The 288,358-nt window shown below is 37.5% G+C and overlaps 1 protein-coding gene across 1 annotated transcript; it reads right to left on the reverse strand.

Moving 5' to 3' along the window:
* Positions 1–71,887: 71,887 nt before the first annotated feature.
* LOC149285305 (ephrin type-A receptor 3-like) lies at positions 71,888–213,638 on the reverse strand. Its single transcript, XM_089495514.1, has 16 exons — positions 213,579–213,638; positions 181,732–182,392; positions 128,823–128,978; positions 128,247–128,582; positions 114,091–114,215; positions 111,013–111,175; positions 109,008–109,110; positions 106,763–106,830; positions 92,782–92,907; positions 85,889–86,074; positions 84,868–84,929; positions 83,471–83,680; positions 80,076–80,225; positions 78,694–78,887; positions 73,389–73,544; positions 71,888–71,993 (listed from the first exon to the last, which is right to left on the reverse strand). The coding sequence occupies exons 2-16, from the start codon at positions 182,324–182,326 to the stop codon at positions 71,888–71,890; spliced, it is 2,736 nt and encodes a 911-aa protein (XP_089351640.1). The 5' UTR covers positions 182,327–182,392; positions 213,579–213,638.
* Positions 213,639–288,358: the final 74,720 nt, after the last annotated feature.

Here is a 288,358-nt window from a genome sequence, read left to right on the forward strand (position 1 = left end):
TTTCTGTTAATACTAGTTAAATCAAGATGCATGGGAGGTGGCCGGGAATGATAAATATTTGGGAAACCTTTTATCTTAGTTTAGATAACACTGATATGCGTGATGAAGGGTGTGTGGAAGAAAGACAGGTTTTTACTGGCCCATGATTGTAAAGACCCCAGGGTGTGGTGTTGGCCAAAGGGAATAACTTCAAAGGGTAACTACGGCAACCACAGGATCCAATCAGGGATCTCCCAGTAGACTCAATTGGGACCCTCTAGTATATCAAGGGACAGGTAGTGAAAGAGGGGAAGAGGAGAGAAAGTAAAGAGACAAAGGAACATCACTAACCTGGAGCTCTCAGGGAAGGTAACTATGAACATGCATGTTTCAATATTGTAAATAGGAACTTATATATATATATGTATTTGTTGTAAGTGTGTCAATTAATGTGGGGATTATTGTTATTGTACTGTTATTTGTATTGTTTTATATTTGGAACGTTCTAGTAAAAGTTTGTATTGTTGTATCATAGCCGTATTGTTGATTCTTTGATATCCTGTTGTTGTTTCCAAAATATTCTGTTGCATTCTGGAAGAAGCGAAAGTTTTCAGTTCAAACCTTAAAAGTTAGAAGAGATAGAACAGGGATTGTTTAACTTAATAAGCCAGTGGGTGGGTTTATCGGTGCATATTTCATAAGTGTATCCATATACCCATTCACCTGGATAAGTGTAGTTATTGTAGCTAGAAAACACATTAGCCTTCAGGAGATATATCCGAATACATATTGTGATTCCATTGATATGTGTTTGGATGTATCTGTTGTTGGATCAGTTGTATTCTTAAGCACATAACACATTCATAAGTCTTTTAGATGGTATGCTGTAGATAAAGCATTAATCCATCTGATTGATATTTTAATAACGCAATTCCCTAGTTCCCTCAAAAGAAAACTTAACAAATTAAAAAATTCCAAATAATTTTTTTTTTTAAAAATCTGTATAAATTCTCCTAATAAAAAAATACTTTTTGACCGCTGACTTTACTTGACGTATGGCCCTTTGCCTTTTGGTGAGAAAGTAATACCTGTATGAACAATGACTTAATAATACATAATAAATGCATTCATCAATGAATCAATCTGCATCTATACTAATACTGCAACTTTATTGTTGTAAATCTTGAAAAATCAGATTTACAGTAAATGTAATTTCTACCTTCTTGCACATTGAAAGCAACTTCATAACGTGGCATATTTTTATATTCTTGGCTGAAATGAAAAAGTACCACTACATAAAACATTTGTGAAGGGAAAATATGCAGATTTGGAACCTCTGTTTTATTACTTCACTTAAAGTTCTATCAACGTTATAAAATGTCACTTAAGTACACCTTGATCTATTACAGTAATTACACGCTGAATAAAATTCTTACTTATTGTAAAGAGTTCATTAATCTTAAACTACAATTGTACTTCTCGATTTATTTGGGACACATCTGACTGGCTGTGCACCTAGTTCATACGTAACTTACAAATCCTCATCTCTTTTAAGTCATTATTACATTATCTGACTGCATTTGATGTCATAAATAAAATTTTCTGTGTATTTGTGTATTTTAAAATCTTTTTTTTTTATTTAATAAATTATTTTGTGTGTTAAATTCCATTGCTTTGTGTGACTGTAAATCTCTGGGATTTTTTTACTTGGTTCAAGTTTTAGGGTAAGTGGACAGACCTACGCAGTCTAGAGCTGAAGACATTATATTTTCCTGTGATTTAATCAGAATCATATTTGGTATTTTTTTCACTGGTTTATTTAAGTGCAGATGACTAAATGCATCATATATCCTCCCGATAATAAATCATTTTCATAGCTGTTACTAAAACCATTCGGTTACCGCTATTAGTCAGTCACTCCATTACAGAATGAAGAGACGGAGAGTCTCAGGGATACACATATACCACTGGGAACACCCATATTATTATTATTATTATTATTACTTTATTATTATTATTTCAAGCAACTACATATTTTATAGGTAGCTTCAATAAATAAATTCAGTTATGCTATAATGTTTGAAGGTGACAGCTCCTCTTTAACTCCGGCGAGAAAGACAACCTTGGTCCTTACTTTTAAGGCACGCATGGAGTACACAAGAGGAAGCAGACAGATCCTAGGAAGCTCTTTGCTAGAAGAGACTGGCGTCTGACAATTGTTATTTGTGTCTTAATAATATTATAAATGAAGGTAAGAATGGCAGAAAGAGAAGAGGGTCATGCTCTAGAGAATATTTGTTTTATTTGGGGTTGAAGAGATAAAGAGGTTCTACTTGGTCAAGGATGAGATGACTGTAAGGAAAATCCAATATGCCGTCAGTAGCATGGAGACGCTTAAGCCAAGATGTCTATACAAAATGTAGGTTGTGTTGAGAAGGGGTCACCTCGTTTTGAAATCAGTCTCTTAAATAAATACAAAAAAAGATTTTAAGCGTTACAGCATTTTACAGAATCATCACGTTTTTGAGACACTTGCAATAAAACGTTAATTGCAATAAATTTTAAATTTAGCTTTCATTTCCTGTCTCTTTGGGTGATCACGTATCAAAGCATGGAACTTCCCGATTTGGCTGCACATTTAATGGTTTTTCCAAACTTTGGACCCTTTTTGTAACTGGTGCATTGTGCAGTACATGGTATATGAAGTGACATTTAGATCGGTGCCACAAAATAACTTTCACAAGTAGGATGAAATGTGTTAATCAGCAATATCCTAACGACAGCCATATAGTGGATGATATATAGTAGATATAGATTATGCATGCACTATTCCTTCACAACTAAACACTTTTCAAGGACAACATACAGTATACAGTACAGCATATATATATATATATATTTACATACACACACCGACATATACATACATACAGTATATAATTTATTTATAGTAAATTTTTCTAACAACAGCAATAACAATTATTTATATTATATAATATCGTATAATGCATTTTAGAACATTTAGAACATTCCCTGTCTTTGAATCTCATTAATTTAATTTCCTTATCTTTTAACATAAAACTGTAATTGTGTGATCACATTTATCTCTTCCCATGACATATGTTTTCTTGTAACCTGCTTTTGTAGATTCATAATTCAATTACTGTAAGTCACATCGATAGTCTTCGAATGAAATATAATACTTTAAATATCTGGGATATTTTTTCGGAAACTGAAGGCAGATGTGACCTGTATTTTATGTTTGACCACAAACGTGCAATGCATGGATTTGTTCCACTTACCCGGTGGATTTTTAAAAGATTTTCAGGGATTCATTTTCAGAACATCAAAGAATTTCTAAGTTTCACTTCTAAATAACAAGTTAAAATATAACAAAATCTAACATAACAAACTTAAACGTTACTTGTAGAATGCCACAAAATCCTCAAACGCGAATACGATAATACGATCAAATAAATGCAATGGCAGACAGCAAGAAGTAGGAAATATGGTATAATAATGTGTCTCGAGTGGCCTACTGACCTGCAAATTGAAAGCAGCACTTTCCTTGTGTGAATGTGCGCATGCACAATGTTCTGCCAAAGGAACACTGCGTCCAGTAAGAACTAGAACTGAAGAAGTGGCCATTTACTGCATTGGGCAACAGGTGGCTGTATAAGGCAAAGAAAGTACTGTATATAACCCCAAAAATAAATAGAGAAGCATGAATTAAGAGAACATTAATATTGTTTTCATCCATACAACATACTATTAGGGTTACCCAACATCCATTCTCTTTGTAAGCATAAGGGTAGGGGGTTGCATGCCGACAGATATTACGTTAAATCAATACATTTGGGTTTTCGTGGCTCTGTTTAAATTTCATTCAATTTAACATTTATATTAATAAAATACATACCTTGCGGCAACAAAGCTCATTCTGTTACCCACATAACAAAGACAATCTTTCGCAATCTCTGTATAATATTATGTTTTAAAACACTGTAGTTTGGGGTAGCCGTATTAGTCCAGTGTATAAGAATGCAAAAAAGCAGAATGTTGCAGAATCTTGTAATTTTAAAACACAAAATCCATTTGCACTCAACTTTTCATACTTATTTTTTTCTCTGTTTTTTTTTTTTATAAATAACAACCATTCTGTCTAACGACAAGATATATATATATATATTACTATATCTAGACTACAGCTTGATCATGTTTTATAGGATGTAAAAGTACATAAACTATATGTTTGGTTAAATAAACTATATATGATGCGATATAACAACATACAGTGTGCATATACTTAGCATCCAGTGTTAACAAAAAATTTTGTCCGCAGAAAAAGTATTTAAAAATATATGGCCCATATTTTATATTTAACACAAATTAGGGGCTAGACTACAATTACATTGAGTCAAATAATAATTAAAATGATAGTAATATTTAAACATACCCCTGATCATACCCCATTTCAGGACATTTTTACTTCCCTTCAAAGCAAAGGTTTAAATTTAAAAAAAAAAAATCCAAAAATTTAGGACATATCTGAAATATGTAAATAATTAGGTTTCTTTTTATCTTTTACGAAGTCTGCATTTTTCCTCACTACAAATGCTATCCTATTCCTTATTAAATCAATACGCTTAGGTGTTGCTTGATGACACCATTAACAGTGATGACTTTAAATGCCATTTGTTGACAGCTACAGAGAGGAAGTTCTTCTTTGGGATGATGAGATCCCTCAAACAGCCTCTTATTATATTCAATCACAGTAAGTCACTTTAGATAACCAGTTGTTTGTGAGTGTCGGGAACACAACTTAAAACTCATATTCAATCAGCTCTTGATAACTGTGTCAAGGATGTCCTGTTCCCCCTTGTGATGGTCACAGACACGATAGATTTTTTGGTTGATGTTCGGCGTTGTTGGATTTTATTTGGTTGATTAGGATAGTGGAGTTGCTAAAACTCTATTTGGAGACAAATAATCCTTTAGGCGATAAAAATAAAGGAATTGGTCTGATATGTGAGCCACCCGGTCTCTGAGCACCAATATTAGCCTCCATGCCGATAGCTTAACTAAGTAGTCCAGGGCCGTGTCTGCGAACATTTTGATTGTCCTAGTTACTTCTCTGGTTAATTTGTACGAAATGAGGGTTCATACATTAATCACTACGTTCAGTTACGCCAGTCTAAAATTAAATTAAATAGAAAAGTAAAAACAAATTTTTGTGTATCTTTATGCATAAAATCTTTGAAAACCAAAAACATTGTTTCTGAAAGTAACAGCACAGTAGCGATATTTCAAGTAAAGCTTTGGCTTCAATCGTCTTCGTGGATAAGGCAGGTGTTGTGACTTCTTTTTTCTCTATTTGTTAGGAATTTTAGTGAGCGTGCTGCAATACTTTATATTCATACAAGCATGGTTACTGTTTTAACGTTGTAGAAAATAATGGTGTTTCAGAGTGTTTGTTTTACTTGACGATGTTTCTATAGTCATCTGTCTGATTGTATGCTTATATTGTTTATGGCTTGAACAGATGGCCTGCTAAGCTGCGATATCTCTGTGCTTGCTTTTCTTATCATAGTAATGTCTGTATTTGGCCTCACTAATGTGGTTATCATCAGAGTTCAGAATGTTTCAAGTGAATTGGTAGAGATAAGAGTTGGGTACATTTTTCCTATTAGAGTAAACCTAAATCACCTTTCAAACAAAGACAGTAACAATAACGCAATAGGACTGAGAAGGCATTGAGTGTCTTGTAGGGATTATCAGTGTATAATTAAATGCCATTTCAACTCTTCAGTTAGCCTCTATTGCTATAGCTATTTATGAAGTACTTTCTTACAAATAATATTCAGATAATATTGTGTATAAATGTTAAGTTCTACTATCGCAGAGTGTGATAATGTGGTTTGTACTAGACTTTAAGGTTGAAAACATCTTCCCGAGAGTAAGTGTCACGCACGTACCGGCACGCAGGGTCGGCGCCGGCTTTCTCCCGGATCCCTGGTGCCGGCGTCGTCTCGGTCGGCTGCTTCTTCGCTCCCCACATCCACACAGGGAGCTGGGGAAGATGGCGACGGAGCGGCGTCGGGTGCCAAGAGAGGGGCGGCGCTTCTTCATGCCGCTCCGGCACCTCCTCCTTCTGCCGTTTGTGTGCAGGAGAGGAGGGGAGGTGATACTGAGGAGGCAATTGGTAGAGGGGCGGCGCTTCCAGCGCCGTCTCCCTCTAGAGTTTATGTGAAAGGCGGTACTAGGGCTGGATCTACAGGCGTCACGTCATACGTCACACCTGTGATCCCTATAAAAGCCCCAAGCTCCCTCTCAGCAGTGCTCAGATATTCTGAGACGCTCTGTATGCTACATAGCGTCCCAAGTGCTGTGCTCCTTGCCCTGTTTGGTGCCTGAACCTGTGCCTGAACCTGTGCCTGAACCGGTATCGTTACCCACACCTGTGCCTGCACCTGTATTGCTACCGCACCTGTGCCTGCGCCTATACCTGTGCCTGTGCCTGCACCTGTACCGTTACCTGTGCCTGTACCTGCACCTGTACCGTTACCTGCGCCTATACCTGTGCCTGTACCGTCCCCTGTACCTGTGCTTGATCCAGACCCTGGACTGTACCTAGTAAAGTGAGTCTGAACTACACCTGTTTTTGCTTCCCTATTCCTTTGGTCGTCCTGCATATTGGGCTCCTTCTCTGAACTGAACACAGACACCTAGTGGTGTCTGACAGTAAGTGGGTGGCAATAATATACAAACTACACAAGGAGACTAATGATTATTGTATTGGCAGTAATGGTTGTTGTACTTGGTGTGTTTTACTGGCCTCCCTGTTCATGGTAACCTGAATAATTGTCAGGAGTATGACGTCTGCCCTGAACCACAGCTGTTAACTATCTGCAACACTTTTATTGAAAGGCTGAATATTCAAAATGTGTTCATGGACAAGAAATTACATTGCTGAGAGTATCTGAGAGAACAAGCTTTATAATATTGGTATATATTCTCTAGTCATCTGATTTTTTTAATATGTTTAATAAATATATGGAAGATACTGCCTCACAGATGGACCCTAGGCAGGGGCAAACCTAGAGTATTTGGCAACTGAGCTGATTCTATATTTGGTACCCCCCAAACACTTTAAAATGTTGATGCACCCACATTTTCACTCATGCGCTCTCACATGTTCACTCACTCTCTTACATTCTAACTTAATCCTACTCTCTCACGCTCTCTCGCTCAGTGTCTCCCTACCTTTTCTACCGACCACTTCCATGTCCCTGTCTCCTTACCTGCAGATGTGCTTCTTCTCTTGCTGCTTCTTGTTATCCTGTCTCCTTCTGCTTCTCCTTGTGTCTTCAAATCTGTCTGCATTATTCTAGACTCTCAGAGTCATGGGGACAACCTCTCCCCCTGTTCTCCTGTTGAATCGGGGAGAGGGTATGCCTGGAAGCTCCCGTCTTTTTGCGGAAGTGTTTTGGGAGGCCTGGTTTACAGTGAAGCAAATGAACAAAGAAGACATAGGGAGAACCGGGAGAAGACAAAAGACCAATTGTCCCACTGGCCCATGGTTTGAGTCTCCCTGAAGGAGAAGGTCTTCAACCTATAAGTCACCTCCCCTATCAGTCGAGTCTCCTGGTACTGTGACCACAGGACTTCTGTAGATTTACTCTCTATGAAAAGCAAAGGGCAAACCAAATTCAGTATCCAAAAGCAGGCCAAATGGTCAAACGCGGTCAAAGGCTGAAAGAGCAGCAGGACGTGTTCAATCAGTATGTCTTTCCAAGGTCAACTGTGAAAATTTGATACACCAAAGATCACCAAGAAACTATTTGCACTAAATAGCCACAAAACACTAGACATAAGCAATGAGGTGGCGTAAAGCCATGCAAACAGTGATGTACAAGAATATTATAAAAGTTGCCGAACATGGCCATGGTGAGCTTGAACTGAAATTGCATGTGGATGCAGACAATCGGGAAGATGCCAAATACATCTAATTGTGAGAAAGTACTCATAGTTGAAGGCAGCTGGAATGTAGGTCCCTGACGCTATACTAGCATTATACTCTGAAGAGCAAGGCCAACTTTGTAGCAATAGTAAGTAGATACAAAATTATACCCCCCCTAAAAAGTTTTTTATCGTTTATTCAGTTAAGTGTTTCATTGTCTCTTTAAACACCTGTTCCCCATTGGCTACCCATGATGAATAATATTCATATAATTAAATCAAAGTATATTTGTTTTACACACCAGAAACAAGACTTGTTCTGAATGCCCATTAAACAAGATCTCATGGTAGTTTATCTTGATGTACCCTAATTATTTATATAGCATATAGGTAGGTAAGCATTCCCATCATTTTACATATCTTTGACTAACCGCTTAGTTGCACATTAACAAGCCAGATGATATCAAAATCCTCTTCTAGCTGAAAGTATATTGTTTTACAAAAGAACAGGAAACTCTGAAACACATGGAAAATAAAATACCTTTTTAATTCAACATTAATAAGCAAAGGATGCAGCAAGCTTTCATCGTTTTCGTAACAGATCCAATTTTGTACTCAATGTGTTAAAAACAATAAAAAATATATTATTTATTTATTTTTGTTTCCTGTAAAGTATGGTTTGTATTATGACCAAAGGGTCTAAAAGCATACATTTACATGAAGATTATTGTCAGCTCAGAGAGGAATACGAATGACATGCTTAAAAATGGACATGCCTTTTGTTGCAGGGAATCAAAGGAACTTCAACTGATATTGTCACACAGCTCAGGAAAGAATTAAGTAGCTAAGGAAATGTGCTTTTCTATCAAGAAACGGGCAAATTGAAAATTGGGCAAAAACCAAGGTCACTTTAAATCTCTGTATTAAAGATGGCAGCATTAAGGGAAAAGACAATTACAGGCACACAATTTCGCAAACACCAAAGAGGGCATGTAATTTAACATCAGTTCTATGCATTGTGCTAATGCATTTTAAAAAAAAACAAATTAAAAGAAAAAGATAAAATGTGAATGATAGCTTTTTTTAAATAGTTTTATTTAGAGTACTTTGATTATTTTTACACTATTAAATGTGTGAATTAATATTTATTAATAAAGACACTTTTACAGCTTAGATCTGTTCTGTAAACTATACAGCAGGGTTGTTTACGCCGCGGGATTCCTCTTTACCACTAAGTGCTTGCTGGCGTTTTTCCGTCTCCTGTCTCAATTACTATAGTCTGTCTAATTTTTGGAGACTGTAATCTGTCTTACTTAGGTTACAATGGACATGCGTTTTATGTTTATTCTTTAACAAAAAAGGGTATTTCTGGAAAACATATATACATTGTAAACATTTATGTACACAATACTTGTCCTTTTATAGCTCATTATTAATACCCCCCAAGTCGAATAATAGAATACATTTTATATCCCATCCTTGACTATTTGAATTCTTAAAGTAATAATGCCCTCTGACTAGTATAAGACTGCTGTAACAAAAATACTTTAACTGTAACATCAATGGCAAAGGTGTAAGCCCCATGTACTGTACAAACGTGTGCAGTCTCCCGTTCTTTAATGTCTCCTACTGTGTGATTGTCAGAAGGATTGTTAATGGACTTAGTCAATGGTGATGATGACAGATGAGGGTAGACTAACCATGCAAGGCTAGTAATCAGCTGCACTCAAAATTAGACATTCAGAGCGTGGATCTGATCATTTTTAATTTGCATTTTTTTACAATGTGATAACAAACTGTGACATCTCATCAATGAATGAAGAGATCTCTCCCAGGTGAGAGAGACAGAACATAATTTAATATACAAATTGCTAACTCAGCAAGTTTCTCAAGTTGTTGTTCAGAAATCCTCCTTATGTTGAACTAAAATAAATGTTATACAGAGCAGAATACAAATTCACTTACTAGTTCATGTCCCAGTAGTAGTAAATAGAGCCGAACTGGGGATGACGAGGCAGCCCTGGCACTTCAAGGAAAGTGGCTCGATATGTGCAGCTCAGGTAAGTATGGCAGACCGGACACTTGCCAGTCCAGGCATGATAAAGGAGTAGTAAATAAACTAAAGTTTTGGCTAAGAACAGGTGTTTTACCTTTGCCAGACGGTCAAACATGTTCCTTTGGTCTTAATACCCGGGGAAGCTTTGAAGCCTGGGGTATGCTCACCACCAGTAGGTCACCGACACACAGTAGTGGTGTGTTTATTGGGGTGCACAACACACTGATTTTGTTTTGTAGTCAGAATGAACCGGGACCCTTCATTATGCGACTTTCTTATTTTTCACTTAGTCAACTCAGTGCTCACAAAAGCAAAGTGTGTGTAGTGATCCAAAAACCAAGGGGTCGATTGCCCTTTTGGGCACTCCAGTCCCTGAGATGTCCCGCTGCTTAATGGGCCTGATACAATTTCTGATCTATCAACGATGACACCAAGCATATGGGACATGACCCTTCAACACACAGAGCGATACCCCTGCTCCACAATGAGTACATCGGCCACAGAGCTGGCACTGGGGATACTGACCTGGGTAACACCTAGAAGCAGAGCCCAAAGATAAACACACAGCTACATATGTGCAGTAGTAAAGCCTCATTCTAATGTAAAAGCAGCATCAACAAAATACTTTCTGCTCCTTCATTCCTATTCCACTGAAGCAACAGCTTTTTTATAATGATAAATGCATTCTTCTTCTATCACCAATCCTTGTGGGGGCTTTTTTTTTTACCATCCATAGCACTAACATCAGTAATGCAATCAGTTGTATATGCGTTATCATTCGTGGTTTCTTAATCACGGAATAGCAATGATGATTAATTGCACAAACACTATTAGTGTACAGGGATTCTTTGAGCATCTCTATATCATCAGTATCATCCTTATCCTCTTCCTCATCACCAAGTCTGATTACGCTCAAGTTTCACATTTCTCATACTCACTTAGTTCCATCAATACAAAAATGTCTCCTCCTCCTTCAACTGTATTCTGACCATCGTTGATGTTCACATTTGTCTTTTATAAGCATTTTTTAACTGACTTAAAATTATCATTACATAGGATGATTTATTCTTAAACCAGAAAACATACTACTTTATATCAGTAGAGCATAGACATTTTGAATTATTGTAACAGCTAAATGACTACAAATTTCCATCCCAAGAGAAATGGTTAATTCACGTATTATATACCACAAACCACAATTATTCCATAAACAAAATGTCAATTAATTTGTATTAGAAAAAAGAGTCTATAGCATTGGTGTTTTGCTCCAATCAAAGCTAAAGGGATGTTGTGGAGGTTTCTAGAAGGTATCATCCGCAAATAGGGAGGCTTTAGGTATGACAGGTCATTGTCATATAAGTGTATCTGTCTTTATTTGTGAGCAGAGCAGAGCTGATGTCAACACTGCCCAAGTTAAAATACCACTTGGGAGGCCCATGCTCTAAAAGTAATTCTAAAAAAGTTAAAACATGTTGTAACTATGGCATTAAGGACATAATAGGAGCAAAAATGGAATGGATATTGTCATAAATGAACTTGGTATATAAGGCGCGGGTTGGAGCTTTGTCTCTTATTGGTCAATAATGCAGCACTCTGAGAACTTACCTATTTTCATTATGTGGACTTTTAATGACCAGAGAAGGGGTCATTAGTGATTAGCCCTAACCATTATCCCCACAAATTTACCCCTTTATATAGACATAAGATGGAAGGAATCATAAACCATTGGTGCAGCAGTTGGATTCATGCTAAGTGCTGAATTAGAATTTGATTAAACATCCAACAATTTCTTTTATCAGAGCATTTCTGGGAAACTTTATCATTATCCATTGTTGATGATGCCAGTAGTGCAACGGAAAATTCTCATGAGTACAAGCCATATCGTACTTTTCTTTTTTAAGAAAAGTATTTGCCTTATCTGAAAATGGCAGCTACGCAATACTTCAATGGAGTATTTCATGAGTAACAACTCAGATGGAGAAATTAATCCTGTATTTGCTTCAAGGGCCAATGTCGATTACAGTGGCTATTGACCTTGACATGGGATGAACATCTCTTAATAGATGAGGAATTGCATCCAGAAGACATCCATGCTGTCAATGACATCTTCCAAATTCCACTAGAGACATTTTATTTGGGGGTCTTCAAATGGAGTAGCAGATCTGTACTCAATCCTCTGAGTGATATGAAAATGAAAAAAGGTTAATGCTTTGCCGTCTTCTAATGCATACATGATGTACTAAATATGTACATAGTTGTGTTGTTTAACACTAGTTATTGTTAGTATTTATAGATATTATTATAGCATTATTATGTTTACATGTTAAGATTGTATTATGGCATTTATTACTGCATATATTTTTTACATTTCTTCCAGAATTTAGACCCAAAGTTCTAAGAAAACATGATATATTTGTATGTGTTGATAAAGTGCATTATTCCAGTGTTCTAAATAGTAATAACTAATGGATGCTTTGTTAATTTTTAAAATGTTCAGAATTTATGTTGACAGTTTGAAGAACATGTGAGATACATGTGTGTGCGTGTACATATGATAAACAGCCATTCTTTGAGGGACCTAAAATAGAGACAACTTTTGGATATGTTACGTGCTGCAGTAATGATGATGTTTCAAAACATTTGGAAATTTTGTACTGTTCTATTAATCATAAATATTCTTGAATAACCAATAATTAAATTATGACCTTGATATATGTTTTATATACTTACTTCAACCTACATAGATACCTTAGAAGAGAACTCATTTTATTATTTCATCTGAACACTTAACCACATAAAATGAAACGGAAGCTCTTGAGACTATTTTTTTTTTCCATTTGTATGCAACAACCTATTACCACCTGCTTTTGTGTCCCATGATAATTGAGCATTCCCCTGAAAAATGATGAATGTGGCCAAGTTTCACCGCTAAGTGTTAAAAAAAATTCCCTAAAAGTTCAAAAAGAAAAAAGTTAAAAAGTCTAAAGTTAAAATTACATTTGCTTTACTTAGTATAATTCAGTGAATATAATAATATTCTGTTTGTTTTTTAGCAATTATATTAGCAAAATAAAACAAAAACTAAAACGCTATAATAATAAATAAGAATTAAAACATTATATCATCTGTAAATACAGAAGTTTATAAACAGCATAAAATATTTACCCAGCTAGTAATGTAAATGTTAATAACTATTTCATTCTCTCTACCTGTATTTGGAAGGTTATGTTATCAACGAAAAGGCGTATTAACTCGAATAATTTACTATGTTTAGACTTGTAGAAGGAAATTAAAATGTTCCTTTGCCATTAATCATAAAACAAATGTATATACAGATGGGTTCATGAGGTGAAACACATTCATTTTATACTGGTGGGACATTTTAATGTTTTAAAATTGCTTTGGGAATTTAGAATGTTGCGTATGTACATTTGTCAGGAACAATGAGCTGAAATTCTTGCATCAAACACAACATTAATAACTGAAAAATCACTGTCCTCAGCAAGCATAAGCATCTTGGGCAGCAACTGAAATTTATTTATATTTATTTGAGTTATTTATTTTCGTGTTAAGATTGTTCCGACGACTTATGGGCATTTTAGTATAATTACAAAGATATTGGCAAAGAATACATTTTATTAAACAACCTTGTCTATTAAGTCATATTTCCTACTTCGTAACAGCTCTTACAGCCACACAAGCAATTGCGTTTGTATAATATGATTAGATTTTACGTGAGCTTTTTCAATTTCGTGTCGTAATGAAGCTTCGTGATGAGGAAATCAAAAAATCTTTCTTAGACAAAACTAGGTAAATTTGGGTATCAATGTACAACAATTTAATGGAATGCTGACTATGCTCTATTTTTCCTATTCTAATATTAAATAACAAAAGGGTCTTGTACTAATATAGTATAGTGTAATATTAATGTTTAGTGCGGCGATGTAAAAAAGTTAGGCTGCTTACACCTAAATTTCTATGGATTTGTATAACTAGTGATCTTATTAGAAAGATACACATGGGGTGTACTTGCTGATGTCTATGGTAATAATAAAGGTTTTAATAGAATATGCTTTCATACATTGCTCCTATTGAATTAGCTCATCAATGTAGATAATCGCAGGTTATTTACTAAAAACCAAGGCACTTAAGAATGATATAGATGTTAACTTAGTACAGGTATGGCCAAAAGACCCTGCAACCGTGTTCAATAAATACATCTGGCACACGGTACTCAGACAAGCTCAATTAATGTGGCCCGTCCTGTCCTGTATATTCTAAGATACTTAAACATTACTACATATCATTTAGTTCCACTTGTATTGAAAACAGTAACTTGGCTGCATATAATTTTATGCTCAGGTCCGTATTTATCCAGCTCCAAGCAGTACACAAAAAATGGTAGGCATATGCAAATGCATGGGCCATGAATCATGAGTAGGGGTTAAAATGTCACACACCTTGTGTGTTTGTGTGCATATGGATTAATGTGTGTTACATTTTGAAAGCCAAAAGGATGAGTTGATAATGGTGTATGGGACTTTAGGGACACAGAGCACAAAATAAGTTGATCATGGAGGCTGTAGCAGCTAGGCACAGTCCTATGCGTTGGTTGTAAGGGAGGTCTTTTAATACACCAGTATCTAAACACAACAAACAGGTAAGTACCAAAATAAATGCCATTATTTTTATGCCACATACCTTTGACCATACAAGAACCAATGGCCCAAATTTTGCTGATGAGCTGACATTTCATACCTGCCAATCATCAATAATAGGACGACAATAGGAAATAACGTTCCTGTTCCCATTTGATGGATCACCATTTGCATTGTTGATTTTGCCAGGCCTAGGGTGATGGAGGTTGTGCCTCACAAACAGCTGGAGTTTCCAGATTTTCTAACGTCGTCAAAATCACAAACCTGCATTCTCCTACATGTCTGTAGGTCAGGGGCGATGTTGTTGTGCCAAGCATTTGCTTATTACAATTACCTTGGTTTATCTCAATAAGAATATTATATTTTGCAACGCTAGCTGCTAAGCAAACTGGAGAACTCAACAATTCTGTTCAATGCTCTTGTTTGTACCCTTTGGTTGGAATGAAGGCATTTATTGATGCAAAGTTAAGGAAATAAATGAAATCTGTCTTGCCGCATAGATAAAAATGCCCCTATCTCAACTGGTACCTCATTAATATAGACTGATAAGGAGAACATCCAGACTCCCCACCCCAGGATAGGTTGAAATAGAGGACAGGCACTTATGTAAGATCTATCATGATAACATACATGCGTGCCTTCAAAGTTAAATTGACCAAGGGTAAGATATGTGCTGGGCAGAGATGTGCTGGACTTAGGCTTGGAAACCTTTCTATTGGAACATTGAGTGGACTTTTTGGATATCGAGGTAAGCTTCCACTCCAGAAGAATTAATGGAGCTGCTTTTACATCCATATCACAATTTCCACTCGCCTATGGAGGTCCCATATGGGAGCTAATTACACTTTACTTTGGGTAGAGGCAAGGTATACATTTTCAGGCTGATTAGGTTGAGTTTGATTTACTTCCCAAGCCAGAAGAACTGGTCTGCGGCAGCTGTCAAGATGGTTACACTATAGTAATTTGTTGGCAAGTGGGTTAGCCACCCAATGACAGGTAGATAACCAAATTTAGTTAGAACTCAGGAAACAGCAAGGACTTTTGTTTATTTTGAGTGCTGAACGTGGTCTGTAGGTTATTTTTACAGTAGAAGACTGTGGTTTGCTAATGATGTCTGCAAAAACCTCACAGTTTGTCACAATCTGTATGTTCGGATAACGGAACATATTTCAACACTGACAAACTCTGATGTAATGTATCGTTTTTCTCTTAAATCAATTTAATGGTATTTTTGGCTTAAACCCCCAATACAGATGCCAGCTGAACACAAGATGCCAAAGGCTCTACCATCAATTCAAGGCTGTAGATATCAACCACAGATGCCCCGGCCTATATTAATTAACTGAGATAAAACATCTTGTATTTTTTATCTAACATTTTTCCATCATAATACATGGGAGGATTGCAATTTCACATGGACAGGGGACAAAAACATGGAATTTGCAAATAAATACAACCATTTGGCCCATTTTGTCTGCCCACTGTATTAGCCTACTTTTTATGGGATGCTGTTTAATTTACATACTGCCCTCTCAGTAAAGTAAAATGTCCTTAAATTAAATCTAAACCAATGACCATCCAGTTTAAGACTACAGCTTCTTGTTCTAACATTTCTCATCTTTCAATATCCTTCTGGAGATGGGGTCTCCAGAACTGCACACAATACCCTAGGTGAGGTCTGACCAGAGATCTGTAAAGCGGCAGAACCACCTCCCTCTTTTTGCTACTATGCATCTTCTCTGGCATATCTCTCATATCTCTCAAAGTTGGTTTGTAGTGATCTTCATCATCATTTCCTATTTATTTTTTTTATATTCTTTATATATATCACCATCATATTCCAAAGTGGTGTACAATGGGTAAACAGGACAGAATAAGTAGTGCATAGCATAGAACAAAAGGCAACAAACAAGGTTACAATGTAGAAATTCCCATAAAATCAGCATTTGTTTGCTTTAAGTTATAAACAGTAACATGACAGATTTAAAGGATAACACAATATTTTATGGTTATTAATTTGGTTTATTTATTTGTGTATCAAATGTATTTAATTGTATAACACTATGACTAATTCTTGTCTTTTATATGCTTTTTTACTGTTTTCATACTTATAATTTGCTGTGGATAACTTACTTAAATGTGAGCACTAGCAGTAGTGGTGTCAAACTGCATTTCTAAAGCCACAGAATTATGACCAGAATAGGTTTTCTAAACCTCTCCATGTAATAACATAAAGATTTGCACTGGGGTTTACACCCTTTCACCTCTTTTAAATCTACATCAATATCTTATAGCTCACATCCCCTGTCCCTCAATGATTCATTATCCTGCAGTGTTATTAAGCCACCTGAAAAGGGATACAAAGCAGATTCACCCTCCCAAACTGGAGCAAAGCCAGGACTAACCTTTTCACCTCTTTGGTTCTATTTAAAATCAAAGCCTCTTGTCTTACTGCGCATCTTTGAGTAGATAACCACACTAGTCTTTAATGTCATTGCGTTAAAAACCAGCACATTTTTCAAATTCACCATTTCCTCTCATTTACTGTTATTGCACATTATTTATAACTGTGTTATTTCTTTTTTTGGACAAGGAATATAATGCAGCTGTTAAACATAACTCACTCCAGACATCTGGACAGACCAAAATGACCAAAAGAACTTAAAAAACAGTACATCCCTATTTTCACTTGACACACATTGCAATTCTGTTGTAGCAAGGGTTTCTGGGTGATGGAATGCAAATGAGCCTCTATGCATGTAAAAGCCTTGATAGAGCAGGAATTGTCATTTCCACTGGGTTGGGCTTTAATATATATGACGAGACCTTGGCCGTTTGTAATACACAATGTGACTGAGAATTCACACACTGACACGGTTTGGTGTTGTGTAAGAAGATGGTGTGCTGAATAGTGCTGTGTGAGAGGGAAGGACTGTCAGATAGTGTTGTGTGCAGTGGGGAAGAGGCTCCCAGATACTGATCCATGAGAGAGTGTTGTGGAGAGTGGGGTGCTGAGGGGCTGCCAGATTGTGTTGTGGGAGGTGTGAGTGCTGAGATTCTACCAGACAGTATTGTGTGGGATGGGGTGCCAAGGGAATGCCAGATACTGTTTAAAGAAGAGGAAGAAGAGGGTTGAGGAAGATGAAAGAGAAAAGAAGGGGAAAAAGGACTGAAGACGAATTAAAGAGGAGAGTAGAGGAAACATACAGAGAGAGAGGAATGGTTGTTTCAATAATTAGAGAGAGAAAAAGAAATATGATTGTAATCATATGTGTATAATAAGTATTGTACTAATGTGGCTAAGTTGCTTTAAAAAGCTGGGCATGCTCAGTATTGCCTGGATGCTCAATGAGTCATGTGACTGGACAAGTTCAGGTTAGTTTTTCTTGGAGGTCTGCAACAAGTAAAGCTAAATATAAAATGATTTGTTTGTATGCCTTCATTAATATGATACTAGAACTCAGGGGCGTACCTAGAGTATTTGGCACCTGGGGCGGATCCTGTATGTGGCACCCCCCCACACACACACACTTTAAAACTGCATAGCTTCTATCGTTATATACCGGCGCAGACACTGAAGGTGGTACAGCATTACTGTTATCACTATATACTGAGGCAGAAATTGACGGTGGTACAGCATAACACCTATCACTACATACTGAGGCAGACATTGACGGTTGTACAGCATAACACCTACCACTATATACGGAGGCAAACACTGATGTGGTGTAGGCCTACCACTTCATTAGTAGTAGGGATGAACCAAAACAAATTCTGGACTGAAACCGAAAATGCAGCATTTACCTGGCCGAAACCGAATATGACCCCCCCACACCATATTAATATATATATATATATATATATATATATATATATGATTGTTAACAGCAATCACATTCCTATCATGCCCAGGCATACCCAGATTCCAGGATGTACTCGCAGACTTGGCATGATAGGAGTATGATTGCCCTATCTAACCCGTCTCACTCCCTTCTGCCCTATCTACCCCTTCTCACTCCCTTCTCCCTATCTACCCCCTATCCCCCGTCTCACTCCCTGCTCCCTATCTACCCCTCCTACCTATCTACCCTCTCCCTCTTTGTAGTTCACTTACCTTTAAGGAGTCATGCGGTGGGGGTGCAAGGCCTCTGTACTTTAGAGCATAATTATATAATAGAAAAATACATTGGAAATGGTGCAGCATAACACCCATCACTCTCACACACTTACCAAGCCACACTTACCAAGCCACACATATACCAATCCACACATATACCAATCCACTCTCACTGTCACTCTCACTGAATGCTTTCCTACCTTTTCTCTTTTCTCCTTACAGCTTCTTTTCCTCCTCTTCGCTCCTCTTCTTCAGTTCTTCTGTCTTCTTCCGGTTCAGAGGGCACGGACGGCGGTGGGCGCGGCTTCAGTGTTGTGCGCCGGGATCTGATAACAAACCCAGGCGCACAGCAGCAGGTTTTCAGACCACCGGCTCCCTTCAGTGATTTTAAGCCGGGTTCAAGGGAGATCCTTGAACCGGCTTAAAATCACTCAAGAGAGCTGGAGGTCTGTTAAAGACCTCCAATATCACTCCCTTGCGAGCCTGCTCCTCCAGCGGCGGACATTACTGTCCGTCTCTGGAGGGGTGCCGGGTGCCGGTAAGTTGGCACCCCCCTCATGAGCGGTACCCGGTGCGGACCGCCCCCCCCGCCCGCCGCTAGGTGCGCTACTGCTAGAACCCACAAAGCACAACCTGGTGTCAATGTGATATCTCGGAGAGAGAGATAACCCCAGAGTTGGCGTGCTAAAAGTCGACTAACATTAGTTCCAACAGTCTGCCATTTTGCTGAGAGTGGTGAAAACCCTGAAGAATCAGGATAAAAGAAGACATGAAAGGCCTGTAATCACTACAAAATGTTTTGTTGACTGGGGATGTTGCTGAAAACAAAGGTTTAATTTATATCTATCTACCATTGATGCTGACATAAATGGTGAAAAAATTAAAGAAAGTACCTGGATATGAACTCCTAAATGAAAAAAAAACAGATAATTTCAGTTATTCTGGGAATGGTGAAATTTAAACACCCAAACAAAAAACTATTTTAAGCTAGTTTAATATAGTGTATATCAGTCAAAAGAAGTACCTGTATTAGGTTGATACATGTTTTGGTGGACTTCCTCAAACAAAATAAAATAAATTCTTTAGACAGTCCTTTCACCTTCAAGTCACCTACCAATTCATTATCTAGTGAGTAAAGCCCCAGTGTCTTTACAATTTTATGATAACTTTTAAAGGGCCAGTTGATCCTTAGAACATCATGCAGAGTCACCTAAGTGCCTACAACCTCAGAGGTCCTTTCTTTCCTGACTAAATGCAACAACAACAAAATCAGAATTCATAGCATTTGTTAAAAAATTATACCAAGCAAAGGCTTTTATTTAAGTAGGAGTATATTAAAAAAAAATCAGACATTTGTGAAGATGAGCAAGCTACAAATAAAAAGTACCACATTATCTTTCATGTTATTAATCAGTAAAATATGCAAAAAAGTAATTGAACAGTATTTTTTATCTTTGCCATAATATACCAATATTACGTTTCTTGTACCTTCACTGATAGTTTCAGGGAAAAAATCTACATGCAATTAAAAGATAATAGGTGAATTCAAATGGAATATATTATACAAAATATTCTATTTTGAGAAGACACAAATAATATGGAATTACACAGGTCAGAGGTTAAAGCTTGAATTCAAGGACCGATCTTTGCAATTTGCAACTCATTTTCATTTTGACACCTCATGTTTAATTCAACTAGAGTTGAATAACCCAACCATTCATTCTCAGCTACCTATGAATTTAAATACAAATGGCTTAACCCAAATTGTGAACCCGACTTTACCCCTATTTTTCCATATATTGAAACTTTAATCTAGATGTCCGTCACTTTCTTCATCCTTATTGTAATTTAAAGTAGCAACATCCCCGCTAAACATAATTGCGGTCCAGTCTCGGTGGAACATATCATTCTATTCACCCCAATTATTGAGATTAGCATAATGTAACAAGTCGGCTTGTAATGATCGTTTGACATCCAATTAAAATGGAGCATATTGTTCTACATGTTTGCTATGCTTGTATGTATTTTACAGTTTAATGGTGAAAAATGAAACTAAAAGGATACTTGAAAAACAAATAATAGCGATTTGCACAATATGACAGGTGCAAAAGTGTACAGCTCATTGCTAGTTAGGTCAGAATTAGGTACTTAAACGCTGTAGGATAATTTTGGTCATTTATCATTCTCGTCAAAGGACCCTTTGTACAAGTGTATTTTGAAGAGCTTAGTTTACTGTTAGACTGTCACAGCTGCTATCACTAAAAGCAGATGTTTTCTAGACATAAAAAAAAAAAGAGCTTAACTAATTTTCGTGGAAATGATAGAAATTCAAGAAAAATTTTGGCAGAATTTCCAGAAATTTCAAAATGTAAGTACTTCATATGCAGGTGCAATGCCTCCTACCTAAGTGATGTGCAAGTGCAATTAGAAGGGAAACTGATATTGGTGGGAGAGTTTTAAATTTATGTATAAAGGATGGAAGAAGTTGTTTCTGATGTTACATTTAGCTACAAATGTATTGAATTCAGTGTGCCATGTTGAACAGTGCCTTTAAAAATCACTGACTGACCTCTAAACTTTTTTGGCTGTACTTACAGGCAGAGGGGAGGTGATTGGCAGCGCCATTGCGGGTTCGGATCCGTGACTACCTTAAGGCGTCCATGACTACCTTGGATGGAATGTCGGAATATGATGAGATGTCCATGCTAACGCTCCACCTGACCACCATGGAAGAGAGAATGAAATAGAATTGTGTTGCACTCCTGTAAGTGGTAAATGCTCCCCCACCATGGTTTCTACACCATTGGGACAGTCCTTCACAATCAGGAATGTTGGCTTGTGCCTCCCAATTCATTCTTCCCAGGCCATCTGTAATCGTTATTACATAATAAAAGATATAAAAGGTATGAAGCATTTGGCTTACGGAGTCTGCCAATTTTCTCCTGCTGTAAAAACTTCAAATTTTACTTTGTCCTTGGTTTTGTCTTAGATTTAGGATATCATTATGACTATTGCATGCATGATTAAATTATGAGAATGCTTTGAATAATTGTTATCCATTCATTGATTCATTTTGTCCATGTTGGTACAATTACAACCCATTTTTGGCACTCTTTCAGCTGCCACTCACTTTTCTTACTATTTGAAAAAGTAATCTGGTTCACCCCTTTTCCTTCCTTGGATCACTTTTGATAGGTGCTGACCACTGCAGACTGGGAACACCATATAAGAGCTGCAGTTTTGGAGATGCTCTGACCCAGTTGTCTCGCCATCACAATTAAGCCCTTGTCAAAGTCTCTCGGATCCTTACGCTTCCCTTTTTTCCCTGCTTCTTACAAATCAACTTTGAGGACGAAATGTTCACTTGCTGCATAATATATTACCCCCCACTGACAGGTGCCATGATAACAAGATTATCAGTGATATTCACTTAACCTTTCAGTGGTCATAATGTTATGGCTGATCGGTGTATACCTGAGACAGTTTAAAGAGAAATGATCATTAATGATCATAAAACGTTTAATATAAGCCTGTGCCAGGGAGTGATGGAAAAATTGAAAGAAATGGAAAAAAACAGTATGGAAAGGAATAACCAGCAGCAGCTAGACACCACCAGCCAATATTTAACTCACTTTCATAAGTATAACCATTACTTAACAACTGCTCAGATCCTGGGAAATTGAACATTTAAAAAAAAATGTAATCTCCTCTGGAAAAGACCCAGTTTCCACTTGGGTTTTTGTCCTGCGTTTTTTGAACGTTGTGTACATTTCTCAGCAACTAAAAGTGTCTAATGTATAGTGCTTCGATCAAGCATGCAAATAGAACTAGCAATGCCTACTAATTAAAAATATATATTTTATAGAATTAGAAGAATTTAGTAAACATGCTCATGGAACTAGCTATGCCCACTGATTAAAAATATATTATTTTTGAATGCAATATTACAATAGTATGCCAAAAGTGCCACATTTTTACTCTGAAATTTTGACACTAGTGTAATATTTGCAATATTTTTGTCAATTTTACTGCTCGCTTGTTCTTTAAATTCTAATGCATTTGTTTGCCGGGTATCATGCCGTGAATCTTAAGAATGCATAAACAATGCACCCGCTGGCAAAGTTTATAATAACATTAATGTGCCCCCAAAGACTACTCAACACCGTATTATTCATGCTTTTTCATTCTAATCCTTTCTTTTACTTCCCATTCAGGGCTCCCCAGTTAGCCACTTCACAGTAATATTTTGCTCTATTCACAGGAGGGAGGTAATGCAAATCAGCAGGGAATTGCGTAAGGTGTTTGACTAGGTAAGTTCCTTCACAGTCAATTAATTATGGCGGATAAATCATGCTTATTTCATACATTAAACTGGGTCTTTTCCAGAGGAGATTACATTTTTTTTAAATGTTCAATTTCCCAGGATCTGAGCAGTTGTTAAGTAATGGTTATACTTATGAAAGTGAGTTAAATATTGTGCGTTTATTCAAATATATATGTTTATATGTAGCTAAAAAAAATGTAAATACTGTCTTTGTTGCCATATACATAAATAAGTGCTGAATTTGATATAAAATCTATACGAAAAAAGATATCGCCCTACAACAGTTCTATATATTTTCCATAATCCGTATTAATCAACAGAACAATATATAATATTGTTGTTCAAGTTAAATGACATAGCATTTAAATCATTGTGTTTTCAATTAATTTTGTGACTTATTACACGTCTTTATAACAGAAATAAAAAAAAATGTACATTTGAAAAAAGGCATCTATTGTGAAATGGGTTCAGTTTGGAAAAGATGGCTTTAGTTTTTGTTTTCGTTTTCATAAATGTGCTCTTAACTTTGGAGGTCCTTTGCAAGGTTGGCTCTCACCAACGTCTCCAGTTTGCCCTTATTTCAGTGTTTATAGCACAGAAGATGACAAGAGATGACATATAATAGAGTTGGTTGTAGAGGACACACACCGGGAAAGATCCAAGGACATACCAGGCTCGGAGATCCAGAGGAATTAATCATCTACCGTTGTTGCTCATTCTATTGTCTGAGTGAGAATCAAGTACTCCTTGTGAAGGACATCAGAGAAGCCTTTACATGATTTGTCTTAACTCTTTGTTCTGTATTTCAGTATTGTATTAAAATAATGTTAAATTAACTTCATAAGAACTACTTTTATAATTGTAGTTTAGTAAGGACAACACTATCATTGGAATTGCTGTGATAAGTTAACGCCTTGTAAGCATCCGTGCAAAGAAACGTATGCAAGGAAACTTGGACGTAAATGTTATGAGCATGCCTGGGAACTTTATGGCTTCGGCTTCCCAGAGTCCTCCCTTGCGGTACGTGGGTAGGAAGTCCTGTTGACTTCAGTAGGTGTTCTCGCTGATGTCGAGGGACACACAGTTGTTGAACTGGGAAATGGGGAGGGAGGGAGGAGCCGCTTCCGTGATCTGGAGTTTTCAGGTGGTGACCCGGAGAAGCGGTTATGAATATACCTGGGAATGTCCCAAGGCAGGCTACCCAGAGCTCTCCCTCAACTGGGGAATGGCATTATGGGAGTGGGGCTAGCTGTACATAGGTGACGCGCTGGTCATGCATGGGCAAAGTTTAACAACTGGGCTAGCCATGTGTGGGGCAGGGTTATCCTTAGATGGTGATAAGTAGTAAAGGAAGTGGGATTGGCTAAATGTCTGGATAATAATAATAATATTTTTGATTTTTTACATGTTTAGAAAACTTAATATTAAGCATTTCTTAACTAATAATACACTTTTTACCTACTAATGAAGCTCAAAATTCTAGTTCATCCAGGTAACAATACTAAATTACAAGGTAAATCAACAATATTAAGGGGCTGTATCTATTGTATGTAAACTCTCCGCACTTCTAAAGCAGTAAGCCACTGAATTTTTTAAAGCTTTATTTTTTCCGAAGAATGTTAATTGAATTTCCTTTTTGTGTAATTAAATAAAATATGTTTATTGCATTTAGCCAGCTAGGTTGTTTTATTTGTTTGTGTAGGTTATGGCTGTCATGATTCAAAATGTACCATATGAAAAGAAAAAAATGAAACTCAAATACAACAGCAGAATCTAAATAATGCCGGCCACTTGTTTTATTTAATACAAGCCAACTTATTCTTAGGGAAAAATTAAATCAATATTTTTGAGTTCTAAACTTTAAGACATTCAAGACATTCCTTTGATCACATAATGAGCAAAGTTACAATAGCATACCCCCAACATTTCAGGAGTCCAAAGGAGGACACTTGTGTTGGGGGACGTGGCAAGTGGATAAGCCAAATAGCCAACTTGTGCTGCAATCTACTGATTTTTAACCATCTTTGGCCAGTCAAGGGTCTCCCTAACCGGCCCATGATCCCCACTATCTGCAAATGAGTTTAAGGGGGGACACTGGCATTGATATTACAGTAACGTAAGCCCTGTCAGATATTATCCTAACTTGAGCCCTACTCTAGTGTGTCCCAGGACAAAATAGTGAAAAATGCTATTTATGCAGATAATGTTGATGAAAACCTTACATATCAGGCAAGAGTTCTCGAGAAGAGGAAAGTTACTTTCCAACACTTTTCAATATGGCTGGCGTATAACTCTACAGCTTTCTGTTTTAATAACTTTACGGTTTTATTGCTATTAAAACTTACCAGGTCCCACTCTTCTAATTGTAATTCAGAAGACTGATGACTGAGGGTCCAGCACTAACAGTGTAACCACCAGGCAACTCTTGTCCATTGTTACCAGTGCTGTTTCACACTGATGTCTCATTATAGGCCATAGGTTTTTAAGTTTGGCAAGCTAAGGAAAACAACTGCAAGCTGGAGCCTTTGTCAGCTCCTAGAGTCATGGTCTGAGTCCTTATAGTTGACAAGGACAATGCAACAAAGACCCTGTGCTACACATACTGATGGGTCTGGCATGCAAGCCCACCAAGTTCTGACAGTAGCTGTTTTTCTATGATATAAACAGCAAGTAAAATTATCATATAGCAAAAAATAGAACAATAATACAAAATACTCATTACTCCATAGTCATTCAGATTAATGCTTATCTTCATTACATTCAAAGACCCAACAACCCACAATGCACAAACCTATAAAAGCAGGGCCGGCCGAGGACTTAACGCCGCCTGGGGCGAAGTTTAAAATGCCGCCCCCCGCCGGGGGGGGGCGGCATTATCTACCCCCCCCACACCTGTACTTACCCTTAAACAGTCCTGCGGCGAGTCTCCCTGTGCTGCCACGGTGCCGGCTTGTAATGCTGAGCGCCGGAAATTCACGTCACTTCCGGCGCTCTGCATCACAAGCCGGCACAGAGACCGAACAGGGAAACTCGCCGCAGAGAAGAGAGAGAGGGGCGCCGAGCGGGTAAGCGAAAAGCACTCGGTGCCCCTCTCTCCTCCGCTTAAAAAAAAAACAAAAAAAAAACCGCTTGGGGCGGCAAAGTTCCGCCCCTTCTGAAGTGCCGCCTGGGGCAATTGCCCCAGTCGGCTCCATTGTAGGGCTGGCCCTGTATAAAAGGCAATATAGGTTTGTGTATCGTGGGTTGTGAGGTCTGCTTCTTCTGGGCGCCTCAATAATAGTAGGCTACTGTAGTGCAATATAAAACAATTAAAACAAAATGTATTAAAAATATAGTCACAAAAATGTAGTCCCTTTTTACACGTTTCTGGCATCACCGTTAGGATCTTTATTACATGTTCTTAATATCAGTTAAAGCTATTATTCCTCACAAAAAAATAATCATAATTATAATCTTCTTCAGAAAACATATTCGAAATTAAAATACATTATTATTATTCACCCACGGAAAGACCTATTCACTAAAATGCAAATGCATGTCAATTAGACTAAACTCCAACTTGCATATTCACTATTGTCGCTTGACATTTGCACTTGCATAAACTATAACTAGACCTCAAGACTAGTTCATGTGATGCATTTGATTGTGGATTGAAATTGGAATTAAGTTGGAATCAAGTTCCCGTCCTATTTTAAATGAAACAAAAAAGGCTTAACAAATTAAAAAACATTTATTGCCTGCTAGCTAAAGACATTCAGTAAGTGACCCCTCTGTCTCCCCTATGTTCAGCGGCATGGGGAGGTAATAACGTATCCTGGCGGGTATAGGGCCCACCAGTAGCCCACTTGCAACCTTATTCTGTGCTAAGGATGATAGGGGGTAGAGGACTGCATTGGGAGGCAGGACCCGCCAAAAAACTTGCGCGCGCTGGCGGTCTTGCTGGGGCTGCGGGCGGGAGCCGGCGGTCAGGCACTGTACCTGCGGGTCCCGGTAATCCCGCGCAGTCCCGCAAGGCTGCCTTCTCGCTGCTCCATAACAGTGTCTCCTATCTTGCTCCGCCCAGGAACAAGGCGGAGTCACGTGATGTGATGTCACTTCCTGTGACTCCGCCTTGTTCCTGGACGGAGCAAGAGAAGAGACGCTGTGAGGGAACAACTTGCAGGACTGCGCGGGAAATCAGGTAAGGAGGCAGGCGTGATTGGCCACAAATGTGGCGGGAGCGGGCGGGATTGGCCACAAATGTGGCGGGAGCGGGCGGGAGTGGAACACCCACATTGCGGGAGCGGGCGGGAGCGGGATTAAAAACAGCGGGAGCGGGCGGGAGGGAGCGGGATTAAAAAAGCAGTCCCGCGCAGGGCTCTAATAGGGGGTATAAAAATCACCACGATATGGGAGAGACGTTATCCATCCCAGTACTTTTTTCACCTAGGTACCTGAAAATGTACAGGGCTGCAGAAGCCAGAATTCTGGTACTAATGCTATCCATAAATGGATTTTTTTTTTCTGAAATCTGGCAAAACTCTTTTTTCTTTTGTTATGGCAAGAAGCCATTCACTATGTATATATTTTAAAAACAAAGGTAGAAAACTACTTAAGCATTCCATTGTTCCAATTGCCGACCATGATTAAGGATGCATTTGACAATAAATGAAAATGTTGTCAGATGGTTATTTTTCCCATATGTAGCTTAAAATTACTGGAGTTCCTTCCTGTAAAAAAAAAACAACAAATCCTGACACGTTCATAAATTGCCGTTTTTATTAATTCTGCAGCTGCACGAAAGGGTATTTTTCTGCCATTACGTTTTAAATGTTGTCTCTGAGGTCTTACGTTTTTATGTTTTTCTTATTATTAAAGGACGTAGTACAAAAAAATACTCTTACTAATTTTTGATTTCTTGACTCTTTGGTGTTATCCTGTGGTAATTAAAAGGTTAATGTATGTCAAGTGTCTTGACAGTATATAAGAATGTTTCCCGTGCCTTGCGAAAAACATTGCTTACTGTTACCGGCAATAAAGAAATGTTTATTTTAAAAGAATTATATTGTTGATGGCCAAACGTAATCATTACAGGACTGAGCCAATAAACTATTGCAGTCTTGAACAGATGTTTCTGGTTTTTTTGGACGATGGTAAACTTGCGAGGACATAAACAATACGACTTTCTGAACATTTCGAACGGGACATCTTAATTCAGAGTATATTATGTAATATTGTACATGCTGTTTTCTGTCACATAGTATTACACACTAGGTACTGGACAACATTTCCTTCAGAGCAAATGTTTTTCAGCATACAGTTTTGGGAGTCTTGCAGAACAATAGAAATAATAAATAACCTGTCATGATTTTCATCAAAGGTACTATAAAGGAACCCTTCAGTGTCACAGAGGCCCCGACTGAGCAATGGATGCATAAGAATGTACTTTGTAAGTACTGTGATATGTATTCTTCAAACCTGAAAAAAAATATATGGTTACCTTAGGGAGAAGCTGCAGCTCCATGCCATCTCCGTGATTGGCTGCTTGAAGCATGTCAGTTGGCCATTTTGCCATGATAAACATAATTATCACATGTTGTGGACCAACGCATAATAAGGGTCACCCTGGACTACTTATACCTCTCCCCTAGATTTCCACACCTCTTTAAGGCTACTTCCTCTACCCTTCACCCTTCCACCAAAACCCATTTTCTCTCTTGCTCTAACCAAACCAGGTTGATGATTTTCCCATTTTGCTTGCCTATATTTCCTGAAAGTAGGGTGCTCATTCTTGTTGTTAACTTGACTAGTATAATTATATATATGTAAGGGCATTACGTTTGCGTTTTTCCCGTCCGCCCCCACCCTCACTTCACTCTTCACTACAAAAATAGACTCATACATAATAATAAATATACACATAAATATTCATACAGTTTCACTGTGATAAAAAATACACATATAAACACATGTTACACGTTTCAAAGGAATGAATTATAAGTAATACCCCGTTTCTCGTGCTTATTTAATTACGGGAAAGTATACATATTATTCTCTCTTTCCTATCCCTCTTTCTTCTCCTTTCCATGAGGTAGGCCCCTTTCCTACTTACCTAAGGGGGCATTTACGGGGTCTAGGCATCTATTCGGACCCACTGGGCATTTCACACGTTTTACCCCTACCACAAATATATATATATATATATATATATATATTGGAGTTGTATACATAGACTAAATACATGTATGTTTACAGATAGACGAACCACCAACACGTTTGAGTCAACAGAAACATTGAGTTATATTTTTAACGAGATTAACGGGTATATTCTGTGTACGTAGAGCTGCTCCATCTTGAATCTGGTGTGTGGTCCTTTACGCACATTATTTTCTTTATACTTTGACTTTCCTTCTCGTGAGCTGTGAGTTTGTTGACACTACAAATAGCAACACCTTAGGGGACGTATCCGTTTAAAACAAGTATAAGAAAAGGTATCGTTTCCGTTTTAAGTATCTTTACCCTACTGTGTAAACCATGATAAGAACGTTTTGTGGAGTATGTTTGCAAGTGTGTTTTGGTTAAATTACTATGTGTGGCTTATTAGTCAGACTGAAAAAATACATTCATGCCCTTGAAATACGACCAACACCAACTAAGGAAGCTGGAATCACTCAGATTATATTACTAGAGCGGTATGCTTCATGTAAAAAAAAGTGCTAAATAAGGCCTAAGAAATACATTAGCGGTTTCTCCGGTGGTATATGATATATTTAGTGATTTCTATTGTTATTCATAGAAATGGACTTAATGCTGTTAATCTTCTTTTTGACAAATTATTATTTTACGTTGGTTTGTGGTGAGCCCCATTTTTTCGTATTTAAAAAAAATAAATCCTAGAGTATTTATGAAATTTAAAGCCTTTTTACCTTAAAAAGTGAAACTTTAAATATAATATTTTTGTTTCTTCTAAATAACATAACTACAGTAAAATTAGACAATAGGTAACTATATAGTTATGTAACAAAATGTGAAAGGATCTGGATTGTGGCCATTAATTAATAATTTTTCTTTGGACTATTTAATTTCCCTAACGTTTTGCGTTTAGCCCCTTCTTAAGGACACCAATGGAAGCTATAGATAATACAAAAAATCTAAATAGAGTATATTGAAAAGTTACTGAAATAAAACTATATGATAAGAACTAAACAAGGATGTCCCTTGAACGGATGTTTTCCCATACTGACATTTATGAATGACAAAAAGATATTGCGCAAGCTTAATACCTCCTAAGCGTCCCTATTTCGGAGTGGCATATGCTCATTGGGACCAAAAATGTATTTTGCCTCCAATGAGGTCCTCATTCTGGGTATTGCATGTGGGGTCTATTCACTAAAGCGAGAGTGGACTAAAGAGTTGTGGTTTCAACTCCCACGCTTCAACATTGTCATGGTCCAAGTGTTCATCCACTGGAAGAAGAGTTTGACTGGCCCTGTATAATGTATAGTTAAATCAGTGAGAGTTTGTCATAGTTAATGGTGCTTTATACAGGCCCATTTAAGCCTTGCGTGCTATAAAAACTTGCTAATATTGTTCTTTCATAATGAATAGTTAAAACCACAACTCCCCGCCTAATGTCCTGCCAACTCTGTCTTTATTGAAAGAACCCCAAAGTGCTTATACGATCAATAAAATATTGTGTTCTTCTTCCAAATGTCTCAGTCATAAATTCAGTGGGTCACGGAGTCAGTAAAGGCTTGACCCTTGATCCAGCCTCTAATCAGACTTCCAACAAAAGCTAGGATCTATGAATTACATTACATATTCTCCTAATGCCACTGCTTTGTACAGCATTCACAAAATGGTACCAAATGTTTATATGAAAATATATTTTTTCCATATGATTTTATATTGAGCTGTTGGAACATGCCGACCTGAATTTTAAGTAAATTAAGTCAATGTTGGGAAGTTGTCCAAGATGATACAATACATTTCTGCGTATGTGTATGTGTGTATGTATGTGTATGTAAAGTTACAAATAGACCAAAATCAGGGTTTCAGGCTATTGCTAAATATTCCATACAATGGCAGGATCAGTGGAGTATTCAGATATATAATATATTGCATATACCATGAGTGTATATTTATTGTGGATATATATATTGTGAGACTGTGAACCCCAGGGAGTTGATTGGCATGGCATCTGGGTACAGCTGCTATGCAGATTATATATATGGGTCCCTGGGGTGGAGTAATTGGAGAGCAGGGTGGGCCAATGTTCCATTCCCCCATTCTGTGGAAATTCCATGCCGGCTTTTCCAGGAGGCTAGAAGTCTGCAGGATCCAGTCCGGGATTTCTATGAGGCCGGCATCAGGCACAGGTGCTGGGCATTAAAAACCCCTGGAATCTGATACTCAGAGAGACTGTTGGAGGAAGAGGAAGTTTCCCTGAGCTCCCAGGGCAAGGAGAGGCCCTGAAGAAGACAATCCCTGAGCCAAGTGAGGCAATACCTGCCTGGACATTTTGTGTGCTGTCGGGGGTGGTTTTCCAGAGCCTGGCGTAGCTGGGTCTGACTGGGAGGTTGAGGTAGTGGGTGATTAGGCTGGTCAGTCTGGACCAGCATAGTTCAGTTAGAGAGGGCTCCAATTGGGAGCTAGGTTTTGTTTTTATGATTTGGTTTTGGGGTTTGAGCGATTAAAAATAAAGGACTGTTTTGCTACAAACTGTTGTTCCTGACTCTGATTGCCCTAGAGGACTGTGCTTAAGACCCCTAACTGTGATGTTTATGACCCTTGTGCTACAGGGTTTGTCACAATATATATATATAAACTTCATATAATGAAGTCCCTCTTTACATACCCAAACATAGAATAAGCACCAGTCATTGGTCTCACCTTACATTCACAATAGCCATATGCCATCACATGCATGTATAACCACCTTACTGTGTTTACTTCTACCATTTCTGCTGAGAGGCTCTTCCACTTATTACCCCTCCTCTCAGTAAAGTAGAACTTCCTTACATTAAATGTAAGCCTTCAACGCTCTAGTATTAGACTATGGCTTTTGGTTTTAACACTCTGAGTAGCATATACATCTATTAATATGGTTAATGAATACATTAAATATGCAGAATAAATATTGTCAAATGATTTTATGGGATGCTGTCTTGGTTCAGGCTTTTGGTCACCAACCAGAATACCCAACAGAGCTGGAACCCAAATTGTTACAGTATTTGTGAAAGAAGAAATGGGAAGCTGTGTTGGGTATTAAGGGACACGTTTTCTTCTAATGCATATTGTAGAGTCCATTTTCGCATGCTAATACCGTACATAGATAGAAAAAACTTTTGTTCAATGTAAATGTGTCTAATTTTATCTCCTGTACATAGAGAATCACTTAAAGTGGATCTATCATACCTTTATATATACTTCATGTATCCCTTCCAGCACCACTGCTATTGTTTGAACGAAGAACCTTTGTATATAATGCGATCCACGTTAGTACTTGAGTACATACTTACACTGGGATTCTGGAGCGTAGGTAAATCTACCTACGTTTAATAAATGCAGATTAATAATATTAATACACGTCTCTTAAGGTTGTCAATTCCTCCTCTCCTATATTTAATTGTCTGGTTCCTAGCATTTGCCGTCATCTCTTAGAAATGTACAGAAAGGAACACAATAAACAATTGCAGCTGACATAGCAATATGATCTATTATCCTAAGCAGCAACTGTTTGTTTAAATCAATAGGTCATAGTCCACTGACCACATAATTTCAGTGGCAAAGGTTAACATGCAAGATCTGTCCTCTGAAGTGTCTATGGCTCTTCTAAAGACATTTAACACTCCGATCATATGCCACATGAACTTACACAAAGAAGAAGTCAAATTAATATTTGTAGATTGCATTCATTATGGAGTAGCATTCACAGCATTATTAATTACATTTTTAATCCTAGTCCATTGACTGGACTTTGTTAAGTGCAGGAGAGGCTGTATTATTTAAAATAATAAATATTAAAAGCATTTTTCTTTGGAATGGTTCTCGGTTATATATATATATACAATGTAACACATTCACTTATGGCCGTTTTTATGATAAAAAATGTCTTAGGTCAATACCAAACTGGTGGAACAATGTATAGTGCAAGGCTAATTATTACCCGTATAAAGACAGTATAAATACATAGATAGATAAATAACCGCAGACAGTCCGAGAGTACAATTTGGACTTTTTAAACTGTATCCCCCATACCAAGTGTAATTTAGTTTCTGAGAGCTCTGCTGTAGTTTACAATTCTTATTACTTTAATGGCAATAGCAGCTATACCATATGTGGTGCAATTGATTGTATACATACTTATAGTTATGAGGTATGCGATAGGTTATCTGTATAAATATGGAAACTGCAGTGAACCATTTGAGTGTGATTAAACCTTGTAATGATATATATATATATAGATAATAATGTTGTTTATCACTATACTGTCATCTATATGTCTGATTTACAGTGTAACTATGCTGCAGTGTATAATATTGGTTAGATAAATATTGATATTAAATGTGTGCCAACTGTGCACTATACATGATGCAGGTAATATACAAATGGAATAATATGACCCATATTATAATACGTTGCTTGTGAAGCTGAATTCCTATACAGTCATATCTATGACATAGCAGTGGATATGCAACACCAGTGAGGCCTTATATCTAGTTATTTTAACTACTCCTAAAACATAGGGGTAACTAGTATACGCTTTTAAGATTATATATATATATATATATATATATATATATATATATATATAAAAACATAGATGTGGACAGCAGATAAGAACTAGACTTGGGCGCCGGCCAACTCTTCATGTTCGTCTTCGTGTTCATCTTCGTGGGGGGAATATCTTCGTATTTCACGAATATTCGCCTATTTCTGTGTTTGGTTCGGTCGAATATTCGTGTACATTCTTCATGCACGGTAACAATATGCAGCAGCTTTGGCGCCAGGATTTTAAAAGTCCATATGAGCAACACTGTTGGTTGCCGGCAGGGAGCTCTTCTAGCATCAACCGATGAAGGGCATTGGTTGATTCTAGACGAGCCCCCTGCCGGCTACCAATAGAGTCATTCGCACGGACCTTTAACTCCTTGCGTGATCCTACGGATTCCTGCTCCCGTTAACCCCTGTGATGCTGCATAGACAAGGTAGGCTAGAGGAGGAAGGGACCAGGTTAGTTTACGAAGATGAAGGCAAACATTCATCGTGTTGTGCGTCTTTGTCTTTGTGAATGTTTTGCCTCCGCCATGTTCGGTTCTTCAGTATTCGGACTGAACAACGAAAACGCACCCTTTGTGTTCGTCTTCATGTTTGCCCGAATACGAATGCACAAGTCTAATAAGAACCATTTGACCCATTTAGCATGCCAATTGTCCTGATGTAGTCCTTGGTCTTGTCTTAGACTCTTGATATAAAGAATTCATTTTTCTTGTGAAAATATATAGGAGAGAAGGAAATTTTAATATATATATATACAGTATATATACATATTTATGTGGGTTTGAGTTTGATGGGCTTCTTGGTCCCTATAGTCTGATGTAGTGCTTTATCAGAAGTATCGGTCAATGGAAGGTTCTCAGTAGCAGATTAAAAGCCTGAATGATCTGAAGTGTAAACAGAATTGCAGCTCGCACACAAAAGAAGTTCATCCAACTCCATATGGGACCTACGCAAGCTTTGTTTTCATTTGCTGCTTATTTTTATATTGTATTCAGCTGAATAAATTCATATTTAGCTCTAAGCTAATTGTTTCCAGACATTCTCCTTACATACATACTGCCTCACCCACATAAATAAAAAGTAGCGTTAGGTCCCCCTGGGGCCACACTGCATGAAAAAAGTAATTTCTAGTCAAGTAATAAGGTTGGTCATGACAGTGTACTGAAATTAAGAGACAAAACTGAAGTATAAATCGATTAATGTAACAGAGCCTACATTCTAGATCCTGTCTGCTTCTTCTGTGGATTTTAAATACAAGTAATGCACACGTTTCATGGTGTTGTACCGGGATGTACCTCTGGGGTTATGACAAACAATAACTGGAGTTTTGAGTTGTGCTTTATGGGCATAGAAATGTGTAGGGTTATCTTGTGAAAGAAGAACAATTAGTAATGTAATTTGTAAGGGATGTGCATGTATTCAATCATGCAACTGCCTTCAACTCCTATTAGGCCTATAGCATACCACCAATGGAGCAGGACCCTGGAAAACCATGAAACCAAGACTCTCTGGGAGTTTAAGTCCCAAGACTTTTGGGCCTCCCAAAAAATATACACACACTTACCTGTGTGATATCTGGAATATGGTGGGAGCGGACAAGTACAGGATTTACCTCCCATCTGCCACCATTGGATTGTCTACTCAAGTGCCAGGGGCTTCCTGAGTTCAGGGACCCTCAAGATAGGTGCCTAGTTTGCCTAATGGATAACATGTCACTAATGCGATGGGTTTGCTGGTGATGCAGAACGTCTTGTAGTTGTGTGATGTTGGTCCTGCCTACCTTGCTATGCCAACAGATATACCGATGTTCACATGTACTTGATTATGGGAAGATGCCAGTCAATCATCTATGCCCTGCTTCAATTATGAAGTGAGGAACTATTAAACATGAATAAATAAGAAATTAGCTAAAATTAACACAAAATCATTATGCAAGAAATGTTTAAGGTTTTCTTGCAGGAAGATTTTGTTTTTCTGTCTGGGAGGTGCTGTGCTAACTAGTGCGTGCGATTTGGAGCACCTGTTGGGTAAGTTAGCAGTCCCATAAAAACAATTTCAGCTCCCGCCATGCTGACTTTTCATGGCTTACATATGTATCAACACCACAGAAGAATGCATGCAATAAATTGTTTTACTATACTGAGAGTGTTTTTAAATGTATTGTAATATGTCAAGCGCAGGCAACATTCTGATCTCCTGCTGCTGTGAGACTAATACCTCCATCATACTCAATCATCTATTACAGTGATTGCTTAAAGAGAGTACTGGCTACATACGTGTACAAAAATAATAACGCTTAGTAAAAACAACAGCAACAAAATCTTATTTTGCTGAATAGTTTTGGTACATTAATGCAGCTGATGTTTCTTTTGCCTGTTTTCATACAGATTGGTAAGTTTAGTCTATGCCGCATCATGTGAAAAAATAATTTGCTGGCGTAATAACATTTTTCTTGGTTATTATACTGTCAGTCATTTAATAAAGGGAATATTGTGTCCATATGTCATAAGTCTTTGGTGATTATCTGTGAAGTACAATTAATGTATGCAGTTGAAAAGCAGGCCTGTCGTCCACAAATGTGGATGTGAATTATAACTATATAATAACGCCGACCCTTGAATACTGTAAAAGCAACAATGTCCTGTTTTAAACGTATCCATTTGATTTTTGTCTAAATGTTTTAACTAAATGAGTATTTCTTGATAATCTTGCCTAATAACTTTATGGTATAAAAAAATGCTAAAAAATAATATAAGATAGTTTGGGAGTTGGTAAGGTCCACAAACGCTATTATAGAGAAAATAAGATAATGAAGCTTCTCCTAATTAGCCTGTCATTTTACATTTATCATCACAATGTTTGCTTTACAGTGCGTTATTAAATCTGGCTTTTTGACAACGAGTCTACTGGCAGGGTCTCCTGCTGCATAACATATGGTTTTACACCTAATGAATATTGATGCTGTAAGGTACAAACTGTCTTCAGGGACCGTCTTGAAACCTCCTAAAGCTCCTGAAGATGGCATTACTTTAATGGCTTACCCTGTTTATTACAAGGGCAATTTTAGAAGAGCGGATAGCCTCGTGGTTCCTACTACAACTAAATTAATATATTAATATGACATATAGCTTGTGTAGTTGTTTTGGAGGTATTTATCATAAAACATCCAACTCACAGAAGCTGAGATCTGTATTCTTTGGGGAAGAATTCTCATTACCTAATCAATTACACGTCCTAAAGATCTCTCCATTCTCCTCACACAAAATGCCTAAATCAATCAACAGTAGTCAAGACCTTAACAATATGGGAGAGATAACATAATGGGGAGGAATGCAGAGAACAGACGTTAAGGCGGCTGCTGTAAGTTTACATATACACTAAAGCTTTACTCAATATACTATGCTAATGGGGGGTTTCCCTCTCTAATGGCATATGCAAGCTAGTATTTGAGATTCTCCATGGCAGGCACCATAAGGGAAGCTGTTTAAGCATTGTATATTTTTGACTGAGCCAGAAGTTTTTAGTATATCCGCTGTCAACCATTAAAATTTGTTACGGCAGTGTAATGAAAGGAAGAGGTTAAACTGAAGTATAAATTGATTACTGTAACAACAGAGAATTTAGCCAGCCCTGCATCCTGTTTGTTGGAGCTAGAGTTTTGAAATATAAGAAAACAAGAATTCAGCCCATAACTAGTGAATACAATAAAAAAAAAACATCTACGGCATAAATATTGGGGATTCCGTCACACTATATGGCCATATATTGCTTAGCTCACCACTACATCAAAGTTTTCCAAGTTTGGTGAGTCCTATTTCATTTTTAATGTCTATATTGCATACCAAGGAGCTGAAACAATGAAACGGATCCCGTTTTAACCCAAAAAAGACTCAAACAATTTAAAACCTTCTCTGGAAACCATTAATGAGGCACCCATGTGGCACGAGGGGCTGCTCAACCCTAAGGTTTGGTCAGAACCTGCAAATATACTCAGCACAAAAAAATATACAAAAATAGAGTAGTTCACAACCTAAAAAGCATAAAAGGCACACAAATTCAGATTCCACGGATGCTGCTAGCATAATAATGACCAATAAATATATAAAATAAAGCAAGAATTCAGCGCATAACCAGCGAATACCATTAAAAAACAAAGCAGTCCCGCTGATCCAGCTCCTTGGATTGCTACCACCAGCTGCCACCACACTGCTGCATATATGTATATATACAATTTGGGCTCAACTATAGGCCGCATCCTTAAAGTTTGGTGCTATTTTAAAGAAAAAAATATTTTTAAAGAAAAAATACACAATAGTGGAATGGTAAAACATTATTTTATCAAATGAACAGTAATACATGTATTTTAACATTTTTGGTAACTATTATATAGTTAGCTTATGTTATATACAAACAGAAAACCAATATCCGTTTTAAGGTCCCCCCTTAATTAATAATGCACCTTACTTTTAGATATGCCACTCTGCCCCCAGATATGCTACTCTGTGCCCCAGATATGCTTTATGCCCCTAGATATGCCACTCTGTGCCCCAGGTATGCTTTATAACCCCTGATATGTCACTCTGCCCCCTAGATATGCCGCTCTGACCCCCTTTAGCTCCCAGAGAAATGCCCACCTGTCCCCCAGATATGCTTTATGTCCCCTAGAAGTGCCACTCTGATTCCTAGAAGTGCCACCACCCCTCCTGACTTACCAATGCACCCCCAGACTCCTTGGTGTCTAGCGGCCAGTGGAGGTCTGCAAGATGCACGCAGATAACCTTTGCTGCCGGCACTTCTGCCGGGGGTTCTATGACTGAGAAGCACCGGCTGAAGTCCCGGAAGCGGAGGTTGTCTACACTCATCGCCGCAGCTGGTGAACGTCTGCTCGATATGCATAAACAACCTCCGCTGCCGGCACTTCCACCGGGGCTTCTATGGTGGAGCACCAGAAGGTTATGTCACACCGGTGCTCCACCATAGAAGCCCCGTGTGTGTGCAGTATATATACATTAGATTTTTTCCTTTACTATTTTGTGATCTGTAACAAAGAAAATAAGTTTGATAGGTAGGAAGACAAACAGAAAGGTGTGTTTTAAAATTACAGAAAGTGGCTCAAAAAAACCCCAAAGCTTGTATGTGACTGCAATATGGCACATGATATTTTAATTATATCACACTTTTTTGTGATAAACATGCAAACTCTTTGCTTTGTAACATTCATTTATTCCACTTATTTACTTATCAATGCTGTATTTTTATAGGACGGGGAAAAAAGCTGATTCCGGTAGTAACAATAAAGATACACTTTCTGCCTCTGTGAGAGGTCATCTAGTTGACCGCACCTTCTGGCCTTCTTAAGTACAAATTAGCGAATACAGATGGGGAATCAGAAATTTAAATAAAAAAGTTTATTTTTCTCTATAAAAGCCAGACATTGATTTTGTGCCAACAATTGAGTCAGATGTCTGAGAAACAGTAAAAACTCAACTAAATGTAACTGAATAATATTTTAATAATAATTTCTTTAGCAAAAAAATTCCGGTCAATGTCCAAAGAGACAACTATAATAACTTTAAGACTGTTGACCTTATGACTCTTACAGGATTTCATCAGTTAATTTTAAAGCACATAATTAAAGTAAAAAAGGTTCGGTTGGTGGTGGGTCAAAGCTAAAATTCTGCAAGGCTTTATCCATTTAGACATATTTTATCTTAAGATACACATTTCTCCAAGGAAGTCATCTTTTCGATATAGTCACCATTATAGCGACTGGTGCCTTGACAAATAAGTAGACAGATAAATACATTGAGCAAAGCCCTTTTAGCCAAACATTGCTTATACTGAGAAAGGAAACTCTGCAGGCAATCCATTTGCTTCTGTCTGTCTCTGCAATGTAAGGGTGGATGATGATGACAAACGGGCCTCTTGTACCCAACTAAGATATACGTCAAAGACTTATGCTTAAAAGCACTCTCTGGTATCCCAGGCAGTTGCCTGAATAATGAAAGCAAGTGAAGGTACTTTTATATGCATTCAACCAAGCTGCAAAAAAGACTTATCTTAAGAGGAAGCTGCAGCTCCAGAGCTGCATCAGAATGACCCCTTCATAGTCCAATGCTTGGCTTTACTGGAGAGCTCCCATTGAAATCCCCCTGGAACATTCACAGAGCCAGCACTAGAGCTTGCTGGTGGTAAGTATATTACGTACCAGGATGTATGTCTGCTGCGGGAAAGGGGCAAATGCCTATGCAGAATCCTCTAATGCATTTGCAATGGGGGCACCACATTTTTTAAAGGGACCTTTAATTTACTATATTTATGAAATGGCATATGATTGCTGGAGTGTCTCTCTTCTGAAAAACGGGAGGAGTGTATTGTTTTGCTATGCATATTTATGCACCTATAACTTAAACGTGTTCTCATTACGTATAAGCAGCATCAGAAACTCAAGTTTGCTCAAGAATTTTAGTTTTACTCAAGAATGGTATCTAGAGAGCGCTATCCCTCTCACTGTTGCTATCCTCTACTTCTAATCAGGTACAGGGTGACTTAAACATAAATTCAAGCAAGGGAAGCAGATATTGCACTGCAATTAGTGTCCACTGTCGCCTGGTGGAAGTATGTAATGCAATCCAGGGCTCCACGGTCTATAATGGGGAATACAGCCTCCAGGCAGTGGCGTCGGCAGAGGGGGCCATGGCCCCCCTACAGCATGCTGTGCCCCCCTGTGTGCCCCCTCAATTGAAACGCCGTCTTTTTTTTTTTTTTATAGGCGTGGAGCCTCAGGACGGGCTGGGCAGGGGTGCAATTGCCCCCCAGGCCGCCCTGAATCTACATTAAACGGCCGCGCGGCCGCCCATTTAAGTGGCCGATTCGGCCACGCCAGGGCCATCTTTAATGGTCGGCACACCGAGATGCCATTGCAGCCGATGTGGCTGTGAGTCCTTAAGCGGTGGTAAGACACGCTGGCCGCTTTAAAATCATTAAGCGGCCAGCGTTCCTGCACAGTGCCGCCCAGTGTCCTGTTCCGTGTGACTCCGCCCCCTTGAGCGGCACGTCACATCGTCAATGTGATGGGCAGCTCAAGGGGGCGGAGTCACACAGAACAGTTCCTCGTGACAGGTAGAAGAGCACGTTGGAGGACAGCAGCAGTGAAGGATGGCAGCAAAAACGTAAGTATTAAAAAAAAATAAAAAGTTGGGGTAATAGGAGGAAGGGGAGCCATATTCAAAGGGGGGCTGCATTGGGACAACAATTAAATACAAAATGGGGGTGGCTAGGGGGTATAATTACACAACAGGGTGGATGGGGCACCACATAAATCAATATACAAAGGTGGGGGGTGGGTGGCTGGGTTCAATATACATGGGTCAGTCATAAAAAATGCAAAGGGGGGCATCAATACACAAGGGATGGAGGCTGGCTGGGGACATCACATAAATCAATACACAAGGGTGTTGGGGCATAATGCACAAAGGGGGCTGGCTGGGGGCACAAATCCACATGAGGCAATACCCAAGGGTGTGGGGGGAAATACATTAAAACCAAAAGGGGGCTGGCTGGGGCATCAATACACAAGGGCGAAAAACAAACAGCAAACCAGTGTGGAAAGCATTTTGGATGTGGGTGTCAGTGTGGCAGAGTCTGTCCTGGTGTGTGTGTGTTTGGCTGTCTGTGTGACAGAGCCTGTCCTGGTGTGTGTCTGTGTGTGTGTGTGTGTGTGTGTTTGGGTGTCGGTGTGGCAGAGTCTGTCCTGGTGTGTGTATGTTTGGGTGTCAGTGTGGCAGAGCCTGTTCTGGTGTGTGTGTTTGGCTGTCTGTGTGGCAGGGCCTGTCCTGGTGTGTGTATGTTTGGGTGTCGGTGTGGCAGAGCCTGTCCTGGTGTGTGCGTCTGGGTATCTGTGTGGCAGAGCCTGTCCTGGTGTGTCTGTTTGGGTGTCGGTGTGGCAGAGCCTGTCCTGGTGTGTGTGTTTGGGTGTCAGTGTTGCAGAGCCTGTACTGGTGTCAGGGCGGGCTGTTTGGGGACAAAATTGGCTCACGCTGGGCTGTTTGGGGACATAGTTGGCTCACTCTCGACTGTAATTTGTTAATGGTATCTTGGTGCTGGTCGGGTTCTATGTGGGCAGTGTGGACACCAGGGCTGGTGAGCTGCATCCTGTGAGCTATGCCTGTAATTTAGGGGGTTTTATCTATACCGTTAATGCTTAGTTTTTATGTGATTTCCAGTTGATCTGTACCTGCAAAGCTGGGTTTGTGTGTTATTCTGTTGATCTGTATCTGCTATGCTATGCTATGCTTCCATACATTATTTATGTATACCTGCAAATACAGGGTTTGTATTTCTTATTCAGTTGATCTATACATGCATGTGCTGTTTACATGTGTTGTTTATTTGATCTATACCTGAACTACAGGGTGTAAGTAAAAGAGCAGTATGGTTTAGTGAATGAGGGGACAAAGGGATGATTACAGGGGAGAGGACCTCTCAATGTCACGGTGCAGTCAGAAGGACTGACTCTCACTGTCTTCCCCTGATCTGCAGTCAGTGTGGCAAATATATTTTTCTTGGTGTGGTAGCGGAGGGAGTGATTGCATGCAAGGGAGCATTGAGCGGGGCCCAAGGAAATGCTTGGGTAGGGTCCAATTTTTTCACTATAAAATATATTGGCAACAGAGTCTAATATTTATATATATATATTGGCAGCAGGGGCAAATATTTATTTATATATTGGCAACAGGGGCAAATATTTATATATATATATTGGCAGCAGGGGCAAATATTTATATATGTTTTGGCAGCAGGGGCTAATATTTATATATATTGGCAGCAGGGTTTAATATTTATATATATTGGCAGCAGGGTCTAATATTAATATATATCGGCAGCAGGGTATAATATAAGTATATATCCGCAGCAGGGGCTAATATTAATATATATCCGCAGCAGGGGCTAATATTTATATATATCGGAAGCAGGGTGTAATATTTCTATATATCGGCAGCAGGGTCTAATATTTATATATATATTTCATATATATTTCAAATATAAATCATATTTCAATCACTTCAAAGAGATAAGTACATATGATGTAGTTAAAAATGCACGTCTAACGCATATAGTATATGTACCGTTTTATAATTGGCCCCCCTACTTTGGTCCCTGGCCCCCCATGTGCCCCCCCCTAAATATGAAAGCTGGAGACGCCACTGCCTCCAGGTGCCCCCCAAGTCACGGAGGCTTCCGTCACAATATTGACGGAAACATTACTGCCTACATTCAAATGTCATAAAAGTTATTCTTTGTTCCAATTGCTCGTTCACATATGAATAGGAAGGACAAACCTGATTCCATCATTTAGCCATCGCACCGTACTAGAACCTCAATGATAAAACAATATTTAATTCTTAGGTACTGTATATGTTACCTTTAAGTCTGTTGTTTTTAATTAAGATCTCATGTTCAGAAGTAATAAAGAAAAACCGAATTGATTAAAATGAATTGAAAAAAGTAGATCTGTTTTATATTTACATTTATAAACCTACATTCTACTGGGTGGGGATCTCTTATATGCCAGAATGTATTCTTTAGTCATTTACAAATGGATAATCAGTGGACCAGCTTTCGAGAATCCTAAGGAACCACCAAACCAATATGTTCTTGATTGTATGATGAGGATGACAGCTGCTCACATGCAAAAATGCCTCACCAGCTGTTGATTTATGATGGAAATCAGTGATGATCACACCTGCAGTTTCTTAGACCTTCAAAGTCAACTGTAAGAAAAAGATTACATCTTTATGATGAGCTACAGTCAACTGCAAATGATGAAATGTATATTAAGAAACAAAAAAAAAATCTTCATTCACATATACTCTATATATTTTGAAAGAAGAGAAATACTTTAAAATGCTTCCTATTATTACAAAATTAACAATTAGTTCTCATAGTTGTCTGAAATGTGGCAAACACATTAATATATGTCAATAATATATATATATATATATATATATATATATTATAATTTGACTGAATGTGGGGGGTGAATGAGGCAACAGTGAAAATACAAAAAAATTGTATTAGCTGTTAAATGTTAATTATTGTTAAGAAAACATAATAGAAACTAATATGAAAAACATTTGAGTGTTTAAAGGTAAGCTTAGGAAATGTAACTATTAGAAAATAGTAAAAAATATTTAAATCGTATATTTCACTTTTTAATAAACATATTAATTTTCATTTTTGGTTATGTTTAATATTTTTTTCCTAATTCTCAAGCTGTGTCCACTGTGATACTTTTTATGAGATAAATCAAAGAAAACAACTATGGTTAGAAAATAAATGTATTTCTGCTGAAATAAATCATGTAAAATTTCGCATATAATACAATTCCTCCATGCTTAAAATCCAGTTGTGGAGTTATGTGCTAATTGTGATTATTTTGGAAAAGCATGAGATACCTAGAGACCTTTTATTTTAAGAATTTGAGGTCAAAATGATGCCTTTGTATTATATATCAGTGTCAGATCTGTTTTATCCTGGCTTTTCATTTATAAGTTAGTTGGATGTGTTGCAGATTTTCAGTAAAACTATACGATATACAGACAAAATGAGAAGCTCAATGGTTGTAACATTGTACATGAATCTTTTACAAGGCAGATGCAGGAAGGTTCCTTTCAAGTTCGTTGAAATGCATGCGATCTATCAAAGTGTTAAAAGAAATCCCAGGCCTTTTAATCAGAGATCATGTGCAAATCTTGTCACACGTTTGACCTGCTCGGGTGAAAAGGTTTAATAGTTTTTACACACTCTAGCTTGCATTGAATATATCAAGTAACAGGTTGTAATAATTAGCTGAGCCATACAGCATACTGGAACAATTTGCTGCAATTATAAAAAAATCAAACTTATACAAATCCCCCTGGTCCAAGAGAACGTTAACCCATTGCACTCTCTTTAATACAATGTAACAGACTATTGTTTCGTATAACAAGGGCTATTCTAATAAAGATATGCAACATCCGGTGATTATGGTTTAAACATTCTTATTTCTTTTAAATGCTCCTCTAATGAAGAGTGCATGCCTTGATATGGATTCTTCAAAAAATGGATAATAATAATAATGATATTATAGGACTTACCTGAGGTAGAATCTGCAGCTGCCATCCTCCTTTGAGGTTGAAAAATTATTGCCACTGATTGGCTGATCTGAATCTGTTAAGGCCCCCTGCTGATTCTGCTTATGCTCATTAGGATGTGACCAGATCCCCACCCAAGTTTCCGAGGCAGAGCTGGAGCTGACCGGAATTTAGTATATCACATACAAGGAGATATGTTTGTCCAATGTTACTACATGGCACATAGCAGGGAAGGGGCAAATGCATATGAGGAGATTCCGCTGAATTTAAAGGGCCCACTTTCAACTGCCATAAAAATAAAAGGGACATGGCCAGGTAACTGCATGGGACATTCTGCAGAGTATGTTACATATAATCCTTGAACATCCTTGAGCAAAGCCTTTTCTTCTGGCTTTATCCAGCCAGAGAACTAAATCTAGTCTGGATCAGTTGACTGTTCCTTCATTTGAGCCACTGCAGGACACTTCCTTGTACATTTTAACCCTAAAGACATTCTTCTTGGTGGTCATCACTTGTGGTAGAAATATAACCAAGCTACAGGCATTGTCTATTTATTAGCCAATTTTGTTTTTGCATGAGGACAAGTTAATGCTTCAGCTACCAAAAATGATGAGAAACATGTTCTTCACATTTGGCTGTCAAGAGGACCATTTACATTAATTTGTCTAAGACTCTGGAGATGTTTTTCCGGCCTCTTAGTCACCTTCTATGGTCCCGGGAAGGGTCTCAAAGTCTCTAAACCCACTATTGCAAGATGGATTATTCAAGCTATTTGTGAAAGTTACAAGTCGGCAAGAGGCTCATTTCACTTGGACTCTGGCAATACCTTTGGAAGAAAAGGCTGAAGCTACTTCTCTGGGTACTTTAGACTGGAGTGTCCATTTCTGTGGGCACAGCCTTTGTCAGACCAATTCTAAAAGTTGTCGTTTACTGATTCCCACCATAGTCTTTGTTACATATCACCTGTGCTGCCAAGGATGACATGGGAATTGTGAATTCTCACTGGGTATGTCACAGGGGAGGTCCCCTCTTCCTGCCCTACCTCAGATGATGCCAAAGCATAGACAAGAAAAAGGAATTTACAGGTAGGAATCCACAATTTACAAAGTCTACACGAAAATAGTAGTACATACATTGAACGATCATGAAAAAGCCAAACAAACACTGGGTATATGTGATATAGTAATTATTTCTCAATTTGGACAAAGTGGAGATATTGTCATGGGAAACAGTGTCTTCATTTTTAAAAATGTTACATGTCAGACAACTGGGGGAATGTATAACTTCTTGCACTATAATATATAAAAAAACAAACAAAAAACAACTAGACAAATTAATTGAAGATACGATTTAAATCTTTCATTTATTTATTATCCCCTTAAAATCTCTGAATTTTCATCTGAAATACGTATGCCCACATTCATGCACACACTCACTCTCTCTCACACGCTCATTCTTGTTCACTCTCACTACCTTCTCTGCCAACCACTTCCGCTTCTGCCGACCACTTCTGCATCTTCTATCTTTTATCTTCTCCTTTTGCTTCTATCTTCAATCTGCTATCTTCAATCTTCATCTGCATCTCAGTAAGCATTAATGTAAACCTGTGTCCAAATCCTACATTTTACATTTACATACACAAAACAAATTGAATTACTGTATACAGATTAAAATAATCAATATATGTGTGTTAGAAACACATTTTATGCATATACTAAGAGAAGAAATATATTCAGCTACTCTTCTCAGGATTTGCATGATTATTCATCAGTGCAGGATTTTTGTCTGGAGCTGAATGTTGTGCAACAGCAAGCGTTTCACCACAGATCTCCAAAATATTCACCTATAAATGCATTTGTCATTGCTAAGAGCTTTAACAACCCTGGGGACTCAGAGACTTCAAGAGGGGCACTCACACTAACACACATAGACACTCACGCACACCTAACACATCCTAGCACTCACACTAACATACACATCCAAACAATTACACTAACACGCATACACCTGGACACTCACAAACATATCCAGACACACACACACACACATACACACTCACTAACATATCCAGACACACACACATACACACTCACTAACGCAGACACATTCACTAACCATGTTAGGCTACAGCCACCTCTTCAACGCAGCTAACACACAGTGCGAGCTGCTGCGCTGCTGCTGTGGAACGTGACCCCTGCTGAACCTAGCCCCCCCCCCGGAAATGAGGGAAATCAAACATTAAGTCCAGGACTTACCTCTTTGTTCCAGAAATGCCCTGGTTCTCAATTGGGACAACCCTGCCCCTGCATCTGCCAATTTGATGATCACAGATCCCTTTGTAATGAGCCTACTGCCTGAGTGTTATGTGTATAGATTTACAGAAGTGCCAAAAATTTGAAATATAGACTAAAATCATTATCTAGCTTCATACAGTGATTATGATCCTTATTTCACAGAGTTATTTTACAAATGGATAATCAGTGGACCAGCTTTCGAGAATCCTAAGGAACCACCAAACCAATATGTACTTGATTGTATGATGAGGATGACAGCTGCTCACATGCAAAAATGCCTCACCAGCTGTTGATTTATGATGGAAATCAGTGATGATCACACCTGCAGTTTCCTGTGGCGTGTTCATGTTATTCAACATAGAAGAAACATATTGAAATGGAAAGATAATAGTGTTGAGACTATTACTAGGTTTTACTTACTATGTAGTCAGAATATAATAACTGTTGACACTAATTTAGCCTTGAAGTATTCCCTTGCAAAAAGTTTGGTGAGCAGTAACCATTATGTCGTCATGGGAAATTTGGTGCTGTGTATGTGTAGTGAGTGCATATTAACGTATACTGTATCTTTACTGAACATTTGTATGCCATAATTATCTTTTTTATAATTTCAGCAAATTGGAGACAATGCAAATCTTAAATTACAAGAAGTATTAGAGTATCTTTATGTTCAGTACTGATCCTCTAGGTAGCGAACAGGGTCCTCGTTTATTCTAGGGTTGTCATACCTTTTGAATGTATGTGCTGTAGAAGTGCCGTGTGAATTGTTGACTGAATATAAATATACACAACAATAAGATAATAATAATAATAATAATAATAATAGTAATAATAATAATAATAGTAATAATAATAATAATCATCTAATGCATTCAAAGTCATTTTTAGGTTTTGGTAATAAGTGAAGAGAAGTTTGGCCCAATTTATATCTGTGGTAATAATTCTTTTTGAAAATGTAGTCCGGGAAACTAGTGAATGCAATACAACAGTGTCTGAAGTTAAATCTTAAAACTGAAAATATAACATTTAAAGAAATACCTTGATGCCCAAATTAAATTAAAAACAATTTTGACTCTAAAGTTGAGACAAAAATGCAGTTATATTTGATAGCACCGTGGGATTGAAACAAATTAATGCTAATCTAAAATCAATAGTTGAACATACATTTTTTAGCGCTTAGCACGTTCAAACACTGTAACGTTAATGAATGAATTATGACATGTCTGTGGTGTCTTGAGTCAGTGAAATAATAAAAAACACCATTCTGGCACTCAAATTTAATGCTTGGATCATGGTATTGTTGATAATTAAAATGACAATTCATACTTTGCTGGTGATTCAGAAGATAGACAACTGATAAAAAAAAAACTGTTATATAGCAAAAAAAAAATAAAATATAGTCATAACAGCCTGGCAATACATTCTTATCAAAATACATAGTTTCATTTACAACTGTGTCTAGGTCTGAAGTGATAAAATTTGGAATTTTAAACATGTTATTTAGACATCTTTTTTTACTACCGTGGTCAGATATTATGTTACCAGAAATTACAGGAATTGAACTTTCTATTTAATGAAAATTAGAATATATATATATTTATCGGTTTGTGTTAGTCTGTCTGTTCTAGTCTCGTCATTCCCCTTTCGATATATTTATGGTAAGAAGCGCTGTGTAATTTGTTGGTGCTATATAAATAAAAGACCTATCAAACTTTTCTTTTCTACAGATCAAAAAATAGTACAGAAAAAAATCTATGGCAAACATACTGTACACTCACACAGACTCTTACACACACACACATATATATATATATATATTGACATTTGTATACTTTTCAGTGAGATATTTTTGCCCACCATGAATAATTGAATTCATAATATTAGTATAAATGAAAATAGAGTTGAAAAAGTTAAAAAGCAAGCATACAAAAGAATATTTGTATTCTCTGTGTTAAAATGCACAAAAAATATACTTACAAATGTTAACGGAGGGCACAAGGGACATACATTTGGAAAGTTTTTGCAATAGTTAAGAAGGCAATTTCCTTCCTGATTCAAAAAATATTTGAATGAAAATATATTAAAATACTGTTGTAGATATGTCCATTTTATCTTTTGTTCTAAAATGATTCTAATATTAAAGGATTTGTTAACTGTCAATTGTCTGTCTGTTCTGTACATCCTTTTGATTCCCCTTAAGGTACCCAATACTCTTATTATAACTATAAGTTACTATAAGTATTTTCAAGAAGAAATTGCAACCTCCAATAATGAACATGTCATTTTGGTGAAACGTTTATAATTGTGCAATTGGTGTGCAAAACCTTACTTAGTAATAATGGGATTGGGAAAAGTGTTCCCTTATTGACAATCACAAGTAAAAGATAAGTTTGAATATTATTATTCTTTATCTTTTATTTATATAGCACCAACAATTTACACAGCGCTTAATATTTACATTATGGTTACCCTTGCATAATTATTTTTTTTATTTTTTAATTATATGTTTTTTTCTTGTAACCTCAACAAGGTTTTGAATATTTATTTAGAATACTGATGTATGATCCCTATATCATGAAATGGATTTAGTAATATATATTTATAATTGATACATCAACTGCACACCAGCTGGAACATATGAGAAAAGAATGATTACATGTAACATAGGAAGTATTTTTTTGTTTATTGTTAACCGTATTTGTTCTTTAGTGCAAAATGTCCAAAAATAAACATAGCTGAATATAAGCTAAGTGGTCTTGAGAACATATGTTGGCGTTTCTGCTACTCAAATGTGTTGAATATCTACTGTGCATATACAGTTCAATGATTTGATTACGGAGCGTATGAATGAGGCTATTACAAGCAAAGTATTCTATGGAAAACTGCTAAAAATGCAATTAGTCAAATAAAAGAAAATGCAGAAAAATGGTGACAGGCTGCAAAGAGTTATTTTAATTAGGGAAAATAGTTGTATTAAGCAAGTGATTTTTGGATATGGGAGATAAACCCACTGCTTCCCCTATGTAATTAAGCCTGAAGGAGATTGATCTTAACACGTGGTAACTTTAATAATATAAAGACCTAGAGCAATGGTTTGTTCTTCTCTCTACCCAGCATTGCACGTGTTGTTCTGCACAGTGGCCAAATGGTCCTAATTAAGTGCTGATCTAAATAAAAAGAAGTGAAGGCGCACACAAAAAAAGTCAGATGTAATATACAGTAAACTGTGGATGTATGGAAAACCATTTATTTTAACAAATGGTAGTAAGAAAGAAGTTGATAATCTTTGCATACTTTGATCATATAAATATATTTATTAAAATTCCTAAAATAAACAGACCTTACAATTACATATGTGTTGACCCTATAATTACGGGGTCTTCATTGGGACAGGAGCGGCTTTAATGCCATTTTCTGTTGTCGTGCTTGTGACTTTTAAGTATTGCAGCTTTAAACTATAATAATTCTGTGTGTTGTGACTGCAGAACAATCTATTTTCCACTAGGTGTGATAGTCCATTTAGTATGATGTATAAAGTAAAACTAGTGGAGAAATGGATGGTTCCTAGGCCTTTACACAAAGCTTATCATACACAGAGATGATGATCCCTAATCACACAGACTAAACTGCTAAAAGATCTCTAAAATCCTTATAATGATCGTATTTTAAGCTTTTTTCTGTTTATTCTGAATCTGACATTTTTTTTTATTTGTACAGAAAATAGATTTTAGTGACTACAGTGCCTTCTTTTTAATCGTCAACATAGGCACATAAAGTAACACATAAGCATAGGTTCTAAGCGTTGTTACTGAAATACCTCAAACATCATTTTTCACTTACTTATGTTGTTACTAACAGGCATGTGAGTGAGATTGAGATACATTTACTTAAGGTAAACATTATACAGTAAGTATTCCAGTAAATTGAACATTGAATGTAAACAATAATTGGTGGCTAACTGATGTTGGCAGGCATACACAGATTAATGTCCAATAATATAACCTAAATAAACTGCTTTTTAATGGTGTAGAAAAGATTTAGATGTTTCCCTTGTTGGTCTTTAGCAGCAGCTAATAGGGCCGGTCTTGGAACAACAAGGCGGCCATGGTACTTGAAGGATGGTGGCCGCGAATAATGCAAATGTGACCGAAGGCTGGATATGAGGAAAGGAGTTAAATCAGACAAAAATCTTTTCTAACTCAAAGAACGTAAAAATGCCTACACCAGTTTGCATGCAGTAGGGTTCACGGCAGGATGTCAATACATACCTGATTCCAGTGTGTATATTACATCCAAAAAAGGTACAAGGGCATCTTTAAGTATGAAACTTCTTGGCGAGTACTTACATGAGACAGAAGTTTAATTTTGTATGCAGTAAAATGCAATTAAATCCAAACAAAAATAATTGGATTGTATCTATTTAAGAAAGAATATTCTGTTTTGTGTTATAAACTCTCTCTGTACCTTTTTATGCTGAGCATGTCATTTCCAAAAGTGTTTTGTATTGTGCTTGCATACTTAAGCAGGCACCTACTTTCCACACTAAGCAAACCTTAACCCCTTCAATCCCAGGGGTTTTTGGTACCTCAAAGCCCAGAGCAATTTTGCCATTTTTGGGGTATGTCGGTTTAGCGATGATTCTCTGTTCCTGTGAATAGTGTACCCATGTAAACTATATATTGTTTTTTCAAGGAGAGATAGGGCTTTCGTTTGATACCATAGTTGGATGATTAGCTGAAAATTTAGAATGAGAAATTTAGTAAAAACTAGTGAAGATTAGAAAAATAAACTAATTTTTTTTTACATTTTCCCTCTGAATCCTCACAAAATTAGGTAAAGTGATGGAAAATCCCCTCCAAATTTATAAATTCAGGTGTCCTGATTTCAGAAATACCTAATTTATATAGATTTTCTAGACTTTCCCAGCACCAGGGAGCATACTATTAGGTGTACAATTTTGTATAATTTTTATGCCTATGGCTTAACGGGTTTGGGGGTTATGAATGGGGGCAGGAGGGTTATACTGGCTAGATGTTATGCTAGGGCAATGGGATGTAAGGTTTTTTAAATTTTTTTTACCTTTTTTTATAGACCGTATTGGCTCGGATATAGGCCGCCCCCGTATATAGGCCGCACCCTAAAAGTTTGGTGCTTTTTTAAAGAGATATGCTACCACTGTCCTCCCCCCCCGAGATATGCTGCCACTGCCCCCCCCCGAGATATGCTGCCACTGTCCTCCTCCCTCCCCGAGATATGCTGCCACTGTCCTCCTCTGCCCCCCGAGATATGCTGCCACTGTCCTCCTCTGCCCCCCGACTTACCGGAGCTGACTCCCGGGTGTCTTGCGAGGCCGGCGGGGGACATCTACGCAATACGCGTATACAACTTCCGGTGCCGGATGTTGTATACGCGTATTGCGTAGATGTCCCCCGCCGGCCCCGCAAGACACCCGGGAGTCTGCTCCGGTAAGTCAGGCGGGGGGCCAGAGGTAAAACGCATCGTGCGGTTAGACAACCGCACGATGCGCTTAGACAACCTCCCGTGCCGGCACCCCCCCCCCGTGGGAAGTGCTGGCAGGGGAGGCTGTCTGAGCGTATCGGGGAGTAGGATGCAGGTCCCCTGCACCGCTGCGGGGGATCTGTATCCTAACCCCGCTGCCTGCCCGGCGTCCGGGACTGCATGTCCCGGGCGTCGGGTGCTAGACCCCGAATATAGGCCGCACCCCCACTTTAAAGACTTAAAGTGGGGGGAAAAAGTGCGGCCTATATCCGAGCCAATACGGTATTTTTTTTATTTTAATTTTTTTACATTTTTTTGTATTTTTTATATATTTTTTTACACAGTAATGGTAAGAGGTCCTCCTAGGGACCTCCTGAACATGCCAGTGATGTCACAGTGACATCACAGCTCACATTATAATTTTTTTTAGTATTATTTATATTATTATTTTAATAATAATAATAACCGTTTTTTTTTCCCCAGCTTTTCTGTTACAGGACGGGAGGGGGAGTGAGAGAGATGGTTTCTCACTCCCCTCCCTGCGATCCCCCTGCACCGATCACACTGTGATCTCTATGGAGGTCCTCACAGACCTGCATAGAGATCGTAGCGTCTCTGTGCCTCATCGGAGGGCAGGATATCCCCGCAGGGGATTACGGGTTACGTCAGCAGTGACGCAGTGTAACAGCCGGAAGCTGTTACAGGCGATCGGACAGCAGAAAGCCGGCAAAGCCGGCTTCTGCTGTCAGTGGGGAGTCCAGGCTGTCAAACGACAGCCTGGTCTCCCGTGCAGCGGCAGGGATGTGTCCCTGACGCTGCACGAAGGGCTGGACGTACCGGGACGTCCATAGGGGTTTCTTTGTGGGCTTTTTTTTTTGGACGTCCCGGTACGTCTATAGGGGAACGAAGGGGTTAATTACCCTCCAGTTGTGCATTGTTGAAATCAAGGACGAAATCAAGGAAATCTTACACAAACTGTAACGTTGCACCCTTCGCTGGCTGGACTTGTTTAAACTTTGAGTTGCTCATTCCCGTTTCCAACCTCTAGTGGCCGCCCTTGCCACTCAGAACCACTCAGACTCATTATCAGGTCCAGCTGCAGTGTATTACCTGATCAAGCCAGCCTATATAAACCTGCCCAGCCCTTCAGTCTGGGCCTTGACATTGACGTTTAGGACTACCTGTTTGGTTCCTGATTTATTCCTGCTTTGGTTCCTGATCTGTTCCTGCTTTGGTTCCTGATTTGTTCCTGAGTTGCGGCCAGCGCCCCACTAGTGGACTCCCAAGTTGAGTGCCCTGCAAGCGGGCAACCTGCTGTGTGCCCTGCAAGAGGGCTTCTAGCCGTGTGCCCTGCAAGAGGGCTTCTAGCCGTGTGCCCTGCAAGTGGGCTTCCTGCCGCGTGTGCCCCAACCAGAGGGCATCCTGCCGCGTGTGCCCCAACCAGAGGGCATCCTGCCGCGTGTGCCCCAACCAGAGGGCATCCTGCCGCGTGTGCCCCAACCAGAGGGCATCCTGCCGCGTGTGCCCCAACCAGAGGGCTTCCTGCCAAGTGACTTTCCTTGTATATATATTGTTGTACCATCATATGCAATACAACTCTTAAACCGCATCTTCTGTCTTTGAGTTATTTCCTGCGCTTGTCTGTACCAACCCCAAGCCATCATGCATCGTGGGGTACAGACAGAGCCCCTCGTATCCCCTGCACCTGGGCTCCTATCAGACCTGCTCACCCGGTTCGTGACACAAACTTATTATCCAGTCCATCTATATTACTATCTTCTACCTCCCACGTTCATTTGTTTTGCATGAAACAGTCGTTGATTGGGCTTAATTTTGTGGAAGCTACCAGGCTACCTTAAATGAAGTGTGAGATCACCAAATCAACTTGGGTGGTGCACTTAGGGAAATCAGTTTCAGTTTTCATCAGAAAGATTTAAGAGTCCTGTGATAGTCCTCACAGCTACATTCCATATTACAGCTCAAATGGAATCTAAACGCTTTAGCCTTCGGTACACGATACTGGAAGTTAACTGGGACATACATCATTGAGAAACTCAAAACTGCCTCCGTGGTCGCTATGGACTAATTCCTAAAACATGATACTTGACTCCTTAGTGATTTGTAAAATTACTCGGCAAATGACTCTGCAGTGTATAAACATTGAAATTCAATGGTATTCCGTTGTGAAACTACTTGTTGTATGTTTCCTAACCCTCTGACCTTGCTGATCGTGTAAAATATTTATATAAAATTACAATAACAAGGAACTGTATAAATATGTAAAAGCACCTAATATTGGTGTTTCCTAATGAAATGCAAAGATATAAGGGCATGAGCGTAACATAGGTATGATTAACCCAAGTCTTCATTATCCACAATTGAGCCTTCAAAAGCTGGTCCAAATCTAGACTGCTCGAGCTTGTTGGCCCGTGGCCTATCGGCATCGTACACCGCCTTTAGCGTGTGGCATGAAATATTTATTACAAAGCATAGGCAAGGAGTTTGTTATGATATAACCGGCTTCTTTATGTGCAAAACTAAAATTAGAAATTATTGCTACTTTCCCCCCACATTTATCAAATTAATTATTTACTATGAAGGGCCAACTTCGACAAGAATTTCATAGCACTTAGCGAGGTGATATAAATTTATATAAATAAATCTCAGTCACACGTTGTATATTTCTTATATGCAACCTTACTGATAATGGTTGAAAAACGAAAAACTAAAAACACCCAAAAAACACGTGTAAGGTGATGGTAAAAGAATAGGAACCAAAAGTTACTTCTCTAATGTATCACTGCCGCAGCCCAACCAGAACGCTCCTCTCGGCGTTCAAACACGTAACCAGCAAAATTCGGGGCGCATGTGTACATAGAAAAAAGAAATAATCTTATAGTGTAATATTGTCAAGAACAAGAAGCTATGTAAAAGGTGTGAAATGCACTCACAAACAGTGCCAGCACAACAGGCTCGTCTGAGGTATGAAGACTGTTCTTTATTCTTTAAAATCTCTAAGAGCATAAAATAAAGAAAACAACCATATGGTGCAGTATCTTCCTTAATAGTATATGCGCAAGTTAAAAAAAAGCACTTACAGGATGGTTGAATTCAAGTCGCTATTCAAACTAAATGTCCATTGTAGTGGATCAGGAACATGCAGATTAAAAAACTTCTCAACGCGTTTCGCCGCTCACTGGGCTTCCTCAGGAGAAATAAATATCAATTGATGTCATCCGCTATGATAATCCGCAATCGTGGTGAGTAAAAATAGAATAGAATATGTGCAAAACTAAAATTAGAAATTATTGCTACTTTCCCCCCACATTTATCAAATTAATTATTTACTATGAAGGGCCAACTTCGACAAGAATTTCATAGCACTTAGCGAGGTGATATAAATTTATATAAATAAATCTCAGTCACACGTTGTATATTTCTTATATGCAACCTTACTGATAATGGTTGAAAATAGATCGGAAAATAGATATATATAAAAAAAAAATGATTTGATGTTGGCTGTGATCATCCTGTAATGTTTATCCGTTTGGTACGTTTGCGAGGCAGTTTCCAAACTGTGTTGAGTGTTGTAAGTTAGTATGTGGCATCCAGATGACGAATTTCTAATTGTTAGAGGCTGTATCGTGTTTCAGATGTGAGGCATTTTTCTATGGCAACAGTATACCCCGGGAAACAAAACAGTGGCAGGCTGGTTGAAGAATGGCTGTTTTAACAGTAGTTGTTCTATCTACAGATTTACTAGGCATTGATTTACAAGCTGTGAATGAATAGTAGCCTTCAACAACAGGAAGCTTTGCTATTAAAACTCTTACTTTTCAGCATGAGCCTGGAGTCAAGCTGTACAGCGTACAGGAAGGCTCACTCCAGGAACCCTAATAATCAACACAGTTAACCATAAGGAATTGTCTTCATCACTCTTACATGGCTCTTAATCAGATACTGACAGCCCACCTTTGATCGTGATATTAGAAAACCAAGATTAGTTGTTCCTTACTCTCCTAAAAACTTGCCCTACTGTTTTTAAATAGTTACTCCGCAATCTATAGATTCTCAATAAAGATTTTTAATGAAATAACCCAAAGGTTCACTTACTGTTCTTATTTTACATTTTCTTATGATTAACTATTTTTATTACCCATTGTAGTCACCCTCTGGTGTTGTAAATGTACATACTCTGGTCCCCAACACTTGCTGCTTGCTAGTGCCAGTCCTAAAGTTAAGCTGAGTGATAGAAGTAATTGAACTAGCGCTGCATTTAACTTTAGCATTGCCCCAGACCTAGGCTAGGGGAGTGCCACCTCCACGTAGCCATCCTTAATGCTGAGCACCGGAATATGAGGTCCTCCATAGCGTTAATCGTCCAGTTGAGGGTATTGGTGATCTCCCTTTTAACCGATCCATTAAACAGTGAAGGTATTAGGAGCCTGATTGCCCAAGAGGGTGATTGGCAGTCGGTCCCCCCTGGACGTGCCACCCTAGACCTAGTTGGCCTAGGCCAGAAAATGCAATTGCGTTGAACACATGGTACACCATGAGTCTTTACCCTTCACAGCTTTTAGCATTTTACACGTACATGCAAAATAAATGACATATTGGGTTACAGAAATTAACCATGAATCAGACCAAATTAATTGTGTACTTCTCATTTCCTTCGCGTGTCTCAATAATGAAGAAAATAGTCTAAATTTGTCAGCTGTAGTGATTGTGGATCATGCCTTTAAACATTTTAGCTCTTGAGGTCTTGATTAGTTCCAATCAGCTAATCCGTTTTTCAGTATGACTCGACGTTCAATTACGAAGCAAGATTAGCGGATAAAAATGTTTGCCAAAAGAGTCAAAGAGAGGATAACATAACTGCCATATCCATCAAAGCGTAACAATTTGCTTGGTGTCATAATTTACAAACATGGAGAACAATCAGACATTGCTGGGCACGTTACTTTGCCGTGAAAAGAACAATGAATGCATTCACTTTAGCAACTGGACTGCGACCTGTTTTTATTCCATGTTAATGCTTCAATTTACTGTAAAAAGCACATAAAGAATTATTTCCTAAGTGTTTTTGTCATACATCACACGAGCCATAAGGTTTTTAAAAAATATTTATTATTTAAAAACTGCAAAAACAAATTATATACAAAATAAACCAGTAGATATTTGATAACCACATTAGCCTTGCATTAAATGATGCAAGAAACTCATGGATAGCGGAGAAAGCAGTTGCTCTTCTGAGTAGATTGGGTCAGACAAAAAAGAGTATTGTTGTCAGTGTGAATTTTTACATGATTAAAAGGCAAAATGCACAAACAAATGGGAATTACAAATTGTTAGTGAAAAAAAATATAGTGCCATGTCTTAACAATTGAAAGCAGATGAAGACTAGAACAGTTTAATTAGAATGTTTCAAACCTTCTCCGTGTATAAAAGCAGTTGTTTTGAACAATGAGAATAGATCAAACTAAAATAAGCATGATTTATCTTTACTCTGGCTATGGCTTTAGATTAAAGCATGTCTGAAAGCATTAATCATGGAAAAGGTCTTCATAGGAAATTATATTTGAAATGCTGGAATCTTTCAGAAATTATGTTTAAAAAATTGTCCACTGTCTTCTCCAGTTTTCCTTTATGCTGATTTCAAAGAGTTTGTTAACTAATGTCCGTGTGTTACATATTCAGTCTGAGTTCAGTTGAGTTTCAGTTTTTACCCTAATACCAGCATAGTAAAAAAAACAGGGGATGCCGATTGCTCTAGTAACATCAATGCTCGTTATTATACTCTATTTTTTTAATAGATTTTTAAATTAAGTGATGGGAGAAGGTAACTCACAAAGGCAATTTTTTTAATATACTGCGATGCATTGTGGCCTAGGCTGATCCTTAGGTACGTCCTCATGGGTGATGAGGCTCCCCAGTGTACCACTGCTCAATGGGACAGTTACAATGGAGATTTTTCATCTCCCCAACCAGCCTATTTACACTATGGAGGAGTGTGCTGAGCAGGCATAGCCTCCATAGCATGCAGTAAAAGGCGCTCTGGGAATTTAAAACACAGAGCACCATAAAATGATCTTATATTCTGGCGCTAAGCATTGAGAATAGTGGCCGCGGAGATGGCTGCTGAGGGAGCTGCTCTGGGTTAGGTGCACCCAAGGTAAATACATCACTGGAAATATAAACATGATTTTAGCTATGTGACACATATAGATGTCGGTGGGCAGAAGGGTCAATCACAATGACACCATGCTTTAAACTACAACAAATAGATGTACCAAATGTTTTAAAGTTTTATTACTTAAAGCTGTATTTTTTCATTCTTTTACCTTTACATGCAGACAATAATCACAACATTAATCCTTATATTCTGTTGGTAAAATGCCATTTTGGGTTTACTGACCATGTCTACCACCAACACTTGCAGGTGTCATAATTAACTCCAGAAAGACATATATAGGTGACATTCTAGTAAGAGAATGAAAATGTGATGATGTAGGTGGATGAGATTTCCAGATCAATAATGGTATTGACTTCATAAGTAACAAGTTTAAACCCATCTAACCAATGTACGTACTTGCCCTATTGGCCTAGTCCCGAGAGATTTCATTTGAACATCTGGAAGAAATGTAAAACAGAATCAGCAGATGATTTAATGTTACAATAACCTGGTTCTGCTTTTATTGTGAAAAATGAAGGAACACCTAGTAAACCATGACTCTAGCACATGATGCTTTGAAGATGGGTAGCATTGAGCAACGAGATATATGAAATGTTAACAAAAGATATGACCTCAACAAGTGGATGGACATTTTTAAGAGATAAGCAAGGCAGTTCCTCTATTAGTTTTTGTTTGATCAGATGGCAATTCCGTTTAACAGCTCAAAACATTTGCTGGACACAAGAAAACCAACCCACATCTCTAAGGTTCCTCGCTTAAATTGAACATTTCTAATAAGATCTACATAAGCATTTTCCTAACTTGGCACAATTGTTACTCTCTCTGCTTTGGACCAGGAACTATATTACGGTCAATATGGAAGCTGCAGTAAGCCATCTATTATCCATCTAAGCTAAAATTAAACCAAGTAAATCACAACTTCTGTTGGGTCTACTGTGTTTAAATCCTGTTAGAAAAAAGGTGACTATTTTTGCACAAAAAGCCACTTAGTGGTTATTTTAAGGCATTCAGGTCAGGAGCACTTCCTGATGTCAGCTCAGAAATGAATATTGTAATTGTAGCCAAGTTAACTACATTTGTAGGTGCAGCTTTTCCTTATTATAATTGGTAAACCCAAAATATCTATTTTTTTCTGTAAAGCAAATTCAACACAAAAAAAAATGTCACACATAGCAGAGAAAATGTAAATTAATGATCAGATTGAGACCATTTGGATTTTCCTTTATTGCGAGCAAGATCAACTGGACTCTTATACCAAAAAGCATGACATTTGGTTGTGCCAAAATTAGTTGTAAGTGTAATTTTACCCTCATTTTACCTTTTTGCTGAGATATTGCACCATTGGAGTCCCTTTGATTTTCCACATTTTAAAGAAGATATTAAAAGAAAATGTTACCGCAATTTGTGATGGGCCTACTTTTCATCCTATGTTTGTGAGTGCAATTCTGTTTTTTTTTTTCACTTTTAAAATGTAAATTAATAAAAGGCTAATGCCAATCAACTTAAATATATGTTTACTACTATGGACAAACATCACAAACTGGAGAGCCTTGGCTGTGGACTCTTCCTCTAATTCCTTTTAACATTTGAATATTCTAGTGCCCTGACAACACGATGCGTTACGGGGAGATTTCTTTAAAGTCATCCTGCTGGTCTAACCATGGCTTAGATTAACTACCTATATCAGCGCTTCTTACAGAAAATTCATATTATAACTTCATATGAATTTATAAAATTCATTAAAAAAAAATGACCACCACATACTGTTCTGCAAACTCCTAAAAGGACGAGCATAAGTTAGTTCATCATTTTATCCGGAAGTGATCACATGATCTCCCATACCTCTCTCTCTCTCTCTTCTCTCTGAAACCCTGATTATTTGTGTAACTACATTCCAATTGGTCCCAGACGCTATAAAACCTGCAGATGACATTTTGCTCATCTCCACCTTCAGTGTTTTTTCACCATGTTAATTCCAGCCGGGTGCTACCTGCATGAGTATTTGATTTATATACATATTATAAGAGAATATATAGGTATCTGAATGCACGTGGAAAACATAGTATAGAATTAAGATAAAAGAAGACAATGTTTGATGGGAATAATAACTTACAGAGTTTACAGTAAAAATGACAAAAACATTTCCAACACAAACAGTTTCAAAATTGTCAGAATATTTCTATTTGTTTTATATTCCTTGGAGTCATCACATGCTTGGCTTCTGTCTCGTACAGCTAATTTTCTTGTATTTTTCAAATGATGTCAGACCCAATATTTATAATTTTTGTATTCAATCCAAGTCAGTTGAGACATATCAATTATTTCGAATGCTGTGTTTGGATAATCTTGACATTTAAATTGCCTATGTGAATATCCAATAAATGTAAAATCATGATATAAAAGGTTGCAAAATGAACCATAATTGCAGCGGCAGAAAAAAAATTAACTCTGGAAAAAGTTAATATTAAAAAGAGTCTCTTTGAATAAGGAAGCTAGATCTATAGCAGCGTGGCTTTTGTTTTTCCGTGTGTAAACAAGGAATTAAGCTTTCAAGGAAGGCAAAAGACATGTGATTAACCCACCCAGAATGCTTTATAAACATGCAGAGGTTTCACATATGGGATCACTCACTTATTAAAAATAAGTCTATTTTGCAGAATTTCAATCACCAGGCTCTGTAAAATGCACTTTGCTATGCAAGAAAAGCAACAAAAATATATGCATTTGATGTCTAAACGTACAACAGATGTACAAGATGAAACTAAAAAAAAAAAAAGCAAAAATGGTTTATAAGATGCTCCAATGGGAGTGATCAGGTAACGGCAAAAAGCCAAAAAGATTAGCTATATTTTGCTAGATCTCAATTTTTCTATTTCAGGCAGGATCTAATGATGTAGACAGCTGTTCATAGAACAATGGAGCGTGTAATGTGAAATAAATCTACATTATATAGAAAGTTAAAAAGGTTATACAAAACAATGGGCACAAAGATTTGTGTAGGCGGTTTTCTTTTTTTCATAAGAGTGCGTTGTAATTCATACTTAGATCATGAGTACTATCTTCAAAAACCCATAATAATACTTTATGGAAAGAAACAGATACACTTTGTGATTTGGATGAAAAGCTGGTATTTTTATCATGTGCCATGATGCTATAAAAAGACTTATGAGCAGTTAACTTGGTTATATATGTTTATCTGCATATATCATTGCTTTACCTATTTAATTATAGCTTTCCGATTTTTTTAAGTTTCCATTTGCTTTGTTAGCACCAACCTGTATATTACATCCATGCAGAAAATATTCAGGGGATATCTAATATCTGTAGCTAATACCATTTAGCTACAGAAAACATTTCAAATAGTATGCTAGAATATGGTTAATGGTTATTTCTGTATATAATACAGTTAACCATCTTCACCAATATGGTACAGAATTATTCTTACATGACAACATCAACATGGATAACTGGACGGAGAGAAGACAACGGATCTGACCCAGAGTTTCCAGATGAAGCCCGGATTCCATGAGTCTCCGGATCGGTATATTTTTTTTCTCTGGGTAGTTGAGCAGTATTTGGCCACGTTCTCTCCCCAACTACAAGATGTTATCTGGATTAGCCCCAGCCCTATACATTGTTATCCCTTCCCCCTCATGAAGCCACTTCCCTAGATGAGAGAGAGCTCCGGGTAGCTTACCCAGAGAAGTCCCAAGATACGATGATGATGATGATAAAAAATGTAAAATGCACTCAGAAGTAAGAGTAATAGAGTAAAAGAGTGAAGGAGAGGAAATATTAGACAAAAGGTCATAGTTCAAAACTATGTGTGAGAGGATTAGATGTAATGCATGTTTACTCCATTAATGAACAGGGAGAAAAATGATAGAGGTTAAAACAGGAAATATAAATAGGTTTATGCCGCCTGCATTTTCTTACTTACATGGGTTTTCTAGCCACTGCCAGGACTCAAAATGGAGAAGGTGATGGTTCCTCTCATAGACCCATGTGAGCAGCTACTCTACTCAGGGAATATACTTTCGCCAGAGTGGAGGAAACAGAACTGCTCGGCCAGCCATTGCCCTTATTTACCTCTTGTCCTGCAGGCAGGTACTAAGAAATACCTGTGTGATGCTATACTAACATTTAAAGGGGTATAGCTACCTAAATCCACCTTAAAAGCTCCCACCACGTGCACCACCATTGTTGGGGGAGGGTGGAGATTGTTTGAGAGAGATATTCAGATACTGTTTGATTGGAGCCTGCATAGTTGTGTTATTGTGTGTATATATATTTCATGTTATATCTCTGCTACTACTGTTGATATTAATACAATCTAATCGCTTTCCCTTGCATCTGATCTTATCTTTACTATTAAAAAGGTTCCTGGTTGGTGGATATAACCCATATCCTAAGTTCCTAGCTAGGTAGAGGCAATGACAATAGGTAAAGAGACTCATTCTCTTGAAGTTACACAGAGGCTCAGTGTCCCTGTTTGAGCACCTAGTTGGTAACCATGGCTGGTAAGTGTGGCACACCTGGCCAAAAAGATGAGGTTACCCTGAATATAAGACAAGGACAGAAAAAGGTTTGTGGTTTTCACACTATAGCAGGCTATCCAGAGCTCTCCCTTTTCTGGGGGGTGTCTTCATGAAAGGGAGGGGCTTGTCCCATTTAATGGGAGGGAAATAAGAGGGCATGGGTGTGGCCAAGTGCAGCTACCTTGCCTAGTGAAAGGAGAAACTGACCTAGGGGTCAGGGAAGCAGAGGTTCACCCGGAGACTCTGGGTGAAACCTAATGAGTTCCCAGATATGTATATCAAGCTATACTGGGCTAACAAACCTGTAACTCCTTATGGGGCTGACCCATTATCCCGAAGAAAATAGAGGAGATAATTATTACCGCTATGTTTACAGAATAGCTGCAGCATAATTACCCTAAACAGAGCTTTCCCATTACCAGCCACTGTGCCACAAGATCCCTGTCTGTCTGGATACGTGTGTAATATATCTCCCTTTAACACACCAACATGCATTAACAATGGAACTGCATTGTGTTCAACGTTTACATTTATTCTGTTTAAGAAAAGCATAGTATGCTTATGGCAAAAAGAAAAATAATTCAACATCACTGATGATACAGAATTTTGGAGCTTTATGCAAGTAATTCTGTGGAAGTTGTCAGGAAAGTTTGCGGGAGAATTGTAGTTTCAACGCACACAGTTAACCGTTCATGAAGAACAACCCCAAGTGAGTTGTAAAAACTCAATTTGACCTGTATAAAGCATATTTACATCAGTTATATTTCATACAGGAGACCCTGGCCCTTCATAATGTATAAAACATTCACTAAGTTGAAGCCATGACTCTTGTAAATTTACCTGTCATCTCCTGCAATACACTCAGATGTGTTTTTAGCAAATCCATTGGCTGTTCTGTGGTATTCACATGAAGCTCTTCCTTACTGTGGCTACTATAAATAACTTAAATCAGGCCTCACCAATGTATTTTATGTAGACATAACTGGGCCACCACTTGCCCTCATGGAGACACTTGCATCTTATCAGACACCTCTTTAGGCATTAAGCAGATTTGTGTGTGTGTGTGTGTGTGTGTGTGTGTGTGTCCGTGACATTTTTTGCACGTTTTCTTTATTAATTTCAATTGAATCCCATATGTCTTGTAAGGAAATTGTCATGAATAATTCCTGTACGCAGCCCTCTACCAATACATCAGGTTGCTTTAAAGTTGTCACAGTAGTAGTTAACCTAATACATTTTTTACATAAACCTTTTAAATGTAGCTACTGTAAATGTGTGTACTTAACTTGTGATGGGGAAGTCTTCAGCATCAAATTCAGGCCACCACAAAGTAGCCTGCAAATGATTGCTTGCAGTATGTCTGTCCTCCCGAGAAAACACTATATAATAATGTGTTAAAAGAAGCCTGTGCTAAACAGCTGCAATTACCTTTTTCCCCACACAATTTCGATGTCAGTCCACATCCAACTGGAAATTCACCATGGTAGACAATGCATGCTCCAGTAGAAGGTTAAGCTAGTGTGGAGCCTCTTTACGTCGTGATTTCTCCTCAAATGTATCCCATATTGTTAAAGCAAGAAGAAAAGACATCAAATCTCTGAGGTGAAGCAAAGAATATAAAAATCAGGTCAATGGTTATGTAGCTTCTACAAAAATATTAATTTATATTTTAACCCCTTAAGAACAAGGGCTATTTTATGCCACTGAAGCAGAGGAATTTTTCATAATTTCTCTCTTTCTCATTTAGTGTACCTACGCAAATTATATCTTTTTTTGGGACATGTAGGGCTTTTTTTTAACCATATTCATATAGGCGAGCCATGTTTTAAAAAGGTGTTTTTGGAGTTAATATAAAAAAAAATTTCCCTTTAAGGTCAATTAAAATATATATATATATATATATATATATATATATATATAAACTTTAAAAAAAAAATTTAAGCCTGGGGCTTGTGACCCAGCAGAACATGGTTTCTTTGTGTTCTGTCTCTGAGCTGAGACAGAGAACTGAGCTCTGATGGAAATCCATGAAATCAGCAGCCAATCATATGTATACTATACGAACCTTGAGCTTTTGCTAGCATTTATGTAAATTCATCGTTTAAGGCTACTGAGCGTGTGCAGGTGTTATACTTCTTGTATATGCTTCCCGGATACGGCTTAAGAAGTCTCATTTCCTTACTCCAATAACTAAAGAATGCATGCGTCAATTTACATGCAGTAAAATACAGTGGTGTCCATGAAAAATAATAAAAACTAAAAATAGAATTTTGGGGACTAGATTAAGTAATCGTATTAATGTATGTAAAATATAGAAAAAACAGTCACTGCGGAAAAGTCTGCTGATATTTGAAAAAAAAAAAAAATGAACAGTCTGTCAGCAGACATGTGATTTGGTTTCTTTGCTTTGTAAACACTCTGATCATAGCTGATTTTGTTTGTTGGTAGTGTCAAAAAAGTTTGCCAAAATGCCTGTATATTTCATTGTTTTTGTTTTTTCCTGCCAAACAGACCGCATTCTATACTCTTGGCTTTGGTATGGAGGTTATATCAGGTAATCAAACCTCACACAGCGCTCTTTATAAAAAGGTAGCAAAGCATTCTGGAAAATAAGATGGCTATATTTAGCAAATAAAACAAAAAAAACAACATACAATAAAAATAAAAGCTCTCCTTCTTTGTGTCTCATGTTTCAAAAGGCTAATGCTGAACATACATAAAAATGTAGCTTAAAAAGGAATAAATATAATACAGTGTAGGCAAATAGTCATTATGGTGTTACTGAAAGGCATAGAGATTAAAAATGATTTTATATGATTTATTTATGAATTATGCCTTTAGCCAGGGCGCATAATCTCGCATGCAGTTTTCTAGTCTTGTCATACTCCTTAAATATATGTATTATAAGAAGCGCTGCGTGAATTGTTGCCATTATATAAATAAAACATAATAATAATAATGCTTCCTATTTTTTATTTATTTTACCCATTTGTAATCATTAAAGCATTTAGTTATTCTTGCATCCAACCAGACTTCGACCAACAGCTACCAAGAAAGATTAGGGTCCAGCCTTGTTTTAGTGGCGTTGCTCCAATTTTTACATGGTTTAGCACTAATTTAACGACAACTAAAGGCCATTTCCAACTTGCAGTAAATACACTATTATACAGCTATATGTAATATATGTAATATAATAATATGTAGGTCTTTAATCTGGAACAGCTGAAGCTGAGCTTTGTCAGAAGAGTCTGGTGGAAGGAGTCTATGTGTATGCCCTTAGAAAACTAACCTTCAAAAATAAATAGAACTTAAAAGATAGTTTAAAACCTATAATAACAAGTAAATAACTTGCTTAAATATATCCTTAAAATGTATTTTTAAGCATTTCTCCATTTAAAAATAAGTATTTCTTATTAATAGAGCAGTTATTAAAAAATATTTTTTTTCTTTAACAATAATTTAAAAAATCTTCCTGTTCTGTGATTTGGCCCCACGCTTTTTTCTTTAACGCATGATAGTTAAGTGGATGTTGGCTTCAAACTTTGCAGGTTTGGTTACTTGGAGACACCCTTCTTCTGGGGGTGTGGTTTCATCCAGGAGGCATGGCTAGCTGCTCGCAAAGGAAGTTGGAATTAAGTGGACAGGAAGTCTCAGGGAATGTATGGTAATTGGCAGGAAGTCGACTAGAAATAGGCCGAATCTAGCCAGGAAGTGAATGTGACCGACTGGTGATCCTTTGCCTGGAGACTGAAGAAGCTCAAGATTAGCAAGTTCCAGGTATGTGGGTACAGTTTTACCCATCAGGAGGCTGGCAGCAGGTTATAGGAAAGCAAATTACCTTTATTTCAGGGTGGAATTATTTTTTTCACTTACAGGTGAATTAAAAGTATATTCAGCAGCACAAACACGCTTGAGAATCCCTACAAGATTAATCAACATGAATCTTTTTTGGGTAAAAAGTGAGTTGAAAGGGATATATGTGTAAGACATAAATATAATTACATTTATAAATTTAAATAAATGTAAAACAAACGTAAATAAAATTTGTAGCATATAATATGAATGAAGTGTGGAGGTATATATCATTTTAAAAAATTATATTTTATCATGACTGCCATTCATTTATTTTTCTTATACAATTTTCCTATTTAAACCTTACAAAAGTATATGATTTTGCTTTATTGATTATATTAAACATTGAGGTTATTCTATAACAATAAACCTTTACATCCAGTGCTGTGAAAATCATTTTAAGTGAAGTAGACCTTTTGGTCGAATTCATTTGTGGAATTTCTTTATTTATTATTAACTTGAAGACTATTACATTATGTTAAGAGCAAACATTCACGACAAACCACTTCATGGGAATAGAGTTTTACCCCAGTCATTATTTTATAGGCTTTATCTATATTGAAAAAGATCAAGCATACAGAGGTTTTTCACTTGAAGAAACAAAACATCAATATGTTACAATAAAAACCTACATAAAAAGTTACAAAGATCATAGAAATCCTATAAGATAAGGAAATAGAAAATATTGCATGAATAGTAAAATCCTTTCTAGTTTCTGGTTAGGTAATACAATCTCCCAGTTTCCTGACATCCCACTCAATGTGGAGAAGCAGGAATATAAGAATGGAAATAACCAACAAAGAAATGTTTTTATCTCATGCCAGAATAGTGGGATGATCGATCCCTTGTGTCTGATTTTATCTTAATATGCAGAATTGTAAATCTAAAATAGCAAAGTAGTTATAGATTGTGTTAATTCTTTACAGGTGGTATCACTTTCACTGTGTTTCAACACCGAAGATCGAGGGGCTCTTGGAATCTCTACATTTCCATTGAGAACCATTAAGAATAAGAATATGTCTGTAATAAAAGGCTACAATTTCCAGACCATAATAATTAATGCAATATACTACCATTTTCTTACATGAATGTGGTGAGAAAATTCATTTGTAAATTAAATGCTTTTAATCGAAAGGTGAAATCGTTTTACTGTTGAGGTTTTTCTTTATTGGAAGATTGAATTGTTTTGCTGTTTTTCAAAAAGGTTCAAACTAACATTAAATCCCCGCATGGGTTACCACACACTGCTGTCGGATTTTAACTCTGTTATTATCTTGAGACTTAAGCTATGCTTTTAATTTTCCTGCCAAAATTCTTCATTTCTAATGGAAAGAAAGATAATATGCACAAGAGAAAGGTAGGAGTCACAGCCTAAAGGCGTCTTTAATAGTAAAGTCTGTATTTCCTACATGAAGGGCATTTGTATGTACTTTGTACTTTATCGGGTACAAGATGCAGGAGAAATATTTTTAGATTCATTTTTGTCCATCACAAGAAAATAAAAATTTGCAAAAAAATAAAATAAAATATATTTTTTATACTATTAAAAGTAGTTCTGTTGAATCAACTTTTGTAGAGAGGAATGTTGGCCACCCAATAAGAAATTGCAAAAAAACCCAAAACAGGACATATGCTAAAAAACATCTAAAAAATATCAAGCACACAAATAATATGCACAGCATTCCAAACTCAAACTGACCATCATCAGAAATCGTAGGGCCCAGTACCAACCTTCAAGACTGCTCTGCCCTGTTCCCAGTTCATGCTTGCAATGGGGCTAGCTGGCTCCAATCCCTGTTAAGAGTAGCAACATGGACCCATTCCTGGGAAAGGGGCCACTGGGACCCAAAGCCTAAAAGGGCCCATACAGCTATTGGTTGTAGCCCCTGATGAAAAACATTAACTAATAAGAGGGCTCTGGATAACAGTTGAGGCCAACGCAACCGAAATACAACTAATTATTAAAATGAATATATAAAATCAATCTAACTAGTTAATAAAAATGTTTCAGTTTCCATGGCAACAACCTATTTGCAGAAAAGATAGAATGGCAACCTAAAATTAAACATATCCATAACAATCACGGATTGACAAGAATAAAGGACGAACTGTATGTATTTTAATAAATGAATTTAAAGATGTGATGAAAAGAATTTAAGAAACTATAAAGCAATCAACACCCAGCTCAGTTCTGTCAAAAATACTTTCACCAAGTTTATTATAAAAATATAAATGTTTCCACTACAAATCATTTTACATTAGTCTGAGGCCATCTACAATTGCACAATATGAAAACTAATATGCAATGCTTAGAGAAAAAAAAAGTAAATACAAAGCGATTTATGTCTAAGCAATTTATAATGTATGTTAAACACAAAGCATAAGCTAGATATATAAACAGAAATAAATAACGTATAACATGTATATTACCTTAAAAATTCAGAAGAGATAATGTTGAACACAGTAATATGAATACCTCTGGTTTGATATTTTATTTTTCATTCAAGTTCTTTTTGTGATGGCCATGAAAAATCGAGTATCCCACAGGTACAAATAATTAAATGATAGGTTTTACACTATGTACAAGGAAGCAAACAGTTCAGAGACTCTGCTATGAACACCTTGGAAACCTAAGGAAGAAAGATAGTGTATATTGTGATTACTGTGACTTTAGTTTGTCTGATTAATTAAAACACTACTACTGAAGATTAGAGGACTCAGCGATATATACTGAAAAGGTATAGAGTTGTACCGTGTTGAGAGAGAAAGCAAATTGGTTGAAGATGATACCTTTATTGGCTGACGTATAATGGATTGCAAGCTTTCGAGACTATATAGGTCTCTTCTTCAGGAAGAGAATTGAAAAATAAGGCTTTCTATCAAGTAGGCATTATTTCTTCTCTATAAACAGTTTTGGGATGGGTAACTTTCACTCATACTGCAGAACCGAATGGCCAGATAGTTTATAATTCATGCACTGGACACCAATAACAAATGTTCACCAAACCAAATGTTAGAGAACGCGATGTATATGGCATTCTGGGACAAAATACTGGACAATTCAGTTTATTAACATACATCTGAAAACCATTCTGCAGAATCATTAAGGCTCAAAAGATGTGTACGGAAGAAATATTGTATCATCTTAACTCATATCAGCTATTATAACACAATGTCATCAACCCACTTTAAACCCTCTCTACATTCCCTTATGATAACAGGCCCGTGAGAATATGAATATTATAGCAAAATCACGTGAAGAACGTAGGACAACTTCCTATTTATTATTTAAATATTTAATTAAAAAATAGATGGAACTGGTGCTCGATTTTATTCATGTAGAGAAAAGCTATATGTCCCATAGGAGGAGCCAGGTTTAGTTTTCCTTTAAATAATATATTTGGATTATAGTGTGTCAGTTGTTGGATTCACAAATTAGTACCGGATATAAAATGGACTCCAGCTAGATTCTCAGGAATAAATAATGAAGAAATCTTTGACATGTCACAGGTATTGCTTAATACATATATGTAAACCTATTGACTGGACCATGATACTAAATACTGGATAAGATTATATGAAATCAGCTCAGAATAACCAAACAAGCATGTGTACTGCTTTAGTGACTAGAATTATAAAGACTATATTATAAACTTCAAAATGTATTACGTCAAGAGCAAATGTTCTTGATATTTTCATATTTATTGCGTTTCAGTATTCAAGATGTGAAATTGCAAGGCTATGTTACATTTCGGTTTAATTTCCTTATTAAAATGAAATTGGTGCACATGTTATGCATTAAATCATATTATTATTATAAGTAGACAGCTGCGCAAAGGGAAAGAAAATTCTGTATTAAGGTAATTCATTTCAATTTAGTATAAAACCACTTAAAGATACAATTATTCAAAAAACATTTACGCCCTTTCTCTCATGGCATTGTCAATTGCAAGAACGGGAAATAAAGTCAAACAAATAACTATTAAATATTTTAATAGTCGCACAATACGTGTGCAGTTGTCTTTCGTAATAGTCAAGACTTTGTATCATAATTGTTTTTTCAAACATTATTAACCTTGGCTTTTATACCACCCCTGGCACTTAGTGGGTTAAGGTCCTTTACATTACCTGTATTACTTTGTAAATAATAAAGTGATTATCCTGATATTTTTGAAACACAGAATTACGTTACAATTATTTGGAAGTTCTGCTCATTAATAACCCTGTTTGCACGTTTGAATTAGATGGTTCTGTTTGATGGTAGTTCCTGAAGCAGGTGTCTCTTTATCCATGATGTTTTTCCTTCTCCAGTCTTTTTTTTTTATAAGTCTTTGTTATAAAATGCATCCTTTTTTGACTAAGAAATAGAAGACTTTCCACTTGTATTTAAGGCATAGTTACTCATATGCACGAGTTGGGTAGGGATTCACTTTATAGTCCAAGCGCCCCACCATTGTGTGAGAAGTTTGTCAGCTTCAATTGCACCTTCCATGTGAGATATATTTTCCTGTATTTCTTTTATTTACACATTTACAGGTCCGTTCTTTGAAGGGGTTTCTTGAGGTCTTAGAGCATTCGTGATTTTGTTCCGTGGGCCAAGGATGGTGACACCAACTGTCTTCATGTCGCTGCATTAAAAAATCATAAGAATAATTAGAAGATCTCATGTACTCAAACAGACACGCAAACAGAACGTCAATCAATTTGATAAGAGAATCCAGGTATAATATGAACCGTCTGACACAATGGGAAGGACACGCTCTGTTAGACAATAAGGAAACTATTGTGTTTAAAAGGATCTATGATTTGTTAAATTATTGTACCTATCAGAGGTCAGCACCCCCAGCCTCCCACCCAATGGCTGCCTTTCATGCCTGGCTCAGCACATCCTTCATTGAGTAAATTGGCCAGATGGGGAGATCAGAGATCTTGTTTGTCTCGTTGAGCCAGAGCCCAGGTATGGAGAGTGCTCCCTTTTCAACTTTAATATATATATATATATATATATATATATATATATATATACAGCGTTTTATAATTGCCTCCCTACTTTTGACTCTGTCCCACCAGGTGTCCCCTAAATATGATTGATGGAGACACCACTTGGTGAAGACGAATAAAAATTCTGTTTGAATTATAAAACTTCCTAAAGTAATGTGTGCATTTTAATGTTGATAATCAGACGACTTGAAAGATGTGTGAATTATTTAAGAAAAAGTAAAATTAAGACGTATAGTAGATGTAATGTAAGGAGTAAGTGGAGCAGTCTCCCAGCAGAAGTGGTAGAGGGTAATACAGAGATGGAATTTAAACTTGCATAGGATAAGCATAAAGTTATCATAAATCTAAGACGATCTAAAATGCCCACATAGTTTAAAAAATTGACATATATTTACATCAGATATAACAAAACTACTATTATCTTAAACTGTTTCCAAAAAAGAAATGGTTGATAATAATTATAATATATATATATATATATATATATACTGTGTAACTATATTTTTAATATAGAAAAATACATTTTGTCTGTTTAAAAAAAGAATAAAAAAATAAAGCTTAACAAAAGCCACTTATTTTCACAAAAATATAAATTGCTTAATAGACATTAGATTTGAAAAGGTTTGTAAAATGATGATAATAAAATGACTCATGAGGGATAAGTCTTAAATCCATCCCTGGATTTATTAGTAGCATGAGGTAATTATATACCACATATAATTGAAGAGTAATGTTCAATATGTTAGACAGGAGGCTTTAAACTAATTTATTCTGTAATTAACATAAAAAAATCAGGCGGTTATACTCATTAGTGGTTTAAGAAAACAATCTCCTCAAAATGGCTAAGGAAATCTATATAATTTTTTGGGTTAATAGATTCTTCGCTTTACAAAAAGTGACCTTTTCATTTTTATAGTCCTGATAAGTTAGAAATTGCTGCCAATACCATATCGGTAATCATTTTTTACTATAATAAGAGTATAAAAATAAGAAAAATAATCTGAAAAAAAATATGTCCTTACTCTAAAGAAATTTTCGCAATCGTCTCACACGAGCTATAGCTAACTCCAGATAGAATGTCCTTGCATTGCCCCGTTTGGATGCTATCGAGCCAGTCTCCCATAGGCCGGAATGTAGGGAAGTCAGCACTGTTTTGATCCAGCAATAAATTTGATGGCCTGCAGGAGCAAGAAAGAAAAATGAAGATTAGTTTGATTTACTACAATTTAAACCAGACCTCAAGGTGATATGAAAACAAAAAAAATGGGTTTGTATTCGTACATAATTTTTCACTTTGGGACAGAGCTCCTATCTTTTGAAAAGTGGCTAAGTGTGCTGTAATGAAACACTATGATGTTATAAAAAAATACAGATATTGGTGGGCAACAATTAAGCTAACCCAAAAGAATAACAACTAACCTCGGTAATAACTAAGAATTATACAACTATTGTTTTATAATACCATGAGATTACCTTTCTGTAGCATTCATTTTACTAGAACTACACAAAAGGATCGACATCCATTGAAAATTAAACATAACTTTGATTTATATTATGCCCCTGTATGACTTTGCTTTGGGCAATTTGTTGTGTTCATCTTTGAATGTATGCATATGATTATTTCCCCAAGTGTAGGCACATTTTAAAGCATTTTCATAATAATTTAACATTAAAGAACATTTCTCTTTTTGTTTCTGAGAATACCGATATTCCTCCACCAGTAGGTGCCACCACTGGGTGTTTCTCCGGAAAGCAATAACATCAACAAGTCAACTTTTTTTTTTGAGTATTAAAGATATTTAGGGAAAAGTCTTTGCAACCATCAAAATAAGTATTTTTATAATGGTGTACTAGGGGAAGAAATAAAAACAGTGCTTAGGGATTTACCTTTAGGAAAAAAATTATCAAGAATAAGTAACTTTTATGATCGTGCAAAGTTGAAATAAGTAAGTCTGTCCAAGGGCAACAATATGTAAAAAGATGAATTCTAAGGAAAAAGCAGATGCTAGCTGTCAAATGTTTGAAACATTATAATATATGATTCAATGCGTGACAATATATGAACATGATTTACTTGAACCTAACTGCAATAGTGCTTCATTATTGAACCTACATTGAAACCTAAAGAGAAAGGCCCAAGAAAAATAAAATAAAAAAATATTTTTGAACATTAAATACTATAGCATAAAACTAGCATAAAAGTCTGGTTTTATCTAATTTTGTTCCCAAAACATCCTTTATCTGCAGAGTGGAGGCTGCCATTGTTGTCAGTCATGTGATATTTTGGTTGTGGTTCCCTGCTCAGACACTACACTACACTGAGCCAATTCTTTATGGCAATGCTAATTAAGTCCTTTCCTTCATAGACTTTCAAAGACCTTCATTAGTCAGAGTGTCCGGCAAGATAATTAAAACTCACCCACAGGCAGGATGATCTTCTCAAAAATATTGGGCTAAGATAACACAACTAGAGCTAATAAAAAAAAATGGCTAATACGCAGCTGCCTTAAAAAAAAATATTATGCAAAAACTAGAACTGTTTTAAGAAAAAGAGAAAAACTACACAATAATTTAGAAGAAATATGAGATTCTCCCTTCAACAAGGTAATATATGAGAATATACATAAATGCAGTGCAAATGGACTGGGCTCCGTAGACATCCAGTACGTAGCTTAAAATCAGTCATTAGATGTGTGTGCGATATGTGGAAATGTCCTTACGTGCTTCAGTGTTCCTCAAAGGGTTAAGGTAATTTACCCCATCCTCGTTAGCAGTAGATGTTATACCGCAAGGTTTTTTCAGGCAAACCTGAAACTCATTTTATGTGCTGGTAATATAAGGCGGAACAGCTACTGCTGTTAGCTACAGTATAATAAGTGTATCACCTTTGGACTCATATATTTTGCTGGCAATATGTCTGTGATTCCCAAGACATTTTGAGCTATTTATGAAGTGTTGCTTCAGTAAAGAATGTGAGGGGTTTTTTTCCTCTCCATATTTTTTTTTATTTTGTTTTTCACTATAAATAGTGTTTGGTTAGCTTTATCAGAGGCACACGTCCACATTAAATAATCAAATTGTGTTGAAAAGCTGAAAAAGAACAGAATATCCAGTTTGGGGATTAAATGGTCATTGTAACTTTTTATATCTTGGATCTTGTATTAAAATAACATTGCAGTAAAAGAAGACTAATTTACATATATATAACCCTATACCATTTTCATAAAGTACTAATTTAGATGTTGCAGTGTTCCTTCAAGATTTTAGAGAACAAATTGGTTACTTCTCTCCTCGGAGAGGACATCTGGACAGTTTATCAAGGAAGAGGAATGTGTCTCTAGCTGTGAAGGGTCTGTGATGTCTCCACGTGTGCATCAAGGGAATGTTGGTCTTTAAGATCGTCAGCAGGCAACAGGATTTTTTTTTGGACCAAGCTCCCAGTCAGAGGTCTGAACCTAAAATTTATGGGCCGGGTGATGTTCACCATGAGCTCACAGTTAACTAAACAAATTAGATAGGTTTCCATCCAGGCAGCTGTAAAGAAGTCCTGCCGAGTTCCACCTGATCTTTTACAGCTTTTCATAAATCAGTACCCACCAGGCCACAGACTGCAGTCATTAAAAAGAAATCATGGAAATTGCATATCTACACAGAGGAAAGGAATGGAAAAAACATCTCTAAACAAACTCCTTGTACCATAAAATGATACACTTATAATTGTTATAGATAGTGCTCCACACAACTGTAGCAAAGGGTCTATCTGTCAAACATTCAGCTTAACTCGCTCATGGACTTATGGAAGTCCAGCTGTCATGGTCGCTAGCCTGTCAATCCATTTTTGAGGTTGCAAAAAAAGGAATCGATTGTTCGCAGATTCCTGACAACCTAACAAGAGCCAAACAGAGGGAAGACTCTGTGGTCTTTGCTGATATGAGGAACAGGAAAATGAGGCCTCGATAACTTTAATAGTGTTGCTTTCGTGATGTTTAGGTGATAAGCTTATCAACAGCTTACATATTACTTGGGCAAGTTATTCAATTATACCTAGTATTAGGCAAACTATGCAACATATTGTAATCTTCCCTGTTATGTCAGTGACAACTGAAGAGAGGGACAAAGGACTAATTATTTCTGAGGACTTAAAGGTAAGCAATGAAGCATCTCAAAAATCAAGCAGGGCTCTGGGTTGCATAGGGAGAGGCATTAGTAGCAGGAAGAGGGAGGTGATTCTGCCCCTTTACAAATCTCTCTGTAAACCTCACCTAGAGTATTGGGTACAGTTCTAGAGACCTCAGGGGAGATGGAATAAAAACTTAAAGGGATTAAACAGAAGAAGAGGAGGCAAGGTTATTTGAAAGGAGGACCAATGTTAGAACAAGAGGTCATGGTAAAACTAGAGGGTAAGAGGCTTTAAGGTAACATAAGGAAGTTCTACTTTACTGAAAGAGTAGTAGATAAATGGAACAGTCTCCTAGCAGAAGTAGTAGAGGCTAATACAGTGAGAGAATGTAAACAGGCATGTGATATACATAAAGCTATCCTCTCTATGGGGCCAGACCAAGACTGAAAAGGATTTGAATTCCTTACTTCAGGGAAAATGGGCAGACTGGATGGGCCAAATGGTTCTTATCTTAGAGTAAAACTCAATGTTTCTATGAATGTCATAACAATAAGTGTCTATTTATTAAATAGTAATTGCCAGGTGACTATTTACCAATTTATTTTGACTGCCTACACAATGTTTACAACCAGGCTGAAAATAAAGATTTATATATTGAGTCTTCACCTCCGAGGGTAAGGATATATACTCAGTTATCCCGATAGACGCCAGGATGCAGAACACTTGTGCTGCTCTCCATTCTGCCTGACCTCAGATCTCCAGAGTAACAGAGAAGCATACTGAATCTAACCGCACAGTCTACATTCTGGTGGTCTCTGCTGTCTCCATAAATTATTTTATTTCAGCTAATATCCTTAATATCCAGCAAGAAAAATACATTTTGTTATAGACAGTGATGAAATCTGACCATAGATTTGGCACATATAGGAGCTATTTAACTGGAAATTGGGTTAAAACCCATTTGGTGCCTTCCTCGTGATTCCTCAAATAAAATTTTGTTAAAAGGAACAATTTTTTCCTAATTGCATTTTTCTGTTTATTTTACTCAACGTCAGTGTGCTGTGAAGCAATCAAAAGTGAAAGAACCAGAGTCTGAGAAAAGCTTTCTGTTTAAGACGTTAAAAGGTGTTGAGTGAGGCTGGCTTCAAACTGTACGCTGTAATGTTTATTAACAATAGGAGACATTCGACAACCACAGAGAACAGACCAAAATTAGCCTTTAACAGTGTAAATATTGTGTCTATCCTACATACATAATTAATTGTATCTATGAAAGCCCAGGGAATATGTCTACAGAAATGTGACTCAAGACAAGCCTTGGCTTGAATGGACTGGAAACTGGACAGCTACATACAAGGAGCATGTTAGGAGACACTAGAGCTTGTTGTACAGAATTGGTTTCAAATTTGGTTTATCAATAGTAACAATTTTGTTTCTTCATGGTTGTAGCTATCCGAAACGTACCCATTCATCTGTTGAGTAAACATTGGTCATTAAAGACCAATCTTAGTCATATTGATACTAAAGGATCCAGCAAGTGGGAATCTGAATTAGGAGAACCTAAGACCTAGACATTAGAGGCGATTTACTTTTGGGAAGGCAAAAGGGAGAACTATAACGATAAACAGTACAGTTCTTACTCTGGAAGTATAAAGGTTCGAAAAAGAGTTAAACATCTGAATAGAGTTTTTGAAACTCTAAAACCAGAGCAAGACAGACTTTTCAGGTTCTATGGAATTTAATCAATGTAATAATCTACTCAGTGCTAGAATGTTTTAATACAGAGTTGCAGAACTCCATTCGATGCTTTCCACCAAGAGACCACATTTTCTGGATATCCTAGCTTAAGCACAGGCATCTCAATTACACACTTGTTACATTATTTTCTTCGGCAAGGACACATAGGATTCTTGGGCAGTCTGCCGCCCTCGAGTTGTGCAGCCTTGTTGTTACCATAGTCCAGTACTGAGTGGGTTAAGCATATTGTATGTAACAAATACCCAGACATGTGTTTATAATATAATAAAAAGTGTGAGATATCGCATGTACTTTTAACAGTTGATGCATGTGGCGAAAAATATTCTAAAATAAACTAACATTTATATTACAATATTTTAAGTCCGCAGATGTGTGAGATGCCTTACTTTATTCAAAACAGAAGAATGGAGCATAAAACAAAAATATAACAATAATCTTAGAAGCATCACCTTGCAGCGGTATTGGCGATCAGTTTTAGACTGCTGGGATTACGAATCAGCTTGTCCAAAAGGCTGACAATCTGCTCGAACTTGGGTCTGTTGTTCCGATCCTTCTGCCAGCAGTCTAACATGAGCTGATACAAGGCAGCTGGACAGTCCATCGGAGGTGGCAATCTGTATCCCTCTTCAACTGCCTTAATAACCTTATGATACAAAAATGACATTATAATTTCATAAAAATGTTATTTTTAATAGAAAGAATAAGTCATAAAAGCTAGGTGATTTGTTTACAGCTGTTACGTGTTTCATTTATACAATACAAGTCTGATCAGGCAAACGTTAGTAAATCATCTTCCAGTGGTGAGTAAAGATGTGACTGGGAATCCATTTTGGAATTTCCTAGGCTCTTATTATTCTTAAAAAGCACTCTACTTAAAAGATACATTTAGTAAAATATGGATTTAATTAAATATTAGGTAAACAAACTGCTGCAACAGCCCCACATCCATGGACCACTTAAGATGTCCCTCAAGCATAAAGGCTCTGCTTCAAAAAATGTAATTATTGTATTACATAAGTGCATTTCGTATACGTATCCCCTTCTTTGATGTCATATTTGATCACTTAATTAGTCAAGCCATGTTTATTTAAGTCTAGGATACTGCAGAAGGAGGTTGGCAGCGCACAGAGGAGCTACGTTTTCTATAAGAACAAATAATCAAAGACGGGGAAAATGGTTTTGCAAATCAAAAATACCTCATTTTTCTAATTGCGGGTAATGATGTATGAAAAGAAGAATTTAGCCTCATTTCAGCTTTACAAATGTTGCTCGAATGTGAGAAATATAGATATATATATTATATATAGTCTATATATTTGAAACCATACAGCAGGAATGTAGCGGTATCTCGCTAACCACAATATTAAAAGGATGTAGATCAAGTTGAGTGGTAGGGATTGTAGGTTTTGTTTAAAGACCTTGGCTAAAGCAGATTTGTTCTGCAACCTGTAATTTATCTAAATTTAAAAGTACTAATAAAAGTACAGGCATGCAGAGAATGATTTTTAAACATTTTCTGCTAATCAAAGTATATATATGCAAATAATTACTTCTTCTAATGCTTAAAACTGTTCTTTTTGGCAGACAAAGCTACATTCTGACCTCTAAGATAAGTAAAGCAATATTAACAAGCACTCAACTGTTAAATAACTGATTATTTTTTGGGTGAAAAATTGAAAACTAAAATATTTAACAATGAAATAAGCATTGCAGATTTAAAGAATTTAATGAAGAAATAAGCATTGAATATTTTTTATATCCGTGATTACATTTAAGCTAACTTTAAGGGACTAGGGAGTTACTTATGGATACTCTGTTTATTTGCACTTACATCTTGATTAGACATTTCCCAATAGGGTCTCTCTCCATAAGATAACACTTCCCAAAGCACAATGCCGTAGCTCCACGCGTCACTTGCCGATGTGAATTTACGGTAGGAAATAGCTTCTGGTGATGTCCACCTAATTGGGATCTTTCCACCCTAAAAGAAAAAAAAATAGAAAATAAATCATTGTTTTTCATTTCACACTAGAAATATAAATCTTTACAACAAATGTGGAACTTGGACACAATATCAGGGTAGAAAGAAGGGGCTTGAGGAGATGGACGCTAGGAAACTGCACACTTTACTGTTTATGAGATTAAGACTTTACGTTATTTCTCTATTAAACATGCAGAGATAAAGTTAAGGTCTAAAAGTGCATTTTTCATCGGTCTGGCCCCCGCAGGGTTAACCCTGTAAGATGCAAAGCACCATTCATCCATCACTAAAAGGATTAAAGTGGATGACAGCTGTTTTTAACCTTCCACACACTAATTGCATAAAATATGACTACTTATCTATGTCAGCACATCCCTAAATAGCAGGAGATTCTGTGTTAACCCAATTTGCAGAAACAAAACTCTCACAATAGCCTTGTTTATCCTGCTAACTACAAAATGAATATGGGAACAGGTGTTTGCTATTATTAACACTTGAAATGCATGGTTACATTGTATTTGTTTCTCCTTCCGTCATTTCAACAAATGCATTGGCCTGCAAAAGGGAGCACAAAGAATAAAAGCTTTAACCTCTTCCATATTGTACAAAAACATAACTAAAACTCAGATCAGATGTTCGGCTTCATTACACTTTTGTTATGATTAGTTTTCTAGTGGCTTTTGCTGAAACCGATCATCAAAAATGACCACATGACTTATTATGTTGACATTAAGTTAACCCAATTGGTATTTTCTGGCCCAGGGGAATCAGCAGTCCACCAGCCGCCAAACCGGAAAGCAAATCGCCCTCTTTCTGCTGCCCAATGTGCCGGTTACAAGGGAGATCTCTGATCTACCGGACAACCCATTTACTTCTTATAGGAATGCATTATAAAGCGCCAGGATGTGACATCATATAACGGCGTTCCACAGTGGGTATGGTGGCTACGGGGGTATTACTGGGGGAATTGCCCAAATGATTTGGGTGCCGAACCGGGGAAGTGATGCATCTCCCAAAGTGTCCAGGTATGATCATGATTTCTCTCCTCACTGCTCAAAGAAATTATAGGTGTTTTGCATAAAAAGTGATTCCGGAGCAAAGTTTGAAAAAGTGGCTTTATCGCCATAGCAACAAAAGGAATCGTCCAATCAGTAGGAACATTCCATTGGTTGCTTTTAGTAGGTCACATTAAGCGCTGTGTTTTCTGTTGTAATAATAGTATATATATATTCATTAGTTCCACCTGCCATGGACTTTTTAAGATAAACTGTTTTCAAAAGTTTCAGTATTAAATATTTCATTTGTTTCTTTATTTTAAGCTACAGAAAATACAATAAAGCTACGATAATTATGACATTTTGAATGACAGGTTCAATGTCGTCTTGGATTTTCTTTTTTTCCTGAACACAACTATGTATGCTTTTGACTAAAATCATTTATTGTCTTGTGCCTTTTCATGGTGCTAATTCTCTTTAAGAAAACATACTACTTGTTATTGTTTTTTTGTTGTTGTTTTGTTTAATGACAGTGAGGACAACAGTAGGACACCTGGTCTTCTCTTCTGGAACGTAACACCGGGGTTGCCTTGTGTCTGTGTGTTATTTTCATGCCGCATTTCACTTATTGATTTCAGCTTGGATCAGACCTCTGGAATTTGTTTGTGCATTTCCTAAAAGATGTTCTAAACTATATGAATGATGTGGATGTCTTCCAGCTATGAATGCGGTAAAGAAAATACTTTTTTTGGAGGCTCACAATAAAATAAAACGCTGAGGAATATATTGTGTTGCTTAGAGACCACACAGTTTATAACACATGAGCTCCGGCAGGAAAAGCTCGCTATTAAAGGTGCTGTTCCATCTACTCTGATAAGTCCACAATCGTGTCAAATTGTGTCTCGTTCATAATTTTTGCCCGGGATACTATATTGTCATGTGACACGAAAGCAGGCACTGATAGGTTGTTACCACAGAAACTGACAAATCTTCTTAAAAGCTTCTGTTTAATTTATATGATTAAATCTTAAAAGGAAAGAATAAAATCGCAAACCTGCTGAGGTTAATTGGACATACCAGAGAGTACAAGTATTTCAACTGGAACAGCATCTTTAAATAAAGTGCGGTTTCACTGTCTGACCTTATTTTTAAGAAAATCTGATTATAGCCTGTGTATTCGGTGTATTCATTAATTCAAACTCATAGCTTCAAAGCCTTAGTTAAAGTCTACATGCAGTCATACTCCAGGTGTCGAGGGCCACAAACAGTTACAACCAACCAAGATACCAAGATCGGATATCCTAAGATGATGGCCGAGTTGTGACCCTAAAGGCCTTGGGTTTCACACCCCTGGGACTCTCTAGTGATCCTCTAAACTAAACTTAACTTGATACATATTGATTAGCCAGCAGGGTCTTGAGGTAGACAGTAAACCATATATCTTGAGCGATGGGATGGTGTGTCTGCTGTCTGGCATTGTTTTTTTTGTTATTTGTATTAAATACCTTCCAAAATTGGCCATTGTTGTCGGGGTGGCTCCCTCTTTATGGGCCAGACCTAAAGCTACGTGGCAGTCTCAAAGAAACATATGAACCACTTGAGCGATGTGTTGGACATAGTAGTCTAGATAGCCTTAATATTCTTTCTTATAAAGTATACCCTTTTGTGTATGTTTCACATTTATAAACTTTAGGCATTTAATAGTTAAATATATTTAAGAAGACTGTTTGGCTCTTTTTCATGATACTAACACCAGTGTGATATAAGCACATCTTCCACTAGGAGATAACTTTTATAGTTCGCTTTAAATCCGGGAGTTATCCAGATACATTAGTCATTGACTAAGGATTAGCTTCTCCGCTGTTTATTTGTAACAATGATCCTGCTATTAATCATAAAATTACAGACTGATTCATTCATTATAAAGCTGGGGATGTACCCAAAGATAAAGTCACTGTAACATTTTTTTTAAAGATTAGGTCATATGTTTTGTTCCTACAACTAGCACTAAAAATAAAAAAAACACACACTTTTGGTGTTTTCCCCCATGCATTTTCAACAGGAACCACACGTAAATGATTAAAGTGCATATGATGTCTGGAGTGTCCCCTTAACCGATACATTTAGGCAAACATAAGTATTAACGTTATGCTTGCATCGTAATTTCACTTACTGACTAACATCTAAACAACACATGTTTAAAAAATGCACATTTGTAAAAATGGACACTGCAGTCTTATCTTCTCTTACCCTGGTGGTATAAGCTGCCTCGGGGTCATCCTCCAGAATACGAGATAATCCAAAATCAGAAACTTTGCAGACCAGGTTACTATTAATGAGGATGTTCCGTGCAGCCAGATCGCGGTGGACGTAACCCATGTCGGAGAGATACTTCATGCCCGACGCAATCCCGCGGAGCATACCCACCAATTGTATAACGGTAAATTGGGCATCGTGTTTCTGAAAAAATGTCAATTGCCCATTAAATTGCTGCTGAGCAAGTAAAGGATTCTATACTTCATTTTACCACGACCAGGGCCCTTAGAGTATAAGTTATCAGTTACATCCCTGGCTAATTAACACATACTTATGCATTTATTGTTAAGTAAAATTGTAGTAACTTTTCTTTGAAGAAGGGAAACCCCACAGTTATTTATTTTATTGCTAGAACTTTATAAGCATTTTTTGCTTTTTTATTATTCTGTATATTTGAACCTCAGGAGGACTAATTCACAGAAGAAAAATACAGGCATACCTGGGACAGAATTAGGCCTTCTACCCCATATATCAGACAAAACAATGGAGAAAGGGATGGAAAGCCAATGGAACCTGGAAGAGAGATGGCGGAGCTCTATACCACTCCCCCTGTGCGTCTGGGGCAAATTTTCCCAGGAATGCCTATGCCCAGGGTAAGTTTTACTCGATAGGCAGGCACATTGAGCTGGTGGGAGCACCACCTCAGATTTTTCCCTGTCTTAACAAAGAAATGTATACGGGTGCTGGAGACATGTTTCTTAGTACTGGAGCTGACCCTGTCCATAGGAGATGGACCAGACAGCTCCACTATTAATAATAGTCCATAATAGAGTGATTTGTGGCTCCCATATAGCTACGATGGGTAACCTTCTGGATGGCAAGTAAAGCCCAATAAAACATGTTTTATGAAACTCCATCTTTATAGATGAAACAAGAAGTTGATTTTAGATTCTTCACATAGAATTGGTAACTAGGTCTCACATTTCATTAAGTTATTAGCAGTTCACTACCATGTTAGGACAGAAAATAGTCTTTCTCAAAGTCCTCTAGTTGCTAGTAACTAATAGCCACATTATCTAAAGGGAAAAACACTATTATGTTTTTTGTTCTCTTGACATTCATGTCAGAGCAATAGAAAATATTTTTGCTGTATTTAACATCCACAGTGACAGCGTGCATATACATAATTAATAAACACAATTTAAATGAATTGTTCTACGTGTGAGAAATCAAACTGAGGAAATACAATTAGCTTTACATTTACATCCCAGTGGAAAAATAAAATTTATGTTAAGCAATTAAGACTGAATAGGTCTTTTGTCGGCTCTTTGCAGCTATTTGAATATATTCTAATTTAAAGATAGTTATGTAGAGTGGATTTAATGACTTACGCGGAGAAAGCTGTCCAGGGAACCATTTTCCATGTATTCAGTAACAATCATCACTGGTTTACCTGTAATAACAGATTATGTACATAAATATGCAGTTGAATACATATTTTAAACAATGTAATTTACTTTAAGGTCAAATGAAAGATTACCATACCTGGAAACTTTATAATAGAGCTAACCCAGAGACTCTCAACAAATTAACCCTTTGATAGCCCATCTGGACGATTCTATGTAGCGACTTGATACAAGTGTTAATCAAACAGCTCTAATACCAGTCCTAATGGACACTTGACTTGTCATTATTTAAAGATACAGTTAATCACCTGAATTCAAGCAGGGATATAAACCATAACATACTGGTAGCAAAGCATCAATTTGCAGTCTTATATATGATCGCAGCAGTGTAGAATAGGAAGGAGTCAGCAATAGATAAAGGTAAATAAGTGTGGCTCTACCTCCAGTGGCAAGTTTAGGGGTAAAATATTGTAAAAGGTTCATGGGAGCGTTTCAGCTGCAATGTAACATTGTTTGTGGTCCCATGACTAAAACACTCATGATCCCAATGTTACCGAATTTCTATGGGGCAGAAAGTGGTATTTTACATTGTTTTTCCAAAATAGGGATGAAAACATTTCATCCAATTTTACTCCGTTCCAACATATGGACACAGAAATCTAGTCCCCCATTGTTCCCAGGTATTATATATAATGTTGGCCTACATTTACATGTATATACATTTAATGACACTATATGTGTGTATATCATGATGTACTGTAGTGTTATTATGTGTTTTATATTGCGGAAAATAAAACATTTTCTGGGGACAGAAATAATATCGATTTATAGTATGGAAAATGGTGAAATTATGACATTGGTGACAATAACAAATCAAACAGACAATGCTGGAATCAAATTAGTGTAGTTAAGAGCCCAACTAACTGTTTTTAATGATTATTAAATAAGATTTAAGATTAAAATGTTAGTAAAATGGTTAATCCATCCCAACGTACCCCGTCCTTACTTTTTGTAACAACTCCTTCCAGACGAATGATGTTAGGATGTTCAAACTGCCCCATGATGCTGGCTTCACTCAAGAAATCTCTTCTCTGTTTTTCCGTGTAGCCGGTTTTCAAAGTCTTGATCGCTACGCTGATCTCCTTCTTAGATGGGAGTTTCAGTCGGCCGCTGCAAACTTCACCAAATTCTCCTGCAAAAATAAACAAACACATTTTTAAAATCATCTATTAGAAAATGCACAATACTATTGTGTACCAAACCACTTCTTCTTAGATTCCTTTTTTTCTTGCCATTCCAGGTGGCACATGAGAAGAGACCAGGTAGGGCAGGAAATACTATAAAAAAAGGAGACATCCCTCTTCCTCCCCAGTGTTGTTTCCTGCCCTACTCAGGTAGCGGTTAGGCTGAAGCTTACCTCTACTTCCTTTTTTTATTTTCTCGTGGCCCGGGGGGGCGTCCTTGTTGATACCCGGGCACAGGTCCCGTGTGGATCCAGGGTTCGTGCGGCAGCCTCGGAGGCTGCAACTCCGCGTTTATCGCGGCAACGCACACGAGGCTCAGCCCTCGTTCGGCTCTGCCCACAGCCAGGGGGCTCACTGGGATGTGTATCCTCGGGCTCCGGTTCACTCCGTCCCGGGTAATCCTCAGAGTGTGGCACGGCAGGAGGAGATCTCTCGGCACACGTTCATATCTCCAATCGGCTTCACTTCCGGTGCAGCAACCCGAGAGGTAAATTGGCTGGGAATTTCCAGATGTGAGGTTTCCGGTCCGGGGCACCTAAATGCCTCTGTATAAAACGCCAGAATGGGTAAGATCTTTCCTTGCTCTTCGTTTCTGTGCTGTAGTATTGCATCTACTTCTCTGCTATTGTGCCTGCCTGAGGATTATTTACTGCCATTTCAAGTAGGTGTTGCCCTCTTGGCTTGGAAGAAGTTTTACGTTGCCTATGCCATTGTTTTCTGCGGTTACAGCTTGTGTTTTTTCTCCTCAGTCATGTCAGATAAAAATCAGGATATCCCTCCTGAAGCCTCCCCACACAGGAAACGTCGTACCTTTCTGGGAATGATCCTCGATTCACACGTACAGAAGACGTTTCTCCCTCGGGACAAGATCCTAAGATTGAGGGAATTCACACACGCTGTCCTAACGAATAAGTCAGTGTCCATCAGAGCCATCATGTCTTTGCTCGGTCTAATGACCTCCTCCATCTCAGCGGTTCCCTGGGCACTTGCTCACGGAAGACCTCTTCAACAAAGCTAATCTGGGATCGCTCCAGGATGTCCTTTCGCAAGAAGGTCCGACTTTCTCCCTTCGTTCGGGAGTCACTCTGATGGTGGCTGACAGCCAAGAATCTTTCACAGGGGCTCTTTTGGCAGACGAGAGACTGGGTGGTAATTTCCACCGACGCCAGTTTGAGAGGCTGGGGTGCTGTTATGGGAAGCAATATTACCCAGGGAACTTGGTCTCCTCGGGAATCAGACCTGCACATCAATTTTCTAGAACTGTTAGCGGTCTGGAGAGCTCTAAGGTTCTGGTCTACAATCCTGCGACACAAGTCAATCACGATCCTTTCAGACAACGTCACCGTTGTGGCCTATCTTTCCAAACAAGGTGGCACCAGAAGCAGGCGCCTGCAGACCCGGACCGCTCAGATCTGCCGATGGGCGGAGTTCAGTCACTGCACTCTCTCCGCGGTTCATCTCAAGGGTTCACTGAATCAGGAGGCGGATTACCTCAGCAGGAACTCAGTACTTCCGGGAGAATGGTCCTTAAACAAAAGGGTCTTCGCCTTCATCACAAAGAAATGGGGTACTCCTCAGATAGACCTGATGGCCACGCACCTAAACAAACAAGTAAAGGAGTTTTTTTCTCTCTCTCCAGTCGGCCGTCCCCGAGCCCTGGAAGCACTCTCGCAGACCTGGGACTTCGATCTCGCGTATGTGTTTCCTCCGCTTCCCCTTATCTCCAGAGTGCTCCGGAAGATTCGGGAAAACCCTCAAAGTGTCATCCTGGTTGTTCCTTTCTGGCCTCGAAGAATCTGGTTTTCGGACCTTACCAACCTGGCCGTAGACGAGCCCATGCTTCTTCCTCAGGTGAAGGATATTCTCGTTCAAGGCCCTGTTCTCCACCCAGATCCCTCCCGGCTCAACCTCTCAGCATGGCTTCTGAAAGGGAGATGCTGACCGCAAGGGGATTAACTTCATCAGTAGTGGAAACGATTCTCTCCAGCCGCAAGAAAACTACGGCTGCTAAATACCAGAAGGTTTGGGAAACGTTCATCACCTGGTGCAATGGGCACGAAGTATCCTCTCCATCCATCCGTGAGGTGCTGCGCTTTTTACAAGACGGCTTTGATAAGGGGTTACAACCTGCTACTATCAAGGTCCAGATCTCAGCTCTCAGCAACTTCTTGGACTCCAATCTGGCTTCCCATCCCTGGATCTCCAGATTTTCTAAGGGGATGTGCAGACTTCGCCCTAGGCTCCGTCTGTCGGTTCCACCTTGGGACCGTAACCTCGTGTTGCACCAACTCACCACGTCTCCTTTTGAGCCTCTAGAGGATACCTCTCTAAAGCTGCTCACCTACAAGGTTGTCCTTCTAGTAGCCCTCACTTCCGCTAGGAGGGTGAGTGAGCTCCAGGCTCTCTCCAGAGTGGAACCTTTTCTCAGGATTCTGCCGGACTGCATTATCCTCCGTTTACCACCAGAGTTTCTCCCTAAAGTAGTCTCACCTTTCCATTCGGATCAGGAGATCGTCTTACCTACTTTATGTCCGGATCCCAAGAATCCCATGGAGCTGGAACTCCACTCGCTAGACCTGCGGAGGTGTATCCTGTCTTATCTCTCGCGTACGTCTGCCTGGAAGAAATCCAACGCTCTCTTCCTGTCCTTTGCGGGGACCCGCAAGGGCAGAGCAGTGTCCAGGGCTTCCATAAGCCGCTGGCTTAAGGACGCAATCACCTTATGTTACATCTCCGCGGGAAGAGTACCTCCCTCCGGCCTGAAGGCACACTCGACCAGATCCGTCTTGACTTCCTGGGCTGAACTCTCCGGGGTGAATCCGTCTCTCATTTGCAAGGCAGCGACCTGGAGGTTGATTCATACGTTCGTAAGGCACTACAGGCTGAATCTTCATCTCTCTGACGAGTCTCAATTTGGTCGTCGTGTCCTGCAGACTGGAATCCTTCCCTCCCTATCTCGCTAATTCTTCTCATGTGCCACCTGGAATGGCAAGGAAAGTGAGAATTCTTACCTGGGAATTTTTTTTTTCCTTGTCCATTTCCAAGGTGGCACACTTTTACTCCCACCCATTAAATTTACTTTTGCTTGTCCTTCTTTTTAACCACACTGGGGAGGAAGGGGGAGGTCTCCTTTTTTTATAGTATTTCCTGCCCTACCTGGTAGGCGGAGCCTTCTTCTCATGTGCCACCTTGGAAATGGACAAGGAAAAGGAATTCCCAGGTAAGAATTCTCACTTTGTAAGGCATGGTTAATATCATGCTTCTTCAGAATAGTAAACTCAAAAAGTTTGAGTGTTTTTTTACGTCAAACTAAAAAAAAAAAACACATCTTCCATTTCATCATCCCATTTCATTGATTGGACTGTAGGTTTGCTAATTCCTGACGTCAATTAACTTTTGTTGAAGTTATTAGCCAAGGGATTCACATACAGTAATTTGCCAACACACACTCAATGTTTGAATGATGTATTCAATATGGAGAAGAACGATACAACTATTTTGTGTGTTACTATTTTTTGTGTGTTACTATTTATTAGTTGTTTTGATGAAGATCATTTCATATGACAAACTGATACATCAGTACTGGTTCACTTATTTAAAGTAAGGTTTCACTTACTTGTTCTTGCCACTTTGTGTGTGTATCTTTATTAATATGCAAAACATATTATATAGGTTTATTTAGTCTATAGTAGAATGTAGGATTTGGTAAAAGTGACAAATCCAGTTCCAGACAGCATAACAAATCCACGGCACATTACATATGTTGGACTATAGTGTCAGGCACACCCAGGTTACGTATGCAATAATTAAATCATTTCCTTAGCCAGGAAAATCTTCGTAAATTTATGCCAATTTCTAAAGGAACAATTTAAGAGTACAATTATGCAGCAGCGAAAACAACTGCCGTTGTCCAAAACAAAAAACTATACTTCAATGATTAAAAAAAAAATTATATTTTTTTTTATAAGATAATAAATAATTGAAAGCTACTTTAAGTATTATAAGATATATGATTATATATAGTTTTGGCATTTGCAAAGTACAAAATTCAATGGCATTATAAGTAAAAAAATATGTTTTAATTGTGAGTAATAATAAGGGAAGATTAAACTAATGATAAAAATCAGACTCTTTTAGAATCTCACTAGAATTCTCCCATTTTTTTCTGGATCGGCTATGCAGAGTAACGTGTCTGTACATGGTACAGAGAGTTAAGGACCTCATGGCTGAAACACATCCAAAAGCAGCACAACTGGGATCGAAGAGAACAATATATGGCTGACCAAATGACTCTGTTTCACACAGGTGGGGATCTCATGCGCTGTTATAGATTAACATGTCATGTGCATATTAAAGTATGATTATTTAGTGTTCTCAGTGTGGGATATATTTCATGTATCTATTTCAATGTCTTCATAAAGGAAATTATATGTAAGGAGGAAATCAGACTTGCCATTTTTAGATTTCTAATACCAGAATGCTCTTGCACATTTTACTTGCACATTTTACTTACACATCAAAATCCTTACATATTAAAAGGGAACAGAATGCACTTTTGTTCATGCCCTGATACGTGCATTTACACAGGTATTGAGAACCCCAAAAACAAATGTTTTTCAAGACTGTGAAAACTCCATCGTCCTGGCATTGGGTTTTAAGAGGGATACACGGGTAAAGGTAAGAGCACGCAAAAAGACTTGGTTACTTATAGCTTTGATGGTATTCCAAACCAAAAATAATCCAACTACTCAGCATTCTATAGGACTAGGTTCTTTGCTTGCTTACTGATGCTACATGGCCTGATGGAGTCGCGGTTCTAGGGGGGGTACTGGGGCTGAATCCCTGAATCGCAACTCCAGAGCCATGAATAAAGCATACATCACCCCAGAATCTCCGAAGCTATCAGAAGTCCTGCTCTACCAGCAGCCATGCATATAACAATAATAATACAGATGCAGGGCCTCACTCACTGATTCTACACAGAGCCAATTCCTCACTGAAACATTTAACCATGTGACCGCAGCCAGCCAATGCCAGTGAAGGGATGCATCTGCTCTCTGATTGGTGCCTATGACAGAGCCAATCACATAAGGCAGGTCTATTCATAAGACTGGTGGATGTGACAGAGCCAATCACAGAGGAGGGATATTCCTGCTCTTTATCCAGTGACTGAAGCCCAGCCAATCACAGATGACTGAAGTCTTTGCTCTGTTAGAGTGTGTGAATGTTAGTGTATGGTTTCAACATGTTAGTATTTGGTGTTAGCAAGTGTCTTGGTGGGTCTTAGTGTATGGTGTTAGTATGAGTGTGTGTCAGTGTACAGTTTTACTCTCATTGATGAGCTATGGGTTAGTTGTGCCTAAGTGAGGGGGAGAGCAAGAGAGAGTGTGTCTGTGTGTATGTATGAGTTGTGTTAGCATGAGTGGCTGTTAAAGTGAGTAGACTGAAAAACATCCCTTACATACAAGGTGACTAAAGACACCAGTAAGCGAGGAGGCTTATTTCACTGCCCCTTTCCAGTTGCACAGGACATTGCAGAGACAGGGCCCCTGGGTACTCCTGGCTGCTCATGCTACAAGTGGTCCTGCATTGCTATGAGGAGGGAAGCCACAAGCACTCAAGTGAGTTGAAAAACAGCTGGGTAAAGGTATATGGGGCTCCGGGGATACTTCTATTTTGACTACAGTTTACAAGCAAAACATTAATACAATATTTAATAAATAATGCATATTATTACACGCAGATACACAGCGAGGAAGCACAGGACAGGTAGGTAAATATTTGGGCACAAAGTGTGGCACATGCCATGATTGCTATTCAGCTTTAGCCCTGGAACTTTTTGGAACTTATGAACTCCCCTGGTCTGATACATGCTGAGGAATCTATGGTTACATTGAGAAAAATGCTGTGATATCTGTAGAAATGTAGAATTTGACGGTAGATAGGGATTAGATCAGCCCACCAGTCTGACTGTTTTTCCTCATGTAAACCTTAATTAATCATTGGTCTCATCTTATCAGGATAGCCATATGCCTACCCCATGTATGTTTAAATTCCCTCACTGTATTAGCCTCTACCACTTCTTCTGGATCAACGGCAACCCTTACCAGATTTACCTAGTAGGAACTAGGTTGTCAAACTGAAGTACCATTGCTGAAAATCAGCCATATCTACACAAACGTGCTTATTTTCTTGTATGCTTTGTGTGACTGGTTCTTTAAAGGCACAGTGTGTTGAAAAAAGACTTCTCTTATTAAGTAACAGAAATATATTTGCTAATTCTGGAACCGTAGGTTGCAAGAGTACAGCAGATTTATACTAGAATTAAAGCTGTTATGTTTTCTACCAATGTCTCCTTAGAGACTAACTTACTCTAATATTCTTTTATAATAGAATCATAAATATAACCTGGTTATTTTACAGTGGTTTCTTTTTCATGAAACAGTCTTACCATTAAAATGCTATAAGAATTAAGTATACCGATTAGGGGGTAAAATATTTCAAAGCCAGACTTACATTGCTATAAAACCAAAAAGGAATTTCCCAGCTACTATAACACACACTAGTCATATATTATATTACAATAAAATAAGATGCTATATAATGTAGAAAATCTTAAAAGATTGTATTGTGTAGGAAAATGGCAATTAAGTACCTGCTCCGATAACTTTGTCGATAGATATACATGTAGAATCCAGTTCCTTTGCAAATTCGTGAACGGCTTGGTTGGGATCTTCATAGGTATGGGGATCTACGTAGGTCCTAATACCTGGAAACTTCACTGTCAATAGAAAAGAAAAAAATTCAAATGCTTTCAAAGCAATGAAAATCCCTCTTTACACGTTTATGCTTGAATGCAGGTGACTCAATTAAGTGTATCTTTAAATAATGGCAAGTCAATGTTTCCATGCGGGCCAGTATTAGACCCATTTGGGTAATACATTTGAGAAGTCACTACATAGAATCTTCTCAATTGGCTATTAAAGGGTTAATATTTCAAGAGCCTCAGGGTCAGCTCATTTAGAAATTGTAGTGACAATTCAGCAAGCAATAAAATCTTTAAGACAGTTACTTCAATCAGATGCACTGAAGTGGACCTCACTTTCAAGGAATGTGCTGGATATAGACATGAAAAAGGTCTAAGTCAATCAACAGGTCTAAGTCTTACATGGTAGGACTAAGAGGTTGGTTGCTTGACATGGGCTGAGGACTGTTCACTGAAGGTGATCTGGACAGCATGCATGTCACCAGATAACTTTGCTGAACAGTCCTTTCCAAGACTCAACGTGTAGCAGAAAGTCCATCACACCCATGGTGGGAGCAGGGCCAGTGAGCGCATAAACCAGCGTAGGGCCCACAAATTTTGCCCATAGATGATGTCAATCAACCCCTGGTGTAAGAAGTATCACTTTCAAAAGAAAAGTGGAAAAGTTTTATGCTCCTTAAAGATCCAGCAGGCAACATTACTATAACCTTAAGGTAATCCCCAACAGGCACATAAATAACACAGACAGGTGCAAGAATAACAATTCCCATTAGTGAATACTCAAGGTGAATACCATCAGATTGTTATGTGAAAATTGCCACCTTTGTGATGAACTTGAGACTTGGCTCAGATGTCTTGCTAGTGAGCCCTTTACACTTTACCAAGATATCATCACTACCATTTTTTATTTAAAGGGATATTTTAAATAACATAATGACTATATGTTTGAGCATGTATATACATTATACAGCTCTTTAAATGCATCGTGATCAGGTCTATTAAACAGAACATTATTTGTCATGTATGACCATGTTTAGGTCAGTAGCTAGTTCAAAAGCCTGAAATAATAACACTAAAAAAAGAAATATAATAAAAATATATATAAAAGTATAATGAAAAATAATACAATAAGGCAAGTATATAAATAAATAAATATATATATCTATATATATCTATATATATATATCAGTCTGTCTCTTTGCAGTAATAACTCAAACAAAAAACACAAAATGCCTTCTCTTATAACACCAATAACCAGTATAATGTCGCCTCTGTATAATTTGACGCATCAGATTTATGTGGTTTTTGCTCACAGTAATATATTTCACATTTTTCCAAAACAATAGTCCCCTGTTTACATTTTTTGCTGATTTTTTTTCCCCATGAAACCAAAGTTGTGATTTTTTTATTATTATTTTAAAGCATTTTTTAGCGTTTAATACACATGATTCTAATATTCTACAAAGTTTCATTTATGCTTCGAGAATAATTGTTCTGCAACATTCCGCTGAAAATTCCTTTGAGCCTCCAGAAGTGTTTTGAAGAAAATAAAAACTGGATTTGTAACGTGTTAGACCGTAAACGAAGTTCAAACTCGCAAGGGGCATACAAGGGACAACCTCGTCAAAGAAAATGTGTTGTTTGGTCAATCTGTTTTCTTAAAAAAAAATAAAAAAAAATGGAGAAGGACACCACACAAACAGGCCTCTTTGTTATGTGCGGGGTGTTATGTTGGAACGCAAATGAATTCTTCCATTGTGTGAAAGGTGCCATAGCACGCAGCCTGTAAAAACAATAAAATTAACAAACACAATTAAGGCCAATGTAAACATAGCCCCTGGCTAAGCCATAAACTGCCTGTTAATGATCACTTTGAGCTCCGAGCCTCCAGCATAGAGCTCCCCAGATGCGGAAAAATGGTCCTTTTAAACATTCGTCCTTCGCTTGTAATTGTGGCGATGCAATATTTTTTATGCCTGCGTTAAATCCTAGTTATAATAAACTTCATCGTTATATTGGATTCTGATCACTTTGTGAAGCATAAAATGTGTTTTAAGAACAAAATCCATTTTTACACCGTAGACAATATTACAATAGATGTGTTAGCAAAAAATGCAAATTGCACAAACATCTCTTCAGAGGCTACTGAGAGATTTGTTTTTATTATATATATATATATATATATATATATATATATATATATATATATATATATATATCTGGAAAGAAGTACGCAAAAATTCTGAGCAGTAGCATATTAATGACGCAAGCCTAGCTAGCATTTACATAACATAATTATACATGCTGTATAATTGAGCTGAAAAAATGCGGAAATATTATTTTTTTAAACCAAAAGTTATATATATATATATATCAATTAGCCTTTTAATCTCAAACTTGGATCAGTGAACACAGCGTGCCGATGGAACGCAGGAGTGATGGGAGTGATAAAGGGCCTCTGTATCTTTTTAATGGAAGAGACTCCATTAAAAATCAACCGTTTCCAGCTACAATAGTCATTTACAACATTAACCCCGTCTGCGCTGGATTTCTGATCCATGTTATTTTAATGGACAAAACAATGTTTTTCTTTCAAAAATGTTCTTTTTTTGAAGTTTTGAGCAGTAGTTTATATGTGTTATACAATTCACCGCTGCACCGATCACTGCCCCGGTGATGTCAGCGTTACAGACACATAGCGGCTACATATAGATGAAGATATATATAGCTAAGTCTGGTGTTGTAAATTAGTCTGCTTTCACACTTTCTGGACTGCAAATGATATGAGAATGACAACACCACCAAATATTTGACACCTTCATTACATACAACATATGTGAACACAAAGGGTGGGGGCCGCCATCTGTACTATTTATTGGTGTCCTGTGTAAGAACGTCCTCATTTTATTTTAACCTTCCTATAATGAGGAAAGCACTGCACACTACGCACTTTCTGGACAGCAATATTTCTCATTGATATTAAGGATAGCCATATGCCTACCCTATGCATGTTTAATCATTTCATACACCCCTACCACTTCGGCTTGGAGGTTGTTCCACTTATCTACTACTTCTCAGTAAAGTAAAACTTCCTTACATGACATCTGTAAATGCACGAATTGCAGTTGTACTCATAGACACCACATGTCTCAAATAGTAACATTTATTCTACAAGAAGACAAAGGAGAATCAGATGGCGACTATGGCGTTCTAAAAAACGAGCTGAAAAGTACGCTGTGTTTTGCACAGCGGCTGATTGGGAACAGTCTGTCTGATTTCCATGTCTTGAACATACTGTAACAATTGTAAGTAACCTCGGTGGAGACCAACATGACAATAACATACTTGTGGGATCCTGGAGGCAGGCAGTTAAGCTTAGAAATTGCTTGCTTATGACTTTACTTTAAAGGACAATTGAAAATAAGGTAATTTGCACATAAACACTGGCCATTTGGTTTCGTAAAATAAAGAAAAAAGAAATCAGTCGTTCTAACAACCGTATAAACCATCCAAGGACTGGCATCGCATGAGTAGAAATATTTATACTGGCTGTTTGGGAAGAGTTTGAAGTTATGTATACAACTTAGAACAACAATCAGGAACACAAGGATGCGGTGTAAAGAAATGCGCGATCTCGGAAGAACGTATCGCCACATAATGCAAACAAGGACGTTTTAAAACAAACAATAGGGTTTGCAAGTACTTTTTTTATGATCTCTGGGGGTTACTTAAAATTATACTGTATGTATAAGTGTATTTATAAAAAAAATACCCCTCCATTATTCCTATTATTTAATGTTTTATGTAGCACCACCATAATCTGTAGCGCTGTACAAGGGGTGGACACGACATAACAAGTAGTATATAACATAACAATGTGACCGCTTAAATAAGCTTACAATCTAGAAGGAGTTTTGGTGTATTATCATACCTGGGATGTTGGCTTCAGCTACCCCCAGCAAACTGTTGCGGGACACGGCCAGAACTGCCCAATGACGTCAGTGGGTCGTCCCAGCTGACATGGGGGGAAACACCAACATTTTAAGGGGAAATGGACAGGGAGAAGGGCCCCGCTCCCGTGCCCCGGAGGATTCGGGTGTTGACCCTGGAGATTTCCCAGGTATGTGTATTATAGAAGAGGTAAAAGCAGCCACACTAGTATAAGTTTTGCAGGAGAGGGACTAGAAAGGTGAGCTAAAATAATATAGGAGGAAGGGCGTTAAAGTGGAAGTTCGTTGGCCTCCTTAAAAAGTGGGTTTTGAGGGACTTTGTGAAAGATTAAAGGCAGGGGGGAAGATGGACAGGCCAGTGGAGGGAATTCCAGAGGATAGAGACAGCCCTTGAGAAATAAGCCTTTTTTCATTGTAGTAATACTTTTAATCTTACTATACAAGCTTTTATCCAACAAATTGTATTACAATATAATAATCTGTGGAGGACGCACAAACAGAAGCTATATCTGTATATTTATGTGTTATTCTTCCTTGATCTGGCGGCAATATTCTGGGTTAACATTGTTAATCTTTTAACGAGGAGGTCCACACACCAGCTGGGTGGTAGACATTTTTATTATTATTATTACAGAGTTTAAGGGACTTCAAGCAGGCTGGGGCTTTGCTAAATCCTTGGTGGGCCAGCTGGACAACCATGCTCTTGAAAAACACGGGAGTGTGCTGAACCTGTCATGAATGGGATGAGGGTTTGATAACAGGATACAAGGTCAGACCCAGAATACCAGATCAAAGGAACAAGGCAGAAGCTCATATGAGAATGTTCAAAAGCTAAACTACAAAGAAATCATAATAAGTAGACAGCTCAAAGAAGAGGTGATCAATTATACATACATTATATATAAATTTTTACATACATTATATATATACATTTATATATATATATGTACTATAGCATTCTGGTGATGGTGGAATGACAAGCCACCCCATTGAAGGACCTTTGACTGATTAAAGACAGCACGGAGGAATGCATCTCAGCACACTGTGCCCGATTACTTTCAGAGAGTTGATTTCATTTACAATGAATAAAAATAAATCTCTAGGCTAATTTTACAGTGAAATCGCCTTTTTTGATGAAACCAACAATGACACTCTTTGTTTGCAATTAAATTTATATCCCTAAATAACCCAAAGAGCTTAATCATAGGAAATTAGGAGGCCCATCTGTGGGTAAACAAAACAGTGAGATCATGGATAAATGTGGTGTGTGTTGAGTAAGGATGGTGTGTTCAAGGGTTATGTATTGTCTAGACTTTACCAGTAACACACACAGCCCTGTCATCACAGACCGAGTGTACTTGTCTTATTAGTCAACTTGCCAGGAGATAGCGGACCTGTAAGTCACACAGCTCTGCCTAAATTAAACTCTGTAATTGTTCTTACTAAAACATGGAATTAACATTAAACTTAAACGAATAAACCTATATTAAAAATGCTAAATAAATACTACTGTGACTTGATCTTTCTTATTCTCTGTGTTTTTAAGATTGTACTGATGGAGCAGCCTTAAGGAGCAGCATCGGTAGAGGGTTGTCTCTTCACCTCTGGAGCTATAACATGGATGATTGAGTCCCAATCTATAATGTTTGTTTGACAGCCATTAACAATAAAACGTCAAAACGATAAACATAAAATTGTTGCATATTCATCTTGATCTGTAAGAATTTACATGGGAATTATTTTATTTTAGCATTTAAGCTGTCGGAGGGATGCAGCTGAACATGGATTTTTGTCCCTGGTCTAGTCATCGATATTTTAACAGAAAGGCTGTCATGTGTAACTGGCTTCAAGGCCATAAAGTAAAAAAAAACAAAAAAAAATATTTTTACCCCTCCTTTAGTCTCAGCTACCCATAAAATTCCTTTTAGATCATCATTCTTGCCAGGAACTTTGTATGAAGGTGCCATAAGGCTAGATGGCAAGTCCATGAGACGGACCTTCAACTAATGTTGTATCTATGTAATTGTATTTTTTGTTATGCATTTCTTAATTTAAATTGTTAGCTCTAAATAATTAAGGAATAATAATAACCTGTAAATCATACAGCCTCGCCAAAATTAAATCTATATATATATAACATAGTCGGTTTACTTGTATTTTATAGAATAAGTTTAGGGGTTTTTAGTTTAATGTTTAGGGACTTTTGCCGCTGTGAAAGCTTCCTCTCCTGATCTCTTCTCTCTTTTTCTCCTCTCAACTCCATCATTCATCTAAGGCTGCCAGACCCAATGACCTTCCACAAAGGATAAAGAGTAATATAAATATAATACACGAGACATATAGCTATAATCCTCTCACTGGCTTACAAATAAAATGGATTTCTATCACATAGTTACATAGTTCATAAGGTTGAAAAAAGACCTCAGTCCATCAAGTTCAACCCTTCTACCTAACCTATCACATACATGTTATTATTCGCCCTTGTGTTTTTTGTGTAATACAGAACTGGATGGTGAATGTTTTATTTTAAGATATACTTTTAACAGCAGATGTAGATATTTACTGATATTTCTGAACCCCGGCAGCTGATTGGCTAATCTACTTACTCTGGTATTGATTGCCTAGAAATTCCTAGCCAGGTAAGTAATGGGACAATATTGACAAAGTATTTTCCTTCAAACACCTCTTTTTCAATAGATCAGTTTCTTCTGAAATGCACACAATTTAATACAACAGTATTCTCACGTCAAAAAGTAAATATTGCTTTAGTTTAGAAACTTTATATAATACTAAAAATATATAGAAATAACTGGCATTTTTAGCCATATATATAGGGTAAACCAACACAATAAATCAGTATAATAACATTAGATCATGGAATGGAAATTGGCCCTTTGCACCAAAATGTCCCACAATGTTATCTTAGCTATTGAACTATAAGCAGGAATGATCTTCAGGAGATTCATGCCAACTGAGTTGCTTAATGGGACATGACAGTGGAAAACCATCTTTGTCTCTCCATGCAACAAAGCTACGGACTCACTCAGCATGCGCCAGACCATGCCTACCATCAATGAGCAAGAACACAAGATCATATGGCCTGCATCTCTTCTAGAAAATCGGTCAGTGTCAGTAAATAATTTACCAATTTTTATTTAAAAATATGACTTTCATGTATACCTGCAAAAAAAATGAATGTCATATAACCACGGCTACCATACGGGAAACCCAACTGGTGTTAACTTTGAAGCAATCACCATAGCAACCGAGGCAATGTTCTCATTGACTGTTCCAAATGTAGCAGTTTGTACCAGTATTGCTTCCGATTCTTTAGATGATAAAGTAGTGCTTGCTGGAGATTTTTCCTGCGGTTTCACGTACATTCATTTAAAATTGCCTGCATCAATTTTATTTTATTATAAAATAATACTGGTGGGAATCCGAACTTCCCAAAATCTGTAGTTAATATTTAAATTTTCATTTATGGGTCTGCATTTTCAGTAGTCGGATATACGCCAGAGATGTCCTATAAATTCCAGAAATGATGCTGCTTTCTAAGTAGATGCAGAACACGAGTGCATTAAACGTGATCTAAATAGAACAAAGAAGACGCTGGCCGGACCAGGGATTGTGCTTGCCCTATTAGCTTACGCTGCGGTGAAAATACGCTCACAACACATACGGCCGCCGGTTTCTTTAATCGTTGGCCCCAGAGATATTAGGAGAGACTGGGTGAAGCCTGGATACGGTGTCTATAATCTCTTCACACCAATAATTAGGGGCAGCACACATGTCGTAAATGGGTCCTGTCATGAATAACAGATAATAAACACATGCACATGTGTTAAGTCCCTCTGTTCTTCAGCTCACTCGGCACAAACACAATCATTCCCATTCCCATTCCGCCAGCGTGATCTGCCCCCGGGCTAACAAAAAGTTCTAGAGGTGCGAGCCAGGCAGGGGTAGCAGGAGAAGAAGACAAACACATTTCAGATCCGTTTAAAGGGACTTTTTCAATAACTCCGAAGGAGGTTATAGCCCAGGTTTTCCATTCAGAGTAAACTAAATAAAACACATCATGGCTTCACAATGCATCACGCGTTGGTTGAATTTATTGATTTTGAGCTTATCTGGCTGACACAATCCACTAAAAGAAACAAACAAAGCATTACGTGGTTTCAGATCTGACAGCTCCAATATTATTAGGCTAGGTCCCGTAATGACAGATTCTGACAGCTAGATGTAGACAGTCAAGAACGCCCAAAAATATAAAATCGTAATGTTTTAATGAAAGCCAGAAATCCGTGATAATATATTAAATACATATAACTACAATTTCTGGATTTCTTCCATTGAATACATTCTACAAACAGAAAGGGATTGTTTAGTATTGTAGTACACTGCCTGAGATTTAACCATTTAGCATATGTGGGCTGAACAGCATTTCAGTAGCTTATGGCTGCTCTTTTTAACATGACTCTGTGATTCCTATAGGAGGGAAGTTTATTTCTAAGGAGGAGAGGCGACCCTCTAAAATTAAAGGGTCAGAGGTTTAAGTGTAATGCAAGGAAGTTTACTTTGCTGAGTGGATAATAGATAAACGGAACATCGTCCCATCAGATGGGGTAGAAGCTAATTCTGTAAGATAATTTAAACATGCATAGAATAGGCATAAAGCTATCCTCGATATAATACAAGACCAAGGACTTATTAAAGTCTTTTAGTCTCAATGAGCAATAAAGGTCCATTACATATTGAAATCAACATTATGAGAATGTATAGGTGTCCGTCTGCTGGATATGCACAGCCGTGCGCTACGTTCTTACACTGTTAGAGTGTGTGACTGCGTGCATCCAGCCGGCAGCATACAGCAACCGAGCTTCGTGGGGGTGCCGCTGGGCATATGCTTCATTTGTCTGGTGGCCAGTTCAGGCCTATTGGCAAGTTTCTCCTGAATGAAGGGCTAAGCTGGCCTTTCACAATACATAAATATACACTGCTGAGGAAATATCAGTGACAGAAACATCTGCCCATCTAGTCTGCCTGTTATTCCTGACATAGACAATCAGTCCTTTATCATCCCTTGATTCAGGATACTATCCCACCCATGCATGTCTACCACTTCTGATGGGAGGCTGTTCCATTTACGCTACATTACCATACTTGGGAACTTGTGGGTTCCGGCTTCCCAGAGCCTACCCTTGATTTCAGGGGGCATTCCCGCTGAAGTCGCAGGAAACACCCCCATTTAAAAGGGAAATGGGTGGGTAGTGGGGAGTGTTAGGACCCCACTCCTGCGACCAGGAAGACCCCGAGAAGTAGTGCTTTTCCTTGTGTCTCCAGGCAAAACCTGGAGCGTTCCCATGTATGTACCTTACATATAAATTTCCGACCCTCCAGTTTTAGACTTCGGCCTCTTCTCTAAAATAAGCTTCCCTCTTCTACTTTGTTAAACCCCTTTAAGTATTTAAATGTTTTCATCACATCCCCTCTCTCTCTTCTTTCCTCCAAGCTATACATATTAAGATATTTTTTTCCTGCAAACAATTTACTATTTTAGTAGCCCATCTTCTAAACTCTCTCCAATCTGTCTATGCAGGACCTCCTCGTTCCTTCTTGCAGGAGAAGCTAGTTTGGGTTGTGAAACCTTAACTTGCAACACTCCTGTACACTCACATACAAGCCAACAATTATAGCCAAACACAATATCTTTATTCAGGTGCACCCAATTAATGATGTACTAATACTGGTAGAAGATCCCAAATATTACTGATGAACTGTCTGGAAACCAGCTTTGAGCACCTAATATCCACACAGACATGAATGATGTTAATGTTAGAAAGCTTGATGTGTCATCAGTGCTAACAAACTCTAGTGAAGAGAATGCTGATGATCTAGAATATATCAGCATATGGATGAATGGGCATCTTGCACCTCACCCCAAAAAGATCTCTCGAAGTCTTAGAGAATGCTCAGATTTAAGATGTTTTTGAACATCAACCCCTCTTTGTGAACTCTTCATCTTATTATTGCCAACTTGTATTGGAGTCTCATGGATCCTACCTCACCTCACCCTATTGAGAGTGTGCCTTGACGTGGCGGGTGATTATGCTTTGGCCAATTCATATAACCAAAACCTCTCACTTATGTTATGTTTATATATCAGTTTTTATTTTTTTTGTATACACAGTACAGTCAATACACTGTAGCCTGTTTGGTAGGCTTCATTTTACACACTTGTATTTGAGCCTGGAACCAGCTTAGCACACCGACATTTTTCTTTTCCCTTATGTATCCTACCTAAAAGCCACCCTTAAAACCCCTATGTATCATATACCCAGAGCGTTATAAACCCCCAGTGTGAAATCCCACATTTGCAGTATTTCTAAGGAATATGACAACGACTGCACAAAGGAGCTCAGTTAACATCCCTGCCTCTCTTTTATGTTGGTGACATCCTTTTCAACCATCAAATGTTATTCCGATTCACTGCGTTGTCAAAGAAATTCACAGCACACATTATCCAGAATAAGCCTATTCGATGCATGGAACAGACCATACTGCAAAACCCTCATATATATATACTAGAAATAAACAATTGCTATATTCTAGATTAAGTTTTGGATTTAATTACAAAGTTTTAGGGCATGTATATATATATATATATATATATTTACAGTTATATAGCACCCCGTGCGATTAAATTACATTCTTCATGGTGTTATATGTGCGTATATTACTTAGCGTGTGTCATTCATGAAATGTTAACCAGGCTGCTACCAGTCATGCCCGGATGTATGATGTCCCTCTCCTGATGTATCATTGATAATCCTGTGAAATGCCCCAAGTTTTACAGAAAAAAAGTTTTTATTCAAGAAAAAATTTGCCTCATTCATAAATATATATATATATATAAAAATTACATAGAATAACTGAGTAGATATGGACAATGTAGGTCCTAGCAGGGGCCGAGTAGGAAGGCTTATATATATATATATATATATATATACATTTTCCTGGGTGCTTGTGCATATGCTTTGAAGCATTATTAGCATGCGCATCCACTGAACTGGTTGTAGAACAGGAGGGAACTGTTTTTCTCCTGTTCTCTGCTTGGCGTGTGTATGCATGCGTGTAACACATAAAAACATCTGCACAACTGCCTAATAAGAATCACACAGGTGCACATTACTATGTCGCACAAGAATTTATTTAGATTTGTAAAAAAAAATAGCTTATATTAGCTTTGTATTTGTTCCGTCACAGTTCTCATAAGAAAGAAAATAAGTGCGGATTAGCACTTTTAGCCAGAAACAAAACATGGACCTTTTATTACACGGGAGTATGTGAATGCAGCCACAGCAAACAGCAGCTCAGGTTTTGTTAATGGAAAACCCCGTAAATGCCACTGTACAAAGAAAAAAGGGAGAGACGTGAAATCCCCAATTAGACATACGGACGTGACAAGATTCCACGTGGTAGTAGATGTTACTTTGTATCAGACTCACAATCTATACAACAGACGATAGGGGTGGGAGTTTAAAAACAGGACAAAGGTGATCACCTCCCATTCATGGGTCTGATCAATTTAAATGTTGCTTTGTTTACTCAAAAAAGTTATGATATGAAACAGAAAGGAAGCCGACATTTTGCTGTAGAACCGCAGGATGGCACTTGGTCAGCAATAATGTTGAAATGTATGTATATGCTAGAAAAAATGTAGTATGAAGTCATCCTAGTTTAATGGACCTTTTTCAGAAGGTGAGAAGTACAGCCCAACCTCATTCAGTGTCTTTTGGACCCATTGATGGAGTGAGGGGAATCTCTGGATATAGACTGGATATAGTTTTAAATTCTGCTTTCTGTAACTTTTTTTTTTTTTTTTTACTTAATACAAGGTAGGTTTACTTTACCGGGAGGGTGGTCCCATCAAAAGCTGTAGAGGTTAATACAGCGAGAGAATCTAAAGATACAAGACAAGACCAAGGACCGATTAAGGTCCGAGGCTCTACATCAGGGTAGACTAGATGGACCAAATAGTTCTTCAACTGAACCAATATACATGGTCAAAAATAAAGAGGGTAGCCAAGTGCCACCTTCTTCCTCAAAACCGAAAAGTAATTGTGGCTTTGGGGTTCTTTGATGCTTTCAATTATTCAAAGAAATCAGCAAAGGTGGGTTAAATCACAGATTGTGATTTTTTTGCAATGTAACACTGAAGCGTGACAACCCATTAGATGTTGATGTAACTGAATATAAGATGAGACAACATCTGATTAAGGTCGGAGTCTTTACTTCAGGAAAATGGGAAGACTGGATGCTCCAAATCGTTCTTATCAGCCCTCAAATTCTATGTTTCTGTGTGAATGTATGCCGTTCATTTACTCATACACCCCTAGTTTAGTTATTGGTTATAATTATTATTATTTTTATAGTTACCATTAAGAAGGCCCTCTTTTCATGTATAGCCTGGATTAAGTGATGATACCCCATTTAGTCAACAAAACTATATGTTAATCGCCCGTTAGATCATACAGTTGGTATTGTCGAAAGAGAACAGCTAGTAAATGTAGTAAGAAGGATTAAAATACCAATAAAGCTCTTTTACACCTCTGAGAAAGAACATAATTATTAGTTGTCAATGAAACAATTTTGCACAGTGGATTGAGCAGACAGGCAGGAGAGTAAAAATCTGAAAAGACATTTCGGTAGGCAACTCAGGGCCAATCCATTAATCAGTATTACAGTTATTAAATGGGATAATCAATGTAGAAAGAACACAATGGGGTAAAGAAAAAACACCGAGTTTGAATGACATAATCTACTAATCAGAGCTCCTCTAACTCTACTGCAGTAATAATTAGCCGGACATTTGAACCACCCAGCTGTATGTGCCTCCTGGTCTAAATTATACATTTGCCGGCTAGGTTTACAAAGTTTACCTCACTTTTATTCATTTCAGCTACTTCAGCATAATTTAAAAGCACTTTAAGTAATTTCATTGGCACCCAATTTCAATGGCTCCGTATTGTGAAAAAAGAAGACCATTCGGCAGCAACTAAACAGAGAGCTGTGTCTTATCTGAAAATGTTCTGTGTTCCTAAAAAGATGTAATTAGGTGAGAATATGAGTCTATAACATATACACAGGGATCTATACTATTTAACTTTCTTGCAGGAGGGAGTTAGTATTAAACCCTATATGAAGTATATACAATTGAAGTTTATTAACCCCTTAAGGACAATGGGCGGTTCCTAAACCCATTGAAAACCATGCATTTTGAGCCCATACATATACAGGCTTTGTCATTAAGGGGTTAAGTATGTTCCGTTTTATTTGGAGGGCCTTCTCTAAAGGAAAAATGTCTTACTAATCCATCACAACTCAATTACTGCAGATTTTGAGTAAATATATATATTTTTTCCTTTTATGTTACCCTAAGCATCAACAATGTCTTCTAACCGTGGTATGGCAAAACTTTTGATGTCTCCCTTAAGACAATTAAAGAGGAAGAGCCTTAAAAGCACAGTACATATTATATTACCCACCCCGGCAAAGAGAATGGAAAATAATTATCTTTGTTCGTGTTGGCAATTTATTTTAATCCTCTCTCAATCCGTGTCCAGAAACTCCTCTCAATGAATATGATTATATAGGTATTAGAAAGAAAAAAATGAATGGCTTATCCACCGATTTCGCCCAAAATAGACTATTTTGGTTTTAAATTATAATCAACTGTGGTCTATTTATTTAGATGATAGTCCTCGCAGATTATTGAAACATATATTTGGAAATGTCTGTAGCATTACTAAAGTTACTAGAATTACCTAATATTTATTTAAAGAAGAATGCATTTCAAAGAATATTTTTGTGTGTTGGTACTAAGCAGAATGCAGAAATCTATAAATCACTTTACTTACGGTGTCCATTTCCAAAGTGGAGCCTTTTTTCATCAGGACTGTGAATTGATTTATTGTAGCCACAGACTCTACAGGAGAAAAACAAAAACATTCATTTCCTCGATGATGTAGAAAACATGTTTGCTTTGCGATAAGGCCGTTCTCATGCATTGTTACGTGTCTGGCCGTGGTGGTGCCATGCAGCAGAAAGACAAATTAAGGCCCAGGTAAGAATTATATGAACCAGGACCGGTTCCCAGCTGCTGGTGTGCCATGGACTTCCTAACCCTTAGCCGGAGACCAGATGTTGCAGTTATGAATTATGTTGCTTTTGGTTAAAATTCCCCACTGCGGTAAGCATTATTCTTCCATTCTAAAGGCTGGGTTGGGATAATGGACATCAATACATGATTGACTACAATGGAGCATAGGGAGTTTGTAGGCTTGATGGGGGCCGCACAAAAACCATGAAGTACAGCATTTACCCCACACAAGAGTGGATTTAAATTCCAGGCAAAAGTCAACTGGTGCACCCATGCTTTAATTTATCTTTTTTTTTTTTAGAAGGACTATATGGCATCAGGAGAAAATGGCCACAGTGCTTCAAGGAAGCTGCAGTAGCACAGACCTCCATTATTTTTAAAGCTCCCTGGGATAACCAGAGGAGATCAGAGGATCTCCCTAACCAGCCCATGGTCCTCACGACCCACGAAGGGGACAGTTGGGTGATCAACATGTTCAGAAAAGCCTTTGAGTGTTATGTGACTACTGTAAAGAGTAGAAGACCTGCCTCTAATCAGCACTATGTGTACAATGATACATTTCATATGTGAGTCTGCCAGACATTAACAGACCTCTGTATAAACTTTCAGCAGAAGCAACTGAGTGAAGATGTACTTTAGATTTTAGCAAAGAGGAAGCAGGTCAGAATCGAAAAGAGCAGAATGGCAGCAACTAAAAAACAGTATAATATTAATCATGATAGCGTCCCTTTAAAGCTTAGCTATATAAGTAAAAAAAACGCAGGAATATATTTCATTGATTGTTTTATGCTGTTTTATTTTTTTATGCGGGATTTATTTTTTCAACCTTGTTTTCTTTCTCGGTATAAATAACAGGAGAAATATGTATAGAATATGGTTATTTTTCTAAACTTCCCGTAGACAAATCCGGAGCAACAGTAATGCAGAGGAATAGCAATAAAATATTATCAGTCAATACATTAAAGGAAATAACAACTGTAGGTTGGGGAACACGGAGATCAAAGGCCAAAAGACTTTAAAATATAAAACGGTACATTAATCTGCAGGGAAACATGTGTGCGTTGAGGTCGACAAATACGAAGTATGAGATTGTGAGCAATTTAACAGAAACACAAGGGAAACTCCAGCTACATGTGGTTATGAAATATAATCCTTGAGCTCTAGAAAGCCACTTGCATAGCGTAGTTTACACATAATCAGAGCACACAAGTCAGCGTTCTCACAAGTGCCTACGATGTCACACCTGGCTTTAATAGAAATAACACAGTCTATGAGATAGTAAAGTAAATCAGGCGTACACAGGTCAAATCTCAGCCAATCTTATTTAATAAGGTGTGAAATATATTTGAACAAAAATAGGGGGGAAAAAAAAAAAAAAAGGAAAGGCTCGCCAAAGTTCTACTTTTATAAAAGCTGCATAATAAGACCCTAAATGATTTTGTAATAGGGAATAAAGTGAAATTAGAGAATATGATATTCAACTGATCACAGAAAGAGTATGAGATTCTAGTTAATGTTTTTATGCACAGAGAGAAAGTTTAAGTTCTAGCTGCTTATGTTTATCTAATGAGACTCGTCCTGTACATGCACATGTCTCATAGCTACATGTCTTTGAGAAAGCATGGGCAGCACACCTTAAAGGGTATATTCATATATATATATATATACGTGTATGCACAGGTATACACATCATGAAGAAAGTCTATTCAAAAAGCCATGTTTTATCTGTTCCACCAGCTCTCCTGAATCTAACGATTTTAGACAGCATTAAACAAGTCAGTCTGAGTCATGGTGTTAATTGCCCATTTTTATTCGGCCAAATCTTCAGAGGCGAGGATATGGTGCTTTATTTGCTTAGCACGGTGGAAAGTACAGTCTGTGTTTTGTGGAGGATTCAGGATGGTTAGGAAAGGGTAAACCTACAAACATAAAAGTACTTGACACAGTGGCAGGTGAAAATGGATTCAATAGAATAGCATGTTTTAAGCAGACAATGCACTTACCTTCCGATCAGGACATACACAACAACCGATAGAAGGATAATAACTACGGCAGCAGAAATGCCAATCACCACAACCTGGCTATTCTCGCTGGAAATGGAGAAAGCTGAAAGAGTAATAGGATAAAAGGAGAAAGCCATTAGTACATCAGAAGTGTCATACGGCGGATCCTGCAATACAAAGGCAAATTACACCACGCATTTCCTTCCAAACACAATACCCCCATCATCTTTAGCCAAAAGTGCTGGATAACTTGTTGCCCTCATACACTATAATTCCCATAATCCTCTGATAAAGGGTGCCCTTACTTGGCTAATCTTAATACTGTGATATATCGACTATATTTTGTATTTCGAGCAAAGTCATTTAAACCCTGGATAAGGATATTATAAAACATGGTAGAAAAACTCTTTAAAACAATTCGAAGTAAACCAAATGTTGGAAGTTATCCAACCCTGTTATAAATCCAGTGCTGTTTTTGTCCAAAATCTCTTCAATTCTGGTGCGAGATATTATGCGGTTGTGGGATTTGGAGGCCAGATTTAAATAGCTGATTTAAGACTGGAAATCCTGACAAAAACAATACTTTTTAGGACTGCTCGACGATGATGGAACTTGTGGTCAAAAAGCGCTTAGATGTCTAAAGCTACTTATTTCCTTTGTAGGCAAAACTTGGATGATTTCTGCATATTTTGAATAAAAGACAGCTTTTTTTTGCTTAGTAGGAACAAAGCTATGCCTCCTCTTATTTACTGTGCATTAGGAAACGTTTTTCTTTTCACTACTTTAATATGCCCATCTCTACCCCGCTTAATCCTCGCTAAATGCAGAGAATTCTGAAAGCTTCGTCTTGTCATCACCTCTCAGAAAACCTGATGGAGGCCTATTTGTCACCCGGCTCCTGACATTCTCTGGCTGTTAATTCTTCTTTAAGGTCAAATATTTCATTTTTTTTAGTTCTTTTAACACTTTAAGGTGAGTCTAATGCATTTATAAAAAAAATTGTTGCATATCGGTTTCAAATAAAAGATCAATATTAAGCAATAAAAGGATTTTCAAAAAATAAAATGTAGTTGGCAGCATATTCAGTCCATTGAATCTCATGTAGACAGCTTTGCAAGTTGCACAAAGCTGATGTTTCATTAAACCCTCCATTAATTATGAAGCGAGAGAACTGAACATTTCTGTTGGTTCCCACTGTGAATGGAATAAGTATTTCAGATAGTTAATGTGTTTTTTCTTCTTTTAGATGTTTGAAGTATCAAAGCCAACCCTAAGATACCTACAAAAACCGAGGTGACAGATTCCAGAAACCAAATAAAGACTGGGTTACTATGAGGGCCTTCCTTTGTATAGGGCAGAAAGGTGGGGTCGCCCCTGGCCACGCAATAATGAGGAGCTTGTCATGGCCTTTACATGACATCATAGTCACTGATAGGCGGGAGGGATGACGACACAAATGCAAAGACGCCCTAGACCCTGCATCCAACTAGGGACAGCCATGGTTTACTTTAGAGATATTACTGGAGCCATGATCACATCGTCCAGCTACTTCAGAAGGCCTTAAAAATTCTGGATTCTGTTCTCAGAATGATTAGCTCATTTACTTCCCAATTACTTCAGAAGCAGTTACTAATGGAAACAAAGTTATGCCTTCACGTCATTTAAATATTTCAACATATGCACATACTTCGGGTGTCACGACTTGGAATAACAAGTAATCAATTAGTTCAGGTTTTGTCTTAATGCCTAAAAAGCACTAACCGATTCTTTAGCTAGAAATACTGTAAATACATATATATAACATTACAGAACAATGGTCCCACAAATGAATGGTGCAAGCCCTAATCGTAAACTTATTTTTATGCGTTAATAACTGACATTGACCTTTTGTGCAGCACGTAACACAACCCCCCTGGCCCTTTAAACCATGTAACAAATCCATAATACGTTCTATAATGAGCAGACATATAAACAGGAATATCAGGTATAACCTAGGGATACATACAATCCGGACTGGTTTCAAACTCAAACTTGCGGCTGTTTGATCCGTATCCTGCCGCCGTGCGTGCGCGGATCTGGAAGACATACGTGGTATCGGGTTTCAGGCCGCTGATTGTGACATTTGTGCTTCTTGCTCTTAGGATCGTGTAGCTAGTTTCCTGTTCCTGCTTTTGAACACAAATAATCTTGTTAAAATCAATACAAAAGCCACATTCCATTACATTTTATTTATACCAACAGGTTCGTATCGATCCACACAGGGGCATGTATTAAGTAGTTGTATGCAAAGTGTTTTCTACTATACTGGCAATTACTGGGTTAACAACACAGTTGTTTTAACAGAACAGACCTTTAAGTAACTTCTTAGTTTCGTGGTAATTCTGTTGCATTTTGCAGCTGGCTATTCAAATGGGATGCTCACATCTGAAAGTTATTATCTTAACCTTGATCCTATTGTTTGAAGTCTGAAGTATTCCGTTAACTAGGTTAATAAGACTTAGGCCATCAGATATTCCACCAATAAAACTGAGATTTGCATCGCTGTTCCAAGTGCATGTTATTTAAAGTACAGTTTTATATATCATGAGTCTGCTGGGTTTTTTTAGCTCAATTTTCAATTATGTGATTAGGTTCAGCGTTCTTTTTGCTCTTCCTCAATTGTCTATTCTTAACAATATAAGAATGTGTAAAATTATCAGGGCCGGCCCAAGACAAAATGTCGCATGGGGCGAAGTTAAAAATGCTGCCCCCCCATTATCTACCCTTCCTCTCCCCCCCCGTACTTACCTTTCAGCAGTCCTGCGGCGAGTCTCCCTGCTCGGTCTCGGTGCCGGCTTGTAATGCTGAGCGCCGGAAATGACGTCATCTGCCGGCGCTCAACATTACAAGCCGGCACCGAGACCGAGCTAGAGGGCTCGCAGAGGAGAGAGAGAGGGGCGCCGAGCGGGTACTGACCACTTGGTAAGATAAAACCACTCGGCACCCTCTCTCTCTCTTCTCGGCAAAGTGCTGCCCCTTCAAAACTGCCGCCTGGAGCGATTGCCCCACTCGGCTCCATTGTCGTGCCGGCCCTGCAAATTATTAACACAATTCAGTAGAGACAACCCTTCTTTTTGACCCAAATCCTTCTGTCCTTTTTTCCCCTCCCCTTTAATCCCTCTCATTCTTGCTGGTTATTTTACAGCCCTCAAAGTTACAATAATGAGTATACAAAGAGCGGACCATGATTAATAATTACATGTATAAAGAAGATACTGTACATTATTTTTCTTATAAATTTCTTATCAGCTACCAAGAAGCCAAATGCAAATCTGTGGTAAAGACCAGACCACCTAAACACAACTTCTAACAACAATGACCATTTCAAATACCCATACACAAGCACGTTGGATCCTGGTCACCAAGTTTGCTTTGAGTTCCTATAAAGTCAAGATGTCAGAAACCCACTTTACTTACAACAACAAACACCAGACAGGTTTCTACCCTTCCTGGGTGATCATCAGAGTTACTTCATTAAGTTCTACAGAAACCTGAACTTATGTTTGTTGGAGTGTAGATCTACCCAGCGGACATACCTGTAATATATTCTACTCATATACCTTCTGTTTTCATCTGCTATTAACATTTATGGCTTACATATTCATAAAGTACTTTTACATAAGGCTTTACAATTTAGGCTCCTAATATAACATTTCTGCAAACATGTGTTAATGAAATCTGCAAAATGTTTATTTTTTATGTGCCATCAAAACGATCTTGTGTTCTTCACTGTGTACATCACACCATTCCTGGATCACATATCTTACTACAAGTGGTATGAAGAAATCCAAGTGTGCTAATCGTACAAAGAAAATGCATTGAAGCCCAAAACCAGAATTATTTTATGCTATAGACCAGCGTTCTTCACATTTGGGGTCAAGGCCCCGTACACGGATGCAAGATGGCCCTCAATGGGTCACGCCAGGTCTCTCATTCTGCCCTCCCTGTATTAAGCACCAGGATGTGATGCCACTTGGACTGATATAATAAGGGCTGTGGAACCAAAACAAGACCCTATTCTGTAGTGGAGGCAAATCCATTGTATACGTCTTGATGGCGTTTAACACGAATTACCGTTACAAAGACTTTCCAAGCTCAAAATGTGTTTTGTATTATTGGGATTCATTACTGTGTTCTAAGTTCCACAATATTACTGAGCCTGTGAGCCAAAAGCTACCCCCACTCCTTATAGCAAGAAAAGAGGTGCATGCGATATTATTTTACTGCGTCTTGGGGGGAAAAGTTTCAAGAACACTAATAGAAATCATAAAACCAGGATCAAAAAGGAAATACTAAAAAGTGAGCTTTCATTAATTACACCTGTTATATTGCACTCTAACGAGTCGAGTGGTGTTTGACTCCAAAGCACCCAATTTTCATATAGGATGCTGTCGAAGTGGAATGTCCTACCAATAAGGCTTTCTTCATTGCTGTAAAGATTGATCTTGGCTCCCAAGCAGATTTCCATAATCCTGTTTATCTATAGCGGGTTTTATCATTCCAAAAAATAATTCCCAATGTTTGCAATTTCAATTTGTTCTCAGAAAAAAATGGACAGCAAAAGACAAGTGAGTAAAATAAAACAGGAGAAGAATGGAGATAAGATCCAAGGGTAGGAGCGGCAGGAGAAAATGGGGGAAAATGATATGATTGAGGGCTTGAAGGAAAGTAAGGACAGGCTATAGAAACTGGCTAAAGGCATAAGAGTTTGAGGCTTAGAGTGGATGAGCGCGGGTAAATAGAAAACAGGCACAAATGGACAAGATGTGTAAATCCCAGATAAAATGCAATCTAGATAAGGGCAGAATACGCTTCTTCCCACAATACAGAACAAATTGATTTATTTTCTTGTTTACTTATTCACTGCACATTTTATTTTTTTATGCATGTAATAAAAATAGGGAGTTCAGATGATATCACAAATATAAAACTGCAATAGATTTAGTGAAAATCGTACGTTTGTATGACTTCTCCTTAATCGACTTATTACAAGAGCAATCAAAGACATGGATTAAGAACTTTCTTTTATTGCCTTTCATCCCACCTTTTCATAGTACTTGACCTCATAGTCTAGGATGATCCCATTTGGATGGTCTGGCTCCTGCCAAGACAGGGCAATGCTGTTCCTTGATGTTCGGTCTTTTCTAATTACGGTGATGGGAGATGGAGCTGTGGAGAGTGGAAAAAAAACCCAGAAAATGATATTTATCGTTGGCAAGGAGTAATGGTTTATATTCAAATGACTGCTGAGTCGACCTGGCTCTGTATCAAAACCTAGCAGCTGGGTTATAGCCCTGGTACACAGATCTGGAAAACTGTTGGTCCTCGAGACAAATTAACTGATACTTTCTTTTGCCGGTGAACTAGCAGCAGCCGCAAAGCAGATGTTTTCAATATGCTACTAGAATGTAACTAATGAAAACATTTGTGCTATTAAAACAGAACAAAATTAATGGCGCTATATATCGCGTTGGTCCTAACAGTAAAAGAAGAAAAAAAATGTAAGGCAACCAAGATTTATTTTATGTTTTTTAACATACACTGCTTTCTTAAGTACATGAACGCAAAGAGCATCATAATTGCATACTCAGGAAGATGATGAGTGCATACATTTAAGAGCACGCTATATGTTTCCTTAGACAATTTTCATTATTCTATAAGAGGAACATTTCTTTGAAGAATTAAAAAAAAAAATCTTGTGGTGGGAAATTAATTTCCTTCTCCTTAAGCCTTTTTGACCTTACCTTATTGATGACATCATAACAGCTAATTTGTGTTTTCCTTTGTGAGATAAACTAGGCAAGGATATATGAAACACTGACATGAGCTAATCCACCCCTCGCCATTAATAAGAGCCGTTTAACCGAGGGTCAGCCATACTGAGAGATACAATATCCTATATCAGCGTTTGAAGAAATTTGGATGAAGTGTTGACGTGAACTGGAATATCAGCTGATATTCATATCGGATATGTTTATATCTGTAACATGTTTTAGAAACAAGTTGTATAAAATATATTTCCTGACCAGATGAAATATCATTACATAAGTTATGGTGGGTAAAAGGTGATGGAAACCCTTCCACTAAAATTTAAGGGGTAGTAGAAGTATTATTAAACACTCATCTATAGACACCAGACAAGCCCGAAGGCTTGCTTTTCCCTCAGAAATCTCATGGTGCTTTCACAACCACAAGGGATTCTGGGTAGGCACATGCAAATAAGGTTAACAATTATGTGCCTACCCAGAATCCCTTGTGGTTGTGAAAGCACCATGAGATTTCTGAGGGAAAAGCAAGCCTTCTGGCTTGTCTGGTGTCTATAGATGAGTGTTTAATAATACTTCTACTGACCAGATGAAGAAGTGTGTGAAGTGAGAAATCACATCAAGAAGATAAAAAAAAAAAATAGAAGAGGAAAAGGCATACAAAAAGAAGCATGGGTGGTCAGCCATTTTGAAATGTGGTATTCTCGTCCAGTCTTTGTCAGTAGTTTTCATGAAAAGTCTCCCAACTCTAGGTACTTGCTCCAAGCAAGTGGTGTGGTATACTTATACTATGGGTAATTATCTAAAACAAAAGGTATCAAGACGAATATTTATATCACCATTTACTATTGTGTGGACATTGGTTGTCTACTTGCTCAGTAATGTCCCATGCACAGTAAGGACTGATGCTGAAAAAGCTAAAATAAATCACTAGAGCGATACGGATGTACTTAAAATCCGGTAAGGAACAGGAACTGGTGTGCCTTGTAGAAGAGCAGACCTATTTTTTTATGCCTCTTACATTCTTCCAGTAATAAATGCTTTCCTTTATCTTCTAATGTCTATTAATGATGCATATCCACCAACATTTCAGATGCCCAAATCAGGATGCCTTTGTTGTGGGTATGGCTAGAGACTACGAGGGGCAGGACTGAGGGCAGGACGGAGGATGGTCATAACCAGCCTGTAATCCCAACTGTGTCCGGGACAATGGGCAGGTATGTGAGACAATCTAGAATGTCCTGGGAAAATCAGGACACTTGGAAGACGTGATGATGGACAAACCTGAAGCTAAAAAAACACTAAGTTTTATCCCTGGGGCACAATCCAGGATTCAACTGATATTAAAAATCTACAATGAGAAAATGACATAAAAGGTAATATAACAGTATTTGCTATTTTTAATTCAAAATCAAAGGCTGTCAGAATTATATTGATTTTCCTCGCACTAACATCAGTACCTGTTTGTACCAGAGTCAAAACCAACCATGGTGTGATTGATTACAGATCCACCTCTGCAGTAGGACCCAAAATTTGTACTATTATTCATGCTGCTGGTTAAATGAATCCTAACAATGAATGGTCAACCAAGCGAGAACATCGCTAAGAGCGCGAATATATTAGCTTCAATCAGATTTACATTTCTACCACAGCTAAGCTGCATTATTGAATGCCGCAATAAAGAGATGAAGGGGTAGCTCTGAATGAGAAAATGTCGTCTGACAATTTTAACTGTAAAGCATTGGAATAATCCAGATAAAATTCCAATCAATCTTGTTAATGTAATATAAAGCTCACTTATGTCATTATTTTATTGAGCATTATGAACTACTATTGACTGAGAATACGCAGATTATTAAATTTTAAGTATATTATGCAGATGTTGCCAACACAGAATGTATAGTACTTAAAAGGGAAAACAAATACTTACTTTAAGCAGGGGTAGGCTGGCCTGAGGCGCAGGAGCTAATTACCCCATGCTAGTCCAACATTCTTCAAACATGGCTGGTCCAACATGGACCCACTCACTTGCAAAGGCAACAGAGCAGTTGGGTCACATAATGCAAAGTTATGTGACCACACAGCAATAGCATGGCCGCTCACACAATGTGAAAGCATTGGTTTGGGTGTGATGGTGTTAGGTGTGATAGGCAGGATAAAGTGAGGTGAGGTTATCAACTGAGTACTGAGGTTTATTGTGATTATGTATGTGTGTTGGAGTGACCGTGTATGCTAATTACTTGGGGGGGGCAAAGGGCTAGGGTACTTTGAGTTACCTGCCTCCAGATCAGAAGGTGCGAACCCTGCCTTTAGGAGAAGCTGCAGTTCTTACACTGGTTTTATCCTATGGATGCAATGATGATCGTATCACTTCAAAACTTGAAAGCGAATCACTTTTCAGGCAGACCCCCACTTTTATTTTTCACTTAATATTATCGATTTATAGAACTTGCACAACGAGCCTACAGTCTGCTCATTCCCTATAACTATGGATTTGCTTTAAATACTTCCAAGTTGGCTGTGCCCACTATGTACTGTTTTTTCCACAGTGATGTCACAGAATTCTTTATTATTTTTTCTTCTTTTCTACACGTATGTGTCTGTATGAAACCTTTCCCAGATATATTAAACACCTTTCATTCCAACACTTCACATTCCTACCACCAGGTCCAGACCAGGGATCTAATGAGGTGGCTGCCCAGTGACATAATCGCAGCTGATTGAATATAAAAGGCTGGACGTTACAGTTTTCATGCTTGCGTATCGCGCAGCCAGGCAGATCGAGTGAGTATGGGGACCTGTTGGCCAGTGGCCCACCATGAATTTGCCTGGTGTGCCAGATGGCCGGTCCAGGTCTGTCTACCACCCATTTTAGAATTACCCAAACATACACTGCCCATTACCGAAAGTAACGGCACAGCTGAATCAAGTGGAATTTCCATGTGATAATGTCACGATCAACAGTGACAGTGCTGCTAAGGAATAATTCCCTGAGATTGTATATATATTCTACTTCTTTATTATTAAGTGACTTTCTCTCGTGGCATAGTAATTATGTTACACTGCTTATATCATTGAAATCCTTTCTTGCAGAAACGGTCCCCCTGCTATTCCTTGATTAGTCCCTGCCTAAAAGATTTTTTGACAAACTATTTTTAGCACATTCGCTGGTACATACAACAGCGGAGCCTAAGAGAGAAGTCTCAGATATTGTGTAGAAAGGGTCGCATGGACTGGTTTAATAATCTCTCTGGATTTTATGCTAAGTAAACCAGGACAGAACTTCTAATTATGTATTGCAAGATAAGCATTATCAGAATGATAGCTATATTAACAGTGCATTCCGTGCGTACCCATACAAACTGCAAGGAAACGGTGCAGCGGACCCACTCAATTAGAGATTACCCATAAAGTAAATAACACAAAGATTGTTTTTTATTTCACCAGTAAATGATGAGTAACATGCCAAAGAGACACGGCATTTAGGATGTGTTGACGGAATTACTGGTCAGCTTAATCTCAGATCCATTAAACACCTGTCACCGTGGTAGATCCTCGCCATATCATGTGGAAAGTGTAGTGTATGCTGGGGTAGTCTGAGACTATGGTCTGTGCCCACCTGTTCTCTGTTTTAGTAGACTTGTAGGGATAAAGCCAAAGTGCCTCGGATTATTGCGATAAAATGAACAGCCAAGCACTGATGGGCGCAGCATATGTATTAACCACCTGGTACACGGCTGTGTAGAGTATCAGGGCAGCCATAGGGTTTCTAGCATTTTCTATTGCTCTAGGCTTACTACTTACTAAAAGGAGTGTTATAAGCAGAGTTTTGATTTACACTATTCTTTCTGAAGGGCCAAGATTGGCAAGTTTGGCCCTGTATATTGCATAAATCAATGGATGATGAGCCTTTGAAGGAATCTACTTGATTTAACTATACATTATCCATGGCCAACCAAGCTCTTCCTGCAGCAGGAGTTCACTGGGGTGAACCTTTATAAGGTATAGTGAAGTTGGTGCATTCAAACCAAAACACTACCAAGCCTCCCCTTTGTCTCTGATGCGCTCTTTCTATAACCACTTGCTTGGTGACCTTGAAAAGAACCTACTGGTGATACCTCCTACCAGCTAAGTATCCGCCGGCTCTGAACATGGATAAAGCAACTTGGTGAGGACCAATTTATCTGCAACCTAACCACTAGCTGCTATCCATTCACTAAAGAAATCACAAAGTTGGAGACCTTGAAAATCTTTAAAAGGGTAATAATCAGAATGTTGTTACTGTTTAACTTTGTACTTTTACTTTCCACTTTCCTCCAGTATAAACACATACTTTATATTTCTGCTTTTTTTAATGGTCTTTTCTTAATCAAAAACATTGATAATTTCTTAGTTGGATTTAAATATTTAAATTTTTTAGCACTGAAGGCTTTTATGATTATTTTTATGTTATTGTTCAATTATAGTTTGTATGATTTTTGTTTTATTCCCAAGGAAACAAATATTTATTTTTATCTATTTCTTGAAAATTAATTTACTCCCTTTGAAACTGATTTTTTGGAAACATTATTTATAGTATTACTTTAGACATACTTGTCCAAAAAGTAAAACTACCAAAGAACAGCTTGTCATGGTGCATAACATCTGGTGTCAACAGGAGACACGGGTGTTAAAAATCTAATTATTAGTAGAGATTTTTGTAAACACGCTGCAGTTTAAAGTTAGGTGTGAAAATCTCTTGGTTCGTGACAAGTGATTAAGTGTGATAGTGATACAAATCTTGTAACCTGGATGGAGGGGGGAAAAAAGCACATTTTCCCGGAATATAAGATTCACAAATTGGCTGCATTCTATATATATTGCTGTTATGCGATGGGGTAGGGCGATCTACACACAAGGACGGGGCTTGCTGCTCAATTGGCATGGCTAGTTATGCGAAGGGGGCAGGGCTAGCTACAAATAGCAAATGGGTTGTGAGTGGGAGGGGAATTGGGCGGGAGCAGGCATTGCTAAACACCACCCCCTTGCCCCAGAAAAAGTGAAGAGTGACCTGGAGATCCGGGTCAAACCCAGAGAGTTCCCGGGTATTATGATCACTCATCCCTTTAACCTTTTCTCTCTCACAGCTGAAGGGTATATTTTCATACGTTTAGTTTATGTGATTTAGATTATCATTTTCACATGCTTCTATATGGCCTCTTGGGATAGTTGGATTACTTAGATACCTATATAAAATATCCAATATTTCTTAAATCTTCCACTAATCTAAAAAGCAGATTTAGGAGGAGTGAACACAATGATCTTCTTCTGAAAACAAAAAGTATGATGTGTTCTGCAAGTGGTGCATACACGGAAGTTATAATCTTGAATAATATATTATACAATATGGATCATATAAACTTTTATTTAATAATTCCCTACGGTTTTAAAAGAAGGCCTAATCCGCATCTGCCTCTCCTTTTATCGGCCCATCATAATGTGAAATCTTAATTTTCATGTGGCCACCCATGCCTCGTCATGCCCTCCACCAAAGGGGTCCCCATTTGGACACTTGAAATATAGGGTTTAAAGTAATGGCATAATGTTGGTTTGCAGTTGGAGCTAAAAAAACATCTGTTACAGTGTCTTTATGTATAAATGCTCACCTCTCCTTTTTTACACACCTCACGAGAAAAATCCACACCAATTTCACATAAAAAATATCATGTATTTTGGTTTTATAAGATACTATTTCATGAATTGTCCAATGAAATTATTATGAACTTCTTAGTTATCTTCCAGCATGTGCAATAAACAGAAGTGAAATTCAGTAAGGTGTGGTTTGGTAACGAGAGCTTTTGGTAGACAGACCTCTACAGTTCTTGCATTACCATCTAGTCTAGACATATTATACAATATGGCACCTCCTAGGCCACTAATTAATGAAAGTCACCACGTTGCTTGGGCTGTAGAATGATGTTAATCACCATTTACTTGTGAATTTACCATTTACAGTGAACCTGCTATGTTAATAATATTGTGTGGCTTGTTCAAATGTGACATTTTTACAAGCAATAACAGCCCCGACTCCTCGTCAGCGCAGGTTGGGAATCTATCATTCCCATGCACATGGCCTTACTAAAGCAGGTGTGAAAGGTTATTTTATTGTAGTTTAGTGCATATGCCTTTCTATATGCCCTTCCTAATGGTGTTGCAAGGTGTAACAATTAATCTTTTGGATCAAACACATTTTGTAAGGCGGAGTCTGGAAGATTGCTTTTGCAGTTGAATGCTATCTCATTACTCTTATCACCAAAATTAGAAAGAGAAAAATTAATATTGCGCTTGTAACCCTGCCCTTGACGGTACATAATATAAATCATTCTAACCTGATTAGGGATTACTACTAAATCGTTTTCTACGGGGTCTGGAAGAGTGATTTTTGCAGATATTTTCTGTCATTATGTGGAAACGTAGAATTTGACGGCAGATAAGGACCATTTGGTCCATTAAGACTGCCTTTACCCATCAATTCAACTTTTCCTCATGAATCATTTACATATTATTATTATTATCCTTTATTTATATAGCGCCAACAGTTTACGCAGCGCTTAATACAATACATAAATTAAAGGGATATGACAAGACAAGAATTGACAGACTAAGACAAACCGATACATTTGGTGGAGAGAGCCCTGCTCGCAAGCTTACAATCTATTTCAAATAAACAACAATAAGATCAGCAACTTTTCAGACATTACTTAGAAAATGTATTATTCATGGACTCCATAAGGTGTAAATTAGTAGAATATCTTTGTGAGAATATAGAGGGATCAATGAGTATCTACTGTACCGCTGAGATACATGCCAAAGGATAAGTTGCATTGGACAACTTGATATAAATTAGAGAGACTCAGTGCATTCCAAATTTGAGATGGTTTTCTTGATTTGTGTGTATTTCAAAGCCTTTATAACCAGTGATAGCCTTTAGCTGGTCAACGTAAGCATAGGACAAGGGAATAGGAATAAACGAAATTTATGTGACTCCACGTGGTGTTCAATCAATACGTTGGATTGTTAAAGGGTTTCACAGACTTCTATAAGTTCTATAAGTTCTGTCTTCTCTGGGACCATCAGTAATAACTGGAGCTTAGGCTAGCTGATACTTAATGAATTTAAAAGCAAACGCAGAGTAACCACAAAAATACACCAAAGGAAGATTGACCAATAGGAAGGGAACTACAACATGAATAATAGTCAAACAGGAAATATTACTAGATTTTTAAAGGTCACAAAACCACTGTCCCTGGGAATCTGTCGCAATAGTTCTTCCTAATCAAGATAAAAGGAAATAGTATTAGTATGAGCAAGTGAATGCATGAAACAGCTGCTAGCTCTTATTCTTATTAATAATGTTAATTTCTTCCTAGATTGTGCTAACAGCTGCAATTTCTTTAACAAAGTGCTAGATCACTCAAAAGAGCTCATAAAGAACTATGGAATTATGAGAAGACTGGCATTACTACAGCACGATGCACCCTTTGTGCAGTGACGCATATCTGTTCTCCATGTTAAAATGTATGGTGGGAAAATCTTAGGAAGATCCTTAGTTCACTAAGTGAAATGCTTTATTATTAGGGCCCTTAAAACATCACTTTGCTTTTGCAGGTTTTATTCAAATTCGGGGATGAAAACCCGATTCCCTTTAAGGTCAACCTGGAAAGGGTTGTAGTTGAGAGACATGAATTTAACTCCCTTCAGTCCTATTAGAGATGATTTGTGATTGAGGAAAACAGTGCCAGCTGGCAGTATAGGTTGGGCTAGCCATGCATAGGAGAGGTTCTAGCCACAGCCATTCTTGAGTAAGATGAAACATAATGGGGAGTGCACATGGCTAAATGGTGCTCCCCTGCCTGAAGAAAGAGAGAAGTGACCCGAAGACTCCGGGAAGCAGCACTACACCCAGATCCTTTGGGTCGAACCCTGATATGGATATAATAATACAGATTATAAAGCTTATGTGACCTTTCTTCTCTTACAAGAGGTGTGCTTTTTTGATTGGTTAAGATAGGGATGGCTATACACCGTGCCCAATGATTGAGCTGTGCCATAAAATAATGGGAGCCAATAACATTACACAAGTTAAGTTTAGGGCTAAAGCTACAGTATCAAGACCTTCAGACACAAGAAGCTACAGCTGCTACAAGTTGATAGAGGATGATAAACATGGGTCTAGTCACATACCCAAAGAACGGTACTTGACAAAAATACTAAATATGTAATTGAGAAAAAGTATTTATTAACATATTTAGAGTACAAGACAGTGCCGTGGAAGAAACGTGAAATATGGGGTTATTATCAGACTGTCAACCCCGACAGATGTTCTAACACACAAAAAATATTTATGAGTCTGTCCCCAGGTAGTGTATTGAACATTTGTAGCTGGCGGCTATAACATGAGATTGTGGACGGTTGGATGTTATATCGTGTCATTAGTTGACTCTCAGAAATATGATGCTTGTCCTGCTGACACTGGCACATTAATTTCTGCTATCGGCTCAGCATTTTATTAGGGCCAGTGGGAGAAACATAAATATATTATGCACAGAAAATCTGATACTGTGATATTATACCCCTCTTTACCACGCATTATGGTTTATATGTGTCCAATGTCTATGCTATAAAATGGAGAAGACCATAAAACGCATCTAACGTTATCTTTAAAAATACACCATTATTTAGCAATGGCTTTTTAATTTTGACATATTTTATTACTAAGGAATGAGCCATTGTACTTAGTGTATTTCTGCATAGTTTGTAAAAGTGCTCCCCTGTGTTTTAAAACACGGTCGCCCATACACTGTACTCACACACAATGCGAACAAACGGGAGGCTTAAGTCTACGTCTTCTTGGAGAATGGAGCCTATTATTTCACATTTACAGTTTTCCAGTCGCTTACAGTTAATTTCAAAGACACATCTGTAACTTCTGCAATTATATGACAAAAGACCAATCGTCTCTCAATTAAACAACAGAGAGCGCGTCTCCAGAACATCTTTAATATATGTGGGGAGTAGTTACAGACAAGCCAACAGAGACAATCCCGATGGGGTGTGTAGACCAAGGATACAATATAATCTAAAAATAAACACAGGCGTACGTCTTTGAAAGCAGCAAAATGTACTTTGTGCGGAAAAAGACCACTGTTACGCATGGAAGCCTAGAATGAACAAAACACTCAATGCTTTTTAAAGAGAAAAAACAACACAATGAGGTCCTAAGAACCGAATTCTCTGCATTCTGTAGCATAAAACATTTAATAAAATTGGTTACACACAGTAGCGTACCTAGCGGGGGGCGGGGGGGGCGGTCCGCACCGGGTGCCGCTCATCAGGGGGGTGCCAACTTGCCGGCACCCGGCACCCCTCCAGAGACGGACAGTAATGTCCGCCGCTGGAGGAGCAGGCTCGCAAGGGAGCGGTATCGGAAGTCTTTAACAGACCTCCGGCTCCCTTGAATAATTTTAAGCCGGGTTCAAGGGTTGAACCCGCCTTAAAATCACTCAAGGGAGCCGGAGGTCTGTTAAAGACCTCCGATATCGCTCCCTTGCGATCTGCACTGAAGCCGCGCCCACTGAACCGGAAGAAGACAGAAGAACTGTAGAAGAGGAGGAAAAGAAGCTGTAAGGAGAAAAGAGGAAAGGTAGGAAAGCATTCAGTGAGTGAGAGTGGATTGGTATGTGTGGATTAGTATGTGTGGATTAGTATGTGTGTGGATTGGTATGTGTGTGGATTGGTATGTGTGTGGATTGGTGTATGTGTGGATTGGTATGTGTGGATTGGCATGTGTGGATTGGCATGTGTGTGGATTGGTATATATGTGGATTGGTATATATGTGGATTGGTATGTGTGGATTGGTATATGTGCGGATTGGTAAGTGTGTGAGAGTGATGGGTGTTATGCTGTACCATTTCCAATGTATTTTTCGTTATATAATTATGCTCTAGTACATCATAACTCCCATCACTCTATACTGTTCTATACAGTGGCAGAGCTGGGAGACAGAGGCCTTGCACCCCCACCGCAGGACTCCTGAAAGGTAAGTGAACTTCAAAGGGGGAGAGGGTAGATCGTTAGGAGGGGGTAGATAGGGAGAAGGGAGTGAGGCGGGGGGATAGGGGGTAGATAGGGAGAAGGGAGTGAGACGGGGTAGGTAGGACAAAAGGGAGTGAGAAGGGGTAGATAGGGCAATCATACTCCTATCATGCCAAGTCTGCGAGTACATCCTGGAATCTGTGTATGCCTGGGCATGACAGGAATGTGATTGCTGTTAACAATCATATATATATATATATATATATATATATAATATATATATATAATTAATATTGTTATTTAATTGTTTTGTCCTATTTTGGTGTGTTACTTACTTTAAATAAAAGTGTTAGATTTTTTTTTTATGGTGTGGGGGGGGTCATATTCCGTTTCGGCCAGGTAAATGCTGCATTTTCGGTTTCAGTCCAGAATTTGTTTCGGTGCATCCCTACTACTAATGAAGTGGTAGGCCTACACCACATCAATGTTTGGCTTAGTATATAGTGATAGGAGTTATGCTGCACTATTGTCAATGTCTGGCTCAATGTATAGTGATAGGGATTACGTTGTACCACCGTCAATGTGTGCCTCAGTATATAGTGATAGGCGTTATGTTGTACCACCGTCAATGTCTGCCTCAGTATATAGTGAAAGGTGTTATGCTGTACCACCGTCAATGTCTGCCTCAGTATATAATGATAACAGTAAGTGTTATGCTGTACCACCTTCAGTGTCTGCGCCGGTATATAATGGTAGAAGCTATGCAGTTTTAAAGTGTGTGTGGGGGGTGCCACATACAGGATCCGCCCCAGGTGCCAAATACTCTAGGTACGCCCCTGGTTACACATTACCATTATTTAGTGAAAAAAGACGGTCTTATAAATTCTGAAAAGCGTATTTTGTCTAACAGCAGGCCATGAAAACCTTAGGGGACGTATTTCTAGAAGACTTCACTATTCATTTCCCTTTCATTTCCACAAAATTGATTTCTGCATCTGCTTCATTTTTATGTTGAGTATGCAAACAAAGCTATAAGGTATTCCTAATATTTGCGTATACCTATATATATTCACACAGATCTACAAGTCTTAGATAAAGTCAGTTTGACTTTAAAGTCGAAAGGTGGCTTAGAAACGGTAAATGGTCATTACTGGCTATATACTGGGAGATACAAAGAGTGAAACGGGTGCGTGGATAAAGGAGAAAAAAAAAAACGATTTAATGTACAAATATTTCATCAATATGCTGTTCACACACAGTGGATAATACTAAGTTTTGCAAAAACTGTTGTTTAGAAGTAATGTTTTGTGACTGCGATTGACATGTCTTTCAACATTTCATAAAGGTCGGGACACTTTTAAGTGGTGTGGTTAGAGATGTAAGGGCATGGCTTTAAAGAGAGTATTTGTAGAAGAATAAAGTATTTTATTCACATAATTTAAGCAACATATTTCCTGCTTTTTTATATATTATTGTGACTGTTAGGGCTGTAAAATAAGATAAAGAGATATAAGTCTCAAGGAGGAACACTTGGGAGGCGTGAAATAGACCCCTTTGTATTAGCAATTATTTAGCATTTCAAGGGTGTGACACGTAAGTATCTGCATAAATGACATCACTTGACGATGACAGACACAATGACAGGAACTGTCCAAGTTCCCAAATGTCTGCTTACAATCTGCTTTAACTTCTGTTAGTACAATCCAAGAACTTCTGATTTCAATTAATCCAAGCTTGCTCATGAGTTTCTCTTTGTATATCCCAAGCATATATTATCCAATTATTAAGCTCTAAATCCATAGCTGCTAGCATGCTAGCAAATGATACTAATTGTGTCTCATGCTATAAATGCTTTGTGGTGGATGAGATAATTAGCCATTTACAAACTACCTCTGTTTTATGCAAGTAATTCCTTTACTCAGCTTTAATGGGCCAATTCAAAAACCTTGCCCAATTTTTGGGGGGCCCGAGGCAAAGGCTTTACTAGTTTTTGGATTTATTTTTAAGGTAAAGTACAGTTTTAAATAAAGTGCCTTGTTTTACTTAAGCTTGTTTTTCCCCATACATATTACATTGGGTAATATAGACTTCCTGTGCAATATCTATAATTATAGTGCTAATAGGAAGTCTGCTGTTACTGTAGAATTTGCTCGGAATTATTCACAAGTCCATCTTAATATGCAGTTCAAACTGTAAAACATGAACAAAAATCCAGCTATCTCATGCTTATTATATGTATACATCATCTACTAGCTGCAATTAGTAGTACCGTATTTGCTCGATTATAAGACGACTCTGATTATAAGACGACCCTATAGGAAAAAAGTTTTACCAGTAAATGTTAATTCATGTAAACTATTTTTTTTAATAAAAGCTATGATTGAGAAAAATATATTGGTTTTCCTTCTATTTTCCAACCTGCCCCCCGAGTTATGCACATCGGCCCCAGAAATGCCTTATACCCCCTATATGCCACTGTGCCCCATGATATGCCTTTTAACCCTATATGCCACTGTGCCCTATGATATGCCTTTTTACCCCCTATGTGCCACTTTGCCTCCAGAAATGCCTTATACCCCTATATTTCAGTCTGGCATTAAGGGGGTTAAAGGGCATATTATGGGGCAGAGTCGCATATAGGGAGGTTTAAGGCATTTCAGGAGGCAGAGTTGCGTATAAAGAGTTAAAAAGGCATTTCTGGAGGCAGAGTGGTATTAAGGGGGTTAAAAGGCATTTCATAGAACACTCTGCCTCCAGAAATGCCTTATGCCCCCCATTTAACACTCCCCCATTTGCTCTGAAAAAAACCTCGTCTTATAATCGAGCAAATACGGTATTTATGGGGCTCAGCAATAAACGATAAATGATACTTATGAATCTATTGTAGAAAACCCTCTGCTATTTTGTCCTTGGATGTGGACATGGTACCCCAAGGAGATACTTTCTATCACGCATTGCTTTACCAGCGAGATGTACCCTGCCTTTCTCTAAAACGGATCAATTACTTCCCCGGGATAATGTTGGAATTTTCAGCATAAAAACATTCCTCAATGGATCCATTGAAAAGAAGATAATTTTAGAAATAACCTGATTACTAGCATCTACTTCCCCAAAAGTTGTTATTAATGGCATAGAAATTAATATTAACCATAATCTTATTTCATAAGACGAATACCCTCAACAAGGGTTTGCAGAAAAAAACAGTTCTGTTGGTAATTCTGGATCTGAACCTACTTTCCATAAGTTTCTAACACCAAATGCTGTATCTGAATATAGACTCAAATATGCTTCTGTTCTTCTCATTTTGAAACATCACCATCATAAATAATAAAAAAAAAAATATGAAAAATGCGCACTCACCGGCTTGATTAGTGGTAATACTAACTGCAGCAATGTGTCTTGTCAAAGTACTCTGGTCGGACACACCATTTACAGACTCGATTTCAAATGTGTAGTTGGTGTGCGCTAGCAGATCCATTATGCTCACAGTGGTATTGGTTAGCCCGATCTGTCGTGGGATAAATCTCATGCTTCCCTTGCAAGAATCGCAAAATTTAATGTTCCCTCCACATTTTTTGCAGATGACATTAAAGGTGACATCTTTTCGACCTCCGGTGTCCAAAGGCCAACTCCAATCAAGTATTACAGATGTTTCATTGATATTAGAAATAAGGTTTCTTGGTGCTGAAGGAGGTCCTGACAAAGTAAACACAAAAGCAACATTAAGAGAATTCCTCTTAGCGAGATCTAATTAGTTACAAACATGTTCCTTTAGAAAAAATGTTTTGTAAGTTGTATAATAACTATATGTCTACAAAATCCCTGACATTTTCCAAGGCTAAACTCTAGAAGTCCAAGTGAGCATTTAGTGTGTAAGAACCAAAAATATTGTGTTATGATGTAATAGGCTTGAAGCCAACAGGTATTACTACTTACTTGTGCAAGCCATGGAAGGTGGGTCTTTGTCTGCTCGATAGTAATTCTTCTCACAGTTACAATGTGTCGCTCCTTCATCCTGAGTAGAACTGTGTGGGGGGCATTTGGTACATTTAAGGTTCCCAGTAAATGCTTTGTAAAATCCTGGTCTGCAAGCTAAAAAAGAAACATTTACGATTAAATAACATATAAGCTGAAACGCATTTTTACAGCAATATTTATTATTTTAAATTTATTAGCAAGTTATTACTATAAAATCTAATTCTGCGACCCCTCGCTTCTGTGACCCCTCTGCCTGGAGGACAGCAAGATCTGTCCCTTAGAGGGCGTAGATCTCTTGTCCCCAGCTCCCTGTCAGTGTTAGGGACAGGAGGTCTCTATGCCCCCTTTCCTCTTTTCTAGGAGCTCAAAATGTTTGACCTACAGCCTTAAAACTCACATAAAATAAAACATTGCCCTCCAGATACACTTCTAACCTTGTTCATAAAACAAAAGTGCGGACATTTGGAAGGTTCAGCAATAGGGGAGATACACACCAGGATATGACTTCATAGCAACACGCAGCAGGAGCGACGGCAGACTAATATCCCATCACACAATATATTTGCATGAATAAATAATAACATTTCAGTTTAGTTCTTTTTCCAACAATTTTACTCATCAGGACTATGTCAACAGAAACAGAGGCCTTGGCATTTTTGTAGATAAGTGATATTCTATTACAGTGGGAAATTTAAACAGTGGCGTCTCCAGGTTTCATATTTAGGGGGGGCACATGGGGGGCCAGGGACCAAAGTAGGGGGGCCAATTATAAAACGGTACATATACACTATATATATATATATATATATATATATATACACACACACACGTTAGACGTGCATTTTTAACTACATAATATGCACTTATCTCTTTGAAGTAAAGACTGTGATTAAAATATGATTTCAAAATAACAGCTAAAGTGACAGTTATTTTTCATTCTTTAATATTAGCCCCTGCTGACAATATATATAAATATTAGACCCTGCTGCAGATATATAGAAATATTACACCCTGCTTCCGATATATATTAATATTAACCCCTGCTGCGGATATATTAATATTAGCCCCTGCTGCGGATACATACTTATATTATACCCTGCTGCCGATATACATAGAAATTATACCCTGCTGCCAACATATATTAATATTAGCCCCTACTGCCGATATATAGTATTAGTCCCTGCAGCCAATATATATAAATATTAGCCCCTGCAGCCAATATTTATTGATAATAGGCCCTGCAGCCAATATATATTAATATTAGCCCCTGCTGCCGATATATATAAACATTAGTCCCAGCTTCCGATATATATTAATATTAGTCCCAGCTTCCGATATATATTAATATTAGACCCTGCTGCCAATATATTTGCCACACTGACTGCAGATCAGGGGAAGACAGTGAGAGTCAGTGCAGTGTTCCCTCCTTCTGACTGCACCGTGACATTGAGAGGTCCTCTCCCCTGTAATCATCCCCAGAGTCCCTTTGTCCCCTCATTCACTAAACCATAGCGCTCTTTTACTTACACCCTGTAGTTCAGGTATAGATCAAATAAACAACACATGGAAACAGCACATGCAACTGAATGAGATTAAAAAAAAAACTTGTATTTGCAGGTATACATAAATAATGTATGGAAACATAGCATTGCAGGTATAAAAAAACAGAACACACAAACCCAGCATTGCAGGTATATATCAACTGGAAATCACATGTACGCTCAGCACTGAAGGTTTAGATCAAATAATCAACACATGGAAACAGCACTCCAGGTATTGATCAACTGAATAAGACATACAAATCCTATATTTCCATAAACATTAATAATGTATGGAAATATAGCCGATACAGATGAACAGAATGACACAAAACCCAGCTTTGCAGATATAAATCAATTGGAAATTACATATAAACTCTGCATTAAAGGTATAGATAAAACCCCCTAAATTACAGGCATAGATCACTGGTCACACACCCCAAAGCCAACCCTGGTGTCCACACTGCCCACATAGAACCTGACCAGCACCTAAGTTACACATTATGTCAAATTTGTCCCCAAACAGCTGAACGTACGCCATTTTTGTCCCATAAAGACCTCTCCCTCCCAATCTATCCTATCTACCCCCTCTCCCTCCCAATCTATCCTATCTACCCCCTCTCCCTCCCTATCTACCACATCTGCCTCTCTATCTACCACATCTGCCTCCCAACCTATCCTATGTACCCCTCTCTCCCTCCCAATCTATCCTATCTACCCCCTCTCCCTCACAATCAATCCTAACTATCCCCTCTCCCTCCCAATGTATCCCATCCACCCCCATCTCCCTCCCAATCTATCCCATCTACCCCCTCTCCCTCCCAATCTATCCCATCTACCCCCCTCTCCCTCCCAATCTATCCTTATCTATCCTTATCTACCCCCTCTCCCTCCCAATCTATCCTTATCTACCCCTTCTCACTTCCTATCTACCTCTTCTGACTCTCTAACCCCCTCCTAACTTTCTAACCCCCCCTTTGAAGTTCACTTACCTTGGGCTTGTCCAGCGGTGAGATCGCGAGGTCTCTGTATCCCTGGTTCTGCCGGCTTCACTGCTGGGCGCCGGATATGACGACATATACCGGCGCTCGGCTTGAAATGCCGGCACTGCGAACCAGGAAGAGGCCTCTCGGTCGCGGAGAAGAGTGAGAGGCGCCGAACGGTTGCTGAGAACTTATTCCTCAGCAATCGCTCGGCGCCTCTCACTCTCTCCTCCGGGTCTATTAAAAAAAAAAGACGGCGTTTCGATTGGGGGGGCCATGGCCCCCTCTGGCCCCCCCCTGCCGACGCCACTGAATTTAAAGATACGTGAGGCAAAAGTATTGAGAGTATTCACTAAAACATAGTGAGAGAATATATACAAAGGCTATTATACACGTTAATATAATTATTTTTATGAAATTACAAATGAACCAGCATCCCCCTCCACAGCCACTCTTTCCTGCAGTGATTGCCCTGTTGAGGAATGGATGCCCTCAGAACCTGGCACCCTAGGACTAGGCCAGAATACGTTGTTGAAGTCTGTCTACCCTAATCTACTTCTGGCGTATATATATATATATATATATATATATATCATAAAATGTAAAAAAATAAGGGACTATATTTCCCCAACTCTCCTGGTTAGCATTTGAGTCACTAAAACCTGGTAACAGTTAGCCACAATTAGAAGGAACTTGCCCATTAACCAGAGGTAGCACAATGCATTGTAAATGACTGCCTCTAGGAGGCGCTTGGAAAGTGTGGCAAAACCTCTGGCTCAAAGTGGATTAAGGAGTGGTGCTTCAAGTTCGCAGTCCTAAATTTGAAGGTTAAATAATAACCAAAATTAAATCCGCTATAAATGAGGTATGTATATTAACAAAACAATCACCATACCCTACACTTTTAATGACAGACGGAGACCCCTCCATTACGACTTGTGTCACAGCTTCTCAGGAATATACATAGTTAAAAAGTGTAAGCTGTCACGCATTTTAATTGAAGATAACACATTTTCTTAGCTTTATAAGCCTGAAAATGCTTACAGTGCAATGGAAAAAAAGGGCATGGAGTTTACCACATCGCGGGAGCCTGTGAACACTTTGTCTTTCAAATCTCCTGGTGGTGTTTACAGCTAACGTATAAAGAGAGAGGCGCTGGGGTGTATAATACACTCTAATAAGAACACCATTGTCCGCTTCTTCTCAAGGGAAAGATGTGCTTTAGCCTTCAGGATTTCTGCTGTGTCCAAGAACCATACATCCAGCTGTTAAGGTGGAAGTGAACTGTTCGTTGTGAACCATGAAGTTCTGAATGCGCAGAGATTTACAATTCAATTCCTTGTAGGTACGTTTTGTTACTTAGAGATTCCTGACTACCCTGTGAATATGGAATTCTATCACATTGTAATACATCCAAAACTAATCTGGAGGAGAAATGCCGACTTTGTATTTTTTCTTCTTTTTTTAATTTTTAAATTTGTCTAGAAATAAAGTACAAAAACGTACTCAAACTACAGTTTATTTAACTACAGTTCAAGTCAAGTTCAAGTTTCCAAACTACCGAACAGGGCCGTAACTTCTAAGAGGGGCAAGAGGGGCAACTACCTAAGGTGAGGGGGGTTGTTTGAGCTGCTTGGTGGCAATGTCCTGCACCATCTTCAGCTTCCTGAGGCAGATTTGACACACGTAGGGCCTCCAGCTCTGCCCCAAGTACCAAGAGCCCTGATAATAATACAATGTTCTAAGCTTTATAGGTTTTAGACGTGTCTTAATATTAAACCTATTTCAGTTTTCTTATTTGGCTGTCATGTTAAGGCTGCAGTGATCCTTGTGTAAATGTACCCCAAATGTAAACCCGCATATGATTATAAGAAACACGAGGTAGACAGGATGGAACGTGCATTGTAGATAAATCAGCTCAAAGGAATTGATGAACACGTCAGAAAAACATCATTGTTCTTGTATTCTGATTATAGATTTCATTAAACTAAGTGGTTCAGTAAATCCTCCATGAATCAATCACTTATATGTTCCATTAACATTCTACCACAGTTAATAAAGATACAGAAGTCAATGTATTTCCTTTGACGTGCAAGCCTAATGTACATAACATTAATTAACAGCTTCACATGCCATATCACATATGTTTGTCATGCTGAGCAATGTCATATTAGCACATCGTACTCAGGTAGACACGAGCTGCATGCATAGCTTCACACATAGCCAGGATTTATCAGAAAGTGAGAAAGTCACAGAGAAATATAGATTTCTATATGTTACCTCGCCACAAAGCTATCAAGATGTTCATATACAAACATATGTACTCTCGTAAATAGGCTCCAGAGAACCGAAGGGCAGGCAGGTATCCTGGAAAAAACGAATTTAACTTTCTTTAACTTTTTTTTTAAAATTCATCTAGAAATAAATTGTCAAATAAATATATATAATTTACATATTTATTTTACTCTTTTGGTAACAAGCAGTTCTGCTACTGAGCATTCAACTGTGTCCTAATGCACTATATGCTTAGTGGACCAAGAGCTGATTAGATGTGTTCACCAGGACTTTATATGACTTTGTCTCACAGATATCAGATTGTAGGTTTTCCACCCTAGTCTTTGTATTCTACCATATTCTGGATTTTCACGACTTGGAGCTGTCCAATTATTATCCGGTTATTCAGTCCCTCAGACACCCAAATAGGTCATTTGACCGTTCCCTGTTTTTCAGATGTACAAAGTGCTCAATCCATGGCTTTGTGGGTCTGAATGCCCAGGACAATTTTCAGCCCTTATTCAGCCTCGCTAACGGTGAACAGAGAACTTGGAACTGTAATCAACTCTCACTCTGCGGCTGAAGTGATATGATTTAGAACCACTTATATATTATAAGGACATCCAGAGACAATATGGGATTATGTTGGCATTTACCAAAATGCTCTGTTTTATCAGATAATTATAACATTCTTGCAAAGCATCTATACAAAGCAATGCTGTCCCGGATGGAGAGAAACAAATGACTTTAATCCAGATCTGATAAAAACGATGATTTCCCTGTCCTGTGTTCCGGAGGTCCTGTATACCAAAGGCCATTTGCCTTTTTTAAGGTCAGTCTAATTGTTTAATTAGAGAGTCAGCTACAAACTCAAGTACAGGAACTCAACAATTTGGTATTTCAATAGGTGTACATGTTCTGGGGCATAATCTCTGCACTGTGGACATGCACCGTTTCCAAGCACGAAGATTAAGAAAACTGATTACGACAAACAAACTGTTTCCTACCATTCTTCCTCGTTTGGCAACTCCTTTGTGGAATTTTCAATAGCAAATGCTTGAGAAACATTGCTTTTAAGATTTAAAAAATGAAAGGATAATTTTTTATATGCACTACTATTTATACAAAGTAAACAAAAACATGACTGTTCAGGGTAACATAGAAACATAGAATTTGTGGCAGATAAGACCATCTGTATAAGCACATTCATAGTCCTATCACATTATTTGTAATTATTACATGTCAAATCGGCTAAACAGCCCATTAACTCTCAGCACCTTCATCTTACTTAGTTGTGCCTGGCAGTGAAACATTTTTACATACTACAAAATCGCCAAGCAGAGCTACTATGGTGAAGTAACCACAAGTCATCATTAAAGAAGAGAAGCATTAAATCGTCGTAGAATCAATTAAACAGGCAATGCTTCAATCAGAAATTATTTTAAACATTGAAACACGGCACTGTCTGCCTGGAGAAAAAAAAGTGGCTCTGAGACCCGGGGAAGTAGTGCTTCACCCAGAGACTCCGGGTCAAACTCTGGGAATTCGAAAGTATTTACACAAACCTCCTAGTGTCCTAAAAACATGGGTTATTTGAGTGAATCCAGCATTCAGAAATTCTGGATTACTTGCCTTGAGACCATAGGAACTGTGATCTCTGTGCATCCTCTTATGGTAGCTTGGTTTCCTACTAAACCAGTGGTTTCCAATGAATGAAAACAGCATGGAGGTCAGTTGGATAAGCCATGCGTACAGCCAGTGACCATACAGGTTTTTTATTTAGAATGCACAGAGCTGTCTGTAATTAACAGATAGAATAATTAAAGTACCTTTAATTGATCTTTTCACCAGTTACTTTTCTAATGATGACATTACCAGTTGTATTCATTAACCTAGGTATTTGCGCACATTATACATAGCTCTGTTTTGGAAGCACCATTAAATGGTATAGTGCATCTTATAGTGTATCGAATTGTAAAACGCAGATATTGAGGAGAGCGACAGATTTGCCAAGAATACTGAATTCCATGTAAAACACCGGGTTGCTAAAGATTAAAGACTGATAAAGATAAAAAAAATTCAAGAAGCCAATTTATTGTATTGTTTTTGCATTATCCAGGGCGTTTTCTCTTACAATGTATTTAAAAATGAATGTGTTATCTTAAAGCTGATTTCACACGTCCCTCCTTTCCCGGGTTCAGTTGCACTATTTTCCTTTTCTACTCAACAGCTCAGTCCTGAAAATGAAACACCTTTTTCTCTTCCACAAGACACTATTTTGACCACAGCTGGAATCAAAGTTAACACATTAGTGATTTGCGTTTGGAGAGGTGATGCGTGAATAAGCCCGTGTGCTACAGACGTGTTATTCTAAAGATATATTTATTATTAATAAATTGAATACGGAAACCATACATACAATTTAGCATTTGGGTGATGTATTTAAAATAATTACAAAGTACCACATTGGAAATGCTAGCATAGATTTCCCACCCGGCTGCTTCCTGATAATTAGAGATGGAACAGGAGGCCTTGTAGTCCCAAAAAAGAAATAACAAATTAATACAAAGGAGAGATTGTTTAATGGGGGTTCTGTTCATCAGAAACTAATGTTATTCCTCAAAACAAAAAGGAAGTCAGGGCTGGTCCCCAACCAAACAGTGACCCAGGTAAGAAGCCTTATTTCTGCCCCACTCATGAACATTTAGAATGTCAATGTTGGTATACATTGGGCTTCCGCAGCACCTCTGTCATGTACCATACCAACTTCTATACATTGGGGGTAAATCCGGGGTGACTGTGGGTTCCCCCCTGATTCAGGCACCCCTGTGGGACGTTATATCATTATCTGAATTTTGAGAATTAAGAACTTATTGAGATATATATATATATATATATATATATATATATATATATATATATCCTTATTTATTCAGTGTAGTTGTGTTGGCTCTCAGGGTTCTTGATGAAGAACTGAAAGACGCAAGCAAAATTCCAATCAAGTCTTCCGTCCTAATGACTCCAGACAGAGAAGTAGAAAGGGTTTATTTAACCCAATTCCTTTTTTCATAAAGCAACATTTCAGGACAATTCTTATTTAAATCGGAACATCTAAGCGAAGTTAACGCCGGGATAAATGTGGAAATCTTTAAACAGTTATAATGCTGAATAATTATTCCACAAATATTACCAGCTGTTTGTCTTTGCCTGACAAAGCCCTCTTGATCAGAACTAATAATTGAGACAGGACGGCAGTAACTTGGCCAAATATCTAAACCTCAGCAACTGATGAGAGTAATTGGCCCCTAGCGAGTCCACACTATGCCATTCTGTCTTCACATAAAGATTAAACGATCGCTTGATTGTGAGACTCGTCTGGGGCAACAAGACAAAAACTTCTTAGATACCATAACAATAAAAGTAGATACCTATTGAGGTCATGGAACATAATGTGCTTCTTTAAAACTGAATGACCATTAGGTAAAAGATGATGACATTTAATAGGAAAAAACTGTTTTCATGTATGTTAGAGTAGACATATAAAGTCCAAAAAGTTTAACTTTTCTGGTAACCTGGAGGAAGACAGCAGGAGGACATCAAAGGAGCGATGGGGAGGAGGGGGCAGTATCTTTCTTGTTGACTTTCTGGTTGACAAAAAGCAAATCAAGTCTTTTCCCTTTGTACCACCTAACTATTCTTAGCTTCAAAAAAGAGAGACAAAGAGATTTGGTTCCCAAAAAGATTTTATTCCTCCTAAGGAGACCATGAATGATCTGGAATGCAAACACAACCAGTATAAAAATGGGTATGTGTAGAAAATATAATACGCCGGCGTGTGCTGTAAATGGGACTTGAGGTTTAAAAAGAGCTGAATGACAGCTATTTTAGTAGACGACTACCGGACGGATCTCAAGCAAATATGTGCCTGTTGACCAGCCTCAGCAGTGAAATTTGTCAGCGGGAAAGAGTTAATCCTGTTCTTGGCTGAAATGTTTAACCATTTTAATGCTGATCTATTTGAACTGTACTCATTTTTAAAAAGGAAGAAACCAATAAACTACACATATATTTTAACCCCTTAGTTTCCACAAGCAGCGAATGAAACTCCTACGGGGACCATAAACCCTGCATGTGCTCAGAGTCTGTTTTCTCTCGACCGTAACACACTTCATTTCCGAAAACTGATGACGTGTCTGAAGTTATCAGGTGTGCGTATGAGAGTGAAGGATGGCTCCATGCCGGCTGCTGACTTCCTCTCGCGTGGCAGTGACATCACTATGTGCAACAAGGACTCACCGAGATATTCCTTATGCTGTTAAGGGACATGTGGCAAACAACCACAGGACAAGCATTTTTATTAATGTATTAAGTCTTTGTAGGTTTTCTGACTATTTAATGTGAACTTTGGTGTTATTATTATTAAAAGATAATTATTATTATTTTTAAGCTCCTCAAAGGAAGGAGATGTCATTTTTATTTGGCATAGCTGTGGCATGGAGAGCAGCTTCCTGCCTGCCCACCTCCCTGCCTGCCCGCCTCCCTGCCTGCCCACCTCCCTGCCTGCCCGCCTGCCTGCCTCCCTCCCTGCTTGACCCTGTTTCTTGGTAGGCGATGTTTCTGTTACACCAGTTTTGTAGGGGTCAACATTTTTGTGCATCTTTATCCGGGAGCCCCCTTTGGGTGAGGGATGAGGTACGTTCTGTAGCTAGGGGTCTCGAGAGAAGATGGTTAGTTTTATGACATGAGGGGCCACTGAGCTGGTGTAATGTCAGCTGATCGCTCTGGCTCCGTTTGGGTAAGAGTCTATTGCTATTGCTAATGCAGTTGGTTTGGCAAGTAATAACTAGGAACCAGAATGAATGAAGTATGCCATTATTGTATGTCAGTAAACGCTGTGGCCACTTTTCTTTGTTTGTAGGGGACTCAACTTTTGAGGTTTACACTGAAAGAAACAGCAGTGAACGTTTGGCTTCTACTATAGTTATTTAAGACGCCTTATTTTCCCATTTTTTCATAAAAATGTGATTTAAACAGAAAAAAACAGTCCACTTCCTACACACTATATTTTTTTTCAATGTGTATTTAATTATTAAAAAAAAGATCGTAACTATAATACAAACTGATCAAATAAAATGTTGCCAAGTATAAAAACAGTTGAAAATATAGTTGTGCATTTTTGCTTGGTGAAAGTGATTTAACCCCTATTAACACTGTATCTCATGATTAGAAATGCTACATAACACGCTGTCAGCATTCATTATAAAGATGACATTAATATGTGCATAATACGAATGGATATTCTGTTGATACATATGTCATTTCACTATGTCCTGTCGTGATGCATGAGCATACCTAGAATAATCAGATATGGGGATTTGGCTGGGAAGATTAAGAACTGTGCCAAGACTTGGATTGAGTGTTGCTTTCCACCTGATGTCAGGAAGCGTCTTCCCTGCACGATACATAAAGTATATGAGCGATAGCCTGATGCATTTTTTATTCTGTAGTGCTTTGTCAATTTGTTTTTAATTTCTTTGTAATTAGTATAGATAAGCTAAGTGTACAAGGCATACCTTATAGTTTCGCGTGTGCTAGCAAGAAGTAGAATATTTCAGCCAAAAAATCTACTAGCAGAATGTAATCTCTTTAAGTTTAGTATTTCTTTTTTATATTTAAAAAGTGGTGATTTATTTAAGCATGAAAAATAAAAATACATAAAGAATATGTCCCTGCTGCCCCCCTATAATCATCTAGTGCCAGTCTGAACTTCATATAGTTACATTGCATTATGTATTAGCAATATATATATATATATATATATATATATATATATAATAGGTATTTTTTTAATATTACATTATCTATTTTTGATCCCATGTAGCCCGCCTATATAACAGTAGCCAGTTGGCTCTAGCCAGACTCAGGTGCTAGCTGTAATAATAAAAGGGTATTAGAGAATTATACAACATATTCAATCACCTGCATATTGTTCAATCAGCTTAGTTATAGGATATATGGCATTTAAACAGCTATATACATAAAAAAAATGTATAAAAAATGTAGAAAAGTGATTTTTAACCAATTAAAATTATATATTATTGTCTCCATTGTGAAATTCTTTAAGTCCCTTCTGATTTAACTTGTCTTTCAAGATCAATTAATTTTCTTGCATGGGACATGCTGACAGTCAATGTCTCTGGGTTGATGAGTTTGCATTTACTAGAACAATGTCATCTTAAATCAGACACATGTTCCTGAGATCTTTCTACCCCGATGTTATGTTTTTTAACAAGTAACAGAGGTGATCTTTACTTTAATCACACCACTGAGTGAAAAGTTAGCGTGTAATCTTTCAATACTGATGGGTATCATACATATTACAGCATATGAGACAATTTAATCCTGAAGAAGATGACCCGAATGTCCATTGGTTTGTCTAAGCCTTGGTGTTTCACAGCCCACTGTCAACTACCCACTCTAATGATAACTATACTGGTGTAAGTTTATTTTACTAGCTGTTTGCTATGATCCACAGACTCCCTACATTATTCATTGGGGTCCAGCCTTGTGTTCATAACTGTACTATATCAATATGAGCTCCATGACCAGTGCTCGTCTCTTACAGAATGAATATTTATTCAATAATAATAATAATTTAGATTAAAAAAATCAGCCACACTTACACATAACAGGATTCAATACATTAAGCGCTCAAAAATGACTTGTCGAGAGATACAAAACAGGTTTCATTACAAGTACCCTTAACCAAGTGGAAAATCTGATTAAAGACCTCGGACTGAAATATTATCCATTTTCATATCACATCTCAACTTAAAAGCTATCTAAGGCAGTCATCTGGCCTGCTTTACTAAAAGGGGCACTGATAAGGTAGATTGACTACACAATACGCTGCTAAATAAGACACGGTACTGAAAACTCTCGAGGCTGGTGTGGTTTCAAAGGACCGAGCCACCAGCAGCAGTTACCTTCTTGATTTATAGTTCTTGACCACAGATGACGTTGTAAATAAGATAAAGTCAGATGTTGGCGGAGGAGTTCCTATGGACTGGTTTTAATTGAAGATTAGTCTAGGGACATCGTATGAACGACAGCGGTAAACAGCTACATTGTTATAAGAGAGGGCCCCGCCATTATAATATGTAGCACATTGTACATGAGGGACCCTCTGAATCACAAAAGTCTATGGAGGAAAGGACTTAATTAGACCAACAGGACTTCATTAGCATAAAGAATCTACTGGTGCAGAGAAAGGGACCCAAAATATCACAACATGACTAAAGGAAAGAGTACATAAGTCAATGAAAGCTAAGCTACTGATGCGAGAACCTATGCTACTCCAAACCGCTGGTTGTGTAGTATTTTTAGACAGACATTAAGATAATTCTCATTTTTATCCATCAACATTACTTTTTTGCTTATCTTGCAGACTTTCCAATAAACATTATGGTAATTTAATAATATGATATTGTCTTTGGCAACAGCATATAAGAAGCGCAATGCTGAGATGAAGATCTTTGGATTCACTTATCGGCATTATGCGGTAACCTGGAAGACATTTATCAGATGGAATACTGAGCTTATCATTTATCATTATAAGCATCCTAGAATAAACATAAGATGAAGAAAACAGTAAAACTCTACTAAGTTTAGGTGGTGGGTGACTGTATTTTATCATTCTTCTTAATATATTGTGCAAAAAAATGTTGATATCTCTTAGCAACCAACTTCAAAGCCAACGTCATAAGGAAGGAAGAGCCGGAGGAAAGAAATGCAATAGCTTAAGATATTAAAAGTCATATATCAAAACGCACTTATAAATGTAACACTAACTTTATTTAAATTAGGGCTAAATATACAGCATACTTCTGTTGGCATAAAACATGTATATCAGCGCTATTATGTCAAGATTAATTCTGATATAAACAGTGCAATATAACATATTTTCATAATAACATTATTATTAGATTTAACATTTAATATCTGTCTTACACAAGTGACTTTTTTTAAAATAAGTAAGGCAAAGTTAGGCAATATCAGAGTCTCTAGCTGTTGCACAATTACAGTCTCCATCATATACAACCAAAACCTACTTAAGGGTGATGGGTATACTAGGGAACTGTTTGGGTTTGACCCAGAGTCTCTGGTTGAGATGCTGCTTCCCCAGGTCTCCGAGTCCGAGAAGAGGGAAAGCACTGGGTGTTCCGCTATAATGATGGCTACTGCAGGGCACCAAAAGGTTTAGGACTTGGGACTGCTACAGTTTCTCTTGAGCTATAATATGCTTTTTTGTATTTACCAGATGTGATCTGTGTGGAGGTCCTGTGGATGCAACACTGATTGGATGTTCTATGGGGACGATGAATGTATGTTTATAAAGTAATTTTCTGTTCAAATGTGATATTCTCCTATATGTATGAGATGAAGGTCTGAAATAAGTGTTACTCTTTGTCTTATGTACCACTTCATTTCCAAAGTGTGTCTAACAGTGTCCCTGTCAATGAAACATAATTACATCTTCCAAAAAAATCCAGTAATCCTTCATTTTTAATTTATCAATCATACAAAATCCAGGCACCATTGCTATTTAGAAGTAGGGGAGCCAAAAGTCTGAGAGTCGCTACTCCCCAGCCAGGTTATGACTACTTCCCTACCCCTTTTTGGAGGTAGCCCCGCTCGCTGCTTTCATTCTTCTGTATCCAATAAGGATCAGAAAAGGGAAAGCTCTGGGGCCAGTAGCCTTCAACCATGAAATCACAATATTCCAAGCAGGAACCCTACATCGGGGATACCGTGCACCTTCTTTACCTTTACCAAGTCAAGAAATATGAAAGTATGAGTATATGCAGGATGTAATGATGGCCCACCTTGGCTGCCCATTTTTCTACACAACCTCAAACTTTATCTGGTTCTTGTTAAAGTCTTATGTTTAGGACAGCCATACGCCTCCCCTATGCACGACTGAATTCCTGTGCGCTCTATTACTCTCTACCACCGGTATTGGAAAGCTTCTCCGATTATCCGCTTACCCTTTTAGCATGCAAGGCAGGCAACTGTTCAATCCACTGAAATAACCAAAAAATAATTCAAGAGATTTTTCCTTAGTTTTTATTTTTTTAAAAAAAGACTAAATTGGCTACACAGTATGTCAAAAGTATAAATATTTCAATTTTGTTTTTTTGGGTGAAATTGTTGGTCTGAGGCAGTAGATATTTTTATGTTGGGTATTCTGAGCATTCTGTGGAATGGACAAACACGTCTTGCTAATTACAATATGACATGGTTTGAAGGTAAGATATATGATGAGAAAGTATTTCATTTCTCCAGCTGTCTCATATCCAACTGAGTTTGGCACTCTGCAGTTGCTCCTGATCTGGAAGTACTTTCGCGAAGACTAAAATTTCAAGCATGCTCCCCAACAGGCCGAGCAGCTGGGAGGATAAGGATAGTAAGATATGTCTCACAAACTCGTGTTTAGTCTGGGAGATACTCCCTCATGATAACAAAGTTTGTTTATTCCTTACATTAAACTTGGATGTTCTTGAATAAATATCCAGCACGATAAACTATTTTTATTTGTAATTATTAATATCAGACATCAGTGCATTAAAAGGTTATTTTTATTTCTGTTTAGAATTTTATAATATAAATAGACATCACTTTTACAAATATCAATCAGTTATAACGGTTAAGTTAATATGATCAAAGTGTGTTCAGAAATACATTTATGTAGCAGTACAAAGTTTGACTGGAATGATGGACCTCTCACAACATCTCCTCTTTCCATCACAACATTCCAGAGCTTCCTTCAGACTATGTGAACTTTGTAAACAAGGCTTCCAATACTCCCTAACCTCCCATGTTCATCATCAAGCCTTTTAATTAACACTCTTAAAAAGGCACTCTTCTGGGGAGTGGTGGGGTAAGTTGGTTGTGGGGGAGGGGGCTCCATGGGTGGGACATGAGTGGGCAGGAGTGGGTATGAACAAATACCCTCCCTCTGCTCGGAGAAAGGGGAAAGCTCGGAGACCCAAGGAATCAAGGATTTGACCGGAGACCCTGGGTCAAACTATGATAGTTTCCAGGTATGAATATATACCTAGGCAAGGGAAGAGGAAAAGGACAATATAGACACAACCAGTGGGTCTACCAAGTTACAAGTCCACCATGACATTGGGATTGCTTGCTCTGTGCCATGTGTTCATGCAATCTTGAATTATGTTAGGTCTATGCATCACCAGGGACAATGAGGTAGTGGAGAAGAGCCCAGGCTTCTTCCGTCCACACGAATCTAATAATGTAGCCATTCTGACCACCTTCACCACCAGTAAGGCTGGACGATATCCATCCGTTATGCTATAATGCTGCGGAAAAAACCTGACCCTAACTTTAAGACCTGCGCTGATACTCAAATTCCGTTCCCATAGAATACCCTTTCGTCCAGATTTAATGTAAAGTGTTCATGGATGGATAAAAATGCCATTTGGGTTGGGGCTGGATTTAGTAGCTGGCTCTCACGTCTGCTATTAATTTAGCCTGTTTTGAGTTGCCACTTAATAAATTTGTAGGTAAATGTTATTGTGCAGATACAAAACTAGCTTGTAATGCTTGTAAACGAGGTTAAAGATAGAAAACAGAGTCATGAAATAAGTTAATTCATGTTAAATATTCAACATTTTTAGAGCCTGAATTTCAGGCTGAATTTAGGCGATTTGGACAATCTAACGAAACGCTTTGTTTTTACATATCTGATTCATTCAAAATATTCAAATTATAATTTATTTATAGACTGTTAACACAGTGTTTCACAGGACATATAAATATTTGTGACAAATTTAAACATGTGAAAAGGCGATGTGAGGACAGCCCTGCTGGCTGGAGCTTACAATCTACTAATGATATGAATGGACAGAATTCACTCATTAGAAATACTTTGTATTTATATTAACGGACATTCCACGACCAAGAAACATTATACATCAATTTATATATATAAAGCAGAAACTATAAAATCTCTGTAATTGGCTTTTTAAACAAAAGTCCTATAACAAAAATGCATACCGCTCTGAACAACTTATTTAAAGATGCTGTTCCACTTAGACAAGGCATTACGTGAGCTCTCTAGTGTGTTAAAAAAAGAAACCTCTCAAGGTTTACTAACATAAAAACAACACAGAATTAATATATTTTTTTTAAATTTCCATACTGACAACCAACCAGGCCCTGCTTCTGTGTCACATGGCAATTAAGCATTCCCTGGCAAATGGAGGCAAAATGTTACATGATTAAAAAATTATTTCAGTAATACTAGGAATTCTGTTTCTAGTTATGCATTTACTTGTAAAACTGTTAACTTAGCAGAATGGTATTGGGACATTTAATACACAATGCCCTTAATATCAATAACTATATTTATTTGTTTATTCACGAAAGTAGGAAATTGTGGGAGAATTACAGTTTAGTTTATCTTGCAAGAAGGGCTAAACTAACCCTGCATAATGTATAGTTCAATAGGTAAGGTGATCTTTACCTTACAGGGGCGATCCAGCCACCAAATGCACTTTAATGCATATGGCGACTGAGCATCACCTTATATTATATTTTTCCAAGAAGCCGCTCTATACGTTTGGGGGTTTTCCACGCTCCCATCGTATTGGCTTGCAGGAGATGCGATCGGCTTGCTTACCAGCGCACATGCATAATATACTCACCTGCACTCAACTCAATCAACTGGATCGCACAAGAATTTCAGGGGTTTCCATGAGCATGCGCAAAAATCTATGGGTGCTTCAAGCAGTTAAAAGTGAAGCAAAACACAGACAGTGGAGGTGGAGGTATGCTGCAGCTCTGCAGCTGCAGCTCTGGAGCACGGTTTGCTTTTTTTTCCTTGTTACAGGTAATTTTTGTTGGCGGGGGCTGTATGGGCCATTACACTGTCCCTTAAACCATACAGAATTTCATTGGGATTAACCCTTCATAACATAAGTAAATTTTAACTGCAATTTCGAATATATTCCAAGCAGGAACACTACATCAGGGATACCGTGTACCTTCTTTACCTTTACCAAGACAAGTAAATAAACCCCCCTGTTTTATCATTTGGGATTAGAGTCCTTGGAGGCTTTGTTATTAATTATGTAAGAGATTTTCTGCGTAAAATGTATGCTATGTTTTAGAATTTGAAGTTAAAAAAAACCTACAAATGTCTAAAATAAATGACATAAAGAGATCTGCAGGGTCAGATTGGTGTACATGGTGTCTGCGCCAAATTAACTAATGAGTGCTAGAATTGGTATCACTGGTTTGAACTGGTAAATAAGTAAATGCATTGGTACAGTAACTTTAACTCTTAGAGTGCCGGAGTGGTAATTTAGTTTCCTTTGATTCAAATGAGTATATTATGGGTCAATGATAAGCAGCTTTGGGGTAAATTATATGGCTCTTTAAAAAAAAAAAGGCACTTAGCGATATAGCCATAATCTACCACCTAGACCCCTTGGTTCAGGAAAATCTGTGTTTGTTGGAAAGAAATACAGAAACATATTTCCTAAACATAAAACCATTTTAATAGAGTGTAAGTAAAACCATAAGTTATTAATAAGCAGATAATAAAGACTTCTTTTCTCTCAACTTAAAAATAAAATGCACGCTGAACTTCTAATAATAGTGGATATCCCCAGTTACATTTTGTAAGCGACCCTCCATCCCCTAAGTGAAAATCCTCCGTCCGCCTCGCGTGCGCGGCCTTCTGTGCATCGCAGAACTGTTGGCGCTGCTGGACTGTGTTGGGGAAGAGAGGGCCGATGTTGTCTTCTTGGACAGTTCAAGTTCTTTCAGCTGGATAAGACGATGGAAAGTATTGGCAATCTGATTATTAGCTTTCACCAGCTCGGCATTCATGGCTGCCGTCTGACGTGCTAACGCGAGCATGCCTTGAGAAAGGGAGAGAATGCTTTTGTGCATCTTGTTCAAAGCACCAGACACCGAGTCCATCTTTTTCTCGATCCTCTGAAAGCCATGCCTCAAAGCATGGCACTGGTGTTTTCGATTGTCCGTCGCTTCTTTCCCGTGATCCCGAACTAACTCCTGGACCTTCTGGACGGGTTTTTGGAGGTCAACCTTTTTTCTCTGTTTAACGGATTCGTCTTGTTGCCTCATTGACGTGTCGTCACGGCCCGGTAGAGAAGAGGAGACCTTGGTGGTGCTCGAAACCGTAGAACTAGTTTCTCTTTGATCACTGAGATCATCCACCTCCTTCTTCTTTTCTGTAAATACCAAAATAATTACACATTACTACTTCATAGCAATAGAGGCTGGAATCTTTATTTAGAAAAAAGAAGGAATCAAAGCACAAATTCAAATAAAAAAGTGAAATACTTGAGGGATTTTAAGCAAAACGTAATCACTCACGGAAATGATGGTACTATCTGGTGTATTTATATGTTACTTTGCATATAAATACAAATACACCAACCAAACGTCTTATGACCAGTGATTGAAGATGATACAATGTAGTGTTTGGAATGTCACAGTGAAGGACGCATGAACGGTGTGGTGTAAAGGATAAACTTCTTGTCTTACCATAAAGTGTGGCCAGGTCATGTTCTGCTGTCTCCACACTTTCCGATCTGCTTCGCGGGTTTGGTCCACCTGCCTCTAGAAGAGCGTCAGCTGTGTGACAGTTAATGGCTTCCCTCCTGTGGCCTTGGAATGCTTTACATCGTTACGTGTATCGTTCTGTCTTGTCACTGACTTTGTGTGAGTGGTCGCTCTGTTGTTTACTTAGTTATTTCTGCTCGGCTAATACCCGTGTGTGGAAAAGACATTCTAAGTTCAGCTCGTGATCATCGCCTCAAGTGTTTTAAAAGCTGATAACATCAGAACAAGAATCTGCCCGGAAGAATTTGAAGCACTCGCAAAGATGGGACTCTTCCGCGGCATATACAGATTGAAGTTACTTGATCTGCTAATGTACCAGCTATTTTTTACATAAACATCACTTAAAGGGACAACCGTATGCCTCAATCCGCCGTACCGATACCGAATGCATATTAGAGTCATTTAACCCCTTAAGGACAATGGGCGGTCCCGAAACCCATTGAAAACAATGCATTTTGAGCCCGAACATGTACGGGCTTTGTCATTAAGGGGTTAATATACATTCCTCAGGACGCTGCAGCTTTCTGCGATTCCTGCCAATTTTGGTTGCTCAAAGCAGCCAATCACAGACAGGAAAACGATCCCACTGAAATCAATGGGACTGCCAAATGGGCATAAGCCTGAGCCTGAGCCAGAGCTGGCTGGAGGGGAGTATGCGCATGTGCCCATCGCTGAGCATACTGAGAGGTTTTCGGTCAAAAAGGATGGCGCTGGGGGTTGAGGAGACAGAGCAAATGTTCTAAATGCTAAATCCCTCTATGCATTTGGATACAAAAAAGTTAAATATAAGCTGACACTCATTAATTATATGCATTAAATTGCATAGTATACCAGAAAACACACTAAACAGCAAAAAACCTTTTTTTTAATCTGCTGATTGACATTTGTTTACATGGATATTTTGACCGTATACACACATACATTATTGGTACCATTTTAAAAGTTCGTATTCATCACACTGATCATTTATTTTTATTATTGTGTATTCCCCCTATTTTCTGAGCAAATATCTGCATCATTTTTTTTCCACATATTCTTCTTTAAATTAAGTTGTGCCTAGCCATGCGTCACGTCAAAATATATTCTTATTTATGACAAATGAAAAATGTAACGGTATGGTCCTTTCTGCAAAACCGCATATAACAAAAGTAAATAAAACTGCATATAATAAAAGTGTATTCATAAAAGCATCCCGTAGTTTGTAATTCACCCCCTTGAGAAGAATTTGATAAGCCGAGAAGTGTATAACACGATAAAAGAACTATAAAATAAATAAAATTAAGCAGATGTTAAATGAGCATAGAATATTCCAGATAATTGAAGAAATGATCCTTTCATACAAGCACGCTTCAAACATTTCTAGAATCTTGGGCAGATCTGCCTCGCAAGAAAATCATTTTCGGATAAAATGTCAAATTCATTAGGGCATTTTGACAAAAAAATAGTACTATATATATAATATATAACAAGTAATATATGGTATTTATATATTACGACCAGATTTCTGTTGTTTACAAGGCTGCAGAACACTGTGAGCACCCAGGGGCCAGGGCTATATTTTTCATGGAACTATGTATTTGTCTTAGATCGCCAGCTCTCAGTGACACTGTGGGAGGTAGCGTGTATTTTGGGGCTAAGCAGCGCTATGACGGGGGCAGCAGGCTGTCTGTGAGTAATCGTCTCTGGCATGATTCGCTTCGTGTGCAGAATGCAGGGGTAATCCCTACTAACCTACCCGCGCATGCATCTTATTTCTCATTTGAGCCACGGGATCAGTCATTCCCTTAAAGAAAATAGCAGAACACTTTTACGAACATATAATATTATCCGTACCTTCGTGAACACTGATCAGCATAGATCTTTTTCATTAAAATATTGTCCTTTCTGGAATTCCACCAACTGATCTGGTTCATGCGCTAGAATTTCCTTTAAAAGGCTACAGACATTCATTCTCTCCTAAAACGAAGGCTTCTCACATATCACTCAGATGCATTAGATGAGCTATTATATCTGATCACTATCAGTCATGCTTGGCTGCAGATTTCAATCCAATTAACCCGAGCGTTTTTCCTGGGTATTAAGGGTAAAACTATAAGTAAGGGCAAGCGGCTAAGGTTCAGATATATGACACCTTTTTGCTTCATTGCTAATTTGCTCAATGAGATCCAATTTAGATTTTTTTTTTTCTCCATAAAATATTACATCTGTGTTCCTGGAAGCTAGCATAAAATATGATTCAATAAAAAAAAGAATTTATAGGAATGTGGTTTAAAATTGTGGGCAAAGCTCATTTTTTATCTTTTTATCTCTACGTACAACTTATTGTATTGATTTATCTATGTATCTAATACGTACTTTTATATTTTTACATTTATTTTTTCTTTTTCTCGAAGAATGTATAGACAAATAACAAAGAAAATATCTACGCATTTCATAAGCCTGCTTTTTATCACTATGTAAAGTTTTACATTTAGTCGTGATGGGCTTTGTAGAAGAGCTCATGGCGAAGGTCCCATCATATCTGCATACAGCTAAGTCAGCTCTATTAATACATCTCTGCATAAACACGACGAAATGTGATTACAGTCATCTCGGATATCTAAAATACTATCAGCTCCTCCGGGACACGTCTCTCACTGCTGATCAATAGGGGGAGAACACATCACTTGTCAGCGCTGAAGTGCTTTGATTTGTAGGAGCTGTTCTACAGACTCTGGACAAGATGACAATGATCCCACGGGACCTTCTTGTCAATCCCCTGCAGTCTTTATATTGATCGCCGGTTAAACCTGAGAGGCTATTCCTTCAGCACTGTCACTGAGTTCTAGACAGACTGTCTATCCTAACATTGAGTCCCAGGCCCGGAAAGTAGACCCGAGCATCATTTTTCTGACCTAAAATTTCTTGGTGTCTAAATGAGATGTTCTTTCCAAATCCTTATGGAATGTGATAAACTCATCTCTAAATCCCCGTGTATTTCGCATCAGAGAGCAGCAGAGCAATGAGAGATATGAAATGTAAATATTTACCATCATATCTTATCCGCAAATGACCCTTTCGTGCAAGCATGCCAGATTCCCAGCTTCGTATAAAGTTTGCCTTTCTGTGCATGCTCGGGTGTAGATAAATAAACTCTACGCGGATCTAGACAGATATTGATTTTGGCTGTCGAGACGTTACAATTGTAACAAGCGAGCATCAAATCATGTAGAGAAAAAAAAAAAGCGTATAAGGTCAATGGATGAAATTACTAGTTATCGATCAACAGGAAAGATCATTTGCTTTGAGTCTTGCCATTTTGGAAATCAAACATTTAACTTCCCTGATATTTAAAGTCAAGTCTGGGTAAAGATGAACAAAGAACTGGTCAATGTATATATTACATTTATTCTGACGGAGGCTGGAATTTCAGAAACCATCGTTTAAATGCATCGTTTTCGTTTGTACCGACCAAATCCCACTAAGAGGTTTCATCCAGAAACGTCCAAAGAAGCATCACCCTTTACGTAGAGGAGATATCTGATCTTATGATGACATTATTATCATTTTTAGGAGTTGTTTAGGTTAAAACACTAAGAGAAACGCTGACCTCTGACTAATTGATAGATGCAAAGTATGAAAAGAGTCTTGAAAAAGCAACTCTACAATCAAGTAACTAACAACTAAGCTCAAGTGACGATAGGGACACCCTTGTTTGTCAGGTGAACTTTGTGCTTCAGTATCAGCATCAGTAAAGACAGGTTACTTTTTAGATGCACATAATATAGACCCTGACCGGACCCTTTCCCAGCCACCAATATGGGCTTTCATTAGGGCAATGAGTTGCGCAGTCCTGGATTGTCTCCTGAATGTGTTTTGGGTCACTTTGGTGGACCTGCCATCTGGGCTGAATGTTGTCAGCCTCCCTTGGGTACAAGTATGAAGTTTCTTTGGAGGGCACATATCACACAATCCTTAGAGCAATATCTGACCCATTTTTATAACACACGTTATTTGTAGTCTCTATGTTTTTTGACCTGATGTTATATATTTCATAAAATGAGTCATGTGTATTTTTTTTCTTGCTTAAGATGCTCTTATTTCCCAATGTATACAATTTGTTACTCATACTTCGTTGTGTTATCCATACGTGTATGCCCCTATTACTCTCCTGCTACTTACAAACTGATTTATCTTCAAACAGATGGATAACTGAAGCTGGAACCCCAACTCATATTTCAGATGATACCTCTTAAACGTAAAAGCTGAGTGCAGGGCTCTGCGGGAAATCCTAACGGAGAATGTTTAGATTAAACCCTGTTTAAGATGTATAGTCTCATTTAGCAACAGTGGGATGTCACGGGCAATCAATTAGCCAGAGGTCTACATGGACCCTGCCCAAAAAGCTGCTTTACATCAGTGAACACGGAGCAAAGTGAACAATTGCTCCGTACTTTCAGCATCATTTACCATGCAATTATTAAATGGATCTCCAAGCTCTACATAGACAACTGGAACAAAGGAGTCATATAATAATTAATCACGGGCAACTAAAAGTAGTTCCTTAAATAAATCTAGTACTGCCTAATGGTTTAAAAGTAAATATTGGAGTTGAAAAACTGCCCTATGATGATCTTATCAGACTGAATTAAAACATAAAATCAGCGTAGATGATGCTCTTAAGAGAACATTCATATACTCATACCAGACGTTTAGAAGTACAATACATGCATCAATATGTCTTTGCACAAAAAAAGCAAATGTCTGCGAAATATGAATAATATTTTCCACAGTTGAATAATAGCAGACGATATAATCTTTCATGTAAGCAAAGCTAGCAGGTTCCACCTAATGTAAACTCAGTCTAAATTTGTATTTAAACTACTCCGGGAATGCTAAGATATAACAGAAAAAGATAAGATTAACTTGTAGCATGCCACCCCCTTCATTAATACATTCTTTAACAAATATTAAATATATACATACGGTATATCAAGCATGTTACGTTTCTGTTAGTTAAGTGAATATATTTGTCTCGTGGGGTATATTTTTGTTAAAGGGACACTCCAGCCATTAGATGTCCTTTAATGTGTATGAAAGCCGAGAGGTCCATTTACGGAGTCCTCCTTGCAAAGTCATGGGGGATTCTGCAGGACATTCAGCGAACGTTGCGGGGAGTCTAACGGGACTCCGTGTGCGTACTTTCCTGCCGTTGATTGGAGTTAAATTGGTGAATTTAATTAAAAAAAAAGCGCAGTAAACATTTTTCTCTCAATATAGTCAAATCCAGGACCCAACATTTTTAGAAATCAGCCTTCAACTGTCTAGATGCAACTCCATCTCCCGGTTTCCAGTGATGTTGGTATTGACTTGGTGTATAATATTAATCAAAAGGTAAACGTGTATGAAATCAACACTGAGAAACATAATGATCTTAATAGGAAGTAAACTCAAGAAGACTTTATTCTGTGAAGGAAGTCGGCTAAACTTGTGGAATGTCCTCCTGCTGTTTCGGCACCTGGTAATTTACTTAGTGGATGAAGTCCTGGATTGTTTCGTTGAAGCAAAAAACTGGTTAAAAACTCTTCACCTTAAACATTTGATTTAATGTATTTTCAGAACTAATCATCCATCTCTAACATTGACAACCAGATATTCAACTTAAAAGACAGACTTTTCTAGGTCCTTCACCTCCAACAGCGAAACCACATGCTTACAGCTGCCATTAGCGTGTTCAATGGTGAAGAACGCAACGTAGGATTGTTCCAAATCTGAACTGGTTAACAGCAGCCAGAATAACTATCATTATATATGACTTGTTACTCTCGTGGCAGGGGACTTCTGCTCTATATTGCTTTGTTTTTTTTAATGCACTGTTTTATTTATTACACTCCTATAAAGCATCATGTCTTCCTTATAGCAGGAGACATGGGATTTGGGTCCCAAAGAGGACACTTGGGAGGTATAGGTTATAGGGCTTGCTTTCTGTTACAAGGAAATACGTTGTTATAAGCTGTTTATAATCATACGTTATGATGGTGTATGTTGGCCATTAGGTTATAACTGTGGCCAACTTACCCCTGGCCCCCTCCAGAGCAACCCTGGCCTTGCTGAATAGAATAGACATGCTCTAGAGGCTCTACTAAACTTGCCAAGTCTTGTTATTTATATGCAGCATGATAATATCACCTCTAGGGGGCACTACGAAGTTTACATTATTTGCCTTAACTAATGCAAATCTCCAAAAAATTCCCCAGTACAACACAGTTACTTTAGAGGAACGAAGGACATTGTGTTTTAGCTTTTTTCATGTTCTTGTGTCAACTGCTCAAAAGGTTTCAGCTTGGTCCTTTGATGGATATGAAAGGCAAGGCCAGAGAAACAGCTGGGATGGGAAGAACAAGGCAGAACGAGGATGTCAGGTTAATAAAACAGATTGATTTACACATGGAGGACATATAGATGGTGAGGACTAACTGGAGAAAGAACGGCAGGTGAGAAAGGGAAAGGACAGAGGACAGGGAGAGAAGTGATGGATGAGTCAATGAGAAGCTCAGAAAGATGAGGGGGGGTGAAGCAGGAAGAAAAAAAGACAACTACAGGAAGGTAAAGAAGAGGAAGAGATACGACAGGCGAAGACATGATAAGACAGTAAAAGAAGAGGGAGAAAATGAATGAGAGGGAAACAAAAGAGAGAAGAAGGATTGAAGGGATGGCAGAAAAGCACACCAAGTATTTAAACGGGGAAACAGGCAGGAACGTTCTTTGTGACGGACATTTGACTTAACGTCCCATACAGAATACTGCCTAGTCACAGACACTAGTGAGTCCACGTTTACTGTAAACTCAACGGTCACGTCTGCACTGACATCATCACGCAGACCGCTGTCATGGACATTATATATGAGCGATCCCGGGATTACGTGCCAGCTGCTACACAATGCACAGTTTGGTAAAACCATTTGGATCATTCTGTAACACTGCCCAGGACAGAAAGGCGTTTAAAGTTGGCAAGTGAAACGCTTTACAGATAGCCTCCTCTATAAATCTGCAAATAATCCAAGTTTTGGTATGATGAATTCGTTTAATTTATTACCTCCAGCTCGTGTTAATCAGACCCACTTTAGCATAACTGACACTATCCAGTAAAAGTCACATCGATCATTCGTATAGTGAAATGGTCCAGAACATTTTAAACTGCTAATAATGCACTTTGAATCCTGGTATTTGTCATTGCTGTATTTTTTCTTCGCTTTCAGAATAGCCGGAACGATCCATCGCCGAAAGGGTTAATTTAATAATATAAAAAAGAACAACTGGCACAAAAACAGTAACATAAACTCATGCCTAATGTTTCTACGAAAATCTATTGGAGACTCAGCCTCACCATCTCCGATATTCATAAGGGGGTCTAGGTAATTCCACTGTGAGTTACCAAAGCATACCTCCCAACAGTTCTGGTTTTCCCGTGACAGTCACAATTTTCATGCACAGTCCCTAAATCCAAGATGCCTCACAGTCTTGCTTTTTGGGGGGGCAGCGGGGATCATGGACAAGTTGGCGAGATCCTCGGATCTCCTTTGACCAGGGAGATGTAAAATCAGTTGAGGTCGGTGCTGGTGCAACACAGACACACATGGCAGCTCCACGGGGCCACATCACGGCATTCTGGAAAAGGGCGGCAATTACCAAACCAGGTTGATTTATCCCTGAGTACCAATCCCTATACCATTTCATTCTCTCTCACTCTCTGTGTTTCAGCCGTTACACTTCTCTAACGCTCTTGGGGCAGGGAGAGGGGCTTTCGCTTCCTCCGTCTGTAACCAAGGCTTTAGAGATGAAACAGAGCGCTGTACTGAGTTACCTGCGGACGTGTCCAAAGGGTATTGTGTGCCGTTCTGGAGAACCCATCTCCAGAAAGATACCGGCATTGTAGGGAGAGTTTAGAGGAAGACAACTGAAATGGTGAATGGTTTGCAGGATAAAATTATCGATATGTAGAGCTTGGAGGAGAGAAGGGGAAGCGATAGAAACAATTCATAAAGGGATTTAACAAAGCACTGGAGGGAAGTTTATTTCAAAGGAGAAATATTAGAGGCCATAATCTAAAACTACTGAGAGGATGGTAGATACGTGGAACAATCTCCCAGCAGAAGTGGTAGAAGCTAGAAGGAATTTATCTAAGCATAGGACAGGCACAAAACTATCCTGACATGCTGCTAAAATTATGTTTTTTTATTCTACATAAAAATTGATTTTTATTGGCATTTTTGCTCTCTTTTAGGTATATATATATATATATATATATATATATGCTACTTTACATTAAATGACATCCCATCGGCTGCATTCCACTTGTAATAAATTTTAGATGGCTGTGATAAATTTGCCTTACAAATCCAAAGGAGCGGATTGCTTCAAATGAGCATGAATGAAGAAGCTCAATGTCAATATCTTCTTCTTGCACCATAGGGATTAAAAGACAAATTAATGCAGCGACCTTTCCCCTTGACAATAATCTGTTCCCTTCTGCCTCCAGCAGCTGGTGCATATTCTAGGAATCAGATGGCAAAAAAACGAGCAGGGAATAGACCCATTAGCATCTTTACAGCTTATCCCGAGTCCCATTGATTACACATTCATTTAAATTAATTCATTTTTAATTTTGTGCTTCTTCAAATAATATAAATCAAGTCAGTGCGGCCGCGGCAGCGTGCGCTGAAATATGGCTGTATGACTTAGGGAGGTCTGATCGGGAGGCTCACGTCTAATTATGCAATTAGTCCCTTCACTGAAAAGGAAAGGCAAATTGCTTTTCAGAAAAAACTATCAAATAAAATATTGCTGTGAATAATTAAACAGCGCTAATAAGGTCATCACGAGGCAGATCTGCAGTTTATTATTTAAAAAAATATTTAAAAGAATATTATTAAAGAATTGCGCTATATAAATAAAAGATAATAATAATAATAAAGACTGAACCGCGTATGCATGTTTTATTATGTTATTCTATGACATCACATCTCCCAAGCGTCCTGTTTTCCAAAAGACAGCCCCACTGACCCACTAAGCAGTCCCACTATGGTATCATTACGTATAAGAGATGCTACCAGTCATATATTTTAAAGGGTCTAGACATAATGGGTTAAAACAGGCAAGAACAGGCAAAAACAAACAAGGTGTATGAACAAAGAAGCTTGTCTGTAATGGAATACAGCAAACAAATCATTAATTATTTGGTGAGCGTATTAGTCTGGTGACTAGCCAAGCGTGCACCTGGCCTCAGTGCCATGGAAGAGCACAGGGGTTCTAGAATGATTACAATATAAGGATTTATATCTAGGTTTCATTCTCCAAATCCGGAAAATATTGTAGCAATATCATGTAAAAATGGTCAAATCCCACTTTTCCTTTTTTTTTCTTTTAACTTACCTATACATTTTTATAAATTACCCCCATTGTTTTCAGGTATACTGTACGCAAGAAAATCAGCCTTTTTCCTTTATCACATAATTAAATTTAAATCAATAAATTCCTTTAATTATAGTGTCTGTCACAGTTCCAGTTCCGTCTATAAGTGTGCTGTTCGTGCCTACGCTGGTAATATACTGCCTTCACTTAAATAACCTTATGTTGGAGGTGTATTAGCTCATGATAAAGGTGTCTTGTTGGAAAGTAGGGCTGCAACTAATGATTATTTTAATAATCGATTAGCTGGCCGATTATTTTTTCGATTAATCGGATAAAAAAATGCAATTTTTTTTCAATTTAAAATAATGTAATAAAAAACGTACAATTTACACTTTCATCTCTTTATTGCAATGGCCTCTCGCTATTCACCTTCTTATTTTACTGACATAATAATAAAAGCTACAAGAACCCAAACACAGTGTTTCTCAAACTAGGTTTTAATGCAAAGTTATTAGTAAATATTATTTAATATGTTAACTATTTTTCATATTTAATAAAAACCATTTACCAAACTGCCCCCGGTTATGCACATCTGACCCCGAGCTTGCCTCTCTGCCCCCATATATGCCTTATACCTCTTATATGCCAGATTCCACTGTGCCCCCTGATATGCGTTATACTCCTTATATGCCAGTGATATGCAAGTGAGCCCCCTGATATACCTTTTACCCCCAGATATGTTTTATGCCCCCCTGATATGCCTAATATCGATATGCCTTATACCCCCTATATGCCACTGAGCCCCCTGATATACCTTTTACCAACAGATATGTTTTATGCCCCCCCTGATATGCCTAATATTGATATGCCTTTTACCCCCTATATGCCCTGAAATTCATAATACCCCCCATACACCACTATAACTCACCCATACACCACTCTGGCTCCTCCCCCTCCCATACACCACTCTGCCTCCTCCCCCCTCCCATACTCCACTCTGCCTCCTCCCCCCTCCCATACTCCACTCTGCCTCCTCCCCCTCCCATACTCTACTCTGCCTCCTTCCCCCTCCCATACTCCACTCTGCCTCCTCCCCCCTCCCATACACCACTTTGCCTCCTCCCCCTCCCATATACCACTTTGCCTCCTCCCCCCTCCCATACTCCACTCTGCCTCCTCCCCCTCCCATACTCCACTCTGCCTCCTCCCCCCTCCCATACTCCACTTTGCCTCCTCCCCCTCCAATATACCACTTTGTCTCCTCCCCCCTCCCATAATCCACTCTGCCTCCTCCCCCCTCCCATACTCTACTCTGGCTCCTCCCCCCTCCCATACTCCACTCTGCTTCCCCCCCCTCCCATACTCCACTCTGCCTCCTGTCAGCAACGGAGGTTCACAAGACACCAGGGAGCCGGGTAGAGAGGCAGAGTGGCGTATGGGAGGGGGAGGAGCCAGAGTGGTGTGTGGGAGGGTGGCTCCCATACACCCCTCTGACTCCTCCCCCCTCCCATACACCGCTCTGCCTCTCTACCCGGCTCCGTTACTGACAGGCACTTTCACTGCAGCTTCATAGAAGCCTCAGCGTCAGTGAAGGTGAGTAACGAGGCTGTCTGTGCGATGCAGAGGATGATTCTCTGTCAGCCGGTGGGGATCTGGACGATGCGCACAGCCAGCCTCCGTTACTGCCCTTCACTTACGCTGAGACGGAAGTGAGAGACCGGCCGACAGTGAGGGGAATCCAGGTCCCCTGCAGTGTTGCGGGGGATCTGGATTCTAGTGTTATAATCCGATCTCTGTTTGAGGTCGGATTATATAAGGAGAGGAGTTTTTCAGAGCATTTGCTCTGAAAAAAACCTCTTTTTATAATCGATAAAAAACGATTATTATCGATTAGTTGTTTCAGCCCTATCGGAAAGCTTCACTAACACATACCCATACCTCCCAACCTCCACCCTCAGAAAAATGGGACCCTACGGGGCAGAGCTTGGGAGGTAGAGTGTCTGCGCATGCGCATAGTACCTATTCTCTGGTGCCCCAGACACTGCAGATTGACATTGTGACCATGGGATTGTGGTCCAGAGGCAGAGCTCTCTGGGGCAGTGGGATAAAGTGGCAAAATCTAGGTTGTCGAGAGGCATGCATTCCTTCCAACTTTTCAGAAGTCCAAATCGGGATGCTTGTGTTGGGCAGTATAGCAAGAGGCCGTGGCCACCCACTGAAGAGCTATCATGGCAAGGTGGCAACCTGGGAAGTACAATTGAGGTGAGTGCGGCCACAGCACAACCCTTCACTTTTTATCCAGCTCCCTGGACATTTAGATGAGATAGATCCCCCTAGATAGTCAGAAGAGATTAGAGGATGTCCTCAACAGGCCCACAACCACAAAAGAGTGAGGACAGTGCCTAAAAATCGTGACTGCCCTGCAAACCTGGGATAGTTGGGAGGTATGCTAATATCGCAAATGCACAACTTGGAAAGAATAGTTTAACAGTCCAAGCTCTGGGTCAAAAACAAAATTATTAAAGATTTTCTTTCCCATGTCTTTTCTGGGAATATATATGCATTTATCTACTTTTAGCATTCTCTGTAAGATAACTTCCATTACATTTGACATTGCAGAATAAATTACAGAACTTCAACGCCAGCAGTGTCACTTCAATATTATAACGTGGTGAATTAACATAGGAATCTTGTCTGTAATTTATTGGCAGATAGATGAACATGATTCTCATATCCGAGAAAGGAAATAAAACTTTTTAATAGCCATGGTAAAAGAAAATGAATACCAATTTAATAAAAAAAGCAAGCTCCGTAAATCAAATTTTGTTTCCCATCTGTAAGTATTTAATACCATGCTACCAAAACAAGCAGCGTAATATTTGTAGTTTCCATGAAAATAAAAAAAAAAATCCTATATGTAATAAATAATATGGTATCATTGTTTCAGGACTTATTTGAAAAGACAGCTCGGCTTCTTGGGCCAAGCCCTCTGGTTATAGGTTTTGTGAGGGTATGTTGTGTATTAGAGGATACCCAAGTCTCAAAAATGTCAAGAAACTTGATGACTAGGGAAATATAAAATATATTTCCACTTTTCTTTTGCAGATCTCAAGAAAGCAAATGTTCGGAAAGAGTCACATCTACATTAACCAGGAGCTTCTAGGTACAGATTGGTTAGCTAAGGATATTGATAAGGATTTGATGCTGAGATTACATTAATGAGACACTCCGTCCATCGTACGTTCCTTAATGTATACGATAGCTGAGTGTTCCCTTTAAAGTATGCTTTTCTTCCCCTTACAAATCCACGGAGGGATTCTGCAGAACCCACCATATACATCTGGATTTTTTCTCTAACCCCAGCTCCAAAGCATGCAAGAGATAAGTTCGGCCGATTACACCCCCTGCCAGCTTAAGTACACATGATGCATACTAAACACCAGCCAGCGCTGTGCTAGCTTGCATCACAGTTCCATGTTGGATCACTTTCCTGCTATTGGTTGGCTGCTTCGAGCAGCCAAAAGTAGTGCAAAGACGGGAATGTGGAGGGGTGGAGCTGCAGCTTCTCCTAAAGGTTTTTTTTTTCTCTCAACTGCTTAATGAATCCATATTAAAGCACTTATAAAGATTTGAATATGGATTCTTCGTTGGTGGGGCTGAATGGACCATTAGACTGCCCTTTCAGTATCCATTGTTCTAAAGCTCTCCTTAAAGTGGAACTATCCCATCAGTATTGATCCCTTAATGAAGACTGCGTTGGAATACTACAAAGTATAAAGTTGGAATTCACTTCTTGTACTGAACCTACATTGCTTTATGAGACAGAAAATGTACTTCCAGTGCTTGCCAAATAATAACACAAATAATTAACACAAATAAGCAACAGTTTGAAATACAATAAACGTATACATTGCACAGGAGAAATCAGCCTTGGTACTTATTACACTAATACCTAAGTGAAAAAAAAAAAGATTATTAATATGTTGCATGTAGATGTACGGAATGAGGATACTCTGGAATGTTTCCATTTAATCTTGAGCGAGAATTATGTATCTTTGCTAAATAATGAGATTTTGAAACTTCTCCAAGCCCAAGGTGCTGCTGGCCACTAGAATGTGAGAAAACAAGTCCTGCGGTGTCACACTGGAGATGATCTCACCCCAATGTACTTAATATTTGATCTGTACGTAGCCCCAACTGAAGAGAACAGCTTGCCTATAAACCGCAACAACGGATATTAGGTGGATTATATTTTGGCACCTGATATGGAGCTCAGTCATGCCCCGAACAGGAACAGAGGATTTTGTCTACGGCCCCCATGAAAAGGGTGTCAAACATATTTCGACTCTAAAGGGTTTCAAGTTTTACCACCAGTTGGGGATTGACAAGCGAGAAACCTTGCCAAACAGAAAAAGAGTGAAAAAGAACATGATTTTGGATTCTATAGGAAGCAAACTTCCTGTTATAAAGAACCATTCATTAAACTAAGACTCCATAATAAATACTTATAAAACTAAAAATTTTAATTTTTTCATGAAAAGAGATTTACTTATTCAAGACAAGTACATAATATATTGGTTCTATACTTGTACTAATAGTTGTAAATTTAGTTCACATGTCATCATATGCTACACAATTTATTGCCGAGCCATAGATTGCAAACCCCATAATATTTCTGTTTCGTTGATGAATACGTAAATCTTTTTCATATTTATCTATGAGAAAAATGAATCTGCTTGCTTTTTTTGACAATATGCACATCTATAGACCTGGCACAAAAAAATCTATAATTAATATTATTTGTGAAGAGATCTCTAAGGTCATTCAGCCAAGCTGATATATCAAAAAAAAGAAATTCTTGTGTTAGCATATTCTCTGCCAAAGTGTCTACGCCTCTACTTCTAGCGTCTACACAAGTCCGATCTGGCTTGTAGGATGTGGACAGCTCTGGATTTCATATTATTCATGCTTAGTTCCTAGCATTGTAGCATAGACTCCAACCCAACGATTGTCAGAAAAAAGATGATCCTGTACTCCTATTTAAGTGTTCAACTTTGCAACGTGGACATGTAGGAGCTAAGATGTCAACAGCACTGACCACCCTGGGCCGGTCAATGGAGATCAGAGGATCTCCTCAACAGTGTACAAAGATACCCGAACCCCCCATGGTCACAACACAACAAAAGGGTACGGCTGGAGTGTCGCTTTGTGTATGCTGTGCTTTGTATATGTATTGTAAAGGTTCCGTAGGTTCAGCACAAGCAGGAAGTGGCTTGACGTGGACGAGAAATGAGTGTGGTCAGATATGGAATCATTTCTGCTATTATCCATTTGTATCGGGTCCCTTAGCTCTTTTGGTTGCAGGCAATGTTTGTTCCAGTGTATACGGTTTCAAAATATTTTGGTGCTTTATACAGAGATGATTATTTGTTATGCTGTTTCTGAATCTAAAGCAGAACGGGAGGCTGGAAGTTTTCCCATGTAGTTGTGTTTATTCCATCTGAAATTCTTAAATGTAAAAAGCAGTCTTTGGAGCATTTACTTGGTAGGCAGCCAACGAATGACAGGGATTATGTTTACTGTGACTTTTTGCTTCTACATCGATAAAAAAAATAAAATATTGCAAAACACTTAGAAAGAGTACAATTGCAAACAAGCCTATATGTTTCCATTAATTGGCACTCGAGCAGATAATAATACCCAATAAACATAAATTGAAGAAGATTCAAACACATTTGATGCCCAGTGACTCCAAAATGTAAGATATACGTAACATAAAACTGAGCATCAAGGGGTCTCAGATAATGAACTTCTGATCGGTGGATAGATATTGTTAGAATTTATTGAATAACAAAGGGGCATTTATATAACTTTGGGATATACCATATGATGTCTCTTGTTTGCTCGCTGCTGCAAGAAACATATCCTAAGGACAAGTACCTGGCCATCCGTATGTGCCAAGGTCATTCACGTTTTTGGGTTATGAGCACTCGGAACAATAACAAAAAATATATTCATTGTATCATGTTGAGTTTCATCAGAGTTTTCCTCATTTAAAGCAAATGTTGTCAGCATTAAGCCTCAGAACCTGGGACCAGGGCTGACATTAGAAATTTTAGGTCCTAGTACAAAGTAAAGACAGTACCCCCGCCACTTTTCACCACATGCTTGTAATAGGGCCACGAGGCCCCAAGCTGGCCATGGGACCACTATGTCCCACAGTAGGCAATGGGAGGCCAGGCCCAGGTAGCGGGCTGGAAGGGTCAATGAGGGATCCTGTGTCCAGGCCTCATACAAGGGTACTGGAAGTATTACGCTGATGGTGGTCCTGCCTTGGATACAGAAAGGATACCAGTTTAAAATCTCTTTAAGTGAAAACATTTTTGTGTCACATGAAAGATGTAAGATCTTTGTAAACTATAAGAAGAAACTGCTATGATCCGGCTTATACAGGTGTTCTTACATTAATACCATATATTAATAACTATATTACATTAATACATTAATATAAAAATATATTATCTTAAATTCATTAAAATAACTGTTATTTATTACTAGCTTTTCCCCTATTAAATTGTAAACCGGCGTTTCTTTTTACTTTGCATCCTTTTCACATTTATTAATATATGTTGAGATAACTCATAATTCCAGAAGAGCAGTAAACCCTTAAAGGGCAAAAACCGTTCTCCCCCCCTAAAGACTGGCGCAATTCACTAATGCAAATGCTAGTGTTTTAAACCACAAAGTCAAACTCCTGAATTTTAATCAACAACACATTTAGGGAAAACGAGAGAAAAAAAAAGTCTTCCCTACGGTGATGTAGTGTATTCTATGGCTTCTAAAGAATAACATTATTGTAAGAGTCATCCTACCACTTCTGCTTTAGCTCAAACATACGCCTGTAGTGATCTTGTTCTTGAATGAACAGGAAAAGTCATCACAAAGTTTAAAATCGAGGATCTTTTTTGGAAAACCATTCAAAATATTTGCCCTCTATAATTTCGAGAAGGGCATTCTAGATTCCAACGAAATGAATGAATAGACAGATAAAGCAAATGATTTCACATGCCAGCCTGCATACAGTCTGCCGCGTGCGCCCGGCTTATTGCTAAATTACTCAATTGTCACAGGAGAACAAAACCAGTTCAAGGAGAAAGAATAGAAGAGATTATTATAAATGCATGCTCACTAATTGGAGAACATTTCATAAAGGTTCCAAAGCTTTATGTTCCCATTTATGTTCAAGAGTGGTTTTCAAAACATCTTGGCACTTAAAAGGACACACCAGTCATCACATGCACTTTAATGCACGCGATAGTCGAGTGTTCCCTTTATATTATTATTTGTTTCTGTTCCATGTGCGTACCAGGAGGAATTCGTCAGAATCCTCTCTATGCATTGACTATGGTTCCTCGCTCCTGTTGGCTCGCATGGGGTTAACAGGGGTCTTAGGAGACTTGCAAAGAAAGCAGTCCCTCTGATGTCAATAGGAGCACTTTCCTGACGGTTAAGAGCTACGGAGCAGCATTTTAACAACAAATACGAATATCCAAATATATAGGCACTCACAGGACTTTTCAAAAATATGAAGTGGTTTATTCACACATAAATCTATGTTAATCAACCACTTGAGTGCTTATATCTGCTATCCCTTTGCTGCACAAATGTTACACTGTAAAATGTAAGGACCCATTATTATCTATTGTTAAATATAGCACCATCATATTATGCAGTGCTGTACAATGTGTAAACCGGACATAACAAGTAGTATATAACATAACAACCCAACTTACAGAAACAAAAGGCAAAGAGGATACTGCTCAGAAGAGCTTCCAATCTATGCACAATATCAAGTACCTGCTCATACTGAAGTGCAACGAAGATGATAGTGAGTGTTTATAATTACAAGTTATTTGGTTTGAGAACATAGTATTTACATGAAATACCGTACATTCCATAAACTCACAATATTTGCTGAAATTAGAAATGAAAATATTATTGTAAGATCTTCCTGCTGGCTTCCTGTATGATTCGAGTGTGTGTTATCTTTTGATTTATTTTTTTATGTGCGGTCCCCATCGGGGAATCTTAGAGAAAGCTCAGCGGATGTGCGAGCCATTGCTTTTTGGTCTGCCATTCCCAGCTGACAGTATTCCACATTCAGTCATCCATCATAGTCATGTGCTTGGCTGTCTCATACTGGGAGCTGGCAGTCAGCATCAATCTTCGCTCAAGCAGATTACCGAAGCTACAATTCCAAAATACTACTTCCCAAATCTCTCTCTCCTTTCACTGAGCACAAAGACGGCGAGGTGGAGGGGGGGGAAAAAAAAACACTTTCTCAATAAAAGTATTAAGCTTGTCACAGCAGGAAGAAGCAAAGTGAAACATCATGTCATCAACAACAAAGAACAAACCAAATGCTTCCATGCTATAAACACGTCGATGAGATCAAAAGGAGGCCCAAACGGCCTATATAAAGAAAAGGAAATAAATAACTTAACCCTCTGAGCTCTCTCTGGCACTTAAAGGGTTAAACCGCTGATTACATGGGAACGGAATACATGCTAACAAAAATGATCTGACATGAAGTTATAGAGTATAATGCACTTGCTTCAAATAATTCAAAATCATCGGCGTTATTACAATAAGGGGCCAGTGGAAAAAAAACAACAAATAATGACATCAAAATTGGCATGATACAATTTCACAATAAGATTAACACATGCTAAGGCATACTGCTACAGAAGGTCTGATCTTGCAAGCTCACAATCTATTATTATTGCAATTAATGACAGACTAAGGCATTATTTTTTGGAATGTTTGTAAAACAACAAGGGATATAAAAAAATCCCATAGAGCACAGAAAGGACCCAGTACTGGGGTAAACACTTCCTGTTCGCCTGGCCATATTCTATCCCAGATCGTGTGGTCGTGTGCGAAACTGGTGCAAAGAATAAAATGTGGTGTTATCACCATAGCAACCACCTCTAAACAGGTTTGGCACACACATCATACTAAATATTATACTTCAGGTTTTTAATCAATAATTTTAATCTAAAATATTTATAATTGTTCTTAACCACTTTATCATATTTCTAGCTATTTTTTTGTATGTGTCAGTATCTGCTTTTCCCCAAATCCCACGGTGCATGATATTCTCTGTGGATATTCGGCACGAAAACAGGATAGCGTATGCGAGTTTATGGTCAGGATGCAGAGAGTTAGTGGATCTGCATATGATGGGAGGATATGGAATAAATTAAGCCTTCGTAACACCGAAAAAATGCATGTAACAAGAAACTTGAAAGGAAGGAAGTGCAATAGGAAATTAAGTTGCGATTTCTAGTCTTACAACCTTAATAAAAAAAAGGGGCCATTAGCAATGCGTTAGGAAGTAGAAGCCAATTGTTTATGATCTACATTTCCCTTCAATATGATTAAATGCAATAAATCAATAAATTACCATTGCTAAAGGACGCATTTTAACAACATATTGAAAAGTTTTCATTTGTTTTGGTAAACCGAAACGTTTAACCACTATCAGATGTGACGATATTCCAAGCCAAATAGGGTGACAGTTTTGTGGAGGTAAGCGTGACAAGAGGAGTGTAGAAGGTTGCTGGATTTCTGTGGCCAATATGGTTCAGGCTTAGAGTTCTGATCCTTACAACAAGATATACATTTAAGAACAGCGCACCAGTGACTTGCAAATCCGCCTTTTCAAGAGGTTGCGCAGCCACGGGTCACGGGTCAATATTACCAAACTGGACAAGGTTTGGTCTCTACATTTCCCTGATACGTCAAGATGTATTAAGCCAAAACAAGCTCACTTTATTAAGTAGGGGCTTTCGAAATATTTTATTAAAAAAAAAAACATTTTATAGCCGCATTTCTGTTTTAACACCATTTTTACTATGTGGCGCTGAGTTTTCATTTGAGTGCCAGTTTGTGTTGAACTGAGTTTGTCATTAGACACATTATATCAACATATAAATGTATATCTAAATCAGTTTTTAATACTAATTCATTTGATTTGGTATGTACTGGGTTTGTTTCTTATAATATAAGCTAAACAAATATATTATGTAATAATTCATTTTGTTTCCAAAATCTGCTACATTGTAACATGTAGTTAAGCAGGTTTACTTTACTTTAACTGGACTGCGGACAATGCTTTGCTATGCATAAATAATAATAGTAATAATTATATGTTGGAAACCACCCTTGTGCATTGTCCACATTAATTTCTAACATTTGGTTTGCATAAATATCATATTCTTTAGTAAATGATGTTATGATCCCTTGTGAAATGCAAGGGTGGGCAACTGCAATCCTGTAGCTGTAATAAGTCTATAACTCACATGACCCTCATCCATTATCCCACTTTTTGTGTTATATAAAGGGGAGCCAGATGTCATAATTACACTTTAAACATTATAATATAACTTTCAACTCTTAAGTATTACGGAGTTCCCAAATACCCAATATTTTGAGAATATATAAATTACATTTATAATAGTTCTAAATGCATTATCAAATTTTAAACTACAAAACGTTGTAGCTGCCAAAATGTTCTGTTACATTTTGTTTTGCAAAATATTACAGATTTCCTTGGCAGGAAAGAAGAGATCTGCACTAAGATAGCACATTTTACTTACGTGCATAAAAAATGCTTTATTCCCTGAAAATGTAATTTCAGATTTCAAGTCGTGTCCTTTTTTGGAAGATTACAGAAACGAATTGTGACAGCCCATGGTAACTAAATACAGGTGCGCTTCCACTTAGACGAAACATTAATTGCGCTCTCTAGTATGTGGAGCAACTAAACTTTAGCAGATCTTTTATTTTAATTTTCTTGAAAGATTTAATCAAATAAATGTCACTTTAAGAAGTTTTTTCAGTTTCTGTGATAACTTATCAGTGTCTGTTTTTTGTGTCCCATGGTAATGAAGTGTTCCGGGCAAAGAATTAAAATAAAATATGAGGCAAATGCTGCCCGCACCCGAACAGCTTCTTTGAGCAGCACATACCTCTGCTGAAGTTTACAGATCCCTGCACGGATCAGGAGAGATCATAGGATCCCCCCAATCAGCCCATGATGCCTTCTGCACCCCCCAAAAATGACAATGGGGCACATTGGCAGGACAGGGTCCCAGAAATCTAAGTGAACCCTGCAAAAATCTTTAGATTGTAAGCTCATTTGAGCCGGGCCCTCTTCACCTGTTGTTTCTGGAAGTCAAATTGTTATGTTATATACTACTTGTATATATATGTCCTGTCTACCCATTGTACAGCGCTAGAGAATATTATGGCGCTATATAAAACAGTAAAATAATAATAATAACAAAACAGACAGATTTTTATTGACAGACATAACTACCGTCGATGGAAATAAGCTTTGAAACTAAATAATACGTTGTTGTTTTCCCCCCCAGAAGATTATCCTATATGTCTTGTAGCGGGACTGTGGGCAGACGTTGTTAGATCATCTGGCTTCTCTCCCTATATGGCTAGGTTTCCACTTGGGTATTTTTTTGCAAAAACACCCATAAAAACGCCAATTCAGCCACACGGCGGCCAGATGTTAGCTGTTCTTCAATACTCACAATGCCATATCCACTTGGCGTTTTTCTGTTTGGCGTTTTACTACTTTTTTGGGCTCTGTGGCAGTTTTTCAGAATCGCAGCATGTTGACACTGCAAGGAAAACTTGGCATTTTTCTCCAATAGAAGTCTATGGGAGAGAAAAAACGCCATGAAAAAGCCATGTGGGTTTTGCCTTGGCGTTTTTTATGACGTTTTTTTCCACAGTTATAACAAAGGGGCAGGACCCAGGAAGAGGAAGAGCTGCCATTTTCCAGTCTCTGTGTAATTTATTAGCAGCATGGCACCCAGAATTGTCTTTGATGTGTCCAAGCTTATTCAACTAGAAAGTATCCCTTGCAATTTGCACCATCATTTGGGGCCAATCTTCCTAGTGGAGCAGACATTCGGAATAAAGCATGCCTTACAAACCACAGAAAAGAGGAAAAAATGCTCCGCCAGGGCGTGTTTAAGTAGAACTCTACTAAGGAAATGACATCAGGAGGGGGCAGATACTTGCCATTTATCCTAATCCCTTTTAGCTGGGTGAACATTCCAACGTGTAAAGGCTGGAAAAACTGCCTAAGGTCAAAAAAGCAATTTCCACAGAAAGGCTAAAACACCAGAAAAAACGCCAAAACGCAGTGGAAAAATACCCAAGTGGAAACCTAGCCATATCTGAATATAGTGCTAGGTGAACCTATATTGGCTGTTGCTAAAAAGAGAGAGAATGCTGTATTTCTTAGATGGAAGACTACTGATACTTTTGACATTAGTAACGGTTCCATCAGTTAGGAGGCAGAACAAGCTATGAATTGTGGGTCGGGGTAAATGGACCCCAATACTTTAGTATACAAATCTCTAAACTGAGTACTGAGTAAATACAAGAGTGGCATAAGAGGGGTTAAATTATTCCCCTGGTTGTCTGCAAGGAGTGGGTTAAATACCAAATAATATGTGATTTACGCAGGGTATTTTTGAAATGATTAACCCTGTTAGTTGTGCCAACATTGAGCTCACGTAAAGCAGCCAAATTATAATTCAACAGTTTTTATTATTTGAACTGTAGATTTGCCAGCGTAAAAGCTGAGCAGATACAACTGCATTTTGCTCACACCCAGCTCATAATATAAGTGACTCCATCATTAACCTATTTTGTCCCTATTTTGCACCATTAATGAGGGTATTTATCAACTCAGTACCCACTATAAAAAGTAAAAAATGACCATCAGTGCCATATTTAAACAGTACTTTCTCATTAAACAGTCTTGGATGGATTCCAGCTGCTGACTTCTTTAGCTTTTAATAGACCTTAAGAGCAGCATAAATGGTTCTGCAGTGTGTCGTAGGGCCTTATTCACTAACCTGTGAGTTATATGTAGAGTGTTCTGAAACCTTCCATTCCAGCTCACTGCATTAACATAAAATATAGAATTTAACAACAAACCTTAATCAGTCCTTGGTCTCATTTTAGATTCAAGAAAGAAATATCTTTCTTACATATATGTTTAAAATCTCTCCCTGTATTATCCACTTTGGGTCTGCTCCACTTATCTACCACCCCCTCTGTAAAGTGAAACTTCCTTACATTACATCTAAGCTGCATACCCTCTAGTTTGAAATTATGACCTCTTCCTCTAACATTTATCCTCCTTTCAAATTACTCCTGCACTTTTTAAAATCCCTTTAAGTATTTAAATATTTCTGTCATATCTCCTCTCTCTCCTCCAAGCTATACAGACTGAGATCCTTTAGTCTTTCCTGATAATTTCTATCCTGCAAACCATTCATCATTTTATAAGCCTTTCTCTGAACTCTCTCTCCAGAATATCAAGACGGGGTCTCCAGAACTGCACACAATACTCTAGGTGAGGTCTGACCAGAGATCTATAAAGTGGGAGAACCACCTCGCTCTTCCTGCTACTAATGCCTCCTAAGATACAACTAAGAGTACTTTAACTAAGCACTCTGCTTGCAGTTTTCAATGCGTTGTTGCGTTGCCCTACATTTAAGTCCTCAGACATAGTTAGTAAGTCCCTCTCTTCTGTTGTTCTTGACGGCACAGAGCCTCCAATGCTCCAACTCAGCCTTTTCTCCAGAAACTAGCCAGGGTGTCCCTTTTTAATTCATACAAAATGCAATGAGATGAAATATGTTATACAAACGAGACAGGGCCTACAGAAACTCTATCTACTGTGATTAATGACCTTCTGAAGAAATCAAAAGCACTTTTGCGGGTCATATAAACAGAGCAATTATGTTGCAAAAATGCTTGTAAATGCAGGGCAGTCACCTTGGAAACCAGTGTAACAAAATTGCTCTTTACATATAATAAACTATATTATCTGCAGGAAATTGACTTTTATGTTAGAGTTATTACTCTTTTTAGAACCCAAATCCCTCTGTCCCTCTTTTCTCCACTGATGTCTCTCTTTTGTAGGCGCTCAGAATGGTTGCCCGGTATGAGTGTATCACATTTGCTTGATATATAAGGAACAGGTTTATAAAGTTCATTGAGTTAAGTAAATTGCTGGCCCCATAGACTGAAGTTTTGCAGCACCGAGTTAAGGTAAAGCTAGCTGAAAGAGTTTTGGGAGACCAACACTGCATGGAGACTGGTTTCTATCTAGTAATTTAGCACTTGAGATTAAGTAGGAAATTCCACTTGACAGTACCTGAACCCTCATGCTCTGTGACCGGCATTGAACCCAATAAAATTAAAAATATGTTATGGAGCTGTCATGGTAATCCTGCACATTTGGTCCTCTGGATGTGTAAGACTTGACTGCTAACAGGACACAGGTTCACATCTTTCATACCACCTACACTTTCTTCTTTTGGATATGGATCCCTCATTTATTATCCAGACACGCAAATCTAAGCAGATGTTCCTGTACTTGCCAACCCCATACTGGCCCAAATTCTGTTCTAATACATCTGCCCTCTGAGACTATGCATCGTTACTTAAGAAGCTCCTACCAAAAAACTGTTGTTTCTTTTTTACAACAAATGCAACACCCTAAATATGGGCTATGTGGATTAGCCTTCAAACAAAATATGATATGGTCAGGTTCTTCTGAAAAAGCAACTAATAAAAAAAGACTGACGATCACTTAAATTTCCTTTAGATAGTAAAGTTAATACATAAGAAATCACACCATTAGTAAAGTTAGATGTTCACACACATGTGAAGGGGTGGACTGAGGATATTACGATGGACTCAAGCTTTTAATCAAGTTTATTTGCACAGTGAATTCAATATTTTCTAAGCAGATCCAATTTTATCCAAGTGGGTCGATTTTGTTTATAATGTATGTAATCATCATTTTTAATATGTCGCAAACTTTAAGGCCAGCGGCTGCCTTATGTGTTATATTTTTATGCTCATGGCATATCCAGCTGGTGGCATTACGCTGCTACATAAAGCTCCGGCAGCAGATCGGATGAGTAGGGGGTGCTGACAGACCGAGGCCCACCAGGCATATCCAAAAACACCGCATAATTCACTTCTAATTCTAACCTATTACAGAAAATTAACTACTCGCATTGTATATTGATTATTTAACACTTTCAACACTGCACTGGTTCTCAAAGCATTGCAGGTTAATGTGCTGCTCATCCCTGGGATGCTGAAGGGGTTAATGTTACTCATATGAATAAACTATTTTAACCCCTTAAGGACAATGTGCGGTCCCTAAACCCATTGAAAACAATGCATTTTGAGCCCGTACATGTACGGGCTTTGTCATTAAGGGGTTAATTACATATCCCTTGGTACATTTTTGTCTCTTTCTACCAACCGCGCTTTAACTTTTTATAATGATGTTGAATTTTTTTATATTAATTCAATGCAAAAATTGGTTCCTTTGAATTAACTAGACTGTAAGCTTGCAAGACTTTTAAGTAGGTTTGCAGTCCATATTAACCCTATAATTCTTGTATTTTGCATATTCCTTACTACTTATGAATACTTTATTCTTGACCAAACTTTTTTGCAAATTCATTCATTTTTTTTTTGTCCTGGCAGCCGTTGTTTTTGTGTTTTTATCTACACACAAACTCAAAAAAGTTTCCCACCATCAATCACTTGCTCCTGAAAAGCGTACTACTTACTGTGCCGAAATGCTATTAAATGGCAAAAAACACTCGATCTACTCCTTTACACAGATACTCCCCCCAAAAAGACATTACAAAACTGTATTAAAAATAGAACTTTCACAATTATGACATTTAGCACAATAAGTTAATTTAACAACACCCATTTTTAGTGCAAGTAGTGGTGAGTGGACCTTTCAAATTGTCATTCCAGAACTAAATTTGATATATTGATTTTAAGAGGGGGAAAAAGGGCTTTTTCTTTTATAATAAATTCTACTGGGAGCAGAACCTGAGAGTTCTTTAGACAAGTTTGAAAAACAGCTCCTTGGAATAATTGCTGGTACCTGTCATCTCATTATTAGTATCAGGTTACAGTAAAATCTCCAACTGCTGGATTTGATTTCCTGGCAAAACTTCAGAGAATTCAAGATATTTCAGAAACTGGAAAAGGACAATGGTGCAGCAACAGATACCCCTGTCTAATTGTACCTTCTCCACATCATGTTTCAGCAATATAACAAAGTAATCCTTATTACAGACGTGTGCAAGTGTGTTCTTTTTTTCAATTTTGGAAATAGATTTATATCCTGACCGTGGTCACCCTTTGTGTAGTATTCTAGAGGTCAATAACGTTGCTATATATCAAGGACTGGCTCTGTCTAAGTCCATATTTGACCATGGCTTCCTCCAATCCCAGGACTGCACAACCTGTACATTATTTCAGATGCATTTAGGGTCCATCTCGTTTTACTCCCAGAATCCCACTTTCACTTCACATCAAATATTACTTTTTTATTTTTTGTAACAATTAATTATGTTTATTGAATATTATTTCTAACAAAGTGTAATAGATCTTAGGGTTGTTTTTACACAAAGATCCTTTAGAAATGCATAGAAGAGAAATACATAGATTTGAAATACAATGTTGTTTCTCTAATTAAAATAATCAATGGGTGTTAATGCACTCAGGGTCAGACTGGGGATGAATAAGCAGCCTTGGCACTTTTAGTGTTAGTATGTGGCCCTATTGGCCACCGGTGCACCAGGCAAATGCCATTCTATGTAGTATCGTAACCAAAAGCTCTTCACTCTCACGGTGTTCTTCACAGATACTGTTGAACCTCTATGCGAAACAATAAGGAACGATAATATTTCAAACAGTGGTTTGCTTGATTTATGTTCTAGCCAACAATAAGTTAGGAAGTCACGTATGAGGCACCCAGGAGGTACCATTCATTGGACGCTATATATACAGAGGAATTCTGGGTAAAAAAAAAAAGGATATGGATAAGTCCTATCATTTCTTTCTGTTCAGTTCCACTTTTACCACTAGGCTTTAGATTTGTTCATTGTGGACAACCCCCATTGTGTCTGACAGTAGGTGTTCTGTATAGAGAACAATCCTGTGTTAGGAAAAGGGAAAAGCCAGTCATTTATGGGTGCAACAGGGCTAGCTCTATCCTAGAGGCAAACTATATCGGCTGCCTAGGGGCACTAAGTTGGTGGACTGCCACCCTGATGTTCCTTCTTAAATTAATGGGCGCAGAAACCTAGCTGGCTAAAAATCTAATCTATTCACCCGATATCTAGTCTGAAACATCCAGGTATGGACCCACACAGACATTCATAAAATAGTTTAATTAGAACTTGTATGACTTAGTTAATGCATAAAGAATATTTAAAGTGATAGCAAAGTCTTAGGACTGTAGAAACCGGAGAGCTTGTATATCTATACTAAAACCGACGTTTGAAACTTAAGAATTTTGTTACATTCCCATTTTGATCATATGAAGCAGGCTTGGATCTCAACGGACCCCCTTCCTACAGTACATCCTGGAGAATTTCCCAGTACATTCAATTAAGCCGCACTGTCCCTTTAAACACGTATGTATAAGGCTGGATCAGACACAAGATAAGGCCAGCTAGAAAAATAGGCTGACAACATGAGCCAATTGTTCTTTCTGTATTTTTATTATTTATTTTTAATTAATGCCCTGCTAGTCTAATACCCAAATACAATAATTTAATAAATGTTGTCATTTTTGGCATATTAATGATATGTAACTAAGTTGATTTGTGTAGAATGCCTTATATAACCCATCTTCCAGCGGTTTTAGCCCCAGCCTCATTCCACTATACGCACAGCATGACTGGTTTTATATTATCTTCAAACTGCATTTAGCCCACAGTGTAAAAGATCTCATTGTTACATGCATAATATTCACATGTGGCAATGATATATTTATTGAAAAATTGTTTTCACATTATATAGCGGCATTATATAACATATCTCATTTCCTGAGCTGCTGGCAAAGAACTATTAAGTAATACCATCCCAAAACAGTCACATCTTTTTATAATGCAGAATACCTTTTACACTTTATCTGTGCTTAGTAATTTAGCGCATTAGTAGGGTGTATTTAAGAAGATCAGTCAAATATATAAATGACAGCCAATAACTCTCATATCTCAGGTAGAGGTGTTGGTCAAGGTGGCTAAGGCTCTGTGAGATCAGGTATATGGGAGAGTATTTATGAGATAGAGAGCACAGTTTGTGTGTGTGCAGGCCCGGACTGGCCATCGGGCACACCGGGCGTTTGCCCGGTGGGCCGGGCCACGGCAGGGCCGCATTGACTTAGGGGCTGATGGAGCTGCAGCTCCAGGCCCCTACCCTACCTACGGCCGCATTAACGCAGGGCATAAGGGGCACCTGCCCCTTAAGCCCGCCGCAACTGCGACCGGGTCCGCCACTCTAAGGGGCCGGGAAGTCCCCACCAAGGCCGGCCTTACGGGTCTGCGGCCTCACAGGGTTTAAATTAAAACATCGGGGGTTTTTTAACTTTATTTAACATCCTCCATGTTAAATAAAGTTTTTTTTTACTTTATTTAACATGGAGGATGTTAAATAAAGTTGAAAAAAAACCCCGATCTTTTAATTTAAACCCTGTGCGGCCGCAAACCCCTAAGGCCAGCCCTGGTGGGGGCTTCCCGGCCCCTTAGAGCAGGACCGGCATTTGGGGTGTGCGACCGCAGGGGGTGCCAACTTGCGGCACCCGGCACCCCTCCAGAGACAGACAGTAATGTCCGCCGCTGGAGGAGCAGGCTCGCAAGGGAGCGGTATCGGAGGTCTTTAACAGACCTCCGGTTCCCTTGAGTGATTTTAAGCCGGGTTCAACCCGGCTTAAAATCACTCAAGGGAGCCGGAGGTCTGCTAAAGACCTCCGATACCGCTCCCTTGTGATCCGCGCGGCAACAGCTGCTGTGCGCCGGGGTTTGTTGTTAGATCCCGGCGCACAACACTGAAGCCGCGCCCACCGCTGTCCGTGCCCTCTGACCCGGAAGAAGAGAGAGAAGACAGAAGAACTGAAGAAGAGGAGCGAAGATGAGGAAAAGGAGCTGTAAGGAGAAAAGAGGAAAGATAGGAAAATATTCAGTGAGAGTGGATTAGTATATATGTGTGGATTGGTATATATGTGTGGATTGGTATATATGTGTGGATTGGTATATACGTGTGGATTGGTATATATGTGTGGATTGGTGTATATGTGTGGATTGGTGTATACGTGTGGATTGGTATATATGTGTGGATTGGTATATACGTGTGGATTGGTATATACGTGTGGATTGGTATATACGTGTGGATTGGTATATAGGTGTGGATTGGTATATAGGTGTGGATTGGTATATATGTGTGGATGGGTAAGTGTGTGAGAGTGATGGGTGTTATGCTGTACCATTTCCAATGTCTTTTTCATGATCTAATTATGCTCTAAAAGTACATCATAACTCCCATCACTCTATACTGTTCCATACAGTGGCAGAGCTGGGAGGCAGAGGCCTTGCACCCTCACCGCAGGACTCCTGAAAGGTAAGTGAACTTCAAAGAGGGAGAGGGTAGATAGTTAGGAGGGGGTAGATAGGGAGAAGGGCGTGAGACGGGGGAAAGGGGGTAGATAGGGGGAAAGGGGGTAGATAGGGGAGAAGGGAGTGAGAAGGGGTAGATGGGGCAGAAGGGAGTGAGAAGGGGTAGATAGGGCAATCATACTCCTATCATGCCAAGTCTGCGAGTACATCCTGGAATCTGGGTATGCCTGGGCATGATAGGAATGTGATTGCTGTTAACAATCATATATATATACATATAATATTGTTTTTTAATTGTTTTTTCCTATTTTGGTGTGTTACTTACTTTAAATAAAAGGTTTTTTTTTATGGTGTGGGGAGGTCATATTCGGTTTCGGACAGGTAAATGCTGCATTTTCGGTTTCAGTCCAGAATTCGTTTCGGTGCATCCCTACTACTAAGCCAGACAATGAAGTGGTAGGCCTACACCACAACAATGTTTGGCGTAGTATATAGTGATTGGGGTTATGCTGCACTATTGTCAATGTCTGGCTCAATGTATAGTGATAGGGATTACGCTGTACCACTGTCAATGTGTGCCTCAGTATATAGTGATAGGTGTTATGCTGTACCACCGTCATTGTCTGCCTCAGTATATAGTGGTAGGTGTTATGCTGTACCACCGTCAATTTCTGCCTCAGTATATAGTGATAAGTATTATGCTGTACCACCGTCAATGTCTGCCTCAGTATATAATGATAACAGTGATAAGAGGCAGAGGTGGTAGATAGTGATACAGGGGGATAGATAGTGAGAAAGGGGAGTTTTGTTACAAGCTTTTATTCCTTTCTTTTTTTGGGATGGGGGGGCACCAGAGGAGTAGTTCGCACAGGGCGCCAGAACACCTAAGGCCGGCTCTGCCTTAGAGTGGCGGACCCGGTTGCAGTTGCGGCGGGCTTAAGGGGCTCTGCCTTAATGCGGCCATATAGGCCCAGTCAGTCCGGTCCTGACTGGGCCTATTTTAAGGTAGGAGCCTGGAGCTGCAGCTCCATCAGCCCCTAAGTCAGTCCTGCCCTGCCACAGGCGCGGTCGCAGTTGCTGCTTGCTCTGGCAACAAGGTAAATAGGGTGAGGGAAGGGGCTGCAGTGAGAAGGGGCAGAGGGGGGTTAGGTAGTGAGAAAGGGGGAGAGGGGATAGATAGAGGCGGTACATATTGAGAAGTGGGGAAGGGGGTTACAGTGAAAAGGGGGAACATAGTGAGAAGGGGCAGATAAGATGATGAGAGGGGGTAGTGTGAATGCGTATGAGAATGAATGAATAAATGTGTGGATGAATTGTGTGAATGCGTATGACAATTAATGAATTCATGTGTGGATGAATTGCTTGAATGATTTGTGAGACTGCATTAATGAATGTGTTAATGATTTGTGTGAATGATTAAATGCAAAGATGGTACATGAAGGGTGGGCTTTAACAATAAATAAATAAATAAATATGGGCTGCTCAGGCTTAAATGCCCGGGCCTATTTTTTGTCCCAGTCCGGGCCTGTGTGTGTGTGTGTGTGTGTGTGTGTGTGTAACATTGTGTATGTGTACAGTGTTTCTGCACGGTATATTTTGGGTAGACTGCCCCCCCCCGGTACAATACTAGATAAAAGTGACACTGGGGTTGATTTTTTTACTAGAGTAACAGACATGGATACTTGGGAGTGTTGAGCATGATTGACTTGACAATCTAAGCAATCCCAGTGCCTACTGTCTATAATAGAATGTAAGCTTACAAGACCAGGGCCCTCTGCTTACTACCAGTATGTTTTAGGTTTATATATCTCAATGTACAGTTTGTATGCTTGTCCTCTTTACAACAACCCTAGGGAATCTGATTATTCTTTGTGATTTTTCAATTAACCCCTATTTTTTGTTTTCACACATTTTTTAATGATTCCTTTCTGGTTACCAATGTAGAAGGGTTGTTACATTTTACCAATAATTCCCATTCTATGAAACATTCCATTTGATGAATAATACAAAGAAAGTGAAGTCGTAAAATGAATGGAAACCCAGAAAGATTGATTACAGAGCCGTAATGTAAAACGATAGCGCATTTCGCAAATGTTCCAGCAAACTCACTCTCGTTCCATGCATTTGATATCTATTTCCTAATTATTTAGCTGTCTGCCGTCAGCTTGTTTTGATAACATCCTCCAGGACGAGAAATAGGAGCACATATGTGAATTGTTTGTACTCAAACCATCTTTCAAGATAGCTCTCGATTTAAGAGTATTTTTCGTCAAATGTTATCAAAACTTACACTTCCCTGTACAATTGCTCACTATGAAAGGCTAGTACCAGCTGTCACCATTGAAATACAAGCCCTTATTAGTCTGCAAAAGTTTGCAGTGGAACTAACAAGAGACTTTCAAATAACTATAAACACTCCGGCAAGTGGAGAGGAGGGAAGAATGAATGACAGGCCAGCAAATCGCTACCCAAAATACAATTCCTATGATCGAATGACGGACTTTTTAAATGTAGATCCTTAGGGTGAGGGACCTCGGAACGATGTAAAAACAATGAAATGTAAAAGGTTAAAGAAATGTCAGCTGGATCTCTCGAGAGTTTTTAACATGCATACCTTCAGATGTTTGCATAGGACACTTACCAATAGACGTGTCAGAACTTAATGTGACCGGCTAATCCTTTGACTTTAGGCTTCCAGCATCTGCTGCGTTTGTACAGAATATGACTAATACATTAAAGCTTAGATAAGCGCTGAAAGAGCACAGTATACGTGAAAAGTAACAAATAACTACTTTTTATGACCCTTGCTTAGTCGTTGAACACAATGCAAACATTTAATAAGAGACATTTGGCCCATCTAGTCTGTCTGTTTTTTCTGAGCTAAAGACTCTTGATCATGATGATAACTCACATACAGAATATGTTAAGTACACTCAACTATTAAAACATATAGAGACTCCCTCCTTCCATCTTTCTCTACCCCTTCTTTCTTTCAGTCTCTACCCCTTTCTCTCTTTCACTATTTATATATATATATATAGTTTTGTTTTCAGTTCGTTCAACCCCGTCATATCATAAGAATGTAGAACAGACCATGCTCTTAAATGTAACTGATCTGTGGAACTTCCCATCTGTTTCCTAGCTCCCTTTCAGACCTGACCCAAACACTTTAGGACCTCACAGTCCTGTACCTCATTTCAACATGCTCGAAGAACAGCAGCTGCGTGCCACCTGGATGCTGACGGCCTATTACAGGCTGGGAACACCTAGAGAACCGATTCCCATTCCGCAGAGAAGGCCCGAAGAGGTAGACTTTCCCAACTGGTTTGGCTGTGGTTAAGCAGGAATATCATGAAGTCCTGGCTTCCCCGAGGACTGGTTTAAGTCCAATTTACTTGTACTTTTGGTAATTCTGCACTTTAAGACATAGCTATTTAGTGGTAATTTAATAGTTCATGCATGAGCTTCAAATTGCATTTATAATATCAGTTTATTGTTACCTTTTGCAAATAATTTAAGGCCATCTGGATACTTGCTATTTTGCAGACCACATTTTATCAACTTGGCTGCCTAGAATGTTCAATAGTTATTTACTTTTATTTTTTCCTCCCTGAAACCGGTATAGTGTTTTCATATGCAGCGTTCTCTATCTCTGCTCATTTAGTACCCAAGAGACTTTAACAAGGATGTTGCAAAAAAGTGCCCGCTCAGCGAGCAAATGGCATACCTGGGTACTTCCCAGGGCTGGCCGCCCAGAGCACCACCTCTCCTGCCCCTTTACAAGAGCAAGAAGCATGTGTGGCTGAGATAAATGGAAGGGGCCAGACACTGCCCCCCTACCTGGAAATTGAAGACATTGTGCTGGAGCTTCGGGGAAGCACTGCTTCATCAGGAGCATCCTGGTGAAACATGGTAGGTACCCAGCTCAGGTAACCAAAATTTCTGAAACGCTGCTCCGATTTCAGAGACAAGGACTAAGAAGCAAATTCAGCTTCGGTAATTCCCCTAAACCATGAAGAAGGGACACATATACACATTTTCACCCTTGTCTCCTGGGTATTATTCATTTGGCAATCGTCAATACAACGTATCCTATACATAAATATGTGCCTTCTATTATTCACTCACACACAGAAAGGGAAAGTGGTACAAGAAATTCTTTTTCTGAAAAAGTAATGTATATAACAACAATATGATCTTCCTGGCCCATCTAGTATTTCACCTGATCATGCATTAAAAATATACGTAATTATATTGTAAGTATTTTTTGACTACAATGTATTTGTGTAGATTGTGAACACAGTATATACTGACATTTCTGCCTGTAAAAATAAATATATGCATATATTTTCTTGTAAAAATGGCTATACATATATATATATATATATATATATATAGGTATATGAACAGTTGTATATAGGTGTTTGTATATAGGCCACAAGGTTTATTCTGCATTTTTTAGCATCACACAATCAGTGAAAACCCAACAGCTGTAGAAGTAAAATAGAAAAAGAGGACTTTAATCAACACAACCGACTAAGTTTTTATGCAATGTGCGCAGCAAATGGTATGTCGAGAAAATTGAAAACACATCAAATTAAACTCAGGGCAAGTCTTAGCATGTATTAAATGTGTCTCAATGTTTTTCTATGCATAAAGAGGCCAGATTGGTTTCCTTAATCAAGCTGCGAGCCCCAAAGAGTTCTTATAATGGCCCAGACAAATACAAAACCCACAATTGCGTTATTAATTTTTATGTCATGCATTAATATTAATAGAAGCAACTGTAGTAGGGAAAAAAAAAAGATTGTGTCCAAAAGTGAAGTCATGTTTTGTTTCTCGATATATAAATATTCTTCAAAGAATTAGATTTTATATGTAGAACTCTCGGATTTCTTTGTGAATAATCAATTAGAGTGGGCTGTAAGAAAGCATCTGGCTCAAACTGTATTTTTTTTTTTTTTTGGAAGAATTTGCGAGATTGAATAACATGTTGCTTTACAAAGAGTCCATAGCATGTTGGCATTCCAATTGATAAGAAAAGGAAAGAAAATAAAAAATCCATGTTTTCCAATTTAGGACTTGACAATTCTCCCCAGCCAGGGAGGCACATCTTCTAAAATGTTTCCCCAGGCTAAATTTTTTTATTAATTAAATATCAACCCGAACATTTTTTTAATGTTTACTTCAAAATAGCACAACATAATTAGATACCCAAGTAGCAAATATAAAATGTATAATAATACCCTTTAAATAAATGCATTCATAATATCTTGAGGCTGTAATTGTCATCCAGAATGTTACTCGAGGTGGCTGTCATATTTGCTCTAATAAACACTGTCTCAACTCCTTTCAACGGCCTTGAGCTAGTTTTGTCATTTTGCTCCCATAATAATAATAATAATAATAACTAATACCACAAAGCTACATTACTATTGTTAAAATGACTCCTTATTACCTTGGCATGTAAATCCTCTTTCTTCGTAGCCAGGATTGCACAAGCACTTTCCAATGGGAACTAGCCATTCGCCTTCTGTACTGCAGTACATTTTAGGTGGGTCTTCCTCTTTGGAATGGTTGACACAAGATCCCCTCACTTCCACGAGTGAATGGGAGTCCATAGGTACAGTATCTGGAAACATAGCCAAATTCTTCACAGTGAAAGGGCACTTTTTGAAATATACCCGGACGGATACTAAGGCAACACAGGCACCAACATCCTGAAATGCCAAATAAAGTCCTTTCTTGCTTATAGGCCCAACCTCTCGAACCTCAGTGTTCAGTTTGAGAATTCGATCTCCGAGATCCATCTGTGTAAAACTCTCATCAGCTGCAATTGTGTCAATCTTTGTAAACTGGTGCTCTCTAAACTTAACCCCATGGTCCTCATCTGACTCCATGTAATGGAGGTTAAATGTTTCTTTACATGTGCCTAAAACGAGAGGGATGCTGTTACAGTCTCGTAATGTGAACTTTAGCTCAACATAGATCTTCTGGGCTGAGTTGCGAGGAATCCAGTTTGTCCTAAGCCAGTTGTTTTGATTGTGGTCCATGACATTGCAAACTTGGTAGGTCCTAATTGGGGTGTAATGTTCATCAACTCCACTGATTTCTTCCCACTGTAAGAAAAAAATGAATCACGTTAATTTGTAAAAAGAAACTCTAAACATTACAGGCTCCAAAAAATTACATTCCTAAGAGTACTGAAATGGCTTTCGAAAAAACATTAATATTCCCAGCAATTCTATGCAAGAGGAAAACTACAAAGAAACTATACATAGACTCAGTCTAGAAGTTAATGTTAGGGAGAAGTTGAGGAATAGTAGAGGCTCAAGATAGGACTAATCCTCGCTGCAATCCTACCAGTGGTGACTTTCACCAGGGTCAAGGCAGGCAGATGACCAAGTCCTCCACTGGCACAGAATGCCTTAGAAAGCAGTTGAAGGACATAATTGTCTTCAAAACTAGAAGATGCTAGAACAACAGTCACCTCATGTATACCTTCTTCTTTCAGAAGCAACTCTAAGTAACTGGGCTAATCTGGTACTAATAATCTGATTCTCTTTTCATAAACAGTACATGGTTCACTGTACTTTAGGGAGCAAACATACAAAGTAATGTTTGATTACTTTGTCAAATAATAATATCATATTGGTTTATTGGCCGAGCCCCGATACCATAGGGGCTAACAGCATGGGCACATAAATGTTTTTTTTTACATAAAACTGAACGAGTTTGAAATTTGTAAACTCTATTGCAAAGCTAAATGTAAAAAAAGTTTAATTTGTTGACATTGCCATAAATAACCTCTTTTTAAAAACGGACTGTTTTAGTATATGGAATTTTCAGAGACACAGAATATCACATTACTGGATCATTTTTCATGCGCAGTAAGTGGTTACATGAACTCGCAAGTATTTGTTTTGGAAAAAGCAAACTCTTTTTTTTTGATAAAAGGTAGCCAGGTTGTGATACATTCCACTTTAAATAGAACAATTTTCCAGATGTTAAGTTTGTGCATCTTAAATCTCACTTCTGCTAACACTTCCAAAGCACAATTAGAAATATGTTGATTAATAACAAGAAGACTTTATGTTTTAGTGCACAGACCGGTTACTGATAGATATCTACCAGCCAATAAATCTTCAAAAATAGGCAAGAATTCAAGATAAAAGGGCATTCAAAGTTAACACTGTTTTTTTTAGTGAATATCGCAAAGGTATCCAAAACAAGACTAGGTAATATTATTAACAGACTTAGATTCTTAGATTTTCATAATGTCAACACAATCTAATTTAGAGAATATAAACGTTTTCATATATAAATATAAACGTATAGATCTTTGATTCTGAAGAAATCTTGGAAACCCATTCTTTAAACATCAACAAATAATATTTATTAAAACACACCATGGAACGAAGCTTCGAGTGGCAAGTAAAAAAAACTGCATTATTTTTTATTACATTTATAGAGAGCCCACAGCTGATCCTGTAGGGACATTTTAGTAAGAGACGAATAGCTATACCATAAAAAAATGAAAACTATACAAGATTAAATAATACACGAAGGCATATAGGACATACTGGCACAGAAAGCAAAGAAGACCCTGCTCTTGTTACAATATATTATAAGAACGAGGGAGACTGAGACAGAAGATGACATTTTTTTTTTTAAATCAACACAATTAAGATAATTATACAAAAAAGAAGTCCCACAGAACCAAATTTAATTGCAACATATGTGTAAATTCAGTAAGAATGTGTAAAATCACTTTATTATTTATTTATTTATTATTATTTTATTATTTTTTTGTATTATTATTAAGGATAGACATTTTTAGTTTTATATGAATATGGAATTGTTACGGAAAATATCAATAAATAAAAGAATATTGGTTTGCCTGGTGCAGAAAAGTGCTAGACCATTTTTCTCCTTAAATTATGCCCTGTGAAACTGAATTTCAATTGCCTTACAAATTAGAATCGTGCGCTATGTTTATTGTACTTGGTCCTTTTCAAAAAGTATTTAAAACCCTGTCTGAGCTTGATAGCAGCTGCCAATACTCTTTATGGCAACTTCTCATATCCCAAATAATTGTAATAATTGTAATAAACAGAAATTGAAAGAAATAAACGGAGAGAAGTTGTTTCTTCCAAGCATCTTCTTGACTAGATTTGTTTGTTTTATTTTCTAGTTTCAAATATATTTAAAAAAAAATCACAGATCAATAAGAAAGTAATAACATTTTATATATATTCTGTAATTCAACGCGGCTTTTAAGTTTCTTAATCCATCGGAGGCTGCTAGCGGATTTCATGATCTGATATATATAAACATAACAGAGGGGTATAATTTAGGGTTTAAAAATAGGCTTAAAAAATTATTATTATTAATACAATTTTGGACTTTAATCCACTTTGAATTCTTGTTATAGAAATATATTTTATGGTAATATTAAAAATAAAATAATAATACCCATTTTTAATCCTTCTGTTCAGCGAGTCATTACAATATGGTTTAGTCCAGGTTTTTCTGAGTATACAAGACCCGTAGTACAAGAAATGTGCCAATTGGGCAACCAGGGACCATATAGTGCCCCTGCTCAATGGGTTGGTTAAAAAGGAGATCAGTGATCTCCTCAATCGGCCATTAACACCATGGAGGACTGTGCCAAGTCAGACTGTGGTAAGGATGGCGGCACGGAAGGGGTGGCACTGCCCTGGGTTAGGCCTTGGGCAGCTCCAAAGGTAAATATGAACATTTTTAACATTTTGAACATAATTAAAACATATTATTGTCTCTTCACCAAGCACAGTATCTAAATGTACTTTTCCAGTTCTAAGACCCCATGTGTTAGGTTACTCTCACATACAAAAGTTTTACATGTAATTAGGAAATATTGACATTCTTTAAAAAAAAAAAAAAGAATTTAGGAAGGACTCTTGATAAATTGTATTTCCTACAATTTCACACGTAGATACATCTTAAAAGCTAACAGGATATTCCCAAACACCTTTCTCCATCTTGTGTCCTAATTTTAAAAACCATTCCAATATTGTTATAAGTCTCGCTCTGTATTTAGCGTGTTTAGCTACTTTTGGATAATATTCTAAAGTAAAACCCTGTCATAATATTTGCAGTTCTTCCATGTAGAGTAGTAATGAGAGTGTTGTGGTTTTATTCTTGTAACTGATCCTTTTTCAGGGGAAAAAGCCAACATCTGTTAAATACTCTGACAAAACATTACAGGCAGAAACGAATAAAGCGAAATGTGTTTAAACTGTATTTATTACTATTCCGCAAATTTATGCCATTCTGCATATCTTTTAAGCATCTATATGGCCTATGAAATGGCCAGCAGTTATTGAAGGTCCCAATATAAATCCAATTATGTTTATATAAATAGTATCTAAATATCAAAGAGCCTATATACAACGGTGATTATAAGATCAATTTTTTTCTAATGAAATGACCTGTCTGATTTTACATAGCCAGGGGCACCTGCCAAAAATAAGAAGAGTTGTGAAAGCTCCAGATAATTCTCACATTTCTTTTGGTGATAGAAAATGTGCCATCTGGATGCATCTGTTTAATTCCCGAAAACACAATAGAATTTTTGCTAACCCATGCTGGTTTTCACTAATATAACTAGGTACGAGGATTCCCACGCATCTCCACCCTTTGAGAAAACAATCTACAGCATCATCATATAATAAAACATACTAAGCAATAACGATATAGGTAAAAGCAGATCTTAATAAGGACACGATTAATCATAGCTTCTCGATCCTGTAAGTTTATCAGAAAGGAATTTTTACTTTTTGAGGCATAATTGGGTTTTTGGTTTCTTCTGGACCTGGCGAGAAGAAACTCAAGAAATAACTCCAACGTTTCAGCCAGGGCTCAAAAAAAGTCATAGAAGTCTATTCGCTAAACCTAGTTATCCCAGAGTTAACTTAATGACAGATGAGAGATAAGATAAAAGAGAAGACTAATCAATGCAATCTTTAGAAAGCGTTTCCCTTGCTTATTTTATTCTGTACATAGAAGGTATATTTTTGTACTGCAAAATGTAGGATTTTGGGAAAATGACAGGTCTGTTTTAACTATGCATTACTCAGGGTCAAGTCAGCCCTTCTTCCAGTAGAAGCTCACTGGAGTTGGACTTCCAAACCACCTAGTGATAACACACTCTAAAATGTTGCAGGAGGCAAATTATTATTAGTGTCTTGGTGCTATGTGCATGTAAAAATAAAAAAGGAATCCTAATCCAAGAAGAAACCAACCTATTTGTAAAAGTTTATACATCTTACAGCAACATTAACATTTAAAACTTATCGCAAGTAGGTGAATGTAATTTTCAGTCTTGGGGATCTGGAACAGCTTCCAGTTTCCATTGTTGTCACTGAGGTTTTATTGAAGTATTACACTGCCTTCTGAAGTGTTGGACTACATTCCATCCCTAATATTTTAAGACCCATATTATTTTTTTATTATATGAACTTTGGGGACTGGATTTATTACATGCAAGTTCTTACAAAACGTCTACTTTGGCACCTGGCTATACACCAGACATTGTTTCTCATCCAAACCGTTCTTCTATTCTATAGCAGTACCTCCCAAACAGTTACACTCCAGCCAATGTTGGAATATAACTCCCATTATTCTGTTGTCAGAACTATACTATAATTAAAGTCCAGTTACTGTAAGGAAAGATAAGATGAGTCAACCTCTTCTCTTCCTCTGATTTAAATTTAATTAAAATTTTTGAATTTTCTTGAAAACCGTTTTCAGTGTTTTCCCTTAAATCTTTGCATTAATGTAAATTTCATGTTTACTATATATTGCATTATAATAGGTAAAGTTGTAAGTTCCAGGTTATTATCATACCTGCATGCTAACTCAAAATTAATTATCACGCATGTACAAAATAGAAGGGCAAGCACATCCTGTCGGTGAACCGTGATGTCATAGCATGAAATGTGATGTCATAACTCTGAATATGGATGTGTGCACAAGTTTTTCATGTCTAAGCGAGCCAAAAAATAAGCATTTATTAGCAGCCTTAAAGCATGGTATAATTAACTTGTTTTGTAAGGATTTCTCTTCCTGCTTGTCCATAAATTACAACACTGTTTCTTTCTTTTGCAGTATCTTCCAGAATGCTCCCCGGGAGAGGAGTGCGCGTACATAGACGATGAAATTACATGACCATTTATTTTATTATTCCTCATCTTGTAAGACAATAAATGTCTGGGGAAAAACAATGTTCTTTTTTTTTTCTACTTCTCCCTTTAGAAAGATTGGCAGAAAATGAATGCCAACATCTCGTGCCAGGTATAGTTCAACACAGCCATCTCGAGTTTAATTGAAAACCTCTTTTGAAATTAAAAAGGTAATATAAATAAATTAGGTACTGATACTAACATTTATAATCTTGCATAAAGTTAATAGATAAGCTGTTGAAATAAATCTGTGAAATGATCCTAATTTCGGTACTTGTCTCCTTTGATTAGAAGCCAGTATGTAAAACGAGTGACAAAACTTGTTTACTGGATAAATGCCATGTTTTTCTTGATTTTATTTAGCTAATCTCCCTCTTGATTTGCACTAACAAATTTGATTTCATTAGAAAATTAGATATAAAATAAAATCCAGGCTGAACCCAAATAGATCGGGCGACACTTTGTTAAACTTCATTTAAGTACCTAGCCCAGTGACATTGATTTGATCCTAGCATTTAGCTCTTAAAATTGTAATTACAAACATTCAAAAGCAGACAGCTTCGCCAGTGATGAGACATGAGTTTGATAACCATAAATTTACACCTCACTGTAAGCACAGCTTGAATGGAGGTGAATATTAATGCAAAGTATACTCGGGCATGCAAGAAAACGTAAAAAAAAAAAAAGCGAGAAGGAAGTTTGAACGTGTTTTTCGCAAGATTTCTGGGTTGCTAATTATTAAGAAGATTTACTTTCCATGTTATAATTGGGAAGCACAGTATTTTAAAAAAAAAACATTGTTACATAGCCTCCAGTTGTCGTTAGGGATTGCAATGCCTTGTTATAAAATTAGATTTACAAAAAAAAAAAAGAAGAAGAGAGAGATCGTTATAAATGAACAGAATAAGGAAAGTTAATTATCTTGTCAGTCATTTTCAAGGGCTATGCAAGGGCATCAGAAAAAAGGAGAAAAACATGAAATCTGGGAATTTCAAGAGAACAGAAACTCAATCAAGCAACTACATGATGCTGTATACAGAGTCTTCTAGATCTTCCCACGTACACGCAGGAAAAAATAAAAATGGCTGAGACCATCATATTCTCTTTTAATATTTGCATTTATTACTTTATTTATTTTCGTTTATTGAAAGGGAACTTTTTGGAATCTTCCCCTCCCATCAAGAAAGTATCACTGTATCACCATGTCTCCAATACATAGTTAAAAAAATGTGAGATGCTCTAATTCATAATAAGTAATATTAATTTTGGTCAATACAGTCTACCATATCCGCTTATAAAGTGGAATTGAGTCATATAAAATATCACCCATTAATCAAGACATAGCACATTTGCCCCTATTAGTAATTTCTCTAGAAATCATTACATATATCACAAAAATGTTATATTATGCTAGAGAAAATAAGTACAAATTCATAGGATAATTAATATTTTGTTCATGTAGGCAAGTAGATACGGTAGAAATCCATAGTGCATCCAAAAATAACAATGGCCCCCAGTTTGTGTGTGGATTGGTGGGGGTAGCTTATATTAATTAATACAGAGTTCACCTATACCCCTCTCATCTGAAGACCCCATGATCAGCGGGATGAGGAGGTTGGAATATAACAAAATATCCTAATTGATATCATCCGTGCGTCCTCCCTTATCCTCCATCCAGTACCCGGTTGGATGAGTAGGTAAAATACCCTGGGCTACCAGGCAAGCAATTGGTTATAACACCATCTGTTCCTAAAAAGCTTGGGCCATGGGGAGAAGGAGAACAAAGGTCTTCCTGCGCTCCAGTGGACCACGTGAGAGTAGTCTCGAGTGGAGGGTTAACAATCACATGTGGCTGACCCATCCACCATCTGGTTATGTTACTTGAAACACAGAAGGGCAGGGGGAATCTGATACATAGATAGGTAATAAGAAATATTACTTTTGTATAAAAGTATCTAAAAGGCATAAAAAATATTAATATAGTAAATCGGTACATCTGAAAGATACCCAGCTGGGCTGTGTTATATTAGTTTTATCGCAGAATTCAGTAACAGAAAAAGGCATAGGTAAAGAAAATGATAAAAAAATATATATTTTTTCCCCCTTCGGTCTTGAAATGTAATTTATAACCAAGAGCTATAAGATATTATTCAGTTTTATTATGCCTACAGGACTGCATCCTGATAAGATGCTATGTGATATCCTTAAGGAGTCTTCCTTCAGTTTCATTAACCCCTTATGGCAAACAGGGCACAAGACACAAATAAACATTTTTTTGCCAATCCCATTTTGCAAACGGTTTCTGACAACTGCGACAAAAATCACGCCACATAATTTAACACAGTGGTTTGCCACCCACGCAATGCAAAACCGTTTAAATACAGTGGAAATAAGTTACCAAGTAATTGTCTGCGCTGCCGAGCCGTACAATATTACAATATGGTGTTTGACAATACACAATATCTAATTCTGTGTGTTGCAGGATGTCATTTCCACCTTAAAAATGCAAGCCTTAAAGACTAAAAGAAACGTCAAAATACGGCAAACGCTAATTGAAAATGTCTTTTCTTGTAGTGAAATGTTGGATGTGTTTGAATTAACAATAATTACCCACTTTAGTCATCAATCACAGGCAAATTAATACAACAGGTTAAAAGCAGTTACACAATATAATGTGGCAAAGTGTATTGTAATCGGTGACCCTTTTTGGTGGATCAAAATCCCCAATAAAAGAGAATTTATTTAGTAATTTTGAAAGTTCTATTGATTTCCTGTAGATAAGTATATTAGCAATCTGATATAAAGAAGGAGTTGTAATATCCCTAATGTAATTGGTTGGTATACCTACTACTAACATAGCCTACGTTATACGTACTCTTGGCCAGGGACGTTCGTAGTGCCCGGTGAGTCAGGCAGGTCCCTGAGGGGGAACTGGAAGTTGCTCCAGAAAATACCCCCAACGTATAGGCAGCTGGTGTAGGACCTCACAGGGGTGCAACTGAAGCCTCCACAATACATGTGAGATGTGAACAAAGGATCTATGCCTTCATGAGCATTCTAAGTGTAGACAAGGCATGGTGTGTGCATGTATGAGGCCCCAAATGGACATCTTGTCTATGGCGCTATTTGGTTGAGGATCGGCCCTGCTCCTGACAAGGGCAGAATCGTGTTATAGGTGCTTAAGATCAAATCAGGGCAAACAGCAAGCAGTGTGTACGTGGCGCTAGAGGGACGTGTGGTAACTGTGCTTAAGAGAACGTGACGGATGCCTTCAGCATGTTGATATCTGAAAAACAGATTTAAGCAAATAAGGAAGTTATACTTGGCCCACATATTAGACATACTTTTTCCAAAACTATTCTGCAACTACGATACAGTCAAAAAATGGAGATGAAGGAGGTTTTAGGGGTAAATACACAACTCCACATATGGTCTGCATCCGGCTAAAAGCATAATAAAGAGGTTTCAACACATGTTAAATGTGGACGCTTCCTGGCCTGGTGAAACATATGTGATATTGTCACTCAGAATCCAGCTCATGAATTTGTTGTGTTTTCAGAAATCTCCCACCTGTTACCATGCAGCGCGTTAACACTGGGTTGGGGGTCTCAAAAATAAAGAAATCTGGTATTAATGGTGCATGGGATTCTTATATGTAACATTGCTATTAACAGCTAGAAGAGGTATATTTTGATTGGCCTTAGTACATAACACATTGGATACACAGAAAATACCCAAGTTCTATGTTGCCCAACTAAAATCCATAATTAACTGTAGAAAGTGCGAGTAGAAATCTAATATGTCAATGAGATCCCTGTGAGCTTCTGTTCCAAGAATATTTTGGCTGGCGTATTTATTGAATATCACCTCACTGATTGAATTTGCATTATGCACGAGCAGCATAGCCATTCATGCAGATATATTTGCCCTGGATGACTATATATATATATATATAGTGAATTCAGAGGTGAAACCAAAACTCTCTTGCAAACTCTCCTTCCGATATCCGACATTACAGATGTTGGGACACACTCAAGCACTTTAAAGCCTTATCTGCCCATCATTAATGTGACAGGAGGTGCTGGCCGGCCCTAGGGCCTGGTCAGACCCTGCAAATACGCACAGCACAAGAAAATATACGAAATAGGGGAGAGCACAAATGGTGCTGAGAGAGCACTTGGGGCACTTTGATGTATTGGTCGGCTAAGCAATATACGAGCATTTGTTGAGACGGAATCCCCAATATTTATGCTGCAGATATGTGATTTTTGAATGGAACTCGCTGGGTATGCGCTGAATTTTTTATTTTTGTTTATGACAATACTATTTTAGCAGCAACCCAGGAATCTGAACGTTTATGCTTTTTAGGTGGTGCGCTCCCCTACTTTGTGTGCTGTCCATATTTTAATGTCTATTAATAAAATGAATTTGTCATCTACTTTTTTCAATACTTTGTGTACCATTACTACATTGCACTTGTGTCTACATTTCCATACAGTCGATATACCGCACATGCAGCAATTCCGCAATATAGTGTAATAATTCCGTAATCTGTGCTTCAAACAGTTAACTATCCGAAATATACATTTTGGCTATTCACTCGGTACAACAGGAAATATGAGTTTGGCTCTTGCAAACTTTTTTCACCTGCTGCAGTCTGGTTCAGAAAAAAAAACCGACTTCTGCTTCAGACAAAGCCGGGCAGCTAAAAAGTATTTTAATAGGCACTTCTGCCGGCGGTGGAATGTGCGGCATTAATAACTCTCACCGAGCAAATCAGTCACCAACTGTTTAGTCTGAGACAGCCATACAGCCCTTTAAAGGTACAGCAACACCTAAAATGCATTATTGCATATTGTATCGTAGCGATCTCTCTTACCATTTTTCGCCCCGTGTGCTATGTAACTGGTTGTGAATAGACTGCAGGACATGGAGTTCGTGATCAGCCATAATTGCACTTTTAGGTTTTAATATCATATATTCCCCATCCGCATCTCTACTTGTGTGTTGTAATATTACATTTGTTTAAATAGCGCTAGGAGATTCTGTGCCGCTATTACAATAGGAGACAGTGAACGTATTTAACACACAATTTAAAATGACAATAACATGAACACGTTAAAAAATACTGGTAGGGAAGGATAAGAGGCAGGGCCGGCCCAAGACATAATGCCGCCTGGGGCAAAGTTTAAAATGCCGCCCCCCCCTGCCGATGCCAGGGGGGCGGCATTTTAAACTCCGCCGGCGCCATTATCTAGCCTCCCTCCCTATTATCTACCCTCCCTATTATCTACCCTATCCCCCCCTTTGTACTTACCTTTAAACAGTCCTGCGGCGATTCTCCCTGCTCTGTCACGGTGCTGGCTTGTAACGCTGAGCGCCGGAAATTGACGTCACTTCCGGCGCTCAGCATTACAAGCTGGCACCAAGACCGAGCTAGAGGGCTCGCAGCGGAGAGAGAGGGGCGCCGAGCGGGTACTGACAACTTGGTAAGCGAAAACCACTCGGCGCCCCTCTCTCTCCTCCGCTTCAAAAAAAAAAAAAAAAAGTGCCGCCTGGGGCAATTGACCCACTCTGCTCTATTGTAGGGCCGGCCCTGATAAGAGGACCCTTCTCTTGGGATCTTAAAGTTGAAAGCAGAGTCATAGACAAAAAAAAATAATTTTTAATCCACTATTCTAAAAACGATTAAAACCGAAACAAGAAGATTGTTGTTTTTGTCACGTGATATTATTATATATAATACTTATACACTTGGGGCAGTTTACGGCATGCCCAGCTATGGGTTCCTATTCTATCTATACCAATTGAACAACACATTTCTAGGACTCTGACATCATAGTTGTGTAAGAAAAACAATTCAGCAGTTATCTTACCAGCCGCTAATACAAGCAGAAAAAGTAATCGACCAGTTTCAAATATTTAATCTATTGGTATTTTGAGGTTTAAGAAAGAAAGCGTCAATTATTCACACACAAAGTCACAAATCAGAATGTATTATTATTATTATGATCATCATCATCTAATTGTCACCGCAATGCAAAAAAATCAAAATGGCGCAAAAGTTTTTTAAATTCAAATAAAATTAGATAGACGTGTTTCCCAAAGTTATAATTCCAACTACAACTCCCTTTATCCTCAAGCAGATTGATGGAAACCAAGTAGAAAAACAAGGTAGGTACTAAATTCTTAATATCCTTGAAACAGATGACTCATTCTTTTCATTTAATGATCGTTTAGCATTTATTTTCTTCCCAGCTTTAATTCCCACTTTCTAAAGAGTTTTTGGCTTAGCCAATATCGCAATTTAATATGAAGTTTCCTATTCAGAAAGGCTTGAAGTTCATTTTAAATAAATATACCCCGAGCAGCAGAGCAATTATTAGTAATTTATGTTGAGTTACTAATGCAAAGGTTAGCTTTGAGTGATATGGTGGGAGAACTAATTATTATGTCAAGGAATTCTGCCCGAGTCTTGAGGAGTTAATTAAGCATAGGAAGGGCGCGTGCTTCATTTGTTTGAGATCACTTGGTACAACACAGTCTACGTGGATATGTGAAGTAACGGCGAGTAACCTCGCGACCTGCTGCTCCGTACTATTCACGCTGACATCACTTACAAATAAAAGTTCAATTGCCCCAAGCTGTAGAGGCATACTCTTTATTATTTTTTAAGTACATGATTATAGGTATTAACTTAGTTGAGGACGTTCACAAGAGTTTAGCAAGAAAAATAAATATTAGAATTGTTTATTTGCCTTTTTTTTTTTTTTTTTTTTTTTGACTTTGGCACATTGAGCTGCAACCAACTATTACAGTTCCAGGGTGAACAGCCAGGATTATTAAAGTCAAATAGTCCTATATATTTTCCGCAAAGAATCCTTTGGTTAACGTTTTTTTTTTTGCTTAATTGTTGAGGCTCACATTAAAATCAGCCTGTCTTCCATTCTTCATCAGGTTGGGTATAGAATATATCATAAGTATTGTGCCAGCCAGGAAATTTAGAGAGAATTTTAGCTCAATGAAGCTGATATCTGCGGCACAACGTGTCACAACAAGCATTACAATTCATTTTCTGTCCTGACATTCTCTCTCTCTCTTTCAGCCACTTATCGCTACAAAGGCTGCCTGGACCAATCAACTGCAATAAGAAACGTATGGCTGAAAGAGATTTAACATGGAAGAGTAGCTCTGCACATTCCGAGAACACACAGTTTTCATGGTATACTCATAAGGAAGGGTGTATATGTATGTACGTGGTGCACTGAACTATATATATTAGATTTTATCCAGGTGTAGTCATATTTTTTTTTGTTATGGGCAAGTGTCCTCCTAATGGCATCGTCCCAGGATACAAAGTGCCATAGGTTTATATCTTTATCCTCTTGACCGTCTTTGTGATATAGATATATGCTTAAAATTTAACAGGGATATACAATCTGATTACAGGGCGTACCAGGCAGTCCACTCAAAAATAATCCATATGAAAGTACTTTGTAAGTATTTGAATATGCAGTGATTAAACCTGAAAAATAAAAAAAATATTGTTACCTTAGGGAGAAGCTGCAGCATGCCAATGACAATGCATGCCATTGATTGGCTGTTTGAAACTGCCAATCAAAGGCAGGAAAGTGTTGTCACTGAAATCAGTAGAAACGCTTACCGTACCACAATGCTATATTTCTGCTGATTTATCCACTTTTGCCTACATACAGAAGAACTTCTCTTTTTATGAAACTCACATAAATTCCTCAAATACAGTACTTGAAATATTTTGAAATTTTGCTTTCAAATTAGCTTTCTGATTTCAACGTATCCATATGCCAGGCATAAACTACATGTTGATTTTGCATCTAAACAAAGCTAATTTATGTTGACAACCCAAAAATGTAAATAATCCATTGGTATAATGTATGATAGCTTTTGACAGATGCCCGCATCCCTCTGGAATTCAGTAATAATACCATGAAATTGAACCTATTCTGTTGGTAACTGGCGTAAGACTTCTGCGTAGTACTGGAAGACATCCGATATTGCAAAAAGTTTTATGATTTGGAGGTTTGCTCTTTATAAAACCGATTAGATAACGGAACAAAAACCAGAAAATGCTAACTTGGTCTTTTCTGCATTCTAACAATAGTGTGTGGATTTACTGTAAAACAGGATATTTAAGGTAATCTATATAGAAGATGATTTCATTCTGTTTTATAGGCACAGTTTAACCTCGCTGTTGTGAAGTTCTACTCAAGTCTTAACTAGTCACAATGTTTCAATGATTATTTCTTTGAAAATGAGTCATCTTTTCCCATTAATAGATGAAAAGGGAAGAATATCCAACAATGCTGAATTTGTAGGTATTATAATTATATGAGTACCGTCTTCTGTATAAGAACCATTTACCAGTATGGCGTACTATTTGGCGAGCAGTCACTTTCTACACACCTGCAGGGAGTTACAGGTTTGTAATGGTATTTATTTAACTCAAATGCAAATTATTTGTAGCTGGTTTTGTGTGTGATCGCACATGATGACAAGTCTCTTCCTTAGACGTTTAACCTCTCCATATGTCAGGAGCACCCCTTGTGTAGTCTGGCAAATTGATCACAGAAAGTGGATAAAAAAACATCAATTCAATTCATGATGAGGGCTCCTTACCCCTTCTGTCTCTGTTTGTATAAATCTGTATATAAGTCGTCCTACAGCCCTATGGAACATGCAGACGATATACCGTATTTGCTCGATTATAAGACGACCCCCCAAAATCTAAATATTAATTTAGGAAAAAAACAAAAAGCCTGAATATAAGACGACCCTATAGGAAAAAAGTTTTACTAGTAAATATTAATTCATGTAAACAATTTTTTCATATTTAATAAAAGCTATGATTGAGAAAAATATATATTTTTTTATTTGCTTTTATTTGCCAACCTGCCCCCCCCAGTTATGCACATCTGCCCCCAGGGTTGCCACTCTGCCCCCAGAAATGCCTTATACCCCCTATGTATATGTATACTGGCATATAGGGGGTTAAAAGGCATATCATGGGGCAGAGTGGCATATAGGGGGTTAAAAGGCATTTCTGGAGGTATATATATATATAACTGCTAACAGCAATCACACTCCTATCAAGCCAAGGCAGCCAGTACATGCTGGAACCTGGGGATGAAAGGAGTGTGAGTACAGCCTCCTTATGCCATGCTACCACCACCACCCCCCTTACACATCCATGCTATCACACACACACTCATTCACAAACATTTAAATACTCATTCATTCCATTTATCACACATACTTGCTCAAAAACCCTCCCCCACCCTCTTACCTGAACTGCAGATCTCCCACTCTAAGACTTCTGCAGGGGCCCGGCTGTGCGAGCAACTTCTCTGGCCCCGCCCCCAGAGGAAGGAGGGGGGAGGCAGAGTTATGCAAGGACTGTGCTAGCTTCCTGTTCTCCTGCCGCTGGTAGAAGAGAAGCTGCTCGCGACCAAAGCACGGGTAAGCAGCCTGGCCCCAGCGGAGGTCTGATTAGAAGACGACCTCGATTATAAGACGAGGGGTATTTTTCAGAGCATTTGCTCTGAAAAAAACCTCGTCTTAAAATCGAGCAAATACGGTATATATATATATATATATATATATATATATATATATATATATGAGTAAAAATAATATCTAGTGATATTTTTCCTCCTTTTTTATATAAAATGTGGTGCATTATAGCCAAAAACAGTGATCTAGACCTACTTTCTGTTACTAATTCTGCACATTATCACCTATTGTCCATTCATTAAAACTCTTGCATCTTTTCTGTCCTCCTTCATAAATAAAATCAGTGGAAATTTCATGTGACAAGCTTCAAGTGTATTAAATGAAGCTGAAACGAAGCAGTGGAAATAAAAATACATTAAGACAAGTTTTGGTAGAAGAGAAATATCTGTTTCTTATCAAGATCTGCTTGGCTTAAGAGACCTCTGCTTCATTCATCATTGTCAATGCATGAACATACTAATTATTTCAAATTGTTTCCCCAGCCAGAGCTCTAGGAGGAATTCATGCATGCCAAATATAGCACTTTTAAATAATTGTGGATAATTTGACTTAAATAGTCAACTGGTCGATCCCTTCAACCTTTACTTTCTATATTGTTAGCTATAAGACCAGATATATAGATATATGTGTATGTATAAAGATAAATAAATAAAATCAAGGCTCATGATTATATTTTGTATAGAGGTAAAACAATTAGGATTGCAGATAATTCTGACAATTACTGTTTTATACAATTTATAAAAATGTTTAAGATCTGAGAATCACAGTTTTATTATTATTATTTGTTTTATATTGCGTCATCATATTCTTCAGCGCTGTACAATGGGTAAAGAGTAAACATTGAAGACTAAAAAGGCAGGTATATTTAAACTACTTTTGAAGTTGACGAGAGGTAGAGATGCCAGAATGTCAAAACTTAAAGGAGTGAACTTTTCCCTGAAGTCTGTACTGAGTCAGAGCCATTTCCCTTTGGTGACTTCAAGATGTTCGCGTTACTTTCTTTCTTCTTTTTCCCTGAGGAACCACAGAGTTTTCATCCAGTAACAACAATAAATATATAAAAATAAATATTATATATATATATATATATATATATATATCATTGACTTTGCAGTTGAGCACTGGCAACGTACCACAATCATTTATTCCATTCAGGACACAACAGATGTGGAACTCACTACCTACAGACTTTGTGCTGGATAGCAATGGGCTGGATAATATAACGGGTTCAAAAAACAAAATACTGTCTGCGCTTCTCACCCTAATAAAGTTGGCAACAAATATATAAACATAATATAAATGAGAGGTTTTGGTTATATGAATTGGCCAAAGCATAATTAAGCTCACCCGCCACGTCAAGGCACACTCTCAATAGGGTGAGAACCTACTCTCACCTCCTACATAGTGGGCACACTGTATTTGCAGCATGCTCACACTGTTTGGTAGGCCTCATATTATACATTTGTATTATTTGAGCCTGAGACTAGCTTAGCGCACCGACATTTTTTCTTTTCCCTGTTTGCACATATTTGAGGTTGTTGGCTCCTCATTAGTCTGGTTGCAGCTTGCTGTCCAGGGGTTAAATGGGAGGAGGTTTAATTGCACCTCCCCCAACACATTAATTTGGTTTTGGTAGCAGTATAAAACTGCTTTGTGTGCCCACTATGTAGGAGGTGAGAGTAGGTTCTCACCCTATTGAGAGTGTGCCTTGACGTGGCGGGTGAGCTTAATTATGCTTTGGCCAATTCATATAACCAAAACCTCTCATTTATATTATGTTTATATATTTGTTGCCAACTTTATTAGGGTGAGAAGCGCAGACAGTATTTTGTTTTTTGTATACATTGTACAGCCAACTCACTGTATTTGCAGCATGCTCACACTGTTTGGTAGGCCTCATATTATACATTTGTATTATTTGAGCCTGAGACTAGCTTAGCGCACCGACATTTTTTCTTTTCCCTGTTTAATATAACGGGTTACAAGGTCATGATTAGTTATAGCTTGTTGATCCGGTGAGAAATCAGATTTCAGAGTTTTGGAGTCTGATTTTTTGGAGTCCAGAAGGAATTTTTCCACTTTTTTTGAGGCACCATTAAATGACTTCAATATGGTGTTTTTGCCTTCTTCTGGATTAAAAGTGGAGTTTAATTTTGTATCTTTTTTTCAACCTGATTTACTCTATTACAGTGTTAAGTTACTATTTGAAATGCATGACATGCAATGAGCCGCCTAAGTGCCATGGCACCTCAAAGGGGTTTAGATGGAGGAAAGCGGAAAGAAGGGAGACTGGGATGGTAGGCAGGTGATGAAAGTAGATTTCTGTATGGGAAGTTATGGAGGACTATGAGCAGAGGTTTTTCCACGACCTTTCTGAGACAACCCTATTTTAGATCTTTAAGTTCAAACATAAGGAATTCATCCTTGCACTGAAGATTCCGAGTGGCTCCAGGTATTCCGTAACATACAGATTAACCAGGTCCTTTCAGTGATAAATCAACCAGAATCTGCATTTCCGGATTAACCAGGAGTAAACCGACCCTATAGTGACCCTTGTTTATTCCATAGTTTGGCTCATGGGTGCGTTGTGAGGCCAAGTTGGCTGGTTGGCAAAAAGTTCATGCCTAGAGGAGCAAGAAATTTCAATCCCACCCTGATAAGGAAATATTTCAATGATGTAGAAAGACCATTTAGGAAAAGTGGTACAAACTGGAAAATTTAGGTACAGCTCTTGTTTTTACATTTTGTAAAGAAAAATAATGATATAAAAAGGTTATACAAATGGTAGCTCACCATTTCTCTGCCAGTAAATTAGGCTTTCTATATAGTATATCTAGATCAATTCCCTGCAGCCTGGAGAAATGTCTAATCGCGCATTGGAATTCACGTTTAACTGTAGGCCAGAACGATTTGCCAAAAATGCTATTAATGTGATGTTAAGCTCTACTGAAATTCTATAAAAGAAAAACATTAGCAAAGAAAAGTAAATTGTAGACGGATACAACCATAAATTCTTTGCTCTTTAAATTAATCCAGAGACTAGATATTTATTTGTCACGCGATGATATGAGCTACATACTAATAGAATATTTAGTAACACAGAAAATGTTTACAGGCTATAAAGTATAAACCCTTGACATATATTTTCCTGTTTTTTATTTTAATCTCCCATATTTTCTAATAATTTGTGGTGGACTTTGCATTCAATAAGTCAACCAAGGTATCAGTGAGCAACATATGAATATTGGCTTATGATTTAGAATAGCCTATTGTTCCAAGTTTACTGTAACATATTCATGAAATGGTTATTCTAACGGCACACCATGCTCTGCATCACATCGAGAGACTGTCAAAGTCACCGCTCCTTGTCTTGCACACTGAGAGATCAGCAATGGTTGAGATATATGTTCTCTTTCTGTTGCCATCAGAGGCATTCAAAGTGGCAGAGGGAGGCAGTGAGAACTTTAAAATGTAGAGAGGAATGTGGGTAAGAGAAAAAAGTCAAAATGTGTACAGGAACAGTATACATGTTTTGCTAATTCTGATAAGTATTTTTTTTAAATGCATTTTCTGGCATGAAGCCTACTATAATTGAGCATAATCTATAACCAATTTTCAGAATTTGGTATCCAGTCTGAAAAATTGTTGTCCGTTAGCACACATGATTAATAATGCTACAATGTCATAAAGAAAATGCTTCATTTGTTTATAATCATAAAATAATTAAATGTGAAACCACACCTTTAAACAAGTTTTCTTTTTTTTTTTTTTATATTATGTTTTCAGGCAGCTATATATTAGTGATTTGTATGTGTTCTAGCTTTATTATCGTGGCCAAATCCACTAGGCAAACACCCTGACTCCTTATCATTTGCCTGTGGTAAACAATAGAATGACTCAGTCTAAATGAGTTACTCTGACTAATTGAAGTCTGTGGAAGAATGGACTTCTTTAGCACTGCCAGAAAGCATCACTTCAGTGTGGTGTTTAAGCAGGGAAAGTCGCTCAAATTATCACATGACTGACAGAAATGGCAGCCTACATGACTGACAGAAATGGCAGCCTCCATGTCTGCAGACAAAGGCAGTTTATTGGAACAAAAAGAGATAAAAACATTTTTTTCAGTGATAATCTACATTCCTATATACAGCATGGTATTTGATTCTCAAAGTAAATATTTTTCATGAGAATTCCCTTTCTCATCCCCAATTCATAAAAAAAAAAAAAAAAATCAAATCTGCTACACCAATAAATATACTGGTACCAGATGTGTACTCAATACAGGATGTCATAAATAATTAAATATTTTTTTATTTTACTGAATAACTGTTTTATTTAGTTACAGTCCTAGCATAAAAGAAAAACCGGTGCTTCATGAGAACATTTTCCTTTATTTTTCATCACTGGTAAATAAAGTGTCCTTTATTATATTAAAACCAGTGTTACAAATCTTTATGATACTAACCTTTCTTTAAACTAAAATAAATAAATTTAAAAAAATCAATGAAATTAAATTCCTGCTAGTACATGTGTACTCGTATTATACTGATAAACAATAGTATTTAACAAAAAAAGATTTAAACGATTTAATAAATCAGAAAATAAAACCTCAAGCGTAAAAATAATGAATTCATATTTATTATTATTTTATTTTAAAGCTAAATTAGAATGCTGTTTTCTTTAATAATATATATAGAGAGGGACCGTTTGGATAACTTCCTCCAAGTGGTCTGAATTAGCACTGATAGACTGCGGGGGGAAACACAAATCGGAGACATCCGAGATACGGTGATACTTCAAAGGGGAAGAGACGGAGAAGTCTGCAGCTTCGGGCTCAAATGCAATCTCTACTCTCTATACTCTTGGAATAACAGCTGAAGTGCATTTTCCCCAAACCACTGGAAAGTGAAACTCAACCAGCACCAGTCTATTTTACAAACGGAAAAATGATCGATGATGAGAATAATGAAATAAGTCAGCTCAGCAGTTTTACACAAATAGGGCACACACGATGAGCGGGTTACATGTCTGGGATCTCCTTTCACTAGAGATAGACCACAGCTAATCCGTAGCAGCACAACCGCATAAGCCAGGGAAATAACGTTTGGGTAAACCTATAATTTAGCAAAACTCAGAGCCGTTCAGATCATTTATCAAAGATTTTTGGTGCACATTTTTTTTATATCAATTTGTACATTTCGTTTTCGCGACCCTTGCTCATGTAATTATTAATTGATCCTCAATGGCTTTTCTACAAACACTGGGTAACAAAAAGTACAGCCATACATAAAGGGATAAAAGAGAAAGAAAGAAAGAAAGAAAGAAAGAAAGAAAGGGAGAGAGAGAGAGCGCAAGAGACAGGCAATGAGATAGATAAAATGAGACAGATATCATACTTAGCTTTTGCAAAGGCCCCCTAGTTCATGGAAAAGGAATTTTTATTTGGTGGCATGTTGGTAATGGCAATAACCAATTAAACTTTGTTAACTTTGAGGGCAGTTGGGGACTAAAAAAAGGCATGAAGATCAGGCTGGACAACGAATAACAATAAGACGATTCCACTGAAGGATTTGCAAACAGACTAGCAAGGACTTGAGTGTAAAAGAGAGCACCGGCTAAAATAAAGCATGCAAAAGGGAGAAGAGCAAGATTATATAATTAAATAAAAGGATCACAAATGTTCCTGAATCATAGCGCATCCGTGTGGCAAACCAAGGCTGTCTTTTAATAATTAAATATGGCTATTTATTGCTAAGCATGGGCTTAATGCAATTTGTTTTTTCTATTTCATTACTGTTATTTTCAACATCAAAAATGGAACCACATATTTAATAAGGGTTTATCATTTTCATGTCAATCAAAATTAAAATTAATAAATCTTCTTAAATCTTTATGAAATAATAAATAGCACAACTTATCTAGTTTTGAATGGAAGAAATTACACCTCTTATTTTCCTTAAAATGTTAGTTTTGCCTGGAGCCATGATCGCTCAATGGACTGGGTGTGAATTCCTGTCCTTGGGTCGACGTAGTTTTCCTGATAATTGACAATGAATTGATGGAAATCTCTTGCATTTAAATCGCTAAATGCCAGCCATTCATCAATTCAATAACGGGAATGAAAGTCTTTCTATCACTACGTAGAAGTAGCAGTAGTCTCATCCCTCGTTTAGTCCAAACCCCCATGGTCCATCAATTCTAGCCCCATGGTTCGCGGTGTTAATTACTACATCTTCGGATGAAGGGGCTTATGGCCACTAAAAGTTTTTTGTCCAGGATTGTATTTCTGTCATCCGGCAAACCTGGCTTCATACGACCATTTGACGCTTTGCTTTAAGAAAGACTGTAGCTGTGCAAACTTCCCTGCACGGTAATGCAGAAGACTTTCCCGATATGTTAGTCACCACATTTGTTGGCATCTCAAGGACAAAAAAAAAAACCAAGTTCTAAAAGTTGCAATGAGGTTTTCCATTTTAATCTGTATAATGGAAAAAACACTTCTCACTGAGCGTGTAGTTTGATAATCTTTTTATGGACAGCATAGAAGGGCCAATAATTCCCTGTTTTTGTTTTGTCTCTTTTTTCTTGCATGGTAACTCCACAAAAGATCTTATAGCTCCATATCTGTCGGCTATGGAGATTATGGAGTTAAATAAATGTAATTGCAGTGTCTTTGTTTAATATTATGTTGCGATAGAACTCTTTGGTCAACACCGTTTTGGGGGTCATTCACCACACAATAACTAATAATATATGCTTCCAACTGTAACATCATTCTGAAAGAGCAATAATTACTGCAAACATCCAAGCGGCACCAAAGCTGCTTCAGGTCATAGAGCGCAAAACTAACTGCTAGAACGCGAAAGCCAGTAGAGCACAAGCTAAATCACGAGATATCGCCTAACATTGAAGATTTACTGGTTATGGGCTCTTGCGACTTTAAAATCTCTCTCTCACCAGACATCATTCAATAGCGATCACTTTGCCTACATAAACATGTTAAATATCTTAAAAAATATCCATCCGAGGTTAAAAAAAAATTGACTTTTTGTGCATTACGCATTTAAGTTGTCCAGTTGACACGTTTACTTGAAAAAGACCTCATTGTGAGGTCCAAACGTTGTTCTTGGTCTCAACAAATCTGCCCGACGTTGGAACTCTTGAGTGCCTGGAGCCTTTATTTATCCATAAGTATACTGATTAAGTCATGTTCCACCATGACAACTTTCTATTAAAAAAGATATTTTTTTTTGTTATATACTCCTTGAAGACCTCAGATAAAGAAGACTTATCAGTCCCTTTCTAAAATCCTCCCAAAGAAGTTGACAAGAACGCTTAACTTCACCAACATCTAATTTTGCTGGTGCCATCTATTCTAAATTGTAAGTTCTCATTGCTTAAACCCTCTTTCGCTTTCTTTGGTTTCATAATCAACAATTAGTGCGTGTCGCTGTCATGATGTTTCATTAAAGCGTTGGTAAGACCTGCTCAGCACTAAATACCTTATCAATACTCTTAAGTGCCTATAACGAGACTACAGTCTTTACTGTCACTGCCTGCTTACAATGCATTTAATTGAAATATGAGCCAATAGCCGCGTTAACCGAAATTAGCTATAAACACGGAAACATGTTCCTAAACATTCTTATCTTAAAATAGACGGCCCATAAAACACAGCACTTGACTTATGTGATCCTTGTCGAGATAAATAAATGTTTGTCCTACCAAAAAGCCTGATTGCTTTAGATACGGTAAGCCTTGGGGACAGTCTGGCATGGGTGTTGTCAATGCCTGGTAGCTGCGGAGCTGTGGGAGTTCGTCTCACCGGCGATTGTGAAAACTACAGCAAGGAAATCTGTAACAGGACATTGGCCGTTCCATTCTTTAGAAATAACTGGAATGCTTTGCGGGGTCGGGTATGAAATTAATGTCTTTGGTTTGCATGGGAACTAACAGGCAGAGTGCCGATAGTTGCAAGAATAAGGGGGGGGGGGGCTGAAAAAAGGGAGATGTATAAGGTCTATTTTGTATATGTGAGTGAATTATCTATCTATGCTTCTGTTCTCCTCCAAAGCAGGACCTTCTTAATTCCTATAACTCCCAACTTGTATAGAAAGTTTGAATTAATTTGCTGCAAATTTTATAGTTTACTTTAGAATAAACTTTTAATAAATAAAAAATGTTTTTTTATTCCAAGACTGAAACCTTAATCCGTCCTTTTGTGTCGTCTTCAATTCGGAAATGCCTTATGGATTTTAAGTCTCTTGCCTTACTAACCACCACTTCTGCTGGGAGGCTGTTCCATTTATCAGCTACTCCCTTGGTAAAGTTAAACTTCCTTGCATTACATCTGACACCTCTAGTTTTAGATTATGACCACTTGTTCTCCTTCTTTGAGAAGCCAAAAAAATAAACAAACAAAAAAAGCAACAAATTCCTAAAGGAAAGAGCTGTGAGGAAGGAGTCACTGCAAAGGGTTAAAAATTGTAGTTGATATAACATGTACACTCCGTGATCTTGAAAGGACAGGCCGTGTTCACCGGGAAATATTTTTTAATGTCATGGAAGACAAGGCACACAGTGGTATTCACAAATGGTTAGTTTGTAGAATTCTATTAGATGATGGTATTTGAAAAGACTCCCAAAAGTAAAAGAAAATTAAGGACTCGATTTATCACTTTCTCTGCCGTGGACAACTTGGTTACTGGCGGGGTATGTACTGCCAGATTTATGGCTGACAAAAGGCAACCTATTTATCAAGCAGTCATGAGATTTCACAGCGGAACAATTCAGTTCATCATTTCTTTCACTTTTTATATGTCACAGACAGTGTGTGCATCACATCGTAACATCCAGATTCAAATACGGCTCTCACACCTATACACACAATGTCCATAGGTGCTCCAGTGAAGGTTAATGTATACATATATATAAATGTTTTTATATATATACTCGCCTGATATTTCAAATGATGTTAGATACTACCTGTTATGTCCTGTCTACCATCGTACAGCGCTACCAAATATATCAAACAATAATATATATATATATATATATATATATATATACATACATACACACACATACATACATACACACACAAGGGTATCTGGAAAGAATAATGCGTATAATTCTATAACTGGGAGACACTGTGATACGTTATATTACGTAGCTACATTTGATTAGCTTTCTGGAGCTACATTATAAAACCACGATTAATTAATCAATGCTCATACAATTTTAGAAATGAGTTTGCCTAATATTCACGAATGTCAAAATCTATAGATTCTGTGCTTACTCTGTGATGATAGGTTCCGCCATATCAACAATATTTTAAATGGCCAAAGGGGGATGGGGTTAGAGGTGTGGGGGCCGTGTAACTAATAATATAACTGTGTAAGGCATTTAGAATATGGATAATATATATTTTATTTACACAATTTAATGAATAAACAATTCTGCTGTTTCTTTGGACACTATTGTCATGATCATGGCTGTAGAACGCTGTGATACACTTAAACATTCTGAACTCCTACGAAAGTGGGACTTCAGGGGAGGAAAGAGGGACAGGGGGATGTTGTTCCCAAAGAAGGACTGTCCCTACTAAACAGGGACACTTGATAGTTATTGAATGAGTAGGATAGGGATGGTTAGGGAAGATTAAGGAAGTCTACAAGGTAACATTAGGTAAAACTGGGAAAAATTAGGTAAAATCAGATGAATTGTACATGTTTGTGATATGTATATTAGGCACATGCGTAGCCTGACACTTTGGGGCGAGGGGGCTGTATAAGCAGATATTCTCAGCCTTCCCTGCAGAGCATCACTCCACCACATGCTTAAGCAGGATAAACTGTGACAGCGAGTCCGCTCTCACGCTATTTCAGCTCCTTAAGTGATTTACCTTCTTAACAAAACACGTTTGAAGGAACAAACAGCAAAAATGACAGACAAATTACGCTCTGAAACGAAAGTCATTACGTTTAGCATATGAAAATTAGAATAGAAGAAATGTGAAAGAAACCAGGACATGTTTGCCCCTCGCAGGCACCATGATAAGGAGCGTTTTTTTCCCAGCCTGGAGGTAAAACAGAGCTTGTAAGACCAAAAATGAGCGAACTTTACTATAGAATCCAAGTCTGGCTTCCGTTTGATTACCTTCTAGCGAAAAAATACATGGGGGATATATGTAGTGTGTGTTTAACGGAACAAGTTTGTTGAAAAGGTTTTTAACGCTCACTATAAAGGTAGATTTAGCTTACGATACATTTGTATAAAACAGATGTATTTAGAAAATGACGGGCATGTTTTCTGTGCTGGGCAGTGAAAATAAATATATAGTTCTCCTTTTATTTGTGCACATTTATTGGGTTAATAAATATATATATATATTTATATTAGTGATGGAATCTGTTATTTAAATATTACGTTACTTTTTTGTTATACCTAAGATTAAATATGCCCGTTCTGAGGTTTTTAAAACCTTATATTCTTGTTTTCTTTGTTGAAATATCTTTTTTTTTTTTTTTTTTTAAACACAGACATTAGCAATGTTGTTACTGTTAAATTATTCCAAATTAAATATATTTATGAGCATATGATTCAATTTTAGAAAATGTAAAGAGCTTTTAAAACATAGTAAATATATAGTTAAAACTATACTATGAATTGTAAGTTCTACAGGGCAGGGACCTTCTTTCACTCATTGTACCCCGATCAACAATGACTACTTATTAGCACCTTCATTATAATAAAAAATATAAGGTTCTGATTAAATAAAAAAAAGAAAACATTAAATCTATTGCAAAATCAATAATAATGTGAAAGATTTTGCCATTTTTGTCTGGGAGGGCAACGCAGCCTGGAAGGAGTATGGATCTGGTATTTTGTTACCTGTTAGTATACCTGGCAACTTGTGGGCTCCGGCTACTCAGAACCTACCCTCAGGGCCGGCCCAAGACAAAATGCCACCTGGGGCGAAGTTAAAAATGCCGCCCCCCATGATCTACCCTTCCTCTCCCTGCCACCCCCCCCCCCTATTATCTACCCTTCCAACCCCCCAACACCCCCCCGTACTTACCTTTCAGCAGTCCTGCGGCGAGTCTCCCTGCTCGGTCTCGGTGCCGGCTTGTAATGCTGAGCGCCGGAAATGAAGTAATCTTCCGGCGCTCAACATTAAAAGCCGGCACCAAGACCGAGCTAGAGGGCTCGCAGAGGAGAGAGAGAGGGGCGCCGAGCGGGTACTGACAACTTGGTAAGATAAAACCACTCGGCGCCCCTCTCTCTCTCTTCTCGGCTTAAAAAAAAAAAAGGGCTTGGGGCGGCAAAGTGCCGCCCCTTCAAAAGTGCCGCCTGGAGCGGTTGCGACACTCAGCTCCATTGTCGGGCCGGCCCTGCCTACCCTTGTGGGACGCGGCCACGTCTACCAACTGATGTCTTTGGGTGGTCCCGCTGGTGTCAGTGCCGCGTGTCCGGGTGTTGTCCCGGAGAACAGAGTTCTCAGGTATGCCGATTACTTTTACAAACAAAATCATTTAGAAGCTGTTTCACCAATTCTTCACTAAATACAGACTTGAAAACGTATTAAGTGTGGGCATTTATTTTAATGATGTTGGTCACAAAAAGTTACAAGATGCAAATGGAGCCAAAATTCACTGCTTTGTACCTTCTACTGCTTCTAGTTCTTGGATAAGAGCCTTGGAGCATACAGGGTTCTCACCCGAGTGACTGGTGAATAATATATGAACAAGGACACTCCTATATTACAGTTCAAACCAAAAGCAGACTGAATGTCTGCTTTTCAACATCTTGTCCCATGCGATTAAAACATGAACATCACAAATCCAGAACCAAGAGAAAGTAAAGTTTCTGCATGACATTCACAATGAATACAGAGCTGAGGTATACTGCATGTCACTGAGTTATATATTGTTCCCTGTCTACTCTTAGATAGTTTGTTTTACTTCCCCAAACAATTAAAATATATATTAAAACGCTTCATTAACTAAATGCTTTGATTATTTCTGTGTGGGTCTCAGTGGTCCATAAATATGAACCTTTAGTGCTAAATTGTGAAAAACATACTATTCTGGGATTCTCCCTGCTAGAGAGAAATACTGATCATGTATATACAATGTGCATACCTGGCAACTCTCTGGGTTTGACCTGGAGTCTACGGGAGAAGCCTTGCTTCCCCGGATCTCCTGGTCAGTTTCATCTTTCTCCAGGCAGAGAGACAGACCACGCCCACTCCCCACTTTTTAAGGAAATCTGGGGCTAGTCCCACCCTAAGCATGGTTAACCCCACCTCCATATGTGGCTAGCACTGCCCCCTTATAATGCCACTCCCCCTTAAGAAGAGCTCTGGTTAATCTACATTAGGAAGTGCCAGGTATGTCAGCATGTGAGTGGAAACATGTACCTACAGGACTAAACAAATTCTACCTAACTAGACAGAGCCGGCCCAAGGCAAAATGCCGCCTGGGGCGAATTTTAAAATGCCGCCCCCCCCTCTTATCTACCCTTCCTCTCCCTCCGTCCCTACCGCCGCCCCCCCATTATCTACCCTTCCTCTCCCTCCGTCCCTGCCGCCCCCCCCCTTGTACTCACCTTTCAGCAGTCCTGCGGCGAGTCTCCCTGTTCGGTCTCGGTGCCGGCTTGTAATGCTGAGCGCCGGAAATGAGGAAATCTTCCGGCACTCAGCATTACAAGCCGGCACCGAGACCGAACAGGAAGACTCGCCGCAGAGAGAGAGAGAGGGGCGCCGAGCGGGTACTGACAGCTTGGTAAGCGAAAACCACCCGGCGCCCCTTTCTCTCTCTTTCGCTTTAAAAAAAAAAAAAAAAAAAGTGCCGCCTGGAGCAGTTCCCCCACTCGGCTCCATTGTCAGGCCGGCCCTGTAACTAGAGTAAGTTATTTTGGTTGCTTTACTGTATAATTCAGGTATAAGTACAGGATGGTTATCCCATAAACTGTTGAGAACGGGCGATCCAGTATTCAAACTGATTATTGCTTAAATATATTCAGAATAAAAGGACAGCCTCCCCCGTTACTTATATTTGTCGATACTTTTTGGGCAGGTTCTAAATGTTCTATTCTAGAATACAACAGGAACTACGGTGTAAAAAATGACAAACTGCATCCCTATCCTGATGGAATCATCCAAATACAATTTTAATGATCTTTTTAATGATCAATGTAGTGGTTTTAAAATAACACTCAAATGTTGTCTTTGAGTAACTACACCCACCCTGAGAAGTGTGAATAGGATGATGCCCGTGTGTATCAGCCTCAATGATTTATGTGAATAGAGGGTGATGATGAGCCATTGGTTTACAATGCTTTACAAGCAAGAAATAGTTCTCTTTCTGGAATACACATATACATTAACAAATATTACTTTTATACACAATTCATATACATGTTTTACAATGTGCTACTGAGATTCATAAAAAATGAGAAATATAAAGAGTTAAAATATCCATAGCTGAAACCAATGTGTTCTGCATTACCGTCCTTTGGCTCGTCATACTTCTGGTGTCTGCGTCTACGGTGGCAGATTTGGAGGTGAAAAAAATGCCCAAATATTTGCCAAAAGAACAGATTTCATCCTCCAAACCAAAGAAGATTTACAGAAAGCTTAGATCTGAGTTAAAAAATACTCCAACCCTGCCCAGAAATTCTAAAGGAGAACACTTCAACATTCACTTCCAGCGTAATGATTTGTTATTTCAATTGAGCCAGATACGAGCACATGTGTGGTTCAGCCAGTTTACACCAGCATACATACATCACCCAAGAACATACATATTTTTTTAATGAAACCCGATTGAAAGATCCAGTTATAATAATCTAGCAAACCATAAACCTTTTACTTCATTTTTATAAAAGCGGTATTGTCCTTTGTCATATTACAATATATTAACAGAATGCTCGGGCCAGCATGGTGGACTAACACATCGCAAGGAAAACTGCGGAAATTAGAAACGCAAAACACGCTGATATGGAACTGATGAGAAGACCCTTATGCATTAAAGGCAAGTTACTAAAGATAAAACAAGTAATCAGTTTGATTCCACTTAAAGGGTCAGCATACTAGCCTTAACAGCCTCACTAAACATAATGAAAGCAGCCAATCACAAGACAGGAAAGTGATCCTACTGAAATCAATGCGCCAATTGTGCGTGCATGTTGGAGGTCTTAATAGACCCCCGGAAATCTGGCATGAGTCCTAGCTGGAGTTGGCTGGAGGTAAGTACCTCGCACATGTGAGGTCTCAGGAGGAGATTCCTTTGGCCGAACTCTTCTCTTCATAGGACAGGATCCGGGTGCACGGAATGTGCATAGAAAGGATTCAAAGGAATCTCTCAATGTATTTACAAGCAAAAAAGGGGCTATAAAAAAGAACATTCAGCTATCCTATCCATTAAAGTTCATATAAGGGTGGGAGTGTACCTTTATTTTTTTGTTCTTCGGAAACACTGACACCGTAACCGAGCCTCTGCTTGGATAGTATTACGAGTGCCGGAGTAACTTGCCAATAATGGTTAAGCAATTGTTACTCACGCTTAAACATTCAAATACGTACATGTTTATATGAGCATTTAACATGTTACTTGCACCAGGAAGCTCCTCGTCGACTTTAATCTTCCTTTTAATACTTCCAAGACATTTTATTGCTATCCAGAAATCAAAGTTTGGTCTGCAGTTTTTTTGCAAGGGAAGACAATGAATCATGGAAAAGACAATGCTATTTTAGAGGGTTTGGCATGCCGTCAACAACGAGGTGTGCCAGGAAAAGCATATACAATGATGACAGATATATTAAGTACCTGTGATATAAAGCACCCGTGGTGGGAGAACAGATAGAATTACATTAACTATGTAAGGATACATTTAATAAGTAAAAATAAATAAGTAAATAAATAATTTAGCCCTGTAATTGACGGACTGAATTACAATGGCGTGTACAATTTGTTTGAAAAAGCCATATATAGTTTAACGGATCGTTCGTAGATGAATCCTGTCTTGTATACCTCTCCGGCATTTAATGGTTAAAAGCAGGACAGTCTAAAAATGTTGGTAGGCTTTTAAGAGTGCTGCCCTGTAATATTAGGTCAACTGCTAAATATGCGGCTTGGGCTTTCAGAGTCGCAGCTGTATTAGGCTTCTCGGTATTGAGTGGATTTTGATTTGGTGGTGTGAAATTGCAGCCTAATTTTAATAAGAGAACAAAGACGCCACGTCTTTCATCTGATGGAAATTTCATGGGGAGCTTCCAATGTGGCATTACACAAATCCTGTGGCAGTGGTATAATTGGGATGGTATTATTGTACTTAAGTAGTGTGGGTGCATTCACTTGTCAAGATCTTTGGTAGAACCAACGCAAATTTAAGGGTCCAAGCAAACTTTTTTGTTGATAAGATTTCAAGTATTTATCTGTGTTGCAGTTGAGCTTATGAAAACGAACTTGCATCAATGTCTTTGGGCATGATCGAATGTACACAATAATCACCCCAAGAGACAAATACCGGTAAGGTTTGTTGATGGGACACAGACCGGTAGGGTTTGTTGATGGGACACATACCGGTAGCGTTTGTTGATGGGACACAGACAGGATAAGGTTAATGCACCCAGGATATGCAAAATATTGGAAGGAGATGGGTTGGAAGCAGACAACGCTAACACGTAGTTATGCATTTCTATGGTTTATGGAAAACATGGTAAAGTAAATGTAAAAGTATTTGGATCAAGAATCTACCCAGCCAGCCAGCTGACCCTAAAGGGACAGTCCCATGAACCACAGCCCCAGCAAGGAAGAATGAGCATTAAAGTACTTTGTAACCTGTATCAAAGGAGAAAAAAACACTTACCTTGCTAAAATGCTGCTCCTCAGCCCTTTGTGGTTCATGCCAGTTTAGGGCTATTTGAAGGAGACACTGGCAAGAAATCCCCACCCCAAAAATTAATGGGATCGCTTTCTGCGCATGCATATGAAGGCTCCTGTTAAACCCCCTTAAACTTTTGTACGTTTTGTAAGTGCATATGATGGCTGGAGGTTCCCTTTAATGGATTTCCTAGCACACAGACTACTCATTTTCTGGATTTCAAGCATATGTAACACATCACTATATAAGGCGGAAATATATGAGAATTGCTACTTAATGTCTATAAAGATAAGAAAAAGATCACAAATCTCAAAAGTCACACAATCTCACGCACATCATTGCAAAAGTATTTTCTAAGATATATCACTCATAGATATATACGATTTAATAATTAATACATATTAAATCCTAAAATATCCTATCGTTATCAGCATGTGCACATTCTCAGCGATAAAATGATCTCACACGTCAAGGTATTTTAAGATTAATCACAAAAATTCTATATTGAGAAAAAAAACATTTTTTCCTTTGACGTCCGGTAGAGACTTAGCAATTCTGCAGCGTACCATGAAGAGGAAACCATCGTTAAATAGCATATTGTTCTGAAACAGCACTTTTCCATTTCACAGTCTAGTAAACTCACCCCGTGTGATGGGTAGGAAATCCAGCCCAGTTCCCCCTGAATTGCTTTCGAATCCAGAAGATTAACTACAAAAGAAGGTGAAATAAAAAGAGAAAAAGGGAATTAGGTATTTCGCCTGTGTCCAGTTAACCTTAAAGATGTGTTTATTTGTAATACCACGAAGGGTTTCATTTGTACAGGTGGTCTCGTGGATCCGAACAAGAAACACACAAATGAAACAGCTCAGCTCATTTTCACTGAAACAACTGGACCACAAAGAAGGCAGGAGCTCTGAAAACAAACAATCAGCAGGTCTTAGCCAAGGAACTTTGTCTAAATTATTTACAGACAGAAGGGCAAAAACACTAATTAAATCAGCTATGCATTTTTCCCCCCCATGCAAGTGAACCCAACAGATTTAGTGATGAATTCCTTTCATATTCTAAGACGTGCTGTTGTTGAGAAGCTCAGAACGGATATTCCACAATAAGTATTTCAAAAATAGAATTTGTGCGATTTTTTACACTTTAGAGTACTTTGATCCACGTGTTCCGCATCAAGGCCGTTACCCTCACACACATAGAAATTTAATTCTGGAAAGAACATTCGGGATGTTAAAGTTTTAAACCTTTAAAGAGACACGCTAGTCATCGTATGCACTTTAATGTATATGAAAGTGGAGTCGTCCCTTTACATGTACATGTGGTCCTCTTGTAAATGCAGAAGTCCCTCATATACATTTGCCACAGGGCCGGCCCAAGACAATGTGCTGCCTGGGTCCAAGGATGAAATGCCCCCCTAACTACTCCCAGCAGAACCACATCCATTATCCCTGATCCCATGATAAATAAAACTAAAATGAACATGAAGTGATATGCACACACATTTACATACCCAAACACACACAGTAACATACCCCCCACACACATATACAAGCATACTCTCACACACACTGTCACACACACTAACATACCCACACACACAACTCACTTACCATGGAAAAGCCTCAGGCTGTCCATATTGCAACTCGCACGCAGCCCCACTACTACATGACATTGTGTGGCCCCCTAGGACCCACATAGAACCATGTAAGTCTTTGGGCTGCCACTTTCCTCACCTTCTATTTGCCACGCAAGAGATGCATTTGGCCGAACACATCTCCCGACACGTGATATGGCAAATGCTCTGGGCAGGGGTCTGGTGAGAACCCCTGTGGGGATATGGCTACTGATTTCAGTGGACGCCGCTTCCCCACCACTGATTGGCTGCTCGTGGCGCAAAACACTGGCACACAGTAACCCTTAACTTCTACTAAAGTTAAGGGTTTGTTCTTTTTTATTTTCCCTAGGTTTCAAGAATGCATAGTGCTTACTGGGACACTAAATTGGGAGCTTGTAGGAAAGCTGAACATTTTAAATCCCTGATATAACTATGCATTATCAAGGGCAAGCCCAATGAGTGTCTCCTCGAAGGACTGAGGTAATGTGGGAAACGTGTGTATTCTTGTGTATTCTTATTTAGCAATGAGTAATTGGCCAGGCATTGAAATTACTACCATAGTGCTGTTATTGTCATGTTGTTCAGTGTTTCGGCATTACCTTACATCACGATACAATACATTGAGGACTGTTTAATACAGCGAGTACACAGAAATCTCAAAATCCATCATTTTAATATAACCCCCTTAAAATGTGTTAAACAGAAATATATTTTGGATGCCAAGCCAACTGTGGGGGGCTACTGAAGCCAAAAAGAGCAACAGGGGACATTTGTAATACACAAAAGCAGACTATTTTCCATGTTCAGCCGTGGTTTACTGCATGTTTATGGCATCAGACACACAATATTGTTTATGCATCAAGTTTCATAAAGGCTGGGAAAGTGTGATTCAAATTATTCAAATCTGAGATAACAGCCTAAGAAGCAGAACGCCGACTGGTGTTCTACTACATTCTAGCTAGTTTGCAAATCAGATGATTTCCAAGACGATAGGAAGCTCGGGGGTCTGGATAAAAGTTTAAGGGGCATAAATACATGTCAACATCTTGGTGCATTAAAACGTCTTGAAAGTGTGTTGAAGTAACAGTATATACGGTGGAAAGGGTGTTCACAAAGAACTAAAATTCAGTGGTCTTTTGAGCGCATGTTTATTTACCGACATCTAAACATTTTAATGTAATTTCGCTAGTTTAGGTATTCTGGATGAATTCTCCAAGGACGGCCATTCATAATTCTTTCTAAACATGTCCGATGCAATGTTTGATCTCACCAAATTCCAGAAGACAAATCAGTTCTACAATACATTTCATATCTAGGTGGGGAAGTTGGAAGTGTGGAATTTACTGTAGAATGGTTGAGTTCCACTAGCATTAAATTAAAAAGATGATGTTTGGAAAATATGATATCAGTTATCGTGGGGTAAGAACACCCGTACGCTACGATGGGGAAATTCGGCTCTGCAGCAATTGTTTAATAAAAAAAAAGTGTGTTTAGCCACAGTAATAACATCCAGTGACATCATGTAAGTCGTGACACTTATTTCACAAAGCATTCATGTCAGTACACAAACATTTTCAAATTACATCTACAGGCATCAGCACAAATTAGAAAAAAAATAACAGCTCATATATACATATACATATGAGAGAGAGATTTCGTGGGGTATTTTCATATAGTGTTTGTGGGGTAAACATGGGTTTTGTTACATGCCAATTTACTGGAACCAGCATACACCTGTAAGACTAAATACATTAAATCGGTATGGTTTTTAATTCAAACACATTACCATAACTGTAACAACTGCTAAAAAAAATATAGATTTTGACAAGAAAAAAAGTAATAATAAACAACTTGGCTTAAGTGGCCCAGCTATGTCTAAGCACGTTCCGGCCTACCAGACAGTCAAGCATTTTACTTTGTTAAAAACAATTTCTGTACTAAGAGCAGATTACGTATCACTTCCGTGCCAATAATGTTAATTCTTAACCACAGAGGACACTCTTGGTTTTTGTACAGGAAAATATTTTTTGCAATACAGATATGTTTATTTACCATCAAACAGTCCACCAAAGAATACAATCAAGTGCATTTTGACAGACTGTGCTTAATAAAATTCAAATAATATTCATTTTGGTTTTTACATACTTATTCAGTCATCTCCTTATCTAATAGATATTAAAACCCTAATAATTTGTATAGATTAAAAAAACAGTGCTGTTTTCACATGCATTTTTCATAAGTGAAAAACTGACCCTAACTGCTGGCTTTTTATAGCCAATATCATTGTTTCTAAAGTAACAAAAATAAATGTTTGAGAAACTGTCAACTTTGCAGTACTTAGAATAAACAATTTTTTTTAATAATGCTACCTAGAGATTTAGGGCTTCTTCTCCCTTATGAAAGTTGTGGCAAAATGTGACAGAATGAGCATTTACATTCCCCATCCCAATGATAACTCAATAAAAAGATTTAAGCGGGGTGGCTTCTTCCAGGGGTGTACGTATGAGGCGCGTTTCCAATATGTATATGTGCAGACTTTAAAATGTAAACATTATTACATATTATTACGTATATTATTTTGGAAATGTGAGAGTTCTGCATTGTTGTAATGTATACTGTATGATTTTATATAACATTAATAGATCTGCAGAAACCCAACAGCTGTGGACTTTCGCTACAATACCGCAAAGCATGTGTGCTTTCTGACAGACCATCACGGAAGCGGTAGCCAAGCACCTGGACTACCAGAGGTTTCTTAAGACTGACTAGTACTCACCTAACATTATTCTGGCTCCTCGGCTTAAAATTTACATTAAAAATATAGAACGTATATGAAAAATATAGTAATAGAGTATTAAAGTAAGGTTAAAATATCAAAAAACATACTGTGAAATTGTATAATGTATTACATTTTTTTTAACTGCAATGACCACAATAAATACATTTTCTGAACTATGCATATGAAAAATATGCGTTCAGATAGCACGGAACAAGGTCAAAAGTAGTATCTTCAGTAAATATTTCCTCTGCCTCTGCAGCAATGTTTGGTTCTTCTCTAAAGGAGGCATTAGCAGATAAGTGAAATTACACTACTTCACACCTCATTCTCTTATCTCAAGATACTTCAGTTTCTCTCATCTCTTTCTCAATTCCAGAACTCCTTTTTTTCCTTCTCCCATTAAATTTACATTTCACTAAACTCTTGCTCTCTTGCCCGATTCAAACAAACTCACTACATTATTGAAATCATACGTACGAGAATATACACTGACCACTTGATGTGTAAAATGTATGTCTCTTTGAATACACAGGAGAACTTCATATGCCACAGGAAATATAAGTCATAAGGTCACCTTGATAGAGGTTGTCGGTTATATCTACCCAAGGATATACAAGTAATAGCAACTCTGTTATTTTGAAGACAGCCCACCAATGTTCAGCCAGGATTTTAAAGAGTCCTGTTAAATAGTATGGGATCCTTATCAAGTCTATGCCTGTGGGTCTCAAATTATCTCAGGACCTCCTAATTTATTTTCCTGTTGTCTCTGTTTTTAGGTTTGGCGCTGCCCCTAGGCCTGTAGGCATGTAAGAATAATGATTGCATAAAAATCATCTCATCTCCTAACACTCCAGTTTGCGGTGACCATTTTCCCCTTTCGTATAAGTAAATGTGATAGATGACTGTATAATACAAAAGCACTAAATTGGGTCTGATTTCAGCCTAAGACTCTCATAAGAACAAACTTTTTAAATGTGCCCTAAAACGTGGAGACCAGACACTGTAAGCAATGATTCCGATTTAAAAATTAACAAGCGACCTTGTTGTTTGGCAATAAGAACAATAGCCAACAGATAAATTGAGCTACAAATCATCCCCAGACCACATTCCTTTGTAGAATTGCCATGTTCACAGTGATTTGTGCACATACTTGCTTTATGGCACCATGCCCACAAAGCTGTTTATTAAAATTAACTTGTCTTGCAGCCATGCCTCTTGGGTTGCCCCTTTATGCTCCTCACTAGTTTTATTCTTTGTATATTAAAACAAAATGTAATTAGTCAACACAACTTAATCCACGTGCCAAACGCGAAGAATAAATCAGTGTTAAATAATAAACTTGTGCTGGATCGTATGAGTGCAACGTGAAGCATTTCTATTATATGCATCTGCTGAAGTTTGCAAAATGTAAATGAAATTTCATTATGGTTTTAAATTTTGCATGTGTTAATATACATCGTAAAGCGCCGGCACAATGCCGGGATGTTTACATGTCAATTGCATTTTACTTTTCAAAATTTCTAAATAACGGAATCTGAAGATAAACGTTTCAAAAAATGTTTTGCAGAATCTGCATGATAGACTAACAAAACTATTTAGCGTTCACTCATTACTTAAGTTTATTTCTGTTATATTACATGAAAGTACAAAAATACAATGTTTATGATTCAGATAGGTGCCTTTAAATAGCATTTGCTGGGTGTGTGCCGATTCCTTGCTTTGTTGTATAGTTATAATGAGAGACAATTGATATTTTTTTACTTATTTTTCTCTAATCTGCTATATATGTGTTTATAATACAGAAACTTGTTATACAATGTAAGATGTATTGGTGTATAATATATTATAATTTTCACATGTAGATATTGACTAATGTTGCCCAATATTAAAAAACTATAATTAGAGAAATGTAAGTTAATTTTAAAAATAAATATTAAATTAAAATCAAAGGTTGATACTAAATTTATAATGAGTTTCAAGCCTGTTAGAATTTTTATAATACTTGGTTTTTATTTAGAGAATCTACAATTGCTTAATTTTAATTAGACAAATGTTCATCATGATTTATGTAGAAACTGGTTTGAGTGACCAAGGTAAGAATATATTTTTTAATGATGTCAGTGGCAGAGGAGTAGACAGCCATACTACTCCTAGTTTGCCATACTAAATCCTGACTTATGGTTTGCTTTAAAATATGTATTTTTATTGAGCATTTAATATCAGGAAATAAATTAAGTAGTACGGTAAATTCATACCATATATATATATATAGTAACAAGAGCGGAAACCGTAACACTGCACTATATGAGATTCATACAATTTACAATTTTTCACTCTTGCTTGACATAAATACAAACACTTTTTGTTTATTAATAAAATCACAATACTTGGGTATAATTTAGAATTAAATACATTTAATTTTAAATAGGTAAATACTTGGTGTATATAATACATGTATTATGACTAGTGATTTTTATATAACAATAATAATAATTTATTTATATATATATACTATTCTACAGTATTTTATCTGGTATAGTCCTTGGTGAGATGTAATAATACAATATATTATTCAGTAATTAAGTAAAGGGTAATCAAGCAAAAAATGGGAAAATATTGAACTGTATAACATACTCAATGCTGCTTATAATATGGAGAAAAAGGACCACACCTGTAAATCATGAAGTAATGAAGTCAAACATATTTTAATAGACTATGATTAATTTCCCGCATGATAAAATACCAAGAATAATAAAACATATCATAATAAAGGCAAGCGAGCCGTCACACACCCAACCCTGTCACAGCGTGGGGAGGAATGAAGTCTTTTACATCTGTATCTATGTTTATTATTTAAAAGAAATGAAAATAAGTCACATTCTTGATACTGTAATTGTTATTTTACGCTTTTGCGAAATCATGTTTAACTTTTATGTGTAAAAAAAAAAAGTTTTTGCCAAAGGAAATTGCAAGATGGCCTTCAGAACATCTAAATCCGGAGTTTTATGAGGTGTTTTCAAAATGTATCACGAGGAAAATCATAATGTGTGGATTACTTGTTTAAAAAGATAATTAGAACAGATTACATTTTTAGTTTAAAGATGCTAGAGACCCAAGCGAGTTTCTCTTTGGAGAATGCAGGCCGACCATTCATTCTTAATATGAAGTTGCTGAATAAAGGCCTCACATCACCTACTCTTTTGGAATTGAACACATTTGTAGCTAAATGCCCCGTTAGAAACACAATTCATTCATAGTTTTTGCTGGGAATACTTTCCATGTGACATAAAAGCAGGCACTGCTTGATTGTTGCCATAGAAACTAGGTCCTTAAAACTTTTTGGTGTTTTTTACTTGCTGTAAATGTATCTTGTAGGCCTAGAATCATTAGAGGCCCTATGGCCTACGATATGTGTAATATAGTTATGCTAATACACCCATGATACCCTCTAGATAACACAGACACCAAATCAGACACTATGTGAAAAGGGGGTAGAAACGGGGCATTTTCTGGGCAAAGCAACCCTGATATTATTAGCAAAACCAAGCATAGATAGATAGATAGATAGTACATGCTTGGGTATTATATATAATATCGATATATATATATATATATATATATATATATATATATATATATATATATATGAGAGTGGTTGTTTTTAGAGGAGTCCAAAAGAACTAATGCATAGAGCCCCCACTGCATTATAACCACTATTTGTGGCTTTTTAGTAATGCTAAATATATGCTTTTTCAGATATAGACATTATCCAAAGTGCATATTACATATCCGATAAGCAAAAAAAAAATGCGTTGCCACTTTTTCCTGGTTGTGAAAACCCCATTTCTGATCTAACGTTTAGAAACGCTTAACATTTTTACACCTAGAGTGTTTAAAGTTATAGGCATGTCAATTATAAAGCGACGTCTCCAACCCCCATGCCCGTAAACGCTGGTATTCTTTATGCACTCATTAAGAATATGTTTTCTCCAATAAATCTCAGAGGACTTTAGTTTTTATATAGAAATTTTCACATGCTTAGGTAAACACAATAGCCCGTGTATGCACGGACAGACATTATTAGAAGGTATAAAAGAATTAACAAGCAGAAAAATAATAAACAATTATTTTTTTGAGACTGTTTAGATCAAATACTAGAATAGGTGTTTTGATATGGGGGATCAAATGCTTATTTGATTCTTAAAACTCTTTTAAAAACAATTTGTCTTTCTAAAGCTCAAAAACTTAAAACAAACTTTTTTTGTCACACTTGCAAAAACATCGACATTTCTATTGCTTCACAGTTATCAAAATAAACATGCAATTGGGATTAGGAACTATTTTTTAACTTTAGATTGAAACGTAAATATTTAGTTTTCGCTTATGTCATATATAGCAGTTTTTGGCTTTGAAGATGTCTTTGAAAACAAAGCACTCTGCAATTGTCAAAAGTTTTCTTCTAACAATTTGTAGCTTCTTTGATCTTAACTGTGGAGGGTAAAATTAATACATTTCTCATCAAGTATAGAAAAAAAAATAGTTTTAACCGATATAATATATAGGGGCAAATTAACATAAATATTTCCAGTGCGTAAAGAGTTAGGCATGGCGGCTTTTCTACCTATTCTGTTATGGCTTTGTTATCATTTAATTATTTTTTGGCTATTTTCCTACGTAAATATTCCCACTTCAGACATAAGTATATGTTTGATTTGGATATTGCGATCCTTGGGTTGGATGTAGGAAAATGTATGAAATAGGATCATGGCTGCGGATAAAAATTAGTGGCTGATATTATTTTTAGGTGTTTTAAAAAAAACTATATTTTTCTTAATTTAAACACATAAGAAAACACCTCATGGATTAAGGGTAGAGCAAATTACATTAGAAGATCCACACAGGCTTCTTTGGGTGCTTTCCATGGTATTTTCAGACAGGGTAATGGTGTTTTCATATTGAAATTGGTAAATGTAGTTATTAGAACATATTGTTTAATAGTAACCGCTTTGTAAACGGATATTCTGCTATTCGAGTTTCATTCCCTTCTCTCTCCCTTTTCTTGATAAACATTTCCACGTTTAAAGTTTCAAAGGGTAGGTGGATAAACTGTAAGAGAATGGCAGCAAAATGCTGCGCCAATTCACATTGTGATTGCTGATATACATAGCAGTATTAGATTATTCTGCCCAACTTTTTATGGCCAAAGAGGGGCATTTAGAAGCTTGGCTGAGGGGCAGAGCTTTACATGACATTAAGGAGACATCTTTATATACTATGGTAGGTATTTATCATTATTAATATTATTTTTATAACACCACCATATCCCACAGTGCTGTATAATATTATTATTTTGTATAGTACATCAGGTACAGATAAGGTTACTATATTTCATGTAAAGTGTTTTTTGTTATGGTTAACTTGACTAGCCCATGTTGGCTATTGTTTTCACTGAAAAAAACCCATATTTTTTAATTATCACTTTTTGATTTATATAGCATCATATTCCACAGTGCTGTACAATGGAAAATAATAATGACCTGTTTATAAAAGCTTGTTATCGTAGCCACAGACTAGTCAATAACTCATTTTCACAATGCAGACATATGTAAGATGTCAACAACTGTACAAAGCATACTAATATTGCTTGTGTTATAATACATCTAAATGATTGCATATCCCACTAGTTCAATACGTACTCCCAATCTGCAATAAGTACTAGGCAAAGTATTTTTACATTAGATTTCATCTCTATACGATATGAGATCATAATCCTAATTTGGTAGTTTGTGGTGATAAAATTATATATTTTGCCTTGAATGGCAATTGGACTTTTCAACTAGGTTTTGGGTCTTTTAACCTATATATATATATATATATATATATATATATATATATATATATAGTCTGTTTCTTGTTTTTTCATTTCTCAAATAAACAGTTATCTCAATAGACATACCCATTGTACAGCGCTGTGGAATAGTGTGGCACTTTATAAATAAAAACATAATGATTAATAGTAATATTAATTACAATAATGATAATAAATTGCTTTCTAACTAGGAGTAAGAGCTAATACCCATTTCATGTTAGCAAATTGGGCCTACAACACCTTGTTTCCCCAATTATTTAAAATTAGAACTACTGTACTGCAAGGTTGTGAGGACTCTTAGGAAATCAGATACACTGTTTGAATTTTCATTGGCAGCTAGAAGACTACTCAAAAACTACTCGTTTCCAAATGTCACTACTCTAAGGACTAACAATCGAAACAAAACTGAACAACTTTGCAGATTCACTAAGCATGTCGTAATGACTGGCAACAACATCATAATGCGCCCCCAAGTGGTTGGTTGAGGAAAAATTTAATTTTCTTGTAGAAATGGGGTGGAATGGATGCCCTTCCCTAACACAACAGACCTCAACTGGGGCAATAATGTAGCTACAAATATATCTGGGGAATATATCATGTATTAACTCTTTATTGCAATCATTCTTTGGTTTCTTTATCAACAACACTTCCGATACATCAGGACGTTGTGTTTAATGGGATTACCATTGATTTATGGAGTAGAATTTCTAGCAGCAAATATACACTTTTAATCTTTTTAAATTCTGGAAGAATGGCCTAAATGTATTAAATAATGTAAAAAAAGTTCACATTTTAATTATTTTCTTATAAATGTAACTACCTGCTCATGTATTGATTTTATTTTAATGCAATCCAAACTGTAATGTGTTACTGCTATCAAGTCTCTATCTTCTGATAAGAGTTTTCACTAGGCCATTGAGTTATTTGTGTCTGTAAATATTCCTATAACTGAGACAATTACAAAATTCAACACAACCTGAAGTTTGTCCCCCAAAGGCATCCCAAGAGTGTCCATGACTAAGAGTACTCCCATCCCATCGGCTCAAAGGTTACAATGTACGTATCCAGACTTAGGTTTCCCTTTTTAAAACGACTTGTTTCCACCAACAAAAACAATCTATATAATTCCATATCCAACCGAATCAGATAGGTAAATCATTTTAGCATAGGGTTTTGCTTTAGAAATAGGTCTTCTCTCCAAAAGAAAATGTAACCCCTCATATCACAAAAAAGTATCTAAAGTTAATTTAGAGTCCATATTTTTATGTTAACATGTTCCTGTGGTTCAGAAGGTTTCTATACAACAGATTTGTTCTAACATCACATCTCTTATGTTAAGGACAAAATATTTGTCAGCATTAACCAACTCTACTCTACTTCCCAATTGGCGTCACTTCCCATCTTCTTTTATTAACACATTAACACATTTTATAACTAGCACAGGGCTAGACGTATGTGGGCTCCCCTACACAGATGTTGAATGGTTTGATTGAATCATTTTTTAACATTTTGGTTTTAGACATTTTTTAACATTTTGTTTTTAGACATTTTGTATAAACTAATGAAACTGATATGCCATAAGGGTCACGCAAGGAGTAGGGTGGCTCAACATGGCAAATCTTACAGTACAGTAAAGGTTAACAAATGTAGGAAATCAAAACCATAAAATATACATAGCTACATCAGCCAGAAATTCCTTATGTCTTCAGGAAACACGTCCCAAATTACTCGGTGTTTATAGAGCCTAATTTGGGAACACACCGACTCTCAAACACGATCGTCCCCTATCTCTTATATCTGCTATATATAGAATATAAAAGATAGCATCACACCAAAAAAAAAATAAAAGGAACGTGGGTGTCATTTGTCTGTAACCGATATCTTTCTCCAGGAAACCAAACATTTCTGAAATATACTGGAGTTGACAGAAGATGAAGTAAACTTAGCCAATGAAAAGCCTTATTTCCAGTCAACCAAAGTAATAAAAATAGACACTTCTGAATGTTTTGGTTATGTCGTCGTAGAGCACAAAATTCTTTAATCCCATTTACTAATTCTCTTTGCGGAAAACGGAGAAAAATGGACATTCGATATAGTTCTAGATTCAGCGAGCAACTCATTTATCGTCTTTCTTAAAGTATGATTATCGGTGAATCCTTACCCCCCCTCCTCGTCTCTTGTGTGTTTATTCTTTAGTCTAAGTCCTTCATCGTATGCTTTTTAGCAAAGAACATTTTGTGGCCTGGAACTGAAGATTGTTATCATTAATTCTCCTCTGCTTTCCGAGGACAGAGAGATATTTACATCTTCCCATCCATGCCATAGATTTTTTTTTTGGGGGGGGGGTTATGTGTGGGTTTTCAGCTTATAATCATTATCTAGTCTATAGCATTTGGAAATAATTGAAGAAAAGGAGAGACGAAAGACAAATGAAGACCTATTGCTACAATGTCTTGAGGTATATTAGTGTTTATTATCCAAATCCCCATCTCTGAACTAAAATGCGTTCAAAGGAAGTCTTTTTCTAGACAAGTGCAGCTCTAAATCAGACTCAGCTTTTTGAAGACGTTATTCTTTTTTTTTTTTTTTTTTTTAAGGACTTTATTCTCAAAGCGTAACTTATAATCATTGCATAGCTATAAAAACAGATGTTACAATTTGTTTCGCGGTGATTATTAAATACTGCAAAAAATATCATTCTCTGTCATAAGCAAACCCAAAACTGCAGGTTTCTTTCTTAACTTTGTTTATTGATGTGGGGCAGCTGTAAGGGAAAAGTACAGGACGGGGCGGAACGTAAGTACCTATAATATGAGATATGTCCCCAAAATAAAAGATAATAAACAACTCTTTAGTGATAAAATCAGCCACCCCTTAGACGGATTAATTTATGCATTTATTTTTTTTTGCCCATATTTTAATATTAATAAATAAAATGTTCTAAAAAACTAATGATTTAATTATGTTTATTTGTTTTAATTAACATTAAGATCTTTCTTTGCTTTTACTTTTTGAATTGCTCTACACCAAACGGTATAATTTATGGAACTACATTTATTTTTTATTATTTATGAAAGAAAACTAATGTTAATTTTATATGAAAAGTTAATTATAGAAGTTTTTTCGTGCATCATTTTTTTTTTGCCACCTATGTTTCTTGCGTTCATAATCTAAATATTGTTGAAACAATTTAGGTTGTCAGTAATAGCTTAAATAAATTTGCTGATAATCCTGTTAATGACCCGGGTCAGAAGTTAACTGTTGCACTCTATAAAGGAGCGGAATTCAACTTTTCGCTCTTAAAGCACACAGAGCAACAGGGATAGTAACTATTTCACTGCATATATATACATTATCGGTGCCTTTTAAGAGCTCTAATAAGAACTGGGACTTTTTCTATATATTTATATTCCTGAGCCGTTCAATTGGCGGATCCAGGGAATTCTCTAGTAACCAAATCAAAGTTTCTTTCTTTCTTTTTTTTTTTTTTACTTTCCTTAATTATAATGATGATTTTTCTCTACCATAATGTCTCGATTCGTGCTGTTAGCAATTACTTATTACTAAGTCTGCCTCTGACAGTCATATTGCTTTTAGGCATATTTTCAAGTAATCACTATTTAAAGGAAACAGAATTGAGTCAATTTTCTATGTTTAATGTTGGCGCTGAGACATTTTAATGTCTTAGCTCACAAACTGCTATTTAACATAAATGAGGTTTTAAAACCCGTTGGCAGGGCAGTGCATTTCTCAAATCCAGCATTTAAAGAGTTAAACACAATTCTCCTCCTTGATTGGTCAGGACTGCTCTTTTTTTTTTTCTCTCTCTCTCTCTCTCTCTCCTATATAGGCAAGTTCATTATTCCCTTTAAAAACCATAACAAGCAACAGCAAAATGCGATGAGGCAATTACTAACAAGCGGCAATAACGTAAAATAAATGTTTGTAATCAACTCAAGCACAAAGCTATTAAAGCTATTACTAAGTGTCCAGATCTGACCACAAGGTCCCAACACAGCCAAACCTCTCAACGTATCCAATGGAATATCTTATACTAACCAATTTAACACAATTACATTTTTTTTATTTTACATTTTTGTAGTAAAACTTGAAAATCTACACAATAACCAAGTGAAATGAAGACGTGTATTTCCCAATGATGTGGCCTTCTAGGGAAAAAAAAAAAATCTCACACTATGGTAAGAAGCGCCATATATTTATAAACCTTGTAAAATGCATCCGTTCTGACAGCAAAAGAAATTTATTAGGAGTACGCTTTGCCCGCAGTCATGTTAAAGTGTACATTTCGGTTTTCATTTAGCCACCAACGCAGCGCGGATGGAATAGGCATGATTAAATTCTCTGCACTCTGTTCAGCGAGCGATGCAAAACTGGTGTTTAAAACCCGGGAATCTTAGAAATTAAATATTATCCTAATTCTATTGTAATATAAAATAATTCTACAATTGTATATATCTAATAACACAGAGATAGATAGATAGACAGATAGTTTGTCTATTGTCTAATATAATTACTGTGAGTTCCATTTGAGAGCAATTAATATTATTATTGTTTTATATAGTGCCCTCATATTCTGTAGCGCTGTAAATTTGTTATGTCCAATCCTTAATAGTAAAAAGCTGCCCTGGCAAAATGATTTTAAAGTTGCATTTTTGAGTACTTTATAATGCATTTATAAACAGAATATATATATATATATATATATATATATATATATATATATATATCATGAATTCACGTAGCTAGATCACATAATAATTTTGACACATGAGTTTAACTCGTTCACAGCCGGGAGCGCATATCTCCTCTAAGAAGATATTAAATATGGTAATATTAGGCTCCTTCTTGCTTAGTGTCAGGCCTGTAATTCTGCACTCAGTGGGAAGCATCTTGAACCTGCAAACTTCCATTAACATTCCAGAAAAAAAAATGAATTTTGGAACAGGAGCACGCAGTTAGCAAGTTAAAGGTGAAAAGTCTGTTTAGGATTTCCTGCCGAATATATTCTAGCGAAACCATTCATCACGAGCATTTATGGAAAACTTAGGGTGTACTTAACGGCCAGTGTCAGAAAGCATGGCGTTTACTCAGAGTTTATCGCTAGTGAGCAGAACTCCATACTGAAGCACAGAAGGGTACAATTCACATAGGAATCATAGCTTTAACTTAATTACAGAGGATTAACTCCTTCCACAGCGTTTGTCTCATAAGCTCCACTTTTTCCGATAAAGCTCCCCACATCGAAAAGCTCTTCTGTATATTTTCTTTGGCCAGAAGTCCTATTTATAAGCAACAGGCCTATTGATGTAATGGTGAAGTCCTATAGTACGTAATACCAGGAGATGATATTGATGTGATTTTAATGTATGCATGCATAACATAAATTATATATACATAAATATATATATATATATATGATGTCCAGAATTCAATATGAATATTAAATAGTAATTTAATATTAAAATAAATTACTTGTTTAAATGATTCATATATATATATATATATATATATATATACATACATATACGTTATGGGTCCTAAACATAAATGTATATTAGCACTATTTAAGATTGCTTACTGTGAGTTGGAGTAGCTCCTGGAGACTATGATTTCCAGTAACAAGTTATCTAAGAAAATTAAGCAGATGCTTCGAAAAATCCTGATTTTCTATATTCATAACATTGGGTGGACTCGTCACTTTTTCTTCAGCAGCTAGATCGGCAATCTAGTGAAATAATGTATTTGTCTGTATATAAACATACACACGCTATGCATGGACCCTGCTTAAAACCCTAATGCAAGACACTTATATACAGTTACATGCCTTAAACACCGTATATTCCAATCAGTCCCTGCTATTTTTCTTTTTTTGTCTAAATTGATTTGTTATTATACAGAGTGAACTTAATAAGAATGTGAAATCCCATATCGCTCTTCTTAGAATCTACACACACACACACATGTATATATATATATACACACACACACACACACACACACACACACATGTATATATATATATACACACACACACACACACACACACACACACATGTATATATATATATATATACACACACACACACACACAGAAATACATACTATAAACATATACGGTATATATATATATATATATATATATATATATATATTGAGAGAGACATTAGATAGATAGATGATAGATAGATCTTATAACTATAGAACTAAACTCTTAAATCCCAACACAGCACAGAAGTATATGCGAAGGAACATTTCTCCTTTGCTGGAAACTCACTCTTATTATAATTATCATTATTATTAGTAGTATTACGGTTTTGTTGCATGGTGCAGATCGGTGTTTAGAAAGAGTAAGCGGGGCATCCTGCATCACTTCACCGGCGCTGGGTATGGGGATGGAAGGATCGATCCCGTTTCCCCCGGAATCCAGAGAGGGGTAAATGCTCTGAATGTCCCAAGTCTTACCTTCGTTAGAGGGATAGGTGGTCAGTTCCCCCGAGCAGCCGGCACACAGAGAGAGGAGGAGGCAGAAGACGGAGCAGAGCTGACAATCCATGCTGTGTGTGTACAGTCTGCGGAAAGGAGCATATCTCCAGCACACATGCCACTGACTGCAGCTCTCTCTGCCGCACGGGTTCCCAGGCTCGGCTCCGAGGCTCATGGCAAGTTTGACACTGGGAGGGGGAGGAGCCAGCCTGCCTGCTGCTCGGGAGCGGGGCTCCGCTGGGTCCTAGAAGCAGCCGCGCTCCCCTGTGACATCGCTTATCAGCCTGTTTAGAGGGAAACGCGTTTCACATGGAATTCTGTCCCTAGGAAACATCAGTGCTACAGAATAGAGTGTAACACCTGCAGAGGCATGGCTAAAGCTTAAAGAAGCACTGTAAGAAGCAGACAGAATACAAGAAACACACAATGCATTACTGCCAACAAAACAAATATATTTTTTTATTTACCGAGAGGGTAGTAGATAAGTGGAACAGGCTCCCAGCAGAAGTGTTAGAGGCTAATCTCAGCGAGAGCATTTAAATATGCAGTGATAGGCATAATACTCTCCTGAATCTAAGACAAGACCCAGGACTGATTAAGATCTTTAGAACAGACTACATGGGCCCAATGGTTCGTAGTTATCATCAAATTCTATGCTTCTAAAAAAGATTTTGAATGAAGTCACATTGCTGGGTTTAAAATTGTGTTTAAAAGTAATATGACGCTGATTATTAGCACAGTGGCAGTGATGGGGTTAAGAACCATGTCTGATTGGGCACTAGTAAAGGCGCTGCAATCACTATAACGACTGATGGAATATTGATTCTACTTTTATCACTTTGCACTAGAATTGCACTTCATACATTACCCCGAATGTATCATCCGACACAATTCGATTAACCCTTTTTTGGTATACTGGTGGGAAAGCTGCACTTCAATGTTAAATACATTAAGGTGAATTACAAACAATACATGGACAAAAGGTGAATTCTAATTAAATCTTTCATCCTATACTAATTTAGAGATGATTATTAAAAATACATATTTATTACATTTTAATTTAATGTATTTGTCATTGTTTACAAAGTTCACATGCGGAAACACCAATTTCTCTTTTTCATATTGCTTCCCTTAATTTAACTTTGATAACTAATGGATGCTTTCTGTAAAAATAAGTAATAATTTCAAACGAGGGTATTCTGTTTAAACCCAAACTGTGTGAACTCCATGAATTCATTTTTCTAAAAAACATTACAAAAAGCAAAATAAATGAAGCAATTATTTAAAATCTGTAGTATTGCTTTAGCACTGCCATACATTTCATATTTAATTAATTCTGATTTACTCATTTATATTAACCATAACATGGCCAAAGTTTTAAATTTGTACTGCAGTGTAATACCCATCTAGTCTGCCCATTTCCTTTAAGTCTATCCCATGCTTGTTTAAATTCCCTCACTGTATTAGCCCCCATCACCTCTGCTGGGACACTGTTCCATTTATCCACCACCCTCTAAGTAAAGTATAAATTCCTTATGTTACATCTAAGCCTCTGACCCTGTAGTTCTAGACCATGACCTCTTGTTCTAACATAAGCTTGCCTCCTGTAATTTGTTAAATCCATTTAAGTATTTAAATGTTTCTATTGCATCCCACCTCTTTCTTCTTTCCTCCAAGATATACATATTAAGATCTTTAACCTTTCCTGATAACTTCTGTCCTGCAAACCACTTACCATTTTTGTAGCTCTCCAACGTGTCAATATCCTTGTGGAGATGGGGTCTCCGGAACTGTTCACAAAATGTGTAGGTTCTAACACTTCGACATATAAAATGTAGCAAAGTGAAAATATATAAAATCTCCTAATTAGTAAAATTGTAGAATAAAATAATAGTAAAACAAAATTACAGAGTTTTTTTTAAAATATCTTAGAATTTGGAAAATGGCAAAAGGAACCACCTAACTACATATGCCATCTAGTCACACATTTCATGTTGTATTTAACCCTCTCTATCCCAGTGGGCTATGCAACATCCAATCCTACACACAGCACTGACTAATTATTATATTCAAGTCGCTGGTATTTACGGTAATGATTGGAGAAAAGTCTTGCGATGGAGAATTTCAAAATTGGATTTCAAAATCATGTTCTTTTCATAAATTGAGAAAGGACATATCCACACGCAAAACGTGATGCAGTTGTAGCAGATATACAGGATAATCAGTTCCTTTGTTCAGTATAGATAGGAAAATAGACTCAAATACCATAGGTGAGAAGATATCTTTTCTCAAGTGCACCTGCACAAAATGATCAGTTATTATATAGAAAGTTACCGCCATGAGGGGTATTCTTCTGGTACGAACCGGTAAGAGCTGTTTGGCCAATCAATCTGTTCATTCTGCTGAGCCTTTAGCCCCGTCTTGTCCTAGATCGCCTCCTGCCATGTCCAGCCAAAAGGATTGGCATTTTGTCCCAGAACTGCCAGGTCTGTATGGTTTTTGTGGCCTCGTATGGTGGTGTATGGGGGTGGTTTGGGGGCTTTTATGTTACCAAAAACCTAGCATAGTGGTTAAAAAAAACCCAACGCTTCTTTTCCAAACATCTCTCTTCATCTAGACTACCTTAGCTTGGTGAAGGGTAGATGCGTGCCACAAAAGTATGTACCAGAAATGATGTGGCCCACAACCTCTGGTACCCCAACTTCCCAGAACTGTAAATATCACAGTGTACCGCCATGTGTCTAGTCTACCACCATCAGAGAAGTAATACTTTTCCTACATTATAGCTAAGTCTCTGATCATGAGCGTTGAGACTATGATCTAGGGGTCTACGCTTCTGCTGCAAAATCTCCTGTATTTTGTTAAAACTCTTTATGTATTTGAATGTTTCCATAATCTTGCCCGTCTTTCCTGCTAGCTTTACATATTGAAATTTAGTGGTGTCTGCACCCACGCCAGAGAATCTATATTGTTCTAAAGTTTTAACCTCCTGGACACAACATTCTAACTGAGATCTGAACTGCAAGGCATCTACAGCCATATTGACCTCCCTCTTTCTGCAGATAATACCTGCCCTGGAACCCCTCGCAGTCCTGATCGGCAGCTGGGTAATGGTATGGTCCAGATTCTTCTAACTCTAATTCTAAAATTAAGTAAAGTATCTTCAATCAGAGAAAAGGTAGAAGAATCAGGTTTACGCTGGCTACATAACATCCCTTACTTGACCCTATATAGCTTGCTCTTAATTCTCAATCCTCTCGCATTGCCTTTACTTTAATTACCTAGGTCAATTTTTCTCCCTCATCTGGCCTTGCAGTCTAGCGTTTCTGCTGCATTGCAATACGGTGAGATTGCTTATTTGTATACTTGTCTGATTTAAATACATCAATTATCGAGAAGCGTACTGTTTTAATTTATCATTGTACTCAGGTAAATTAATTTTTAGAGCAAGCAAGCAAGCATGTTCATTGCCCAGGACATAAACTGCCATAGAGAAAATTCTCGCCGCTGCAAAGATTGGCACTTCTAGAATAGCAAGTTGTGCATGGAATCTTATTGAGCTGGGGTGTTAGGTTGACATTTTTGGGGTTTGCAAATGCAACAGGAATTGTAATTAATAACATGTTAATTAGTCAATAAAACTAACTCTTAGCATGATGTTTTGGCAAGGAATATGAAAAACATACAGATTTTAATCCATTTGTTTAAAGGTACCATTCCACTAAGAACGTGAACTCTGTTCTTTAGCATGTTATGCAAATAAACCTCGGCAGATATGTCATTTTATTTGTTCCTCTATTTCTACAGCGACAACAGACTAATGCTTGTGTTACATCCAGGGCACTCAACTGGTTCAAGAAATAATGTTTCTTATGCTGCATTAGTTACAAAAGTGTTAAAGTTAATAGACTAGGTGGAACAACAACAGAAGACAACAGAGCAGTAAAATAAGGTCTACAATCAGTTGCGTTGTTGGATTTAACTGTTAAAGCTGGAAAAAACATTACTATCAGTTGCGTTGTTGGATTTAACTGTTAAAGCTGGAAAAAACATTCCCTAAATCTAAATATTTACCATAGTTTTACCAGGTACTCAAATAATCTACCCCCAATAAGGTTAGCCATAGTGGTATAGAGCCATAACCGGAAAGCTGCATATGGTTGACTGAGAAGGGGGCCAAGGGCAGGTCATTCCCAACCCGTGGGTTTTATGGGTGTTTAGATTTTGTCCTATACCGCAGCTCACCCCACATGAGTCCTCTTTTGATTGTCTTTCCTCTATGTCAGAACCAAAGTTCCAGTGACCCAAGTATAGCCACCAGAATATATTAATGACATTCACTAAAGTCATTGAATGGATCACCAACTCCTTTAATTTAGACCAATGGTTCATCGAATGTGAGATTGTGCTTTATGGAAAGCCTGTGATGTCCAAATCTTACCTCAAGAGCTGCAAACTCACTAGGGTTTCTGTAATGAATGTACCATTAAACAATTAGGAATTGTAAGCATGTTCAGATTATGGTTTACATTTAATTGATATTAAAAAAAATCCACCGAAATTACAGAACTGAAAGCAATCATTCTGCTATATGAAAATGAAAACACTGATTGATATTCTATATCTGATTCCAATAATTATAGAAATGAAAACAAACAAGATTTGTGTAACTGAGCGTTAATGACTGTGCTTGTAGAACAGAAATAGACAAAGTGTCAGTGAAGGAGACCATGCGACATGGCTTATGGAAGTCATCCGAGTCTGGTAGAGCATGATAGTATGGCTGTTCTAAAGGGAACCATCACTGTCAAAGTCTTTAGAATAACTCAAGAAGGACTACCTATATCTTGGGTTTATCAGGGTAATTGCCTTGGAGATATTTAACTACATGGAAGCAAAGATCCATGACAAAAGTGACAGAACTGGCATAAAAAGTCCCTGTCCGGATGTCACTTTCTTTTACTCTCCTGACTAAATCTGAACTAAGAAAACAACACGGCTTCAACAAAAGAGGGGAGTTAACTTAACCAAAAGTTGTCAAATAACTAAGGAGCGTAACTACGGAATAATCTTTAAAATATTTTTTACAGACAATTGACGTGGATCAAGATCTTGAAGTGGATTACGAATACAGACACACTATTTTAATGTGTAAGCACTATTCTATAGGTCTATTCAGTGTATGGAACTGCGAAATGGAATGTTTGGATAATGTGATATCAACTCACCAGCATGAACTGGACTCCCCCTATAAGATATACTGTGATGTATTTACTGCCACTCATATACTGAAACGATTGACCAGGTTATAAAAAAAATCCTTTTAGTTTCTGATTGTCCACTGTTGGGTCCGGACTGGCCATCTGGCACTCCAGGAGAATGCCTCATACTTCTGTGGGCTGACGTGTGGGGCTGCTGGTTGGATACGCGCGGCCACGTGATCGGTGAGCATAAAAACTCTGGCAGCCTTACGTACGTCATTTGGCAGCCATTAGCCTAAAAGTGCCGGACCCCCTTTAGTCATCTCCGCTCTGGCCCAGTCCCATTCCATACAGATAAATACAATGCTGTCTCCTATTGCAAAGTTCACTCAAAGTGTTGCTAAACGAGCCATGATATGGGATTTACAAAAGTTTAACATGATGGTATGAAACCTTTCTTAACCTAAGCATGTTACTAAGTAACTGGATTTACACCAGTGGATTATAAAATAGGTGGTCTGGTCCGTGCATTCAGTGAACTGGGACAATGCGGGGTGGAAACGTAAAGTAAACATGGAATGTATGTGCAATACATTAGCCGATCTATTACGTGGCTCAAATATAGAAGCGGGCGACGGCTTGCACCTGTGCAGCTTGCATTTTAAACAGGACTGCATGGTGAGCCTGGCAACATGTGGAACCGTAAAAGAACAACCTGCTTCCAAACACGACCGTTTATACGTGCATTAAAATCCATAAATACATTTCAAACACACAGTTTTCTGTATCTATTTTAAAGTATGCTGGTGTCATGCAGGCAGCCATACCTGATCATACTGTTCAGTGCATATCTTGTCAAGCATCACATATCATGGATCAGCTATTTTGGGGAGTATATGACTGACCAGCAGAATGCATGATGCTAAGTATTGGGGAACACCGCTACCAGCCGGATGGACATTTAAAGGATAGAGATCACTTGATCAATGTAGACAAAAGTAAATATGAGTTTGTAATTTGCCTTATTATGGCTGATTTTATACATAATAACCTCACAGAGGGGAGGAACAAGCACTATGGAGAGGACACTTACAGGGAATTTTGATATTGCAATTTTATGTTGTACTTCGACACAGATATATAAACTTTTTTTATCAGGAATAAGTACAAGATATATGAAAATGGCATTTAATGGTATGTGAAGAGGTTCTGAAAGCGTATTAATGACAATCTATAAAGGTGTTAACTTAGACTGAAGGCTCTATGTTTTCTTGAGCTAATGCAATATCCATGTTTCTTAATCCTTCTTAAAAAGAATGCAAAGGAGCGGTTAAAATCTGAGAATAATTATCTACTTAAAGTCTACATAGTTTATCCCCAAAAATCAGCAGCCAATATGAAATGATGGTCTGCAAAGAAGATATAAAATATAAATAAAGTCCAGTTATCCTCTCCATTTCACAAATGCTAGATGACAGCTGCTGTCTTTGTGTGATGGAACTGTCACTTCAGATAGAGACAGAAGGTCAATTTGGGGTCCCTCTGTAACGGTTTTTAGGTATTACTGCATATTCTATTTTAGCAAATCCTATTAAATCTCATGTTTAAGAGGTGTAGAAGGGGGGGTATAATGTGTGTTATGTATAAAAAGTAATCCTGATGCATAGTTTGAAAGATGGCCTTATTACAATAGCATCAAGTTGAATGCCCCTACTTATCGAAACTTTCCATTGGTTGCTATAGTGATAAGACCTCTTTCCTATACTATAGAATTTTAAAAAGGGGTTAGAATATATATATATATATACTACCATTCAAAACTTAGACATTTCCTTGTTTTAACAGAAAATCTAATTTCGAGTAGACATTTTTATTGTAGCTGGAAATGGCTGATTTTAATGGAATATTTTCATAGGCGTACAGAGGTCCTTTATCACTCCCATCACTCCTGTGTTTCAATGGCAATGTGTTCGCTAATCCAAGTTTAAGTTTAAAGGCTAATTGATTATTAGAAAACCCATTAGCAATTATGTTACAGCTAGAAAGTATTGAACATATATATATATTTATTTATTTTTTTGGAATATATATATTTTGGAATATATATATATATATAAATATGTTCCAAGTAACTCTATACACACTGAGATAAAGTAGTGATAGATCTTCTTTTTATGAACCCTGTAATGTTAAACAGATTTTGTTTCAATTGTGCATCTGGACAAAATATTTTATGTGTGAATGTGGGAGTTTTGTGTGGAAAAAGTGATTTTATTTAAATATAAATATTAACACAATCCACACAATGCCATTAACACGTTTAAGAGACTTATGAGTAACAGAATATAGACAACACATGTGATTATAGCCCTGTACTCTCATAAAGTGCTCCTTTGTCAAATAATTTCAGCATATGGTCCCGTCCTGCTGCTAGGGTGTTAGAAGTGGGATGTCCTCCACATAGTACAACTTGTACAGAGAATGTTTTTCCCTGATTTATTATATCCAAACAATGTCCAGTTGCAGTATTGACGACCAGAAATCCAACATCTTAAGACGATACAAAATGTTTTGCACAATAACACACATTGGCATTTGCGTGATGACATGTTAAGGAAATCCTAATCCTTTGGCATGACTGTGGCTCAAAGTAGACACCTATGGAATAGAATGTCAGTACCATATAGAATATATCATTATATTAATAGTTAATTTTTATATAGATCACTTAGATTAAAAAGTGCAGACTCGGATCTGAGAAGCGGAACAGAGCTGAACATGAAAGGAAACTATATATTGATTATGGTCAACAAAGAAGAGCAATCAAAGTCACTTAGTCATGTTGACATCATGTGACAAGCAGATAACTAATCAGTATCAATGATGGTGACAATTACACTTTGCAGAGAATGAATTACGTATAGGGAGAGGAATGCAAATAAATAAGTGCTACACGCATTGTTTTCATTCTTATACGTACGTACACTACTGCGGTTTCATTATTGACTTTATGTAATCCATTGTAAATGTTTGCTGCTTTCACTACCACATTAATAAAGTAAACGTTGCAGCTATACTATAGACAGAAGCTCTGCGATGGTCAATAAAGAAAGAGTTAAGAATGAACTCAGTGATATAAAAACACATCCTGTAGGTTCCATGCTGGGGCTGAGTTGTTGTAGGAAACATTGTTGACAGGTCCTGAGTATGGATGTGTTAGCTTCTGTATACCAGCTGTGCAGAGGCGATGCCCCGAAATGGCTCAAATTTAATCAATGCTGTGATATACACACTATTTTAGAGGAAACTGGGTAAATGTTGAATACACTTCAATGAACCAATGTGTAATGTAATATATTCAGACATTCTTTAAGTGACACAAACATTAAAAACACAGATAATATATTATGTTATTATATATATATAATATTAGGATTCTAGGTATGAGGCAAAAAGATCCGTTACATCCATAATTTGCCCCCTTTCGTGGATAAACTAAAAACATTGTCATAAAATATCCTTTGAACTAGAAATCATTATGTGATATATAAAAAATATTGCAGGCATAAGGTATTTAAGATTTGATCGGATAAATTCTGGTAAATCGTGAATCTAAATTCTTACATTAAATACAGAGGGAGGGATGGGATTGCAGCAGAGTTCCTTTACTGTTAGGTAGGATCATCTATCCCTGAAACTGAACCCATTAATTGCATTCCTGTTTAATATTTTTATTTAAATTGAATTCTGGCTCCTAACATATGGCCGGTGCCATGGATGCTGGACAGATATTTTTTCAAATAACCAATATATCTTAATTTCAACAACTTAAGTTTCCAGGGCTCAATATCACTGCCATTTTCATTGTAATATCATTTGTAATGTTTAGTTGTCATTATAAAGGGAAGAATTACCTGTCTCTCCTTCTAACCTTTCGGTAAAATCACACTGTCAGCTGTTTCGGTTTCCGTATATTGTTGTACAGTCCAGGTGAGCTAGGCTTGGAGAATAATTAATACGCCCTATTGCTTTATTTTTTATATTTTGTAGTGAAAAATATAATGTGAAAATGGGACACCATACTTACATTTCCATATTCTTTTCCTTAGGTCAGTTACATTTAACATATTTCAAATTCAAATATATATTTTATATATATATATATATATATATATATATATATATATATATATATAATGTATATACTATTGTTTATGAACTAGACAAGGAATGATTTTAATGCAGCTCTGCAATATAGATTTTACTTTTCTTATGTTGGCTATTCCAAGTTTTCAAAGGGTTAATGTACTAAATATCAAACTGAACACATATAGGCATTTTTTTTTAAAGTGTCAATATACTTACCTAACATTTCCAGAATCCATTTTCTCAAGGTGCAGCTCCAGAATGGAAGCGTTTCTACCCACTGAGTATACTGCAAGTGGGCACTGGGAAACAGGAGGTATGTTTGGCCAAACATAATCTCAATCAAGCTAATTGGTGGGGTGGGGTGGGATGGAATGGGGCAAATGCATAGTGGTGGTGTTCTGCTGAATTTCTTTTTTTACATTGGGCAACAGGTGTTTATTGAATGGGGATACTCAGCCATTATGATCTTCACATAAGTTGAATATGGAGCACACCAAGATGGTGTAAACGATGAACAGATAAATTATAATTTCACATTTTAAAATTCAAATGATCTTTTTTCTAAGTTTATGTATAAGACAATACATACAAACATAAATTAAAATAATGTACAGTAATTGTTAATCCTCTGGCAACATTTTCTCACCAAATATTAAGATTGTGTTACCTATACCTGGAAAACCAGCAAGCCAATTTCTCACCTTCCTTGTAGGCTCAGGTAATTGCAGTCCATACCGTTTTCTCCTTCTGTACCAGTAATTCTTATACTTTTATTTACATTGTCAGTTTTAAACGTATTATTATTTTTCACCGCCCCTCTATAAATAAGCATAATGTAATATAATGACCTTAATAGCAAATATTGATGATGGCCTCCTCTGATTAAGAAAAGCCCATTCGGTAAGTATTTTAAGTAACCTGTATGCAGGAATATTTTTTGTACAGATGACAGCACACATGGTATAGGTTTTGCAGGACCTTGCTGAACAATATATTTAAGGTTCTAGAGACAACTAAAATGATCGTGTAACTGTAGAGATTTTATTGCATTTGATTAAGATACTGCATGTTTGGCTTCAATCCACACCAGTAACCACAGAATGTTACACAATATGGAAGTTAATGTATCATTGTCAATCAAACATTGAATGTAAAAATTCCAACTTTTATATTAAACAGACACATGCCAGGTATGATTCAACGCTGTAGTCGACATACCTAATTAAGTATTTTATATAGCTGGACTAAGCAATAAAACTATTACATTATTTATTCAGTTGTGAAGACATTTTCCTTTTGAAAGCTAAAAAATAATTTCATCTCATTTTGTAAACATAAAACGGTAAGATGATGAAACTGTGTATAGCAACTGTAGGATTTCGCCATTCTTTATTTAGTTTTTTATTCATGCAGTAGAAAATTATTTAACATTAAGTTAATATTGATCTTAAAATAAAATTATTTCATGAAAGAAAGAAAACCAGTAACATATTTGTATTATCTTTTTTCTGCAGTTTATTGAAAACTGGAATTTAAGCAGCCAATTTTTTTTTTGGGGGGGGGAAATATTTTACAGTAAAAATACTAAGAATATAATTACATTTTCAGATGCTTCTGGTAAACCTTTATAAAATTAACAGATTAATTTGGCAGGAGCCTTGCACATAAAATAACATTATAATAACACAAACTGAGTCAACTGATTACCATTTATGCTTGCACAAAATGTTGAATATATTTTTTTATTTATCAAAGGAGATGATGGTCCAAGTATTTATAATAGTTGATCAATATAATATTCTGCCAGAAACACTTTTAATATATTGTTAGTATTTATTATTATTATTATTATTATTATTATTATGTTGTAGGATTTTTAGCTGATTTTGTTTAACCATTTGAGAAGTGAGTAATAAACTGGGGTTTAATGATCTCAACAGAAAATAATTCTCATGGCCTTTTAAAAATGTTGAATGTGTTTGCCATTGGCCTCTATCATTACGCATCATCTTCAAGGCCAGCATCTGGCAGACAGACAAATGTCTTCATAGTCTGCCATCGCTCTAGTCTTCTGCTTAATCCCCGATCTCGTTTTGTTAATGTATTAACTTTCAGCTCCCTGGTTGCCCCAGGAGTTGTTGAGGGCCTCTGACTTCCATACTGGACTTTCAGAATCCCTTGTTTTGTGCTGCTTTAGTAGAAATTGATTGCTGCACCTGGCTGTGCTCTTGGCTTCTTGTTACCTTGGCCGAGATTGGAAAATCCTTTGGTGGTCCAGCTGCTCTGCTTTCAGCTGATATAATAAAGTAATATCCCGGCAATTAGTCTGCATAGCAATGGCCGCATCTTTAGTGTTATGCATATGTAGCACACTAAAAAAAAAGGCTATCTTTCAATACTTATTGTATCCAAAATCATTAATTTAAGCCTTAAAACTTACAATTGTCATGTAAAGATTGGCAGATATCTGGGGTTGTATTTTTTAAATAAAAATTCAAGCATTTGGATTGTATTGGTCAATGAGTGGTGTATTTAACACAATTATTTTCATCGTATTAAATTATATCAACCTCGGGTGACTGTGTAAAACATATCACGCAAAGTTCCAAGTGTATCTGTTCCTTTTATTAGAAGTGAAATAAAAAAAAAAAGTGCAGCTAATAATTCATCTTCACAATGATTATAATACAAAAGCGAATTGTTATTTAATTTAAATACTTTAAGCATTTTGTACCAAAGTAGTTAACACTCAATGAAGAGAGCGTTTTAATTTGTCATCTTTTGTTGTCTCAAAAATATGTATGTAACCTTCTTTGCCTCTTGTAGCAATTTTAAGCAAAATAAAAACGAGATCTGTCACCCCCGAAAGGTTTTTTAATTAAATGTTTAACTTTACAAGCATTGTGGCCACTCACGTCATAACTAGACTTTGTATTGTTTCAGAGGAAATTCCAAGAATATTAGTATATGCAGATGTATAACGTCTTTATAAGGAACACATAAATTGTTTTAGGGATCAGCCAAGATATAATACGTCAAGATGTTTTTACTTTAACACAGTCAACAAAGTGTTAACTATATGTGTTGTAAAGTTCAAACACTAACTTCTCATTAAGGCCGGACATTTAACGACGTATGATTTTACGCAATATACAGGTAAGACCGTTATCATGTTACTTTGTTGCACCCAATATTGAAAACAACAGCTTACCTTGAGGGTCTTATTGATAAACTAATAGTGTATAGAGGTTCTCAAAATAAAGCCAGGTCTCTAAATCTAAAAATTAAAAAAAAAAAAAATTAAGCAAAGTCTATAAATAAGAACTACAACATAAATGTAAAAATGAAAATGTCATAAAAATAGAAATGTTCCAAAATTGTCTTTTAGTCTGTGTGAACTGTTTAGTTTCCACCAAAAGGGAGCAGTAGGTTAGCTAAGGGTCGGAATACCCTAATGGAGAGGAATAATCATCCATAACCTTAGAACAGGATGTTAAGACGGCTGCTCCTATTTTATATACATGATGTGCTCTTTAAACGCATATTGCTAATACATGGATTTATTTAATGTACTGGACTGCGAAAAGGAAGGATTTGGAAAAAGCGACAGATCCGCTGTGAAAAAAGAACTAGATTATTGAAATGTAGAGCAGTCCAAGTTGCAGTGCCGGCTCACAGATGTCCATGTTTACCTCAAATACAAGTGATAAGTAAATAAAATAACTTCTACCATGTCACACATATAATATATATTTTATTGTGTCCTTGTGGCCTGCAATTCATTTGAAAAAGTGTCATGAAAAATAAGTTAGAAATATTAAAATAGGGATATGTTAACCAGAGCCCAATACATTTTAAACCACCATGGTAACATTTTTTTTTCATCAATTGAGCATGGAGGTACAATTACATGAAACAAAAAGCAGTGCATGTGATATTTAGGTATATATATATAGAGAGAGAGAGAGAGAGAGGGAGGCTGGCTCTTTTAAACCTACCTTATGGTGAATGTTATATAATTCTATTTAATTAGTAACTGTAATTAGTAATTTAATTCATTTTCTTCCTTTTGTAACATGATTATCATATACATATAATGAACAATAATAAGGGCTAAATTTTATAGTTCATATATTTTATTATGAATATTTTACAAATAATTTTTAAGAGCAATATATAGAGGATTTTTATGAAGGGCGCACAAGAAGCGATAGCTGTTAACATCAAAAGCCACATTACATGTAGGACACCTACTAATCTGACACAACTAACCTGCGGACATAAGAGTTCAAGTGCAGAAAAAAGTCGGGCTTAAATTTCTGTACAGAGTACATTTTAAGTGCTATAAAATGTGCGTGGGTTTTCATGTTCAGTTTCTCCTGTTTCGTCTCCATTGTTCTAGTATCTAGTTAATATCCATGTTATATTTAGGTTTCAAAACTTCCAGATGACGTGGAGAAAAATACTAGACGCCAATAAAACTAGATAGTTTGGATCATATGAAACACTTTGTGTCACTATTATTTTTCTAGGTCCCCAAATATTGGACATTTGTTAAATTCATAACTTCATCCTGGACAGACTGATCAAATGCAAACACATGGTAACAGTTTAAATTAGTTAGGGTTGTTCTACTGCAAATTCTTTTTGGGTAGAGGAGTATTGTTTTAAAATTATTGTAGACAATTATCATCACAGAAAAACACGTAGGCTACTGGTTTTTGTAATATTATACAGTTTTAGAAAAATAATTCAAACCTTTTTATTTATGTATTTATTTCCCAGTTCTTGGAAATTGTGCATTAGCAAATTACATTATTTAGTACAGTAAACATACAAAAACTCCTTTTTATCATTATTAAAAAAAAAAAAAGTAAAACCAAAAAAGCTATTTATTTTGACCAAGACAACATCAGTAAAATTTGAAAAAATAAGAAGCAAAAAAAAAAAAAAAAAAAAAGCACGTAGCAGAGTGATATGTCCAAAGAATTTGGGAGTTTTTGTGGAAATACAATGCCAAAGCTTATCCTGGAAAAAAAAATCAGAAAGCAGGAGAGTGTGGATTTCTATAACACCCTGCTGAGCTGGAGAAATCTTATGAAGAAATTAGCAAATCCCCTGGATGTTAAATAATTACTCATTAGCATTTTCCACTGTGAATTATGACAACATCGGGCTTATCGCTGATAATGAAAAGAACTAAGTCCACTATTATTTAACAGACTTATTTCTCTCTACAAAAAGTCCCTAACAGTTTTGTAAAATGTTTGCAGAATGTGGAATGTGTAGCACATAATGCCAGAATTTGTGCTGAAGGGAAAGCTGTGCATTGATAAACTGTCAAGGTACAACCAGAGGTTAAGTGGCTCAAATTGATCAAACATGAAAAAAAGCCTAATTGAAGTTCAAATTCCTCTAAATGTGTTTCCGATTGCACCTGCTTTACATTTTCCTGGGTTCTGAATTCACATATATTCAGAGTTAAAAAGGGAGAAACAGCACAGAGTAGCCAACAACATTTTGTAATTAACTGATTTGCATGTCTATAATATCTGTAGCTACAATAAAGGAACAATAAAATAATAAAATAAGAGTAAAACATATTTAAAGAAAACCCAATGGAAATCACTGGCAGTTATAATATTCTGGTCATCAATATGTTGGAGGGATATGTGTTCCCAAACTGTGGGAAAATGCCCAACCCATAATTTGTGATACGTTTGTTTTGGGGGCTTGAGGGTTATTATGTAGTCTTCAGACCAAAGCAGTCATGTAAATTCCAATATGATTTTATATTTTATCTCTGTATTTCTTAATCATTTTTCTAGCGCATTACATCCATAAATGTATACACTCAAACCGAAGTGATGTTTGCCATCATCTAATGTGTAAAGGACATGTGCTTTAAAGCACATTGTCTTTACTGTATACCATCTTAATTTCCTTTAAAGATATGTATTCACTAAATGATGAGTGCAACTAAGCTCATCTTGCTGAAAAAAAACTTCCTGGGGCTAGCCCTTCATAATGCAAACCATAACCTAAAGTTTTATTGAAAATACATACCTAATTAGAGTAACTAATTAAGAACTTAACCGTTAACAACCCACCAGCTACTAACCCATACATTCCCAACACCATAAATCCTGTTCTACAGGGTATCAAGCCCTTCAATTGAATATATTCTTACCAGGGAGGAAACTTCTGCAGCTTAAACATGCAATAACAGCATAAGTATTTTAAGTAGCTATACCAACGTTCTTCTGTCAAGAAAAGGGTAGGCTAACTCCCTGCAATCCTTTATGACCATTCTTGAAATATTGTTGCTGATAGTCCCCATTTGTAAGAATCCATACTATGGATTGTAGGCATTGTCCCCATTTGGGGTGCTGGACAAAATTATTTTGACACAAAGATCTCTTGAACCTTCTCCACATTGAAAAAAAAAACTATGTAAACTGTTCATAGGTGAAGATGGGTAGAAACGTAAGAAAATAATTGTGCTAGTTGTAAGTTAATTTACCAATATAGAGGATCCAACCTCTGGGAGCGCAGAGGAACAAATTGAACCAATGTATCAAATTGCAGGGCACTTTGGATTTGTCAGACTACACTATAGATGGACTTTAACTAAAGTGTCAAGTATCTGTATTGTATGGTTTATCGATCTGAAGATATCTTCTTTAGGCAGACACACATCTGCTACTTATTTCACAATTAATGTCTATGATTAAAAAACCAATCATTTTAAGTTGCCTAAAAAGTCTTAATAACTGCCCAAAAGTGTCCTTGAGTAGATAATATTATAAAAAAACAAATCTCGGAGAGGCTCAAACAGGTAAAGGATGTTGCTAATCCTATAACTGAAGGCTAACCCAACCCTGATGCTGTTGAAGTTGACCTTTCTAGTATTCCTTCTGGGAGCAACACCTAAACCTCTAAAAGACAGAATTGTGGCTCTAGCTTACATTAAAACCAAATCAAGTGCAAGTGTTTTCTTTTCAGAAAGCGGGACTTACACAATAGTGTGTACATAACATGACTTAAATAGCAGGATTATGCCCTGCTGAGATAAGCTGCTTTGCTTACAGTAATTAAATTCCGGGTGTCCATGTTTCAAGAATCCCACAAACACTTCTGTGTTTTCTACTGATTCCATTTTACACTTGAGTGTACAAGACACACTGTGCTATCGTTTGTTATAGAGAATTTTACAAATAAGAAACCCCCAAAAATGCAGCAAATACCTCACGCAGCTTTCTGAGAGTAAATCTACTGTAATCAGTGCCATAACACAAAAGGCAAACATGGAGGCTTACATGCCAGGGCCTTCTTCTTCTTCTGGCCACTATGTCTTAATTATTTACCGTCACCCTATTGTAATAACGCTATGGTTCTGCAGTCACTCTGTTAGTAAATGTAATATAATAACCTAATGCCATTGCGTGTATAAAATAGATGACGTTTAAGCTTTGATGAGTGGTCTTATGACCACAGCACCCAGTACAATGGCCCAATCTGAAGGAAAATTCCACTTGAGGCAATTTAGAAGGATCAAAATCTGCACCAAATCGACTTTTAAAAATATATCCCTACAACCCCTAGGTACTGTGGCCCCTGATGTTCTAAACATTGGTATAACACAAAATTCCTCTTTAATGACCATGAGAAGCATCTTAAATGGCTGTCCTGGAGATTATGTCATGGTGCGTCTGTAAATATAAACGTATACACAGATTTAGAGCTTCCCCAGGATATTGTAAAAAGTTGTTCACCCTGTTGATCATTTGTAAATTAAGGAGTTAAGTAAGGTAACAACCAAGTCAACTGCTCAATACATTAATATTATTGCAGCTCATGTTTATAACTGTCATATTGTTTAAGGGTCTGTCTTTATTATTCAATGAGTGTAGTATTGTTGGAAAGTTGAAAATACAGATTAAAAGCTAACAACAAAAAATCATGGTTATTGAAAGCAACAGTTTTATAATTTAACCAAACATAAATGTTCTTGTATAATAAAAATAATTTTCCATGTCAGTATCATTTCCATGGGTTTTTAAAACAGCTGCAGCAGACAAATGACTCAAAGTTAGTTTGGGATCTTTTATATAAAAAAAAAAATCATGTAGGATTACCACGGATTTTATAACATTTTTATCCCTTTTTTAAGGCTTGATGGGCCTTCTTTTTACACTGTAAAGTAAAGCATGAGGAATCGGTGTCAAGTGCTAGCAGAAAGGCAGCACTGTCGTTGGCAGCAGTAATGTCAATCAGTCATGCTCACAGTTAATTAAGGAGCAATAGGGCTAAGAAGAGATCTGTGTAAAATGGGGTCATGATCATCAAACTGAGGATAGGATACTCTGTTTGGAATTAAAGAACTGAAGTGACAATTAAATCAATTATCTCGCTAGTTCCTTCTAGAATGATTGCATTACGTTCCATTGTAAGTATCTCTATAATTGCCTTCCAAAGTTTTTATTTTCTCACAAGCATCATTTTTGTCACGATGAGTAATAGAACAATATGAAAAAATAAGTAGAAAAGGGTCTGTAGTTTACATAAAGCATATTAGATAACACCAAAGGGCAGAGGCTGAATTACAGTCACAAAAATGTTGTTTGGTGCTTTTTCTGTGTATATGAAGAAGACAAATTGATAGTTACATATCTGAAAAAGTGCTAATGCTAAAACTAGTAGCTAAGATAAATTGGTGGCCACATAAGGTTAATGAGATAATTGTTAGATAAACTATATGGCTTTCAAAAAGCAGATGAGCTATGGTCAGGCTTGGTAAAAAATACTCTTATGGCATTTACCAGTGACATATATTGGCTGGCCATTTCCCAAGGATTGACCAAAGGCAGCACTCCAGCCCCAAGACCACTTACCGGCATGGCGCCCATCCTCAATGTTGAGTGGTGGCGTATGACATATATGCATATTCTATATGCATTTTAAAATGACATAGTGAGTTTACTGTGGATGCTGTACTATCCGATCTCCACAGACAACCCATGGAGCAGAGGCGTGCCATGGAGCCTGACCATCCAATAGGGTGTTCTGCCCCTATATATATATATATAGTTATACATATATATTTCATGGACATATATACATATATAACCATTCTTTACAACACCCTAGGGCTGTTACTCAGCCTGCATATATACAGATGTTGTTCCATGGCGGAGCACACCGGCTTATAAAAGCTAGGAGATAACTATATGTTATGTCCATCAATCTACAATGTTCAAATACACAAACGGAATGTAATTTTTCATGAAATAACCATAAGATTATATGTTCTGAGAGGATTAGGTGCCGTTATTTTTCTTTTACTTTTGATCTGCGTTATAAATGTATGTGTCAGTATGAAATGCAGAACATAAGTCATTTTCATTACATAGTACTTCATATAGTCTACACCTGTTACATTTCTCAAGTCAGAATGATTACCATATGAATTTACTGTGTTCCCTGTTTACTCCCATGGAATATATTATACAAAATATATATCTGAATACTGAATATATTTGAATATATATATATTATAGTGCAAAAGTTTTGGGATTTTTGATATGTTAAAATTGTAGTGATTTAATAATAATAATAATCATCATCATCATCATCATCATCATAATATAACATCAAAACAGGTAGCAATAATCCAGAGTTTAGACAAACTACATGGCTCCTTATTATACAGCCTTGTACTAAGCAATAGAATGACCCTATAATTAAACCCTATAATTAAGTTTATTTGGGCAAAAGGAGATAAAACCAGTTTTTATTGTAAATGCAAACTGTATTTTTTGCTTAAATAGAAAAACATTTTTCTCCAAGAGATATCCACTTCAAATAAAAGGGAATCAACCTTAAATTTGAAGTTTCCAAAGATTTCTTTTTTGACCTCCCCACTTTTGATTATTTATTAGTTTCTATCTATCTATCTATCTATCTATCTATCTATCTATCTATCTATCTATCTATCTATCTATCTATCTATTTATCTATCTATCTATATTACATCATTTTTATAGTGCTGTTACAATCAGTCAGATTTTGTTAAGAGTCACATCTCTTAACAAACTGGTACAAAAGGAGAAGAGTGTCCTGCTCTTGTGAGCTTACAATCTATTTATCCTTAAGTTTGTCCCCCGTGCAATGACTTAAAGCATAGACTTAAATTATGATGGGGAACGAAAACAGACATTTTATTTACAACTCCAGAAAAGCATTTTAAATCTCATGTATTTTGTAATGAATCTTATTGATTGGGGTTTTCTTTTTTTCTTTTCCCCTTTTCTCCATCTACATGATTCGAGTTGTTAAAGCTTATCTAATAAATCATTACGTTAATAAATGTCATGTTTTTAAATTTGGCTGTGAATCTCTAGGGTATATTTATTGGAGAGCACAAGGGTCTGAATCCTACTGCATGACCATTCAGCTTATTACCTCTTTATTGATTCCTGACACGGGGACGTCGAGGTGTACACATAGATACATTTGTTCTGTAAATGGTTAAAGAAAGAAGATCCATAAAAGCACACCGCATACTGAAGATTTTCTATTTGATTTGATTGAAAACAACACCTGGGTGTAATATCACAAGGATATCCTTCCACACAAGGACCGTATTATTTTGTCAGGGATAGAAGATATGTTTTTTGTTTAAAAAATGAAATACCTGCAATAATTCCAAAGTGAATAAAGATATAACCAGCCAGGAAGCACTTTACTTTGACACCAATAAACAAAACAATGTATATACCAAGGTGAGCCATTGGAAACCATTTTCAGCCACGAAAAAATTCACATGCAATGGGATGCCTAGAAGAAGCCATGATTGGTGAATCAGAATCTGGCGTGGATGTAGTGCACTCTGATTGATTTTGTTGTTCAGTATATATGGTGCTATGGAGAAATACAGCTTTGACCACATTATATATGTGATAAGATTGATACTGAGATACAAATTCTACTTATTTATGTATTTATTTATTTACGCACACAGGCCCTTTATCACTCCAAGCACTCCTGTGTTTCAATGGCACAGTGTGTTGGCTAACCCAAGTATAAATTTAAAAGACTAATTGTTCATTAAAGAACTCTTTTGCAATTATGTTACATGTAGAAATGTCCTTGTTTTCCATGAAAACAGCAAAGGTAGTGTGTGTGTATATATATAAATATTTTGGTACGTTTCGGCAATTCATAGGTCAGACCAGCCACGTATCGGACAAAAACATAGTAAAAAGCTTCCGCCTCTTCATCTTCTATCTATTATCTTCTCTCTTCGCCTTCAATCTGCTATCTTCTATCTTTGTCCGCATTTCCGCGGGCATAACCCGGCAGAAACTTTCACCAAAATGGTAGAGCTTGTGGTTTCGTCCTCTACCCGCACCATCAACCATATGGGGGTGCTTGCAGTGATGTCCCCCGATCCTCCTGAAAGTGTTGTGATTTTATCCTAACTTGGACTCAAGAGGATTGGAGGATATGACCTGTGTCAAATTTAGGTGATACTGAAAAAACACAATGTTTAAGGAAGAATAAGCAATCATTTTAACCCTCTCTTATCACAATTAGATGCTTAAGGATGTCAAATGACTACCATAAAGTTGCTACTTCACCTAAAAATAAATAAAAAGCACAAATTCCATTTTTTTTAATTTAAACTATACAGTATCAATTTTTATTACAGCAATTTAAACATATTTGCATTAAAAAACATATTACACATAACCACCTAATGTATCACAGGATGTAGAAAATCCTAATTCCTAATTAGATGTTTTTGAATATTTTTAAATGAAAAAAAACCAAGAAATATAAGTGTTATATGACAGCTCAATATGCCCCAACAAAATTTCGTTTCACAACGGATGGGCTGAAATCTTTCAAAACAAATATCTAGAAATGTGCATTAACGTGTTATACAGTAGGCATGCTTATAAACTATATGGTTTTTATGATCTGTTGATTGTTGTCAATTTTCTGGGGTATCAGAGAGCTACATGAAGATGAATTAAATTTGGTAACTATAGCTTCCATTAATAAAAGTTAAAACGATATGCTGATTAAATTTGCAATGTTACAAAAGTGACCATTGTAAATAAAAAATCTGAATATCAAAGTGTTGTTATTTTATAGATACAGAACCAGTAGATAGAATAAAACATTACAATATCCGCTACGAAGCTGAATATATCTGTTTTTATACTAAAAATAATACAATTGTAATAAAAGGTCCCTAAGGACTGATTTGGCATAAACAAGTGCTATCATTTAACTAGCTATGGGCTTGAGGAACAGAAGCGAAAGACTATAAACTCTTAGTAATAAAACAGACAAAACAATGAACGAAATAGAGAATAAACAAAAAAGAAAACCTTGCAAAAGAATAAACTTGTTTCCTGTGGATCCTCAAGTCCCTGATCTGGCAGTAAATTATTTTCAAGAAATTGAATGGGGTGTTTATTATCTGTAACATTCACACAAAAACCAAAAGTGAACTACGTTTAGTAGGATATGAAAAAATATAAAAAATGCTTTTCCTTTCACTTTAAAAGTAAGAATTTTCTTTACTTTTTTCAAGTCATGGATACAAGAAGGGTTAGGAAATAAAAGGTGATATGTGGCCTATAGTCCAAGAAAGGATAGAATGCTATGTAATTCACTATGATCACAACAGGGTGACCACATGTCCCAGAATGCCCAGGACAGTCCCGTCACGGGACTTTTAAATCCCGGGTCCCTGGCAGCCTCAGTCTGAGACAATACATTGTCCCGGAATGAGAAGTCTGAGTGAAGGAGGTCTCAACCAATCAGGAGAGACTTCTCAATTCTCCTAATTTCCTAAGAGTTCAGAAGCCTCTCCTGATAGGCTGAGTCCGTCCTTCACACCAAGCTCAGTGTAAGCTGCAGCCAGCACCAGATATGTGTGTTTGACTGTATTTGTATGTTTGTGTGAACGTGTTTGACTGTTTGTCTCTGTGATTGTCTGTTTGTGTGACTGTGTTTGTTTGTGTGACTGTGTGTGTAATGTCTGGTAAAAGAGTTAATTCTCTGAATCTGCTCATGCCTGGTAATAGAGGGGTTAAAACTCTGAATCTACTCATGTATGTAATGATTGTATGTATATTATTAAATCTGAAATCAACATGGGTTCCAATGCTTCCTAATAATTGATATATAATAGTATATGTGAATCAGTGTGTATGTGAGATATACAAATATATAATATAAAATGTATGTTATGTGTATGTGACGGTGTGTATATGTGAATCAGTGTGTATGTGATATATATATATATATATATATATAATATTTAGTGTATTTTAGGTGTATGTGATGGTGTGCATATGTGAATCGATGTGTATATATACAATGTACGCTTGTGTGTGTAATATCATTTGCTTCATAGTATGTCCTATAGTGTGGCAGAAAGAAAATGTGATCACCCTAGTTCACAGCAAATTGTCTAATTAAAGAGACAGTATAGTGTCCCATACAGTGCCACAACAAATAATGCCTATAAACATTTTTTGTGAGTACTTTAATATGCTTTACGTACCTGAAGGGAAAAAATAAAGAATTAATTTCTTACCTTTAAGGGAAGCTGCAGCTCTAGAGCTAAACATGCCTGTGCCACTGTGGAGAGACTGCCGCTCAACCAATACAATAAACACCAAGCACACCTGGTATGGAGCAAAGTTTTACAAACTCTGCAAAAGTTATAAAAAGTAATAACCTGTGTGGTCAGGACTATGCCTTACATGAAGGACAGCCACTGTCTCCTCTATTCTTACTTGCAGATGGGAAATTTCTGTCAGAGTTCTGCTGAATGCTGAAGAATAAACATGAATTGCTGGGGTACAAGGAAATACACACACACATTTCAACTGAAAACCTTGTGGGGTTATGTCCACATGCGCGATCCCACTGAACATTAGTAGCGAACGAGTGGTGAGACATCTAATGCACAAAGATGGCCAGGAAAAGCCACAGAGGGACATAAAGGGAAACTCACAACAAAGTGAAATTATTAAAGAAATGATATTAGTTTACTTTGACTACTTTACTTCTTGGAACAAAAAAATAGCTGTCATAAGTAATTCTAAAAAAAGAATCTTTTCACATACAACACACCATTGTTTTACATTTATAATTTAGAGTCTCCTGCCACTATTATCTGTCATGTATGCCAATGAATTGCTACAATAGAACATTATTTATTCAAACATGAGGTTGCATTCGGGAATGTTAGAAATTACCAAAGTTAACCAATTGTTAATTGGGTTAATTATTTCATGTTTTTTTGTTCTTAACAGAATAAGCTTCGGTTGCGATTTAGATAACGATATATATAGATTATTTCATAATAATATCCACAACTTTTTGTAAAATCAAATTGCAGCATTAGTTAGTAAGCACTAAAATGGAGCAGTTCATCACACATTTCCATTGCAGAACTAAATCTAGGTAATTGATAATTCCATAACAATTATATGCAAAGTAGAGGGTGAAGAGTGGAAAGAGCAAACTATTAATAGTGTAGAAGGTGAAAATGAGTGGGAAAAAAGATAGATTACAATGTAATATAATTTTGAGCGAGTAAAAATTTAATGTCATGAAGATCCTTGATCCAGCCCAAGTGCTACCTTTTCATATTAATACATCTGATTGAAATGTCTAACCATTTGGAAGCTGAAATTAAGGAATAAAGCCTATAACAAGCAATAGATCAGATTATAAACAATTGGCCTTTTGCATTATTTTGTTATAACCCTATAACACCAGGAGCGCACAACTCCAGTATTCAAGGGATATCTAACAACAAGGATTTTAATGCATTTATAATTGAGAAGTCTAAACTCATGATGGGATACGCACACCTCAAAGACTGCTGTTATGCACCTCTAAACCTAAATATTTAACTTACCTCCGCTTTTTAATGGATGCTTCATACATCTACTCAGTCTACTGATTTAAAAACACCATCTATAACATCTACAAACATATTTTTTATAGCACCACAGCAAAATAAAGAAATTTGGTATAAAACACAGTTGTATGTTCTACAAATATGGATGTTAGACCTAGAGATCTTTTTTTTTTTTTGCTTATATTTGTCTTTCAATGATTCCATTCTTCATAGAAGTGAAATCTTTTTAATCTTTGTGTCAGGCCCGGCCGGGAGCACCTACCTCGCTGCGATCCCCACCGGCAGACCTCCTCGCGACGTGTCCCCACGCAGAGTATCGGGTCCGGCGTCGCGGGAGACGTTGGGCAGGAGGTCTAATCCTGCCCGCGGACCTCCCGATCACGGCGCGGCACGGCCTCGTGGCAGGCCGCGCTCCCGGACTCCCGGTCTGCGGGCACGAAGTGCCGAGCACGAGCCGCGCACCCGGAGAGGAGGGGGGCGGGGCTTAACCCCGTTTATGCAACCTCCCTCTCCCACAGCCACCAGAGGGAGGGGGAGGAGATAGAACCAGCTCTGTCTCCCTACACTCAGGTGTAGCAAGGGGGAGGGAGACAGGCACTTTGGGAGGTAGGAGTACAGGTGATAGGGGGTGGGAGCCTAATTACCTGCCCCTATATAAACTCCCCAAACCTTTACACCAGTGCTTCTTTGTTAAGCTTCAAGTGCTTGCTTATCCCGACCTCTAGTACTCGTGTCCTTGGTATCCTGACCTTTTTGGCTTTCGTATTCCGTTTATGCTGTCTGCTGCCTGCCTTGACCTTTGGACCGTGACCTCGACTATTCTCCTGGATTTGCCCCTCTTTGTGCTACGCTCCTGGACTCTGTATAGTGGTGCCTGCGCCACGCTCCGCACCCCTCACCTGACACTTTGTCTAAGTTAGTCGGCTCAACTAAACAAGGAAAGAGTACTCAAAACCGTCCACAGGTGTATCATTGGATAATATAATGGACAGAGAATGGGAAAACTAATAAAACTCATATGTTAAAAATAGGTTTTATAATGTTGTATAGATCTATAATGCCTATAGACACCTTTTAAACATGATTTTAGAAATGTAACTTATTTAAGGTATTCTACCAAATCAGCATTGTTCAACGTATCTAATATAGAGTACTACATATAACCTGGAAACACATTCTTTGGTGCGTATAATATGGAACTTTAACAGCAGAATATAAAACATTCAAAAACTCGCAACTGACATTTTTGTCATGTAGGCCATCGGCTGGGCATCAATATGACTTTTACAATTTCCAAAATAATTATAAATCATTTTTAAAACATAACTGATGTTGACGTTGACACATAAATATTCATGCACTGTAACTGGGCTAGGGACATCTGAGTAAAAGAAATAAAATTGTTCCTTTTACGACACGGTCCGTTTCTTTGATTCTTTTGTAATACAGTTTCATGGTAAGTATAGGACCTGTCAGGTCAAGAGCTCTGATAATAGCATTAAGACAAATGGAACTTCATCCATCATTTTTTAACAGGTCTGAGTTAATGTCTAGAATATTTAATTAAAATACTTAACTACAGGACAGGTGCAGAGGGAGGAAGGCATTGAATTTAATAGGGTATCAAGGCTGGAACTCAAAATGTAAATGGAGACACAAATGTTCGAAGGAGCCTAATTGATATGAAATCTATTTTTAAAGGAGGTAAAGGAGATTAGGAATATAAGACTTCATTACTTTTGTAGAGAAATCTTCATGGAAAATGTGGATTTCTCTATATAAAGGACCGGTGCTTCTTTACATCATACAGAATGCTATTTTGGAGAAAAAAGTTTTAAATAACAAAACGTGAAAAACATTTGTAAATGATAATTGTCAAAAGACTGTGACATAAAAATTTTTTTATTTGAATCTAATGTAAAAAAAATATATTTTTTATTTAAAAAATCAATGAACATTTTTACATTGAGCACATAGATATAATACAGTAGTAGATTATTAAAAGATTTTATGGAATTTCTAGTAAAATCAGATGTCGTACTGTTTAAATATAGTTTCTAAATCTTGTCTGTGCATGTTTTATTTTAAGGTTCTGACAGATCAAAATATGGACTGTATAAATAGTGATATCATTCATCTTAAAGCTATGTATGATGCCGCCGATAACATCAGAGTGACATCATTACGATTGCAATTACAGTAATGATGTTGATATGATGTGTGGTGGGTCTGTTTGTTTGAGCCTCTTAATTGAGATATATGCATCTACCATATGTAGGTGCAATAACATGAAGTCATAAGGGAAAACATTCCCAATCAATTTTATAATTTAAAAATATAGCAAATTAAAGGCAATAAACAATACATTATTCAACAGATACCATGAGCTATCATCGAAAGGCAAACATGATATAAGTTAGGCCTGTTTAGTCTTAATGGATCAAACGTTTGAGCTCCGCTTCTCATATCAATCTCACTTCTATCTACAGCCAGCCTTGGGGCAACTTTTTTCTTTGAGGCTGCTCCATCAAAAACAAAAAAACTTCACTTTCTACTACAAAGGCCAACCTTGGCTTCCCACAGAAGGTGAGGGTGGTCCGTCGTTGATGTATAGTTTGATTAGTAGAATGATTTTCACTCATCTCACTGATTTCACTATGCATTATATTGGGCCAGCCAAGCTTTTTTATTTGGAGGAAAAAGATGTCCCTTTATCACCAGGAATATGATGTTATGTCTCAGAGCCCTGCTGTGTAACAATGCTGAAGGTGGCATAGATGTCTCTTTAATAAACCATCATTGCCCTTACGAAAAAATTACTGCAGTTCTTCTGAAGTAATACTGCAGTTTTTTGAACATGAAAAAACTGCAATACTGCACTTTTACTGCAGTTGTACTGCATTTGTACTTCACTGTACTGCAGTTTTACTGCAGTTATTTTTGTATGGAAGTTCAAATGCAATAGAGCTGCAGTAAATGTGCAGTATTGCAGTTTTTTCATGTCCAAAAAACTGCAGTATTACTTCAGAAAAACGGCAGTAATTTTTTCGTAAGGGTGGGCACCCTCTTCCATAAATGTAAGAGAGGATTCAGCAAAGGAACCTGGGGAAAAGGACTCCACACAACTATATAAAATGTACGATTTATTAGTATATAATTAGTTTCACATACCCCTGTGAAGCATTCTCATTTCAAAAATCCAATAAAGTAATCTTTCACGTGTTCTTATTAATCAGAAATAGTTAGCATCAGTGTATACAGTAAGTGTGTATTTTCTAAGCTCTGCGGAGCTGTTGGAGGACATTCTGGAGTTGTAGATTGTGGAATGTTTGCATGGCTCTTTATTACAGATCCTAACACAGATCAGATTATATTTAGAAATAATAGTTATACTTAAATTTGTAACTTGAAACAGTTGAGAATCTCAAACCAGTGCATTTTGTTAACTAATGGACGTCATTTAGCCACATTAAATAGGTTCGTCTCATATTAGTCTTTCTCAGAGCAGTCCAAGTGTCACATACGGGTTGATAGAAGCTTGTTAGCAGTAATTATCAGCAGTAGGCTCTATTATTTTGTAAAGTAATATTCTTTGTTAATTCCTACCAAAATTGCCCAAAGCCTTTATTTTTTTCTTTTTTTGCAGTCCTGTTGTTTCTTTTAGCTTTCTTTTAAGTTGGTGCATTTTCCCATGATACTACTCTCTGTGGCTCAAGACTGAAGAGAGGCAAGGCACCGAGTCTCAATGTGTTCTTGAGAGACAGGGTCAGGCCTAGCGAAAGCCTTTCACAAACAGAACCTGAACTCTATTATGAATGCAAATCCACTATGTAAGTGAGGATTGTTTTGGAAGCACAATAGAACCCAGGGAATTCCGCATTGGCCTGTGTTTTTTCAGCTTCGGGCTTTTGTCTATGACTTAGCAGGTCTCTGCAACTTGTTTAAACTACAACTATTGTTCTTATGGATTCACTGATTTTTCTCCCTGCCACCGGCTTACAAAGGTTTGATATGAACATTTTGTGTTACTGCTTTTCTGACATATATCAAGAGTAATGTTTCTGAAGACTGAGCTCCGACTAGAAGAATTAGACCTGTACTACACAGGGCACGATGAATTGCAGGATTTACATATCATTGTAAGTTATTTGGTTGTTGTTTGATCTTGTTGTGTCTCAAATGATGCGTTTTGTAGGAAAAATGACAGAACAGAAGCGGTTTAGATGCTCTCTGGCAGCTTAATATACATGAGGGACAAATTGTGCATAATCACATACATCATAACATTATGAACATCGAGAGTTTTTTAAAGGGGATTTATAGGACCCAGAAACACATTCATGCTAGCCATAAAATAAACCTGTAAACATAGGGCCCGCTGTCATTTATATGATTAGGGATACATACAGTATCTGTTGTTGTACATATTCAGAGAGAAATGTTTGAGCCAAATGTAGTTAAATAAGAAAAAACTATCTATGTGAACTACTTAAAGGTATGAGTACTGAGAAGCAATCGCAGAGAAAGCTCAGAAACTTGGAAAAAACAATATATTATGCTTTTTGTGGTTGTATCTTTAGTAACAAAGGTATGTAATTTGGTATTGATTTGCAACTTTATATACTCAAAAGCAATGTCTTAAATTGTCATCAAATCTTACCCATATTCATGTTACTTCTACTCATTTATCCGTGCCTACTTCTTACAGCAAATAAATGTTAATTTCAAAATTTCAAAGATACAACCACAAAAAACAAAATAGACCAACTACTGCCAAAACATCTGTATTTTCAATTGGACACATGCAGAAAATGGTCAGAACACGAGTAAAATGCTCTGTCCACAATTGCTAACAATATACCAGCTGCTAAACCAAAAAGTTCACTTCTCCTTGACCATCCTCTTGAACATCACTGCAGCCTTTGACATTGTGAACTGGTGATTTGTGCTTTGGGAGCCAGCACCTTAAATCTTTAGCCCCAGGTGGCTGGTGTACTGGCTTTTCCGTCCAATCAATAAGGTCTTTACAAACACTTCACTTTCCTAGGCTCCTTACCCAGTTATTGGAATCCCAGTGCAAGAGCTCATTCCTGAGTTCATGACTCCAGTTTCAGCATTTCTCCACCAGTCCTACCCAAATGTTGTCCTGCATCCAACGTCTTGTCTCTTTTGTTTCCTCAGTGTACCCTACGTGTAACCATGTGGCTCCTGCAGCGGTCAACCTTTCTTTGCCATTGGGGTCCAGCTTTGTTCTGCAAATGTTACGTTGTTGGCCAACCCCTTCTTCTGCAAACTCCTTCCAACCCACAGCTCCCTCCTGGCTCAAAATATACCTTTCTAACCATACCATTAGCATCTCCCTTTCTACTAGTACCTGTCCCTCCCCCCTAACACTCTTTGTTAGTGTGTCTCAGGGCTCATCTCTGTCACAATATCCTTCTCTACTCTTGGAAAACTAACCTCTTCTTTTGGACTCAAGCACCACCTTTATACAAATGACATGCCAGTTTACTTTTCTTCTACTGACCTCCTGTCCTCTTTTCAAACTCATCTAAATAGTAACTCAACATCTCGAAAACTGAGCATCTGGTTATACCTGTGCCACCAATTTCTGATATTTGCACTGATTTTACACTACCTACCCAACAACCCAAGTTCACGTCCTTGGCATTGCACTCCCTGGGCTTCCTGCGTCACCCCTCACATCCAGTCAGTCACAAAATGCTGATGCTCTCACTGGCAAAATATCCATCAAATTCATCCATTCCTCAAACACTCCACTAAAATACCAATTAATTACCTTTTTGGTTATTGCAACTTCATACTAATTGGCTTCCCCCTAAATCATCTTTCGCTGCTCAAATCCATCCTGAATATCTCTGCCAGACAAATTTTCTTATTCCGTTCCACTTCATCTGCTACCTCTAAATACCAGTCAAACCACATACCCTCGGGAATAAAATTTAAACTCCTGGCTCTTGCCTATGGAGCCTTCAACAGTAATATACCTACCATATCTCTGCTCTTATCTCTCCCCATGACTCGCTTACCTCTTTAACCATTATCACTTTTTCCCAGTTGCCTATCCAAGATTGGCCACTAGTTTATTTGTATATTTGTGAATATGCCATAACTGATTATATATACAAAAAAAAATTGTATGCTTCTATATCTAATCTATCAAAGAAGGCATACAAAATGCTCTGCGATAGGAAGCTAATCACTTTTGTTAATACTATCAATTTAGCATTGGCTTTACAAATACGCAAGCAAAGTAACGGTTAACTTCTGAGATGTTATCCTAGCTGGGTCAAAAATACAGCTCGCAATTCATGAAACCAATACCAATTTCTGTGAATTAAAAACTGGCTGAAATTGCTATCATTAAAATAAGATTTGTTAAAAAAATACACACTCAAGAAAAATTATGATCTTCACAATGTTCATTTATAAGAACGCATACAAAAAACTACACATTTTCTTCTTTTGATTATTAAAGACACATATTATATGTTCTGTAAATATATGACATATTGTGTGCTGGAATGACAAGTTTTTAACCAATAATTCAAAATTGTTTTACCAGGTTCAACAATCTATAGTTCAGGCTTTGCCATGTTAAATATTCATTCCCAACTGGTTGTTAATCTGGAAATTAGGAGGTGCAGACAATTTATTGGACACAATGTGACATTAGGATTTTAATGATATAATTATACAGAAATCTGAAATATACTTAGAGTACTTGGCACGAAAATACTCTATTATACAGACTAGACTACCGGAAGTCTTTTTATAAATGTTATCATGAAAAATGCCACATTGACAATGCTGGTCACTGAAATTCTCCATAAATCCGCAGTCAACTTCTCTGCTTTCAGTTTTTGGAAAATCCTGTCATATTCTTAATTTAAAGTACACTATAAAAAGAGAAATATGTCCACATTATATAGTGAAAGAGGCACACATATTCCTTGTTTTAGAATGTTTCATTTGATGAACCAGACAATGAATTCACAGTTTGGCAAAATTGCACATATGTCCTTAATTTAAAAAAAAAAACGTAATAATTCTTAAAACTTTTTACGACACTCAAGTTGTGTCATGAATTAAAAAGACACTTTTTTCGTATAGTTGAAGTAGTGCTATATTTTGTAAAACAAGAAAAAAATTCAAGTCTCGTTAAAATAACTTTGGTAAATTCTAGAATTGTCTGTGATTAAATTTGAAACACTGTTGTTTCTTTTAGGATGGATTAAAAAAAACATTGTTTTCTGATCTCCACTCATCGGAGTTCCTTATTGTAGGCTTTATTGCCTTTTTTTCTTCCTGTTGATTCTTAAATTTTTCTCCACATGCATTTCATATACTGGGTACACCAGGCCAGGGCTGGCAGTCTGGCACATTAGGCAAATGCCTAGTGGGTCACTGCCTCACATTGCTGCATATGCCCCCGATCTGATACTCCAGAAACTTACGTTCAGCTAAAAAATAAGTTTATGTAAGCAAAATGGAAGCCAAGGAACAGAATCTCTTGATTCTTTAAAAAAATGGAATTGTTCTCAAAATGCAAAAATATACAGAAGCACTCTAAGAAGGTGGAACAAGAGCTTGTAAATCACTGCAGCTTTGTTGACACAAAAACCTCAGAAAAAAATGTTTAATGGGCAGTATGTGTTGAAGAGGTGTAGAGAGGTAAAACATGGACACGATGATGTGCTGGAGAGGTGGTAAAAAGTATGGGACTGAAGTTTTGCTGGGGAGTGTTTAGGGGATATGGGCCACTTGATATTATTGTGTGGGAGCTGCCAAACAGTGTGCAGACAAGAGTGAGGGCTAACAGGTGTGTGGTGTGTGTCAAGAAAGAGACAGAAGAAAGAGAGGGTAATAGTAAAGGAGTGAGAAAATGAGAAAAAGAAGAAAGGGTCAGGAGAGAAATTAAAAGAGGGAGTAGAGAAAGAAGAAAGATAGACAGAAGAAAAAGAAAGAGAGTGAAAATTAAGGTGGATGGGGGAGAGGAGAGAGAGAGAAAGAGAAACAATTCACATATAGGAACGTCTAAGGGCTGGTTCCCAGATGCTTTTCCCCTCCTTTTACTTATGCAAGGTTTGAGAAGTTGAGATGCAGGTAAGGTGGACTTAACTATGTTGGTGGTGGGGTTTTTATCCTAGTAGGCATGAATATTTGAGGGAAAATGGGCAGAAATAGGCATGGGGTGGACAGAACCAAATACCACTCCATCCTCCACTCCCTCAACATCTACCTTGGAATAAGAATGTAAAAAGACCTGGAAAGTTGTATAGGGGTGAGCTAAAAGAAAAAGAGGACTAGCATATTAATGTAAATGCTGAGATGTCTTCAGCATAGCACAAGGATATTTAACACAGTATTGAATGCAATAACCACATCTTGTGTAAATTGAGACAAAGCACATTACATAGTTTTAAACAAAAATATATGTTATAAATATATATATATATCTATCTATATACCATCAATATGGTATATAGCACAGGCATGTTAAAATATTGCCTCAAGCAGAAATTACATTTTAAATATTTAAATGCAAGAATGGATTGCAACTCATTGCTAACCACCAAACTTTTCACATTTGAGACAAAACCATAATTGACTGAAAATCATCTACAGCTTGTGTTATAATTATTTCGATTTAATGTTTTCAAGGTTAGAGATCCACCAAAGACATAGCCATGGCTTTTTACGCAAACAAAACATTTCCAATACCAAGTGTTGCAGACAATGGACAGTGTATTATACAGCTATAACGCCCTAGAGATTAAAGAAAAATACCCAAAGAGATTTTGGTAGCAAGAAAACTAATAGATGACTCACATATAACATATATGTGAAAAACATACACAGACCCCTTGTCTGGGGATAGGGACATCAATGTTAAAATAACCTATCTCCACGGCAGCCAGTGAGAAGGGCTATGCGGAAGAACTTCCAATCAGAGAGGCACCTGCCTTCTGTATGTTATTCAAGATTGGCACAGACATCTTGGCATATTGTATATAGCTGCCTGATGCCATAAATTTTGTGTGTTTGTCCTCCCCAAGGCTCAGTTCTAGGGCCTCTTCTCTTTTCTAGAGGAGGGGGGCGGGGCTTAACCCCGTTTATGCAACCTCCCTCTCCCTGGTGTAAAGGTTTGGGGAGTTTATATAGGGGCAGGTAATTAGGCTCCCACCCCTATCACCTGTACTCCTACCTCCCAAAGTGCCTGTCTCCCTCCCCCTTGCTACACCTGAGTGTAGGGAGACAGAGCTGGTTCTATCTCCTCCCCCTCCCTCTGGTGGCTGTGGATACTTTTTTATTAAACACATTTTTATTGGCCAGTCAACGGAAGAAGAAAAAAAAACCGCTATTTATGATTTGTGACATCGATTCTTAAATATGATATTGACAGATGGTTAAAAATTCTTTCTTTTTGGAACATTGACTAATAAAAATGACTACAAGCTCATAAAAGAAACTTGCATGAAATAACAAATGTGATATAATTAACATTTATCTGTCGTGCTTAACCGTCAGTGTTAGGAAACTTAATCACTCCATTGAACTATGCATGAACCACAGACTATCACAGGAATCTTGTTATTTTATTTGAAAAATCCCTTAACCTTTTCAGTAAATACAATACTTAATCACTCTGCGTCCACAAGGGAAAACCAAGGAAATTACCATAATATAACCATTTTACTTGCTATGAAATCTATTTGTCTTGTAGTGTTGGATGACAAATTGTCAGTTTTATAATCTAACATACTGACTCCTTTTAAACGCGATTATTTACCGCTATCAGCATTGCAGATTGGCATGGAAAATGCAGGAAGGAGGATTTCTCCCTATGAGTTATGACCGACAGGTGTCATAAGTGAAGTAGAGAAAAATAACAATGTAATAAAATGTGTATAAAACTGTGCGTGTGGTGTTATGGTACACATGTATAATGGCAGAGAATAATATTATTAAAGGGACCTTTTAATGTCCTATACATAATATATATATATATATATATATATATATATATATATATATATATATATTGCATTTCGTATGCATTCTATAACCTGTATAGGGGAAGAATACAAGTACCGTATAAGACGACCCCCCAAAATTTGAATATTAATTTAAGAAAAAAAAAGAAAAAGCCTGAGTATAAGACTACCCTATAGGAAAAAAGGTTTACTAGTAAAATTCACAGGTAAACTATTATTTCATATTTAATAAACATTATTGAGAAAAAATCATTTTTGTTTTTATTTCCTTTAATTTGCCAACCTGCTGCACAGTTATGCACATCTGTCCCCAGGCTCGCCACTCTGGTCCCCTGATATGCCTTATACCCCCCTGTATGCCACTTTGTCCCCCAGATATACCTATATCACCTATATGCCACTCTTCCCACCACATATGCCTTATACCCCCTATATGCCACTCTGCCTCCCAGTTATGCCTTATAACCCCTATGTGCCACTCTCCTTCACTGATATTCCACTCTACCGCAAGAAATACCTTATACCCCCCCTATATGCCACTCTGCCCTCTGATATGCCACTCTGCCCCCCCCCCCCCGGCTTACCAATGCATCCTGAGACTTGCCCCCCGTGCTTCAGACTCCCTGGTGTCTAGTGGGGCAGCCGGCGGACGTCTGCGCGATGCGCATAGACAACCTCTGCTTCTGTCGGGGCTTCTATAACTGAGCACTGGAAGATCATGTCACGTCGGCGCTCCGTCATAGAAGCAGAGGTTCTCTGCGTGCACAGCGCAGATGTTCACCGGCTGCTGGAGAGAAGGATTCAGGTCCCCTGCAGCACTGTGGGGGATCCTCCTATCTGAGGCCGGTGATTGTCTGCGTGATGCGCACAGACAACCTCCACTTCTGCCCGGCACTTCCACATGGGGCTTCTATGATGGAGCACCGGAAGATCATGTCATGCCGGCGCTCGGTCATAGAAGCACCAGAGGAAGTGCTGGCAGCGGAGGTTGCTAGAGAGGAGGATCTGGATCTTAGTCTTATAGTCAGACCTCTATTTGAGGTCCTATTATAAGATTACCTTGAATAGAAGACAAGGGGTATTTTTCTGTATTTCAGTATTTTCAGAATTTCCTTCGAAAAAAACCTTGTCTTATATTCGCGCAAATACGGTATTACCTTAATAGTTACCTCCATAGCTGCAGTGCCCCTCTGTGGTCCTTTTTCTGGTTGACACTTGTATCTGCTGTAAAGCAGCCAATCAGTGGCAAGAAAACACTCAAATTCCACTCTCATTTCAAAATCCCCCAAACCAAAGTCTATTATCTAAACTGCAGGATCAAGCAGGTTGACTGTAGGGAATGCTTGCAGTGATTTTCACTGTCCCACCCTCTTGCAACCCAAATGGTGCTTCGATGACGCTACCTGTTTACTTTACAGTGTACTTAATGTTCTTAACTTTGTTCAACTTTTATATATTATGCAGGGAGTTTCAGGTGAGGACAAGCAGAGTTCCATGCAATGCACGCCCTTGCCCATAACTCTCAAAACGTAAAGTGTCAGACACTCACATACACCTGAAAACAACTCCTATGTTAGTGAATATGCAAGTTTTGGGTTTTTTTGCTAACAATCTGTTAGCATCTGATGGTATGCAACCTCAATGGAGTCTGGTTTTAACAATGGCGTTAACTCCTAACTGACCACTTGACTCCTTAGTGGATAGACCCAAGGGGTCTTATCTAGGGCATAGATTTCCAAACTTCCTTGCTGCACTATGAGCTCTGGCAATATAACAAACACAAAATGTGTCCAGATCGTTTTTTAGTCTACTATTTACATCTATTTTAACGTGTTTTGCACATTGCACATTAAGAACATCAAAAAAGTGTTTTAAAATAGTTCATGTGCATTCAGAGTTCCACTGCTCATTCCATCGCTACCTCTTATTATTAGTGAAAGTGTCATTAAAAAGTAGCAGGCAGCATGAATAAAGAGAAATCACGGTGACAGCTTGTTAATTTGAAATATGTTTTATGAACTGTTTGAAATGTAGTGATGGGGCAGTCTAGCAATCTAATTGATTTTACAGCAGTGTGTGCCATATTGATCTAATGGCTCTATGTCCATAGACACATGGATTTGTTGAAGAGTTAATAAGATAAAACTAAGGTTTGAATAAATGTATATATATACTGTATAATAAATACACTGATGGTGGATAAGAGTGTAAAAGGAGCCACAATGTATACTTGGTAAATCTCTACTAGGGAGTTGTCATCAATTGTGTTATTATGATGGGTTTTACTTAGTTTTCTATATACAGTTGGTACTTAGTTACTTAGTAGATTTAGACTAACAAACTAAAAAAAGACAACCTTCATGGGAATGCCCTCAAAAAGATGCAAATAGTGCACAGAAGAAATTATAAATTAAGAAGAAGAAATTATAAGTCATCAAGAAAAGAAGAATTTACTCGATTGTTTCATTATCATGGCAAATTCTATAAGTAAAAACAAAAACTACTCCTATTTTAACCTAAACATTATCGTGTTACATAATGTTGATAATCAGCATTTTCTGAATCAATATTATCACCATAATGTAGGCACATATTCCATATGCTTATGGCAACCAAAAAGCTGTCCTTCAGCGAGAGCACATCAAGCAAAATAAAATATGAGACATGCATAGGAATGCCAAGTGAGTCCCTTGTCGATTTTGTGTGTTGTGTCTTCACATGCATGTCCATATGGGTGTAAGTGTATCTCAGGTTCACTTAAATTGGCTAGAGCTGGAAGGAAGGGGTTGTACTGAGAAGATGAAAATTCAGGGATCCAGTGATCCACTGTGACTCTTTTGAAAACGTTGTTTCACTTTTCTTTTACATCTTCCCTGATTTCATAGCCTTTTGGCCAGTGTAGCATCAAGAAGATGAAGATTCAGGGAGCCAGTCACCCACCGTGGTTCCTATAGGCACCTTGCTTTACTTTTTTTCACGTTTTCTTAAACAAAAGAAGGGTAAGTAGGTAGGATGCTCAACCCATGGATTTCCAACCCTAAGCTGTGTCTCAGACAGGGATCATTTGCAGATGAAGGGTAAGGAATCAATAGATGACATTCCTTGTAACTTTGGGGTCTATTCACTAACTGGAAATTTTGCAGCACAGTTGTGTTTCAGGTCCTATACATTATGAAGGCCTATTCCCGATAAGTTTTTGCTGCAGGAAGAGCTTCCCTGGCCCTATATAATGCATAGTTTAATTATACAGATTTCTCCAATATCTTCTGTCCCATTGAATTTTGCATTGTTCACGGACAGCTCAGCCCTTCTTGCTAGGAAAACCTACTGAAGTTTGCCCTTTATAATAAGTAGTGAAGTGAGGGAGTTAAAAACTCAATTGTCCTATCAACTCCCCCTTTAGTGAATAGACCCCTTTCTGTGTATCGTAAGCATGCCCATATTTCTGTTGCAATGTGAAAATACTAACATTTATGTAAAGTTCACAAATTGTTTCCAAAAATGTGATCAAAGATTTCTAGCTGTTCATGATTATATGTCTCAATAACACATATTCTTCTCAATAGTTTTATTCTCATTTTCGTTGGACCCCAATGATTAAAACTCATGCCTTTATACTAAATTGGAGCAGATTCTACCTGTTTTCGTTCTATACTGAGAGTGTGCGTATTGTTAATACCAAAATTAACAAAATGATGCTATTTTAAAGGTTTCTATAGGCATTTGTTATGTTTTTATCTGCCTTATTATTATTCATTTAATTCAGAATTGAGAATTGGACTCTAATTAACCAGAAGTACAGCTAGTACGTTGTTGAATTAACCCCTTCTCCTTTTAGCACTATTATCCACACTACTTTAACATGCGCCAGTTTTGCTCTAGTAATGCCACAGATGGCCAGATATATACTTTGGTGGCAAATATTTATTTTCATCATTTCCCAAAATATTACTGCCATTGTTTCATTTTTCTCACCTAATGGCAGAGGGCCATAGTGCCCTGTGACATTTTTGCATAAATTAAACATTTTACATTATAAATACTGGCCACCTGGGAGAAATGTCCAGTCCTTAGCAGATGTGACCCTTTGGGCTTTAAGGAATATTTCCTGTAATGAAAGAAAGTGTGCCTTAAAACATCTTGAAACACGTCTGGGAAAGTATGGTGTTATATTATGTTATGCAGATGAATTTTACTAAAAACAATTCTCTTCTTTTGATACACAGGTTAACACTTGTGAACCAGTTAATAAATATAACCTATAAAACTGCACTGTTAGAAAATTAAGACTGGGTGTATTGAAAGTCATAAAAATACTAAATGTAACAATGTGCTATAAAATCCAAATACACAAAACCATTTTTTGTATTAGGAAATACATGTTTAAAAAAAAACATAACAAAGTTTGTACTCCAACATTTAGGCCCCATAGGTATTATTCACTTATATATAAATCTGCACTACTGGTAAGACCAGGTGCAAAGGTTTCAATGTCTCAGGTGTCTAGATCGGGATACTTGAGGTAGGGTTGTGGCAAAAGGCAGGGAGGGGCAGGGCAGGCACTTGAACGGGTAGCGTTGGGGCCACAGGAGGAGCCACTTCGCGGAACTCAACTTCAAGACGTTGCGAGGTGGCCACGTGGGACCTGCATTGGGGGTCCGTGCTGCAACTGTACAAACCTCTGTTGAGTTTACAGCCCCCTGGGCCAGTCAGGGGAGAAGAGAAGATCTCGTCACCTGGCTTATGACCAGTGGAAGTACTTCTGCGCATGCACAGCGGGATCTGAACAGACCTCCGCCCTCAGCGTTTGCAAAGTCAGTGCTGGAGCTGACTAGAGGTGAGTCTATCACAGCCAAACACATCTCCTGCACAGAAAACAGCTGGGAGATGCATTCTGGTGCATAGTTTTAAAGTAGTCTTATGACCAGGCCCGGACTGGGACAAAAAATAGGCCCGGCATTTAAGCCTGAGCAGCCCATTTTTATTTATTTTTTTATTTATTGTTAAAGCCCACCCTTCATGTACCATCTTTGCATTTACTCATTCACACAAATCATTAAAACATTCATTAACCCCTTAAGGACAATGGGTGGTCCCTAAACCCATTGAAAACAATGCATTTTGAGCCCGTACATGTACGAGCTTTGTCATTAAGGGGTTAATGCAGTCTCACAAATCATTCAAGCAATTCATCCACACATGAATTAATTAATTGTCATACGCATTCACACAATTCATCCACACATTTATTCATTCATTCTAATACGCATTCACACTACCCCCTCTCCCCATCTTATCTGCCCCTTCTCACTATGTTCCCCCTTTTCACTATGTACCTCCTTCCCCACTTCTCAATATGTACCCCCTCTCACTATCTATCCCCCTCCCCATTTCTCACTATCTAACCCCTATCTGCCCCTTCTCACTGCACCCCCCTCCCTCACCCTACTTACCTTGTTGCCGGAGCAAGCAGCAACTGCGACCGGGCCCGCAGCAGGGCCGGATTGACTTAGGGACTGATGGAGCTGCAGCTCCAGGCCCCTACCTTAAAAAAGTCCCAGTCAGGGCCGGACTGACTGGGTCTATGTGGCCTCTACGGCCGCATTAACGTAGAGCCCCTTAAGCCCGCCGCAACTGCGACCGGGTCCGCCACTCTAACGGGCCAGGAAGCCCCCACCAGGGCCGGCCTTAGAGGTCTGCGGCCGCACAGGGCTTAAATTAAAACATTGGGGTTTTTTTTTTAACTTTATTTAACATCCTCCATGTTAAATAAAGTTAACAAAAACTTTATTTAACATGTAGGATGTTAAATAAAGTAACAACAAAAAAACCCCCGATGTTTTAATTTAAACCCTGTGCGGCCGCACACCCGTAAGGCTGGCCCTGGTTAGGGCTTCCCGGCCCCTTAGAGTGGCGGACCCGGTCGCAGTTGCGGCGGGCTTAAGGGGCAGGTGCCCCTTATGCCCTGCGTTAATGCGGCCGTAGAGGCCGCATAGGCCCAGTCAGTCCGGTTCTGACTGGGCCTATTTTAAGGAAGGGGCCTGGAGCTGCAGCTCCATCAGCCCCTAAGTCAACCCGGACCTGCCGCGGCCCGTCCCACCGGGCAAATGCCGGTGTGCCCGATGGCCAGTCCGGGCCTGCTTATGACTGTAACCCTTCCTAGTTTAAAAGTACATTATAAATATGTTTCAACCAGGAAATAGAAACTATGGAACATACAAACTGAATCCGAATACTGGAGATACAAAAACTTCAGTGTTTAAATTCAACCAATTCCAGATATATTTCAGTTAGTTTTTTAATTGCACAAAGGCTGCGGATAATGAATTCATTTTTGTCTGGAATCCTTGTGTCTTTAAATGTTATGACATTACTTCTTCCGCACCATTTTATTGCCCTTTCATCCCAGAAAGTACAAGTCATTAAATGCATTTTTTCCATCTTTATCTCTTATTACTGTAAGTGATCGTTGGCGTATTCTCGAGCTCAGGAACCCACACATCTTGTGTGTTAAAACATTTATTCTTTCTATTAAAAGGCTCATTCACTTGTACCGAATAATTGTTCATTTTCATGATGACACTAAAATCTTTTTTGAACTTTAAAATGTGTACGAACTAAGTTTTCCATTTTAATTTCCATTCCTGTTTAACATAAATAGACCCGCTTTTGGTTATTTATGAGCATCGTCAACTCCGAGGTTTATCGTTTATTCCCTTACTGGCCAATTTTGTTGAAGTGCTTTTTGTAATGAAATAAAAAGTTAAATGAAGAAGCGGTATAAGATGATGATCTATGTTTAACGCCTTAATGACAAAGCCCATACATGTACGGGCTCAAAATGCATTGTTTTCAATGGGTTTAGGGACCACCCATTGTCCTTAAGGGGTTAAGTTGTTGTGGCTGCCCGTGCCTGGTATTTACAGCTATGGAGCCCTCCATGTGTTTGGGCCCCTAAAGGTGCTGGGCCCCTGACAGCATGGTTAAAACATTGTTACTTCTACTCTTGGGGCCACAGTGCAATGAAAGCAGTTAAATGATCAGGGATGTGTTTCAATCAGGCTTATTGATGAAGTGAAAAGTTTTGAAACAGTAATATAGTACCTGGTATTCATGTAATATTCCTAAAATAACAATATGGTCATGTTTATATAGCAGCACCCAAATTATCGCTAAACCTCTACATTTCTCGGCTATGTAAAATATATATATTAATATTATTATAATTAATTTTTAATGAAAGCATTCCATTAGCAGGCAGTAGCTGGTGATAACTTTACATTTTTTTTCTGTCCCAATACTACTGTACGTACCAAATTTGTGTCCGTCTTCTACAATTATATAAACAAATACAGAAACATAAAACCACCAGTCTTTTATTATTACCAACATGTCGATGTTGTTACAGAAAATGTTCATTACAACATTTTCTGCTGGGGGGGGGAAATATTAAGGGAAATGAATCCTTTATTAGTAATACATAGAACATCTTATTGTAGAATTTCATTTATATGTCTACAAAAACCTAATTGCCTTTCTAGCTCAATAATAATAAGAGTCATGATAAAAAGAATTAAGTGTACCGATCATTCCTGACAAATGTTAGTGGCATATTTATTTTTATATTTTTTCCCAAGGATAAAAAGATCATTATTTCTCTTGTCGTGAAAATGTTGGCAAGTGCAAAGTTCAATTCACATAAAACGGACCAGAGGTGTAGACGTCTAAACAAAACAGAAGTCTCATTGCATATACAGTAAATGAGTGTGTTGAAACTTGATGGATTATGGTCATATGTAGACCGTCCTTTGCTTTCTCCTGAAAGAATAATGATGTATTATGTATTTCATGAGATGTTTCTGAACGGGATTTGTTCTTTGGTTAATTTTGTTTGGAATAATGAAGGACATGCTGTCATATTTTGAATTAAACATAAAAACGTATTTACCAGAACGAATAACAAATAATTTACCTATTGAATAAAAGAGAAATAGCATGCGACTAAAGAGAAATGCTTGAGAAAAGAGAACAGAACACGGGTAAGAATGTTTACGAATTTTCTATGAAGAATAAAGAAAATGAACAAACAGTTCTAGTGCTAGGATGGTAAAAACAAAGGTGAAAAAATCATCTTAGCTACGGTTTAATTGTTCATTTTGCTTTATGTATATAAACCTGGACATAAGCCATATAATATAAACCACATAATATGTAAATAGTACTTTTTAATTCAATGCTGTTGCTCTGAAAAGTTATGCGGGGGCCCACTTTAGCACCAAGCATTCCAAGCTTGCATCAAGACAGGGTCACTATGGGCCTGGAATTATATAATTTGTCAGTTTCAAATTCTATTCACAGTTGTGATTTTGTGAAACAGTCCTGGTAACCACTCTTATGTCCATGCCAACTGTCCTCTTTCATGACCTTGAATTGGTTCCCGTGTATTATTTGTGGAGTCGTGGAAGACTTGACAGGCACACTAATGTTTAATGTTGGGAATATACACATATTAGAGGCATGTTTTTATGCATATACCACAAGTAAAGGTACAGAAACTTTTTTTCTAAACGAGGAGTCTTCCTCCTCGTTTACTGATCCCATGTTGGTAGGTTACTGAATGTTCCAGGCAGCGTTCAGGATAGGATGTGGAGAAGATATAGGCAACTACTAAGCTAAACATCTCCAAACCAATTACACTCGTCTATAAATAAAAAACCCCCACAAGCTTACAGGTATTTAGTCATGATAGAACCCGTGAATGCAATAGTTGTTCTTCAAGGTTATGGGAAACATTTCAAGAAGACAGGGATCTGTGTCTTCTCCTTTATTACCCAACTACCTATTCACCTGGAGGTCAAGTGTTTGAAATCGAGAAGGTATAGCCAGCTAGCATAGTTTTTTTTCTAGATGAAATGTACAGAAGAGGAAACACAGGGTAGGGTTATTTATTTTATAGCGATTTCACATAATTGTCTTGTGATTATTATTATTATTATATGATTTATATAGAGCCATTGCATTTTGCAGCACTGTTCAATGAGTAAACATGACATAACAAGTAGGACACCACATAACAATTTGTACTTACAGAAACAAAAGGTTATATAGTGTTGGAAATATTTACCGAGATGGCCAAAAACAAACAATCAAGTCATCTTCTATAAAGCGACATGGTAATTGTACCAGAACCAGCTAAATTCCCTGAACATAATACACATAGACAAAGGCTAAAATAATATTCTCTAAGTTTACTCATTGCATGTGTATTGAATGTTGAAGACTTTTAGTGCTGACAAGGATAAAAAAAATAAGTGACACTCAAGAGTGTAAAGTTCAAAATAGTCAAAGAAAATGTTGCCACCTGGGGCTTTTAATTCTATGGAACCAATAAAAATATTCCCCAGTATGGTTTCTGGTTTACAGGTCCAACATGAGCTAATGTTGCGAGCCACTGTTTTAACTCCAAGGAGTCCTATATAGGATATGATTGCTCGACATTCACATATAAAATAAAAATTGTCCTGATTTTAATGAAACCCTAGATGTTTATTTGTCCTTTTGCCCTAATATTAAAGAAAAGGCCTTAAAATGTGATATAGTGTTGTGTTAATAATATCAAACAGCTGAATCTTGATTGCCGAGAGTTCTGGGCTTAGTGTACAAAAAATGTGACCAAGTCTCAAACACACGAGCCTTTTTTCATTAACAACTGGAATTGAAGGATTATAGAAAAAGAGGCTGCAGAAGTTATATCAACATAGTAAATGAAATAATTAGCTAAACAAGTAAAACCCTAATAAAACAGTCAAGTGGAGGTCAATGTAAAACTAAGATCATAGACAGGTTTCCGAAACTATGGCTTATGTTTAATCCTTAGACTTCAATTTATTACTACTTATGGGTGATTTAAATTTTTTTAATCCCCATTATTTGTTCAGAGCTTTACATTCACAGTTCAGTTAATATGCACCAACTGAATAAGCAAAGGCCACACATGTATTATCTATCATCACTTCCGAGGGACACATGAGATAACGTCAGGTAAAGAATATTATTCACTTCTGCACACTGTAAGATAATATGGACATATAGAGACTGAAATGTATTTATATTAAAATGTCATCTTAACAAAGCACACTCAACAGAGAACAGGCTACCATACAAGTATTAGGAATATTATTAGTCTTATTAAATAATTAATTATAATTCTGAATAAAATAAATCTCAAAATAGAACATCGTACAATTTGTACACTTAAAATAATAAATTATTATTATTACTAAAAATTCTAAGTAACACAAACTTCAAAATAGATACAAAAACCCCTGCGCCTGGGCAATGTAAATCTTTAAAATCAATACTGAATTAGTATTACTATTATTATTAATAGTTCTAATAACAAAAACGTCAAAATAGATGAAATAAAGCACTGGGCAATTTGTCTTCTTTTCTTGATTAAAGAAGGAAATACTGATTCTTTTTACAGTTTGTTGTGATTACATACTGTTTACACTCAAAAAAATTGTTAAGAAATAGATTTTCTTATTTTAAGTATTACTATTATATATATATATATATAAAATATGCAAATCTCCATTCCAATTATGTAGCAAAAAATGAATTTTAAGAATATGCAAATATAAATCATTAGAATTTTGTGGCTTTCTATTTTTTCCATAGACAGAAAGCACATTTCCCAGGTTGTTTACATATGAAACGGTACAGACGTTTACCTCTATAACCTTGTCAACAATCTTGTTTATAACGTTCTGTGCCAAATTAAAAGATGACAACAAACATTCTCTGCTTACGGTTTAAGTTCATGCACTGCATATAATTCTTAGGCTTTGCGCGAACAGTTAAATATTTAGAAAGCAGCAAAAAAAAAAGAAATATATACTCGCCAAGGGATAATGTTTTACAAACGGACTGTCTTAACAAACAATAGAACACATATGGTGCATCTATTTTTTGGTGTGTTTTTTTTAACACAAATCTTTTATTATTATTTCTATTGTTATTAATGTGGTCATCTTAAGTAGAATGTGTGATTTGTGATTCTTTCACATATATGGTACTAAGAAACTGGAAATCCTGGCTATTGTAAAGCAGATTTCCCAGCATTTGTTTAGGAATTTGCTCTTTACTATAGCTGCAAGGCCATCTGCCCTAACCCAACTAGCCTCAAGGGGGTTTAAGCGCCTGAATGATTTCTTTATAAAGAGATTTTCTGCAGGGTCTGTAGCAGAAAGCGCAGGTGGTTTAATCGTCACAACATGTTCACAACTTGTAGCAATAACTTTGCCATTTAATCATGAAATCTGTCACCAAATTATTACAACACACAGGTTTTTTGGGGGGTTTTGGACATTTCTGGCTGAACTTTTTCTTTAGATAAATTCAAGGAGAATTAGAGGTCTGCATAGTATTTATAGCTCATTATATTGTTAACGGAGATGATGCCAGTCGACCTTAGACACTAAATTAGTTCAACCCGGTGAAATGGATTTGACTAGAGCAGCGGTATCTGTAAACTAATGAAGCGTGTTCACCGAAATGACACCAAGAACAAGTGAGAAGGGTAAGACAGCAGTGAGCTTTGCTGGCCAGCATAATGGTATAGAATGGAGACTTGATTTGATTCATTACTAGTCATTTTTAAGTGTTAGTGTTAGTACAAATACAGCTTTTTCTAATTTCAGATTGATTTTAAAAAATACTTTTTCTAATATGATAAAATTGTTCTAAATGTATTTAAAACCGAAAATATAAATATTTTTTGAGTCTTCAACATTAATGAAACAAAATATTTAAATCATTTACACAATGTCTCCGAAGGGCCTTGATGCACACCCCCTCCGAAGGGCCTTGAGGTACACGGAAGGTTCTGGTAGAAAAACTGGGGAGATACTGAGAGAGATGGTGAGAGAGTGAATGACAGCATGAGAGAGAGCGTGAGAGTGTGAATGAGGGTGACAATGAATAGTTTTTGGTCCATTTGAACAAGTCTATCCATTAACGTAACAAAATTAACTAAAACTACCACAAAAAAAAATATTTATACACTAGCGGAATCATATATGAACATTTTTGGGTCATGCAATCTGACAAGCTCAATGTCTTCATCAAATGTTTCTTATCATTCCACAAAGATATGTATACATGACAGTTGCTGTGTAAAGTGGAGAAACTGCAGAACTAGTATAGGAAATATTGAGTGAGAACTTTTGTCATATGTATTGAAATCTCGCTTTTTGCATTGGATTATAAAGACCTGATTCTACTTGTCCTAACCAGGGCCGGTCCTACACCAAGCAGCGCCCCAGGCCCCTTTGTCACCCCACACCCGTATGTCCAATGTCTTTTTTCTACCTTTAAAATGTCAGTAAAGGCATAGATCTCTTGTATGTCCACACATTGTAGAGGCTTCCATTCCACCCCAGTCACGCACTACACTGACTTTCACACACACACACACACACACCTGGGGAAGTGTTAGTGCCCCCTTGGACCAGGCGCCCCAGGCAGCTGCCTGCCTCACCTGTTACTAAAACTGGCCCTAGTCCCTCGATGAAGATTTACTTTACATATACCATAAAATATAGGATCTGGCATAAATTACACATATGATTTAAATTAATCATACATGTGTAATTTGTAATTTTATGTATAAAGCACAAGGAATAAATAAACAATAGAAGTATTTTTTTGGACATTAATATAGTTGATGACACTGTCAAATCATAAAAACAGGGAACCCGATAGTCAGGTTATATTAGAAATGGGTACATGGTTTTAAACAATAATGTCAAACAGATGTCCTCCTGAGAAATTTATGGAATAAAAATGCATCCAATACACACTGCAATCAACCTGACACCCGTATTACATTTTATGTTACTCGAGGTAGCAAACTGGGAAACCATCTGTTCACAATTTTTGATTAATGAAATCTTTAAGACAAGCTCTGTATTCACAATTATGGGATAAATGATAAATAATGATAAATAATATTTTTCATTTATGGTGAATAAATTCTTTGTGATATTTGGACATAGGCATTTAAAAAACGTAAAGCCCATCTTATAACAATACACGGCATATATTTTATTTTATGGTGTTATGAAAACATTTTGTTTTCTGATGGCCGTTGAATATTCAAAATTAACAATATTGTTAATGGAGTGTTGGAATTATCTATGAATGGCAGCAAGCTACCAAATGGATTGTAAGCTGTTTGAAGGTATATGGTCTTCATATGTGTCACGTAAGAGTGGACACGATGGATAAATGGTGAAGACGACTTGGCTGAAGTAGACTCGTTTTTTTTAGTGCTCCATGCCACTTAAAGAAATTATTACGCCATTGAATCCACATGGGCTGTTATGTGTTTCATAATCCTGTCCATTTGCCAGTACAGGCTTGTTTTGGCCCCTGGCTCATGAAGAGAAGAAGTGTACGACCCAGAGCCAAGACAGCTGAAACTCTTCCTCTCTTTGGGATTGAGGTCCTTATTGCAGGCAAAGTCAGCCAACATCCAAGGTTGGGCTCCGTCCTGGCTCGCCTAATGCTATAGAGAAGTAACTGCCTGCTGGTGACCCTCCTCCATGTTAAATTCATACAGATGGAACCACTTGGGAAGAAACCGTGTCCTGTCCTGTTTGTCTATAAGCATCTTACTATGCAGTATCCTTGACTGACTCACCCAAGACATGGTCCATCCGTTGTCAGCAGTTGCCCAGAACGCTCTCCACAGTTATTCACACCTCAAGTACGTCCATTGGACTTTTGCATAGAAGATGTTGCTTCAGCAATCTTTACACACCTCAAAACAGCATGTTTGGTCCGATTTGCTTCATAGGTAAATGGAAGGCACTTCCAGCAGAAGTGGTAGAGGTTAATACAGTGGGGGGATTTAAACATACATGGTATAATAACATGTCTAATAAGGCTATCCTGAACATAAGCCAATGATCAAAAAGATTTTACTTATCGTCAAGTAGTATATTGTCAATTTTAATGTTTTTGTGATTTTTTCACTCATCCTATTGTAATATGGCACCCGCTGCCACTCTAGAAATAAATGTATTGTAAATAAAGTCTGAGGATCTTAAAGCTGGACAAAATGGGCAGACAAGAAGGGCCGAAAGCCTCTTATCTGCTGTCAAATTCTATGTTACTTTCTGTGCTGCGTGTTCATGTGCTGTGTAATTAGCAAGGAGTATACTTTCAGAAAATATAAGCTGCCAAGTTCATCTTTGTGTGATTGACAACTAGCGGCTTGTTTGCAAAGTTCCAAAGGATCTGACGGTGCACCTCAGACTTCAAATCTCTGATCTGGGATTGTGAACCGAATGTTGGACTATTTATGCTGGCTACATATGGTTCATCCATGGGTACCATATGGCCTTAAACACGGTCACATTGTATACTTTGCTTGTACATAGGCAGTTGTTGCGGTCCTTAATTTACTTTCTAGTGATTTATATGGGGTTTTGTTTACTTAACACAGAAATATTGCAGAAAAAATATAAAATGGTAAAGTAAAAACATCTGAATCTGGAATTCTCAGTCTGTTTGTTGTGGGGGTTCTGATTTAAAATTGGAGCCAAGTTTTCAGCTGCATGCATATTTATCTTACTGTGTGAAAAAACTCTTTCACTTAAAACGGATCTGCCCCTGATGCAGCTTAAAGCATAACTAAATTTGTGTATAAAAACAACTGTAGCTTGTTCTTTTTGTTTGTTAGAGTATTTTGTTTTAATCTAAGGGTTGTGTTATGACAGCTGAGATCTGTGTGAAAAGATGGCAGAACTACCATAGCAATAATTTACCCCTATTGATGTTTTCAGGGGTAAGACTAGGAATAATAACATCTGGGTGCAGTATTTCCTTGATGTCCCCCACCAGGAACCAAAATATAGACTCATATTAACACACCAAAATACTGCCACACATTCTAAACTATATGCTGGCACACACACCCATGCTAACTCCACACACTAATGCACACACCATACAGTACCATTCACACACGGTAACAGCATACATTCACATACACACTCACTCATTCTTATCATTACAACAGCTTGTGCATCCCCCCTCCCCCTCCTTCTTACCTTACTGCAGCTCACACTCTGCGTGCAAGCTGTCACCCTACTATCACAGGGTCATGTAAGGCGAGTTAGCGGGGCGTCTGGGTACTGCTGTACCCACCTTAGCACACCACTGCATGTTATCTCCCTTTACAGACAGCCATGAAACGCCAGCTTCCATGAAAGAAAGACAATAACTTAACAATTGTGAGAAATACAGCGCTACGGAATTTGATGGCGCTATATAAAACAATAAATAATAAATAATAATAAATAACTCATGGGGAGGAATAATTATTCTGCAATTCTGAATCCCACAACACACATAAAATGGGTTGCAAATATGTGCTTATTTTTTTAAGTTTACATAATTAATTACATGAGGTTTTTTAGGTACTGAACTGCAACATGTAAGAAGTAAAAGTGTAACACTATAAGGTATTCTTGATTTAATATTACATGTGGATACAACAAATAAAATAAAACCCAACATAAGTGGAAATGAGTGACATTTATTTAATATATTTATGTATAAAGTGATATTATTCATATTAAAGTGATTCAATTTTATAAAGTCATATTAGTGATTAAATTATTAAATTGTTGCAAAGTATCCTAAAAGTATTTAAAGAAAAATATAAGCTTCTATTCTATTACGTTCATGGGGGATAGAGACCAATTATTAATCAAAATTATGAATTAAAAAAAATATGAGATTTTATTCAATTACATTCATGCTAGTAGACGACTAGGTTTACAGGGGGATAGAGACCAAGTCAAGCTCTAAAATTGCGCTAGGAAATTCACCATACACAATGTATTTTTTGTCAATTCATTACACATGAAATGAACAAGAAAACATTTTGCTTTTCAAGGACTCTGTATTAGGGATTAGAGTAGTTTACTGCAAGACCAGTGATTGTTAAAGGAGATGAAGAGTGCTTCTAATGACAAGTTTTATACCAAAATGCATTTGATTGCTAATTTGGTAATTTGGGCACAATGGGTTTTCAGCACGGGGAGGAAAAAGAATAACCTGACATTAGCACGGATATTTATTTAATTGCTTGACACACAAATGAGAGCCGTGACAAGTGTAACAGCAGGAGCCCGGTCACATGTCCAAGTTCATCTAGAAAACTGTGTGGAGTAAATGCAGGATCTAAAAATAATTGAATAGGTGTCTATCTCAAGATCAGGAAGGGATTATTATCTCACACAGCCTCTCTGGCTAAGGCTTTTTGTGACACTGAACAATGGTGACACGGAGGTTAACTTGGGTTATTCATTCTCTGGAGTGTTTACTTAAATGCCATCCAGCAATAAGAGAATTGTATCAGATTCCAGGTCCAAAAAACGAATAAAATAGAACTTGTTAAACACAGATTTTTTTTTCTCTCAATCTCAAATAGGCAAGATCGTAAATTAATAGACAACTTTTCTTCCTTCAACAAAATAACGTATTTTAACGCATATACCTTTAGTTCACTATCACATCTTAAAATCCAGAATTTAATTTATACTAATTCTATCAAGCATGCAAAGACCCTACAAAACTATCCAACAGCAACAATGATACAATCTTCTCTCTGCTAATGTCATAATTTGTAATTCCATTGTTTGGTGTAATAATCTTGAATTGCTTCACTGACTCTTGAGTATGAAAAGATCAGCTTTCTGTAAACGAATCTGCCGAGAATTTTCAAGACAACTGAGTGTTTAGTCTTCTCCTGACTCATGTTCAATGATCTGAGTCAGGATCTCGTTATTTATATGAAAAGTTTAGTTTCTTAAAGGAACAGATCAGCTGTCATATGCACTTTAATGCATAGGATAACTGACTGGTAGCGTTGTGGTGCAAAGACACGAAGGGACTTGGCTTGCAGAAGATGACTGAGCACATGTCCTGCCACGTGTTATACAGTGACCACCAGTCAACTCCAGCTCTTGCCCAGCGAGAGTGTTTCGGGGGATCTAATGAGACCACTCAATGCACATGTACAGAAAGCACTCTTATTGATTTACGTGGGTTTATTTGAGTTGTTTCCTACCACTTATTGGCGCTTCAATTGGAGAATGTGGTGCTACAGCCCTAGAGCTGCAGCTTCTCCTATAGGAAAGTAATTGATTTTAATGTTTTTTTCATATTAAAATACTTACAAAGTATGAAAAGACCAGCTCAAGGCCACTGAGGCTTACCCAGCTACAGTGACCCCCCAACAGTCCTTATTTCTTATTTTCTGCCCATCTGACCACAGAATCTACTTAGCAATCATTTTTGAAAGACAGTGGAAAGATGAAGGGTAACAAACATACATAGTTTTCATAATACCGTATTTGCCGTATTTTCCAAAAAAACCCTCGTCTTATAATCGGGGTCGTCTTATAATCAGACCTCAAATAGGTCTGACTATGAGACTAAGATCCAGATCCCCCGCAGCGATGCAGGGGACCTGGATCCTCCTGTCTCCCCCCCCCCCCCCAACTTACCGATGCATCTGAGTCCCCGGTGCTTAGTCTGGGCAGCGTGTAGAGCTCTACGCAATTCGTGTAGACAAGTCGTGCTGCAGAGGGGGAGGGAGTGTTAAACGGGGGGCATAAGGCATTTCTGGAGGCAGAATGCTCTGTGAAATGCCTTTTAACCCCCTTAATGCCACTGTGCCTTCAGAAATGCCTTTTAACCCTCTATACGCCACTCTGCCTCCTGAAATGCCTTATACCTCCCTATATGCCACTCTGCCCCATAATATGCCTTTTAACCCCTTAAATGCCAGAGTAGCATATAGGGGTATAAGGCAATTCTGGAGGCAGAGTGGCACATATGGGGTCAAAAGGCATATCATGGGGCACAGTGGCATATAGGGGGTATAAGGCATTTCTGGGGCAGAGTGGCAAGCCTGGGTGCAGATGTGCATAACTGAGACATCTCAGGTTGTAAAAAAAGAAAGTAAAAACAAAATATTTTTCTCAACCATAGCTTTTATTAACAAACAATTGTTCACATAGTTTAACATTTACTGGTAAAACTATTTTCTTATATGGTCGTCTTATATTCAGGCTTTTTCTTTTTTTCCTAAATTAATATTCAGATTTTGGGGGGTCGTCTTATAATCAGGGTCGTCTTATAATCGAGCAAATACGGTAATTTGGCTCTGACCTATTAATAACAACAAGAAAATTGTTATAATAAAACTAAAAACGCTACTTCTTGGTAACAATTATTTTTATTTATTACATATTCCACCTATTTCTGTTAATGTTATTTTCTGGAATACTTTATTTCCGTTACATTATATACATCAGTTGGCATCGCTAAAGGCATCTGTGATCTTTTGTTACAAAAGTACACCAGATAAAACACAGAACTATTTGCTTTAAATATCTAGTGTTACTTCTCCAGATGAATGTGTTGCTCACCCCCTGCCGCCATATGGTTGTCATACGTTATCTGTATTTATTGAGTAAAATGTAGATTGTGTCAAAATTTTAATGGTGGAAATTAAAGTGCATAAATAGACATATGGTGAAACATTATCTGTAGTATAAATGTCTCAAAATCACTAATGTAGAAATTATAGTGAAAATGGAGTTTGTTTATTAAATCATAATACACACCACCAAATATCATTTATCTCATATTTCACGTCATTATGGTTCAACTATCTGTACACTAATTGGTGATGTTTTTTACGTTAGTGTCAATAATCTAATTATTAATTTAAAAGAATGCATTCTAGTTTAATCCACATTTAATTCTCAAACTACCCTAATAATTAAAATCAGACTAAGAATCGAGAGGAAATAATGTATGTTTTTGTTGCATATAACAAAGAATTGTTTTGTACAGAATTAACAAAGTGGAATTTCAAAGTAGTCCGACTAATGTTTTACATTTTACTTTAAAAGATTGGATTCTTCGGTTAACTTCAAGGCTGAAATAGGTAACAACAGTGGCCTTTGCTACACCTTTCTCCCTTCTAACGGCTACAGACTATGCAGCAGACACAGCAGCTTATAATTTACATTTAAAATGAATAGTCTAATTCAAGATCCAGCTCTGCACATCTGTTTTTCAGTAAGTAATGCTTAGATAGTCAACATAATGAGGAAATGTGAACAACGGTTTTTAAGTCTTTCTGGCTGCAGAATGCGGTATATTTTTATGGTATTTATTACTTGTGCATCTGACAAGAATTGGAGACAATGTTACCCATATTGTAAACATTGGGAAGATTCCTCTAATGTTTGGATCATGTTGTTTCCCCAGTTCATTCTTCAAAGACTTCAGACACACACGTATTTCATTTCTTACTGTGCTTCTATGTAATACTATATTGTTTTGTGGCTACTCCACTAAATGTATGCATTTATACTGTGTGTGTGTGTATGTATATATATATATATATATATATATATATATATATATATACACATATAGATAGATAGATAGATAGATAGATTGTCCCCTCTCACATTCTTACTCACCCTTTCTCACTCTCTCACTCTCTCGCAATATGTCCTTACCTTCTCTGCTGACCGCCTCTGTGTCCCTGTCTCCTTTCCTACAGCTCCGCTTCTTCTATTGCATCCTCTTGTTCTTCTGCCTTCTTTCTTCTTTTTTTCTTTCTTTAGTCTTAGTCTGCTTGTCCCTATGTTTTCTGTCAGGCTTCCAGGGACACACTTCTGCAATAGGGCGAAGCATCAATTCTCAATACATCTATGATATGGATTAAACAAAAATCTCTAAAACAATTCCACTGTCAAACAAAACATTAGCTTAAGGTAGTTTTAATAAATTCATTTAGTTATGCTTAAACGTGCGATGCCAAGATTTTCCATTAGAAAAGCAGATGTGGCCAAAAGCGTTGGTGTGGTGTTTGAGTAGAAATTGCCACCCAAATTATATGAATGTCATACAATGTCATATCAAAGCACTCATCATAGAGGACAATGAATGCAAAACTAAGTGGTCCGGGGCAACTGAAGTACTGTCCTGGAGCAGGACTATAAGAAATGTACAGGAGGTAAAAGTACCCTTATATCATAGAAAACGCTCACAGAGTTCAGTCATGCATCAGATCCCAATTTCCATTCTTTCACAAAACTCATGTATCGTGTCACAAATACTTCAGATACTTTCTGTATCTATTTCTGTAATCTGAATTTCTTCTTACACCAGCCACAATATGAATTAATCATTATTGTCTTTTATAACTATTTCTATAACACATTTTATGTAACACTAAATGAAATATCTATTTTAAGAGAATTTTCACAGTTGAGATTGTCAATATGACAGGCATACAAGCAAGGGAGTGGAAATAAATATTTAGAACTTATCTCCGAGAGCATGAAATATGACAGAAGGAAACCTACAGATGCCCCTCGCTGTTATAATGGGATGAGTGCCAGAAAAAGACAATGTGAACAGAAACAAAAATTCTATTTGTCAAATGACACAGGTAATTTGGTCATTTTATCTCTCTCTCTAGAAAACACAGTAATTCCAATTACTACATAAAAAAACACATTTGTTGCTTACATACCATATTCAGTGAGCAGGAAAGTAAAAATAGAGAAAGAAAATTGTGTGAAAGAGTGATTCTGGAATGGAGATTGTTGAATAGCTCGTCCTGTGGTGAATTTCCACAGCTCATCACTGTTTACAAGGTTTACATGGTTTAAGGAGACATGTTTGCTCAGAAGAAGATTGACCATGTTAGGTAATAGGTACGTGTAGAATGTTATTTATTTTAAACAAGTTGAAATGAAGAAATGAACGGTAAATACATTTTCTTACTGCAATTCAACAGTATACAATGCAAATAAAGTTATCTCCGCAGCTCCCCCACACTTGGAGGGCTTATCCCTGACTTAAGGGTTCCCCAAAACACCTCAGATTACGGAAGTTTCACGCAATTACATTTTTGATCTGAAAAGTTAGTTAAACAGAATCTCACCTAAGGGAAACACACCTCATGCTGACTTGCCCCTGGATGGGTAATATTGAAGATTTCCCACAGGACCTTCACCCACCAAGCATAGAATTTGACTTCTTTGATTTGTTTCTTCTCTGCAAAGATAGGGCTCTACTTATTTTTATCGACGTAAAAAAAACAACTCTGTCCCAAAAAGCAAAATGGCTGTGTACATATATATGGATACACACATATACACCTTTTAGCACTGATGTTGAGATCTTTTTAAAAGAAAACAATGGCAATTATTTAGCAACTCGCCGTTGCATTTATTGAGTTTGTCGGAGTCCTGGGACCTGTGCAATATAAACCTAATGTCTGGTGTCCTGGCAAATGTCCAAAATCCTGAACTACCAGCAGCTTGGCATGCTCGGTATTCACCAACATGATGCTGCTAACCACAATTATGACATGTTGGTGTTTATTTGTATACATATACATACCAGACGGGTGCAGGTGCCATGGCAGTACCAAATGTCACACATCTCAAACATTCCAGCTTTAAACATTATGGACAATCAGTAACGGCCAGGATTCCATACCCCAGTGGTTCCCAACTAAGTCCCCAAGGCACATCAGTGGCCCACGTTTTATGAATATTGATATTGGACTAGAATGTGGTAATTATGAAATCCTGTCCTGTTGGTACCCTGAGGAATGGTCAGGGGTTCACTGCCCCTCAGCATATACCCAGCAATATATATCTCAAGCATAAATATTGGAGGATCCCTTAATGTATAGCTTGGACATATATAAGTAAGAGGGGGGGGGGACTCTAATAAAAAAATAATATATGAAAGAATTTAATCAGGAGGCATGTCTGTTAATCTGTATGTTTCTTGTTTCATATACACTGTACCTGCAATATGGGGTTTGCATGTGTCACTCTATGTGGTCCTTATTTGATCTACTGTTTATCTTTACAGAGGTTATTTTGAGGAAGGTAGATAAAACAAAACAAGGAAATTCATGTTATTAGAACTGCAGAGAGTTAAAAAAATAATAGTAAAAAAAAAAATTGACACTGGGGGTGGTACAGCATAACTCCCATCAAAATATACTGAGCCTGACAGCGGCATACCACAACTTCTATCACCACAACAGTATAACTCCTATGATGGTACAGTGACCCAGACACTGAGGGTGGTAAAGTGTATCTTCTATCATTATATATAGCAAGACAGACAGACAGACAGATGGTGGTATGGCATAACATCCCATCGAGTAACATGCTGCAAGCCCAGATTGCTCTCATAGGACTTGCCCAGCACCCAGACTGCACTCATAGGACTTGCCCAGGACCAAAGTTGCATCCAAATGACTTGCCCAGCATCCAAGTTCCATCTACAGGTCATGCCGCAGCACCCAGATTGCACCCACAGGACTTGCCTAGCACACTCACTATCTATCTCTCCCACTTCCTCACTATCTATACGCCCTTGTCACTATATATCTCTCCCCCTTCTCACTATCACCCTTCTCACTATCTCCCCTCGACCTTCCCACTATGTACCCTCTTCTCACAAGTTTATATTTATCTTATCAACACAGTGAGTCACAAAAAATTGATATATAACAACATGACCCCAAATGATGTATATTCAGAGTGCTTTCAAGCCATTAAATTCTGGATGAATCATAAATGCACACCTTGGATAGCTACCCCTAACCATCACAATAGCTCCTACAAACTATATATTGCTTGAAAGCACACCCCTGTGTTTTGGGACAATTTAAAAAAATATATATTTTTGGTGTCTCTCCATCTTTGGCTTTGGAGGCATTTTTTAAAGGTTTTAATTTTGTTCAATAAAAATTTATTTCTTTAAGTGATGGTTGGAGTTTGAGTATGACAAAGGCATCATTATATTTGTCTAGCAAAAACAGTTTTATCCGCTTCATTCCCAAAGCCACTTTGTATCAGAATTACCAAAGTTTGAAATTTTTGCACTGGATAGGATATGTGCAAATGAATTAAAAAAAAAAAAAAACTCAAACTGATGCACAGCATCTTCTGTGTATAGCAATGCCCCACATGCACAGGTTTATCATGTTTGGGGGAAGCAAAGTTTTACCGACAGTGGCCACAGACTCTGGGCAGCCTGTTGGATCTAAGTGGCTGTCCTTTGCCTGATATACAGAAAAGGAACAGGTATAACCAGTGCCAGTTTTGCAGAGTTTATTAAACTTTGCCCATACCGTCTTGCTTGGTTTTTATTTTATTGCTTAACAACTGCCTCCCCATACATTTCATAAGGGGTTAATGTATGCAGAGATGTTGTTTTGGGGTATACACCCAAATCTTTGTGACCGGCATGTTACTAGTTGCCCTAACATCCTTTACCACCGTGGGTCATGTGGGAAGCCTTAAAACCAGGACTCACACGCAGCTGCCTAAAGTGAGAGAATCAAATGGCGGCCAACTGGCCATCGCTAGGCTGTCCATGCCGAAAAGTCTCGATAATATTTAGATAAAGTAGCAGCAGCAAGGCAAAGTATAAAATCTGTTTATAAAGAGATATACAGACAGATATTCCCCTTTTCCTTACCCATTAGCTGTGGTAAAATTTCAAGATGTATTAGGTCCTTGGTCTTCTCTTCCTTTAATAAGCTATATTCATGACACTCATTTGAAGAAGTTTGTCCCTTCTGCTCTTTTCAGTGACCCCCACAGTAGGTTATACTCTTTAGAGACTGTTTGGGCTATATCTATCCATAGTCATCTGCCAGCAATCAGTACGCTGTGCATGGAAGACATCGTCTGGGAATAAAGAATAAAGACATTTTTGATGCTATGCTACAATAGCCAATAAACAAAATGACTTCCAGAGAGCAGGTCCAAGTAAACTTGCTGCTCCCGATATGCAGCTGCGGAACGAACTTGTGGCAGAATTAAGACATCTCTTTAACCTGGAAACAAAGTATAAAGTCACAGTGCTCCATGACACTTTCCTGGCTAAACAGAGCATCACGTGTTGAACAAAACCTTTGTTTGGATAAAAGGGAAACACCAAAAAACAGAAAACAATTTAAACACATCATGAGTGGTTCCTATAATGGTCTCTGCATAAAATGTTTTATATAGAGTTTAGGGAACCTATACAGCTTTGGTGAGCATATTATCCACTTTTGTTTTAAGAAAAAGAATGTTAATATATTTGCAATAATTTTGCTATAAATGCATATGGTCATTGTGCAGCATAATGAGAGTTATTGTTGATCTTAGGTCCACCAGGGCTTTATAATTCTGAG

Source organism: Sceloporus occidentalis, unplaced genomic scaffold, assembly GCF_023333645.1.
Source record: "Sceloporus occidentalis isolate IW3139 unplaced genomic scaffold, rSceOcc1.0.p SCAF_81, whole genome shotgun sequence".
Taxonomy (NCBI): Eukaryota; Metazoa; Chordata; class Lepidosauria; order Squamata; family Phrynosomatidae; genus Sceloporus; species Sceloporus occidentalis.

Excerpts from the sequence above, each read along its gene's own strand:
- LOC149285305 (XM_089495514.1), bottom strand. The coding sequence starts at position 182,326 with ATGGACCACAATCAAAACAACTGGCTTAGGACAAACTGGATTCCTCGC. Across the intron at positions 114,216-128,246 it reads TATTACCACTAATCAAGCCG|CTCCATCTCCCATCACCGTA; the intron begins GTGAGTGCGCAT and ends CACTCTCCACAG. Across the intron at positions 84,930-85,888 it reads GGAAGGAGTTGTTACAAAAA|GTAAACCAGTGATGATTGTT; the intron begins GTAAGGACGGGG and ends CTGTTATTACAG.